General features: G+C 40.4%; 21 protein-coding genes and 2 long non-coding RNA genes across 34 annotated transcripts in view; 12 read left to right on the top strand and 11 right to left on the bottom strand.

The window, feature by feature from the left end:
* Nucleotides 1-26906, bottom strand: part of cacna1ab (calcium channel, voltage-dependent, P/Q type, alpha 1A subunit, b) — a 141165-nt gene extending 114259 nt beyond the window's left edge. For all 8 annotated transcript variants that reach the window (XM_075463936.1, XM_075463940.1, XM_075463941.1 and 5 more), the window contains exon 1: nt 26686-26906. In XM_075463936.1, the coding sequence (XP_075320051.1) occupies nt 26686-26839 (154 nt within the window). In that variant the 5' untranslated portion in view covers nt 26840-26906. The remainder of the gene's footprint in view (nt 1-26685) is intronic.
* Nucleotides 26907-26961: 55 nt separating this feature from the next.
* Nucleotides 26962-68170, bottom strand: LOC142378937 (uncharacterized). The gene is made up of 3 exons (XR_012769637.1): nt 67823-68170; nt 54679-55071; nt 26962-26993 (listed from the first exon to the last, which is right to left on the bottom strand). It is a non-coding gene; the product is annotated as an uncharacterized LOC142378937 (long non-coding RNA).
* A 3546-nt stretch (nt 68171-71716) lies between these two features.
* On the bottom strand, nt 71717-76283 carry wdr83os (WD repeat domain 83 opposite strand). Its single transcript, XM_075463935.1, has 4 exons — nt 76128-76283; nt 75622-75727; nt 73443-73540; nt 71717-72110 (listed from the first exon to the last, which is right to left on the bottom strand). The coding sequence occupies exons 1-4, from the start codon at nt 76175-76177 to the stop codon at nt 72044-72046; spliced, it is 321 nt and encodes a 106-aa protein (XP_075320050.1). The 5' UTR covers nt 76178-76283; the 3' UTR covers nt 71717-72043.
* A 152-nt stretch (nt 76284-76435) lies between these two features.
* Nucleotides 76436-83092, top strand: wdr83 (WD repeat domain containing 83). The gene is made up of 10 exons (XM_075464573.1): nt 76436-76557; nt 76792-76902; nt 77130-77250; nt 80072-80177; nt 80308-80356; nt 80619-80745; nt 80971-81038; nt 81205-81313; nt 81887-82001; nt 82219-83092. Exons 2-10 carry the CDS (start codon nt 76800-76802, stop codon nt 82372-82374), a joined length of 954 nt encoding a protein of 317 aa, XP_075320688.1. The 5' UTR covers nt 76436-76557; nt 76792-76799; the 3' UTR covers nt 82375-83092.
* A 707-nt stretch (nt 83093-83799) lies between these two features.
* Nucleotides 83800-84528, bottom strand: LOC142379416 (persephin). Of its 2 annotated transcripts, none has more exons than XM_075464572.1 (2): nt 84371-84528; nt 83800-84227 (listed from the first exon to the last, which is right to left on the bottom strand). In XM_075464572.1, the coding sequence occupies exons 1-2, from the start codon at nt 84447-84449 to the stop codon at nt 83800-83802; spliced, it is 507 nt and encodes a 168-aa protein (XP_075320687.1). In that variant the 5' UTR covers nt 84450-84528. The 2 variants fall into 2 exon arrangements, 1 of the variants encoding a protein (XP_075320687.1); XR_012769680.1 differs by having other exon boundaries at nt 84133-84266; nt 84371-84456.
* A 6179-nt stretch (nt 84529-90707) lies between these two features.
* Nucleotides 90708-92372, bottom strand: gtf3aa (general transcription factor IIIAa). The gene has a single exon (XM_075463933.1). It carries the CDS (start codon nt 92283-92285, stop codon nt 91206-91208), a length of 1080 nt encoding a protein of 359 aa, XP_075320048.1. The 5' UTR covers nt 92286-92372; the 3' UTR covers nt 90708-91205.
* A 29-nt stretch (nt 92373-92401) lies between these two features.
* yju2b (YJU2 splicing factor homolog B) lies at nt 92402-97165 on the top strand. 4 transcript variants are annotated; one of them, XM_075463929.1, is made up of 11 exons: nt 92402-92470; nt 92747-92778; nt 92874-92915; nt 93038-93091; nt 93212-93294; nt 94508-94563; nt 94647-94707; nt 94855-94997; nt 95261-95433; nt 96078-96216; nt 96328-97165. In XM_075463929.1, exons 3-11 carry the CDS (start codon nt 92913-92915, stop codon nt 96834-96836), a joined length of 1221 nt encoding a protein of 406 aa, XP_075320044.1. In that variant the 5' UTR covers nt 92402-92470; nt 92747-92778; nt 92874-92912; the 3' UTR covers nt 96837-97165. The 4 variants fall into 4 exon arrangements, with proteins under 4 accessions (XP_075320044.1, XP_075320045.1, XP_075320047.1 ...); XM_075463930.1 differs by having other exon boundaries at nt 92408-92470; nt 92747-92789; XM_075463932.1 differs by lacking the exon at nt 92747-92778 and having other exon boundaries at nt 92410-92470.
* Nucleotides 97166-99367: 2202 nt separating this feature from the next.
* Nucleotides 99368-128915, top strand: LOC142379154 (complement C3-like). Its single transcript, XM_075464288.1, has 43 exons — nt 99368-99447; nt 99541-99558; nt 99647-99682; nt 101748-101937; nt 102084-102249; nt 102391-102461; nt 102733-102824; nt 104049-104131; nt 104253-104340; nt 104622-104724; nt 105472-105586; nt 106328-106443; nt 106519-106662; nt 107497-107712; nt 107857-108057; nt 108715-108870; nt 108990-109119; nt 110383-110451; nt 110931-111218; nt 111949-112180; nt 112521-112606; nt 115627-115766; nt 115858-116067; nt 116254-116314; nt 118071-118154; nt 118247-118450; nt 120108-120183; nt 120478-120640; nt 121703-121816; nt 122495-122645; nt 123182-123345; nt 123512-123667; nt 123791-123850; nt 124043-124133; nt 124824-124875; nt 125250-125337; nt 125499-125588; nt 125826-125931; nt 126147-126236; nt 126331-126414; nt 126690-126770; nt 127168-127309; nt 128592-128915. The coding sequence occupies exons 1-43, from the start codon at nt 99368-99370 to the stop codon at nt 128734-128736; spliced, it is 5232 nt and encodes a 1743-aa protein (XP_075320403.1). The 3' UTR covers nt 128737-128915.
* A 5131-nt stretch (nt 128916-134046) lies between these two features.
* LOC142379153 (B-cell receptor CD22-like) lies at nt 134047-143989 on the bottom strand. The gene is made up of 9 exons (XM_075464286.1): nt 143914-143989; nt 143238-143390; nt 142077-142409; nt 139923-140189; nt 136822-137082; nt 136277-136364; nt 136131-136191; nt 135293-135489; nt 134047-134243 (listed from the first exon to the last, which is right to left on the bottom strand). The coding sequence occupies exons 1-9, from the start codon at nt 143966-143968 to the stop codon at nt 134171-134173; spliced, it is 1488 nt and encodes a 495-aa protein (XP_075320401.1). The 5' UTR covers nt 143969-143989; the 3' UTR covers nt 134047-134170.
* Nucleotides 143990-147830: 3841 nt separating this feature from the next.
* LOC142378931 (histone H4) lies at nt 147831-148632 on the top strand. Its single transcript, XM_075463928.1, has one exon. It carries the CDS (start codon nt 147931-147933, stop codon nt 148240-148242), a length of 312 nt encoding a protein of 103 aa, XP_075320043.1. The 5' UTR covers nt 147831-147930; the 3' UTR covers nt 148243-148632.
* A 46-nt stretch (nt 148633-148678) lies between these two features.
* Nucleotides 148679-149940, top strand: LOC142378930 (histone H2B 1/2-like). Its single transcript, XM_075463927.1, has one exon. It carries the CDS (start codon nt 148894-148896, stop codon nt 149266-149268), a length of 375 nt encoding a protein of 124 aa, XP_075320042.1. The 5' UTR covers nt 148679-148893; the 3' UTR covers nt 149269-149940.
* Nucleotides 149941-153627: 3687 nt separating this feature from the next.
* LOC142378927 (histone H1-like) lies at nt 153628-155787 on the top strand. Its single transcript, XM_075463924.1, has one exon. It carries the CDS (start codon nt 153701-153703, stop codon nt 154319-154321), a length of 621 nt encoding a protein of 206 aa, XP_075320039.1. The 5' UTR covers nt 153628-153700; the 3' UTR covers nt 154322-155787.
* Nucleotides 155788-156212: 425 nt separating this feature from the next.
* On the bottom strand, nt 156213-156639 carry LOC142378929 (histone H2A-like). Its single transcript, XM_075463926.1, has one exon. The coding sequence runs from the start codon at nt 156624-156626 to the stop codon at nt 156240-156242; it is 387 nt and encodes a 128-aa protein (XP_075320041.1). The 5' UTR covers nt 156627-156639; the 3' UTR covers nt 156213-156239.
* Nucleotides 156640-156877: 238 nt separating this feature from the next.
* On the top strand, nt 156878-158142 carry LOC142378928 (histone H3). Its single transcript, XM_075463925.1, has one exon. The coding sequence runs from the start codon at nt 156969-156971 to the stop codon at nt 157377-157379; it is 411 nt and encodes a 136-aa protein (XP_075320040.1). The 5' UTR covers nt 156878-156968; the 3' UTR covers nt 157380-158142.
* An 18833-nt stretch (nt 158143-176975) lies between these two features.
* Nucleotides 176976-179800, top strand: LOC142379415 (THAP domain-containing protein 6-like). Its single transcript, XM_075464571.1, has 6 exons — nt 176976-177099; nt 177836-178028; nt 178147-178260; nt 178837-179047; nt 179172-179325; nt 179767-179800. Exons 1-6 carry the CDS (start codon nt 177020-177022, stop codon nt 179798-179800), a joined length of 786 nt encoding a protein of 261 aa, XP_075320686.1. The 5' UTR covers nt 176976-177019.
* Nucleotides 179801-185542: 5742 nt separating this feature from the next.
* Nucleotides 185543-186253, top strand: LOC142379414 (histone H2B 1/2-like). Its single transcript, XM_075464570.1, has one exon. The coding sequence runs from the start codon at nt 185571-185573 to the stop codon at nt 185943-185945; it is 375 nt and encodes a 124-aa protein (XP_075320685.1). The 5' UTR covers nt 185543-185570; the 3' UTR covers nt 185946-186253.
* Nucleotides 186254-186928: 675 nt separating this feature from the next.
* Nucleotides 186929-187731, bottom strand: LOC142379413 (histone H3). Its single transcript, XM_075464569.1, has one exon. It carries the CDS (start codon nt 187633-187635, stop codon nt 187225-187227), a length of 411 nt encoding a protein of 136 aa, XP_075320684.1. The 5' UTR covers nt 187636-187731; the 3' UTR covers nt 186929-187224.
* Nucleotides 187732-187950: 219 nt separating this feature from the next.
* On the top strand, nt 187951-188453 carry LOC142379412 (histone H2A-like). Its single transcript, XM_075464568.1, has one exon. The coding sequence runs from the start codon at nt 187978-187980 to the stop codon at nt 188362-188364; it is 387 nt and encodes a 128-aa protein (XP_075320683.1). The 5' UTR covers nt 187951-187977; the 3' UTR covers nt 188365-188453.
* Nucleotides 188454-189875: 1422 nt separating this feature from the next.
* Nucleotides 189876-190975, bottom strand: LOC142378926 (histone H1-like). The gene has a single exon (XM_075463923.1). It carries the CDS (start codon nt 190921-190923, stop codon nt 190297-190299), a length of 627 nt encoding a protein of 208 aa, XP_075320038.1. The 5' UTR covers nt 190924-190975; the 3' UTR covers nt 189876-190296.
* A 2214-nt stretch (nt 190976-193189) lies between these two features.
* On the bottom strand, nt 193190-193582 carry LOC142379411 (histone H2B 1/2-like). Its single transcript, XM_075464567.1, has one exon. It carries the CDS (start codon nt 193580-193582, stop codon nt 193208-193210), a length of 375 nt encoding a protein of 124 aa, XP_075320682.1. The 3' UTR covers nt 193190-193207.
* Nucleotides 193583-213358: 19776 nt separating this feature from the next.
* Nucleotides 213359-216078, top strand: LOC142379410 (uncharacterized). The gene is made up of 2 exons (XM_075464565.1): nt 213359-213477; nt 214261-216078. The coding sequence occupies exons 1-2, from the start codon at nt 213465-213467 to the stop codon at nt 215754-215756; spliced, it is 1509 nt and encodes a 502-aa protein (XP_075320680.1). The 5' UTR covers nt 213359-213464; the 3' UTR covers nt 215757-216078.
* Nucleotides 216079-229672: 13594 nt separating this feature from the next.
* Nucleotides 229673-232676, bottom strand: LOC142378925 (uncharacterized). The gene is made up of 2 exons (XR_012769636.1): nt 232503-232676; nt 229673-230426 (listed from the first exon to the last, which is right to left on the bottom strand). It is a non-coding gene; the product is annotated as an uncharacterized LOC142378925 (long non-coding RNA).
* A 14542-nt stretch (nt 232677-247218) lies between these two features.
* On the top strand, nt 247219-249594 carry LOC142379409 (C-type lectin domain family 4 member E-like). Its single transcript, XM_075464564.1, has 6 exons — nt 247219-247380; nt 247662-247751; nt 248247-248330; nt 248447-248589; nt 248686-248786; nt 248994-249594. The coding sequence occupies exons 1-6, from the start codon at nt 247263-247265 to the stop codon at nt 249139-249141; spliced, it is 684 nt and encodes a 227-aa protein (XP_075320679.1). The 5' UTR covers nt 247219-247262; the 3' UTR covers nt 249142-249594.
* The last annotated feature ends 10105 nt before the right edge of the window (nt 249595-259699 follow it).

Raw genomic sequence — 259699 nt, 5'->3', positions numbered from 1 at the left:
GTGCAGACAGTTATTGCATTTATCTTTTATTTCTATTTTCTGTAAGATTTTGTTCTTATTGTAAACCCTTTTCACAAAAAAAGTCCCTCGTAGAATCTGACCATGTTAAAAATTCATGAAATTACTCCGACAGAAATCGCTGAGGAGCTTTAAAACCTTTAATTGGGAGACAAAAGTAGGTTATTCTGCCTCCTTGTCCTCCTTTAACACTAAATCCGTATTATACTGTGTTTAAGTCTGCAGCAGAAAAGAGGCCTAACTTTAGCTTGCTCGCAGTCCCTGATGATTTCGGCATCAGCTTCAAGGGATTTCAGAGCATCCTGATCTCCATGCACAACCTCTCCATTGACAGGTGAGTTCAAAGTGTTGAATATCTGTGTGTCACCCTGGAAGCATTCAGAGGAGGAGGCAAGTGTTGGGATGTGTGGTTCAAATAATTAGCCCGATACCAGTCCCCTGTCCCCAAATAGTTAATTAAAAGCTTGCTCACTGTGGGTATATGAGTGTATCTAGAGGATTAAAGGCTGTAATTATAATTATGTCCAATGCTTTTCTCTCTTTTTTCTGTCTTCACTTAACACATTCTCTCCACGCAAACACTAACATCTGTGACACAAACTGTTTTCTCAATCAGAAATCAGAAACTACAGTCAAATGATGATGCCTCTGGCAGCAACCACCCATATCTTTGAGCTTTATATGTACCAAAATAATGGATATTAAACATGCGAAGTCCATCTGTTCTATGTAGCAGTCATTGATCCAATACAGATGCCTTTTACAAAGCCTAATAAAAAACAAAACGTCAACAGACAATAGCTAATGGTTCCAAGATTCTATTTCAACCAGCTTGTTTTTTGTCTTTTGCGCTTAAAACTGTGTTCAACCAAAAGTATGCAACCAAAGCTTGCTCGGATGTGATTGTCTGATCATAATGGCATCGACTACAAATGGATTGTAAAGAGTAATAAGAAAGCTTCCGGCAGTAAAAATCTTGTATCTTGCCTACAGATTCAGCATTTTCAAATGCAGATGTTCGTTTAGAGATCATTGTCCTGTAGGAATGCAGCAATATTACCATGGTAACAAAACACAACTTATAAATATTGACTGAAATTCATTTAAGTTTTTTAATTCATTTAGAGAGGAATATTTTTAAAGCTCTAGAATTATCAATTAAAATCTAAATGTATTCATCTTATTATTGCTTTGCAGAAATATTTATAAAATCATTCAAATAACTATTTTTTAGAGCTGCTGTCAGTATTAAGGATTTAATTAAGTTTGCAAGGACATGCAGTATAATGGGCGGTTATAGCTCAGGAGGAAGAGCAGATGGCTGAAAATTGGAAAGTCGACTTCCCTGGACCGCATATCGAAGTCTTCTTGGGTAAGACACTGAATTCCAGGCCCAAAAACTATCTACAGCAGGTAAACAGTCTCTGAAAATGATGTCCTTTAGAAATAAGAAAAACATTCAGCAAAGACCAGACACAGGACATGAGAGATGCATCAGTTAAGCTACTGTTGATAAACTGTTCAAGGAGGCCTCATCAGATACGGTCTCCATGGAAAGGTGGCTATCAAGGAGCCATTCTTAAGGAAGGGAAAGAGGGGTATGCCGAATGACACTGGAACTGGACTTAAAATCAGTGACAACAGGTCTTATGGAGTGATGATGAGTGATGAGCCTGGACCACAACATTACTGAAGCAGTATGGGATCATATTCACAGAGAATAGAACAAAAGGACATCCCAACATCTAAAGAAGAGCTTTGAAATGTCCTTCAAGAATCCTGGAGAACTATTCCTGAAGGCTACTTTACAAGAAAGTTTGTGAAAGAAGCTTGTTCAGAAGAATAAACATTGACTTCCAAGTTTGCTAGAATTGCACAGCCTCAATGCTTTACTTACTTCATGTTTTCTGGTAATATGTAACGAAATGGATACAAACTTATGCAGCACTGTTTAAATGTTCTAGCTGAGTGATATAAACCATTTATTTTTTTATCTGAGGTCTTATCCCCTCCTTGAGTAAAAAGTATCCGTAGCCTTGAAACTGTTTTTTAACTATACAAATGTAAAATAGAAATAAATTATTTGTCAGCAAGTGCCTGAGATGATGGGGATTTTAAATGAGAAAATCTTAAGGATACTTATGAGAAATTACTGCTGGCATTGTAATGCATTTGACAATCAACTGAATCTCACTTTGTAAAACATGTCTCCCTCTCTACTGTACCCCTCAGAGACCTGCGTGGCTCAGTAACTAGGAAGGTGCCCTAGGAGATTAATTACTTTGATGTCTTATCCTCCCTGACTCAAATAGATGACCTCTGACCCTGAGATCTGAGACTCGTATTGACTTTGTGATCCCAACTAATATAGCTGGCCTGCTGATAGACAGATAAGAGACCGTGTGAGAGGACAATACTGAACAAATACAATCCTCCAGTTCAATTGAAAATCGAATTTTGCATAGAGCATAGTGACACAAAGTTAAATGTCAATGTCATGTTTTCAAAGTGTGTCATTTTTACAATTTTTAACCATTACAAATGAGCAAACATCCATCCATCCATCCATCCATCCATTATCTTCCGTTGCTCCGGGGATCGGGTCGCGGGGGCAGCAGCTTGAGCAGAGAAACCCAGGCGTCCCTGTCCCCGGCCACTTCCTCCAGCTCTTCTGGGGGGACCCCGAGGCGTTCCCAGGCCAGCCGAGAGACATAGTCTCTCCAACGTGTCCTGGGTCTTCCCCGGGGCCTCCTCCCAGTGGGAGGAGGGCCCGGAACACCTCACCAGGGAGGAGTCCAGGAGGCATCCTAACCAGATGCCCGAGCCACCTCATCTGACTCCTCTCGATGCGGAGGAGCAGCGGTTCTACTCCGAGCCCCTCCCGGATGACCGAGCTTCTCACCCTATCTCTAAGGGAGAGCCCAGACACCCTGCGGAGGAAACTCATTTCGGCCGCTTGTATTCGCGATCTCGTTCTTTCGGTCACTACCCACAGCTTGTGACCATAGGTGAGGGTAGGAACATAGATTGACCGGTAAATCGAGAGCTTCGCCTTCTGGCTCAGCTCCTTCTTCACCACGACGGGCCGGTGCAGAGCCCGCATCACTGCAGACGCCGCACCAATCCGCCTATCAATCTCCTGCTCCATTCGTCCTCCGCTCGTGAACAAGACCCCGAGATACTTGAACTCCTGCACTTGGGGAAGGATCTCATTCCCAACCCGGAGAGAGCATTCCACCCTTTTCCGGCCGAAGACCATGGTCTCGGATTTGGAGGTGCTGATTCTCATCCCAGCCGCTTCACACTCGGCTGCGAACCGCTCCAGCGAGAGCTGAACGTCACGGCCCGACGACGCCAACAGAACCACATCGTCCGCAAAAAGCAGAGACCCGATTCTGAGGTCGCCAAACCGGACCCCCTCAACCCCCTGGCTGCGCCTAGAAATTCTGTCCATAAAAATTATGAACAGAATCGGTGACAAAGGGCAGCCCTGACGGAGTCCAACCCTCACAGGAAACATGTCCGACTTACTGCCGGCAATGCGGACCAAACTCTGACACCGGTCATACAGAAACCGAACAGCCCATATCAAGGAGTCCGGCACTCCATACTCCCGGAGCACCCCCCACAAGAATCCCCGAGGGACACGGTCGAACGCCTTCTCCAAGTCCACAAAACACATGTAGACCGGTTGGGCGAACTCCCATGCACCCTCCAGGACCCCACGGAGGGTATAGAGCTGGTCCACTGTTCCACGGCCAGGACGAAAACCACACTGCACCTCCTGAATCCGAGATTCGACTATCCGGCGGATCCTCCTCTCCAGTACCCCCGAATAGACCTTACCAGGGAGGCTGAGGAGTGTGATCCCCCTATAGTTGGAACACACCCTCCGGTCCCCCTTTTTAAAGAGGGGGACCACCACCCCGATCTGCCAGTCCAGAGGCACTGCCCCCGATGTTCACGCGATGCTGCAGAGGCGTGTCAACCAAGACAGCCCTACAACATCCAGAGCCTTGAGGAACTCAGGACGGACCTCATCCACCGCCGGGGCCTTGCCACCGAGGAGTTTTTTAACCACCTCGGCAACCTCAGCCCCAGAAATGGGAGGCCCCACGTCCGAGCTCCCCAACTCTGCACCGCTCCCCCCCCCCCCCCGAGCCGCCGGATGGTGGACCAGAAACTCCTCGAGGCCATCCGGAAATCATTCTCCATGGCCTCCCCGAACTCCTCCCAAGCCCGAGTTTTTGCCTCAGCAACCGCCGAGGCTGCGTTCCGCTTGGCCTGTCGGTACCCATCAGCTGCTTCCAGAGTCCCACTGGCCAAAAAGGCCCGATAGGACTCCTTCTTCAGCTTGCCGGCTTCCCTCACCAGTGGGTTCGGGGATTGCCGCCACGACAGGCACCGACCACCTTACGGCCACAGCTCCGGTCGGCCGCCTCAAAAATGGAGGCACGGAACATGGCCCATTCGGGCTTAATGTCCCCCACCTCCCCCGGGACATGGTTGAAGCTCTGCCGGAGGTGGGAGTTGAAACTCCTCCTTACAGGGGATTCCCCCAGCCGTTCCCAACAGACCCTCACAATATGTTTGGCCCTGCCAGGTCTGACCGGCTTCCTCCCCCACCAGCGGAGCCAACTCACCACCAGGTGGTGATCAGTTGACAGCTCCGCCCCTCTCTTCACCCGAGTGTCCAGGACATACGGCCGCAAGTCCGACGATACAACCACAAAGTCAATCATCGAGCTGCGGCCTAGGGTGTCCTGGTGCCAAGTGCACATATGGACACCCTTATGCCTGAACATGGTGTTCGTTATGGACAGTCCATGATGAGCACAGAAGTCCAATAACAAAACACCACTCTGATTCAGATCGGGGGGGCCGTTCCTCCCAATCACGCCCCTCCAGGTCTCACTGTCATTGCCCACGTGAGCATTGAAGTCCCCCAGCAGGACGAGGGAGTCTCCCGGAGGAGCACTCTCCAATGCCTCCTCCAGGGACTCCAAAAAGGGTGGGTACTCTGAACTGCAGTTCGGTGCATAAGCACAAACAACAGTCAGGACCCGTCCCCCCAACCTAAGGTGGAGGGAGGCTACCCTCTCGCTCACCGGGGTAAACCCCAATGTACAGGCGCACAGCCGGGGGGCAATAAGTATGCCCACACCCGCTCTACGCTTCTCACCACGGGCAACTCCAGAGTGGAAGAGAGTCCAACCCCTGTCGAGGAGGCTGGTTCCGGAGCCCAAACATTCACAATTTAAATAGGTAAAAATAAAAGGATATACACCTGTTATCACTTGATAGTTTAGGCTTGTGAAGGCAAGCTGGGCAAAAGTCTTCACTCTCCTTCACCTCCTGTACGGCCTTCAGAGTCTTCAATCCTGGTCAGGTGGGTGTGGCTAACGGACAGCTACTAATGTTAAACTCACCTCCTCATCTGTCTCCTCCCCTTCAATTCATGCTCCCTGACAATCTGAGTGGGCGGATGGACTTAAACTACAAAACTGGAGCCTATCCCAGCTGCCATTGGGTGAGAGGCAGGAGTACACCCAGGTACACCCTGGACAGGTCGCCAGTCCATCACAGGGTCACATAAAGACAAGTGAGACACACAACCGTGCACGCTCAATCCTAGGGACAATTTAGAGTCACCAATTAACCTAACATGCAAGTTTTTGGACGGTGGGAGGAAACCAGGAGTACCTGGAGAGAACTCACGCATACAAGGAGAGAACATGCAAACTACACACAGAAAGGCCCCAGTTGGGATTTGAACCAGGAACCCTCTTGCTGTGAGGCGACAGTGGCAGCCCCGCAAATGAATCCATCTTATTATAGCTATCTGTTTCTAGTCACAACAAATGGAGTTATTGTAGCTACGGGTGTGTTTCAGGTGCGAAACACACCTATGGCAGTTTCTCTTTGCTTATATCTACTGATGATACTCCAGATTAACAGTTAAACAGTACAGTGTTTCCCACTGAATCAGGTCATACCTCTGACAACTGAGGGGTGACAGGTTTGGTACTGGTACTTTGCGACACCGTTTTTGCCTAAATTAATATTTTCACGTTGTTATGTACATTACATAGAAGCAGTAGAATGCTCATTCATATTCACTTGTTGATTCTGCTACTCACTGAATAGACTGGGGTCGAGTAGTCAGCTTCCACATTTACAATTTTGAGCACACCTTTATTATGATCAGTACTAATATAACATAATGCACCGATACCAATGATCTGATAGACACACTGATAAATAACTGAGTGGGTTGCCAAGTATACTTGGGACTCCCAAATGTTGACATGCAAGAAATCTTCTCATCTTGTCTTTTTAGTTTAAATTCATGTTCACCTATTGTGTTACATTTCCTCATTAACAGATGGAATCAGTTTAAAGGTCAAAGTGCCCTGAAAAACTCATTTCTGCTTAATTTCGAGCACAAGTGATCCACAAACAAACAACATTTCAGTTATAGGGTTTACAATTACAATAAGACGTTGAAAGAAAACCTTGCGTAAACGCTAAAATCACCCAACTAATCTTTAACAGCAAGATACTGGGTGTAACCCATTCACATACTGTACTATAAAATGCACCCTGGAGGTCCTGACTACACTTTACCTATATTAAGTGTCACATCTCTTATCCATCTCTCCGCCTCCCTGCTCTGTCACAGCTCGACTCTCCTCCTTCTCTCTGTTATCCACTTATCCTCCTCAGCATCTTTGCCTCAGGGTTCACTGATTGACAGCCATGCTGACCCCAGTACCCACCCTCTTAGAGTGACAACACCAATCTCCTGGCTTGACCAAGTGGCACACTAATGTAGCAGACTTGTTGTCAGGCTGATTGTTAGGCTGCTGATGTTACAACGTCCCAGTCAGCTAGACTGAACTCTTCTCTGGTACTCTGCTCAGTTGGTAGAAAGATATCTCACACCCAAAAATAAACTCTTTTTTTCAAAAAAACTTCTCACTGCTGATTTTCTTATCAAAAATATTTGCCTAGCTTTGCCAAAGTTTGGTGAGCTTTGGGAGCGATCTAGTGTATCATCATTAAAGGAATAATCATTAAAGGAATTTTGCTATGTATGTTAAACCATTATTTTGAAATCGCATTGATGTCTTGATGGGATATGACACTAATGTGTCACACATGGACACTAATATCACATTTTTATACACTTCCTAAATGCACAAATATTTCTCCCTGGAGGTCCCTCCATATCATTATCATTTTAGATTTGTTCTAAAAACATGATGTGAATACAAATACATTGCATGCTTTCTGTTATTAGCAACATCTGTCCTTCAGAAGAGAAAGTGCTTTTCCTGTCTCATCTGAGCAGTGAGCTTTCATAATACTTACACATCCGTTAGGTTGGGTCATCATACCTGGACAGCTTTATAGTAATAGCAACCCAGTCTTGTTATAAAACAGGAAATATGAACATGTGTCCGCATGTTAAAAATGCAGTTTATTATATTGACTCCAACCCACAAAGATTCAAATGCGTATTTTTTAAACCCTAACAATGTATTTCGAGCATCTTACCCTAACCATGCACTTTTAATTCCAAACCCCAACCATTCGTGAGGGAAAGTGATGTAGAAAAGTAATGAATCTCTTGTGGGATTAGAAGCAGAAAAAGTAAATAGACAGTGGAAAACAAAAAAGTGCAGGAAGGGAACCGGATGAACAATTTTTTTTGTGAAAATTGAACAAATGATTTTTCACATGAATGTCTGCAAATTGATACAATCTACCAAACTTCTATTACCCCTTTGTATGTGTGAGATTGCATTGGTCATAGACAGCTATTCTATAATATCCATAGATAGATAGAACACAGACATTACACTCACAGAAACACATACACACACACCAATGCAAAAAACCCACGAGTGCAATAATCACACCTACACACACTTGCCCACACTGACAGTAGTATAGACTCACACATGTACAGATGCCTTTACTTGGCCTTGTTTCTGAGGAGAGGAGCTCTGGGCTGCAGAGAAGAGGATACCAACTCAGATCAAACACACACACAGCCTGTCACCATTCCTACTTCTTTCCCCTCAGTGATCCTTTACAGCATATCACTTTCTTTTCACTTTCTTTCTGCAAGTCTCTTTTCTTTGCTCTCTCCCTCTGTCTCGCATCTGCTCTCCACACTGCAGTCAACAGCAGCAAGAGAGTAAAATGGAGGAGGGGGGCAGTGGCAGAGGTGGGAAGTGAGATGAGCAAAACAGAGGAGAGCCAGGAGGGGTGCGAGAAGAGGAAGAGGGAGGATAGCTCAGTCAGGAAGGACTGGAGAGGAGACGAAGAAGAGATGAGCAAGAGGAAGAGAAGCTGTTGAGAGCACTGACGATCGTTTTCTTTGCAATATTCCTGCTCTACTTCTGTGCTGTTCTCACCAACCCTTATTCATCCCACACCACTCCTCCCATTATCTATCTGAAACCTCAAATAATGTTCTATTGCAGCTCAATTACAATAATTACAATCATTAAGGTGATCATTTCCCAATACAACTATTCATTACTTTGGCAAAATAACTATTAGTATGAGACTGGCGGGGATAGAGTCGAAGATGGCCCTCATTTTACTCTCTGAACCAGAAATTCACCTTGCTCCCCAGTTGGTAGTTGCAGCCCCATTGTAACTATTCGACTATCTGTCCATGATAGCCATCAATTAATTGATGGTAGTGGAAAAATGTCAGATAAAGGACTCATAGAGTTTCATTTGGTGGCTACTAAAATAGTGAAATAAATTGCAGTCTGGCCACCAGTTTAATAGTCATTAAATGTAAATCTAATCTACCTTCAGGTACTACATGATGTAACACATCAACTGGTAATCCAGTCATAATCCAATAAAATCTAATTTATCAAAATCCAAATTAGATCAATTAAAAAAAAAGAAATCCCAGAAAAGGAAACCAACAGATTGCATTGAATTGAAACTCTGAAATTGAAAATTCTCTTTGAATCAGTCCCCCATAAGTATGCATGAGGCAACGGTGGAAATGATTCATTATTTTTCAGAAGATGAGTAAGACATGGTTTGGACACCTGAGATGCTGACTAGGATGGAGATGATACAGTCAAAGCCACCCACATAGAGAATCAGTGCCTACAAAAATTAATTTCTTTTTCTTTTCTTCTTTTTCAATTAATGTAAAAGTGTAGACATTGTGCAGGTGCTTTGAAGAAGTGCTGATTCTAAACATTCAGAAAACACCAAAATGTGAAAAGGTGTGTCTGGACTGAGGAGAAAGCTGGCTCATGTGGCCTAAGAACAAACAATGTAAACTGTAGGTGAGTTGGTTTAGCTGTCCAGTCTCCAACACGACTGTTACAGCTCCAGTCAAGAAATTTGAATATTTAGAGATTAAGATATCGTGCAGGTCTCAGGGGTTGATTTGCTCTGAGTGTCTCTTTGCATCTGTGTGTATGTAGGTACGTTTGCAGTGAGAATACAAACGTAAATTTGCGCATTTACCAAATGAATAAAATTTGTAGACACCTGCAAACCTGGTTGCGTGTGTGTACCTGCGTGCCTGAGTGACTCTGTATGGGATGAACACATGTGGATGCGTGCAGCTTTCTGTCACATTCTCACTGTTCCACCTGACCTTTTCGCTTCATCCATAAAATAATAAAGAAAAGCAGGGAACAACACTGTGCTTTTGAGAAAAGCATATCAGTATAAACACGCACTCACAATGGCGGGGTAAAGGCCAATCAATAATTCACATATTGCAGATTGGATGAAGATTCGTGACTCAGCCGGGGCGGGTGGGATGCTATAGCTTACCTTATTAGTCTAATTCTCCACAAACTCTTCTCAAACTGTTCCTTTTTCTCACCACTCTTTTTCAACTATCTTTCTTTTCTCTATTTCCCCTATCTTTATATTTTTTATCATCTTTAAGTCATCTATGAATATGCACGTGACTGCTGTGACTGCTATTTCTGTCGTTTTTGGACATAAAACTTTATCCGTCAAATCCAAACAATATGGGCAGCCATTTTCTGCAATACATATTGATATGATAATGTAACACCCTCGTAATAACTAAAGAAAAAAGGTTCTGAATACACAGCAGCTGTAGACCAAACAAGCAAGAAACTGGAATATTATTTCATATCCAAAAGCACATTTTTCTGAGACAAATACTCTATGCTAAAGAGAGGGTCTTTCAGGTGATCTTAATTTACTTATAGAATTTAATTTATTAAATAAAAATAGGTTACTCTTAAATTTCCATTTAATTGAATTTAAGATTATATGGATGTCCACTTGATTTTATTTTTACATTGTTGTTGCATCACATTGCAATTTTTTATCAAACAGTTTTAAAAACAATGTTGCCAGATCATTACAGATTATTCTTTTAAAATGTCAAAAGGCTATTAACCTGATATCACTACTTTAAAAAAACAGCAGGGATCAAAGAATTGTGTAATCTCTGGCACATTTTAACCCATGAACATTCCTATTTTGCTTTTGGCTTATTATAAGAAAAACAAAATGCTGAAGGACAATTCTCGTATTTTTCCCAGAAAAGGGAGACCAGAAGTCATATGATGTCCAGCACAAGGACAGACTATTGATTCTTGAAGCCAACTATAATATTAACATCACCTTTCACATCTCAAAATAGCACATAAAGATGCATGGAATAAAATTAGGTTGAGTAAAGACATTTAAAGAAAGCAGTCAGTAGAAAGACACCAATGAGTTCACTCTGTATGTGTGTAGGCGTTACGGGGAGCATTGGATGCGAAGCATTAAGACTCAGTTTTCTAGGTACTGTAAGCAGTTGAAGTAGTAGTACAGGAGATGACACCTCAATTAAAAAAACAAACAAACAAATAATCCTTTCCCATTTCCCATTGCGCCTATTCGTTTTCAAAGAAAGGCTTTAAATATCTCCCTATACCACACTGTGGCAGCGGGAGGATTCTCTTTTGTCCAGGCTGATAATAATCATTTGTCCAACTGAACTGTGGGTGGGTCAGAGTTTCACTTCACCTGAAACCAAACTATGTCACTCAGCTCTTCAGAAACTGCAACCTCTTAATTCTGTATTGCCAAAGCAATGATGATCATTTCTGATCTCTTGTTAACAGTTATTACATTGAGTTAAAGCCAGACTGTGGACATTGTATCTTATGATGTGTCTCTCCCAATCTAGAGCCGAATCTTTCAGTGGCTTCCTGCTTGTCATCCTAAGCATACTATTTGTCAATCTACCTCTACGATATGTGTGCTATCGCCTAAGCAGAAGGAGTATAGCAATCAAAGTCAAAATAAAATGGGAAAATAAAATGACCTCTCCACATCACTGTGGATGATGTCAGGAGAAGGTACATTTCTTAATCTAACAAAACCATCATAACCATCTGAGACGGTGTTTGGAAAAGGCAGGCACTTTGAAAACTCGACAGGTAACTAAACCATTTGTCCACATCTATCGCTGACTGGTTTTAACCAATCAGACCAACAGAACAGAGCCCGTTGGTAAAATCAAGTTTATGCTGAAGCCACTCAAAAAAAAAAAACTTTACCACTGAGAAAAGCCTTGGTTTAGCCTTGATGTTATGAGACACAACCAATATGTAAAAGAAGCTATGGCATAACAAGATATAGTCTCTTGTCATGTTGTCAGTGAGCCTTGCCTTACTAAGTAAATGTATAATGTGAACAAAACCATCATAAGGTTCTTCAGGGACACTAAATTTGAACTGTAGGTGTTGAAAATCACTGTGGCACCAAAAGGATATACGTTTTCAATCATAACCACCCAATTACAATACCACAAAGGGTTACTTGTTCCTTATACAGATCAGGAATGGAGCACAGCTTCCTATATTCCCATTTTTAAAGATTTCCCATCTCATTATTCTCATACTAACAAACTGACCCTTGTCTTAATTTGCAACTCTTACCAAATAATGTTATTGCCTAAACCCAAAAAGGATATGACGAAGGAGATAAGTGGCCTTTGACTGGATCTATCGTTAACATTCAGCACTTCTATGTCTTCCCTTTCTCCACCTATCACTGCGTGCCTTTCTTTCACTTCACCTTGAGCAACAGTACACTTCTTATTTATTTCCTTTTGTCATTTTAACTTTTGACTTTCCCTGACTTCACCTTTTAAAACACACAGTTGCCTATAAGTATGCAACAGCTATCACCAAGACAGCAGCAGCCGACACTCAGAGTTGAGGAGAGGACAGCAGGGGCATCACATTTCACCACAGTGAGATCCAGACGGACACACACATACGCTCACACACTGAGGGAATTGACTGTGAGGATCACATATCTGGAGCAGAGTTCTGTCTAAACAATTATTATTGCGGGGCTTTTCTGTCAGTCAAGATGTTATAACCAGTAAACACCACTCTGTTGAAGAACCTGGATAGATAGTACATCCATACTCCAAGTATGAAGCACTACTATCTATTCATGAATATGTATCGCTCTTGAGCAGCGTTAGGTAACATTACTTTTTGAAAGTTTAAACAGTAAGCCAAAAAAGTAACTAGTCACATTACCTGAGTTGATTCCTGAGAAAAGCAACTTGTAATTTATTATTAATTTTACTCATCAAAGAACATCTATCTTTGAATGTACTGGATGAACCTCAGAGTGTTGTCTTTTATATTGTTTATAGAATGAAATTCTGCAGATTAATGACAGGAATGACAGAAAAAACATCCTGTTTACAGCACAGTTATGATTTCAGATAATAACAAGCCGTCTGTATTTTATTCATGAACCAACTGAATTATGTCGATTTTACAGTTAATACTGGTAGCATCTTATCCATCAAATAACCAGCAGCATGCTCGTTAATTTTCCTCAAAGTGGCAGCTTCAGCCAAGTTGTTTCTTGTTCTATTTATTTTATTTAACTTCACTGTTGAGAAAACAACTAGTTTTCAGTACTGCAAATTTGCCTTTTTACTACTATTAATTAATCTTTTTTTTTTAACACTTGCATTTTCCGAGATAAAGAAGCAATACTGACCTCAATAATCATCATGTGACTTTTCTCCCATATTGTGCAGCCCTACTGCTGGGGCTGTAGTAATTCCGGTGTTTTGGAGCTGAGCTTAACCTGCAAGCGCTTCCTCACATTTGATGTGCAGTTATTTTTTCTTGACAGACATTTATTTGCCAGCCACAAAATGCACATTGGTTGTTTTTTCTTTTTCGTTTTCATTCACCCTTTTGCCCCAGAAATTGGCCTCGAATGCTTTGTTGTTAAAATGCATTTTCCTTTGGTTATTTCTCATGGTGTCAGCATCGAAAAATTTGCCAAAATGTTACATGTAATGTGGAAAATGACAGAGAAAAAAGGAAAAGACAGAGAGATTGCACATTGGAGCGTGAACATCCCAAATGGTGCTTTTTTTGTGCCAACCACTGGGCTGCACTGACTGTGCATGTGTCTGCGAGTGTGTGTGTGCACGCTGCAGAGCCCCCTGAGGTAAGTGATCCTTGTGAACAGGTGTTACAGTATCACCTGCCCCCAACCAAGCCCAAACGCACACACACAAATGCTACACCTATCAGAGCCTCTATCAGCCATGACTGATCTGAACAGATCTGCTTGCTCCAAGCCAGACGGTTGGTACCAAGCCACCAGCTGATCCGGCAGCATGTGTGTGTGTGTGTGTGTGTCCACACATCACGCGTGTGTTTATTTAATCATAAATGAGTGTTAATTTACAATGATCAAAACAGTTCTATATACTGTGGATGTGTGTCTCTACCTTATAAGACATTTGATACATTTCAAAATAATTGAGGTATGATACGATTAAGGTATGAAACATTTTTAAACAGAATGGGCCTCATGCAAGAACATTTTCGTATTTTTATTCTAAATTTTTCTTACTTTTTTCGTAAGAAGGTCTCGTACGAACACGCCACGTCAGATTCAACAAGCGCTCTTAACTTCGGAAAAAGTGTGTAAACGACCTGCGTAAATGATGAATCCCACTCGTGCGTATCTAAGTGCACATGCACGAGGATAGTAGATTTGCATACTCCACGCCCTAAATTATACCATATAAGGAGCTGTGCTTCCTCTCTCCTGTGCCAGGAAGTGTGAGTGTTGAGTCATGAGAATGTCATCAAGGTGCAAAAAGAACAACTTTAGGGGTTCTGAGACTGAAGTTCTGCTTTCAGAGATCCAAAAAGGAAAATCAGTCATTTTTAGCAGTGTCAGCAGTGGAATTACGGGACCTGCTAAAGCGAAGAAATGGGAAGCAATTACGAGTGCTGTTAATTCCATGTCACCGAAATAAAAAAAATAAATGGTTTGATATGAAAATGGCTCGCCATGGGCAGGCGCTCGATGACTGCAACTAAAGCCGTGCATTCAGTTGTTGCCTCATCATGATGACATTTTGATGGGGCAGTCCATGAGGGGGGTCTTCTGGCACCACACCTTCTGGTCTGCCTGGGCTGGTTCAGGTGGAGACCCTCGTTCATGGTAATATTGTGCAAATCTGGCATGCCTTCTCTGGGCTATAGAGCAGTTTGCCCCCCGCTGTATGGAGACACACCCACCTGGCCTTCAGCTCAGTGCGCTCCACGACAGCACGGGTGTTTTGATGCGTATGTGTCTCGTGCTTCAATAATGATTGGCAGTCCAGCCACAGCATGAAAGTCCCTCTTAATTTGTACTTGTGGGACAGCGGTGTGTGGGAATTTGATGTAACATGGGTGATAAATTGATGAGTGTTTTGATGACCAAGGGGACTCACGACTCACAGAGGACTGGGACACCCCCGATCTGTCTCCAATCTCCCTCTGAAAGGTTCCAGTGGCCAAAAATCCAAGGGTGGTGAGGACCTGGGCGTGTGGTGGAATTGGGTTTGATCGGCGTGTTTTTCTCTGGAGTTGTGGCTCTAGCAAGCTGCCTATTTGCAGTAGCACAGTCCTTGGGAATCTTAATCGCGATGTCAGCTATTTGTCTGTCTCCACACGTTCTCTTCAAGAGCTTGACACACTAAGGCATCCAAAGTAGAAAGATAGCCACTGGTTACGCTTCCCATTGACCTCGTTATATAGATTCAAATGAACCTTCAATTAGTGCACAATTTAAGTCAAACAGAATAATGTCAGCATAATTATGGGGTATAATGTATATTTATTTATGTTTTCTTCAAAGTAATTAAATATACAATCCATTAGTCAAGCAAACTTGATTTGAATAACAGCGGCCTTATTTACGAAACTCCTACAACAGGTCTGGATCACTCATAAATTCTGTTCGTACCTGAAAGAAAACGTAAAATATGAAAAGATTGGTGAATGCGCAAATTCTCTTAAATCACTCGTACACACGACTTAAGAACAAATCTGTGCGTACGAACAGTTGTTGCATGAGGCCCAATGATTCCACTCCACTTCAATTCAATGCAGTCCGATGAAGTTCTTAACAATTCTTTAACACTTAAATTCATATTTCCCTGTAAATATAAACAAATACTCTCTAGCCCCTTTCACACTGCGACCCGCTACCTTAGCGGGTCCAAATTGCACCTTCGACCCGCGTCGAGCAATGTGAACGCTTGGCGTGTCAGGGTGACCCGTGTCGCCTGAAGCCGAGTTCAGGGGGAGTTGCCTAGTGGCAGAGCGTCACACGAAACACATAAAATGCTGGGCGTGTACAATGACGTAGGCACAAGCCATGCGTCGGAGGTAGGGTTAAATACACCTGTCTGCATCAAATTTTTCAAACAAACGATGGCGGGACACCTTGAGAACTCGTTTTTGAAATGCAGTTCATGGAGATGTTACTTTACGGTGCGTGGGAAACCGCGCTCTCCCATCTTTCTCGCCAGCCCTTCCAGCAGAGGTCCATCCTTCACCGTCCCTGACATGTGGCGGTAAATAACGTCCTCTGCTCGGAGGCTGAGGAGCTCGCGGACCTCCTTGTCTCCCCAGTTGGCCATATTAACAAATGTCTCGAACTTGATGTAGGCTAAAACAGAGTAAAACTTGTCCTCACCTGTCGCTGTTGTTCTGAATCAGCTGTCCATTCTGTCTTTTAAACTCCTCACGTCACGCCCACGTCCGACCCGCGTCGATTGCGTTCACATCAAACTCGGCTCGGCAAAAAGACTAGGGTCCGACGCGGGTCGAAAGGCGAGTCGAGTTGACGCGGCAGCCCGGGTCGGCAGTGTGAACACAACAGCGGACACGCTAAATTCGCGAATTAAACGCGGGTTATTCGGCAGTGTGAAAGGGGCTTCTGTTATCACGACTCTAATGTAAGTACCCTATCATGTCGCCAACGTAGTCACTCTTACCCACTGTGCAATTCTAAATCTTTTATCTTGTGTGTTGTTGTTGTGCTAGCTTTAAAAGCATTCAGTGATTCACCATAAACCCTCTCAAGGTGAAAGTTCAGATCTGTCACACCACCTCTGTACTTTATTAATTCTCTACAGAATTTGAAAGAACATTCAATTTTTGTTTTGTAAACTATGTCAGTGTTGGATAATGTACATGTTGTATTTGGGTTTACCTCTCAAGCAAGTATCGTAGTCGCTTTGCTGATAGATCTGAGGGGCACATATTGCAGACTCACTCTTATTTTGTTCTAGAGTTGATGCAAAAGTCTCAATTTGACTCTGCGTTAGATCGGCAGCAAAATCTTCGAAATAGACTTTTAACTTTGAAATCAGGCAACTTTGAAATCACAGTCCATGTATTTATGTGTCTTGTCTGTCTGCAAAGGGCATTGAGTTTACATGTAATGAGATGTGCTATGGCCATAGCCCATAGTCATCAAATGGTTTATGGTACATTTTATTTGATGCAATGGTCCTTGTGTCGATGTAATTTTAATGTTTAACATTAAAAGGAGGTTCCAATTTCCTAATCTTTACATGTCTACTACATTCCGTACATAATTTAGATTTATTGTGGAGGACTAAACAACCATAATCAGAAACAAACACAAATATATAAAAATAAAATAAAAAAATAAACTTATGCAATCAATGTATAAAAAAATGTAAGATAAATCAGTATTTCTGTTTTAACTTCCACCTGTATTCATTCAACTTTTTGTCATCACTTGTCTGTCTTTACTTTTTATTGACTCAATGATTTATTATTCATTTGTTTATGTATTCATTTTTTTATGTATATATATTCAGTCCTCCATAACTTCCAGACTGTATCTACTATAGTGATCTATATCTATCACTGCAAGCCTACCCATAGTGTTCTGAAAAGTTTTGTCCCAAACTTCTTTCAAGGAACTCAAAGGTTTTTTTAAGCCGACTGGTTGTCTGTATTCCACCACAATTGTAAGGCACGTAAAGGTTAGACAAATTCGTTTTCTGTCGTATGAAAAAAAGAAACATCTGAGACAAGCAGTAGTAGCAAAGTGGATTAAGAACACCCAAGATGCCAGGCTCCAAGTAATCAGAGAGAAATTACATGCTATTGTTAGCCTGGCTGACGCGTCCACATCTCGATGAGATGGGGTCTGGGAACTAGGTGTGCATTTTCTCGTATTTGAGGCGTGGTTTACGAATGCCTAGAGCTGTTTATTGGGCGCTACGCATGTCTATCAAATGGTGTCTGGTTCTTCCCATGCTGCTTTGCGCGCGATTCATAGCCAATTGTATCACTCATACCAGATGACGTATGTAGAAATTCGACGAGGAGGAAGAAGAAAAAAAAGAAGAAAAAAAAGTAAAATAAAAGTAAACTTGCGTTCTAAGCTACTTAAAACACTTTCTAAGGCTGCATTGAACGGTAACGTTGTGTCCGCTGCCAGCTGCGGCCGCTGTATTTGGGCAGGATGGGCAGAGCCCCGCCTTCCACACCCCAACTTTTCTTTTATAGATAAAATATAGATAATTATAAATTATAGATAAAATATTTATTTCAACTTCAATCACAGTGGGAATCGTATTACACCATATTGTGGCTTGTGACGGACTTTGCGAGTGGAATCTGTTTTTATTTTCGCTGAAATAGAGCCTACCTCCAGTGTGGCTGCTTAACGTTAGATCTATGGCCCCTGGCCAGGGCAGATGCCTGGTCTGCCCTCAGCTAAGCCCGGCCCCGCCGAACTCTCGAGCACATTCTACCAATCAGAATCACTGTAGGCCCCTACGTAGCATAATATCATGTTACATTTAGCGCGCCTGTATAGATGTTTTTGGGGCAGGTGTATGATCTGCCCTGGACATGGAAAGGACTCAAAGGGTTTAAGAAATATTACTCCGCCCATCTAGCCAGTGGGAACTTCAGTGCCGCCAAATTCCCCTACAAACTTGTTGGATAAAACGGATAACTATATCGGATTTGATGAAGGATATTGGCTGTTTAATCCGGATTCACGTTTGTGGTAGGTAAAGATTTTACTTAGTTGCTATCTTACAAAGTTTAAGTAATTGTGAACGAAGTCTTTGCAAAATGGGAAACTGGGAGTGATTTAATGAAATATCTTAGCTTGATGAGCAAAGCAATGTTGAGACAGTAAACAATGTGTTGACAGCTTCGTACATGTACAGTAGGTTACTTGTCTGCTAGCTTAGGTTGGAGCACTGTCGGTGTGTGTGATATGAAGCATTTTTCGGAAAAGGCAAAAAAAACACGAGTCCAGCAAGGCGCATCTGAATTGTGCCATGAAATTAGCCATGCTAGGTAATGCTTTGCGACAAGTTTCCCTCTAATTGAAACGTAGGCAGTATTGATTCCTTTCACAAACTTTCTCTACGCTCATTTTCACATGGCTTTTGTGTTTGTTGTATGGCAGACTTTTATGCGAGTGCGCACCCCCCCCCCTGCGTATGGTTGCATAGACTATTGGCCTATTGCGTATGCTCCATAAAAGCTTGCATTTTGATAACGCAGATCATCTGCCCCGCCTATTTTCCAGACCACGAGCCGCTACTGTCCGCTGCCATGTTGGATTAACACTCTACAAGCTTCGGTATCGCGCATAGACGTTGTCATCGTCTTGCTGCCCCCCCGTTCTGTGATTGGTTCCCTAACTCAGGCAAAAATAAGGGTGGTGGTTTCCAGGCTGCCTTTGCAGTGTGAATGAAATCGCGCGCAAAGCAGCATGGGAATTCCAAGGCTATGCTATTGTTGAAACTGACCATGAATGTACTGAGATGGTCTACTACTACTACTTGAACTATCCCATTCCTACAGGTAGAATGCAATCTATCTATAGAATACTATGTCTTGTTTTTAAGGCTAAAAATTAATCACAGGGGCTTATTCATCTATTATTTGAGGCACTTGAAAATCAAAACAAATGTATACGTGTTTTATTAGTTGAGTTGCCAAGTATGTTATTTTTGGGAAACAATTTTTTATAAAAAAATAAAATATAGATATTTGCAGGTGTAATCTATGGACTATTGGGACTTTTTTACTGTATAATTTCATTCGGAATATCATAAACAAATGAATTGTCAAGAATAAGATCTATCTATATTAAGATGAGCATTGCTTCAGGGGGTGGGGCTTTATCTTTCATCCTTTGTCTTTTATCCTTTTTCCTGTCTCTTTATCCCTCACACAATACCAGGCTGTGCAGCCAGAACCCAGCTGGGAAACTGTGAAACTCACACAGACAATGACCACTTACGACAGATGGTCAGAGAGAAAGACAGAAAAAGAGAGAAAAATGCAGAATATACATACCTGTATACTGAAACTGTCAACTTATTTCACAGTAGGTGTTTTGACCGCAAACCATCTATAGATGTTTCTTCCTTTGTCAAATCAAAGCAGATTTATAATAAACTTAAATAAAATTCTTAGAGAGAGAGAGTTGTCTTAGACAGAAAAAAAAACTTTATATGCAGCCCAAATTTTAGCTAGTCATATTAGAAAAAGTCAAGTCAAAAGACCAAAAGGGTCCCACAGGTTTGATGTGATCTAAGTAATTGTATTAATTTTATTTTTCAATGTTGCCTAAAAGCCAATGTAACACGGTGGTGGAGGGACTAAGTACCAGGAATTAGGATCAGTCTATCAGCCAATGTCAGCATGCACATGTGAGGACTATAAAAATGGCTATCTGTTCAAATCGCTTTTCTCTACTTATTTCTGTTTACACATCTGTGTCACAAAAATATGGGCAGGACAAGGACTTTTCACATAAAATCTGAGGCACCTTCTGCTGTGTGGTTTTGTGTACAGCTATGGAGTGGTGAGAAAGTGTATATCTGTGGTTTAAAAGGTGCTGTGCAGCATTTGATAAATAACAATTAAGCTTGTTTTAGTACTTTGTAATGTGACTGGACAAACTGAGCCTTTTGCTTTATTGATACTTTATCAATACTGCCCCACCTCACTCTTGATGTTGAATGCTTAGACTAAAAACAGTAGCTGTGTCTGCCTGCTACATTTGCTTTTATGCAGTTTAGTTTAAGTTTGAGCACTTGGTCATAGCATTTTTTTACAACAAGGTTGCATTAAGGTCCTACTGTCTTGTTTGTGTTACAAGCTAACGTTCTCATATGGCGTGTATATTTAAATCCATAATATTTCGACTTGTTTTTTATCTCACATGGCTTGGTGTCATGTGAATCTAAAATGTGATGGTTTTAATATGAAGAACCTATAATATAAAGCATTCAACTGTTCTGCAGATTTGGTGGAACATTTGCGTTTCTATCCACCAGTTTTTATGCAATGAAACACATGCAATGTGAGCAGAAAATGGTGTATTAAGAAAAAGAAAATGAATGAAAAAGCAAATAAAAATTGTATTCACATGTCACTTAGGCTGAGGAGAATAAAAATCATGGCAGTTGAAAATTACATATCTCTGTTGAGCGGTCAGAAGAGTGTAACCTTCTTCAAATGCATAAAGTAAACAAACCAAATGCTTTGACTTGTAGTATCATTTTTGTCTGGAAAAGGCTTATCAACATTACAATAAAGAGATACAATATTGGCGACACTATCTGTCTATCTTCACCCAAATCCTGAAAATGTTTTAATTTGGATTTGCTTTTTCTAAATGAGCTGAAATGTTGTTAAATTTGTGCAACATTTGGGTAGAAATGTGGCTTTATGACAATTATTTTCCCCTGTACTCTTTTAACAACACGTATTCTTTTTACATGTTGTACACAATTAAAATACCACCCCTAGAAAGCCTAATTGAATTAAGAGTAATGGTTGTGTAAAGATAAAATGGGAAAGTAAAGAGAGAGAAGATGGAGGATAGAATATTTTAAAAGGGTTGCATAGGAGAAGAGAACATGAAAGGAGTGTAGAGAAAGAGGGAGAGTGGGAATGGGGAGGTGCTGGCGGAGAGAAGGGAGGAAGGCATAATGAAGTCCTTTGGGTCTCTAGTGGAAGAAGCCACAGCATGCAGAGGCAACACAGCCTGACTCTGTACATATGGTGGCATGCAGTGGTATGCCCAGTTCACTCTTAAATCTGGAAGTGGATGTTCTACACACCAACATTTTTTTATTCAAAAGCTTTGAGTAAAATAATATCTTTCGTACCAACTAAAACAGACAAGATTCAATTTTAGGTTTAAGTGTCTGAGGTGTCTTCCACATCCAGTTCAACAATGTAAAAGGTTTGATTTCTAGCCGCATTCCTTAAGCATTAGCAATTTCAAGCTGTGGATTAAGCATAGTGAAATAGTGTACTTTTGTCTCATTGTTCGATGTACAGGATTAACAAGGTGAAGATGACCACAATATGTTCCTAAACATTATCTTAGTGGTTTTGATGTGTGCAACACAGCCTGACATTAAGTTAAACATAAATTACACAACAAATTACAAAACTACGCCAAATGACATTTTTTTTGTGTTTTAAACACCAGGGGATTTAGATAAAATAGCAATATTTGATGCCATGTGAATGAGAACAGATTGTTGGCACTGGTTCACTAAGATTCAGTGAGAATCTACGAGACATGTAATGTAATTTGTCAGAATAAAATTAAGCCCTTTTTTACACCGGTCAGAAAAACTCACTAACACCTGCTAACATCAGGTTTTTGAGTGCAATGATAAAGTGTTTAATTAGCATTCAGTCCTGCATCAAATAACTGCAGAAGTCACAGGTATTTACCGGCTCCAGCTCCAAACAACATTGATGTTTGGCATGCATTGGTGGTAACACAGCACTTGGTGACACAGCTCAATTTTTCTATACAGAAACACACATTTAACGACCATAATAATCCACATGGAGGCTCTGAAACTGACAGCAAAAACTTGCTGAAGAAGACATTGACTGATTTTACCTGACATAAGGACAACTCACTCGTAGTCCACTGGATACGGTTGATGGTCACAGTCAACTCAAAATTTCTGATCTAATTATCTCAAAATGACGTAAACTGTGGTCCAACAAGCCTGTAGGATAACATGTAATACCATCCCTTCATGTTGTCATGGTTACATGCTTGTTCCCTAGGAGATAGTGGTAGTTTGTGGACCAGTTCTGAATACTGGAAATGGAAAAGGATTTAATTGGCTTATTGGGTATACCCATTAAAATACCTCAGAATATTATTAGTCTGAAATAGAAATTTGATTTATACTTCATATGCACAAGCAAAGACCCTTTGATTTAGAGAAAAATTGCTTCTTGGATCTAAAGAAACTTTTCATAAAGTAAGATTTTCACAGCTCATTGAAATTCAGGAAAAGATCATGGTTGTGGAGTCTTACTAAAAACCTCAGAGTTGACATGAAGCCTAAGATGGGAAAACTACAACTAAAACCAACTTGTTTTTAAAACATAACCAAAGGCCTTGAGTAATCCAAATCTCTGCATATGGTCCTGTGGTTTTTAAAGCAATCGTCCAACAATTTTTCTATTTCCTAAATCTGCAAGCATGAAAACATTAGGCTGAATTGGAAAAGAAACTACCAGGAAACAAAATCACTGTGTGAAATATGTTTTCTCTCTGAAGTATGTGCCCAGGAAGCCAGTCAGTGGGATTCAAGGTACTTTTTCACAACTTATTATACCTGTATTATTTCACACCTTCTTATTTTAAAAGCTATATATAGTTATTAACTTTCAGCATTTAAAACCACTTGGTTAGGTTTAGGCATGTTAGGAAGACATGGGTTGCTTAGAGTGGTTAAACCCTCTAACAATGTCAGCCACACACTTCTTTGAAAGTTGTGTGTGTAACCTAAACAAAAGTAGAATCTAAAAAAATTGCATAGTAATTTTTTTTACAAAAATAAAATGCCTTTTAAATTTATGCTGAGAAAATTTGTTCTCAACGATGTATCACTGTTATTATCATTAGATTTTTTTTTATGTGTATTAAATTTCCTAGTGGGCAGATTTTCTCTATATTACCTCAGAAACATATTCATCTTGCAACCAATGTGCAATAACTGAGCAAAAAGTTGTATAGAGAGAGCAAACTCAGCTATTTGTGTGACTTGATAGCTTTCCTCAAAATGTTTCTCTTTTTTTCAGTAAAAATGCCAAAACATTTTGGCAGAGGGATGCACCTTTTTTTAAGGCACTCTGCCAAACTACATAAGCAGACGCATACTGGAAGACTACCTGAAAAGATTCCCAGGAGGCAAGTTCCTCCTCTCAGTGTCCCAGTGTCCACAGACTAGCTACTTTCACTGAATGTACCACTTTGTCCAATGTAGAATCATGTGAATTTTCTCTGCATCAAAATCAGTAATGCAAACTATTATTGAAAGTAAAAAATGTGATGTCATGAAGTCCTAGAACTCTTAGGGTAAATGTTTTTCATATACCTCTGAATTGTCTGGTCTATAAAAGTGCAAATAATGATATTTGGCTTTTTGGATTGCAGGTTGAGAAAGTGATAAAATAATAAGTAATGATGCTCAGAGACAAAGGCCTTTTCAGTAAAAAAGAAAAACAACAACAAAACTAACAGAAGCCCTTTTACATCATTTACGTTGTTATGACTTTTCTGGCTAAACTTTCTTTTGAAGTTGAAGTGAAGCTTCAATTGAAATTCTCACTTTGCCCCTGGCCATGGACATTGGTGCAGTGGCAGATCACTCAGCGCAGTCTCATTCTAACTGGGTCATATACTGCACTTTTGTCAAACAGTAGCCATTAACATCAGTTTTCAACACATCAAGCAAATGAAGTGACACTGAGTTTTTCCCTGTTATATGACATAGTGGATCAAGGTATGAAGTAGGTATATTCTAACCTCCGTTTGAAATCATTTCCTAAACCCATCCCATTAGTTTTTAGTCTAAAACTTGATCAGGAAATAGTAAAACCTAAACCTGTCCACGCAGCCTGTGAAAGAGCAAGTGAAACTGAAAGTATTAATGACAAAAACTGAAAAACAGCTTTCCTAATGTGGTTTTGAACTCAAGTCTCAAGTTTCCTCTACCTCCCACCAACCACATTACATGCCACTGATGTTTCAGGAACCCACTTGCATGGACACCTTATGTTTATATCAGAGACTTTCCGAGCATTGAGAGAACACCAGTATTTGATGCCCTGGTAAAGAGAAAAGGCTGGAACACACAGGTCCAAAAAGCTGTGTTCATCTTAAGGCGGACAACCATCATATTCAGCAAATCTCTCCCACCTGAGACCTCCGGAGGCTTCCATGAGCTCTGGATATATTGTGGCTATTTGCCACATTAGACTCTTGTTTGGGAATGCATGGCCCTAAAGGGCAAGCAAGTTCCAGTTTCTGCAATATCATATAATCCAGAGGGTTCATCACCAACAGTGCATTTAAATTTTTTCCCGTATTGTGCTGTGTTCTTCTTAATACATATCTGGTGTGATTAAGCACAGCACTTTCAACCATAGGATCTGATTTCAACACCCAGAGAGGATAATACAACAAAACTTTACTAAAACATTTTGCCACTTCCTGGTTCGAGTTAGGCAGTAGCATCACTTGCTTAGGGTCGAAAATACTGTTTTTTTTTTTTTTTTAAAAACAAACATATTATTTACGACTAGAATACATATATTGTACTATGCCTTTGTCACCTAAATGGAGGCCAATTTGAAACTTTGTATTGCTGTTGCTCACGTGACCACTAGAGGTTTTATATTCTTTGAATAAAATTTAAAGTTTTTTTTTTTTTTTTAATGCAGGAGAAAACAAGCCATGGGATCATATTTGGAACGAGAACAGTTTTGAAAATCTACATCCCTTGTTGTCTGTAGTTTAATTCAAAAACAATTTTCTTTCTACCGAGCTCTAGCCACCAACCTGATCACTGTGTAGATGAAAGAGTGCGTCAGCTCACGATGAGAGGCTTCCATCTGCTGCAATTCTTTATCTGTGTACTCTGGTTCAATTAAGCACAATAGCTTACCAAGCACCACAGACATAGATAATAAAACAACTTGCTAAAGCGGATGCCTTTCATGATTACATCCCAACACGCAGTCATGAACACAAGCCTCTTGTCATAAGCAGATGCATGCTCTTGTGTAATGACACAATAGTTAGGTAAATTTGCCATTTCATGTAAAAAACTGCAAGCAACAAAATCTGGATTTCTTTGAACATCACAAGCCAAGCATCATCTAGTTCTGTTATATTCAAGAGAGGGCAGGCATCTTCATGCCCAGTGTCTCCAAAACAACACTCGAGATGGATGAATAGAACAGGCCAGAACTCTTTAAGAGAAAAACAACCGGTAGACTAAATATTTGTTTATAGAGGGGGAGAAAATAGTACAGCAAGCAGGGGATTTAAGATAGAAGCTGTTTAACTGTCATCTCTCCACTTCCGAACCTGCTACAGTCCATCAAGGCAAACATTCCTAAGATGTGCGTTTCCTAAAAATGTGACCATGGAGCAATATAGGTCTTAATACTGTATTTTTCTAGATGTAAAAATCAATCAACCTAAGTGTTCCAACAGCATTAGACTGACCTGTCCTTACAATTAGCCTGCAGCTTTTTTTTTTCACTACTGTTACTTTTGGATAAGCCTTAGGCCACCCATATAAAGTCAGTAGTAATTACAGAGTGAGAGAGGAAGACAGTCATTTCCTCTCCCTTCTGGTTGCATGGTGCTTAAGCCTTTATAATGCTGACATCAGCACTCAGCTCTGACAACAACCAACACACACACACGCACACGCACACACACACACACACACACACACACATACAGGTCACTAACAGGTTCTAGCCAAATGCTCTATTCAAGATGCAACTTAATCAAGAGAAGCATCAGTGTGATTGTTACTGCTGGTGTCATGACGACCGTCATCATTGTCAACATCATCTTTCATTCTGTGTTAACTTAATATGATAAGCCTGTGGTCAGCAGGGTATGAACACAGGCTGACAAGAGATCATGCGATGTGTTAATCAACAACATATACAATATACATAATACATAAAGAGACCTCTCACAGTTGGGGATAAAATAAAATAGAAATAACTCACATTATAATTAAGACACAAAGAACAGGCCTACATCTTACTGCAAATCCCCACACCGCCCACAACTTTCACCCTCCAGGTATGAGCAAAATCATCACCAAACCACTCTTCATCACACAAGGCCACACCTAGTCAACCACTCCAGCAAACACACAACACCACAACGTCCGTACCTTGGTAGTCTGTCTGGCATTGCTTATGAAAGGATATGGCCATTCCGTGATCTTTTTGGCGTACTTCCTCACAAAGTTGTCTTCACTGAAGAGGAAGAGGGAGCGGTTGACCGTTAGGCAGCTCTGCCGGACGGGTATGGGGTTGTACAGGGCCATGGTCCGGGCTCTCTGGGCCATCGACTGCTTGTACATCCGCTGCGCTCCGGGGGGCCCACCTTGCCTGCTGCCGCCGCGGCCGGGCCCCCCTTGTCCGCCGGCACCCCCGCCACCACCGCCACCACCACCTCCTCCTCCTCCTCCTCCTCCTCCATACCTGTTGGGTAACTCGTCTCCAAAACGCGCCATTCTGCAGACACCAAACGCCAGAGGTTAGGATGGAGCCGGGGGGGAACCTCAGAGTGACACCTCCACATGCCACCACCCCATCAGCCTCGGCTCCAAACACACATGCAGAATGGAGTTAGGTTTGGCTCTTTCGCTGGCTTATCCTTCTTCCTCTATCTATCTCCGTCTCCTTCCCAGATCTTCAGCGCTGAGAAGATACCCCCATTTGTAAGTGGAAAGGGAGGGAGGGCAGGGAGGAGGAGAGGAGAGGGGAGGGATTGGAGATGAGAAGGAAAGCGCACGGTCTGTGATCGTGTGTTTGGAATATGAATTGGAGATACAACGATGTATTTATATAATTTCTGTCAAATCAGTTCTCTGACAGAAAAAAAAACTAGTTTGATTTTGGGACGTGTCTGGAAACTAAACAATCTGTATCTTGTCACACCATCAACGTTTTTCACTCCATCGAAGGCATCCTGTTTTATTTATTTATTTTTAATTTTTGATCGGGGAAAAACCTCTTTAGAAGTGAGTCAATTCTTGCATTTGAGCAGACAAACGTATCAATCACATTAAAAAATACGATAAGGATGCATAGCAGTGCGTTTAAATAGATATTGCAATCTTCTCCACTAAGTAGGCTACCCTAGCTTAAGACTGCGTCTTTTTCGGTCTCAACACCCTTGTGCATCTTGACAGGATCTGCAGTTGTCTTTTTCCCCCTCCCCAAGTCCCCCTCTTTTTCAGCGAGATAAAAATAGAAATAGATAAGAGTGAAATCTTTAATAATTCATTTGTTCTTGTACCATATATCCGCAGTGTTTGATGTGGCTGTTTGCCACCTCTCACTGCCACCACACCACTTGGGTTACACGCAAACGTCAAGCGAGGGGGGCTTCCCCAAAATTCGAGCCTGGTGACATTTGTTGATATTTGGTAATGGACGGTGCGGCATCCCCCTTTCTCCTCCTCTCCCTCTCTAACCTCCTCACCAAGGCGTCGGTCACTGATTTTGGGCGTGATTGCGCGCTCTTGGATACGAAAATACACAGGTCCTCAATCTACTAATTTATGACTTCCCCGCTTCCCTGTGAAAAAAACACGAGTTGATGAAATAAAAAAGAAAACCACTGTCCACGGCAATCATCTATAATCCAGTGTTGGCTGAACAAGAATCCCGGACGAAAAGGATCCGGAGAAGCAGACCACTGGGGGAGGCAGCATCATCACCATCATCAATTCTTGATCGGAAAATACGACGGCGGCGGTGCGGGTGTGTTACAGCTGCAGCTTGCATCTTCTCCTCCGCCACCAGCCAGAAACCGTGCACCATCCCCGCCCAGCAGCATCACCTCCGAGGCTCCCAGAACCAGAGACACGGCCAGCCGCGAAGAGCTTAACAAGTCCAGCGTCTCTTCTCTCTCTCTCTCTCTCTTTAGCGCGCTCTCCCTATCCACCCTCTTTATGATTTTTCCCCCCCCTTTCCTTGTCAACCCCCATGGGGGGCTTGGGCCAGAGGTTGTATTTTCTTAGAGACCAGCGCTGGAAACGGAAAAAAAAACCGACGAGCGGAGCGCTTCTGCGGTTCTCTTGCGTTCTGTCAGCCGTCGGGGTTCAGCCGTGCACTGGGCATCTGATCAGTCTGACGGGAACCGAGCGCCACGCGCATAACCGCGGCCAAGACTTGCAGCGCACGACGCACGGCACCTCCCCGGAGCCTCCCCCACACCAACCCACTCCCCAAAGGGCACGACGGAGATATAGCTACAGTATGGATGTCACCTGTGTATGCCAAGGTATGGCATCTCGCTTTACCTTTGGCCCAAATGGAGAAAATTCAGTGAAAAAATGGTTGGAAGGCCAAAAGACATCCAATTTCTGATTGTATGTGGTTATAGTTGTGTTATCATTTAATAAAGAAGTTCGAAAGCACTGGTCACAAATAATGTTAGATAAAATTGTGTCGACATAGCAAAATGTTAAGTGAACTGAGGCACATTGGGGAAACGTGCCCACGGCTTCCTCCCACAGTTGTCAAGTGTCACAGCCACCAACTACACCCTCCAATTTGCCTCGTTCACTGTTTACTCAAACCCACCCGACTGAGAACAAAGCACAGCCACGGGCTCAGTTAGTGTGAGGGGTGTAAGCTATGACAAATAAAACTCAATTGCAGTCCCATTAAAAAGCTGAAACAACAAAGTGGGATTTGGGAAATTCTTAATATCCAGAAGATTTCAGCTGGATTCATTTCTTAACTGGCGAGTGGAGAGGGATGATTAGTTTGGATAATTATTTCACAACTTCGTCCCCAGCTGACAGTATAGACCGCTCTGTCATCTTACCAATGTCAAATATAACGTTCAAATGGGATCCATTGAGATGACATGAGATGCATTTCTTTGTTTGTAACCACGTGATTTAGAGCAAATTATGGACATCTGAGCATTGTTTACGAGCCAAACGTTTTTCCTAATTGAAAAATGTAAGAAACAAATCTCTCAATTAACTAAGTAGGACAAACTTCTCATTCACACGATCACAAGTGGGTTGGTTTAAATAATTATTCGTTGTTGGGTTTTTTTTTTTTTTTTTTTCCTGAGGACATAGCCTATGGTTATTTTGAGCACAATTTGAAAAAAAGGTTTTTATCTTCCTTTAGTCCTGCCTTCCTCCAAGCCGTCTGTCAGTCTGGCTCTGGCATCTGAGTCATCTTTGATATGGCTGGGCAAGCTGTTTGCCTGGGCTAAACCGACCAAGCTGTCAAACTTACACAACAGGGAAATGTAGATGGTGGGGAAAATAGAAAGGTGGTGTGCATGGATGTGTGCTGGTGTGTGTGTGTTAGAGTTTTTTTTTTTTTTTTTTTACTGTGGCTCATTATAGGGGAGTGGCCCAAAAAAAGGAATACAACAACAACAATGATAATAATAATAATAATAATTAATAAACAAACAAACTGAAGAGTTATTTTGGCGATATTAGTTTATAGTCATATAAGGAAAATAAGAAATCAAAATACATCAAAATAAGCATCTGACGCTGTCCATGGTACTGAAACAGCTATTTACATGGTTCCAAGGCCTTTTGGCGCTGTTCAAAATGCTGGGAAGAAAAAAAAAAAAAAAAACAGTTCGAAGCGCCACACACCACCTGCTTACCTTTGGACACAGTTACCTACACTGTGCATCAGGGTAGCTTATGTACTTGCACCTCCCACCATCTGTTAATTTTGAGAACTGTTTGCAAGTTCTACTTGCAGTTTGTCTGCTCTACCAGCAACTTTGGCAGTTAACCATCCATCACTTGAAGGTCCGATTCTGCTCTAAAAACAGTAAGTGGAATACTCAAAGCAGGCCATATGGTGGATTTCTGGGATGCATCTGAAGGCAAACTGTGACCGACTATTTAGAAACCAACAAAGTCTCACCAAACTTAATGTAAGGGGAAAACCTGGTTTGCACCACTCTTTCTTCACATACATTCCCAGCTCCTCTCTCAGGGTTTCAGTCTCAAAATGCAAAACAAGTCAGCAAAATCTATTTCTTGGCCTTTTAGCGCTGGTACCACATGTATCTTGATTCACTTTGTGAAGATGGGAGATGTGCATTTTGTGTAGTCATTTGCTTATTATAAGCTTTGCTCTAGTGTATGACGCAGCCACCAGGTTTTTACAAGATGTATTTTTTTGTAATAATGATTGCATCACTGAATTAGCTTGGCATCTTATTCCCTCAGACTGGAGGCTACTACCAGGTATCATAAAAGACAGTTTTTGCTGATAGCAGAGGAGAGCAAGAAAGTGAGTGTTGAAAAAAAGTGGGTGGTGGCGAAATGGTGGGACGGAAGTGGTGCTAGTGGACACAGAAAACCATGGTGTGGTCTGATAACCTGTGCTATCACATATTAATAATGAGGACGGACGGATCGTAAGGTGACAACTACAGACATTTTACTGTCTCCTTCCTTTCTCTTTTTGCTATTCTGCACTCTAGCAAACCTGTGTTATTGTTACTAGTGCTGCATGGCTATGCAGCTTTCCCAGGCTCTCTCTCTCTCTCTCTCTCTCTCTCTCTCTCTCTCTCTCTCTCTCTCTCTCTCTCTCTCTCTCTCTCTCTTGGAGTGTGCGTGGGTGGGTGTGCATGTGCTGCTGAGGGAGTCGTGCTGAGATCCTGATGCACAGCATTGTCATTCAGGGAGCGTTCACATAGGCAACCCCCGCAGGAAGCCCTGGCACCTCCCATTTGAAATAACCCTCCTCTCGCCCCCCTCCCTCCTTGCCTGTTCTCTGATCTCACTCAGCAGGCCAAAGCTACAGAGCTGTCTGGGAGGTTGAGAATGAGAACAGAGAAATACCACAGCAGGCGTGAGGCCAACTCACATTCAATTTGAAGAATGAAAATTGACATTATGATTCACTTTGGACTGGCCCTAACAGTTCTAAAAGTTTTATTCTGAAATTAAATTTACTACTTCTCCATGGCAACTTTGTCAGAAAGGAAATGTGTTTTCTAAGTGATAAGAAAGTTGTAATAAACTTGATTCTTATATAACTGAATTCAAATGGAGGATACAGCAGTTCTCCCAGTTTGATTACCACTGATACCTCTGTTGTCTTCACTTCCCAAATCTTTCTAACTTTTTCTTTCAGCCCTTAGTATTTTTCAAGCTTCTTGTGTTCCTCCTTTTTGATGTTGCTGTCACTGAGAATTGCTACATCTATTACCACTGTCTTCTTCTGTGGTTTGTCGACCACTGCTATGTCCAGTTGGTTGGCCATCACTCGTTTATCAATCTGAATCTGGAAGTCTCAAGGGATTGTAGCTCTGTCATTCTCCACCATGTTTGGAGGTGTCTCCCACTTTGACTCTGGGACCCATACTCGGTACAGATGATCCTCTATTTTACCCCACTGATTTGCCTACAACTGTCTACACCCCGCTACTATGTGCTGGACTGTCTTGGAGGCCTCTCTGCACAGCCTGCACCTGGGGTCCTGAGCCTGCTGTACAGCCTTTCACTCCTGCTCCAGGGTCTATTGACCCTGGCCTGTGAGGCATCCCTCTGCAGCTTAGTCTATCTATAAAATGTGTATGTTTGTCCACATTTCCAAATGTTCCTGTGTAAATTGGTAAAAATGGTAAAATGGAGAAATTCTAGGCTGCCGTTTTCCACTTATTGAATGTGTAACTATACGTTAAAATGTTCGACTTTATATAAAGTACTGAACAAGTCTTTTAAAGTGGTCTTGAGTAATAAGTCTCCAGGCTTTTTCAAGGTCTTTCAAGTTTTTCTTTGGACATGAGCTGATTTTTCACTCATTTTCAATCCAGTCCTATTACCTGGCTATTTTTAGAGGAATTTGTTTTTAGTTTTTTTCAGTTTTTTAAGACACTTGACACTGACCAATTAATTATTCAAGCATAAAAAGGTACCTAATTAAAATAATAAACCAGTATTCAGTCTACACAATAACAGTCAACATAGTAAAGAACCTACTTTAAACTGTATCTTTAGGCACTTTGTTACAAGCAGCCTGTCACAAAGACACAGTTTATTAACATTTATTTAGTCATATCTATGAAAAATACCTAATGCAATTAGACCAGGATAAAATTACATTTCAGAAAGTGATTAGCTGAAAAGTTAAAACACTGCATTGTGGGCATTGTGCATTGTTGGCGGCCATGGCTCAGTGGTTTGAGTAGGTCGTCCAATAACCAAAAGGTTGGCAGGTTCGATTCCTGCTCTCACCACTCAAAAAAAAGATTGGTGGAACTGACAGCTGGAGGGGCCACCTCCTTGTCATGGCCAAGGTGCCCTCGAGCAAGGCACCATACCCCCATGCTCCCCGAGCACTGAAATAACTGCCCACTGCTCCAGGTTGGCATCTGTCTATAAGTGTGTGACCCTGTACGTATGTCAACAGGTGCCAACCTGGATGGGTTAAAAGTGGTGGACAAGTTTTGTGTGTGCATGACCAATAAATTAGATCTTAATCTCTGTGTGAACTTTTAGGAAACTGGACATATGGAGGACAAAAGTAGTAGAAGTATAAGACCTACTAAATTTCTAAATCTGGTATCCTGCTAAAATAGGAAAATAAACATCAGCTATGACCTGATACAGAACTTGAGAGATGCATATGGACTTCAGTTGATCCATCTACTGTTCACTGATGGCTCATCAGAAATGGTCCCCATGGAAGGGTGGCTGTCAAGAAGCCATTCTTAAGGAAGGGCAACAGGGAGAAAAGGCGGATGTATGCCAAATGACACAAGAACTGTACTGAAAATCAATGGCAGCAGGTTTTACGGAGTGATGTATCCTCGCCAGACCTGGACCTCAACATTATTGAAGCAGTGTGGGATCATCTTGACAGAGAATGGAACAAAAGCCAGCCAACATCCAAAGAACAGCTTTGGATTAATCCTTCAAGATGCCTTGAGAACTATTCCTAAAGACCACTTAAAGATAGGAGAAGAAGGCTTGTCTAAGTGGGATCTGAAAGTGTTGAAGAATAAAGGTGCTCATACAAACATTGAATTGCTAGCTCGTTAGCATTGTACAACTCAGTTTTTGTCTTATATACAGTATTTCCATTTATATCTGCACATATTTCAATAAAGTGGTGCTTCTAAACATGTAAGCATTCATTTCACTAATTGGGTGCTTTCCAACTGGTAGTGACCTATGTTTGTTCTGATATTAGGGAAAAACAGACAACTTGACAGAACAATTTGGTTTTATGAGAAAACTTTGCTAGAAAATAGAGACGCCAGGCTCCTTTTTTGCTAACTTCATCTCACCCATACAACCTAAACAGGTCAGCAATGAAGTTTTGTCTCATTAGGACTGTGCTTTTTGTTACCATCAGGACTAGTGGTCCCAATGAGGTTAATGTCTACTGAAAAATGAGTGGAAACACACACACACACCCATACAAAACGTATGTTCCTCAGAGTTTGCAGTCTTTATGTGAAGTGCGTGGATCTAAGAGAATAAGTTGAGGTGGTATGTGCGTGTCTTTGTGTGTGAGTTGGGGGTTTTGCAGAGAGGCAGAGAGAGAGATATAGTGAGCTGATGTAGCGTCCAAGCTAATTAGGGGATTGCTTTTCTTCTTTTTTTCTTTGGCTCGTTCTCACGCCGACTCAACCTGTATTAATTGATTGGCTAGTTAATGGAAGTGGAGAGGAAGAACACAGTAGGGAGAGAGAGGACAAGGAAAAGGAGTGTGCTGGTCTCAGCTAATGGGCCTGGATCGGGTGTGTGGAGTAAGCATTCTAGACAAAGAATCAGCACTATTGGACATGGAGAAAGAAATAAAGAAAATTAAGATGGGAAGGAGTGATACAATGAAAAAAAAAGCTGAGAGGGGAAGAGTGAGATCAGAGATGCAGGAACTGACTGTGAAGGAGAGAGAGTTTTTTTTTTCTATCTTACTATCAACTGAATCATTAAACTACAACGAGAAGTAAATATTGTCATTTTACAATTCTAGAAACCACAAGCACGTTCTATATAACCACAAAGACTGGGCTGAATATTTGACTACATGACTACAGTCATCTGAAAAAGCAAGTTACTTCGTTTGTATGCATTGTTTATTGCTGTAGATATGTGAAATGGAAAAATGTTCATTTTGCATATTGAAAAAAAGTCATTTCTGTGACACTTTATCTGCTAGAATGTCAGAATTGTGGTGTAAATTTCACACCCACAAGAGTTGGGTTTTGGCAGAGTTTGAAATTAGGTACCAGAAACAGGGGCTGTTTTATTTGAAGCACTGATATCTTGGGTTCGCTGTCCAATTGCCTGCTAAAGCATGTTGTGTCATCATGCTAAATTCTAAAAACTCCTCTAAGATCTTCAGAAAAAAGACAAAATGATCAAACTGATTAAAATAAATCATTATTCAACAGTTTTCCATAATTTTTAAACCAGTGTATCCAAACATGGCTGCCCCTGAAAATTGAACCTAAAAGCAGACAGGATGTACAGTTTTTGGTGAGAAAGTGTGTTTAACCATATATTTGACAGCTGAGGGGTGACTAAATAGGAGCAGTTTGCCAATTTCTGAAAGAAGATCCATAATCCAAATTAGGTCTCAATTCAGACATTTTTTTTCAAAAGTTATTTTCTTTATTTTCACCGCTGTCTGTTTAAATTACCATCCAAACAGAAAATTTAAGGTAACAACAAAATGAAGGACCGTAAACTTTGCATTTACTCTGTTTGAATCAAGAAAAAAAAAGGGCCGACTCAGTCACATGCTAGTCATTGAGGTATTCTGCTTTGGAGAGTAATGTACCAAGAGACTGGTCTCGTTTAAAGAGAAGAGGTGCAGATTCTCATCTAGAAATCATTCAAAGTGTTCTGATATGAGATGGTTGAAGTGTCTGATTGTCTGATTCAATTTACAGAATAATTTAAATTGATTCTCTTGTATCAAATACCATTTATCTTTTATTTTTTTATTATATTTTACATATTTCCACTAACAATGTAAAAGCTCACTTAGATCAATCACTATTTCTGTCATGTATACGAAAGTGTGTACCACATTGAACGGAATAAGCATTTTAGAGAAAGTTAAAAAAAAATCCTCACTGGCCAATTGAAGATCCCAGCTGAGAGGAAAAACTAAACGTTGATTTCAATGCAGCACAATATGTGGAAACCTGCCAAAATCTAAGGGACGAACAGAAAGGCCAGTCAAGCACATTAAGCCCATATGTCCAAGGATGTCAAATAGCCACAGAGGGGCAATAGTCATCCTGTTTGATGAATGTTGTAGTTTCAGGAGAATCAATGCAAATAAAACCGTTAAATATGCATATTTAACGGTTTTGTCATTTCATTCGCTGTGTATTTCAGCGACCGTTTCAAAACTGACTTTTTAACAGGTCTGCTGAAAAATTAACTTCATGAGGAACTGACAGCAGAGAGCTGCATGGGTACAGAAATATTCAGAAGATTTCTGTGAAGTTTGTTTCCAGCTGGCAAATACAAGAGATATTTATATCTATGGGGAAGGAAAATGTCTCTTTTCTTTCAAAGGATTAACAGAAACATCCCCCAAACATTACATTTTAAACAGTCAGTCAGTCAATCATAAGGCTCAAAATTCTTTTCACTTTTATTTCCAATAATTATTCTTAATTATGTTTAAGTGAAGGAATCCAAATGATTAGTTATTTTAGAGAGTTTGCAGTGTGAAAATGGCTGCTCTTAACTAAGTGAGTGGACTATATGACCAATACACTGACTATTTAGAAGAGCACAGGACGACGAGAAGTTCCAGTTGCTTATTTCCCCTAATGTATATTTCTTATGTTAAAAGTCAGCTCAGATGTTTGGGTGAGATGGAGGAAAGCAGTGGAGGTGCTGTGTGGGACAATAAGGAAGATTAAAGCTGTTGAAAAGAAAAAGGAGGAGAAAGAAAATCTGCCAGTTCATACTCCAAAGGGATATTATGCAATAGAGGATGATGACGCAGGATATGAAGAATTCAGTGTGAAATACATTGCTTTACATGTTTATACAGTTTCAGTTTAAATCAAATCAAATTCAGGTTTATTTCTATCGCGCCAAATCACAACAAATGTCATCTCAAGGCACTTACAAGATACAGTCCAATTCATCATTATCCAGTTCATAATCATACAATCATAAACTTATCAAACCTAACTAATTAAAATCCAAATTAGTCCATTTCATTCAATTTCAACAAATAGCAAAGGAAACGAAAAGATTGCATCGAAACTTATCTACGATTCAATCCCTCGCACTGAGCGTACAGGAGGCGACTGTGGCTTGAAAAAAAAAAAAAAAAAACTCCCTTTGAACAGGAAGAAATCTCCAGCACAATCAGACTCAGGAAGAGCAGCCATCTGCCTCGACTGGCAGTTTATGGATGTTCATACAGTCCAGTGTGAGAGCTGTAGACAGATAGAGTCCACACGTAACAATGCAGACTGAAGCCAGCCACAGAGCTTCCTAGATCAATTTTATTCGTATGGAATTCGCCATTTCTGTGCATTTCTAATACTGTGCTAAAGTCCAGTGCATGGTGAATACATTAAACCAATTAAACAATCACCAGCATGTTTGTGGCAACAGATGCAATGTTCCACCAGGGTAAAAAGAAAAAAATTGGACAAAGCATTGATGACTCCAGCAGTATCTTTGTGCAATTTTTCCTCTTTTGACATACCCAAAACTCTGTGTAAGTCCCAATTTGCCCAAAACAGAAGAGTCATCACTGCACATTTAGGAAGCTGCTGCCAGAGTAGGGGCTCTGCCCAGTAACTGTTTCGGTATGTAGAGTCTTTTTTGTTTTATCTTAATTGAGGAGGCAACTACTAAAAGACTAAGCAGGCAAATCAGAGATGAAGCCAACTCAACATTTGCAGTTTTTTTTTCTGATTTGCAACCAAAAGCAGTATCCAGGAAAGGCAGCAGAGGAGAGCAGATGGGCAGCAGAGCTTCAGTTACTCAATAACTGTGTGAGAAATTCATTGGAATGCTCAAAAATATCATCTTTAAAGAAAGATTTGAATGCGTTTGCATATTTTTCTCTCTGCTGTGCATAATATCATTTAATGATTAAAGGAATATGGGAGAAGGCCAGTGTTTACAGGAAAAATTAAGCATGAAGCTGAACCTTCAATCTTTAAGACAGCTCTGCATCAACAACCTTTATTCATCAACAGCTAACATAACCACAGAGAGCACCGTGGGAAAACTTTGTCAACCTCTACAGTATTGTGTTATAATAAAAAACCCCACTTAAATCTTAAGTCTACAAAAAAAAGGAAACCTTATATTAACCTTTTTGAGAGTCTGCATCAACGTCTCAGGGCACGGAAGCATCTGGGATGTACTATCACATAGTGGAAATGGGTATTATGGTCAGACCAATCGGTATTCAAGACTTTTGGGAAAAAAATTGACACCTTACACTTCAGAATAAAGACAAAAAGGACCATTAGGACTTTGTGATGGCACGGGGCTGTATCACTTCCCTTGACAAAGTTCATTTACACTTTTATGATGGCAGCATTAACGCGGAAATACATTGAAATTTTTTAACTTGAGCTGACTTCAAGACCACGCCTTTTCCAGGGATGTCAATGAATTCTTTTAACGAGACAATGCAAACCCACATTCTGAAGACATTACAAATGCACTGCAGATGATACATATTAATAAATGAAAATAGGGTTACAAAAAATGTAATCGCTTAAAAGATGGGAAAGTAGAGCCTATGTTTTTAAAAAAATACTAAAAAAATTTAATCTATATGAAACAACAGGAAGTAGAAAAGATTCATATTGACTTTGACCGTTATATATGTTGTACTAGATACACTTTTTAAGCAACTGCTGATTGGCAGCTCTGCACAGAGAAATGTGTTGATGGGAGAGGTCAGATGGTCTGACTGGCTCAAAGTGATAGAAAGCACACAGTAACTCAACCACTCCTCTGACTGTGGTGAGTAAAAAGCCTCTCAGAGTGCACAGCCCTGAGGAAGATGGACTACAACAGGAGAAGACCACTTTTGGTTCCACTTCTCTCAGCCAAGAACAAAACCCCAAGGCTGCAGTGCTCACAGGCTCACCAAAACTGCAAAGTCAACTCTTTGTTTGCATACAGTAAATTGATCCAAACTAACTACAAGACTGGGAAAGAAGAAAAAAAAATAAAATAAGCATTGCTCCAAACCTCAAACAATGAACAAAAGCATGTTTCAGTAGCTCCATTGCCAAAAAAACAACTGTCTATATATAAAAAGTCGGTTATGGTACGAAAAAAAAGAAGTAAAAATAGTAAGAAATAAGCTGCTCAAATGATCCCTAATGTAGACATTGATCACAGTATTTGTTGTGATACATCTTGATTCAAAATTCATGGAAAATGACCTCTTCTAAATCCTTCAAATTTGAAACCAGTCGGATAAATTTGTACTGCGACCCTAAACGCCTCATGAAACCTCAGACCAGGGTCCAACTGTTGCTTCCTACAGCTTAATTCATTTTTTTATTGGACACTCCCATCACTCTGTTAATAGTCTGTTAAAGCTATGTGCTCAGCACTTTATATGAGGACTGAGATTCAGGTCCCTCTTCAACAAAGCTAGAGCATGGATGCTGGACACTGATGGCATTTTTTTCTGATCATAGTATAACCCATAAGTATAACCCTTATGACAGCTAAAGTCAGAGTTCAAGGGAAATGGAGACATAAAAGGAAGGGAAGACTGACAGAAAGTAAAAAATGGGGAATTGAAGGAGGTTAGAAAAAGACAAGACAAAGTCGAGTGAAAGGTGTAAGAGGACATGAAAGAGGATGAGAGAGCAGAGGTAAGGGAGACAAGGGAGGTGTGAAAGGACAGAGCAGAAGGAGAACAGTGAAATAAGAACAGCAGGGAAGGCGAGGAGACAACAGACCAAAAAAGAACAAAAACAAAAGGGGAGGAGCTTAAAAATAGACAGTGGAAGGCAAAAAGAAACTTGGGCCGAGGAAAAGAGATGAAGGAAAAAATGTCTGAGAGGAATAGAAGAGAGATGGAGAAATGATGAAAAGGATATGTGGAGATGAGCCAGCAAACAGTTTAATGTGTGTGATAAGGTGGGGGAAGAAGGTGAAATGGAGGAGAGCAGGGACAGAGAGGGAGATAGTGAAAGGGCGAGGAAGAGGTGAGTGGATATGAAGATGGGCAGGGAGGGGAGATGAACAGCATGTTTCCTCTGTTCCATAGCTTATTACTGTAAGCATTCACAATAAGGCCACTGGTTAAAAGGTTATGAAGTTGATGAGTAAAAGCTGTTTTTCACAACATGTCATCCAATCAAAATCAAATAGGTCATGTTTTTCATACCATGAATTACGACCCACAGGGACGATTATGAGCAGTGCTTTTAACAATGGGACACCCAGATAAGTCAACTTTTTTCTTCAGTTCTGGGTTATATTCAGTCATTAACATGACTTTACTGAAACTCTTTTGTCACTTCCTTTCTGAGTTTACACAATCACGTGAGTGGTGAAAAACCACAGTTGACCCGCTGTTGCTCTCAGAACCAAAAGAGGTTTCATATTCTTTAAACGTAACTATAGTTCATTATTGCATGGACAAATGACCAATGGGGTCTTTTTTGGGACGACCACAGTCCAATTTATGACTGAAATTTTGGGTTGTAATTTTAGGCAACTAGCTATTGATATACACTAAAGTTAATTTCCTTAGTGTTACACATCTATTTCTGTCTTCTGAACCCTCATACACTCAGATATTTTCCTGTCCATCTCACAACACCCCTCTGAAATGGCTTGTTTTAGCAACCACAGTCACGTCCTGTTTTAGTTACTTTCATGTGTTGTCTGTTTCATGTTGTGTCGGTCTGTAATAAGCAGTTAGTAATGTCATGTTTGGAGTTTTCTCATTGCAGTAATTCAAACTTCCTCGAGACTTGGTAGATCAGATTATTTGAATGAATTCCCCCTTATAAATTAATTATTCATCAATTAACTTTTCATACGCTTACTTGCCATGTTCTAAGATGTCAGACTATAGGCGACTACATTGTTATGAAAGCCTTCACTGTTAAAATCTTTTGGTTTTGTTAGGATTTCTGTTATGGTTCATGGGTTTGGTGATGTTCCTTGTTTAAATGTTTTAGCATTGACCTTGTATTTTGGATTTATTTGTTCCATTTTCTTGTCTATCTTGAAGTTTTGAAGTTTAAGAAGCCTGTTTTCTCTGATGCCTTAGCAAGCTTTACTCCATGTCCTTAGTTGTGGAGCTTATTCCCTTGTACATTTTGTTTAGTTTAGGGTTTCATCTGCTGATTACCATGTGTTAGCCAGTCCTTCCTTCAGGATTTACACTGTCTAGTTTCCTTTTTTCATTGCCAGTTTTGTTATTTTTTTTGTAGATAGTCATTGTTCTTTGTTTTTGCCTGTGCCAAGTCAAGTTTTGTTATTCCTCATCTGTATTTCTTTGGATCTCTATTTTGGACCACCTTCCTCAACAAAGTTAAATTAGATGATTTAGTTAAATAAAAACACCTCCCTGCCCTAATGTGAGTCTGCATTTGAGTCCTCTCTACACCTACGATAAACACTGACACTTCACTAATGATGGCTACTGGCCAGAGTTCCGAACAAAGAAACCATCCATCCATTCATTTTCTATGTCGCCATAATCAATGTCAGGACCGCGGGGGGCTGGAGGCTATCCCAGCTGCCATTGGGCGACAGGCAGGGTACAACCTGGACAGGTCACCAGTCCATCACAGGGCTACATAGAGACAAACGAGACAAACAACCATGCACACTAACACTTTGAGTCAATTTAGTATCACCAGTCAACCTAACATGTATGTTTTTGGATGGTGGGAGGAGGCCGGAGTACCCGGAAAGAACCCATGCATACATGGGGAGAACTTGCAAACTCCACACAGAAAGGCAGGAACCCTCTTTCTGTGAGGTGACGGTGCCAACCACCACACCACCGTGAAGCCCAAAAAGAAACCAAGTTTTAAACCGTAAAGGACCTTCGGTCGAGGGTGATCTAGTTGGAGGGTAGAGTTGGAGCTAGACATAAAGTTTGTGTTAAAGGTATTTAGTAAATGTCATGTCTCAATGACAGTCCTCAATAAGTAGACTTGGACACAGAGATAAACCAAGCAGCAATAAATCTGTTCTTCTCATGTCTGTTTCTGTTACACTCTTTATTATCCCCTTCTTCTCACCCCAACTTTTTGCCCTCTTCCCCCCTCAATTTTTTTTTCACTATCTCTATGCATTATTCACATCCCTTCACTTCCATTAGGCTTCTTAGTTTCTCTTTCACTTCTTGGAGTATGTGTCCTTGTCAGGGTAGACATACTTGTTTGTCCTTTTCTGTCTTGACCTGAGCCGGTCAGGCTTGAAAAACAGGTAACTCTCTTCTGTTAGCTGGACACAAGGACAATGTGACCTCATGATAAAAAAAGACAGTCAGAATAAAGTGGCTTACTTATAAAACAGGTTCTAATGAGACAATAAAATACTGAAGCAAGAACATGCAATTTTGGGAAACATCGCTTTAATCTTAGAAGATATCACATATAAATCGCGGGACATTTGATTTGCTTAGTGGTGTACACTAATTGGGCTGCTAGTAAGTAGAGGCTTATTATAATTCAGTATGCAGTATATGGATGGCTTGTCCTCAAGTTTAAATCATTAGTTTTGCAGTGTAAAATAAACTACAGATATAAAAGCACTTGTAATTTGGCTCTGATAAAGACACAGTAATTTCGAAAAGTTTCTCTGTTTCCACTATTAGAAATTCATAAGAATCGGTGAGCTCTAGCCTTTTTTCTTTCATATTTTATTGTCCTTTAGTTGAGAGGCACCAAGCAGAGTTTCATTTTTAATACTTTAGATTTTTGTCTAAAAACTTTATATATTAAGTTGGCTTACTTGTATATTTATCAAATATAAATATAAATGTAAATGTAAAGCAAAAGTACCAGGTAAAAAAAATATAACTGTTTAAGTAGAAAACACTTTAAACATTTACAACATGCTAGTAATTAGAATCATAACAGTGTTAAAACCAACCATAGTTAGATTTTTTTTTTCTTTGTTTGTTCTGTTTATTTTAGAGGCCCACACAGACCAGCTTACATAGAAAACAACACACGCTAATGTCAAATAAAAAAAAGAAAGCAAAAGAAGCCTTTGCCAATTCTCAAAACTAACTTAAAGAGAAAAACAGTTTCACGTAATAATTGAACTGATCAGATAATCAGGTTCATGCTTGTATGAAAGAATAAAGAAAGAAACAAGCTGTGCACATGTAATTGATAATTGACAGGCTCCTGATTATCAACAGGTCTTTTTGATCACAAGTCTGCTGTTTTGTGTGGCTCCTTGTATACTGCTTTAGTCTTTTTTTTTTTTTTAAATGAGCATGTTGCGCCTGTGTTTTTAAATCAGCAGTTTTAGAAACTCGTGGGCTGAGCCAGATATTTCCATACAGTAGGCTCATTTATTGTGTGCAAGCACATGCTAATTTGCCTGGTTTAGTAAATCTGGACCATGGTTTTAAGTAGTCAGTGAAAGATGGTAAAAGGTGGGAAAAACATTGCTGGTGTTGCTGGGACATAATATGGACTTTTTCCATACAGTCAAAGTCATTGTTTATTACTTGGATGTAACCTTGGCAAACAGGGCAAATCAACAGCATCCAAATGTGGGTAAGGGATGATGTTGTGATGCAAACATAATCTACTTCATGTAAGAACACAGGTGGCTTCATACACACAAACATTTTTCTTGAGTGCAGCTTTAATGTGTTTAAAAGCTATTGGAAGTTTAAAGCCACTTATGAAGTCAATATGTCACCCAAGTCTTAAGTGAATGAGTATGTGCCATAAATGTCCCTAGTGTAAAAACTTCATTGAGAAAAAGCTGGAGCATGAAGGATAAGGCAGCGCCCTTATCCTAAACAGGAGTGGCTGGCAGCCGGCCAATGGCAAAGAGGGGGCAACCGTTAGTGGGAGAAAGAATGTCATCTAAATTATGTGGTCACCCTTGAACCAATCGGGATGGAGCACTCTGCTCACTCATTCATCACCTCCTTCATAAAACGTTCTCTGCTCACAATGAGCAGAAATATGAACAAAAAAAAAAAGAAAAAAAGTTGGAATAGGAACCAAGGCGTCCCTTTAGAAAAAAATGATTGAAGTATAAGCATAGATTTTTTTTTTAAGGGTTATAGCTTGTAGTTTTGATGTTAGATTATTGTCATTTTTAAGTCATAGATATGATGATTTACATGGATGAATGTCCAAAATCTAGATTTTTTTTTTTAAATTATCATGTGTTTTCTCACATGATTAAACCCAAAGGATATGGATAAATGTTAAAAGTAGTATAAAAGTTAAATGTCTAGCAAACCTGGTGACATTGATTATATTTTACAATCAGCACTTAACTTAACTAATTGCTTCTTTCTGCAATTTGACTTAGTAAAAAAATAAAAAGGCTTCCAAATCTTCAACACTGTCACTATTGCTGGCACGCAGTGCATCACAACCATAAACATCCGAGACCTTCTGTCGAAGCAGAGGAATGTCTCTGTCATTACAGGAAGAAAACTGTGACTAAGACTATTAGCTAACTGATAGCTTGATTGTGTTGGCCACTGCCCTGGCTGTCCATCCAGACTGTCACAACAAAACAAAACGTACTCATCTTCAGCACTAATCATTTCTCAGAAACATCAAGTCTTCCCTTGGGAAGAAAAACTTGAAGGATTTATTTCCCTGCTGAAAAAAGAAAAGAAAACGCCCAAAAAGACAATCATTTTCTAACATTTATAGATTGCACTATTATTCTGAGAGTCCATTTACAAGCACAGTGGATACAAAAGTGCTGAAAATGCAAACTTGCTCTCTTAAGAAAAAATGTGAATGAGGTCTAATGGAAATGGTATAGATGAACAAGCCAAGTTGCCCCTCCTCCTGCCTACCCCTGCTGGCTACTCCTCCAAACTCCTCCATCCCCAAGCCCTGAGTTTGATTTACGGCACCTTCACTGTAATATAAAATGTAAGAATCAGTTTTTTAAAATAATATACTGTAAGTGCAGGAGGCTGGTCTCTGACCAAATACAAAAGCAAACATACTGAACATAAATGCAAGAATAAAACTTGTGTTTTCAGTGATTCTCATATTTGTGTTGCAAAACCGCATGGGGTGTGGGTTAAGTGTTTAAATACTACATGACAGTGTGTATTAATGTATGGAATACAAGCATTTCCCTCTGCATGGTTCTGGAAGAGGGTACTTGTTTAAAATCATGTTCTGTGCACAGCACACTCCTCAGAGAGAACAACCATGTTCCCAGTGGATTTCTCTTCATTAAAATAAAGGACGAATCAATGATTTCTAAACCTTCTATTTATCCAGGGAAAGACATTGCTGAGCTTTCATGCATTTTCTACAATAAATGTTTTGCAACCTCTGCTGCACATCCCCACTCCTCAGATCTTACATATATCTACATCTGAAATGTTCCCAGCAGCAGAATATGAATATTCAGGTCATTTGATTTATGTCAAACTTAGGGTAAAAGCTTTGAATTTAACAGATTCAGAAAATCATTAAGAAAAAAAACACCAATAAACTTGTAATTGACTGTTAATCCAACATGTGAGGTCTAAAGTCTTTTCTTTTATCACCCTTCACCATTTCTATCAAGGTATTTTATAATTACATTTAAAAAAAACATAGCAGCAGCAGCAGTACGAGTGTGTTTGTGTATGTGTTTGGTAAAAGATCTGAATAGTACTCTGCTGACCGTTTGCGGCCACATGAAGTACTGCAGATTCTTTAAAGTTACTATGATTTATTATTACACATTTCAAAAGGTAACAGTGTATAATAGCTATATGTACATTTTTATTTGCACTGCCAACAACAACAAATCCTGATTATATCTGCATATCATTTGCTAATCTTGGGACCATCTGTAAATGCAGTTCTATTTTTTACCCTAATTGTTAATAAATTTATTATAATATTATTTTGTACATATTATTTTTATCTGTTGCATTGCGACTACCTTATTGCTTGCTGCTGTGACAAAACAATTTCCAATAAACTATCTATCTAGCTATACAATTGCAGACATGCCCTTCACATGACAGACATAAGACAACAAAGCAATACTACATGAAGCTAAATTCAAACAACTAATATCAAAGCTGCATGGTTTGAATGGCCCGCAAATCTGATCCTTCATTTTTGTTTTACATTTAAAACTTTTTACGGAATACTACGAACAAAAATAATAATAAATAGATACATTTTGATACTTTTTCCAAAACCTTCAACAATTTCACTCAATGTAATCACCTCCCAGGCCTTGGATTTAACATTATAAAAATGTATTTTCCTGTTTTTGTAATGAATCTCATAATACTGTAAACATATTTGGTTTGTGTCTGCTGCCATCTAGTGGCCAGTGGCAAGTGCTGAATGATCAAACATATTTGTCTAAAATCCTTGTCTCCATTATTGTAATAAAGGTGCAGTTTGTTATTTTCTATTTAATATGATTTTTTTCATGTTTATTTGGAAAAAATATAACTGAAATAATCATCTCCATTAATGTCCATTGTTTTAAAACTAACAAATTGGAAAGAAGAGAAATGTATATCTGTTACTTTTTAGTGCTTGTGACAGAAAGACTACAATGCCCAAGATAATTAAACAAAATACCACACAAAGATTTAAACAAATCAATCTAACACCAGAGAAATGCCTTTTTACAAAAAAAAACTTTATTACATCTTTGCTGTAAAAACAGCCTAAACAACAAATTGTACATGTCAAGCTCTTAGGTATAATGCTGACATGGCATTAGGCTAATTTCTGACAGATGATGGATGATGACAACTTAGATTCAGCTAATTTAAAGGGAGTTATAGACTTATTGCTTACACTTTTAAAAAGCCATTTCAGATTTTAACTCGTAAAAGCTACAAAAATATAATCTCTACCAATTTAAAGTGATGAGGATTGCTGTGGAGGTCCTGTCCTAAGCTGGTCATTTCACCATAAAATGGATGGAGCTTAAGTCTCTCCCTGGACACCCCATTCAAACATCCAAGACATGGCCCTGAGGCAGTTTTTTATATGCCTTGAATCATGTCCATTGTGTGGGCACCGAGCCCACCTGCGTCAGAGTCTCTGTCAGCATGACGCATTTGATCCCGTATCACCTTGCTGTTACGTACAGACACACAGAAGAACTCTGATTTATTGTCTCCCACTGCATACAATCAAACACACCTATAATATATTCACACCAGCGCTATCGACACAAGAGGGCAGCAGTTTTCCACCTGAGGCCTCCAAGAGCTCATCCTAACACCTGTTCAGTTCTGATTTCAGTCTGAGTGGTTATTAGTCACAAGAACCATCAGATCTTTGATCAGACTGACTCATCTGTGTGTTTGGAGCTGGGCAGACTGAAGTGGAATAAAGGATAGGAGACAAAGATGTGAAGGCTTCCATAAAGGGTGTTGTAACTGTAGGACTCTTCCTTGGGGAACAGGAACTTCTGAAGGGACTCAGGGGAAAATTTAAAAAAAAGTCCTAATAAATCTGTATTTTGTAAAGCCTCTGAAGGAACATTCAAAATGGGGATTTACATTTCATAATGGTCATAATATACCATAGATCACAACTAAATGTTTCATAACAACTGTTGTTGAACTCTGGAAACAGAATCTTTACACCAAACAACCTTGAGAAGATAAAAGTGTTCATAATAACGCTTTATTTTCATGCAATCATGCCAGTGTCTGCTAGCATGAATACTAATTCTGAGAATGACAGAAAAAAAAAACAAGGAAGGAAAGACAAACAAATAAGGGAGGAAGGAAGGATGTAAAAGTGGTGAGGCGAAAAAAGAAGGGAAATGTGATGAGATGAAAGAATGAAGGATAACAGCAGACGGATGGAATGAAAAGAAGATATGCTTGGATAAGAAAGAACCAATGGATGGATGAGGGAAGGAGAGGTGGAGGAGAAGGAGACGGAGGGTAAATATTAAAATGAATGATGTGCACTCTCCAGTCTAAAGTGCAGCTGGCAGCAGAGCTGCATCATCAAGCCAGAGTAACAAACTGACAAATTCTGGCAGTAATACAGCACAGCAGAAAGACAGAACATTCTACCTTTTCCTTTAATAAACACACATCCCTGATAGTTCAACAACCATGTCTCCAAATTGTTAAAACATTTCTTTTGTCATTTTGATTTTAATATATATTTTGAAGGAAGTATTGCTTTGAACGTGCATAATTGAAAAATGATGTGAAGGAAGGTTTTTCTACAGCACATAAGCTGTAAGGAGGCGGTTTGTGGGAATGATGGATGATCAAGCTTCTGGAATATGAACTAATAAAAATTCTGGAGAGAGAGGGAAAGTCACTCCAAGGTAACTGAAGCTAAATGCAACGAATCACTTTCTTGAGGACCGGCAGGCGCATACACTTTTCACGTCTAATTTGCGTTACTACGCATAGAAATTTGTAATTTTACAAATTTTTCAGACAATCCTGTGTCTGCATGTGGAGTACACATTTTCTCACGTGTCCCTCAGTTTTGGCAAGCTTTTATTAAACACCGAAAAACTTAACAGATACTTAGCAAAGTCAAGAAGAGAAAACATAGTGTGATGTGCCATATAGTCACAGCATTAACTAACAGCTCATAAGGTGTTATTAGTAGGGATACAAGGATTGTGAAATTGTGGGCTGATACAGATGTCGAAAAATATAAATTTGGCCATCAGCCATAAGCCAATACTGATGGTTTTTGTCATTTTTTTTCTTCCTTTAATATCAATGAAGTACTAAGATTTGCGTTATATTAAAAAAAATGAATGGAACAGTTAGTATCTCAGCCCTTTATCTCACTATCTTTGAATGAGCACAAATTCTTTAATAAAAATATATTAACCAACCTTTATTATAGCCTTTCACATGAAAAAAAATCCTCCACGTGAGAAATAACACTCTCAAATGCCCTTTAGCCTGTTAAACTATTACCTGCTCAACTGCTTTTTAGTACTTGATGGACCAAATAGAACATCCATCCATCCATTTGCTATACCCACTTAATCCAATTCAGGGTGGCAGTGGACTGGAGCCTATCCTAGCTGTCGCCAGTCCATCACAGGGCCACACAGAGACAAATGAGACAAACAACCAACAACGCTCATACTAACTCCTAGGGACTATTTTAGAATCACCAATTAATGTGACATAAGGTAAGGTAAGGTAAGGTGACTTTATTTATACCCGAAGGTAGATTTGGTCCTCCGCTTTTAATCCATCCAGGTTGGCACCTGTTGACACACGCATGCACAGGGTCACACACTCAGAGACAGATGCCAACCTGGAGCGGTGGGCAGCCATGAAGCGCCCGGGAAGCATGGGGGGTACGGTGCCTTGCTCAAGGGCACCTCAGCCGTGATAAGGAGGTGGACTGACACCCCTCCAGCTATCAGTTCCACCAAGCGAGAGTGGGAATTGAACCTCCAACCTTCCGGTTATTGGACGACCGACTCTAACCACTGAGCCACAGCCGCCCCCCATTTTTTTTTTTTTTTAAATTAAAAAGGCTGGAGCCTATCCCAGCAGTAATCGGGCGAGAGGCGGGGTACACCCTGGACAGGTCGCCAGTCCATCACAGGGCCACACAGAGACAAACCAGATAAACAACCACACACACGCTCACACTCACTCCTAAGGACAATTTTAGAGACACCAATTAACCTAACATGCATGTTTTTGGACGGTGGGAGGAAGCCGGAGTACTCGGAGAGAACCCACGCATACACGGAGAGAACATGCAAACTCCACACAGAAAGAAATACCTGGGACAGAAATATCTTAGGGAAGATAAAAACATATTTGGGAATTGTGATGTACTGTTTCAGATTGACTGTTGTACTGTGAGAAAATACACAGTAGAAATATGACCTCCATGGAAAAGTCAGTAGAAGAAACCTTTTACTGTGTCATCACCTCAAAGTTCAACATCAGAAGTTTGAAAATGAACAAGTTAATGATAGACTTTGAAAACAAGTAATTTAAATAATCTGTAAGCTAACAGAACACCGTCTCAAGAAAAGCTGAAGATGAAGTCAAAATGGCTTGTAAATCAGCATTAGACTCTTAAACGCTACACAAAGGAGTACCTGAAGATGAACAAGCTGAACATATTGACCTAAATGTCACTGAAAATCTGGCCTGAAAAGACTGGTGAATGCAGGAAAGTCCTTTCTCATGAAGAATCCATCAAACAAAAACTGAACAACTTGATGGGCCAAACAGAAAGGCAGTGATACTTTTCAGAACTAGGCAGCATGTGTTTGGCTCTTTTATATTTTGTGTTATTCATACAGACAAAACTATGAACACAAAAGCTTAACTTTGAAAAGAAAACACAAAAGATTTTGTGTCAGAAGCAGTTTCTTCTAGGGATAAACTTCTCTTTGGATCATACAGCACGTTCTTTTTGATTCTTGGTTTATAATGATCTCCTTTTTAATTTTACAAACCTCCCTCTTTGAACAAGTTAGTTCTTGTAATATGGCACTTTCACTTGACACTCATGGTATTGATGTTTACTCATGTTTATTTAAACATGTGGAGCGAAGTAGCCATTTTTGGATAATTTAATGTTATCCAAAAAGATTTAAAAATCTTCACTGTTCTTTTAGCATGCTTTGATGGGTCAATTCCTACCACAGCCAACGCTTCCAAGCGGTTATACAGTTTTAGCCCATGTTTTCCAAACCACAGGATTTCTCAACTCACTGTGACCTCAAAAACATGTAACTGAGTGCTTTGACAGCAAAGAGTAACAGGAGTTTGACGGGGACAGGTTGACATTCAAGGCTGGCTTTACAAAAGAAAAGAAAAAATAATAATCAAGTGAGATTTTGCCTCTCAATCTATAAACAAAAGCCAAAAAATTTAATCATATGAGTAAACCCACCAATTGTACCAAATTGTAAAGTGGAGCAGCAGAAAAAAAATTCACAACAAATGTCTTCAGACTGTAAAGCAGCTGCCACAGAGGTGAAGGACTTTTCTACTCCAAAATCTCTGAAATGCACATTAGGCAAGGCAAGGCAAGGCATCTTTATTTATATAGCGCATTTCATTCCACAGACAACTCAATGTGCTTTACATAAAGACAAGGCATTTAAAAGAACAGCATAAAGCAGCATAAAAACAAGCAATTTAAAGAGAATAAAAAATAGAATAAAAATTAAAACACAGTTAAAAGCAATCAAAGAAGAGGGGAAAAAGAAAAATATAAACTCAACCATAAGCACACCGAAAGAGAAATGTTTTTAACCTGGATTTAAAAGTGCTTACAGTTGGGGCTGATTTCAGTTCTGCTGGTAGTTTGTTCCAGTTGTGTGCAGCATAACAGCTAAAAGCTGCTTCAACGTGTCTAGTTTGAACTCTGGGCTCCACTATCTGACCTGAGTCAGTAGATCTCAGAGCTCTACTGGGTTTATACTCTACTAGCATGTCATTCAAGTATTCTGGACCTAAACCATTCCGTTTCCATTTGTAGACGAGTAGCAGAACTTTAAAATCTATTCTGTATCTGACCAGGAGCCAATGTAAAGACTTGAGAACTGGGGTGATGTGATCTGATCTCTTTGTTCTGGTTAAAACTCGGGCTGCAGCGTTCTGAATGAGCTGCAGCTGTTTGAGACTCTTTTGGGGGAGTCCAGTCAGAAGACCGTTACAGTAGCCAAGTCTGTTGGAGATGAAAGCATGAATCAGCTTCTCCTGATCTGTTTGGGACATGAAACCTTTAATTCTGGATATGTTCTTAAGTTGATAAAAGGCTGATTTGGTGACTGATTTGATATGATTGTTGAAGGTCAGGTCTGAGTCTATCAGCACGCCAAGGTTCCGGACTTGGTCTTTAGTTTCTAAAGACAGTGACTCAAGGTGTTTACTGACAGCAAACCTCTTCTCTTTGTTGCCAAACACAATGACCTCAGTTTTTTCTTAATTTAACTGAAGGAAATTTTGGTTCATCCACTTTTTGACTTGCTCTAAGCAGTCGCACAATGACTCTATAGGACTGCAGTCATCTGGAGACAGTCACGAGATATATCTGTGTGTCATCTGCATAGCTGTGGTAGTTGACTTTAGAGTTCTTCAGAATTTGACCCAGAGGCAGCATGTATAGGGTGAACAGAAGCGGTCCAAGAACTGACCCCTGAGGAACTCCACATGTCATAGCCACTCGATCAGATTGATTACTTCCAATAGTCACAAAATAACTCCGCTCCTCCAAGTAGGACCTGAACCATTCTAGGACTGTCCCGCTGTGTCCTGCCCAGGTTTCCAACCTGTTCAGCAGTATACTGTGATCCACAGTGTCAAATGCAGCACTGAGATCCAACAGGACCAGAACTGACACCTTGCCTGAGTCAGTGTTCAACCTTATGTCATTTAACACTCTAATAAGAGCTGTTTCTGTACTGTGGTGAGGTCGGAAGCCTGAATTTTTTTTTGTTGTATTTCTTTCTTTTATTGTCTGAATGATGCACCACAGAAATGTTACACTTGTCTGTGTGGAATCACCATGTAGTCATTATATTCTGTTACGAATTGTATTCAGTTATATTCTGTATTCATATACTGTATGTTTACCTGTCACTTGTTCTGCTGTAACACAACAGAACTTACCAGTTCTCATCTCATCTTTATTAACCTTTATATTTTTATTTAGTTGTGTTTCGTTTGATGGATTTGATCATTTTTGGCAACATATGGAATTCTGAATTCTGCCAAAAGTGAACTCACTGAGCTGAACAAGTGCCAGAAAGACTGAGACGGCCTCAGACAGGTGATGCAGCAGATGCAGTAAACATGCTCTCAATCACAATTAGAGGGGGATGATGGCAGAGGACAGATGAGAGGCTGCACCTATTGGTCCTATTGCAGTATTTTCCATTTGGTTATGATCAGCTAGTTGACTACCATAGAGAATGGGAGGGCATTAAACGGGATTGAGTGACAGAAGAGGGGAGAAGCAGTCAAACTCACAGGACCAGAGGGTAATAAAATCTATCAAGCCCTTCGGCAATCTTTTCAACCGTGGATCCACTGCACGACAGGGTAAGTGGAGTTTTAACCTGTCATGTCTGATAAAAATCACCCCCAGGCTTCGCTGACACACCTGGTCTGATCTGCAACTGGGTCAGCAGCTGTCTGTCTGCCTGTCTTTCTGCTTATTTGTTTGTCAAAAAAAACAAAAAAAACAAGGCAGGGCAAAGGTCTCTCTCTGTCACCATCCGCCACCTCAGTCACCAATCTCAGGGCTTGGCAACCTCAAGGACATGTGATGGACAAAGTCAACTTTTGCAATGACTCACAATTGGGTGACACTGCAAAAAGCAAAATATATGACAGCTATAAAAGGCCATCTTTGGAATTATCCATTTGCTAAAAATCGCTTGATGAATATTTCAATGCAAGTAGCATTCACTTTTCCTGTTTCAAAACTAAATCTAAAGCTTTCAAAGATTTTCAAGATCAAACTATACAAAACTGGTTTAAACACAATTTTTAGAAAAAGTTAGTGCTTGATGTTTCAACTGAATTTTTTATGCTGTTGTAAGACTTTAAAACACCTTCCATTCGATTACCAAATTGAGAAAAGCAGCTCGAGTTGTATTTAAAACATTATCTGTATAAAGTGTAAAACCAAACCTGCATGTTTTGAGTTTATGATGTGTTAAGTGACTGGCACACAGTCAGGAAAAAGACACAACTTTGATTTTCTTGGTTGATTGAATCTCTTTTGGAGTTCTTTCTGTTTGATCTTGAAGGCTAAATCGTTATTAGATGCATCCATCAAATATGTAACCATTAGTTAAAGTTTGATAGAAACTTTGATGTTCTTTTGAGAGCGTTTCTCTCAACACAATAAAAGATACATGTCAGACAGACAGATGCATCTTTGATTTGCAGCTGTTTTGTGCAGGATGTCAGGCAGCTTTTAAATGCCTCTGTTTGAGATACAACTTCAATGATTGTCCATTAATCTTTCCATAAAAATTTCATCAAGACCTCATACTCAATGATTATAACTTTTAAAACTGTAAGATCCTTGGTACAATCACTGCAATTAGTGTGGAGCAAAAGCACTTATGTAGGATGGATCTTCTAAAGCTTCTGTTTCTAACCTGTACAGTCCCGTGTTAGGTAGGTAATAAGTAAGTTGAAAGCGTTTTGCATGTATAACATACTACAAGATGTGCGGGATAATACGTAATCTCTCTGTGGCAAGCAGGACGAGGAAGATGGAGGGATGGATAGAGGTAGATGGAAATCATGCATTTATGTTGAGGCTGAAGCTCATTAAGTGATGCAACATCCCAACTCAATCTGTGGTATTTACACAGTTTTCTGCTGAGGTTATAATCCCAGACACCTGTTAAAACATTTCCCTCCTGAACTTGAATATTCAATCATGTAAAGTTTTACATTCCACAAAGGCAGAGATGACTGACTTACAGTCTGGGTGCCTTTAATGTGAAAATTAGCATACAATCTAATTCTGCCAAACTTATTTGTACCAAATAAGCAAATTAATTAGAGAATAAATTGTTTTTTGCAAAAAAAATTAAGCTGTAACATTGTACATAAAGAATAAGGAAAAAAAGCTAACTATTGCTCACAAGGGAGTCTGTCCTCCCAAAACAACCCCATGGGTGTTGTCACTGCCAAAACACTAGTCAAACAGTCAACCTCATGTCCCTCATATTGGAAAATCTCATGTTGGTTGTATTTCCTCCCTGCTCACTGTAGGGAGTGGTGATAATTTTGTAGTTTTGATTGGAGGACTTGTTGCCCGAGGAGCACTTTAACAACAAGGTGGCATATATATATATAAATATTTATATATATATACATATATAAATATGTGTATATATATATATATATATATATATATATGTGTATATATATATATATACATATACATATACATATATACATACATATACATATGTGGAAAATTGCTTTTAGCAACATTTCCCACTTCTTAACCTTTTTGCGACATTACAAAATGAACTTTACTTACTCCCACTGCTTCCTCTTGGCCTGCGGCGTGTTGTGCAGCTTGTGCGCCTGATGAGCCTGGATGACATCCCTGTAATCCACCATTCCTCCCCTGCGGCGTATGAGTGGGACTGTTGGATCATTGTTGCTGGTAGCGAGGGACATGGAGCCCTGGTCAAAGGGATCCCCATAGCTACTTCCCCCACCAGAGAAGGGCACTTCACTGTACTGCTCCACCTGGACATCGTACACTGTATGATAATATGTGGGGTTGGGGCCCACACTGCTCCCACTGATTGGTGGAGGGTGAAGGCGCAACGGCCGGTGAAGGCCCTGAGAAGAAGAAGAGCAAGACGAAGTCTGAGGCCACGCCGCCGAACCACCATGGTCCTGATAGAGGGGGGACAGCATGGAGCTGCAGGAGATGGGGAGAATAGGAAAAAGAGGACAAGTGGGGACGAAAAAGGGAAGCATAAAGGTCAGAGACAGTTCCATGCATATGTGTATCAAACTAAAGATCTTTGGGTTTTTTCAAGCTTTCCAGAAAATTCAGGGATTTTTTTAACCTGGGCCATATTTAGCCTTCCATTTAGGTGTAAATTTTGATTGGCAAAAAACATTTTAGCATCAAACCCATACTGAGCTACAAAGCTATGAAGCGCAATGTTAAAACACTGATGTATACCAAAGAAAAAGTATTTGTATTTATCCCCGACAGACTCAGATTGTCATCACAAGTATTTGACAACATTATGAAGAGGAGCTCTGCTGCAGTCGCCTTGAAGAAAAAGCCTAGCTCTGAAATCTTGTGGGAGGTAAGTTGTTGCAGAAAAAGTCAATTGTAAACATTCGTGAGAGTAGTTGGAGCTGCACTGGAAAAAGACGAACAATGCTACACTGCTGGTCTTAAAACAAGCCACGGTTTGAATGTTTGTGTGAAAGGGAGACGCTGATACTCGGTTAGTTTTGCTACAAATGTGCAGAAACACTCCAATCCGAAGTGCACACTCCTCTCTTCACTAATGTTTGCGGTAAACATTTTGACAGGGATTGCTGCCGGTCAAACGAAATTATACATCAAGGCACATGGGTGTTGTTGTGAGTACTTTAAAAAACTATTCAGTTTACTAGTTAACTGCCAATACATTGCTCACCAATGTGACTGTCCAGAGTTCAGCCACATTACTTTCACAAATAGGTTGAAAACACATAAAAAAGGGTGTGTCAAATGAAGAGAAATACCTTGTTTGTGAATTTACAGCCTGTTTATTTATTTATTTATTTATCTACAGTGAATTTATTCAATTATCAAATAGCCATAGATGCCTCCTTAATGTGAGAATGAACATGTTTAACTGTTGTTCAGATTAATATTTCAATAACTTTACAAAACAAGCATTTCAAAAAGAGCATCTCTTCCTGTTGAAACTGTCCAGCTGTGTGGAGGAGTGAAAGTAGGCAGAATGCTATTCATCACTGTAACTTGTCATGTACACATCTGATTGCAACACGATGAATGCCTTTAAGGAAGCACTGCCAATGAATGTGTGACAAAAAGCTCATTATGTTGTTAACTGAGTGGAGATAGAGACAAGTATAATAGAGTGAATCCTGCTAAGGGATTAGGAAGATTGTTTATAAATGTAGGATTCTAGAACAAATAGAAAACACCTTTTCAATAGTTACATAACTTTATGACTACCGTTATGACCAAGTTTCAAAGATTTGAAAAGAAAAAAAAATCTGAGTTGCATTCTTAAAATGAAAATGTTGCATTGTGCATCCCTTCACAGGCACAAAATGAATCTTTAAACAAAACAAAAAAGAACAAGAATATGGAGGGAAGGATTTCAGAGGTTTAGGGCCAGCTGGGATGGAAGTAGGGGAGCTATGGAGATTGAAGGATCGATGCAGTTGAATAAAAGGAGTCTAAGACTATATTAAAACACAAAAAAAAGATTCCATCCATCCATTTTCTATACCCGCTTAATCTGTCGGTCGGGTCGCAGGGGGGGCTGGAGCCTATCCCAGTAGTCATTGGGAGAGAGGCGGGGTACACCCTGGACAGGTCGCCAGTCCATCACAGGGCCGCACAGAGACAAACCAGACAAACAACCACACACACACGCTCACACTCACTCCTAAGGACAATTTAGAGACACCAATTAACCTAACATGCATGTTTTTGGACGGTGGGAGGAAGCCAGGGTACCCGGAGAGAACCCACGCATACACGGAGAGAACATGCAAACTACACACAGAAAGGCCCCAGCTGGGAGTTGAACCTGGAACCCTCTCGCTGTGTGGCGACAGTGCTAGGGTTCTGAGAAAACTCCACACTGACAGGCCAAAAAAAAAAAAAAGATTTCCTTAGTAATTTCAGTGAAAAAAATGCTCCAAAAGTTCCCTTAGTCTTTACATGACTAAGCATATAACAGTCAGAGCATCCATAAAAATGGCACTATATCCCGCAGCTTTAAAAAGTCATGTTTCAAGGGCAAGCAATAGCAAAGTAATAAACACACCAGATTTTGTATCATAAGACAGTGGCCCAAATACTGAATGAGTGGGAATCCTGAGCTTGTTTAGCATCAATGAGTCCCATTGAGTGATAATACAAAATGGCATTTAACACCCACTGCGTGTTCAGCCTTTTAGATGCATTCATTGCTGTAAAAATCCTGTTTAACAGAAATAAATCTTTACGAAAAAATAAGCTTAAAGTGCCTTTCAGTGCTGTTATGGATCAGTTTTGACTTTGATCGAAACAGCTGACAGAGATATTCAAACAAATTGTTTAGCCCACTGCCATTTTAGCCATTTTTAAAAACTCGATCTATCCAGTTTACTTTGACATTAACAAATGGGTCATGGATCCATTGCTTTACACTTCTTGGGTCGTCTGTAGTTTGGAAGAAACAGTAGAATTATGTGGACAGTGAAGCAGCTTACTGCTCATTAGCCCTAAAGGTCCAGCTAACAGACAATTCTGCATTGAAGGTTGTTTTCTTTTTCGTTTTTGTTGCTAAATAAACCACTCACAGCCCAGTACCGGTCTCAGTTCCAGTGGTTGGACATTTGTCAAATGCTGGCATTCAACACTAAAAACATTGTTAATGAATGTAATCTCGGGTTGTGCTGACTTATTCATTAGCAGCCAATGATGTGTCCAAATCAGAGATCCAACTTTAAGCAATAAGCAGTGTTGGCTGATTTTAGAGTGGTATTCATCCGCCACTCTGAATTTCTTCATATCCTCAGCTGCGTTGCTTAGCGCCAGGTGATGTACGAGTATACAATACATAAAATACGCAAAATGAGGACACACAACAATTTTGTAATTCTGTAAATAAATTTCAAGGCATAAATTCTGTTGGCGACTGGCGGCCTGTCCAGGGTGTACCCCGCCTCTCGCCCATTGACCGCTGGGATAGGCTCCAGCCCCCCAGCGACCCGACCGACGGATTCAGCGGTATAGAAAATGGATGGATGGAAATTCTGTTGGCTGTAACTACACCTCTGTATGACTTCAGGTAGTCAAAATTAATGGGTTGAAAAAGTTGAGAAGGACTTGATTTCCACAGCCTTATAATGTTTTACATAACAGTCGAAGCTGTATTCAGTGAATTTTCAAAAAACGTTTTATTGTCATTGGTGAAACTGTGGCTTAAAGGTAAAATTCCTCCCTTACTGAAAGACAAAGAGAGAGAAAAAGGGAAGAATATGAGTCAACATAGCGAGGGCACCACATTAATAAACCAGACATTCAATAAAAGAACAGAGGACAAACAACGAGAGGCACAGAGGAAAAACAGAGGAGAGAACTCGGGGGGGGGGGGGGGGGAATAAAGGAGGAAATACTCTTCAGGCTAACTTGACATTAATTTTTTACTACATAATTGTGAAGTAAAATCCGCCATTTGTGTGCAGCTATACAGAAGGTGTGTGTGTCTTTTGGTGTGTGTTTATGTGTGCGAGTGTGCAAATGTAATGGAAACAGCACTTTTCCTCACCACTTATGTGCTGAGAGTGCATTACACATTATTTCTCACTGACATGGTGTAAAGTGAAAACTAATTCACAGAGACAGACACACACACACACAGATTTACGTTCACACGCTGCAGGTACAATGATGAGACATAGTGCTATGGTAAGGACTTTCTTGGGTGATTGAGGGTCGTAGCTCATGTGTGTGCGAGTACGCCTCAGGGCTTGAAAAACGCGGGTCTAGTTGCATAACACACAAACTCAGAACCACGCACTTAACACGGGCCAAGGGCAAACTACAGAGCTAACAAGGACGCGGAGGATTCATGGAGAGGTAAGGTAGAAAGTGAGTTTATGAGGGGAGACAGAGAGGGTGACGGATAGATAAATGGGAGAGAAGGGGGCAAGTAAGTGCACAGAAATAGGAGGAAAGACGAGTGTAGTAAAACAAAAAAGAAAGAAAGAAAGAAAGTAAGAAAGAGTGATACAGTAAGGGAGGTGGGGAAAAATATTTAATCAGCATTCACCCCACAGAGGCACAACGGTGGTGAGAGCACTTTAATAAAAAGGTACAGAGGCAGCAAAAGCCAGCACGATGTGAGAGAAAGAGTGGGAGAGATTAACAGACATGACAGATGAGTGCAGGAATGACTAATTGCTGGGAGTGAAAGACAGAGCAAAGCCGTGCAGATGAAGCAAAATCCTTTCTTGTCCCTGTCTTTCTCCCACAGGGATTGACAACAGAGAAGATGAGGCGGCTTCTATGCGTTTGGCATAGCAGGGAAATACTATAACTCTTCATATCGTAGTTGTACAGCACGGGGTGCCAGTAAAAGAAATCAACAAAAACCCAGTCATAAAGATTGCATCAAGTAAATTGGAAACCATGTTTCAAATAATTTTTGAATCAAGCAGCAACTAGTTTAGCCAGATTAGGCACTTTTCTGCCAAGCCGTGCTACTTTTTATTTTACCAGGTGATGAAAATAGTTTTGAGCAGAATGTGAAAAAATTTGGGCTACTTTTTGTACATTTTGAGTGGTTTTCACAGGTGAGAAATTATTCCTGTGACTCAGCCTCTCCTTTCATCTCTGTGGTATGATGAAGTTTAACAGGCACTAATGGACAGATCCACAATCAATATTATTTCAGTTTATCACAGCTGCTATGTTCAATCTTTTTACTTTTTACACTTATCAGTATCTCATCTGTTGGCATGGCATTAATTATCTAAAACACTACTGACAGATTATTTCTTTATTAATTGAAGCGGATTTGTCTTTACAAATCTCAAAATTATTTGTTTGGCCTTTCCATTGAGGATAAGCAAAAGTGTTCAGGACGATATAGGGGTTCTTTTTCCTTTATTACAATTCGACCATACCTCAAGTCTTGAATGTAGACCTTGTTTACCGCTAAAATTAAAGCTGACTGTAAGTCCATTTTACAAAAGGGGCATCAGGTCTTTATATATTCACTAATAAACTATTTTGGTTATTCTTAGACAGCAAAAGCGGTTTTCTGGTACATTTTATCATCAAGTTTGTGCAGTTTCTGTGTCTGATGGTGGACACCAACAGCACAGCACATTCGGCTCTTGTGATAAAAACTTTGGGATTCATGGAGATTCCTTTTTGCATCAAACAGACTGCCCATAGGCTAATTTTGCTGGGTTGGCCAGTCCTGAAAATTATCAGCTGGCAAGTGAACTTGGCAACTGTGTTCCACAGCTGTGATTACCGAATGGACATATGAAGATTTTCAAAGTCAGGCATCAACAGCCCTCACTTTGTGCTGCAAACATGTTTTCTCTCCAGTTAGCAGCACAGCAGTAACTGCAGGAACACCAGCCGTTTCCAGAGTTTGCTTTGAGAAGTTCTCATCTGTGAATAAAGAGCTTGGAGATGTCCCTCTTAGACAAACTTGGCTGCAGAAACAGCCTGTGTGGGTGAGCACATGTTTTCATGGAAATCTCTGAATTTGCTTTACTTGTGTATCGGCATGTGTTGTGTTAAGTCATTTTTAAGTCAATGAGAATCACAGCTAAATACATGTATACAATATAGTACATACAGCACATTGTTGTTGCCATATAATTATACAATATGTAATATACCTTTAGTGCCAACTGAAAAATGTTGACGTCAGAGCAGCTGATATGTAAGCTCTATGTGACTGATTATAGCCAATCATCGGGTCCCGAAACAAACTTAGAGGGAAATTTTAAATGAGTGTCACAGTTAACTGCATTTTTCAGGACACTAGACATCCATTCATTGAGCAGGGATGAAAGTGACCCCGCTCTCCATTTAGCAGCCAAAGCTTCTGGTCTCACAGTGTTCGTACTCTCTCATTGCCGATGACCTCTTTCTGCCTGTCAGACCCCCCAAATAACTCTGACCTCTCAGATCACCGCTCTCCGACTGCTGCATCCATCAAGGAGCAGGTGAAGCTAACAAGCTGCACTGTTTCTCTTCTCACATCAGCCCTGTGGCTACACCTAAAACACCAGAGAACGTGCCTTTAGGTCTGTAATTTTCCCATGTCAGTGATGTCTATGCATTTAAAACAAGAGCCTCACTTCTGCGTAACTGATGAGTAAGTAAAAATAAGAAATTCAATATATGCATTTAGATATTTTAATTCAAATTAACTGCTAGAAACTGTCTCTGTGAGCAACTTTGCTGAGCCTGCAATAACATGAAAGTCTAGAATCATTTACTAGACTCATAATGCTAATATCACTGCTGTTTATCACACTACTGAGCTGCTTTCGGACAGATATTAGGCCATGGTGGTGTTGGAGAGGCTGGCCATTAACGATGTATAAAAAGACTGAAAATTGCTTTCTAGTAGAATTTAACAATCATTTCAACTGATTCAGCTAACTCAAGTGTGAACTATCCAAGAATATGCAGAGTAAGAGATCATTTTGTTGGCTGAGCCGAATATGTCACTGCACTTCCTTTATCACTTCATTCAACAATAGATATGATTATTCTGCAGCCCTGCAAATGAAGGCTGTTCCAATATTGTATTTTTTTACATTAAAAAAAACAAGGATTGGCCAATAAATTCAACAATGAGATAAATCTTACATTAATAAATGGTTTTTAGGTTTAGTTCATGTTGAAATGTTTTTTTCGAAGAAAATGATTTAACTTTATAGTCATCACAGAGCTGTGTTGGCAGCTGTGTTGTGTCATTGAAACTGGGCTGTGACACTCAGATATTTCTAATCTTTTTGTCCATCCCATTTAAAGTGCAAGTCAAAAGTTTGATTTACGTATTTACAACTGATATTGCATTAATATTCTGTGTTTGTGCGTGCATTATTCAGACAACTTCTTACAGCTCCAGATAGGATGTTGGAGGAGAGGATCGAGACTTAAGGACAAACCATTAGGACTGCCCAGCATAAACAGTAGGCTTATAATAGTAAAATAAGCAGAATGATATTGTACTCACAGAATGAGAACCAACCTCAGAACAATAATGTATTATCAACTTTATTATTTAAAGATTAAACACAATGAAATCCTCATTTTGTAGACTGACTGAATTTTTTGTTTCTTTTTTAAAGTAAAAAACACACAAAGAAACAACAAATGATTTTGTATGAAAAGCATAAATAATTAGTGAGTTATCATAGTAACTCTGGACTTCTGTTGACAGCATGCTGATCTACATTATTGTATAAGGAGAGGTGAACATCCAGTTTGGGCATGCAAAAACACAAAAATACTGACAACGGTAGACAAAAGTGATAATAAGGGAAGGTGACTTGCTTTTTTCAAAACAAAAATGCAAACAGGTATGGAGCTGTTGTTCGCCTCAGTGCTCTGCTGAACTCTGCAGTGGAAGTGTTTACTCTGGGATTCACGCAAGGCTGCAGCATCACACTGACTCATTCCTGCTTTCATCCAAACTAAAGGAAAAAACCTACGACACAGGTTGTCGTTTACTCTGTTGAGTCAATATAGTCATGACAACCACACTTGCTTTGCATCGTACTCTTGGAGCAAATGACTTACCTGGAACATAGGGCTGATGTAAACAAAGAAAACTCAACGAGTCATTGGATAAGATAAGATTTAAATTAAATTAAACAGGGTTGTACCATCAGCAGGTATAAGATTACACAGGAAAAGCACCACAAAGTCTGTTGGAAGGTTTCAGTAGAACCACAGTCATACAGTGTTGTTGACCGTATAAATTGGTAGTTGTCTTACACGTCCCAAACCTCCCTAAAGAAGAAAATTATCGCACATCATTGGTGCTGGCTGGAAAATTATATCAGACAAGTGTCAGATGTCTGACTCCTCTACTGAGAAATGCAACAAATTTGCCAACTTTTTTAGCCAAAAAATCAAAACAATTAGACAAAACATTCAAGCCACACAGACAAACAAGAAAACTAAACTGTGTCTAAAACCTAGAAATAAATCTGACGTTATATTACAATTTAATATTGTTGATTTAAAAATCCTAGAGGAAACAGTTCGGCATCTGAAATCAACAACTTGCACTCTGGACATAATACCATCCGACTTTTTAAAAACAGTTTTTACCTCAGTAGAAAGTGATCTCCTACAAATAGTTAACAGCTCACTGGCATCAGGCATTTTTCCCAAGTCACTAAAGACAGCTGCCATTAAGCCACTCCTAAAGAAGAGAACTCTAGACGCCTCTATGATGAACAACTACAGACCTGTCTCTAACCTCTCTTTTATATCCAAGATTATTGAGAAAGTTGTATTTAACCAGCTCAACGACTTTCTGAATGAAAGTGGAAGTCTTGATAACTTTCAATCAGGCTTCCGACGTCATCACAGCACTGAAACAGCTCTGGTCAAAGTGTTAAACGACATTAGGTTGAATACTGATTCTGGTTATGTTTCAGTCCTGGTTCTGTTGGACCTCAGCGCTGCGTTTGATACTGTAGATCACAGAATCCTGTTGCACAGGCTGGAAAACTGGGTTGGGCTTTCTGGATCGGTCCTTAACTGGTTCAGGTCCTACTTAGAAGGCCGGAGTTATTTTGTTACAATTGCCAGCTATGAATCTGAGTGAGTGGCCATGACTTGTGGAGTCCCCCAGGGGTCAATTCTTGGACCTCTTCTGTTTAACTTGTTTATGCTCCCTTTTGGTCAGATATTAATCATAGATTCCTGTTAAGTACCACCCCTACAATTGGTAGAAGGGAAATACGACTCATATGAGAGTTTCATATCAGAGCAGACACCATTCTTAAATTTCACAAGCCACAAAGTCCTTATGAAAAGGAAGGAGGAACTGAACCATGTGCATTCATAAGAGATGAGATCAAGAAAATGTATGTCAACTGCTTTACTTTCAGTCAATGATGTGATAACACTGTACTAAAACTCTTTTGTCTCACGACCACTTGAGGTTGAATATTCTGTGAAGACTTCTTAAGGACTTAGGAAAAGACAACCCCGCTGCAATGAGAATTTTACTTTTGACACATATACTAAGCTGTTATGTGGCCTGCAACTCAGAAAACACAAATGTTAAATAAAAATTCAACAAAAAGTTCTTTAAATACTTTGTCTTTTGCAGTCTGAACCACATTGTGACATGAAATTATATATTTACGTTTTATCATATTAGAGATAATATGGAATATCAATTCATTATCAAGGTTCAGGGATGAAAAAAAGGAAATAAAGACAAAAAAAAGTTCAATAGTGTGTTGTCACGGGCTACTCATACTTATATTTATCCACATGAATCACAGTAAGTGCGACTGGATGAAAATAATCTTGCATCACTATAAAAGTTACAGCCGCAAGGAATTGTGGGACAGAATTATCTCCTGTCTCTCATAAAAGATATCCCATATTCCAGTATATCTTATGCAAAGTGAGATAATTAGAAAAGCATTGGAGCTCCTTCCCTTCGTATTTAGAGAATTCGAACTGCTCTTATCTTGGCTGCCATACAGATACTTAAGGGTTATTTCACTGTTAGGAAGGTTCCTAAAGAAAATAGACTATTCGACCAGACCACTTCTCTCTGCTACGGGAGTCAGCAAGGAGGGTCGTTAGGTTCATTAGGCTCACCTGTGAAGGCATTTACACTGAGCTTTCCTAAATCTACTGCAGGGATCAGTATCTACACTTATCTGAACACTGTGTTTCAGACTTAGAAGTATTTATGGCATTGATGCTGATTAGACTTTTTAAAGAGTTTATCTGTTGACACATCTCCACCAACATTTTCCATTAACTTAATTTTTCCATGAAGTCAACAATAACATGTCACTTTCCTGCCTTCAAACACATAATGTGACGGCACTATCTACATTTCCAATCTGCTTGTACTTCCTCTCCTGCTTATTTTACCCTCAGACAGTATACGTCTGTGGTCTGTCCCTGTTGCAGGACACTGTTGACTTTTTATATATGCCAACTTCTGTCATTTGTTACTTTAATTGGACAGCTACAGGCTGTCACAGCACGACTGCTTTGTCTCAGCCCTATAAGCAATGAAGTCATGACTCAGTCATGTGAAGCTGACAAAAGAAAGATGGAAAATGCTTAGATCAGAGGTCTTCAACCGGGGGTCCGCGACCCCCAGGGGATCCGCGCAGGTACTGCAGGGGGGTCGCGAAATCTTTGGTTGATTAGACCATTTTTAACTTTTTTTTTTTTTTTTCAAACGGTTTTTTCTCACAAATTGTGTGCAAACATGTGCCATCCACAACTGGTTTGAGGATTCATTGTCCCATCTACATGCATGTTTAAAGTTAAAATCTGTGGATTATTTGAATAGCTCAGTGTTGTATGCAAGATGTTTGTTTATAAATGGCAGTGGCACGGCCACCCTGTACCTTGCACATGTTTAAAATAAAAACATGAATATATTAACTTGTGTATTATTTGAATAGCTTAGTATTGAATGTACAATAACAGAGTAGCTATGTTTATACACGGCACTAGGCCCCGTTAAATATAAAACACAATTGTATGCCATATAAATAGTAGGTGGGTCCCTGCTCCATCAGTTTGGCCTGAAAAACGTTGAAGACCCCTGGCTTAGATGAACTGATAAATAAAGAAATGGATGTTATGGGAAAACAGGATGGTCAGAAGGGAGATGACCCAGAAGAAAAGTCAAGAGTGCAGGTGTGAAACTGCATTTGGTAAACAAGAACACAAACTCACACGTTCACACGTCTGTCAGAACGACTCTAATCCTTTCTCCAGCGATAAAGAAAACCTCCAACACTGTGAAAAGCAGGAGGAGGGTTATATAAAATCCAGGCCTGGTGATGGATGCTGTGTTGATGTTCGGTTTGGGCCAACACACACCAAAAAGGTAAAAGACAGAAGGGAATATTTTTGGCTAAGAGGTACAGGAGTACTTTTGAGTGATAGGCACGTTGAGTTTTACATAACTCACTCATGCACCAGCAGATCTGTTACTAACTGAGCGTGTTCAATAATAGCCCAAAGAAGAAAACCTTGGTGTCTATAACAGTCTTGACTCATTTGGAAGAAGTCTTTGGAGAATCTGAGAGCTGATTTTTTATTTATTTTTCTGGCAATAGCAGTACCTCAGCTGTTTGTTCTTTGTTTAGCCACAGGATGATTTTAGACTTGAAGAATCCCTTTAGTTTGACCCCACCTTATAGATTTTTCAACCAAAGCGTTAGAATTCTCTTGCAGTAGGGCTGAAAATCGACAAGACTGTGATCAAGTTGTCTGTCCAAGACCATAGTGAGCTTGAGGTTATCAAATCAATTTTTCTCCAAATCAGATATCCGGTCTACCAGCCCACTGGGGCGAAGTGAAGAAAAACGATACACAATGTTTTGTCTAAAAATGGTCAGATGCTGCAAGATCCTTTTGGCATTGTTTGCTCTGTAAGTCGCTGTTTTGGTGCTTCTGCTGAAAATACTTAGAAGCAAAGAAAGCTAAAAGGGGACAGTATGACAGTGTTGTGTTAAAGAGTGTTGCTCAGATTATCCCAAGATGTCATGATAATAAGAAGAAATACATTTTCCGTGATCTATGAAACAAGAGGCTAGTAAAATAAAAAAGAATTAAGTCTAAAGGTCTCAGCTGCAGCAGACTACAATAAATTGCTCTCCTCCTTTTGTGAGTTCTTTATCAATAACGATAGCTCAGTACAAGGCAAACAGTTATTATATTGAGAAGATGATGCTCCAGGGCCCGTGTGGCTTTCTGGTTCCTAATTCAGTCAAGGTTGTGCCTTGTGTTACAGTCAGATTTTATATACAATCCAAAGCATTTCAGACTCAAACTGGGATGATTTTTACCCAATTTTGGAGATCCTGGTGTTTTTTTTTTAAGTCTCAGACCTAAATCTTTTTATAATCTTGAAATGATCAAAGATAGGCTTGTTTACAGTCTTCCGTTTAGGCCAGCAGTATTCGGATGTAACAGTTATGGAAGAAACTGGCTGGAAATGTACAAGTACTCTATCTTTACAAAAGAATAGCAGTTGTGTTTAAAAGGCATAAAAAAAAGAATGGTCACGTGTTCTTGTAAATCAAGTGAAACCTTTGGTTCAAGTTGTTCTATGCGCTGCGATGTAGAAAACATGCTGAATGTGCTCAGAGGGCCCTCAAACGTAATAACTACTTTTAACATGTAAATAACTTGGATCAAACTTTGAGATGTTGCTGAATGGCCACGTGTTTTATTAGTAAAGAGTGAAGACCTTTGAATATTTTCAAGAGATAAGGTAGACGCCATCACAAATTATGTAATAATCCAGCAAATATTGTGTGCAGACGGTCTTTTTTTTTTTTTTTTCAACACGAGTCTGGCCAATTAACGTTGGTTTTTGTCAAATTAAACTGAAAGAAAATGGTCTGGAAAAACTGGACCAACCAGGACAAATCTGGCGGTCCCATATTGACAAGGTACTAGCCTAACCTCACCCTAATTTTATTTGGGGGATAAAATAAATAAATAAATGAAATAAACAAGTAGCCCCCCCCCCCCCCCCCCTCCTCTCCAACATTTCGTTAGCCTAACCCAGAGATTATCTTATAACCACTTACCCAGAGGCGAGCATTTATAAAAGCTTCGGTATTTTAAGCTCTGGACCAAAACGAAATAAAATTGTCTAAACAACACAGCACGTTACGCAGCTTTTCTGTCCGAGTGTCTGCAGACCTACCTGCCTGTCAGGTGCTCTGCTCTCGAGGGACTACTGCCGGCTCCTCGGACTCCAGTCCCGCCCACCGGGTCTCAGGTGGCCCCGACCTGCTGTAGCGGCTCGCGGAGGCGGCTGGAAACCAGTCGGCTGTGCTGGGAGGACTGGACCGGCGGAGGAGAAACAGCAACGTATTCACCACCGGGGGACAGGAAAACTCCATGTTCACAGCAAGAGCATCCCGACAAAAGTGACGTACGCCGGACAGTGACGGTCAGTGAGATGTGCAGAGAATATCCGATAATATCATGCGGCGCCAAAAACTGAGCTGCCGGCAGGAAAACGGGCATGCCGTGTGGTCTACTGTTCGTAGCAGGTCGTTCCGGTCAGACTGATGACTTCCCCTCATGCACTACGCTGAGCTCCCCTCTGTGTGTCCTCTCCCTCTCCTTTCCACTGGAAGTCCCTTTTCTCTTTCTGTCTCACTCTCCTCCTTTCACTCTTCCTCGCTCTATTCCCTCTTCCTTACACAAACCAATTCACAAAAAAAATGCAGATTTTTCATGTCTAGCAGCCTATGTAACTGTAAAAGGATGCGCTGTCATCTTGTGCCTTATTTGCTACTATTGTGATTGCTGAATTGATCTAATATTAGTAAAATACTGTTAGGCTGTACAGCTACCACTGACTTGACATTCTGCAAGTGGAATATACCCTGACTTATCTCCTCTTTCTCATCTCGTTTTTTTCTCCTTTGTTTCCTTGTTTTACTCCAAATTAAAAGTGGTAAGGATATAGGGTGTCCACTGTTCATTTTTCTAACTGAAATAAAATTCTTAGTCCATCTGTATCTAATATTTACTATAAAGATGTGTCTTAAAAGAGAAAATTTGTAGCTTAGAAGGATAATACTAAAATGATCAGATCAGACTTTGTTCCTTTTTTTTAATTCAACATCAACCTCTGACTCCAAGGGTCAACTTCCGTCATCATGACACCAGTATTGCCGCACACACATATTTGAAAGTACTGTGTAGGCGTTCCTCTTCTGTGGAGCTCACCAGTCTTCACTGTGTGTGTTGATGAGACAACACAGGATACTCAACTCAGCATCTTCCCTCTCAGTGTGGTGTTTCCATCCAACAGTTACACCTTTTGAAATGAATGAATAAATCTAAACATAGATCTCTCAGACACACATACATTCGAATATTGCAGTCATTGAATGTGGTCATTTGAGCATCTTGAAAAGAGCCTGACCACCGTATACTCTGAGGAGAGTTCAGTACTGCGTGGCCACACAAACAGTATTAGAAGCACACTCCCAAATGACAACATGGCTGCGACATGTTATTGTTCTGGATTATGGATGGTTGATATCTTACATTTAGACTGTTTTGTTTTTATTGGATGATTATAATATGGAGACACGGGAAATTTAGTGAAAACGATATAGTAAAAGCCCAGACTGACCAGGGATCAAACCAGCGACTCACTGCTTCAAGGGGTCCCCCCATGTATTATGTGCCCATAAAGCTCAGTTAACAGCTGCCCTGTAATTTTAATATCCATTAATGTAATTACACTTAAGGCTTAGGTTTTATCAGTTAGGTTCATCAAGAGTCCTACTTTCTTTATCTCAATTGTTGTTTAAGATGATTCATTTCTTCACTTTTAGATATGTTGTTATTCAGATTATTAGAAATTAAAAACATCTAAAATAATGATAATGAAAATCACATATAGACATTTTCTACAAAACAGAGATTGCACTTCAGCTGGACACCTACAGTGTCCTTTTTCCAAAGCAGAAATGAATATGAAAACCGGAAATAAAAACAATAGATAGGTACAAAACAAATGTTCAAAGTTGGTGTCTTTAGCATTGTTTGTGACATTCCAAAGTATGGTATCCTCTCCCTTGAATTTACTTCCTCATTCTTGAGAGCATTTCTGGAAATAACATGCTTCACTGTACGGATGTGACTCATAGGTTTCCTCAGTGACACGCAACATGACCTCTCGAAGGAGACCTCCATGTCCTCCTGCGGTTGTCATGGGACTAGCAGCTTAGCTGAGCAGAAGAAAGCATAATGCACTCACTCATACATATGAGATCAGTCAATGAGGAGCTACAAACTTTTAGTGGATGCCTTAAAGCTAACTTAATAGACGTAATGGAGCCCAAAGCTTTCTCTGAATATTTAAAAACAAAAGGTGGCATCTCCATTTCTTCTGGACAATTTGGCACCAACTGTGCATCTTCAAAAAGCGGTGTTCAAATAATGCCTCACCCTTATCACTAATGCAATTAGAGTTGTTTTCAACTGTAAGCTAAAGCTCTTTTGTCTACTCACAGTTCATTGGAGACTAAAAATAATTTGCAATGCTATAGTGCCCTCTAGTGTTAGACGGAGATATAGGTCTGTTTCCAAGCAGCCTCCTTTCACTTTTCTCTAACTGTTCAGATCCAGCAAAACAATGTTCTGAGATCAGATTTAATTAAAACTGCCTCGAGCCGGTCATCTACTGAACTTAAGATCTACATTCAGCAAACTGTGACAGTTTTTAATATCCAAATTACAAACCCCACCGATCAATGCATACGATAACTGCTGACTGTTACAAATACAATATCCTCTCCACTGATAGCAATCAACAGCAAATGTACCACGGTAACTGTGGCCCACCGGATGGGAAAAAAAAATATATATATATATAACAAAAAGTTCCATTTCAGTGCTTGAAAAAAATAAATGTGTAGGTTAGCAGTTTGAGTCAGGACAAAGTCAGGAGAAAATCAAGTGGAGTCTGCTGAAACGTGGCAGCAAGCCAGGCAGCTCAAGTGCCCAGTCGGCACTGGAGCCAGCCCTGGAGGGACGTGAGTTATACGCCACTAAATCAGTCTCACATCCAGCTGACTTGCCAGCTTCGTGTCTGTAATCAGCACTGACACACAAGCAGTTAATAGTGTGAGTGGCTGTGTGTTTTGTAGTCAGTGCGTTCACCTAATGAGAAGCAGCAGGAAGAAAGACCAGTTTGTGTGTTGTCGATCAATCAGCTGGCAGATATACCACTGTGAGATAAGGAAAATCAAACAATCTTGTTTATTGTGGTTGAGGAAGGTGTGATTTAACCTTTTGTCTTAAGTGAAAGATAATGAAAGGTAGCACGGGCTTCCATGCATGCGCACAGAAAAAACAGATAAACTCAAGTTTGCATAAGTCAAGTTGATTAATGCCGGATCCTAAATAGATAGCTGATCAACACCAATCTTTTATCAATGCTTCAATTCAATCTTCTATCTATTCCATTTTCTTTGTATCATTACATCAAATTTAAATTGCTTGGCATGAGTAAATGATTAAATTACAGAGCTCAAACTCAAGATGAGCAGAGTTAGCCTAAAATAATGTGTAGATTTAGAATTGTAAAGAACCGTCTTTACATGAAATATTAAAGTATGACCTAAGCTTCGACTCTTTTTATTCATTTTTAATTTTCCCTGGTTATTTGGAACGAGAAGGGGCCGTTAAGCTTTAAACCTTTGCATTGCCATTGAACACCAGGACACTTTTGAGAAGGAACATGTTCACACGTGAGGAAGCAGGGTCACGGCAGGTTAAGACTACGTGGAATCAGCGATTCTGAACACATAAGTAAAATAGACTGGTGCGACGTCTAACTCCATGAGGGCCTTTGACAAGAGGGATGAGTATTTGATTTGAAGACACTTACTGTTATTTAGCACATGGTCAGATATATTTCAACACTGATAAATTATTTGATTCAGTGCTGTAATTAACACAAGATTGCTAGCATGACTTATATTTACAAAACTAGTAAACAATATGATCTTAAATGTGGTATGGGCATGGTGTTAACATTTTTCTTTCAAAGACAAGTATCAGAGAGCTCTTCCTTTTAAACCTGTACAGCTTTATTCATGGCATGGTGCTGTTCCATGGTGTGAAACATTTTCATCATCAACCGCAAAAATTAGAAAAGGTTAAAAGAAAAACACGAGAACAAAGTCTTAGACGGTTGAGCTTTCCGTCTCGACATGGTGTCCTCATACAGTCCACTTCTCTTCTGGTCATCTGTTTTTTCTCCTTCTATTTCTATCCCATTATCTTCGTTTTTTGTGTCTCTGCTTTTCCAAATAGATGGCCAGAGGGTGGGGGAGGAGGGTCACCCACTCCTGCCTCCACTTCACTTCTGCCTCCTGCTCTGATTGGCCGTTGGTTACCATGGTGGTGACATTGGCTGTGGGTTCTGGAGGTAGGACATCACAACTGCTGAGATGGACAGCCTGCACACAAAAATGGAGAAAATAGAACATGCCATTTCAGTTTCATGACAGATTTATTTCAGTACTTCTCCGGCCTAAATTCAGTCTGTTTGTCTTTCACAGTTGTTTTGGGGTTGACCTATAAGGAAGAAATCACAAATACTACATGAAGAGAAACACTAATGCCAATTTTGGACTAAGAAATTATTTTCATTTGAAAATAATTATCATGTAAAGAAACAGCACTGCTGACTTGAAATATCCTTGTTTACACTGCTGAAAGATTCACCTGATAACCTGAATAACACCCTGGCCCTCAACAGCCCTTACATCATGTAAAGGCACTCATCTTTGTTTAATAACACAGGGATATTTGAATCATATTTTGGCTTTTGACCAGTGTCCTAAAACTGGCTTTGAACCAGCTTCTGCACACACGGCTGGCGTATCGAGTTTGTAGTCAGACATAATTTGCTGAGCCAAATGTTTTGTGTTGAGCTATGACTGGATTCAGCTTGTCTTTAATACAACCTCTTCTTCACAATGGACAAGAAGGTTTTTCCCCATTGTAAATCTGTCTGGGAAGCCCTGCTTTAGTGCTCTTTTATAAGCAAATGTGTCCCCCGAAGGGGTCACACACAGAAAAGCCAACAACAATATCCGAAAGCTTTTAACTAACGTTTCAACGGCAGACAGAAGCAAGGTCCAGCCTGCACTTTCTTTTTTTCTTTTTTTTTGGGGGGGACTTTTTATTCCTTTAATGGATAGACAGTTGGAGAGAGACAGGAAGCAGGGGGCAGAGAGAGGGGGAAGACATGCAGCACAGGGCCGTCCGGTGTGGGACTCGAGCCGGGGCCAGCCGCAGCGAGGACTGTAGCCTCTGTACATGGGGCGGCTGCTCAACCCACTACGCCACCGACCGCCCCCAGCCTGCACTTTCTAAACTGAATACAGCTCGACTTTAAAGTAACAATAAACTTTTGCAATCAGCTCTCATGACTAAGATCTGCAACAAAGAGACGGACACTTTAATAACCACTGCTGACAAAAAAATAAAATAAAAATCAATTTTAGACCAGTTTGTGAGTGTGTCTGTAATGAAGGTGTTAAGAAGATTTTGAGAGAAGAGGCAAACTGAGCAAAACTGTCTCCTTGTTCTCCTGTTTCATGCATATCAAAAATATGCAGTTTAACACAAGGATGAAGTATATGTTCTGAAATACAGCACTGGTTCACAATGTGAACCAAAATAAATGTTTAGTTAACCTCTTACAGTCCGACATACACTAAACGCATATCGGTACATACATTTTGTATATTATACAGATCATGCACAAAGGGTTGTTTACTCACATAAAGCTGCTCATCATTTGTTTAGTGTCCTCTGAGCTTCTGGAGTTAGCAAAGCTGATGAAAGAACAGTAGACTGCCATCCAGGCACACCACTTCAGCTGAAACACAAACACAAAAGTTATCTTCATGACGATCCTGACTGCTTCTGTTTTCTGACGAGCTTAAGGAAGTTTTGAAAGCATAAAAACTAAGAATGAGGAGTTACTCCAAGTGTACAAACATTTCTTCTAGGGCAGATAAAATGTGTAAACTATGTGAGCAGAGGTCAGCTCTTGAGCCTGAATGAAAGTCGAAAAAAAAAACTCCTATTTTATAGCAAGCATAGAAATATGCATAATGTAGCTCAGTTGTTCTCAAATGTTGTGACAGGTGACAAGTCCAGAAGGGACATAGTATTTTTTTACTTTACATTTCCGTCAAAACATTTTCCCAGAGCACAGGTATATCATTTGTCCTGTTAAGATATTAAAAAAAGAAAAAACAGGTTCAAATTGAGCCCCTGGTGGTTCGTGCAGTGCGTGAATGGCAGGAATTTTTAAGAGCGTGACACATCAAAGGTTCTGACTGACACTAATCACTAATCATCAGTGCAGAAGACTCACATCCTTTAACAGCATGCAGTTTAAGACAATTTTCTGTCAAGAAAAGCTGATCAAAACGTAAGACTTCTTCAAAAGAGTGGGAGATGTTAAGGCAGCACGGCAAGACTTCTTGTTGGACTGTGAGAAAGTCCGTAAAAACGGCAATAAAGGAAAAGGATACAAGTTAGAAGAGCTTACTGGAAAGCAGCGAAACTTTCCAATAGCATCGCTCATCACACCCCAGAAAGAATGTTTGTTGATACAGACGGCAGGACGGTGGCTTTGGAAGTTGGAATTCTGCAAGCAGTGCTTAACAACTCATTTGCTGAATCAACTAGCCCGAAAGTCCATGGAGTCAAATATCTTATAAACTTAATAGACCTAATGAAAAGCCATCATTGAATCAACGTGGTACCACGTTTAAATTTTATCATTAAAATGACTAGATTTCATCTACATCTTCATGTCTTTTAAATGATATTTGAAATATCTGTTCGGTTAACAATCTGACGTTTGTTTAACGTGAATCGTGCTCTTTAAATATCGTTACACTGTAAAACATTAACTTTCAACATCCTGACGTAAGACGATTTCATGCAAAACTGAAGATAAACTTGTCCAAAGCAGCTTGAGTTCAGCCCAAGTCACCATGGTGATCCAGCCGGGTTAAAAATGAGACACATTCTTGACACTGAAAGCTCTGACTTTCAGCTCAACTCAGCTCGCTAAGCCACTAATCTCGCTTCTTAGTACAACCCTCTGTAAAATTACTGCATCCAGGTATACTTTCAGGCTGAGTAGGGAGCAATCTGACAGCCTGTTTGGGAGAGTCACATTGAAACCCACAAAAATGAGAGTCGGCAATTCAATCTGGCAATTTGTCAGATTTGTGGGTTATTTGTTGAAATCTGTCAGATTTCCTCCGACTGGATGAATCCAAGTGTTGTCACAAAGCGCAGCACCCACTGCATCCGATTCGAAAGCAGCTTTCGACAGGAGTAAGCACAGCTCCGCATGGATCTCGCAATGAAGCTAAAATTTAGTAAGGCCCCACTGGATCAGTGGTGACAACAAAATTAGAACAACTGACCTCGTTTTGACAGTTACAATATTTGGATTATGGCGTTTACATGAGATGCATACAGTACATTCCAATCATATTCCCATTTTAAACACTGCTGACATAAGTGTATCCCCTATACACAGTTCAGCATAATATCAAACTAAGAAAAATATTATTCTGAAATTAAAGGGGGGGTTGATACTCCTTTACTCCTGATATTCCTACAGGATTTTTTTATGTGCTGTTCTTACTTTGTTCCATTCCATTTAAATGTGTACATCCTGCACAGACAAAAAACACAGAATCCAAGTGTGAGCCAAAGTGTGCTGCTGTCCCCTTTTTGTTTATTGTGTCCTTTGTCATCAAAGTCAGCAACTGCCCTTCAATCTACCAAATGGAGTCATTGGGACAGAGCAGGGTCTGCCCTTATGAGGTCAAATGTTTAATGTGGACACACATTAGCATACACCAGAGGCAGAGGACAAGGAAGATGGGAAACACAAAGGTTTAGAATGAAAGAGTGTGTGGAGGTAACCTTGAGCATCAGCCCACACATGCTGAAGATCATGCCTAGCAGGTTCATGTAGTCAGGAGTGGGGTCTTCCAGTGTGGGGTTGGTCTCTGTGCTGGGGGGCTTGTACCTGCAAAAACACACATTTATATTAACTAAGGAGACGATGTAACTAGTATACGATTCGTTATGCAAGATCTTGCACTAGTTCGTTGCACTAGATCGTCTAAAAAGAAGCTCAAATGACTAGCTTGCTAACTGACAAACACAAATGAATGGGTAAAGCTCCGAAAAAGGGAGAAAAAAAAGCATACATATTTGCTTAAATACAACCAATTTCGACTCATCTGGCAATAACGACATGAGCTGTGAAACTTAAATCTTAATCACGGAGCTAACACTAATCTCATCTGGGACCACTCATGATTAATGATGAAGGTTAGCTAGCTGCTAGCTGCCGAAAATCGTGCTGTCTGGCTATCTTACACTCTCCGTTTGATATATATTTTTTCAACAAAATAAAAAAATACCTTAAAATCTTGTTTACTCTCTTCGGATCTGCCATGTTGTTAGATGCCATTTTGTGCTACAATATACTCCTGTGAGGAAAAGGAAAGATTTAAATTTAAACTCCTTCGACCGATACACAGCTGGTCGGTCTCTTCGTGAGAGGAAATAAGTGTGAAAGGTCGTTTCCGGTTAATTTAGAAATAAAAGCTTAACACAATGCCTTAGGCCTACACGACATGGGCGAAAGGTCTTTGAACCTTTATTTTGACAGGAGAAGGTTATCCCAGTGTGCATTGCGCGCGCCTGCTCGGAAACAAATCTAGTTGAATGAGTGACAACAGTCGTTCATGTGTAGAAACCACGGTTAAATATATTGTATTTTTACTAGCTACATCACGGATATCAACATAGCTGTCTCTGTAATATTACAGTGTTAAACGCTTTATATAGGTAAGCTAAATAAGCTCAAAATATTTTTTTATAAAGATGTCTTTCATTCAGTAAAACGAACTCATGTGTTCGTTTTTAATTGTGGCCAATCAACTTACGTCAGTCCACATATGCCGTAAAACTTTTCTTCTTTTATACGTTTGTGTAGGAGTGTTTAAATCTCGCTTGAGTGCAGAAATGTTGCAGTGTGAAACGTGTGTGACGGATGGGTCTGTTTCGTGTTGCACCTCACAGGTGATGTGATGGCGTTTCCTGAGCCCAGACCTCAGGTTCCTCAGCTTCCCCAGCATCTGCTCAGGACCATTGATTGTAAACAAGGAGCTGTCAGAGCTGTTCGTTTCAATGGTAAGAAGGAATATCTATGCCAACATGGAGACGTGAAGCTATAAGCCTGGCAATTACTTGCTTTTCAAGGCACATCTGATGTTAACGCCTCTTTTAATAGTATAGTTGTCCAGTTCCTATACTGGTATTAGCTTGATTGAGTATGTTGTTGCCTTATTTTGGCAGTGTGAACTTTCAATTTACTAATACCTGCCTCTGTCTCCTATCTTTTTTTAACTTTTTGTCAGCTGACGGAGACTATCTTCTGTCTTGTGGCAGTGACAAATCCTTAAAGTTGTGGAGTGTGACCCGAGGGACCTTGCTAAAGACATACAGTGGCCATGGATATGAAGTTTTGGATGCTGATGGGTGAGAAAATTGTCAGTCACCTCCACAGTTTGCCAGAAATGTTGATTAGTAAATACTAATAAATTGTCAACGCACAATGGAGGCAGAAGAAGTGCTGTAAAGGTCTGCTTAAGAGATACAGGTGCTGGCCAGTAAATTAGAATATCATCAAAAAATTGAATTATTTCAGTAATATCATTCAAAAAGTGAAACTTGTACATTATATTCATGCATTGCACACAGACTGATGTATCTGAAATATTTATTTCTTTTAATTTTGATATTTATAAGTGACAACTAATGAAAACTCCAAATTCGGTATCTCAAAAAATTAGAATATTACTTAAGGCCAATGAAGAAAAAGGATTTTTAGAAATGTTGGCCAACTGAAAAGTATGAACATGAAAAGAATGAGCAGGTACAGCACTCAATACTTGGTCGGGGCTCCTTTTGCCTCAATTACTGCATTAATGCGGCGTGGCATGGAGTCGATCAGTGTGTGGCACTGCTCAGGTGTTATGAGAGCCCAGGTTGCTCTGATAGTCGCCTTCAGCTCCTCTGCATTGTTGGGTCTAGCGTATTGCATCTTCCTCTTCACATTACCCCATAGATTTTCTATGGGGTTAAGGTCAGGCGAGTTTGCTGGCCAATCAAGGACAGGGATACCATGGTCCTTAAAGTGATACTCCGGAGTAGATTCAACCTGGGGTCATTTGAACCGTGATATCCAGCCAAGTAGCCCACCCGCAGTTTTTTCGATATTGACTGAACATCAGCTGAGTTACTGAGTTATCCCGAATAGCTTCGTACAAGGGTTAATGGATCCTGGTCCGTATCTCCAAAATTACCACACTAAAATCACATGCCATGACACCAAACTTCTACAGTAGTACAAATATGGTCTGTACTCACCAAACGATGCATTTGGAAGTTTGTACATAGTCCAGGAGTTTATTATTATCAACACAAGCCTGATAGCTTCTCTGCAGCTAAAGCTGCGTCGACGTCACTTCAGAGAGCTGGGAGCTTCAAAGTAAGATGAGGGTTGATCTACTACTGTAGACAACAAAGTATATGCTATATTCTACATGTTTTTTTTATGAATTTTTATGTTGTAGAGTTGTGAAGTTATTTTATCAATGGAGAAACTGAGCAGCCTTGCTTGTTGTCTACAGTAGTAGATCAACCTTCATCTTATTTTGAAGCTCCCAGCTCTCTGAAGTGACGTCGACGCAGCTTTAGCTGCAGAGAAGCTATCAGGCTTGTGTTGATAATAATTAACTCCTGGACTATTTTCAAACTTCCAAATGCATCGTTTGGTGAGTACAGACCATATTTGTACTCCTGTAGAAGTTTGGTATCATGGCATGTGATTTTAGTGTGGTAATTTTGGAGATACGGACCAGGATCCATTAACCCTTGTACGAAGCTATTCGGGATAACTCAGCTGATGTTCAGTCAATATCGAAAAAACTGCGGGTGGGCTACTTGGCTGGATATCACGGTTCAAATGACCCCAGGTTGAATCTACTCCGGAGTATCACTTTAAACCAGGTACTGGAGGTTTTGGCACTGTGTGCAGGTGCCAAGTCCTGTTGGAAAGTGAAATCTGCATCTCCATAAAGTTGTTCAGCAGCAGGAAGCATGAAGTGCTCTAAAACTTCCTGGTAGACAGCTGCATTGACCTTGGACCTCAGAAAAGAGAGTGGGCCAACACCGGCAGATGATATGGCACCCCACACCATCAATGACGGTGGAAACTTTACACTGGACTTCATGCAACGTGGATTCTGTGCTTCTCCGCTCTTCCTCCAGACTCTGGGACCTTGATTTCCAAAGGAAATGCAAAATTGACTCTCATCAGAGAACATAACTTTGGACCACTCAGCAGCAGTCCAGTCCTTTTTGTCCTTAGCCCAGGCGAGACGCTTCTTACGCTGTCTGTTGTTCAAGAGTGGCTTGACACAAGGGATGCGACAGCTGAAACCCATGTCTTTCATGCGTCTCTTCGTGGTGGTTCTTGAAGCGCTGACTCCAGCTGCAGTCCACTCTTTGTGAATCTCCCCCACATTCTTGAATGGGTTTTGTTTCACAATTCTCTCCAGGGTGCGGTTATTCCTATAGCTTGTATACTTTTTTCTACCACATGTCTTCCGTCCCTTCACCTGTCTATGAGTGTGCTTGGACACAGAGCTCTGCGAACAGCCAGCCTCTTTAGCAATAACCTTTTGTGTCTTGCCCTCCTTGTGCAAGATGTCAATGGTCGTCTTTTGGACAACTGTCAAGTCAGAAGTTTTCCCCATGATTGTGTAGCCTTCAGAACAAGACTGGGAGACCATTTAAAGGGCTTTGCAGGTGTTTTGAGTTAATCAGCTGATTAGTGTGGCACCAGGTGTCTTCTATATTGAACCTTTTCAAAATATTCTAATTTTCTGAGATACTGAATTTGGTGTTTTCATTAGCTTTCAGTAATAATAATCAAAACTAAAATGAATAAACACTTTAAATATATCAGTCTGTGTGGAAGGAAAGTATACAGTATACAAGTTTCACGTTTTGAGTGGAATTACTGATATAATTCAACTATTTGATGATATTCTAATTTACTGGCCAGCACCTGTAGACATATGTATAGAGATAGAAAATGCTGAAAAACAAACTTTTTTTCCAAAGAGGGATTAACTTGATTACTATCCAGTTAACGGCTATTTGCTTAATTTCCATGAAAGTGTAGCCATCAACATCATGTGCTGTACATTGTAACTTAAACAGTGTATACAAGTTGATGTAAGCCCAAAAGCCTTTATCTAACAGGCGTCTTTCTCCTTGGCTGCTTCCACAGTTCCTATGATAACAGCCAGATTTGCTCCTGTAGCTCGGACAAGACGGTGATTCTGTGGGATGTCGCCACAGGCCAGGTCACACGCAAACTCAGAGGACATGCTGGGGTTAGTTCTGCTGTTTAGTGTCATGGCATTCCATTGAAAGGGCCTTTCACGTGTTTGTGTTTCCATATGGCTTCTTTCACTGGATATATTTATATACATAAATCTCGCCCAAATATATCTTGTCACGCAGAAAGTCAACTGTGTGCAGTTCAATGAGGAGGCAACAGTCGCCTTGTCTGGTGAGTTGTCACTTCCAAGGAAAAATGTTTGTATGTGGAGCGTTACTTTGGGAATGTATCTTGTAATAGATTAATTTTTAATCAAAAATATAATGTCAGATAAAACGTCTAATGCCTTATGTTTACGTATCCATGCTTCAATCCTCTAGCTTTAAGCCCGAACTATTTCCGATTGTATTTCCTCAGTAAATGTGTCCAGGATTGTTTTTGTGGTGTCTGCGTGTCTTTTGCATATATTCTTTTGTTCTCTCTCATTATCCAGGATCCATAGATGGGACAATACGATGCTGGGACACCAGATCCAGACGATTTGAGCCAATTCAGATTCTAGATGATGCTCGAGACAGCGTTAGCAGCATCAAAGTGGCACAACATGAGCTGCTCACTGGGTCAGCAAAGTAGAAAGGATTTTTACAGTGCAAGTCAACATAAGTCATCTGAAAACTGGAGTTGCATTGATCACCAGAGTCTACATGACTTTTTTGTCCTGCTCATTCACTCCGCAGCTGTTTAAGATTTGAACAATCCCAGATTTGTTATTCCCCTAATCACCAATTAGAGTGTTGATTTGTAGATGTTTTTTGTGGCAGTTTTTGAACATGTCTTGTGTTTAGGTCGGTGGACGGTAGAGTGAGGCGCTATGACCTTAGAATGGGACAGCTGCATGTAGACTTCATCGACAGTAAGTATTCTCTTCCACGATATTGTCTCCAAATTCATTATGGCAATAACAACAACCAATGCAGTCGCAGAAATAGCTGTAGTTCCTGTAAATGTTATGGTAGGGAGAGTAAGTGACACCAGAAATGCAGAACAATGTAAATTGTGTATTTGTATGTATGTTCCAGGTCCCATTACCTGTGTTTGTTTTAGTCAAGATGGCCAATGCACCCTGAGCTCAAGTTTAGATTCAACAGTCAGACTCCTGGACAAGAGCACGGGGGAAATGCTGGGAGAGTGAGTGTTGACCCATTTCAGTTATATTGCTTCCAAAAAAACTTTGAAATTATATTACAAAAATGTTGCCGGTGCCATAAGACTAGGGACTTTTTTTTATTTCCTTACATTGAAAAAATTATCAGGTCTTTTCCTTCCTGGGTTAATGCTGCACTTCAATTTTAATCTGTGGAAGCCGTTTTTTGACCTCTGGTCTCATGCAAATAATTTCAAGCTAGCAGCTAGCTCTGAATTGCCTGAATTGTTTAAAGTGTCGACTAGATTGACACACTTTTCAGTGAATTCACACACTATAGAGCATGTCCATCTTATGTTGCTGTGTCTGAGGTTATTGAAGTCCCGTTGTCCTCCACACGTAACCCAGTGGTGTTCGAAGGCACCTACAGTATGGGCAAACACAGTTGACATGCACAGGTCATGGTCTTCTTTTCATCAGGATAAAAAAAAAAAAACAGGGTTTAACTGTTTTAAATGTTCTGTTTTACTCACCTGCTGTTCTGTTCGTATATCTGTAAAGTTAATCCTTCATTATGGCATCATTCTTGATGTTTTTATCGTTGCTTACTTATATAGGTATACAGGACACAAGATGAAGGGCTACAAGCTGGACTGCTGTCTGTCCGGTAAAGACACCCACGTCTTGAGCTGCTCAGAGGATGGACATGTTTACTGTTGGGACCTAGTGGAGGTAAATATGCATTTTGTATTCAGTGCGGACCTCCATCTGTGCATAGCAGTCCATTGTCGTGCAAAACCTATTAGATTTCATGGTAGAAAAAGGTGTGTAAATAGTGAGGCTAGTAATCAAACCCACAAGCACATTAATGCTGTATATTCACAACCTTAGAATAATAAGCCCTGATGAATAATTCAGATAAAATAGTTTTTGTCTTTTTCACTTGCAGGGGTCTTTGTCTTTGAAGCTGCCAGTGGGGAAAGCAGTCGTCCAGTCACTGTCTTTCCACCCCACGGAGGCTCGCCTCCTCACTGCCATGGAGGGACGTGTTCAGGTGTGGGGGGCAGAGCCAGAGGAGACAGAGGATGGTGCTGTGGACACTTAGAAAGGCTGAAAGTAGTCGAATGTGACTGCTGCGTGTTCAGGGGACCTTATCTTCTGTTAGACAAGTACAATATTTGTGGCATGAAGATGTCTTACTGCCATAATCAGTTCTTAATCTGTGAGCACAGGGTCATTGGAGGTTTGCGGATGGAATCAGCTGCAAACTGTTAGCAATATCCAACAGAGCCTTGATCCTGTCATACATGACTTATTAGTTTAGGTTTGGGCTTAGTGAAAAGTGCACAGACTTGAGCAGTCAGGTAATATATCAGTATCACAAGGAAATTATACACATTCTTATAATGATGGATGTTTCATTGCTTGAGTTGGGTCTGTTGAAAATGTGCATTCAGTGAAATGAGTTAATGGTTCAGAAGGTGTACAAAGATCAACTTTTACAATTCAATGGCAAAGGAGACGCTGTATAAGCTTTATTTGGCTAAAAGTGATCTGTCTACACAGATGCTAACTTCTTAGCTGGATGTCTGTCTCATCAGCTTGCCTTTATCTCTGTTAGTATGAATTTAATTCTATGGAAAGGAAGGCCACTCCTGGACATACCAGACAACACAAACCCTAACTAATCCTATGGATGTTTAGTTTGTGTTCTCTGGACTTGAATCTAATTTGAATTCATTCACATTTTCTGAATCAATATTGTGAACTAAAGATTGTGTCTGAAACCTTTCATACAGTTTAATTCAAAACCTGGAATAAATGTCACGTAAAGCAAACGCGTCATGTTTTTATTATTTTTGCTCAAATAAAACTCCCATTAATACTTAGATATTCAGTACAAGTTTATTTTCATTCCCATTGTACACACAATGAAACGAGCAAATTACAAAATAAGTTAATCGGCAAAATGTAAAAAAAGAAAAGAAAAGAAAAGCAGCATTAAATAAATAAATAACTTATTTTGCATAAATACATTTTCTAAGTAGCTGAACTCCTTAAAGGCTTAATTGCAAAAACCTTCAATCAGCAACGTCAAACAAGGCATGTTTACACAGCATCATATCTGTTCTATCATGAACTCCAAATTTACACTGAAAATTTTTAATAAATACATGTCAGCTTATTTTAAAAAATCAAGTGGTTATAGACTCGTGTTCAGTTTTACCCTTATAATACCTTTTAGGTGCCTTGATCGGACATAGAAAGTAAATTTTCCTATTCATGTTGCAGAATCAAACAACCCTTTATAGGTCCCGGTAGATCACCAGTGGAAGACAACCTGTCCAAAATATACTGGTGAGATTGTCACCCTCAAGTTGCAGGAAATATAGCTTAAATCTGTTCTTTTCGATTTCGGCACAAGTAAGCTTTACAAATCTGTCCCCTCAGATTAACTGTATTCATGAACCTCTTCAGTTTTACACCCTTGCCCTCTCATCTCCCCCGATATGAGTCTACAGTCAGCCGATTAGCCTATACAGCTGCAGCCCGCAGCTGACAGTTTCTCAACTTTGTGCCAGCGGTGTGAGTTATCAAGGAAGGCTATGTCCTCGTGGTGGGTGGGCCTGCAGCACGGTGAATTGTGCCACAGCTCCCCGGGCGCTGGGTTGGGTAGCACTCCGCTCAGCACCAGGTTGGTGAGGGTGAGGTCATGGTTGGAGCGAGCAAGGGGACACGTCCCGCTGCAGTACTTAAATAAGATGGTCTCATCTGAGTCGTAGCCAAGCCCGAGGTCTCGAACCTGCAGCAGAATGGACCGTAGTCCACAGTGGGAGCCGAGAGTCGAGCGACGTGTCCGGACTGGGATTTGGACGATAGGGACAGGATATGGCCTAACTCCAGAGGCTTCCTTTTGGCTGTCCTCTACAGCTGAATATTTGCTTCTTTTGTCTTCATCTGGAGACGTGTGTGTTGATGCCGTTTCCTGTTTCTGGCCTGGAAAAGAGAAGTTATTTATGAATCTAACGCACGAAATAACTAGTATAGTCACATTGTTCTCAAAGCAATGGGTCGTGACCTCCCTTTCAGTCATCACTTACTGATCAGTGATCTCAGCCAGTGGCCCTCTCCCCTCTGGATGCAGAAAAGAATCACAACGAGCTTCAGCAGGGACCTCATGGTTGGAGTCTGCTCTTCGTCTTTGCTATCCCACAAAATGAACCAGACACGTTTGTGTTTGTACGCCTGTGAATGTCTGCTAGTGTGCGTGATGCTTAAGATGCAGACGAGTAACGACCTCCAATATATAGCCCTCTGAGATGAAGGGGGGTGAAGAGATGAGACGAGGAGTTGTAGGGGGAAGACAGACACTAACCCGTTACTTGCCAACTGACTATCCCACTCACCTGAGCTTGACAGAGAGCGTAGGAGGGCAGGCGGGCGCTTGACCCAGAATTTGTCCTGTTGGGATTATCTAATTGAAGTAAATCACTGGTTTATTGTTGAGTTTCCCCCAGATGTTTTTCCAGAAGATGCTGGCCCCTGACAATATAGTTTCCCAAACGTTTGAGATTCTTCTAAACCTGCTGAAGAGTGGACGGTGATGTCACTTGGATGCTTCTGAGAAGAATGCCTTGTATATGAATCAGCAGGTATGTTGCTGAACAGACATGATGGAAAGGCAGATGGCCAACAGACACCGTCATGGTCTGAACTTTGTTGATACATTAACAATAAAAGTCATTCATGTTAAAAATTTAAAGGAAGAAGTATGTTAAAAGGCCGCATGAGTCATTGTGGCATTAAATAGGTCCTTGTTAAAGTCTGCTTTTTGTCACTGATCTCGTTCTAGATGTTTAACCCAACGGTCAGAACAAAACAAATCAAATATTAAACAGCAAAGAAATGGAGGTTTATAATTGGAGCACAACGAGGCCTGTTTTAGCAGACATTCCACAATGGGGGACCTGAGCTCGTCCATAAATTGAGGGATTTCATCAGCAATGTGCGTCTGACATGTAGAATATGTAGAATATGCATTATGTAATGATTATAGGGTCCAAACAGGCAGTCAATGGAATTTGGAGACTGAAAGAAAGTGCATATTTGGACCCTGTCTCTACCATCCAGGTGCAGGGCAAACACCTCCGTGTTCCTTATTTGGCAACTTATTTTATTCAGGTTCATTTTTATTTTGCCAAATATTTGGAATTTATTCCGTTCCTCATACAGGTTTTTTTTCCAGAGGAAAAAAATTGACATTTCATTTGGATGCTCAAATGCTAAAGCTCACTCACATTGCACCTTTTAACCTTATGTCAATTCAACAAAGCGCCATACAGTGTGTTTCTTACTCACACAAACACCCGAATGGGCATTTTGGAGTAATGTGGGGTTCAGCCGCAGAACATGCAAGGCCTTAGGATAAGACAGCCAAGCTTCCAACTCTGAGAGATCCATTCTACCTCCCGACCCACAGCCGTCTCCATTACTGCGCTTAGTGGGACCGTGACCCTTGACTAGAACTTAACTAGAGCCATTATTAATGTATCTAACACTGTACAACTAAATAAATCCAGGTAATGAACGATAAAGCACATTCATCTGTGTCTCTGTGAAAAACGATGCAAGAGAAACAGGTTAATAAAGGAATAAAAGTGTTGGATGTAACTGAACAAAGTGAATTTACATGAGTAATATACAGTAAATACAAAATATGAATTACAATGCATGCAGTAGAAATAGCAGTCATAACAAGATCATTATTTTGCAGTTTTTCACCCAAGGCCTGGCTTCACTTAGTTATATTTAGACAAGAGGAAGGTGTTGGATGAACTTTTGAGTACATTTATAACTGTAAAACAGCCACAACTATCACATCGCAGAGCTCTGTTGATATGAATTACTGAGCAGTCATCCCTAAATCTTGAAATAATAGTTGGATAGAAATGATTTACTGCCTGGAATTTCAATCGTTCTTTTAGGGATAAAGTTTTTGAGCCTGTGTACAACTAATGGTTGGAACAAAAAAATAAAAAATTTAATGTGCAAACAAAACACTTATACACAGATATACAGTGTTTTCATTCACAGTCATTTTGTATTAACCATTTTTCTTTAAGTCAGACCAAAGTTACACACAGTATCTCATCACTGATGAGTTCTAAGTATCTAAGTGCTCATATAACCTCATGCAGGTTCCAGGTTCAATTCCCGGCTGAGGCCTTTCTGCATGGAGTTTGTATGTTCTCCCCGTGTATGCGTGGGTTCTCTCCGGGTAAACCGGCTTCCTCCTGCTGTCCAAAAACATGCATGTTAGGTTAATTGGTGTCTCTAAAATTGTCCTTAGGAGTGAGTGTGAGTGTGAGTGTGAGCGTGCATGTGGTTATTTGTCTGGTTTGTCTCTGTGTGGCCCTGTGATGGACTGGCGGCCTGTCCAGGGTGTACCCCGCCTCTCGCTCGATGACCGCTGGGATAGGTTCCAACCCCCCGCGACCCGACCGACGAAATCAGTGGGTATAGAAAATGGATGGATGGATGGATGGCAGGTTTCATAGAGCTGCATTTAACAGACAGTCAGAGCCCTTGTCAAAGAAAGTTTCTATTTCCTTTTATTTGCACAGAAAACAAGCACACAAAAGGGCAGAAGACCTGACACATTCCTTCCACTTCTTAGGGAGACAGGAGGATGAAGGCAGAGTGATAGATAAAAAGACAGTGGGAAAGCAGAGGAGGTGGTGGGAGAAATACAGTGGAGATAAAGCAATCCTTCTGGATTATGGCCTGAGGAACCTGTCTGGAATTCAGTATTGTCAGGAGACAGGAATGGAAAGAACGTGGCATTGCTTTCTGTAACAGAGGAGGAAAAGAAAAACACACAAAATGTTGATTTTAATACATCTAATACAGTGGTCGTTCTAGCCATATCTGATCATACTGCATGATACAAACCTAAAAAAAAACAGGATTACACCTTTCACTTTTTATTATTCATCTTATTTTATTAGATTTTTTTTGCTGTGAATTTATACTATTTAAACAAAACTGAATTGAAACTTAAATTGAACTTGAGATGGATGTTACTTTTGTTTTCTCAGGGACTTATAACATTTAAGATATCTAATTATCTTTTTTTACACTGCATGACATGTTTTGGGTATCAATGTAAATTATGTAAAAAAATATATTAAAAAGAAATTATACAATACATATACAGTATTATACATACTAGATCGTGATAATTTACATATTTGCATATGAAATCTACCCAGTTTGACTTACTAGTGATACCTGCCTCTGTAGCTCAATTTAAAACATTGCTTCCAATTCAGATTGTGTAGTATATGGAATAGCTTGATTTTATTGGGAACAATACAGTTTTCCCATCTGAGCTGCGAGCAGATCCTCACATGTCATAACTGTCAGTTTTCAAACCCTACTTTTGCTTTTCTTTTCCACCAAAGGGATTATATGCCTTTAAGGGAAGAGTCGCTGGTCCCAGTTCATCCTCCCCTCTACATTCCTGGATTTTCAACCCATCTACAGTCTCGTGAAGCAGACACACACATCAAAAATAGATTTCCCTTGTGAATTATTGCTTCCTGTATATCCATCCTTTTAAACAAATAAAATGCTCTGATGAACTGTATGTGCTGACCTGACCCCAACAACTGAAATAACTTTAGAATGGTTTTATTGATCTCCATAGGTTTGCAAGGTTGTAAGTTAACCTCATGAAACGATACCGTATATAGTTTACACACACACCTACTGTACCTAATCATACTATTCACATTTAATATGCAATTAGGTAGACTGTGAGAACATTTACATCCCCTTTTCGATTGAAGATATATTTAAGATGTGTAGTTGTGGCTGCTTTTGAACCTAATGAAGTCAGTTTGAGTTTCTGGTGAGCCACGATGGGGTCTGAGCTAAGACAAAAACTGAATCGGTCAGGTAAATAATAACGCTAAAGATAGTAAAAATCTTTTCTGTGAGATGTCAATGACTTTAACCTGTAAAGGTTCAAATATGCTGAATTTTACAATGAATGTTAACGTTTTTAAACTAAATATGTGAATGCAGCGTTGCTGTGTCATCGACACAAATATGTTCCACATGATGCATTCATGTGTCATCATTCCAACAACCACGTATGAAGCTCCGACAACAGAAGACTATAATATATGTCACATTCAGATTCTGTGAATGATGATTGAAAGACTTGGGCTGAGCATTCCTGGGTGAGCTGGTCAGACAGTCAGTCCATATAGGGCTCGTCTGAGCTAAGCGCAGCAGGAATGTGGGGAGCAGCCTTCCTGTAACTGAAAATATTCCGAGAGGATTTGGGCTTGGAATCTCAAACTTGCATGGAGCTGCTCCTGTTTACGACGTAAATCAGTTTGTCAGAGCTGAGATGCTCCACCGTTTGTCATAAAAGGCACAAGAATGTGCAGGTTTCCATTCCAGCTTTTCTGTGGAGCAGGTGATTTGACAAACACGCACTAATACTCTGGTTGAAGTAGGTGACATCAGAAGCAGATCATGAAAATCAATTAAATTAAAATATACTTTATTTAACCTAAAGGAAAATGATCTGAATTACCATTTAGCTCATGATACTAAATGACACGTGCACTGTAAAACCAACTATGTAGGAAAGTATATGAAACGTACATCATTTCATCCTTAAGTGACAGGTGAGCATTCCGTTTCATACTCTTTTATGAAACCACCAGTCAGAACTGAAGGGGCCTTTCGGATAAGAATAGGAGCATCTTCAAGAACAACATAAAGTATTCAAGCTCAAATTTCTGTCTATTCTATCCCTTAGAGTCACTGGATTAGTTATAGCTGACATTTGAAAGACTTCTCAAGTTGAAACAGTGGAAGGAAGCCCACGCATACACGAGGAGAACATGCAAACTCCACACAGAAAGGCCCCAGCCGAGAAGGGAACCTGGATCCATCTCTCAAACATAAGAAATGTGAAGAATAAGAATTTAAAACAAGATAACTGTTACTGCGGCTATTTGCACAGTTGAGTTGAGCGGTCAAACCACCGTTGTTGTCCCCATACACATGTACTGGAGGGAAATCAATTAATTGACAGAATTTTGTCTGACACCATAACACTGTGCACTGTTGTAGAAAACGTTCCAAGACATTTCGACACTTCCAACTTTGTCTGTGTAAGTATGCATGTAAGTATAGCTGAATTCACTGAATACACATTGTCTTGAGATTGCTTGAATGGTGATTTTTTTCAGATCATGCTGCAGTTATGGAATCAAGTTTCTTTTTTTTAGGAGAGTGACTGTGCCGAAATGCTTTATACAAGCGGGGGTTGCTAGTCTTAAAGCTGCAGTCTGCAACTCTTTTTCAAGCATAATGCCTGGAACTGTCCGGGGATTCTGAAAGTAGTACATTAAATACCCCAATACAAAAAAAAATGAGTTCTCTAGGTCCCCTATATGTCCCGCTAGGTCCCTCCAAAGCCAGCAGGTTTGTTTACAAAATTGCACACCGGACCGGTAAAAGATAACCAATCAGGTTACGAGCTGGGCTCTGCTGCCTGTCAATCACCGTTTGTGCACACGCGATACAAGGTAGGCTCGTCCCCACGCTTATTTATCTGGACTATTGAACTTCATTACGGCTTGTCTACTTACTGTGTCTTCCATGATCGCAAATGACAATTGAGTTGATGAATGAGGAGTCGTGTAGGCGCATCTGGCGTGCACGTAGACGTGCACGAGTTCTCATGTGTTTTGAAGGGGCGGGACAGGAAGTTGAATAACTTTTTATTTTTCGGTTAAAAAATAAGCATTTCTTGCATTTTGCGACTACGGAGGTCACCGTTTTCAACTTCAAGCGTTCTGATAGATCATGTAAACTCTTAAAATGCCAAAAAGTAGGACTTTACGTATGACAACAACAAATCTTGCAGACTGCAGCTTTAATGGGCTGCTTTTCAATCAGTTTTGTGATGTGTTTTTATTTTATTATATATTAGAAATATTAATATACTTAAGATCACATAATATATATAATATCACATTTTTACAAAAAGATGGAACTGTGGAGCATGTACTGAGCACTTAGGCCCATTTGAGTCTAGTTGTGTGTGTACATATAGGATTGATTGGATCCCCAACTTAATTATCAGGGTGTGTTTGTCTGGTTTTAAGAAGCCCAATATTTTTCGGACTGAAATATTTACATGCATTTCAAAATCTAGTTTTGGTTGGACCAACATCCCAGTAAAAAATAGAGGACCACTGTCAACTGGAGCTCAACTGAAATGTGTGGATCATAAAAACAACTCTTATAACCAACTTTAAACTTCCTAACAGTCAAAGTGACCAAATTAATGAGAGAAGTAAATTCAAGACAAAAAAAAAAAGCACATGCGACAGATTTTATAACTGAAAGTTTTATTTTTTAAACGTGTTTATTGAAATTTTGGTTCAAGGTGTACGTGGATAGAGTGTAAACAGATGTCCAATGTGAGCTGTTATTTCACAAAGAGAACAAAAATAGATTTCTTTTAAACACAAATATCACCGATGAGAAGACTATCAGCAACGGGCAGCTGGGATAGGGTCCTGCCCCCTCCAAATCCACATAAAATGGATCCAAAAATCAAATGACACATCATGAGTTGAATGGCTCTGGGAAATTTGAAAATGCCCCAGCTGTGCAATTCCTTCAATCATATGTACAATAATTATAACTAAATTCTTAAAAGAGTCCATTTACACAAAGACAGGACCTGAGTGCAAAATATTTACTCTTAAACAGGGACTTTACTCACTGCACAAACTTCAAGAAACATAAACTTCTTGCAAGCATGTAAGAAACATAATAAGACATAAGCTCTCATTAAGTGGTGGCTGACTTCACAATAACGTAAATGACTCCTTCATTTGACTACACTGTTAAAGGGGTAGTCAGGGCATCAGTAAGTCCATGTGTGCCCACTGCAGGGCTGCACAACAAGGATGTATCCTGCAGTAGGGACACCAACTCAACAGGAACAGGCTGGTCCATCTTCTCCTCTGCAGACTCTCCGTGTGCTTCAGGCTCCCTGTGCTTCTTGTAGATCACTCTCTTCTCGCAAAAGCCACTTAGCCTGGAAGCAAGAGATCGTTTAGATCTAGGTTTCCTCAGCTTCTTCCTCTCCGGATCATGGACAACACTGTGACGATGGAGGCTCTGTCTCATGGAAAAACTCTTCCCACAGCCAGCGTGGGTGCAGGCAAAGGGGCGCACCTCCTCATGGAAGGAGCTGATGTGGCTCTGTAGGTTAAAGACAGTGGTGAAGGACCTGTCACAGCCATCCCTGGGGCACTTGAAGACTATTCTTGTATCAGAGTGGACGCGCTGATGCTGCTGCAGGAACCAGGAGTCCCTGAACACCTTTCTGCAGAGCTCACATCTCAGAACAGCCCTGTGCTGCTCCTTCCTGTGCTTCATTAATTCCGTCCAGGTCTTTCCTGTGAAGGCGCAGTCCTCCTCATCGCAGGGGTACCCTTTGTGCACCTTCTCGTGTCGCTTCAGTTTACTTGGGAAAGCGAATCGCATCTGGCAGCCTTCATAAGTGCACCGGTACGGCGGCAGCTGAGTGTGCTCCTCACACATGTGGGACTTCAGTTGCTTGTTTTTCTTGAACTCAAGGCCGCAGCCATCAAATTTACAAACGTATTTCTTCTGCTCCTGGCTGTGGACGCGACTGATATGTCTGACCCGGTTTGTGTTTGTGGTGAAAGCCTCCGTGCAGCCGTCTACGGGGCACTGAAACGGCTTCACTCCGCTGTGACTGAGCTCGTGCCTTGCTAAGTGATACGAGCTGCAGAAGGACTTACCGCAGCTATCGCGCTCACATGAGTACGGTTTTACCCCCGTGTGCTTACATAAGTGAGCGTCCAGTTTCCACTGTTTGTTATAAGCGGCCGAACAGCCAGGAAACGAGCAGATGTAACGTTTGTGCAACTCTGTTTTAGTTTCCATTTTGGCGGCATCGAGAAACGACAAGTTGTGTTGTTCGATCCGGTTTCCTGAGCACGTTCTCTGTCCGTACAGGGGTACTTCCCCTAAAAGCCTATTCAAAGTGACATCACTTCCTATGACGCCAGGAAATTACGTCATTACGCACCGACCTCCAGACGTTTGGTTGTTAGCAGTGCAGACAACTTGTAAGTATAGTTTAGATTTGTATGTAAAAATCTAAGTAAACATGAAATCTTAGCATATGAAGTCATTTCTTTCAAGCTGTCATTTATTTACGGGCCTTTTATATTTGTGTGTAGAGGACAGAAATAACGTAACCAGCAAACTGTTGCGAACGTTAGCTTGCGTTTTGCTAGTTTCCTTGCACGTCTACAACAAAAGCTTAACGCTAGTATGTACACTCTTTTTTTTGTTTGCAAATGTGAATGTGAGCTTATACTGCATTTTGTGCTTTGAAATAGTTAGCCTACGCCTGCTACGCGTACACGCTATAGTAAGTTGAAGGCAAGTCTTGAAGTCTCAGTCAAATTCAGTCTAACTATTTCCGAGTGGTGGCTGTGAAATAACTTGTTTTTTTTATGTGAGTAGGGGTGAATCCATCAAAAGTGTAGCGCACCAGTCGTCACTATGGTAAGCTGTGATGTGTATAATTCACTTGTGTCTCTCATATTGCAAATAATCACACAGATATATTATTTAAACATACAGTGTACCCTTTGTTAACAAAGCATTTCCTCCTCTTTTCTTGACAGGGTGAAAGAAAAGGAACAAACAAATACTACCCTCCAGATTTTGATCCAGCCAAGGTGTGTGTGTGTGTGTGTGTGTGTGCGTGTGCGTGTGCGTGTGCGCAATGACAGACTTTAGTTTAGTTCAGCTTTTGTGTTTGTCCATTCACTTACATCTCTTTAAATCTTTGTGCTTAGCATGGATCCCTCAATGGCTACCATAAAACTCATGCTCTTCGGGAGAGGGCCAGGAAACTGTCCCAGGGTATCCTCATTATCAGGTTAGTACACTCGCATATAGAGAAATAATGAATTGTTGTTGGCTGGAGAATAGTCATGAGATATCACAATTTTTTCCTTTGCCTCAGTATTGTGTTGCATTTCACATGTCCTTACATATATTGTCCCGTTTACTTGTTTTGTCCCGTGTAATTTCCGATCATTGTTATTACTATACTGTCAAATAACAGACACAGATGTCAGTGTAACACTGTACCTTAATGTAATGGTATTCACTACCACAACCAACTGTGTTAATTAAATAATAATACTAACTCTGATAGAGTGTATATACTTAAGAACAGAATACATTCGGGCATATCTAGAATAAATCAAGTGAACATATGTTTAGTTAGGTATAGTAAAACATATGAAGCTTAAAAGACGAGGAATAAATACATCCATACTGTATTTCCTCTATTAGAACAAGTGGGATTCAAATAAAAGCACAGTCTCTTATCGGTTGGGCTGGGCAGGGCAGGGAAAGAGGGTGGAAAAAAAGAACAGCTGTTATCATGTCCAAACCCTATGCAGTTTTAAACATATTTATATCGCCTTTGATTACTTAGTCTTAAACCACTTCTGATTGTTCTGGTAAGCTGTTGGATACTGTATAGATGTTCATCTTTCACAATTACAGTCATGTGAAGGACAGGGATGTTTCTGTCCATTTCAATTTAGAATCTATTTTAAGTTTATAGCCTGCATGAAATTGAATGGATATACTAACAGCTTTTCAAGTTAATAGTTTGTTAGCCTGTTGGCTACTTTGTTTATCCAACGTTCTGGCACACAGTACTGTCTGCAAAATGCACTGTGAAAGTTAATTGCCAATTTACTTGAGGTCAGTTCCGGAGGGGAAAAAAATGACAGCGGTATTTTGCGCATTTCTTTTAATTATGGAGCTTCACATGGGAATGAATGGACCTCTGGTTGACTCCCATTATGAACATGCAGGTATTTAGAACTCACAACGTTACAGATTTGTAATCAAATAAGGCATGTTTAAAAATATATGACATGTCATATTAGGAACAGTGATGATTAGAAAGTAGGGCCTGCCTCTAATAAAGGTCTGATACTCACAGCCGTTGTAATAAATAAAGCCCCCCCCCCCGTTCTCCATTTGAGGAAATGTGGTATATACTCAAAGAACTGTTTTTTTTTATTGATACATAAAGTGCATGCATTTACAACTATTCTTTGTCAATTTAGGTTTGAAATGCCCTACAACATCTGGTGTGACGGCTGCAAGAATCACATTGGAATGGGTAAGCTGAGGAAAAAACATTCAATCATTGATTCGCACACAGTACGTTTTCATATCCATAACAGGTATGATCCGTTTGTACAGGGGTACGTTACAATGCTGAGAAGAAGAAAGTGGGGAACTACTACACCACGCCAATCTACAGGTAAACAAAGAAGGACCAGGCGTGCTGTTAAAACAACGCCATCTTCCTGTTGTGTGAACAAGAAATCAGAACTTTTAGCTTTTTGGGGCAATCTACCTTTTTTTCCCCCCAAATCTACAATTTCTATGTTTTTGCCATATCAACCAGGTTTAGGATGAAGTGCCACCTGTGTATCAACTATATTGAGATGCAGACAGATCCAGCTACTTGTGACTATGTCATCGTAAGTGGAGCAAGCAGGAAGGAGGAACGCTGGGACATGGCTGAAAATGAGCAGATCCTCACGACTGGTAAAGAATTAATGTTTATTGATCATGTTTATGTTTTCACTTTACTTCATTGTATCATGTTTTGAGGTGAAAATGAGCTAGAAAAGGGCAGTGACTATTGTTTCATGGTGTGCTAAGAGTATAGTAGTGCCTAGATAAAAGAAAGCAAAGGGTTTGGAGTGAATATGACATTCACTTATAAGAAAGAATTTTGCCTCCTGTTTTTCTTTTACATGCATGTTTTGCCTTTCCGTTTGGCTAAATTTTACATCCTCTTTGTGCAGAACGGGCAGAAAAGGAGAAGCTGGAGACAGATGCAATGTACAAACTGGACCATGGTGGGAAAGACAAAGAGAAGCTTAAAAAGGCTCTGCCCTCTTTGTCAGAGATCCAGGACCATCAGTCAGGCTGGAAAGATGACTTTCAACTCAACAGCACCCTCCGCAGGAAGTTCAGAGTAGGATACTAATAACTTGTGTTATTAACCGTTGCATTAATACTACCCAATAGATCCATCATTGGTTATACAAATGGTTGCTAAGTTAGAGGGAAAAGTCCCATCCATAGGGCATAAAGTGTCACTGAATGGTTCGATAAGTCTGAAATATGACACAAATTGTTTGCTGTGACCTTCAGTGTTCAGATCTGAACCCCACTGAACACTCACAGAGGATTTAGGACCAATTTATTCAATAGCACTAATTGACATAATCATAACTATCAAAGATACCAAGAGTAGGAATTTAATTTGAAGGAACAAGGCTCTGTTTCTCTTTCAGAGCACCAGGAACTTGTAGAGAAGTTCAAATGAATTTAAGCTGCCCAGGCAGCGTGAGGAGGTCCAACACCTTACTAGAAAACTTTCTGTTGAATGTTTCCTTTACTTTGTCAACTTTTTGTGGTTACAAATGCCAACAGTTTTGCATGAGACTTTCCATCTATACTTGAATGAAATCGATAGTTTGTTTTAGACAGTCAACAATAAAACAATTACCAAAAAATGGTTCATATTTGCACATGTAGCAGTTTTCTTTTTAAGATCCTGTGGTGTTGTTAGATGGCCTTGTACTGTGTTTTTAAACTGACATCTCTGCTTTATAGACTGAGAAGAAAGTTGTGGCTGAGCAGGAGGAGAAAGACAATGCTGTAAGGATGAGAACCAACCTATCCATACCACTGCTGCCAGAGAAGGAAGAGGACAAGAAACTGGCAGCACTACTCACCTACCAGGCACCTGACTGTAAGCACCAGATAAGATTTTTTTTAAAAATAAATTCTAATTTATGCTTAAAAAAAATACTAATAACAGGACTATTAAAACTTTCTTCCTGACTTTTGGCTTTCTATTCAGCGTATGAGGACAAAAAGCACAGCAAACGGAAAGAGATCGCCTCCCGTTCCTGGTTTAACTCCACTTCCTCATCACCAGCAGGAGGTGCGGCAGGCAGTCTGCTCCATAAGCTCGGGCTGCAGGGGAAAGAAGCAGCACTGGCCAAAGCCCTGAGCTCCTCACACAGCTCCTTAATCCGCAAACGCTCAGGAGGATCTGGAATTAAAACTGAACACTGTGCCACAATAACGAGCCAAAAGTCGCACCCTGATGTCAGCAACCGTAATAATGGGGTGCAAAAAGGGACTCGGACAGAGGAAGCCCCATTTACGGCTTCGAGGCAAGGAGGTGAGAAAGGAGCAGAGACAAATGACAGTGACTTGAAGGAGGTGCTTGTGAAAACCACAGAGGAAACTGAAAAAATACTGATTAATGCAGTGGATCAAGGGTGTGGATGGAGCAAATGTTCTGGAGGAATCACATCTTTGGTGGCAGACTACAGCGACTCAGATTCAGACCCTGGACAATGAGACTAAAAGCTGAGCTCAATGGGACAGTTTCTGAATTCCGTGAAGGGCTGTAAAGCAATGACAGAGATCAGACTAAAAATTGTTTGTCACAGCTGCAGAAATCTGCTGTAACGCTTTACTTCTCACTTGCTGAAAATAAAAATGTAGTACACTAACCTCTGAAAGCATGGTCTTTGACCTCAGACTGTGTTTCAAATTGTTTGAAGTGTATCAGTCAGATTATTTAGTTTTTCTGTTTTAAATGCCAACATGTGTAATCTGATGATGAAACTGGCTGAAATTTTGTGAAATTAAATGTAAATTTAAATTAAATAGTGTAAAGAACTGAACAGGTTTTGTTTCTTGAGTTGTAGTGGTCATAACATTTCCACAGTGGATCTATTACACCACCTGCAACCTCTTTACAAAACAATATTTGTCCTGTTAATGTTTTGGTGATACAATAAGAATGCAGAAGGAATAAGTTGTTCAATAAGTCAATAATTAAGACCTTAAAACTATCAGTGAAGTATATGACCTCACAGCCTGTATCAAACAAACGACAGTCTGATGTGTTGGTGTGCTACATCCAAGTGGTGGTGAAAGTAGAATCACTTAAAGGTTGGGTAGGGGATCTTTTTCTGGAACATTTTTTTACATATTGCTTGAAATACTCTTCACACCCCCATTGTTACCAATTAATTGCCGTCTATCAAACTGCAATCTGCTCCTATCTCCCCCTCCTTCCCCCTGTGCGCGTACCCTGCTCCGTGAACGAATCACTCGCGCCCAGAAGCTTGGCAGGAAGCTAAACTAGAGCCAGCTTGGCTAGCACCTAGCATTATTAAACGTGTAGTTAGCATTATACTAAATACTAAAGACGGCAGCGATCGATGCTTGCTGTCAGAACAGCGCTCGTGCACCTTCGTGCTCGTGCGCGTTCATGTACTCTAGAGGCGTGGCTTCGGGGGGGGAAGTGAAGAAAAGGGTTGGGACTTTTTACCTGTGTATTTTCAAAATGCAGCTTCGCTGGACTCAAAATCCAGGATCTCCTACCCTACCTTTAAAGCTGCAGTCTGCAAGATTTGTTGTTGTCATACGTAAAGTCCTACTTTTTGGCATTTTAAGAGTTTACATGATCTATCAGAACGCTTGAAGTTGAAAACAGTGACCTCCGTAGTCGCAAAATGCAAGAAATGCTTATTTTTTAACCGAAAAATAAAAAGTTATTCAACTTCCTGTCCCGCCCCTTCAAAACACATGAGAACTCGTGCACGTAGACGTGCACGCCAGATGCGCCTACACGACTCCTCATTCATCAACTCACCTGTCATTTGCGATCATGGAAGACACAGTAAGTCGACTAGCCCGTAATGAAGTTCAATAGTCTAGATAAATAAGCGTGGGGACGAGCCTACCTTGTATCGCGCGTGCACAATCGGTGATTGACAGGCAGCAGAGCCCAGCTCGTAACCTGATTGGTTATCTTTTACCGGTCCGGTGTGCAATTTTGTAAACAAACCTGCTGGCTTTGGAGGGACCTAGCGGGACATATAGGGGACCTAGAGAACTCATTTTTTTTTGTATTGGAGTATTTAATGTACTACTTTCAGAATCCCCGGACAGTTCCAGGCATTATGCTTGAAAAAGAGTTGCAGACTGCAGCTTTAAAGCAACACTAGATAAGATTATGAACCTTATTGCGAACTTTGTGTTTCTGGCTTCTTTTTAAGTACATAGACCTTTGTTGTAGACGTTCCTGAGTTTGAAAATTAACTAGATAGCCGAGAGGCTGCCCTGCACCACACTGTTTTCCTTTACAGTGACTTGACATTTTTGTAGGCTTTTTTTTTTTTTTTTCTTTACAATTTTATTTTTTTACTTTGGCATGATATGTGTCCAGTCTGAACAAAGCCCAGTGCATTACAATAAACTCCAACACAGACTGGAGAACAAAAAAAAAATTTGTAGGCTTTTGACGGCATCTTTGTGACCTCTTCAACGTGACAACAGCGTGTGGATGTACATGTGCAGGGTACACACTGAGATTTGCCTTTGTCACAGTGGTGTTACATATCACGAGCAGCTAAATTCTCTACTGTTACTTTAAGATGAAATATGTGCTTTTCTCTATTTCTAGAAATGGTGAAAATAAGCTTGAATCTTTCTTTAGCTTAGAGTAATTTACTTTAGACAAAACACAGTGGAGCAGATGAAGAGCATTTAAGGCTTAAAGGGATTTTGAAAAGTATGAATATTAAGTATCTGCATTTTTCCTTTGAATAAGTGATGGTGTGAGGCGTTGATGTGGGGTAATATGAAAAAGTTCGTTGCAATTCAGTCTGAAATGACAGTTTCTGCCGTGTTGTGCTGATCTAAGGCCGCTTATCCTTGTTAGCAAACAAGCCCGTTGGTTTGCTTTTTTGTCAATTCCAGAAACTCTCCCCCTCCCATGCTGGAAACTGTAATGTTTGATTAGGTCGGAATATCAGGGTTTTGTTGTTGACCGTCTCCCTTGTGATCGCAGTAGACTGAGACACGAGGCAGTCAACATGATTCGTTGGAGACTTTATCATGTTTTATTTCTCATGTTTTTCTGCGGTTCAGATGGACACCTCGTTAGTAGCAGTCGGTAAGCCGTTCCTCTTCTCCAGCTTCTTCTTGCTGTTGCACCAGTTTATATCTCATGACTTTTGTGTAATTAATCAAACTGCTTTCGTTACAGACCTAGCTGGCGTGACAGGTATGCATATTTGAGCTAAAAATATGTGAACAATTGCAAGTTTTAGCCTCTGATATCTTAAGTTAATGCCTCTGAATCTGATCCCCAGATTTGTATCAGCTGATAAGTTCTTTGACCTCCACGAGTAAGTAATCAACATTGGACTTGATATACTGTATGTTTGTATATGTATATACAGATTTTCTAGATAATTTCCCCTTTCTCTACAAACAATATCAAACTCATGGTTGGACAACCAGTAAAACTTTGAGCCTCTTTTTTTTTTTTTTTTTTTTTTTTTTTTAAGTTTAGCAAATTCAGTTGTGGGATGAATGGTCGGACACACTGAAATTTAGATTTCTTTTAAAATAATTTTATGATTTCACATGTTTATTTCACCTATGCCTTAGTTTGCAGTGCAATCTCACGGCTGAAATTAATACCTGTCCTGTTTATTTACAGAGAATTGGAGCCAAGTCAGTTTATTAGCTCTGCACCGAGGTACTGTTGACAACCACTAACACAACTAACACAATTCCTAGCACTGTTTGGTCAGATTTTATTTTATCCACACTTGAACATTGGAAGAAAAAAAATTTAAAAAACATGAAAAAATGAAAGTGAGGCATTTTACCATTTAATGAAAAATACTAGCTCATCTTGAATTTTATGGCAGCCGTGGGGCCCAGTTTATCACTGTGTAGCTTCCCCTTTTTTTCTAATATCTGGGGAAACATGGAAACATAACTGAGGAGACCAGTTGCTCGATCATAAAGAAAGGAATATCATCGCCTTTTTGTCTATTTGAAAAGCGATTAATCTGGGTGGGAGCATATGCTCTAAAACCTCTCTCTCTCTCTCTCTCTCTCTCTCTCTCTCTCTCTCTCTCTCTCTCTCTCTCTCTATATATATATATATATATATATATATATATAACAGTGACCTCCGTAGTCGCAAAATGCAAGAAATGCTTATTTTTTAACCGAAAAATAAAAAGTTATTCAACTTCCTGTCCCGCCCCTACAAAACACATGAGAACTATAAATATATATATATATACATATATACACATATATATATATTTTTTTTTTTCAGCACTGATGGTGTCTTTCCATGTGTGTAATTTACCAGTTCCACTGGCACTAATGCCTATATCTCTATACCGTCAGAGAATTGAGGCTTTTGAACTGAGCACTGTTAATAAGTTGGATGGTTGCTATCTTCTTCTTTCCATAGGTTGTGGTGTTCATGATTTCTGAAAGGAAATTTTAAGTTTCAATCCGTCTGAGCACAGTTTTCCACTTTTTCTCGCCCATTTTAAATAAGCTTTGACCCACAAAAGATGTCAATGTTTGCGGATCATATTAAAATCAGGTTTTGTCTTTGTACAATAGAGCTTTGACCTGCATTTGTTGATGGAATGATGAACTGTGTTTACGGATAATGATTTCTGGAAGTGTTTCTGAGACAACCCAGTGATTTCCATGACAGAATCATGCCTGTTTTCAACGCAGTACCACCTGAGGGCCCGAAGATCATTGGCATCCAATACAGATTTTTCCTTTTCCTTTGAGCACAGAGATGTCTCCAGATTCTCTGAATCTTTTGATGATATCATGCACTGAAGCTGATGGGATATTCAAATTCTTCACAATTTTATATTGAGAAACATCATTCTGAAACTGCTCCATAATTTCTTGACATAGTTTTAGCAAATTGCTGAATCTAGAGAGACTCTGCCTTTCTGAGGCTCTCTTGTTATACCGATCTGTTGCCAATTAACCTGATTTGTTGCTACATGCTGTTTCAGCTCCCTCTTTTTAATAGCACTTACTTTACAACCTGTCATGACATTTTTGAGTGGTATTGCTGCTATCAAATTCAAGATGATCAAGAAAAAGCTTTACAGCTTTAAACACGTTAGATTATACGACTAAGAAGTGCTATCTGGGTGTGTGTTTGACTGGTTTAATGTTGCTTGTTGTGTGAAAGTGCTTTGGGTGGTCAAGTAGACCTGAAATGTGCTCAATGAATGCAGACCATTTGCCATTTACTACCCGAGCATTGTCTCCAGTTTTATTATTGATGCCACAATACACTTGTAAAGCTTTCACTAGGGTAATGCCATTAAGTGTAACATTCATAGTAATAATGGTGGAGAAAAAAAAAAAGTCTGAAATCTTCATCTAACTCATGTTATTTTCCTGAAGCTTCACTCTGCTGGCTCCAGACCTGCTGAGGACAGACAGCCAGGAGAACATCTTCTTACAGGTTGATGGTTTATTCGACCCCATTACTGTCATCATCACTATCCAGGATTTCACCAAAACTACAGCGCTCCTTCAGGAATCTGTCATACTCAACCAGGGAAATGGCTTCAATGCTCTCAAGACTATACAGGTGACTCTCTGGGCTCACAGCTTAAGTTTAGAATGACCCAAAAAGTTTGGTTAGCAAAGAAGTTTTTCTGTGAAGATGCTCTTAAAGTGCTATCCACGTGTTCTCTGTATGACCTCACGCTGTATCCTCATTTGACCCTATTCCAGCTCTCATCGGATGGTTTGAATCGCGAAGAAAAAAAGAACAAGTTTGTGTATCTGACCGTGAACTTTGTAGGTTACCACTCAGAAGAGAGAATATTGATGGTGTCCTTTCACTCTGGATACATCTTCATCCAGACAGACCAGCCCATCTACAACCCTGGAAAAGATGGTGAGGTTGGAATATTTTGACAAAAACTCACCAGATGATCATGCATGAATAACATGAACAACCTAAATGTGAGGGACCTGAGGTTGTATTTTTATAGAAAGGTCGTAAAACACATCTTTTTTCACTTGTTTTCCTAACCAGTTCGATTCCGAACCTTTGTATCCTCTCCGTTCTTTGAGGCAGTTGACCGCTCCATCACTATAGACATTCAGGTAAAGTTCATCTGGTAAACAAATGACCAGTCAGCATGGAACCTTCTCAAGGCAAGGAATGGATATTTAAAAAAAAAAGAAAGAAAACAACTGTTGTAAATTATCAGCCTGGAAACAAGACTTATTTGAAGTTTTTCTTTTTCTTTTTTAAATCATGAGGTTGAGACTCGTTGCAAATTATGTCAATGTAAATCACTTATCATGAGTTCTGACAATGCTTTTGTGACATCCTTGGTAATTTGTAACATATTTACAATTTTTTTTATTTCAGAATCCAGATGGGGTGGTGATTAAACAAATCTCTAGGTCCAAAGCTATAAACAGCATCATCACAGAAATATTTCCTCTGTCTGAAATTGCCAAGTAAGACTGATCTGTTTGGCTTCTGTTTCACCCTCTTCTAGCCTTTGACAACATTTAGCACTAAGCATAAATTAACATAGATTCTATCATCTATCATCTCATCTTGATATGTAAGGAAAACTTAGTTCAGTGAAGTCAATATTTCCATCTGAATTTGTCCCTACTGGTCACAAACATGTTTATTACAGGCTTCGACCTGCTCCAGTTTAAGTTTTGCAAACTTTAGCCTGTGAATGGATGAATGTGGCTTGTAGTGTGAATGCGCTTTGAGTGGACATCTAGAGTAGAAATGAGCTAGAAGTAATGGCCATTTAGCATTTATATAGAGACAGACTGAAATGGCAACTTCACAGAAGTCAAGGTTTTAAAAAAAAAAAAAAAACTGCCTTTCAAGTTCGTTTCAAAGTGTTAATGGAGAACAGTGCAAATTTGAACATGTGATGTGTACACAAAGCTACAAACTGAATGTTTCCAAGGTTGAAAAAGAACAATAAGTCAAAGTAAATTTGGAGCCAAACCAAGGTTTTGTTCTTAGATTTATAAAGTCGTTAGTGTTCAGATGGCCCTCCTGTGGTGCAACCTCAATTCCAAAAAAGTTAGGACACTGTGTAAAGTTTAATAAAACTTCTTAGATCTTCTTAGATTTGATGCTGGAAACATTTTTCAAAAAAGTTTCAACAGGGGCCACAGAGGGCTGGATTACTAAGAGGTGCTAAAAAGAAACAGTTTGAGGAACATGTTGCAACCAGCTAGGTAATTGGCAACAGATTAGTAACATGACTGGGTATTGTTAAAAAAAAAAAAAAGCACCCAAGAGAGATAGAGTATCTCAGAGTGAAGACGGTCAGAGTTTCAGCAATCTGTATCTACAAAATTGTGGAGCAATTTCCAAATTACTAGGGCTGAATTGGCAATTAGTTAGATACCTACAGTGATTATACTGGAATGGCACATTTTTTTGTTTTCTTAAGTTTCAAATTTTTGAAGTGAATATTATTGTTAAGGGCATGCAGCAGATTTATGGGTGATGTGGTTTGGTAAAAACTGTCAGAAGCTACTATTTGTCACCCTTTCACCGATATTTACCAAATGATTGTTATTTTACCCGTGAAATTTTGGATTTATTCAATTCAACATGTAGCACCTAAAGCATAGCACGTAGCACCAAAAGTCTGTGTTCTTTGCTTTCATGGGCTTTCTATAATGTGACTGAATGTCTCACAGTGAAGGAACATGGTCAGTGACGGCAAAGTTTGACCACTGGCAGCAGAACACATTCACCGCCAAGTTTGAAGTAAAGAAATACGGTAAGAGAAGTTATGCTCCTCTTGTTAATGTCAATTAAATCAAATACAATTGTCGATATCTTCTATGAATGTACAATATTTGAACAGTAATATTATATATATTTATGGCTTCTTGTTGTAGTGCTTCCTGCCTTCAATGTTACATTGACACCGAGGAAGTCCTTCCTCAGCTTGGATGACAGTGAGCTGGTGGTAGAGATATCTGCAAAGTTGGTCAAATTCACAGATGCACACACAAACATACATACCTGAAAAAATGTTCAGACATCTACGGGCCATATTTAAAAATGACAACCCCTCTGTAATTTAAGTTTAACCTCTGATGACCTGTTACTGAAATATCCTGTTCTTCTTGTTTTGAGTTTAACCTCAACTAAGACAATGCAGACAAAAAAAATTATTTACACAAGAATGCATGAAATAGGGAAAATGTTATGAGAAAAAAAAAGACAAGTATTGCAAATCTGTTTTTTTTGTGGCTGCATTTCAGATACTTATATGGACAGCCTGTCCAAGGAACAGCCTATGTTGTTTTTGGAGTTATGTTCAACCAGCAGATGAAAAGATTATCTTCAATGAAGCAGGTGTCAGATGTAAGTTCACTTTGAAATTCACGAGTTGCTTTCTCTGATTTATGATTGGTTGATTTATTTATTTTTGGCCGTTGTTTGCAACTATCAAAATATTTTGCCTCTGCTAAGTTCACTTTGACAAGCTTGTTTTATGCTATTTGAACATTAATTTGGTGAGTCCCTGGCAGTAAATACATCATCATCATATACTATGATGTCGGTTTCTATAAGAATGTGTGTTGTTGATGCAACAAGTATTAATCTTGTAACAGACACCAAAAAATCTATCTCTCACATGCTTTTGGCTTGTCATGCTGCCATGGCTGGTTCTTGTCTGCAAGTCCACCATACCCACTTAATTTATTTCTCTTATTAGCTCCACCAACTCCTAAAAAAGTAGTCGGGGCTTCTGCCTGCTAAATGTTTTACATTCCTCATCAAATAGTTGGGATATCCACGCCTTTGCTGGATACAGTTGCTCATGCTTTTGGATTGAATTGGTGAGAGCAATTAGACTCAATCCCGATGAGGCAAAACATTGTGTTAAAAGAAAACAACACAACAACAAAGTTTAATCGGTGGCTAATTTTTTGAACATCCATATAAGGTTCAGTATTGTGTAACAATACTAAGTGTAGCACTTGTAGTTTGCTAACACAGCAAGTGAGATCTTATAAAGATGATGGTGTTGAAAGCTTTGGAGAAATAAAGAGAAAGCAGAGGAGATTTTATTGTTTATGCAAAATAATCTTCTACTCTTGCATCCAGTTGGATGGAGGAATTGTCAGACTGAGTATGGAGGAGATCAGGACAGCTTACCCCAACATTAGATCTTTGGTGGGCCACTCTGTATATGTGAAGGCCTCTGTGCTAACCAGTACAGGTAAGTGCCTCATGTTTTAAGTTGTTTTTTTGTAGCAAGTTTAGTTTGAACTGAAAATGTATACAAATCATACACACAGGAAAATTCAACTTTAAATCATTCTAACCTAATTCATTATGTTGGGTTAAGACATCGTATTTACTTTACCATCTTAGCTGCTTCATAACGTTGATCTGTTTGATGGGGCAGCACAGGGTTGTGTCCTGGCTTGTGATCACATCGTTCTTTGAACTACAACCTCGAAAGACCGAACTCTCCGATATGTCATAATCAGACCAGAGTTTATCAAGATCTGTGGTGTCCGGGGAAACCCTCAATGAGGTCAAATGTGTATCGACATGTTCTTTTGCCCTCTGGACAAACCAAAACTTTGACTCACCGCAGTGTCATACTCAAAAACTCATGTTGCTGTTGGAGAAAAAGGTTATCTTAGTTACTTTGGATGATCAAAAGCAACATCTTGTTCTCAATTAGATAGCCCTCAGTTTAAGTGTTATTAACACCTAGACATGGACTTGAAACAGTCTTAATCATGGGAAAAGACAATAACACAAAACACTGATAGTTGAAACAAAACTTTTCTTTCAGTCAACAAAAAAAAATAAATTCAAGCTCATCAAAAAGTAGAATAAATCCAAAACTCAAGGGGAATTTTTTGATTCTGTGTACATGAAATAATTCCAGTATATTGTTAGAAGGAGGTCTTTACTGTTGTTTGACTCCAGTTTCTCACCTGCACAGGAAGCGATCTGGTTGAGGCACAAAAGACTGGGATCAAAATTGTAGAGTCCCCCTATGCTATATCCTTCAAAGACATGCCACAGTACTTCAAGCCAGGCCTCCCATTTGATTTCACAGTAAGGAGCGTCATCTGTTTAATTTAGTTTATTTTTGAGCAAAAATGTCATTGAAATTCTTTCCTATCTGTCCAGATTCACGTGACCCACCATGATGCATCCCCAGCCCATAACGTCAAAATCAAGATAAATTTGATGGATAAACCATTGGCAGTTTCATCTGGGACTATCAGAACCACCTTGAACATGCCCAACAATCAGCATGCACAAACCATCATTGTTAGTATAACATTTAATGTAACATTTATTTAGTCAGTGATCTAATTATCATTGCATGCGTATGTTTGACTATTATCTCATTACAGAATGGAATTTTTTCAAATATGATATTTTTGAGCTTCAAGGGACAACGTGCAACAATTACTGACATCTTGTGGCCAAGTTGAAGATGGCAACCATCTCCAACGATATCACTCCACTTTCCAGTGTTGCTAGATCTTGTGTCAGTAAACAAACAAACAAAAAAAAAAACAACAGCGCTTCGAAAGCCTAAACTAAGCAATTCGATTCCAAAATATTATATATATATATATATTCCGGCTTAGTTCTTTAAATACATATGGAGCAGTAAGTGAGCGAAGAAGCATTTAGTCTTAAAAGTAGCAGTTCTACCATTTAAAAGTGCAGTTACATTGAAGTCATACTTGTTAGATCTGCATGTAACCTGTTCCTGTCTCTTAATTATCTTTTTTCTGTATTTCATCCACATTTTTGCCTTAATTTATATTAGCAAAGTAGGTGCAACTGTCTTGTTTTTGAGTTATCTCACAGACTGTCATCTAGGTGTATTGGCACATTTTGCAAATTCATCAATATTTTGCAGGCTGCCAGTTAATTAGTCTTCTAAGAAAAGAAAAACACAACAGTTCATTTAACAAAGGTATAACATACAAATTGAAACCTATGACATTTGTTTCTTCCTCTTAAACCTTATAATTACATACCAACATTAGTTATGCATTTGACTGTTAGACAATAGAATATCAGTTTTTGGGTTCATAAAGACAAAACTGTAGCAAAATGAATTTATTCTTTATTTTCTTTGTATCCTAGGCTGAGACCACAGAGACTGGCCTGAGACCAGACCAACAGGCCAGACAACAGATAACTGTTCAGCCCTACACCCCCTTTAACAACCAACATCAAAATTACCTATACATCTCCACAGGAACCAACACAGTGTCTGTAGGAGATAGGCTGTCCGTGAAGATTTCAATCCGTGCTGCAGACGAGACACACAGAAAATTTGCCAAACACATTACCTACATGGTGAGACGAGAGCACCACTTCATGTTCATGTTACAGCACATTTCCAGTACACCTGAACATTGTAAAGTGTAACTATAAGGTGTCAAAAATCTTACTGAAATAACATTTATATTCATTCTTGACTCTCCACCCAAAACTCTGTAGGTGCTCAATAAAGGCAAAATCATAAAAGCTGAACGTTTGAATGTAGAGGGCCTAGTGGTTACCAGTGTTGGGTTTATGGTAACATCAGAGATGATGCCATCTTTTCGAATTGTGGCGTTCTTCAGTATTCCCTGGACAGGGCGAGAGGAGGTGGTGTCGGACTCCGTCTGGATAGATGTTGCAGATTCCTGTGTTGGAGGGGTGAGTGTTCAGCTTGCTCTCAGTTTGCTGGTAGAGGTAACGACAGTGGTTTCATATTTGAAAAACTTTGTTCACGTTTTGAGAGTATATCAAGATAAGCAGAGTTTGGATTTGTGAGGCTTGAATGGCAAAACAGCCCACATTCTTAACATCCCATACTGTTGATAAATCTCCTGAAGAGACCAAAATAGAGGTCCAGCAAAAGTACAGCAGTGTAGGATATAGACTAGAGGTCAATCCTTTGAAATACAATTAAATCACATCAGTGATACATACCAGTACTATGGATAGCATGTCCCCTTATTACTATAAATATATACACTGCAGTTTATTTGAATTTGAGCCTCTCAAGACCTGCTGCTGAAAATACTCACCTAGACAGTATGTAGAAATCAGATGGGATAGAGAAAAGAAATTTTGGGACCATTTAGGATTTGTTAAGGTATATAGAAATATAAATGGAAAAGAATCAATAAATGGGAAAAATGGGCAGACTTGTCATCAAATTTTGATTACTTAGAATTCCTTTTTATACTGCTATTTTAATGCATTACTTTACTGATTTGAAGCATAACAGGCCAATTAAACCAAGAAGAAAATGAAAATGCAGTCTTTAATCTTTAAATCAATGCCTTTTTTTATCCTCCTCTCTTGTAGCTTAAAGTTGGGCCAGTAGACGACAGACACAGAGATTACGAACCTGGGAAACTCCTCCGTCTTCAGATCAAAGGTGACGCAGAGGCAGTGGTCAACCTGGTGGCCGTGGACAACGCTGTGTATCTTCTCAACAAGGACAGACTCACACAGAGGAAGGTATGTGTATCTATATGTTTGTGTTTAATGGTTAGAAGCATTTTAGAAAAGATTAAGATGAAAAAGTCAACTTACATACAAATCAGTTAGTCTTTTTCCCAACTGAATCTTTTGTTCAGATTTGGGATGTGGTGGAGCATGGAGACATTGGCTGCACCAAAGGGGGAGGGCGAGATGCCACATCCGTGTTTACAGATGCAGGACTTCTTTACTCCTCCAGTGCTGGGTTCAAAACCAAAACCAGACAAGGTATTTACGCTTATCGATATTGTTCTTGTTCTTGTATATTGTATATACTAAAGACTAAACAAACAAAAACATTGCTAATATTTTACAGGAAGGCCATATGTTCAGATGTTTTAAACTCTCAATGGGATTGAGCAAAACACAGAATGATTCATATGAATTATTTAAATGATTTGAACTTAATTTGAACAACGAAAATAGCGAGAACATTTAAAAAATGGCTCTTTCAAACAGTCCAATTACTTAATTATCATTAGTAAAACAATGTAAAACATCAATGTAGATATTAAAATTCCTGAAATAACCACTGCTGAAAAGTAACGATTCTCAGATTCCTTTCTCTTACATGGAGCTGAGAGGATTTTAGCACCACATTTTTGCTAAATGTGAAGCAGACCTATGGGAAATGTATGGATCATTCCATGGCTGCTCACTTAAGCCCCATTTCCACTATGTAGTCCGGTACGGGTCGGTTCAGAACGGTTCGCTTATTTCAGTGTTTCCACTACCACCAAAGCGTACCGGCCCCATGGAACCCGTTACCATTTTGTAACCCTTCTGCTTGGGGTACCTAGCACACAGGACCGGTTCCAGGCTCTGCTCTCCGTTGTTGGTGAGGAGGCTGTGCAGCGGGAGCTCGATGGCGCTGTGCGAAACCAAAAAGTTTTCCAGCTGATTGCCGCAAAAATGGCAGAGAGTGGTTTCAACCGGACCGCGAGCCAGTGTCGCATTAAGCTGAAGAAGCTTGGAGGTGGTTCGAAATTATGAATGTTATTTGCTGTTATATGTTATTTACGCTTCGGCACGCACGCGCCCACCCCTGAGGGTCCCCTTTGTACAGTGGGAACGCAAAGCTGACCCCAAAGCGACCCGACCCGTACCGCACCGATACGAAGTGACCCGAAACGTACTGACAGTGGAAACAAGGCTTTAAAGCTCCCAGTTCTGGACACAAACCTTGAAAAAGTTACTGTTTTAATTTAATTTGAATTTTTTTGTGATTTTCTTTTAAAATTGTTCTTTTGTTTTTTTCTTTTAGCCAATCTATAACTATATCTATTTGTCACTGAACATCTATGGTACCCTGAGCACAGTTTGTAGCTGAAATTTTGTTGCTTGATGTTTTACTTATGTTATGTAAAATCATTGAATGGAAAGTGGATACTCATTACAGATGAACAATTAATGATGTTACATCACCTACTAACAGTTTTATAATGGTTGGAAAATGAACCACATGTCTGATGGCGACGCTCGGCTTTTTAGCCCTACAGTGTCCGGGCAGTGCCAGAAGAAGACGTTCTGCTGCTCTGTTGAACCGTAAAGCACAGCTGGGTGAGAACCGTATTTTCAATTCATTGCAAAGTTTGCTTTTGTGATTCATACTGGGATACAAATGAGATATTCTTGCATTCTTGTTTATGCCTCACCTACTACAGTCAGTGCTCATCTTTCTCTAACTTAGGTTTGATTTGAAACCTATTGCCTTAGAGGGTAAATAATTATTAATAATTGTCCATTTTTAAGGTTGACATGTATTAATAGAAGGTAAAATAGCAATACTGTGATGCCGTTGCGTGGTTTTAGTGAACAGTTGCCTTTATGATATGTGGAGTTAGGGTTAGGACAGACACATTGCTATCCTGCTGATACCCTAAATTAAATAGTTGCCCTATATGCTATTCATTTATTTTTACATTGTCTTTTCATTTACTCTTGAAATAATAATGGAAAAAAAAGAAAACATTGAGTGTTGTAATACTGGAGCTGTTGACTAGTTGCTGGTTCCCTCTTATCCACCCTTCTGCCACCAGAGAGTCACTACAAGGAGAAACTGCAGCGTCGCTGCTGTAATGATGGCCTAAGGGAGATCCCAATGCCGTACTCCTGCACACGACGCTCCCTTTACATCACTGAGGGCTGGGAGTGCATGCGGGCTTTCCGCTACTGCTGTGCCACTTACAGGGGCCAGGTGTTTGACACAGAGATTCCCACCACCCCTGCACCAATAACCACCACCACCCTTTCACCCTTTGCCTTCTTACCTGAATTTGAAATATCTGGAATAAAGCCTTACAAAGATATCATCTTTTCAACCTCTTGTAAGTTCTCAATTTCTTTTTTTTTTTGTTTTTTCCAAAATTTTCCTATTGTTTAGAATTCAGAGAGCCTGGTATCTTGGGTATTTGTTTTAAATCTTATCTTTTTAACTTTAGTGATATACTAGTATGCTAAAAACCCATAGGAGGCTGATGGGAATTTGGTGATAGACTAATGCATGAGACAAGACATTTTTCATTAAAACAATGAATGTGTATTTTAAGATGAAAAAATGATGACCTAACCAACCAGTGCGCCCTGAGAGCTACACCTCCAATGTGGCTAAATATGTACCGTAATCCATTCCATCTACTCAGATCAGTTTATTTAAGTTTTTAAACCCTGCAACGGTGCGTTAGTTTAAATGAGCTTCTCAGTTTTTGTGGGACTGAAGCGATTACCATTGCTGGCTCTGGTTCAAAAAATGCATCATTATAGAGAACAAAAGAGGATGACAAGACACAAAAAACACACATTATGAATATCATAATTGTATGATAGTTTATATGAAAATAGCTTCACTGGTGTTTTGTGATGAAGGGAATAGATATACACATTTAAAGTTATGATGAAGATCCCTAAATGTAAAATGTGTTTTTCTTTTACATTTGCACAAAAACTTTACAGGGTATCAGCGGTTGTTCATAATTTTGTTTGTGTGTAAATTGTTTCTCAATTAATCATAGATGTGTGATACAACAGTACAAAATATTGACAAATGTATTCAAATAGCTTTTGGAAGTCCACGTGGACCACCTGGGTTACCTGGATTTGGTGGACGATTTGAACCACCCATAGTCTATTTACGTGGAATGGAAGAAGCAGAGGTTTTGCCGTTTAAGGATGATATGGAGGAAGAAGAGGGGGAGTACCAGGATAAGAGCGATGTCTATTTGCGTTCCAAGTTCTTTGAGTCTTGGTTGTGGATGGATGTTAAGCTGCCCAAACAAACAGACAGCGATGGGTAAGTGAAAGATTAAAAAGGAGATTACATCAACAGGCATAACAGTTTCATTAGCTTAAACATCACTTTGATTATGTGATTTAAAGATTTTTACATTTCTTTGATCCCCTTAAAGTAAGTGGGTTAACATCACATCTGACATGAAAATGTAGTCACCACAACACGAGCAGTTGACAAAGAATATATTTTTAAAAAAAAAGCATATATGACAGATGGTGAGATGCTTGGATAAGATGTCTGTATGCTTGAACGGGAATATCTAGTGAACAATTCACTGCTCAATATCTGAACAACTGAAGCCCATTTTTTTTTCATTTTTCAAATTAAATTTGATCAACAGGTTGGCATCCATGACTTTGGACAACCCGTTACCCGACAGCATTACAGAGTGGGGAATTTTGGCAATCAGTGCATCACCTCAGAAAGGTACTGTTGGCAAATTGAGGAGGAGGAGTCTGGGAGCCTTGTGGCTATTTTTTTTGGAAAGTTTAATCACTTGCAAGGATCTGGCTTTGATGATAATTCTATTAAGAAACTAGAAGAATCAAACTGTCATCATGTATTTATTCACACTATTAATGTCTTGAGAGGAGATGAACTGTTGAGTAAAGAAAGTGCAGTAAAACTCATATTTTGTTATAGCTTCCTTCATCAGAAAAAGGTTAACCAAAGTTTTCCACACAAGGCCAAAAACAGTTGGGCATCAAGCTTAAAACTCAACAAAATCCATCAGTTTCCAATTTCTGACTCATCTGAGCTGCTGCAAAAATGTTTCTCTCTTCTCAAAAGATTTATCTTTATCTTTTCAACATGTTATTTCCTTTGTCGAGCAGAAATACCTGAAAGTTCTTGACAAATTTTTTCTTTTCTTTCTTATTTTCTTAACTGATGAATGATTCTCTGATGAAGCTCGGCACAAAGTTGTGATCCACAGCCCATCCTTACTTGTAGGGACTCAGGCCCCGTTTACACGATAGGAAGACGCAGATATTTTCCTGCGGTTTGGCCTCTCATTTACACCAAAACCCCGTTTTTATCACAGAAAATGATTATTTCTAAAACCTCCGGCCAAAGTGGAGATTTCTGATAACGCTGGTTATGTGTTGCCGTGTCAACTGGGAGAAACGGCGTTTTAGGTTCTTAAACGTCACATTATGCGCCAGAAAATGCTTAACGTCATGCGAGCGCCTTATGTTTACAGTTTGTTTGGCTACTGATCAGGATTATCATGGATGATGTTAAAGTTCTACTAATTTTTACGTTTGTGCAAACGATTCTAGCCTTATTGCATTTGCCACCCCAAACCTGCTCGCACAGTTCAAAATAGAGGAGCACCACTCTTCCGTGGCCGCTCCTGCGTCCAGTATCCACTGACTGTCTATATTTCCCTCTTATTGCCTTCAGTTTTGTTGTGATATTTGCTCGCGTTATCTCCTCCTTCACATAAGGAAAGTCCTCGATTCTGAGGATTTTGATTGGCTTGCATGGCTTTATTCCTTTCCCTACACTGCCGCCAATAGGTTTGGCATAGTTATTATGGCGATTGACGGCGTATTTATGCGGGTTGATGTAAATGACAAGTTTTTTGAAAACGCTGTTATGTGCACGATGTTATTATTGAAAACGGAGGGGGGGAAATATTCGTTTCTCTAAATACCCGGCTATGTGTAAATGTGGCCTAAAGCTTTGTTGGATCACTTTTTAACGCAGATCCTGACAGCTTAACCTGTTACCAATTAAGCTGCTAATTTGACAATCAGCATCTCTTCTCCTTTAAACAAACAGTCTGTGAATGTCTGGGAACTGAGGAGACAAGTTTCACCTTTTGGAGAGAAATGTTGTCCCATCCTTATCTGATATAGGATTCTAACTGCTCAACAGTCCAGAGTCTTCTTGTATTTTGTATTTCATGATGCACTAACTTTTTAATAAGGTGAAGGGTCTGGACTGCAGGCAAGCAGGCCAGTCCAGCACCCGGACTCTTCTCAAATAAAGCCATGCCTTAGTAAGCAGTAGTGCTAGTAGCTCTAGCAGTAAGTGGTTTAGCATTGCCTTGCTGAAATATTCTTGGCCTTCCCTGAAAAAGACAACATCTTATGTTGATCTAAAACCTTAATAAACCTTTGATGGAGCTTTTCCAGATGTGTAAGATTCCATTTCCATGCACTAATGAGGGCATGGGTTGGTGTGAGGGCACTAATGCACCCTCATACAAACAGAGATGCAGGCTTTTTAAGTGTGCTAATAATTTTAAATTAGCTTTGGCCCAGAGTGGATGATGGCAGCACTGGACCATGTTCATATATGGCTTCTTCTTTGCATAATAGAGCTTTAACCTGTATTTGCAGATGGGAATGATTTCTAGAGGCGTTCCTGAGCTCATCATGTTTAGTTTTAATACAGTGCCGTCTGAAGGCCTGAAAATTATGGGCAGCCAGTATTGATTTTCAGCCGGGTCCCTTGTTCACAGACATGTTTCCAGATTATCTGAATCTTTGGATGATTTATTTATTCTAGATGATAGATTGTTCAAACGTCTTTATATGATAATAATATTATATAATAATATCATTCTTAAATTGATGCACAATTTGTAGAAAGTTTTTTTTTTGGGAGATTGCAGATTATCCACCCATCTTTTCTTCTGAGAGCTTCTCTATGGTCCCCTTTTTAAACCCAGTCATGTTACTGCCCTGTTGCCAGTTAACATCATTACCTGCAACAAGCTGTTTCTTTTTAGTACTTTGTACTTATATTCCTGCATTTTTCGTTTTGCCCCATCCCAACTTTTTTTTAGATGTTTTGCTGCCATCAAATTCAAAATTAGAAAGTATTTTTCATCAAATAGTAAAATGTCTCACTTTCAACATTCAAACATATTTGCAATGTTCTATTGTGAATGAAAATGTTGGTTTATGACATCAGTCAATTGTTGCATTCTTTTTTGGTTTTATTTTATACAGCATCCTGACATTTTAGCAATTTAAAAAAAGATTTTTAATCATCTCCAACAGATATTGTTTATTTTATAAACTACTTCTCTTCCAACTTTTCTTCATGGTGCTGCTGGAAAAATCCAAGAAATTGGAGTTGAAAAGTGAAGACACTTTTTAACTGTCTGTTAAATTAAGGTTCAAATTAATTAACAAATCACAAATGTAAGTTTGTCCTCCATTTAAGAAGACACAGACATTTCTCTTGGATTATGGATTTTAAATGAACAAACTTCAAGAATGGCTAAATACTTAATTAAGACAATTGTAAAAGCACAGAATTACAGTTGACTACAAAAGTAAAGGCTGACCAAATTATCCACACTTGACAAAAAACATTAAGCCTGGTGGTTAAAAAATCTCTAAATCTCATAAATCATCAGAACCAGAGCCTCTCATTCATATACATATGTGCATATGAGCCATTGTTAATCTTCTTATGACTCTTTGTAGGTTTCTGTGTTGCGGAGCCTTATAATGTCAAAGCATGGAAACGTTTCTTTGTTGACCTGAGGCTGCCATATTCTGTGGCGAGGAACGAACAGGTTGAGATTAAAGCTTTGATCCACAGCTACATCTATGATGACTTGCATGTAAGAGGATCGTCTTCTTCTCACTTTGTTATATTGTGTTTCTCCAGTGTCTTTGTTGTTGCTCACCATCCTTTGATTGCTTTCTGTGCAGATAAGGGTGGTGCTGATGAAGACAGAAGGCATTTGCAGCGTTGCTTTCAAGGACAGCCACACAAAGGAATTGAAGCTGCCTGCTGGCTCGTCTGTTGTGGTGCCTTACACCATTATGCCCTTGGTGGTGGGTAAACTTCCTCTTGAGATCATGGTCGTTGCCAGAGACTTGATGGGGGGTGACCGTGTCCAGAAAGTTCTGCGGGTGGTGGTGAGTCTTTCATGATGAAAATGCCAATGCAGAGTAACCAACTTGTTATGGTTAGTGTTGACTATAAAGTTCTTCCTGTCAAGCTTTTCCAAGGGTTAAGAGATTCATTCATAAATTTAAAAGATGATTAACACGTGTTTATATAAAACTCTGCTTGTATAATAAGTCTTTTCATGACACAAACAGCTAGATGGGGTGCAGAAGACTGAGGTTTGGAATGAAGTGTTGGATCCATCATCTCAAGGGGGTATGTGATGCATGATTTTACATGATCTCATTTGAAATGCATGTTGACATTAGCCTGGCTGACCCGTCCACATCTCGATGAGATGGTGGTCTGGGAACTAGGTGTGCATTTTCTCGTATTTGAGGCGTGGTTTACGAATGCCTAGAGCCGTTTATTGGGCGCTATGAATGTCTATCAAATGGCGTCTGGTTCTTCCCATGCTGCTTTGCGCGCGATTTATAGCCAATTGTATCACTTATACCAGATGACGTATGTAGAGCGACAGAAATTCGACGAGGAAATACATCCTTCTTGGCAATGAAATCTTTCAACGCCAAACGTTGCTCTTTTTTAAAAGTAAACTTGCGTTCAAAGCTAATTAAAACACTTTCTAAGGCTGCATCGAACGATAACGTTGTGTCCGCTGCCATGTTGGATTAACACTCTACAAGCTTCGGTGTCACGCATAGACGTCGTCATCGTCTTGCTGCAGACACGTTTATTTTCTTCAATAATTACTATACACCAACACCTACATCAACTCCAGACATTTACAGACTGACTACTTATATACATTCTGGCCCAGATAATGAGCTGGACTATACCATTTAACCCGGGTAAAATCAGCGAAACACACATACCTGTATATCTACAACAACATTTACATAACTCATCACTAGAAATATATATATAATCTTAATAACCATCAATACACCCAGAATAAACATAATAAACAGACACATATATTTTACAACAGTTAAATACATATTTATACCACATGAAACTCCCCTTTACCTATTTCCCACTTGTCCTCCTGCCTCCCCGATCTAATAAGGTGCGCGTGCCCCCGGGGAACTCTTTTGGTAAATTTATGCTCATCCCCAATCAATATAACTCCTGTGTGTTGTCTTTATTTATATTTTATGTAGTCTTTATTTCCTTCTGCCGCTATCGGCTTATCAATCCACGTTCGTCTCATTCACCAGGTGAACTACGAGGTGCGTCAGCCCCGTGTCCCTCCCTGTGACATAATTGTTCCTGGAGCGAGTGACGGCAGCGCGTCGTCACAAGCACCATTGATGGGGCTCTAGATTTATTCCTGGTTGATCGGGCTAACCTCTGTAACAGGAGGAATTAATTGTTTTTACACCTTTAAATAACTACATATTGTATATGTAGAGCCCTGGACTGAATTACACTTTTGGCTCCCGCCCCATTACCTTTCTCATAAGGCCAACAGGATCATACCAATGAAACTAAGAAAAGAAAATCTACAGTAGCAGCTTATCACTCTGTCAGACTGGTTGCGAGCTGACCTCACTTTCCAAACCTCCTTCCAAATGACTGAACTAATATTGTTGTATTTTATCTTCTATTAAGAAAATGTTTATCTTGGTTATTTGTCAACCATTATTTATCTGTCATTACTTTTTAACATATACATTTATCAGAAAGGTGGCATCATAACATATATGTTTGTTTGAAATAGGATATTTCAACTGGACTACAGATTGGTACATCCCACCTTCGCTACTCAGCTTGAGTTCATTTAACTTTTTAACATTTATTAGAGAAGGACTCTGTTGTCTGTTCGACTGAGACTACAAAATATATCCAAACTCTTCATCATGTAGCTCAGGTCAAAAACTTTTTAGTCCACCTTGATTTGGTCTCTGACTGAATTGCTACAAGTTTTTTGCTCTGGTTTTACCATACAGAGCTTTGATAAAGTAGAGAGAATCATACCCTGTATCATATGTAGTTTAATCTTTTACAGGAAGTCAGACGATTAGTGTTCCCAAATTTGTACCAACGTCAATTGTGCCAAACTCTCACCCGGAGACAATCATCAATGTCAGAGGTGAGTCACTGATCCAGCAGGGATGAAGATAAAAAATAAAAAATAAACCCCAAAGGGCTGATTCCTAATTCCTTCCCACCATTTCTCTCTAGGTCATCTTTTTGCAGACAGCATTGATAACTCCATCAGTGAGGACTCTCTAGCATCTTTGATCCAGATGCCTGGCGGCTGTGTGGAGCAGAACTTGGCCTCTATGACTCTGCCACTCATTGCCACCCTCTACCTGGACCGAAGCAGCAGCTGGGAGAGTTTAGGGGTAGAGCGCAAGATCGAGGCTCTCCGATACATCAGGAGAGGTTAGACAGCGGGGGGCAATATGGATAAGTGGATTTTAAAAGCAAAGCAGAATATATGAAATGATGTAAGATTAGATTTAAGATGAAAATGGAGTGACTGCAGAATGTGCTGCGTCAGAAAGGATAGAAAGAAAGAGGGAAGGATGAGACGAGATCATTTCTGGTAATTGTGGATGAAGAAACAAATGTATTTCTGATAGATAAATGACTTTATTGATTAATGATTAATACAAATGAATGCACTTATCAATCAATGAATGAGTGCATGGTAGGATGAAAAGCTATTTGGATTGAAGGATCACCGATTAAAGGGGCACTAGGTAGCATTTTCACCTAAAATTATAGCCTTCAGGAGTTTAACGAAGGTTAAACAAGTCAATGGTAAGCGAATGAAGCCTGTCTCGCTCCCAACAGGGGTCTGTATGCTGAAAATCCCATATGTAACTTCGGCAGGAGCGACCCACTTCTGAAGTGTCGTGATACGTGAGAAGAGTCGTTTGTGTTTACGGCACTTAGCTAGGTACTGTATGCTAGCTGTAGTTGTAGGCTATGTGTTCGCTTGCGTTGAAGAGCCAACACCAAGCGTTTCCTATTCTGCCTTTCACAGACTGAATATGAAACGTTCGATGTTGGCACTTCCCATCTTTGTGAAATTTCTCCAAGCGTGATCTTGTTCATCTACCATAGTGTCTGACCTGCGTTTTAGATCGTAAAGAGTCAGGTGATGATGGTGCTCTAATTCCTCCTGAGTTCGAGACGTAGCCTAGCTTCAGAAATACACGGACTGACCTGATTAGAATAAGAATAGCGTTTTGATCCGAACAAGAATTATTATCTACAAATGAAAATTGATTAATTTGTGATTGTATTCGGAATAGTGTAGAGCTAGTCTGCGTTTATTGCGGCGTGTATGTTGGTAGTGCCTGCGCGCATCTGTCTAAGATGTAACTTTTGTAAGTGTCTGCTAATACAAAGGAATCACTCCACGAATACACCATGATGAGGGAAGAATCCCATTCAAGATCAGCAACATGCATACATCCATACATCCATTATCTTCCGCTTGTCCGGGGATCGGGTCGCGGGGGCAGCAGCCTGAGCAGAGAAACCCAGACGAGCTGTCCCCGGCCACTTCCTCCAGCAACAGGATTATAGCATATTATCTTGAGTTCTCTCTACAGAAAATCTCTGATTATAGTATCTTACGTGGGCAGTCTACACTTGTGAATCAGATGACCTAACTGCACTGACTAAATAACACAATGGCAGCATTCGCCACGATGTTTAGTTAGTGGGTGTGTACAGGTGGGGATTTTTACGACAGTGTAGAATTTCAGTTTGACCAATAGAGATCGCTATACTGCCGCTAAACTACCTTGTATCCCTTTAAATAGTTGAAAAGATGGATTAATTGATGATGGGTTGCACATGTGGCTAAATAATTAGTTTAAATTCATTGACCGATACGTGGGTGGGTGGATTGATGATTAATAGGATAATTTATGAATGAACTGCAGCCAGGTAACCAATAAGATGACTGGCTGATCAACTGATCGATAAATGATTTTGAAAGTTATATTTTCATTAGGATTACTTTAAATGTTTTTACGTCACTGAATCTAAATGTAATGTTAATTTGTGTTTGACTTTTTTTTAGGATATGAGAACCAACTAGCATACAGAATGACTGATGGCTCTTACCCACCCTACAGGAGCCAAGGAGCAAGTACATGGTGCTGTCTAAATCATACATTTAACATTTAAACTCCTGAAAGTCATGAAACAATTTAAATGAAATCAAATTGTACAGACTACAAGTGTTTTAGTGTAAATGTTGTGGATGACTTTAGTTATTTGTTTTTTTTTCTTCTTAAAAAAACAAAAAACAATTGCTGTAAAAAAAAAAGAAGCAAGATTAAAGTCAGTAAAATCATAGTTTTTAATTTTTTTTGGTTTTAGATAACCAGCATTCTTAGGATAATGTGAGTGACCAAATGTAAGCTAATCTAAGTCTAACTGAATGTCAGGATCACGGCGTACGTGGTGAAGGTGTTCTCCATGGCCTACTCCATCATTGGTATCGACCAGCAGCAAGTGTGTGACCCTATGCTCTACTTGGTGAACACCAAACTCGAGCAAAATAAGAAAGTATACAAAGAGGACAACCCAGTTTACGCCACAACCATGACTGTGAGACACTGACATGCACACTCAAAACTCACCATACTTCTCTGCTGACTTCATGTCCTGATTTCCTTGTTTAACATTGAAATTATTACGAGGTGAGATGAATGCTGTAAGAATGGTTCTCTGTGAGGTAACCCCGATGAAGGACGCCACTTCTACTCATTGTCAGCTTAGATTATCACCAGCCATGACCGGCAAAAAATATGTGGTCATATTTAACTGATGCATGGATTGTTGATTTATCATTCAGAGACAGATAAAGGTTATAATATCATCTGTTAGTGATATACGGAGGCTGTGAGCTGCCGTGCCTTATCCAGGAACGTGATGAAGAGTAAATATATCAAATTTTCTCGAGAAATCAACCTTTTGTTTTCTTGAGATCATTAAATACAAATAATGATGAAGAAAATGAGCAGTTTCGGTGTTCATGTCTAATTTTATTGTTAATTATTGTCATGACAGTTGGGTAGGGAATATCATAGTAACTCCGATAAGTGAGTAATTCTGCTTGCTGCACTGAGTTTAGTATAACGGTTTGGCCAACTCCAATGTTATTCAGCCAGCAGCTACCTTCAAGTCATCCCACTGTCTCGGTGACAGGAAAACAACCTTTACTAGAACTAATTAACAAAATATATAAACCCTTTGTTTCCAGAAAACAATCCACTATCTCGAGGTAATATCATAATTAATCAGTTATGATAACAGAACAAGCTTCGTCACCTCAGAATGAGAACATGAAGTTGGCTTTCATAATGAGGATTTTTCTTTATGTCTTTATTTTACTTTAAGTTTGTTAATAGTTCAATGGACACTTAGAGAAAACCACTTTATAAACTGACCAGTTCTCAAAAGCCTATGATTACACTTATGGTTCTCCACAGCAGGATTTATGATTAAAGTCATTTTGTGAAACACAGCAAAATAAAAGCAAAACTACAAAAAGTTAATTGAAGGATGATGACTGAATATCATTTTTACTATCATATTATTTATTATTTTTTTCACGTTTTCAGGATTTTGTTCAATGTGTTTTTTCATTTGGTTTGTCCGCCGTTCCAGGGCGGTCTTCTTGGCGACGACCCAGAGATAACACTGACGGCGTTTGTACACATCGCATTAGCAGAGGCCGTGCAGGCGGGGATCAGATGTGACAGTTCACAGGATTCTGTGACTGTAAGTTACATTCACACAAACTCATATGCAAAAAGCACACAGTTTGGGCTATTTAGCAGTTGTATTATTGACTTTGAAGGAGACATATTGTGCCCTTTTTCACAAGCTGTGAAATTTGATCTTGACAATTGGGGCTTTGAAGTTGATCCATTGCTGATACGCCTAGGACCTACAAAGAGTGGAAGTAAATGAGGCGAAAGAGGCCCACTTCACTGTATGCTTACACACATTAACCAGCACGGCAGAATTCACCACTCTAACCAAAGACACTGCTGTCACTCAGCTCATTCAGAAACGCTGGCATCTGTTTGGCATGTGTGAATTACCGAGAAAGACCAGTGGCAGGTTTACAAGGATGCCATTTTTGCACCAGTAGGCTGCATCAAATTTGTGAAAAGGGCTTGTGATAGAGAGGGAGGAGGCGCTATAACCTTACAGAGTGACATATGTCACTGAATGACAATTTTTCTAGATAAAAAAGGCCCAAACAAGAATGGTGGGGTTGTGTTTTGGGATTGGTAGTGACTTCAGGCTCCAAAATATATGCTCTCAAGCACGGAAAAAAGGATTTTTTTTCTGTAATGTCCCTTTCAAGTTTTTTGCTGTTTGGAAAGGACACAGTAATTCAGACTGTTGGTATCATCCCTCATTTCAATGTCACCTACCCGCCTGCTGTAGAACGCCAACATTTGGACAACGAAGTTCCTGACGGAAGCTCTGACGACGCGTGGGAGGAGACCATACACGGTTGCCATAGCTTCTTATGCACTGTCTCTGCTGGGGAAACCTTTCAACCTCCACCAGGTTTTACTCGAAGCTGCAGCTCCAGGTATCTTATATACCCTGTTTCATTGACACACTAAACTGTTCAGTCATGGTGTTTAACTTATTATTTCTGGAGAGTAAGGCTAGTTGATCTTCCCTTCCACCCATCTGAGGATGTGGGAAACTAAGCCCCACAATAATAATCTTGGTCCAGATTCATGTTTAATACGCAACCATTAGAAAGAAATTCATCCTCACGTTGAAGTCTCAGCGAGATAGAAATGAATATTTATTCAGAAAGTTGAACAATTAGATCAATTATATAACGCCATTATTCAAAATATTTGTTTGTCATGTAAGATCTTAAAATTATCAATTAAAATAAAGCTATTAAATATATATTTTTTTAATTTCATATCCCATTTGCCTCTGTAGCTATCCTCTTCTACAGATGATCCTGTGTTTCACAGGTTAGGGACAAATGCTATGAAGTGAATACTCTAAATAAGATCTGGAGTATAATGTGATCTGTCAAACAACATCCTTTTGTTCTCATGGACTTATGCAGCTGGTCCCTCTCATTCCTTCTCTCTCTTCCAGATAGAAGCCACTGGCCTGACAAGGAAAACCGATTGTTCACGCTGGAAGCAACTGGCTATGCTCTGCTGGCTCTTGTAAAATTAGGACACATGGAAGAGGCTGCAGCACCTTTCAAATGGCTGAACAGCCAGAGAAGAAGAGGCGGCGGCTTTGGCTCAACTCAGGTACTAACAGGGGTCTCTGTCAGCTAAAATTCTGTAGACTACTTTTCGGTGTTGTACTTGAATGAATAAATTACACGAAAGTTGTTCAAGTCAAGCCAGTGAGAAAGGCACAAAATGACGAATGTTATTCTTCCTGATTCTGGTTTCCTTGTCTGCCCTCTCGCAGTCCACTATGGTGGTGCTCCAGGCGCTGTCAGAGTACATGATCAACAAACCCCCTGCTAATGACCTCAATCTGAAAGTGGATGTCAAGCTGACAGGTCGCAAGGACGTCCGCTACCTTTTTAACCCCCGCACAGCCTATGCTGCCCACTCCTCCAGGGTGAGACACTTGGAGAAAATTTGGAGAATTTGAGAGCACCACATTGTATCAGGATTTCTTTTAAAGATTTATAAGGATTCTTTACCAGTGCTTTCTGATTTTTCTGGTGCTTTTTCTCGTTAGTTTCCTCTTGATCTTGATCTGGAAGTGGTGGCTGAAGGAAATGGACAGGGAATATTGGAGGTGAAAACATATTTTTAATGAGGCAACTTTGCTTTACACTCATGAATTTATTTAATGTACAAAGACATGAACACTGCTGTAAATTGAAACACACAATTTTGTGACATAGTGAAACTTCACAAATCAATTGAAGACAGAAAAAAAGCAACATTTTTTGTCTGATAAACTTCTGTAACTTAAATTTTTCCCAAGGTGGTTACCTATTATAACCAGCTACATGAAGTGGATGAGAAAACGCCCTGCAAGGACTTTGAGCTCAGTGTCATGATCGAAGAATCCTCTGGTAACTCGCATTATCGACTCTCTCACATAGGCAGAATGTCTAAGGTCTTTGGTTATGTTGTCACTTTGAGTGTCAGTTAAAAAATTAAATCTAAGCTAAGTTTAATTATTTTTCCATGACTGTAGTATGAACAAAAAGCACAAAACGATTACAGAATAGCATAAGCAGAACATCCCAGAAAAAACATGTCAGTAATTAACGTCTTATTTAAAGCAATTCACACCACTGTTATAGACTACAACAAAAAGACAAACATTTTAGATGCTGGCATTCATTTAGAAAACTGGATTTACTAGACGTTCTGCACGGTGGTGTGTTGGTTAGCACTGTTGCCTCACAGCAAGAGGGTTCCAGCCAAAACATGCATGTTAACTGGTGATTCTAAATTTACTTCGCCTCTCGCCCAATGGCAGCTGGGATAGGCTCCAGCCCCCTTAACTCCCCTGAACTGGATGAAGCGGGTATAGAAAATGAGTAGATTTATAAGACACTCTTTTGAACAGACAAAAGAACATCGCAATGGAAACAGAATCTTCAGTGATTACAATAATAATGCAATATTATTAGCATAAAAGCTAATTAACACAGCTCATGTAGTATGATTATGTTACATTCATCGATACATACATTAAATGTTTCCAGGTAGCTAGCTCTGCATAAAGTATTGCTGTGTTTCTGTCCCAATACTAGAAAAACCTCCAGCAGATGTAGAGAAGTTCTACAAGATGACCATCAAAGTGAGGTGAGCTTTTCTCATTCATGTACTCACTGTGCAAAACGTCTTCCATTAAAATGAGAACCTGACGTCATGGATAGGTTTTATTCATCTGGTAGCGAGCTGACACATTAATTATCCTGGTACTTTTTGGGGTGGATGGGGTCGGGGGTGGTTCAATCCAGATAATGAGTTTTTTTTTTCTTGCCTGGGATTGTATCTCACTAGTGACAGATGCTTCTGTTGTTCACATGCTAAATGTTATTTATCGTCTTTCTGATTCAGTGGCTGTTAATCACATCCCTAAAGAGTCTAATTAGATCAGTTGGTGACTGGCTTTGTGCTGATTTCCTCTGAGGTTTAGTATCTTTTGTCAGTGCTGTTCTTTGCTCCTTTCACAGGGCGTTAGGACCCAGAGATGTCCGAATGGTCGTTCTTGATATCAGCCTGCCCACTGGCTTCACCCCAGATAACTCAGACCTGGAGCTGGTAGTCAGACACAAGTTCTTAAAAATCTGAATGATCACATGGATTTGGCTTCTGCTTTTTCTTTTTTTTCCTCTTTGACAGGACACAAGACAACATTACAACACTGAGTAATATATCAAGTCCAGGGTTGCTGACAAATTCTAAATCTGTTTTTTGTACAGTTGTCCAACTCAGTGGACCGTTACATCAGCAACTTTCAGATCGTAGATAACCTGAGTGACAGAGGCTCCCTGATCCTCCACCTGTTTAAGGTAACAGCATGAGAGGCCACAGTCGGATTTATTGGATATGTGCCTATTTCAAGAAACAAGTCTGGTTAAATAAAACTGAAAAGTGTTTCATAAAAGCCCAGATATTACGGTTCCAAGCTTCTTTTTTTTTTTTCTGTAACAAACTCCACACTTAGACTTGCTAAAACAGCATTTGTGTAATGTTTCATCTTCTCCACTTTGTTGGACTAATTGTTCCTCTTGTCCTCCTCCTCTCAGGTTTCCCATAAAGAGCCAGAGATACTGGTCTTTAGACTTCAGCAGAACTTTAAAGTTGGCCTCCTGCAGCCATCCTCAGTTACAGCCTATGAGTATTACAACCCAGGTAGGCAACCAAAGTCGACTGTCACTTTATAGCCAGCTTCAGGAAATGCTTCTAAAACTTTTAAAAGAGCAATGTAGCTGTGTATCAACGTGTAGTCCCACCTTCTTCCCTCTCAGATGGTCACTGCATAATAAATCATTATAATGCAAATAAAAATTGTGCCACACACAATGAAAACGGATTTTTGATATATTCATTTATTTTTGTTTGCTCAGATCACCGCTGCAGTCGTACTTACTCTCCCAGAGAGGACAAGGAGGAGCTCAGTCGGATTTGCCAGGACGACGTCTGCCGCTGCACACAGGGTAAAGTATGAATGTGCCTCCAACAGAACATTATTGCAATATTTTGCACTCATGTTGCCGGTCATCTTAATGTCTATTGGCTCAACATTTCCAGGTGACTGCTGTGTCTCCAAAACTGAAAGTGAAAATTTCCTCAACAAAGAAAGAGAAACATTTGCCTGCAAAGGCTTAATCCATGGTATGATACACACTCATGCAGTCACTGTTCACAAATGCATGCACATGTTTTTAGGATTATAGAAATACAAAATAAATACAAGCGGCAGATAATGGATGGATGGAAAATAAATACACACACACATAATTCTAAAAAATGGCTCATGTTGAAAAAATGAATTCAAACAACACTCATTAGTAGACTGTAGTAACATAATCATGTGCATTCTTTATAGTTTTCATACATTTCATGGCAGTAATGCTCAAGTTTGGTCATTTCTTTTGTTCTGTGTTTAGTTTTTCAGGTGAAGGTACTGAGTGTCAGTCAGAGTTACTACGACAAATATGAGATGGAGATTACTCAAGTTATCAAACTGGGTGAGTCCCAACAAGGATTCTTTCTGACACACACACACAAAGGCTCATGAGTGCACTCTGGCAACAGCAATGTTAAATTACTCAGTCCAGTGACACTTTGAAAGATTTTCAGAGAAAATCTTACACGCGTAACAAGTCACCGTTTATTTTTTTTCACTTTCTGGTGGCCCTGTTTGTTTGTTGTGATGCTTGCATGCTCAAAATCCACCACAGACACCATTTCATACACTCTGACAGGAGTTTTGAAAGCATTTTTATCATTTGTTTACATAAATAAACATTTTAGAATGGTATGATAAAGATGAAATATGTCCTAAAAAGAAAAGAAAAGAAAAAGTATTTGCTATGAATAATTTCAAATCTGTTTTTGTTTTTTTGTTTTTTTTGTACCGTCCAGGTGTGGAGGCTGGAGTCACAGCAGGTCAGAGAAGGTTTTTCATGTCTCATTCAACCTGCAGAGATGGACTCAACCTGAAACAGGGGTCCATGTACCTCCTTATGGGCCCCAAAGAGGACAAGTGGACCACTGACAGCAATGGGTGAGGAGAGCAAGGAAAATACGCACTTTCAAAAGATATCTTGATAGAAACCAGAAGCAACTATGGGCAGAGAGGTTTACCTACAAAAGTAGGGGAAAGAGCAGATTAAATACTGCACATAGGTGGTGAAAAAGAAGATAAAAAAAAACAGCTGCAGTAAACCAACTTCTCACAATAGGACAAGTTCTGAACTGTACATGTTAAAGCAACTGTTTGCTGATATGTTAAAATATCAAGAATATACTGGGCTGAAAATAAGGAACTTAAAGCCCATGTTTTTATAATTGATTTACTGGTCATCATGTTGGCAGACATAGTTTAATTGTTACAGTTAAACATTACTATATAAACTCTGACTTTGGGTATTTTGCCCAAACACAAATATTGACATTGTTTTGTTTTAAGGAAAAATAATCAGTTTTTTTATCTTTAGTCTCAAAATGAGTGGAAATTAGGCTTGGTTCTCATGTGTATAATTTAACAATGATAGAGACTTATAGAAAGGAACCATAGATATATATGACTTATGCATCTGACCCCAATTACTGACCCACAGCTTTACTGTTTGTCACAACTTGCATAACTTTTCACTTCCAGCCACATTAGGCAGATTTTTGTGAAAAATGTATAAAACCCACCACTCTGAAATTAGCAAGTGAATAAACAAGAGCTTACTACAAAGAAGCTAAAGTATTAGTTAGTGCTCAAAATAAGTGAAAGAGTGTGAATATTAAACTTACATACAGAGATGTAGGTTTAGAAATTATCCCACAAGAATGATTAGTGCTGTGCGTTACGTTTACAAAAAATGTAAAGATAATACTGGTTTATGCTTTTCCAAGTTTGTTTTTTAGTCATTATTTTTACTTTCTTAAAGATTGCATGCTAAGATTAGACCGGCATAATGCTCGACACAGCTTATCAGCAGCAGGATCCATTGGGCAGCTTCTGTGCATGTGACAGTAGCAATGATTGATTAGAAAATAATGTCGAAGTAAAAAACTGTTTGATACAAAAGTGACATGGTAAAAAAATAAACAAACAATGATATAGCTCTGTCTCAATCACCTTTGAATTTCTGAGGTTTTAGTTGCTTTACGTGGATCAAATTTGCTAAAAGCTAGCTTAGGTCCCCCAAACAAAAATCCTCCCTGATTCTCCAAAATGAGAGCACTCTGACTATTACCTATTGTAGGTAAGACACTGACCGCTTATGAATATTTCACTCCTGTCCACTTCATCAAAATTACAAGCTAAACATAACTTCCATTTTCTGTGTCAGATTCAACTACATGTTGGGGAAGAACACCTGGGTGGAGCGCTGGCCTTTGTCTGCAGAGTGTTCCAGAAATCCTAGTATTCAAGCTAAATGCAATAGTCTTACAGAATTTGCACGTGAACTGTCCGTTAACGGCTGCAAGCTGTAAATGCATCTGCGCAGAACCGCATGTAATTTTACTGTGTCATTGTGTTACAAAGATGGCAGACAAATTTGTACGCTGCAATTTATTTTCAATCCAGTCTGTGCAATGAAGACTTTATTTTGAAGAAAATGAGAGCTGAACGTTGTATAGATGGTATAGGAAACCAGTTATTCTTTTTTCTGTATACTGTGGATATATGATTAAAATAATTATTACCTGCTCACAACAAGTAAAAAAGTAAACTAAATCCCATCATTAGTGTTGGTGTCTTTTACTGATCCGTTGATAACGCAGAACACAAAATATTATCCATATGGTATGGATGTGTAACCTTTGAGTCATCTTCATCTTGAAGAAAACAGGAAATGTTCTCTTTAAACTTAAAGACCTGTTCTGAAAAACGTAGGCTATGCTCACAATCAAAGGCAATAAGTTTTGAATTAACAAACTTTTTACATACTGTCTAAAAGTTAATCTAACTTGCCCAATAATAACAAGCCCGTATTTTCTGTTTGAGCTTACACATTGTATGGTTGCTCCATTGCTTCGTTCTCAGACTGATGTTGCCTCAGACATATACTTTATAACTGTTACTTGAGTACTCAATTGAAAGTGAACGGTACGCCACAGATTCCATTTCCACAGTAGGTTTTATTCATTTTAATTTTCAAAGCCACTGAATCCTCCCCAGTTTCTTTACCTCTGTGAGGGAAATAATACAAGGCAAAAATGAACTCAAAAAACAATGTTTGAATTAAATGGCATCAATAAAACTGGTAGAACGAGCAGTCAAAACACTTCTAATGATAGTTGTGTAATTTTATTCATATGGTACAAAGAGCTGCTTAACCGCTTCCACTGTTAAATTTGACCAGAGCACCATCATATTCAAACAGTACAGCTCAGTTTTACATTCAGTCTTACCCTAGTTACCCTAATTACGACTAACTAGAAGACCACTACACCATAGGCCTACAGTCTTTGTAAACAGTTTTCAGACATTTCTTTATGGATTCCTTCAGCTTCAGTGCCCCACGAATAGGTTTTTGAATTACACTGCAAGTGTGGAACAAAGAAAAAGGAATATAAACTAAACACAAGTCCTCTGTTTCTCCCCTTTTTATTTTTGTGTGTCAGATCTATCTATATAGTGGGGAAGGACACCTATGTAGAATGTGGGCTTTGTCACCAGAGTAAATCACTTGATTAGGTTGGAGCTGTTTAGTTTTATCTAGCACGAGCTAGTATCTGTAAAACCAAAATGAGATTCTGTTTAATATTTGAAAATGGGATTTTAAGAGCAAGGGGACCTGAGTGTGTGGAGGTAATTTTATAGGTTAAAGCTCATCTTCATCTGGATGTTATTATTCCTTTCTCATCATTTGTTATAGTCCTTTTATCTGTGAGCACTGTTTCTAATATAAATGGGTTAAAAAAAAAAAAAAAAAAAGTTTCCATGTGACAGATTTCATAATTAAGACATCGTGAGTTTGGATCCTCAGTCACAGCAGATATCACATCCTGGATTTTGATTTGAACAAAGGAGACATTATTTATGTATGAGAATGAAAAAGCAGAACTGGAAATGATGCATGAAAAAAAAAAAAAAAACATTTAAGCATTTACACTAATTTTAATGTAAGATATCTCTGAATGTAAGAACTAAATGCTCTATAATATAAAAATGATTTGGCAACTCACTTTTAAGCTCATAGCTGCTCTTCTCAATTCTTTGGTTGGCAGCTGTGATCATAAAACATATATACTATAACGTTATACTGGACACACATTAGCCATTATCTTGTAGCCGAAAAACAAATAATGCTGTAAAAATAAACTATTTCCTCTTCACATTATTTACGTACATTGTGAACAAAAGTAGGCAAAAAGGCAAAGAAAACAATGTTTCCATTTACCAAAATACATCAAGTGTCATGATGTGTTTTAGTGGACGACCCAGGTGCAGACTTACCTGACTCCCACCCTCTGGTATTCGCATACCATCTGGGACGAGCCCACAACCGACACGATTTCAAAGGGGCTATTTTTTCTAAAACTCGTGCATGTGATTGGATGAAGAATCTGTCCGTCATCTTGACTGACACGCCCATAGACATATGTCTATAGAGCTTGAAAGTCCCGCCTCCTTGACGTCATTCAACTTCCTCCCCTCGGGACCACGGAAGTGTAATAATTTGCAATTCAAGTCAATGACGGAGCCAAGACGGAATAAAACTATTTTTTGCGCTTGATGGAATTGAGTCTTGCATTTCACATATGTTGTGTAGGACATTTTTTAATATTTTTTCATACCAGTAGTGTAACAGTTTAGCGGGCATAAGTGCTTCATTGTTAAGTTATTTTTCTGAGCATTTCTCGAACTACAGCATGTAGCGTTTGGCACGGAAAATAAACGTCATCACGTTTGGGCGCGCGGAGGAGTGGAAGAATGGCGCTGTCGTTGGCCAGTTTCACTCAGTTTTTCGAGGGCGAACGAAAACTTGTGAGCCGAGGAGAGAACCACTACCAGTCGGGGCACGTGGAGAGCTTCTGCTATGCTGGTGGTGATATGTCTGGCTTCGTCCATGCCAGCCAGCGAGACCGCCGGTATACAGTTAATGTGGGATCAGTGACGTAGCATATGCGACGCAATGTAGTCTTTTTACCCTAACTTTTTTTTACAACGTTTAACCAGGCACTCCTACGACAAATCGCCAATGTTTTTGCACGAACTCATCCATATTTAACCCCAGAACATCATGCGTGTACTGTAAAAAGGCATATAATGACTGGGAACAGAAGACATCATCCTGCCCATGTCAATAGATCCAGGCATGAGGTCCCATGGGGACGACGGAAGTAGGAAGAAGAAGCAAAAAAGGGGGCGGGACTTTCAAGCTCTATGGACACGCCACTTCAGCCACTCCCAATGACTCAACCCGTGACGTAGCTCAGAGCGACACCAGGACCACTATGCAACCAGCTAGCCTTTCATAACAAACACCATGGCGGCAGATAGTATGAAACGGAGCGAGGAGCGATTAGTGAACGATTATTGTCATATGTACAAAGAAAATCTCAGGATTAAAGGCAACATTTGCAACAGCCAGCACATCCGGCCATAACGCCGCCCATTCATCCAAAGTGCCACCCAGCGATTAATGATTGGCTCTGATTATTTTCTAATCGGACGAAACACCAATGACTCCCAGGCTCCTCAGATGGCTGTGTGAGGAAAGGGAACGCCCCCGCGTGTAGTTGGTGAACGCAGCCAGATGAGTGCAGGTTAGGTGCAGACACGACGGGAGGCAAAATAAAGCAAAAGGATTTATTTAACAAAGATAAACAAAAGTCACAGCAAAGCTGGAGATATCTGAAACTAAGAAAATAACAAATCACTAGCAAAAGGACAGACGAGGAAAAACCAGGGACCGGGTGAGAACACAAAGGCGAGGAAGGCGGACTAGACTTACGGACCAGGGGACAAGACAAGACCAAGGTAATGAAGAGACCAAAGTATTGAAGAGGATCCGGCAAGGAGTGGTTGGACTAGACAGACATATAAACTGGGGAGGTGATTACTGGAGTAGGAACTGGTGGTTGATTGGAAACGGGTTGCAGGTGAGTGAATGAGAGCAGAGGGCAGGAGAGAGACTGAGGAGAGAGAGAAATGGCAGAACACAGGGGGCGAGAGAGAGCACACTAATGGCGCTTTTCCACTAGCTCGGCACGGCTCGGTTTGGTTGTGTTTCCATTTACAACCGAGTATACTTCGTGCCTCCTTGACGTGGGCGGGGTCGTCGTAACACGGCTGCGCCACCAGAACAACAACAACATACGAGGAGGATAGCATGGAGGACATCGAGGCGCTCGTGTTGCTGCTCACCCTGTGGCTTTTTTTTTTTTTTTTTAATATTTTTGAGGGCTTTTTATGCCTTTAATGCAGAGGTCTTCAACAGGGGGTCCGTGGAGTTACTGCAGAGGGGGTCGCAAAATCTTTGGTTGATTAGACGATTTTTAATTTTTTTTAATTTTTATTTATTTATTTTTTTCAAACAGTTCTCACAAATTGTGTGCAAACGTGTGCCATTCACAGATGGTTTGAGGATTCATTGTCCCATCTACATGCATGTTTAAAGTTAAAATCTGTGGATTATTTGAATAGCTCAGTGTTGTATTCAAGATGTTTGTTTATAAATGGCAGTGGCACGGCCACCCTGTACCTTGCACATGTTTAAAATAAAAACATGAATATATTAACCTGTGTATTATTTGAATAGCTTAGTATTGAATGTACGATAACAGAGTAGCTATGTTTATACACGGCACTAGACCCCGTTAAATATAAAACACAATTGTATGCCATCTAAATAGTAGGGGGGTCCCTGCTCCAACTCTCCATCAGTTTGGGGGTCCCTGGCCTGAAAAACATTGAAGACCCCTGCTTCAATGGATAGACAGTTGGAGAGAGACAGGAAGCAGGGGGCAGAGAGATGGGAAAGACATGCAGCACAGGGCCGTCTGGTGTGGGACTCGAACCGGGGCCAGCTGCAGCAAGGACTGTAGCCTCTGTACATGGGGCGGCTGCTTAACCCACCACGCCACTGACCGCCCGCCCTGTGGCTTTTTGTCACACAGAAGGCAAGAGAAGAGAGCCAGAGAAGATTCCTGGCCGCCAGACAAAACAGTATTGAAAAGTGACGACACTCATCGGCCAATCAGTGGAAGGCAGTCGGCTGACGTCATGTTTTCGTAACGCTTCGGCCCGCTTGGAACCAGGGCTGAGGTGATACGGAAAATCTACAGGTACTGCGTGCTAGTGGAAACACGCAAAAGCGCGCCGAGCCGAGCCGAAGCGAGCCGAAGCGAGCTAGAGGAAAAGCGCCATAAGGGAATACACAAGGAGAAAATAAAACATAACTGAATACTGAATAAACTGAACTAAGGTGAAACAAAGACCGATCTAATAAAGGAAACAAAGTACTAAATAAAAACACCAATAACCAAGTACAAAATATAACCAAGAATACAGATCCTGACATCAAGTCAAGGCAGCTGTATTTATATGTATATATATATATATATATATATATATTTATATATATATTTATATATATATATATATATATATATTTATATATATATATATATATATATATATATATATATATATATTTATATATATATATATATATATATATATATTTATATATATATATATATATTTATATATATATATATATATATATATATATTTATATATATATATATATGCAACCTCATGATTTCATACTACATTTTATATTCCTCAAAAGCCCAAACTCTGACCCCAGTGGTGATGCAACAGGCAAAGTCAGAAAATCATCAATCCTCTGGTAGTTATATTTCAATCTATCCAGTCTTTGTTGAGATTTTTAAGGATTAGTCAAATGATTCCTTATGAGTTCATCTGGATTTTGTTGACGACACTGTACAAGGAAGCCGGATCCTCCCCAGATTGACCTGCAGTTCTGAAAGAATGAGAGTGACATAAATATAAACAAACAAGCACATTGAACAGCAGAGTACCTAAATGTAACACATAATTAGTAACTTTTTTTATGCTTGAGCACATATAATTTGGATATCTGATGTGACAAAATTTAACTTAATCTTTCATGTTGTTTGAGGCTGGCCAGGTCTGAGAATATATTAGTTTGTGAACCATTAAGATTCACCTTCCACGCACAGGGTGTCATTTTATTGAGCTGCACAGAGCAACACCCATTGTTACATTCAGTACATAGACTTTATCTTTGAGAGGAAATGTGCGCAGCACTCAGTAAAAGCCTGATAGTATGTGCCAGATGCTTTGTGATACATTGGCAGTTTAGCATTCACTGACGCCTACAACTGTACTAATGAAGTTATTCTCCGAGATACACATTAATATTGAGCTATTTCTTTGTTAATCTGTTGTTCTGCAAAATGATCTTTAGTTTAACAATATTGTGAAATAAAATGAGGGTAAAAAGAAAAGTTAACGTGCTAGTTAAAAATATATGTACTTTAAATTCAGCCTGCACCCTTTTCAGGGTGTTTACCTTATATTCTGTTGCTGCTTGAATGACCTCTTTCAAGAGAGAGGCCATTGCTTATAAATGTGTCATACACATGTGTTTTTTTTTGTCTTCCAGGTGTGGTTATATGTGTTCATTCTGCTGTGTGTGCTAGTAAAAGCACTTACGTTAGGTACCGTATGCTAGTATAGGTGTAGAATGCTTTAATGGTTAGTAGTTTGCAAATGGACATTTGCAGTGCAAAGCTCTACCAACAACTTCAAAAGAAGCATGAAAACCAGCTGCTCTGAACAGGGCTGTTTTGACAGGGTTAAGAAGGGTGCTATGGTGCTTTCTCTCTGTGGTATTGTGATAAAAGTAGTTCACAGGCATTTAATTTACACCTCAGAAAAGTATGTCATCTTGTAAAGATAGGGCATGATATGTCCCCTTTTATGATTTTAAATGTATATCGTTTCAAGGTTTAAGGAGTCTAATGCTCCATAAAAAGAGCTGCTTACCTTGGGTCAGAACTCATATTAGTAAAGTTGACAGTAGCGTACTCTACACTCTCATAATCTTCCTCATTAGGTTTGCGGGCTCCAGCCAGTCTGATGTTGCAGTAGATAGGATCTGTCTGGTTTCTCAAGAAGCGCACACTGGCATAGTGAATATCTTCAGGGGGATTGTCCTGCCTCTCTTGGTGAATACGTTGACACTGCAGAGACATACATATATGTGTATGTATACAAATTTATATATACTACAGGAGGTTAGTAGAGATGTGATTGGGACATCTTAGTGATTACTGATTAATATACTGTCCTGCCCTACTTATAGTGGAAGTAGCCTTCACAATATTGCCCAGGTGTCTTCCCCATAGGAATGTCCTCATGTACAGACACAATGTTATAGTCTTTTTCAGTATGTAATGTTACTTTGTTTTCTTACTGTGCTGCAGGATCTCCATACAGTTGGGAAGGTACAGAAAATGTTTTCAGGGAACAGTTATGAAGGTAAATTCAGAGATTTTGAATCTAACTCGTATAATTTTGGCACCGGATATTTCAAGGTTCATTGGTGCTGCTGCTGTGGGGGGAAGGTCTTCAGTTTCAATGCAAAACCACAACATCTCACCAACACCATCAGAAAAAGGCTAAAGCAGCAGCCTCTCAAGTAATACTGGAGTAATACTACAGATGTGTTTAATTATCACATCTGTAATTATATATCATACAAAACAGGTAAGTTAATACAAACATTGGTCAATTCAGGAGAGAAGATGGATTTTAGAAAGAGAACATTCACATAAGTCAGTTTAGAAGAAGGTCTCTCAATCACAGAATCCTCCCGCCTCACCTGTCCACTGTTGTCTGGTCTTTCTCCAGATTCAGGTATTGATCCTTTTGGTCTCTTTTTTCTAGTTTAGTAGAATTAATGACTGTTACCAAACTGAATTTGAATATTTGATTGTTGGGAATTTAATGCATGATTGATATACTCACCTTAACAGCAGGAAGATAGAGAGTATGATAGCCGGGAAAATGACAGATGCTATTCCAATTATTGCTATTTTCCCTGCCTGTGGAGAAACTGAGATAACATAAAAACATATTTTAGATTTTGCCACAATGATCCCAGAATGGCCCTGCAAAAATATATTTTTTGAAGGTAAACTTGTCAAACAAATCTAAGTTTCCTGTCTAATTATGTGTGTGCTCAACCACAGGAATTACGGTAGATCAAAGGTACAACAGGAAGTCCCTGATAGATCTTCATAACACACTGATGATACAGCTGCTGTTTCACTTCTCCATATAAGTTTGGCTTCTCTGTGAGTCTGTTTAAAACTTTTCTGCCTTATTTCTTGTCTTTTTTTAATCCCGTCTGATGTCTTTGTGACTCACCATGTTCTATGATTTCACCACAGGACAGTGGCCACCTTTTTATATTTCAAAATTGAATTAGTCTGAGCAAACTAGCCATTGTTGCTTTTATAAAATAATGTGCTTCATATAATACACAAGCAGTCAGGAAGTAAGAACTTTACCTGCCACAATAGTCAGATGTATACTGGAGTTATGATGGCCCCTTCTGTTCCGGGCTTCACAGTAATAATGTCCACTGTGGTCAGGTTTTGTGTTGGTGATGATGAAGTTCCGTCCTGAAGCTTGTAGCAAGCTATTTTTCTTCTTGTACCAGTTGTAACTAGCTGGTGGCTCAGCATCACTGCTGCAGGTGAGACGCACGGATGTACCCTCCACTATCACACCAGTGGGATTCACTGACAGAGTGGGAAGCCTTGGAGCATCTGAAAAAATAGTATGAACATATTCATTCACATCAGCATGCATGATAAAGACACATCTGATAATATGTAGACAGACTGAGACCAGTTTTATTTTCTTTCCCTGTTTACTGAAACATATTCCAATTATAGTTATATAATGGACATAATGTGTAGACTCCCTGCTTTAATTTGAGGGTATCCAAATTCAAATTGGATGAAGGGTTTAGGACTTTCAGCTCCTTAACATGTGCCACCCTCTTTTTAAAGGGACCAAAAGTAATAGGCAGGTGTGGGTAATTCTGTCATTATATCATTATCAATCAAGCAGATAAAAGGCCTGGAGTTGATTTGAGGTGTGGTGCTTGCATTTGGAAGATTTTGCTGTGAACAGACAACATGCGGTCAAAGGAGTGCTCCATGCAGTTGAAAAACAAACCATTCCTAAGATGCGAAAACAGAAAAAAAAACATCTGAGAAATTGGTACAATATTAGGAGTGACAAAATCTACAGTTTGGTACATCCTGAGAAAGAGAGAAGGCACAGGTCAACTCAGCAACGCAAAAAGACCTGGATGTCCACGGAAGACAACAATAGCCGCTTTCGGACAGAGCCGATCTAAGAACGCAGTTATCAGAACTGTCCTACTCGAATTTCGTTCCGATAACTGTCCTTCCCCAGCGGAACTGTTTCAGTCTGCATTCGCACACGAGTCGGGACCAGGTCGGGACTGATGCGCCGCACGCAGCCGTCTGCGTGACGTGTTAGCCGTTAGCCGTTTAGCGCCACATTCAACAACAAAACAAAACAAAGCAAAACCCGGTAAAAGTAAGGAGAGAAGAAAAACACAACAAAGAAGCTAATATGGAGAGCGGGGAGGCCACCGTGTTCATGGTCTGCATGATGGTGATATTAATCATGGACGATCACATCAGGCGTCTAATATCGAGGCTGGAAGAGCTCACAGAGAGAGTCAGGAGATACTTTTTCATTTCATGAAGGAAGAAAGGAGAGCAGAGCGCCGCAGACAAAGGAGACAACGTGTAAGTTTAACTTATTAAACACCCGCCGGTTGTGTCTGTGTCCTATGAGGAAACATTTCAGCCGTGATAGCAGGACATGGGGCGTAGCTACCGACCACCAAACACCTACGTCAGATGTGTTCTATAGAACCATGAAAAGACCCGACCTCGGAGAAGGAGCTAAATAGTTATAGGAACTGAGGGAGATAGCCCCGAGTTCCTGTATGTCCGAACACGGGAGAAAACGGCCCCGCGGATTAAAAGGTTATTAGAACTGCCAAAGGTTCCTACAATCCGAAAGCGGCTAAAGGTGGATGATTGCAGAATCATTTCCATGGTGAAGACGAACCCCTTCACAACAGCCAACCAAGTGAACAACACTCTCCAGGAGGTAGGCGTATCAATATCCAAGTCTATCATAAAGAGTAAATACAGAGGGTTCACTGCAAAGTCCAAGCCACCCATAAGCCTCAAGAATAGAAAGGCTAGATTAGACTTTGCTAAAAAAAAAAAAAAAAAAAGCCAGCATAGTTTTGAAAAAACATTCTTTGGGCACATGAAACCAAGATCAACCTCTACTAGAATGATGGCAAGAAGAAAGTATGGAGAAGGCATGGAACAGCTCATGATCCAAAGCATAACCATATCATCTGTAAAACACAGCGGAAGCAGTGTGATGGCTCGGGCATACATGGCTCCCAGTAGCGCAGGGACACTAGAGTTTATTGATGATATGACACAGGACAGAAGCAGCTGAATGAAATCTGAGATGTTCAGAGACATGCTGTCTGCTCAAATCCAGCTAAATGCAGTCAAATTGATTGAGATGAATCTGTATTATGAAACACTGCCCAGAGGTTTCTTAAAGCAAAGAAGTGGAATAATCTTGAATGGCCATATCAGTCACCCATTCTCAACCCAATTGAACATGCATTTCACTTGTTGAAGACTAAACTTCAGACAGAAAGGCCCACAAACAGCAAGTGAAAGCCGCTGCAATAAAGGCCTGGCAGAGCATTAAAAAGGAGGAAATCGAGCATCTGGTGATGTCCATGAGTTCAAGACTTCAGGCTGTCATGGCCAGCAAAAGGTTTTTAACCAAGTATTAGAAATGAACTTTTATTTTCATTTATTTAATTTGTCCGATTACTTTTGAGCCCCTGAAATGAAAGGATTGTGTTACAAAATGCTTTAGTTCCTCACATTTTTATGCAATCTTTTTGTTCAACCCACTGAGTTAAAGCTGGAAGTCTGCACATCAACTGCATCTGAGCTGTTTCATTTAAAGTTCATTGTGGTAATATACAGAACCAAAAATAGAAAAAAGTCGTCTCTGTCCAAGTATTTATGGACTGTATATGGAAACTTTCTAATTCTGGTTTGCAGGCCTATTTCTATTCTGCTATATTTTAGGGAAAGTAGTGCACTTTGTACTCCAGGAGTTGACTCATTATATTAAAGACTTTGGATTTTCTATATTAGATTTAACTAAAATGTGTGCTTGTTCAAAAAAGAAAAAAAAATCCTGAGCTTTCTTTTTATAGAAGTTTTGGAACTTGTTTTCATCGAGCTGGTTGATTGTTTCTGTCACAAGATCTGTGAAAAGAAAGACTAATCCACCAAGATGTTCTTTTCATTGTACTTCTATAAACCTGAGGCAGAAGACGCAGAGAAAGATTGTTATCCAATAAAATGGTTCAAACTCCAAAATCACTAATGCAGTATAATCACACATGAATCGTAACTAAACATGAAATGTAGAATCGGTAGAATTTTAAGACAACAATGATCAACATGACAGATCTAGGTATTTTATAGTTTCTGAGGCATATTTGACTTACATTGCACTTTAATAAATTTGCTTGCAGTATTCCTCCCAAGATCACTTTCAGCTGTACAATGATAATCTCCAGAGTCGGTGGATTTGATGGAGCTGAAGAAAAGGTATGGTTCTCTACTTAGTAGAAGAGAGCTTTGACCTTCTTTCTTCTTGATCCAGGAATAGTTCGCTGCTGGGTTAGCATCACTGCTGCAGTTCAGACTCATGGATGTACCCTCCACTATCACATCAGTGGGATTCACTGACACAGAGGGAAGCCTTGGAGCATCTGAAAAAACAGTGTGAACATATTCATTCACATCAGCATACATGATAGAAACAACTTGTTGACATGACGACATCATAAGGAAACCCAAAAAAGGACATCTACAAATGGAAATGTAGAGGTTATCCACACATCCATTCATTTACCCATGTTCCTGACCTGCAACTAAATCAATAGCAGATATTGAAACATTTTTTAGGCTTGTTGCTGAAATGGAAATGGTTATTTAGGTGTCGTTGGAATTATTTCTTTGCTATTTTCACCATCACAAATTAAATATTTTTGTCCTCCTGTATGGCAGAATCTGTCACAACCCTGTGTGCTCCTCCCACATGTTATCAAGCTGTTTGTGACAGGAGCAGACTGAATGCAGATTTAGTAATTGTGTCACACATGTAGTTCAGCACTGATAAACATAAAATCGCCACCACTTGATGAGGACGACGAGAAAACGGAGACTGAGAAATGAGCTGAAGGTAGCTATTTGAGGTAGACTTCTAGTCTGGTTTATCCAGCTTAAATATATGGAAACTTGTTTCTAACTCTGGTTTACAGGCCTATTTCTATTCTGCTATATTTTAGGGAAAGTAGTGCACTTTGTACTCCAGTATATTTATTTTTAAGAGTCGACTCATTATGTTAAAGATTTTAGATTTTCAATATTAGATATAACTAACGTGCTTATTCAAAAAAGAAAAATAAAAAAACCCAAAACAAATCCACATTCATTTTAGCTTCGTCTTCTTTATAGAAGTTTTGGAACTTATTTTCACCGCTGATTGTTTCTGTCACAAGATCTGTGAGAAGAAAGCCCTAATCCACAAAGACCCCACTCCACAGGGCCCAAAGGATCTGTTGCTAATGTTCTGTTCATTAAACGTCTATAAACCTGAGGCAGAATGCACAGAGAAAGATTTATCCAATAAAATGGTTCAAACTTCAAAATCACTAATGCAGTTTATCACACATTATGAATCGTAACTAAACATGACATGTAGATCAGTAGAATTTTAGTACAACAATGATCAAACAACCTGAATTTTCTAGGTATTTTATAGTTTCTGAGGCATATTTGACTTACATTGCACATCAATAAATGTGCGTGCAGTATTCCTCCCAAGATCACTTTCAGCTGTACAATGATAATCTCCAGAGTCGGTGGATTTGATGGAGCTGAAGAAAAGATATGGTTCTCTACTTAGTAGAAGAGAGCTTTGACCTCCATTCATCTTGATCCAGGAATAGTTTGCTGCTGGGTTAGCATCACTGCTGCAGTTCAGACTCACGGATGTACCCTCCACTATCCCACCGGTGGGACTCGCTGAGACAGAGGGAAGCCTTGGAGCATCTGGATGAGACATAACCATAACTTAGCCTCCAAATAAGAGTGTGATTTTAATACAACCTGTCTATTTGTTGAAAAAAATCCTTCCAGGACCATAAAACTGAGTCCACTTTATCTTTAATAATTAGTTTAATTTATATATCAAACAAAACTGAAAATATGTCAGATCAGATTTCATTATTCTGGTTAGACAAAGGAAATTAAACTCACACACAGCAGTGGATCGGTGCTCATATCCTTCTACAGAACACTGATAACTGTCTGCAGGATCAACTATTTTCCGAAGAACTTTTTGTTTCTCTTCAACTGGCTGTCCATTCTTGTACCAGCTATAGGAAACACGATCAGGCAGCTGACAGCTGCTTTGACATACCAGATCTCTAAACTGGCTGTCTAATCTCCTCACATTAACCTGGAGATGTGGATCTGTGTATGACCGACAGAAATTGTTATACCATATTTTTGATTGAACTGTCAAAAAGACACCCATTCAGATTGTTTGCAACATATTGAAACTATAGCTGAATTGATATTGTAAATATTACCTGTGACAGACAAAGTGACTCCAACTGAAGATATATGTTCTGCGTTTTCATGGTTTGAAGTCAATTTGAACTCATACTCATCTGAATCATTGTTTCTGAGGTTTGAGATTGACAGAGTGCAGACACTGGCATCACAGTGATACTCAGTTCGGTCTCTGAGGGTGTTTTTCTCATCGACACGTTGATCATTCTCCATAGCTGTAGAGCAAAATCTGTTCTGATGAGAAGTTGTTGTGGGTCCGTACGTGTAGTTGCAGCTTATTTTCAGTGTCGATCCTTTGACGGCACAGACCTCAAATGAAGAGTCAGTCACTCCCCGGTTGACCTTTACCGCTGAAACACAGAGAACAACAGAAACCAGCTATCATCATATTTTGCACTATTACTTCAAAACTGGTGGAAATGGTTTGTCTTCACTCAAATAAAATAGGATAGGATACAAAAGGACAATAGGATAACTATTTATGAAGCTCATTACAAACACTGAACCATGCAGGTCTGAAGGAGCCACAAAATATAAGTCTGATATTGAACTTTATGTTTAGTCAAGGCATGCACACAAAGTTACCGTACAGATTGAGTTGTAGAGTATTAAGATGTAAACTCACACAGTTTAGGAGAGCGGATGTTTTCATGTCCTGTTACACTGCAGGAAATTGTCTTTTCTTCATGAATGTCAACTGTATAATATTTAGATATTTGTCGACTAACTTCTTCTCCATCTCTGAACCAAACGTAGGATACGACCTTGGGTAAATCACAACTGGTATGGCACTCTAGCATTTTAAAGTTCTGTTTCCTGCTAATGACAGATATTATTTCCTTCACCTTGAGATCTGTAATATCAAAGAAGAGAAATATTAGTTTGGAATTTTAGTGTCTGCATAAAGATAAAACAGACAGATGCAGTCAGAACAGCCACTGAGATTCAGAAGTTAATTGACAGATAATAAATGAAAAGTTTACCTGTGACAGACAAAGTAACTCCTGGTTCACCAGTGTATTTGTCATTTGGGTTCTTTGTCTGGAACCTGAATTTGTACACAGCTGAGTCGCTTTTTGTTAGATTTTTAATTCTAAGGCTGCAGACTTGGTTTTCACAGTGATACTCCACACGCTTTGAATAGTTTGAGCAAAGTTTTAGATCCTTATAATGATCACCATCATTTCTTATGAACCAGAATTCCTTGTCAACTTCGCTGTCAGCGTTCTTTGGGAATTTATAGGTGCAGTTTATTTCCACCGTTGATCCGTTTAAGGCACAGATCTCAGAAGACTTGTAACTCACTCCCCAGGTTTGTTGACCATATACAACTGTAACAGAACACATTAGAAACAACGGTGGGAAACAGACATATGCCAACTTAGATTTTTCTTTCTTTTTATAAGAACTGAACCGTTTCTCCCAAAAAACGTCAAAAATCTTTGGAGTCTGAAATCCTCATAGTTGTGTGTTTTAACTGTGTAGAAGGATACGGCAGCATGACAAAAAGATAGAACTGATATCACACATCAAAATTCAATAGCTTTAGTTGTTATTGTTAACATTCATTATTTAAATTTTAATTAGCTAGCAGTATTGCTGTGCTGCATATTAACTTTACATGAACTACATCTTACAATGGTAAAAGAATATATGTCAAAAATATTAGAGTCTACAAAACACACATACCAGAGATTAAGGTTTTTTACACCAAAGTAGGATTTCAACAGTGAATGAGTGGTCCAGTGAAATCTAAAGACACGTTGACCAGAGAATAAACTAATTAAGATGTTTCCTTCAGTCTTACTTTAGTAGATATACTGTACTATACAAGATACAAGTAGATATGCATACCTGCTGCAGTGAGAAGAAGGATAATAACTCCTCTTGTTCCACCTGTTGAACTCATAGCTGCTCCGCTTGTCTCCTTACGTGAGTCAATCGTACATGTGTGGACAAAACGCACACAATTTAAGAAAACTAGTCATTCTCATGGGTTTATGTATAGAAAAGAAGGAAGCGGTCCCAACAAGCTGACTTTGCCCAGCAGACCGCATGCAAAAGAGAGATCAAGATTTCAAAAATACTCTCAACTTCCTTCCTCTTTTAACATTCTTTTTGCATGATCAGCTAGATAAAAACCACAAGAAAAAAAAAAAAACAGAACTTTATCCAATCATTCTTTATTCAAATGTGGAAAAATTTGAATGTCTTGCGTTGGTTAAATGATACACGTTGCTTCTTTTGTAATAACAACTTAATTCAGCTGTGACATTGATCCTTTTTGTCCGGCAGAAGGAGAACACGAACACAACACCTGTTGAACATTTGTCTTCCTCCAATTGTACTTTTTCCCCAAGTTTGTCGAAACCTAAACACTTAATTCTGAAGAAAATCTTACAACAAGTTATGATTACATTGTGGTACTATATCTGTTCACATTTTGTTCATTATTTCAAAGGTAACCAAACTTTTTCTGAAGTTTTGTCCTAGGAAAATATTTCAAGTTTCATGCTTACTCTTAATTTAAAAGACTTGAGCTCCCAATTCCTCCACTTCGTCCTACATCGTGGCTTTGCAGAGGCAAGGTACTCTTTTCTTTTAAGGATCAAGGAGTAGTGGTCATCCAGCCCATCAACTCAGAAACCTTAAAAGGAAAAATTTGTATATTTTACAACCTTATGATAAAAGAAAGCCCATCATCATTTGTGTTGGTTAGGAAAATATGGGAGAAGGACATGGGGAAAATATTTGATGATAATGCATGGTTAAATATTTGTAACAACATTCACTTCCCCTTTACAAGTAACAAAATCAAAGAAGGTAATTTCAAAGTTATCTACAAAACCTATCTAACCCCTTCAAAAATGCATAAAATATCAAAAGATATCACAGCTGTTTGCCAAAGATGTAGTAAGGCGGAAGGGACGTTCATGCATATGTTTTGGGATTGTAGCCTCTTAAAAAATTACTGGAGCTCAATCCACTCATTTACTGAAGTAGTTTTAGATTGACAGTTTGAACTGTCCAGTAGTCTATATCTACTCAATAATACAAAGGCCTTGGTGTTGGATCAGTCGAAAAGAAGATTATTCATTTTGATAACTCATTTTGCAAAGAAATGTATACTTATATTCTGGAAGAATGAAGTACCCCCATCTTTTAAGATGTTTGTGGATCAATTATCCTCTTTCTTGCCCTTAGAGAAAATGACTATGGAAAAATATGACAAGGGTTATCTCTTTGATGATCTTTGGCGTCCTATAATTTCAGGTTTGGAGGAGTAAGAGGAGGAGTACGAGGAGGAGTAAGAGGGTGGGGTGAGTGGGAATATGAATGGGGGGTGGGGGGTACGTGGGAAAATAATTCTTTAAAAGGACTTGCAAGCCATATGAAGAAAGACAATTTATGTTTGTATTATTTGAATGTCCTTTGAAAATAAAAAGATATTACAAAAAAAAAAAAAAAAAGACTTGAGCTCCCAATTCCTCCACTTCGTCCGACATCGTGGCTTTGCAGAGGCAAGGTACTCTTTTCTTTTAAGGATCAAGGAGTAGTGGTCATCCAGCCCATCAACTGGGGCTTGGAGCCATTTGGATTACTTGATAACCACTACCTCATGATCTCTAAAAAAGGAGGGGCAGAGCCAACAGGAGGAATCAGGGTTGTGTCTTAATCATTTATTTTACTTCATTTTGTCAAAATAGTTCTTATCATAATGTTGACGATTTTATTTGATCTATTTTCATCTTTGTTGAGAAGAACAACTGACACAAAGATGAAAAAAGAGACAGGGATGAGAGGTGTAAGATATAACATACAAAGTAAATCATCATAAAAGGCACATAAATATTATATGTCAAACAAATAATAGACGTTGCTGAAGCTTTCGGCATTTACATGCAGTTTCTATGGAAACAAACGTACCAACCAGTGCTTCATCAGATAACCACGCTTCTGAGTTTTCTAACTGTTATTCTCCATCTTATTCATATATTATTTTTATTCATTTCCAGTGAGCACACACAACTCTTACTGCTGCAGCGGTATCACACTTTACTCTTTGTTGGCTGCAGTCCACGTTTGCAAAGTGCTGCAGAAACATGTGTTGTTCCATGATTAAACATGCCACATCTTTAAAATTATTTTGATTAAACCTATACAATTTGCATTTGCGCTAATAATCACTGTATCTGGAGGATATATTTATGACGACATTCGAAACTATGGAGCGATTGTTATGATCAAATCAACAGTGAGATTTTCTTTTGTGGTACATATTACAATCTGATATAATGATACAGCTATATGTGACATCAGCAGAGGGTAGATATGGGGATGATGTGATGAATAAAATAAATGTAGACCTTTTGATTTCAATTATTTTTTTTACAACAGTGCATTGTTGTTGTTTTTTTTCTAACAACATCACAATAACATATCTGAATGATCAGGCTATTTTTGACTGTTGTGGATATTGAATTTTTTTTTTATTGTTTTGCTAGAATCCCCCCCTCCCCCCCCCCCACCCCATATGAGTTTAAATGGAGTTAATTACACTAATTATAATACTGTCATGTCTGACGGCTGGAGGTGGAGGACCCTAAAGAAGAACCAGTAAGCAAGAGACAGCCGATGAAGAGCAAACATGAACTTTATTGATATGTGGCAACAATCAAACAAAGGCCTGTTGTGGCATTCATGTAGTATCCAAAGATTATAAAACTACAGCAGATGTAGATTCAGCCTTGAATCTGAAGAATATTGTTCTGCATGTCTTCTTTTTTTGGACACGTGCTGTGCAAATTGAACCCCAAAACAACTCTAAACCAACATCTTTCGGTCCTGTCTTGTTCTTGTTTACAGCAAGTCACCATTTCTCTAGATTGAAGTTCTTTCTCAACTTAGGATTCCCAATGATGAGTCTCTCTAGCTCTGGCAACTGAATGCACATCTCCCCCGTAATCAGACTGGTCAACTCTGTTTGCGACTGATGTTTCCAATCAACCAGACTTTCTGCAGCCACAGAGGCAAGAAAATACTTACTCATTATGGTTAACCAAAGTTGACATGGAAATAAAATACAAAAACTCCAGACTTGTTTTCTTTTCATGTTTTATACATTCTTTACAGCCATGAACAGAGCTCAGGAAAGTTGCCCAGTTTAGAAATACATGCTGAACAGAAAACTGAACGGGCTTAGCGGCATACTATTTTTTTTTTATCTTATTTCCACACATCATCATTCCTATTCTTGAAATATGATTTTCCCAAGACAATTTAATTAATTTGTTGTTTACCTGGAGCAGCAAAAACTTTGTGTTGAACAATGAGACACTGTACAGAATGATCAGACGGCATAAAGATGAGGGCCTCATTCCTGGCAGTGGTAAGCGTTTTTTTTTTAAATGTGAACACTGTAAAGGAAAGATCATCCTCCTCTGACTTTAGCTAATGTGTGAAGAATAAGCACAGTTTTACCAAATATAAAAGTGAGACATTTGTCAGGTTTTTCAAGCAAAGGAAATCACTTCTATTTGGTGATCTCAGTTTTTCAATCATGAGGACAACAAAAACTGCCGATTAAAACAAAAAAAAAGACACATTTGCCTTCTTAACTTGTCAGCAAGTTTACTCGGTGAATATAGTGAAATTATCCATCTCACGACTCGTTTGACTTCACTAAACGTACACTTTTACACTTACAACTGCTGACCAGTAAGTGGCGCTAATACCGAAGTTGATTAGCACCACAGAAGAAGAAGAGGTCCGCCCCTCTCTTCTAACACGTCCTCGGCCAACATTGAAATACATGTGACGGACGCGTCAGCAGCACTCAGTTGAGATTTACTGATCAAAAACAAACTTAAAATGAGTGGTCGTGGAAAAGGCGGAAAGGGACTGGGGAAAGGAGGCGCCAAGCGTCATCGTAAAGTTCTCCGTGATAACATCCAGGGGATCACCAAGCCTGCCATCCGTCGTCTGGCTCGCCGTGGGGGTGTCAAGCGTATCTCTGGTTTGATCTACGAAGAGACCCGTGGTGTGTTGAAGGTGTTCCTGGAGAACGTTATCCGTGATGCAGTCACTTACACCGAGCACGCCAAGAGGAAGACCGTCACTGCCATGGACGTTGTTTACGCCCTGAAGAGGCAGGGACGTACTCTTTATGGCTTTGGTGGTTAAAACGTGTAGCTACTAGGCACAACAAAGGTCCTTTTAAGGGCCGCCCACTATTTTCATACAGAGCAAATTTCCTCATGAAACGACGTCCTCATTTAACCAATTGTATTTTAATCTTTCATTGTTTATGAACTGTCAAATCGGCATAACACTTGAATCGATATACACATGTCGAAGAGCTGGATGAAAGTGCAACGGAATAAGCATTAAATGCAATACTGTACTATCAAAGCGTTCAGTCATGGTTAACAAACACTGATATCGCATGTGTTAATTTACTCGTTCACTGAACCCTTTCAACAGTCACGCTGGTATATTTATTAAAAAAAATACAAGAATGTGACGTGCCCAACTTTCAAACACGCACACATTAGAGGGACCGTGTGGGTTGATGAATAAGGTGGATCAGAGTGGTGTTAAGTGTTTTCATTTTCGGATGCCGCCATGTTTAAGGCCTCTTCTTTCCCTTGCTGTGAAACTGCGCGCCAAATTCTAATTTCCATAACAACAGAACCCTAACGACATCGCGCCTTACAAGCTCAGCCAATCACAGACGCGGGACCGCACAGTCTAATTTGCTTAGAGTTTGTACAAGACCATTCTCCTTCCGTGACCGCTCATATTCGTTATTGTTCACAACAAGCGAGTAAAAAGATGCCTGAACCCGCAAAGCCTGCCCCCAAGAAGGGCTCAAAGAAAGCCGTAACTAAAGCTACCGCCAAAGGAGGCAAAAAGAGGAGAAAGACCAGGAAGGAGAGCTACGCCATCTACGTGTACAAGGTGCTGAAGCAGGTGCATCCAGACACCGGGATCTCCTCCAAGGCCATGAGCATCATGAACTCCTTCGTCAACGACATCTTTGAACGCATCGCCGCTGAGGCCTCTCGTCTGGCTCACTACAACAAGCGCTCCACCATCACCTCCAGGGAGATTCAGACCGCTGTGCGCCTCCTGCTGCCCGGTGAGCTGGCCAAGCACGCCGTGTCTGAGGGCACGAAGGCCGTCACCAAGTACACCAGCTCCAAGTAAACTGAGCTTCTTCTTGAGAATGAAACTGACGGCTCTTTTAAGAGCCACCCATTTCAAACTAAAGATCAAAGTGTTCCTATAAAATCTGAATTCATGTGAAAACAATGGGACAACATTGTTGTAATGTTTTAAATACTTGAACGCAGTTTTTCTAGAGAAGATAATTGTTTTGTATATGGGAGTATCGTCCATTGACTCATTTGGGCTTTCACATGCGCGCACATACCAACAACCGGTAAGTGACACGTCGTTTATAAAGTTGTTTTGTCACGTCCCCATGCCAGTAATGTGAGAACCATGCATATGGTTTTGATGGTAAGGCTTGTGACTTTATTGTCGGATGGTTTATAAAGTGGTGTGACGTTTCTGCAGTGTGCAAGTTGTTGTTTTACGTGGAAGGTTTATTATTGCCCATTGGCCACCACGTATTTGGCTAGCATGACAGGCTGCGCAAACAGCGCAATCGCCGCACAGGGAGCGCCGATTTGCACCAGTCTGTGTCCTACTGTCAGTATTTGACAACCTCTAGCAATGGGATTGCGCTTCAAATGCCCCGGAGTTCCCCTTTAAGGAGTTTGGTTTTGGTTCTGTTCTGTGGATTTATTTGAAATTTTTTGGTTCATTTGTCCAATAAAAAAGTTTAATTGAAATAAACAAATGTAAAAGTGGTTTTGTCACAGAATAAATGCAAATAATTAGGCAATTATAAGGTCTCTCATAAAAACACTGATTTTTTTTTTTTGCAGAGTTAAGGTAAAATATAGGCTACAAAAGATCCTAAATAAAGAGCCGAACTTCCCATCACTAACTAACACAGACTCTGTGGTATTTAGTAAATATAATAATAAACTTGAATCCACTGTGTACTTGTGTGTAACTTTATTAGCAGCGTCCTCCTGACGTAACATCCTCAACGCTCTCTGGTCGCTATGGTAACGCTTAAAGGAACAGTTCACTATAGCCGCTTTCGGACTGTAGGAACCTTTGGCAGTTCTAATAACCTTTTAATCCGCGGGGCCGTTTTCTTCCGTGTTCGGACATACAGGAACTCGGGGCTTTCTCCCTTAGTTCCTATAACCATTTAGCTCCTTCTCCGAGGTCGGGTCTTTTCATGGTTCTATAGAACACATCTGACGGAGGTGTTTGGTGGTCGGTAGCTACGCCCCATGTCATGCTATCACGGCTGAAATGTTTACTCATACACGGACACAACCGGCGGGTGTTTAATAAGTTAAACTTACACTGGTCTCATTTGTCTGCAGCGCTGCTCTCCTTTCTTCCTTCATGAAATGAAAAAGTATCTCCTGACTCTCTCTGTGAGCTTTTCCAGCCTCGATATTAGACGCCTTATGTGATTGTCCATGATTAATATCACCATCATGCAGACCATAAACACAGTGGCCTCCCCACTCTCCATATTAGCTTCTTGGTAGTGTTTTTTCTACTCTCCTTACTTTTACCGTTTTGTTTTGTGTTTGAATGTAGCGCTAAACAGCTAACGGCTAACACGTCACTGAAGCAGACGGCTGCGCGCGGCGCATCAGTCCCTATCAGGTCCCGACTCATGTGGGAATGCAGACAGTGTTGCCAGATGTGTCTGACTAAATTCCGCCCAAACGGTGCTCAAAAACCGCCAAGAGGCGCTAAATTCCGCCCAATTTCAACAAATTGTATTGATTTCTATGGGCATAAAACGGCAGAAAAAAAATGCCAAATGGCCTATTTTTACCGTTTTTACCTGCCGACGGCTATCCCAAGTAGCCCAATTGGGCGGGCAACCGCCCAATCTGGCAACACTGAATGCAGACTGAAACAGTTCAGCTGGGGAAGGATAGTTATCAGAACAAAATTCGAGGAGGGTAGTTCTGATAACTACTTTCTTAGAACGGTCTGTCCGAAAGCGGCTTATTTAAGACCTTGAGTCCCAGTTCCAGCTTGTTTATCATGAATAAGAAATGAGGAGACCATTTTCACAACAATAGCTCATTTTCTATCCATTTTGGCTGTTTTCGCTGGTCCATCCTGCTGCTACAGACAGGGTTCCATTGGGCACTCTGTTCAATGTCCTTAAAACAATACTAATGTTAATTTTAAAGAAAAGGTCAACTCATTGGGTGGTTCGTGGATGTTCCTGTGTGTCCCTAAAAAAATTGCGTTGCGAAATAAAAGTTATTTCTTGCTTTATTTAGCATTTTTTAATCCAATTGTATTCCGTTTGGAAGACTTTTCACTTTCACTGTCAGATCACTGCGCCAGGGCTAGAGCCTCAGACTCAAATATAGAGCGGATGTTTACGTGCGTTGTGATTTAGCATGAAAAATAGTTCCTGAACAGCAAAGAACACGGATTACACGGATGGAAAACCATAAAATGCGCCGACTATTTTTTTTTAATACCACTAACCACCCGGTGAGTTGACCTTTTCTTTAAAATTAACATTAATATTGTTTTAAGGACATTGAACAGAGTGCCCAATGGAACCCTGTCTGTAGCAGCAGGATGGACCAGCGAAAACAGCCAAAATGGATAGAAATGAGCTATTGTTGTGAAAATGGTCTCCTCATTTCTTATTCTTGATAAACAAGCTGGAACTCGAGGTCTTAAATAGTGAACTGTTCCTTTAAACATGCCTTTAAAATGCAGCTTTCTTTTTTTTAGTGGTCACAGCCTCTTCTTCCGTCTCCTCACTGGGAAGAAGCTTTCCAAACACGTCTGTTTTTGACTCATTTTGCTCTGTTCATGGGTTTAATATCAGCGTTGATGCGTCACGTGACCGAGACGAGAGCGAGTCAAGAACAGACTGATGGAACGGAGAGAATTCGGTCATTTTTCAAAAATAATGTGGCTCTTTGTGGTACAGTAAAAAATGCGGCTCTTAGTCTCTGACCGGTTGGCCACATGTCACATATATACATTAAAGAAAATATTCACATACAATATTTGTACAGGCAGAGGTAAATAAAAATCTGTACGGAAAATACTGGAAAATGTCATAAATTGAAGCTCCCACACAACAAGTTGGGTCCATTGATTTTACATTCATTACCACCCTACAGTAATGCACTCCTACTGTGCAAATATGATGTTTTAAGTTACCAACTGGGCCTCAACTTTCCAAAGAGTAGATAAGAAGAACTTGTACTGTCAATTCAACAGTTAAACCACAAACAAGGGCGGCACATGGATGCTGGTGCTTGATAACACTTATCAGCTGAAGCTGAAAAACATCAAATGCAACACAAAGTGGCCTTAATGTCACAAAGAGATGGCTGTTGTCCCAATGCAGAGCCTGAATTTATATAATCCTCTATTTTCAACCATAGTTTATTGCTGGAACACAGAAAAAAATTACAAAGCAACCATCTTCAGTTAGGAGTTTTTCACATGAAATGCTGCAAAATCAGCTTGATTAATCAATACAAACTGAGATCATGCAGATTAAAAATGTAGAACTGAGTATAAATGATGGTTATAAGATTTAGCAGTTTTCTGTATTAGAAATCCAAAGGAAATTAGAAATTAGAAAAACAATGGAAATGTTCATGGTGGGGAAATATCTTATGACACTTCTGTCTCAGCTACAATAAGTCATGAACTGAATTCTGTCTAACATTGTATGTATGTATGTATTGTTTATTGGTGAAGCCTCTGATTTTAAGACTGATACATTCATCAATTAAGCCATCACAACATGTTCTGTTCACTTCCTGTGCTGCCACAGCTAGCTGTTTTTCTCCATCAGTGTGCTTTTCCCCCCTCTTATTTAATTGTAGAACTATCATTAAAAGGAGTGAAACAAAATTACAGTGACTGCAGAGAACAGTGTTATCTTTCCTTCACATTAGAAGCACCGAACAGAGTAAATGTTCACGTGGACAACTTATGTGGCAGCGTCATGAGCCTCCACCATCAGTGTGTTTGATGCTACCACAATATCGTCACTTTATGACTAAATAACCGTGAAAAAGAGAGTTCAATCTAGTTGGATTATCTAGGCAAACGTGTCATCCTGCTATAAGACTGTTTTTGATTAAGATTTGATGCGAATTAAAACATTTTAGCGGGGAAAAGTTAGGGAAAAGCGGTCGAGCAGAGCTGAAATCCGCGGTGAGTTGGAGAGGTATGTGGGCTCCACAAACAAACTGCAGAGAGAAACAGAGCTCTACACGAGCTGAACATGACGAGACACAAGTCCTCTAATAGGTCTTTCGATCTCAGCCAGCAGCGAAGCTCCAACACCGATATTTTGCTCTTTTAACGACGCAGAGAAAACACAAAGTGGCGACAGTCATGCAGCACACTGGAGCCCGAGACATGGCTGAGTCCTTACGGTTCTCATGGTGTGTTTAAGTGTAGCCTGATGCTCTGAGTTTCTCATTGTTGTAGTCTGACTCTCGTAGCATCGCGACAAGATACTCGAACAAAGAAAAAAATGGCAGAAGTAGCTCCAGCACCAGCCCCGGCTCCGGCTCCGGCCAAAGCAGCCAAGAAGAAGGTCACCAAGCCCAAGAAGACCGGACCCAGCGTCAGCGACCTCATCGTCCAAGCCGTGGCCGCCTCCAAGGAGCGCAGCGGCGTGTCTGCAGCCGCGCTGAAGAAAACTCTGGCCGCCGGAGGTTACGATGTGGACAAGAACAAAGCCCGCGTCAAGACCGCCATCAAGAGCTTGGTCACAAAGGGGACTCTGGTCCAGACCAAGGGCACCGGGGTGACCGGCTCCTTCAAGATGAGCAAGAAAGTTGAGAAGAAGCCCGCCAAGAAAGCCGCTCCTAAAGCCAAGAAGCCCGCTGCAAAGAAACCCACCGCCGTCAAAAAGACCAAACCTGCAGCAGCCAAGAAGCCCGCAGCTGCTAAGAAGTCCCCCAAGAAGGCCAAGAAGCCCGCAGTAGCGGCTAAGAAAGCAGCCAAGAGCCCCAAGAAGGCCACCAAGAGTCCCAAGAAGGTGATTAAAAAGGCACCCAAAGCCAAGAAAGCACCTGTTGCCAAAAAGGCCACCAAAGCCGCCAAGCCAGCCAAGCCAAAAGCCAAGAAGGCGGCACCCAAGAAGAAGTGAACCCTCATCCCACAAAACCACTAAAAGGCTCTTTTCAGAGCCACCACTCCATCCTCAAGAGCTTATACCTTCCTCTTATATACATCATCACTTTGTTTACAGATCATGGATCAATATACACACGTTTGGAGGATTTAGCTCATGTCCACTGACTCTTCTCCTTTCACACTCTCTTTTACTTTGGATTTACAAGCATTTCCTCCTAACAGCTGTTTAACACACCTCACTGATACATTTTAAAAGTCGATCAAAAGGACCAGGATGTTTTTACTCTGATGCTGAACTCTGTTGACAAACATTTACATCAAATCAGCAGGATTATCATTATTTCATTATTTATTGTTGATGGACAAAAAAAAAAAGAGGAAAATGTATTTTTGATATATGAATAAACCCTGATTGCTGCATCTTTATGCAATGACACACAGTTTGGTGGCTCTTCTGTTAAATTATTCACTTTAGAAAGACGCTAATCTGCTTTAATTCAGCTACTCTTCTTAAGTTATTTCTGCAACACTTTGCCTTTCTAATCCCATTAGTCACCTTTGTGCACTGAGCTCATTTGTAACACTGACGTCTTACAGGATCTGAAGAAAATTAGTGCTTCTAACATGTTTCTTAATATCGTTATTGATATCGACTTTAAACTGCCTATGAACATCTCATTTACTCTGAGCTTTTCTATAGCTCGACCTCCTGATTAGGAAGTTGAATAAACCGTCTGATCCATCAATGAGCTTTTACAATAAGGCCTATTGAACATTTCACTATACTAATATTAGTATACTGATACTAATGAGGATGATTCAGGGCATTAGCTTTCTCCTCTGGCGTATCATTAAGAACAAAACATTTCGATTCATCTCAAATTCAGTATCAGTGTAGATGAGCTGTTTACTAATGTTACATCATTAATCTATTTTACTGGGATGCCTGAACGTTCCTTTCAGGAAAATACATACTTTTTTCTGGTGTTTTTCCATCATCTCTGTCCTACTCTGCCTCTTCATGTGCTGTCAACCAAAAGTGAAACATGCAAACTAGGGAATTTATCATCTAAAGAGATGTTAAAACATAATCCTAATTGAATATCAGGTATATTTTATAATGACTGTCAGGTAACGTCATTTTGATCTCACTCTTAAACCTGAATATATAATGAAATCTTTACGGTGTCTTTTAACTTATCTTGACTATTGCTTGTTTTAAAATGAATTGAAATGATTTTATTTGTTTCTCTTTATATGATTTTATGTATTTTAATGCTTCTTCCACTCCCTGCTATAATGCTGTTATTTTCTGTAAAGCACTTTGAATTGTTTGTACATGAAATGTGCTATATAAATACATTTGATTTGATTATCAGGCTTTAAGGTTAAGAAGTAAAATGTGTGAGAAAATGACCTTATTTCACCATTGAACAGTTTTGATGAAGGAAAACAATTAAATGTACAAGTTTTGTACTGCTTCTGTAAAGCTGATCAGATCTTAAACTCCTTCCAAAGTTATGGTCTGAGACCAAATTCAAGTTACTTCTGAGAAAACTGGGCGATGAAATGTAGCAACATTTTACATCCACATCTATTTGAACACTAAAGCAATTTATCACTGAACTACAATCAGCAGAATATTACAGTAGAAGTTAGATCATGATTGAGTTGAAACCTGCTGCTTTTTTTTGTTTTGACCAACATTAGTGTTTTTAAGGGTGTGAATACATCCTGTCAATGACAACCGATGAGTTTCCAAGCTGGCAAAAAGGGAAAAATAGTGCAGTTTTACCTTTTAATTTGAATTTTGTACGTAAATGTTTATCAACTTTTCCAGGTTGAACCTTTTGGACCAGAGCTCTTTAGAAGACAGGTGTGTGGCTCTGAAAAGAGCCGTTGTGGTCTAAGTTAAAAGCGGGTGTCCAGGTTTACTTGGCCTTTGCGGGCTTCTCGGTCTTCTTGGGCAGCAGCACCGCCTGGATGTTGGGCAGCACGCCGCCCTGAGCGATGGTGACTCCGCCGAGAAGCTTGTTGAGCTCCTCGTCGTTGCGGACAGCCAGCTGCAGGTGACGGGGGATGATGCGGGTCTTCTTGTTGTCGCGGGCAGCGTTTCCTGCAAGCTCCAGGATCTCAGCCGTCAGGTACTCCAGCACAGCAGCCAGGTACACGGGGGCACCGGCTCCGACGCGCTGAGCATAGTTGCCTTTACGGAGCAGCCTGTGGACACGGCCGACTGGAAACTGGAGTCCGGCACGGGAGGAGCGGGTCTTTGCCTTAGCTCTGGCTTTACCGCCGGTCTTACCACGTCCACTCATGTTGGTCGGATTTTTCTAGTTGAGAATTATAGAAAAAGTGCCTTAAGTCTCCAAACCCGGCCTTATATCTCTGCGGAGAATTCTCACAGACCAACCAGAAACGCTTCCAGCACGACGGGGACGGCTTAAAATCTTGGCGCATTTTTTCGAACCCCTTCTCTCCAATAAACAGCTCACATTCAGGCGGGGCGCGCTGCTATAGGCGGCGCCGAGCTCCGGAAGAGCCGCTCACCAATCAGGAGTTTAAGCTCCCGAAGCGCCGTCATCGTCACGCACTTTAAGAGCAGCGAGTCTCCTGTGATTTTTACATTTTTCCCCTCACACGTTTAGAGAGAAGAAACTATGGCAAGAACCAAGCAGACCGCCCGTAAGTCTACTGGAGGCAAAGCCCCCAGAAAGCAGCTGGCCACCAAGGCCGCCCGGAAGAGCGCTCCGGCCACCGGCGGCGTGAAGAAGCCTCACCGCTACAGGCCCGGTACCGTGGCTCTTAGAGAGATCCGTCGCTACCAGAAATCCACCGAGCTGCTCATCCGCAAGCTGCCCTTCCAGCGCCTGGTCAGGGAGATCGCTCAGGACTTCAAGACTGACCTGCGCTTCCAGAGCTCCGCCGTCATGGCCCTGCAGGAGGCCAGCGAGGCCTACCTGGTCGGCCTCTTCGAGGACACCAACCTCTGCGCCATCCACGCCAAGAGAGTCACCATCATGCCCAAAGACATACAGCTGGCCCGGCGCATCCGCGGAGAGAGAGCTTAAACTGTCTCATACCTGCCCGCTCACAACCTACAACGGCTCTTTTAAGAGCCACCTCCTTCTTCACCAAAGAGCTCCATTCTCTATTTTACACTGCATCTAGCTTTACATTATAACGCTTCACATATTTCTTCACATGCTTCATGTATATCTATTAGTATTATTCACTTCTCTCAATATTATCACTGAACACTCAACAAGAATTCAACGATTTACTATATGCTGCCTCTCTGTGGTGAATGACTGTAATCACTTTTACATAATCACCAGGAAATGCTGTTCACACTATTTGACTTCATACAACTATTAAACATTCAATAAATGACACGGTTAGGAAAATGAAGGTTAAACGTGCCATCTGTCATTATAATAAATACAGCCATACACTTTCATTTTGTGGGGTGTAGTGGCTCACATGTTTACTTCAAAAGAGTAATCTGTGACATTAAGGCTTACATCCAACATGGATGCAGAGGAAAGGACACACGTTTCAAATGTTGTGCGTGTGGTCCACACGTTTTCACAGTGTCTATTGAAGACTGAGGAGAAAGACTAAATAAAACTCCAAAACACATGAGCGCAAAGCGAGGTCATCATTTTACTGGACCTGTGCAGCTGCAAGAGGAACTAAAGAAGTTCCAGGAGTACACTGCTAACCCTGACACCAGCTGTAGCCTGGAAATGCTGTCAACTCACCTCAAATAATCAGCATTGTAGTATAAAGATTTGTTTCAGCAGAGGGGTGTGGGTTTATCCAACATCTTTGTATTAAAAATCAAACACTTTCTCTCTTGTTCAATTCATTTTCCCTTTTTTTTTCTCTCTCCCTTGAATATGCACTAATTTACAATTGCTAACCCAATTCTTTCATTGGAAGCCCAAGAACAAGCTGGAGAAATCTAAATTAAAGTATTTAATAGTGGTAACTTATGGCAGCGCTGGAGAGTGACAGAGCTCCCACACTTATTTCATTGAGCTCAGTGGTGTCAAAAGTACACAATTCTTTGAGGTACGGCCATGGATGAGGAAGGTCTTGTTGGTCTCCGTCTCCATCTCCTGATACGCTCTTGCCTGTGTCCGACCTTTCAGACATTTCGCCATCTTTTTCTGAATCCGACATTGTGGCGTGGCGCGCAGCTTCGTGTTTGCAGTTTGTAGAACACCTGCTTGCTTCTGACGAATGACGATTTCCTCGTATGTCAGCACAAATTTGACGAATAGCCTAACCGATGAGTGTTTGCGTTATATGATTCATCCAATTACACTTGTTCTCACTAGGTGTGGATGGCGCCACTGATCTGTATTGGATGGCGCACTTGACGTGAAATGCATAAACATTAAACTGAAGTCAAGAGTTAAAAAAAAAACAAAGAAACTTAAGCCCAGAGTAACGAGGCTGTTTGTTTTGAAAATGTAAAGAATAGAAAGTACAGATACTTCTGTGAAAATGTAATGAATAGAAGTCAGAAGTAGGCAGAAAAATAAGTAATGGAGTAAAGTACAGATACCTAAAAAGTGTACTTAAGTATAGTAACAAAGTATTTGTACTTCGTTACTTGACACCTCTGATTGAGCTTTACTGGAGGGATGTAAAACCACTGCTTTAAAGACATCCCCTTGTTTGGGTAATTTAAAGGATAAGACCGTTTTTTTGACATTGGGCCCTTGATTTCACATTATAGCATGATGTTCTACTCACCCCTGCTTGTTGTTGAACATTTGGAGCTGTTCCGAAGATATTCGAGAGGCGTCTGGCTGCTCTCTTGAGATATTCGGCCATGAAACGGTTTCCTATGGGCAAGCTTATACAGGCACAAACTATGCTGTTTATAATTTATTAATTACTGTACACTAGCACTGATAACGTGGAGGTGCGTCGCTTACTTATAAAAATCCGGGTTATTGTAATTTTGATTTTTTTGTCGTAAAGTGGGTGTTACTGACGTCCTCGTGCTACTGCCACAGACAGCCCACAGACCTGCTGCCTATTTATTCATTCGGCTAAAATTCAAAATTAGTAACCCGGATTTTTTTAAGTAAGCGACGCACCTCCACGTTATCAGTGCTGGTGTAGAGTAATTAATAAATTATAAACAGCATAGTTTGTGCCTGTATAAGCTTGCCCATAGGAAACCGTTTCATGGCCGAATATCTCAAGAGAGCAGCCAGACGCCTCGCGAATATCTTCGGAACAGCTCCAAATGACCAACAACAAGCAGGGGTGAGTAGAACATCATGTTATAATGTGAAATCAAGGGCCCAATGTCAAAAAACCGGTCTTATCCTTTAATGACGGTGAAGAAGAGGGCTTTCTGATATGTTGGCTCAAAAGTTTGCACAATTGCTCATTTCTGTTCAAATCTGGTGACAGTTAAGTCTAACAAATGATAAACATAATTCTTATACTTATCAAACTATTCAGTAGCCCCTCTTGTGCTATGAATGGGGGTACTGTCATACTTGTAGAGACCAGTTATATAGATTTTTTTAGTGTGAAATAGAGGAAATCAACTGTTTACTGGTTTGCAGGAACCTTTTGTTTAAGAGGATACATGAATGCAGAGCTTAATAAATAATATAATATTATATATATATATATTATAATATTTATATAATTTTATATGTATATGTATAATTTAATATACAATCATTGTAAATATTTGTAAACATTTATATATATTTTTTTAGCTACTTGACTAATTTGAATTGCCCCCATTGTATTTTTCTATTCTATTCTATTCTAATGACAAAGTTATACAACGTAAATATGTATAGTAATATTAATTCAAGTCACTATAACATCAATCATAGATGAAGAACAATGTTTTTTTTTTTATTTATTTTCCCTCATAAACTGTACGGTGGTTTAACACTCGAACTACCAAGGTATTCATTTTGACTGCTTTCAAAATTTGGAACGTCATAACTTGGTTTAAAAAAAAATAGGAACCTGACTTTTCATAAATATTTGCATATTTTATTCTAAGATTGTTTTATCATTAAAATTTCAAAACAGAAAAGAGATCTGAGTATTACTACCTTGAATGACCATAGCAGTCAAATTGACTGCATGCTTTTTACATGGGGTGTCATATTTTACTATTTGCTACATTTTCCTGCTCTTTCCCCTGGTCTATTGTCTGTTTGTTTTTTATGCTCTGTAAAGCTAAAACCTAGTTATAACTTCACTCTAAACCCTAGAGAGACAAAAAATGACAAGTAGAAAGAAAATTACAGTTATGGAGAATCTGAAAATCTTCCCAAAAAAAAGCAAGGTGCAGCTTCATCCAGTGTATAGCTGGCTAACCTGATAAATTTGGTATCAAGTACTGGCTTGCTACTGATGTTGATACCAAATATATACTGAATGCTGTGCCATATCTGGGCAAAGATTTGGTGTTGAAATTGGCTGAGCCGTTCCTGGGTAAGGGGAGAAACATCACCACTGATAACTTCTTTACTTCCCTTGATCTTGCCATGGCACTAAAGGCCCAGCAAACCAGCCTGGTTGGTACAGTAAATCAGATCAGACGAGAGCTTCCTCCATCTGTAAAGGAGCAAAGGGCCCTGCAGAGGTGCTGAAATGTGACAGTGCAACCCTAATTGCAAACCAAGGAAAAATGTCTCCATTCTAAGCACTCTCCACACAGCTGTCAACATCACAAGTGGCCGCAAGGCTAAACCAGAGACTGTGACATAATACAACAGAACCAAGGATGGAGTAGATGTGCTTGATAAAATGGTGAGGAAATACTCAGTGAAAGCTCCTACACGAAGATGGTGGTGGCAGTGTTTTATAATATTCTTGACCTGGCTGCCATAAATGCTTCGATCCTGTTCAAGAAATGCACCAGGGTCATTATCATTATAAAGTGCCTTTCAAGGACCCAGTCAGAATCACACATTTATTTTCAATTTAATGCAAAATAATGATGTTTTGAGTTTTTATTTCAAATGTATAATCATAATGACATACATCTATACTATATTTACCATCTTAGAGTTATTTTTTATTAATTTGTACCATTTTCTTTAAGTGTGTGTAGGCGATTTTTCCATGTCCCTCACACAATAGTGGGAGCAACTATGAGTATAATAAATCATTAAATTTATTAAAATTATTTTTTATGGTTTTATTGACAATAACTTTCATAAATGGCTAATTCTAGTAGTCTTCAACAAATATTTAATATAAATATTAAGTATTTAATACATGTCCCTCAAATCAGTGTCCACCCTGTCATGTTGTAATTGGCCCTTTAATGCGGTAGCTGATGTCATCGGTGACATCATGACCACCATTTTGACACTCTTCAGTGATGGTTGACACACATGTCCCCTTATCAGTAAGTATTTTCACCTTAATTTCCCAATTTTCTTCATATTGTCTTTCTTGTTGCAAGGTGTCGAGCTTACAGTTTTTCTCAGTCGCTTTGGTACAATTCTCGAATCATCCTCGCCATTTGCAAAACAGTACGCCATTTCTCAAAACTATTTGGACAAATAGCAAAACACCATGGATGACCTGCAAAAGCCACTCTCTTGCTCAAAATCGTTAGTTCATCTCTCAAAACTAAATATGTGTCAATGAACATGTCAGTGCCATCAGAACGTCAAGTCCTTGTGTCATTGTGTACGGATAAGACAGTCAAATTGCTTAGTCATGTTGTCAATATAACAGTGTACTCTGGAGGGATGTTCTGATGTAAACTATGGTTATGTTTTGATGACAATTATTGTAATTTACACCTTAGTGTATGTGTGAGATTAATTACAAGAGACAAGATTCACAATTACCCTTTTACTGTTTGTAATTTGTACAAAAAAGAAAAGACAGCACTGCATAGCGCAAAGAAAAAGTAGAAATGTGAACCTACAATCTAGTAAGGGAAAACTGTACATACAGTGCTGTAGGAATTACAGTGCAGACAGTCTTACTAGACCTGTTGACGTTCCTGTCTGTTGGGCCACATATTCTCATCCACGTCACATTGAATATTATCTCTTGCGATGCAGCGTGGAAAGAATCTTGAGTGTCTTATCCAGCCTCTGCAGGCATCTGCTGTGATGTCCTCACACGCCGCATCCATGGCAGCCAGAAGGGTAATTTGTGTATGTGGCTGGTGATCATACACTTTCCAACGCCACGCAGAGAAAAACTCTTCAATGGGGTTAAGGAATGGGGAGTAGGGTGGGAGGAACTCCATCAGCATCCTATTGTGAGCTGCAAACCATTGCCTGACGATGTTTGAGCGATGGAAGCTGACATTGTCGGAAATTACCACATGCTTTGGCAAGTCATCTCCAATCTGACCTGTCATGTTCAGGGATGAGATCCCTGTAAAGAGCATCTAAAAAGGTGACTAGACGCTCTGTGTTATATGGACCAATAAGGGGAATATGCGTTAGCACACCATTTTCTGAGATGGCAGCACCCATTGTTATGTTCCCGCCCCGTTGGCCTGGCACATCAACTGTCGCTCTGTGCCCAATGATATTTCGCCCACGCCTTCTGCGTTTTGTGAGGTTGAAGCCAGCCTCATCCATGTAGATGAAGCTGTGCGGTGGCTCGCTTGCTTCCAGTTCCATTATACGCTATATCCAGAATACACAAAATTAGTTTTATGAGTTACATGCATTTTCATTTTGATAAGGTTACATCAAATGTATACAGCACATATTGCATCTTCTTTTCTACAGCCATAGCAAATGTGTAAAGGTCACACTTACTGTACTGTATATCACTATGCAATGTTGTACTGTTTACTGTGAAGTACGGCTACTGTATGCTCATACATGTACATAATGGTAGCGCAGCTCCTTCACTCTTTCTTCATTTCTTTCAAAGGGAACAGTGTACAGCTGTTTCATATGCATTTGGTGTCTTTTCAGTACCCTGTCAATTGTTGAGATGCTGACTGTTTGGATGTTTGCAAAGCTGTTGTCCTCTATAATGGCACTCTGTATCTCCCTAAGTCTTATGGCATTGTTCTCTATAACCATGGTGCAAATGGCCCTTCTCCTGTTCAGGTGTGAAAAGGGGCCCTCTGCCACCCCTGTGAAGTTGTCTTGCAGTCCTATGTGGAAACAATATAGCAATGCAAAACACAAAATTGAGTAAGATAAAATGTCACTGTATGAAGTATACTTACTTATATTGTAATGTGGAATACTGTTACATTGTATGAAGCATTACAGAACAGTGCCTATTGTTGGATTACATACCTGTTCTCTCGACGAAAAGTCTGAACGATTGAGGACACAGTTGTTCTGCCAACATTTGGCTGCACCCTTCGACCAGCCTCTGCCATTGTAAGCCCATGATTGAGAACATGGTCCACAAGGGTGGCTCTGATCTCATCTGGAACGCGCATATGTCCTTGGCCTCTTCTGCCTCTTCCTCTGTTCTGCCTCCCAACTCCTCCGCCACGCCACGCAACCTCACTCCTCACTCCTCACTCCTCACTCCTCACTCCTCACTCCTCACTCCTCACTCCTCACTCCTCACTCCTCTTCCTCTTCCTCTTCCTCTTCCTCTTCCTCTTCCTCTTCCTCTTGGCTGTTGGCCCTGTCTAATTCCTTCCATTGTCAGACATTGAAACATTGTGTTGTGCTCCAGCTATATATATATTTGCCAGTTGATTGGTCGTTAGAGAAAGTCAACATTCACCTGGGAGCAATTTACCAATTCAAGACAGATTTTGAACAAAAGTCTAATGGAAATGCATAGAAATATGCTTGACATATTATGACAACTTGTTCAACCATTTTGCATGTAAAGACCTATACGATGAACTAATGCCTTAATGTTGTGGGGGTTGAGACTATTCAACAGAGACCTGTACAATACATTCTGATCAACATGACAAAAGCAATTGATAATGTAGGAAACAGCAGAGAATTGTACATAATCATGTGCATGGATGTGCCAAAGCATTGGCAACTTGCTGAAAGAAATGAGAAACTGCTTGTTTGATGTGCACAAGTGACACAATGATGTGACAATTGAACACGTAGTTTTGAGAATTGCAACTCTGATCTGAGAATTGTCCAAAAGCGACTGAGAAAAACTGTAACATGTCCACCCTATCATGGGGATATATTAAAAAATATTATTATTTTTCAAAATGTTTAAATATTGTCATATTTATTTTGAGGTCACCTTCACTACTGTTATCTCTGCTAGCTGAGGGGCCCCCATGTGCTTATCAATTGCTAATCTTAGCTAAAAATGTCCACCCTATCGTTGTCCACCCTGTCATTAATACTTCCCTGATAGGGTGGACATGATGCATGACAGGTGGATAGTTTTTTGACTATAATGACAATAATAATGTAATAAAATAACATTATACACACCATTTGTTAACAATAACAATTGAAGTCAGACTGCTGGTTTAAGGGTGTCTTGTGTCTGTTTTAGTTATGAGTCAAAGAGGAGCTGAAATAGCCAAACGCTACCGGGAGCGCCGTGATGCTGACCCTGACAGAAGAAGTCAGTATCTTGAAAAAGAGAGGGTCAGGTGGAAGAAGGACAGAGACACTGGAAAGAAAAAGGGGGTTGATGAGCTGAGTGAGCGAGAGAAGAGGGCAAAAAGAAAGAAGTGGAGAGAGGCAAAAAAAGCAGCCAGGGCAAAGTCCAGGGCCAGCGCTTTGCTTTTGTCAGAGAAACGACCCGGCACTCCTGAAACTCAGCCCGAGCCACGGCCCTCCGGGTTAGAAGTTGTCAAGATAGTAAGAGATTAAGGATTTTTCATTACATCTCAAATATAATGAGAGGGAGGTGGGAGGGGAGAATACAGAAGGGAACCTGGCTCCTTGGCCAATACTGCGCGCAGGCAACTTGTGTGAACATTTGCCCAAGAGTGGGTGTAAGGCACATTTTCTCTTAGTTCTCTCTAGTTTTGTGCCCTCTATGTTTTACAGCACATACACACTTAAAGCCCAATACCTCATGCACTCACATACAGGTATACCTCCTCCAGGCATACCAGGCATACCTCCTCCCCATTTCTGCCAGCACAGTTCATAGTACCCACACATACAACCCCTGGAAAGTTTTAGCACTTCTTCTACACCCCCCCCAGAGTGTACACATACTGCGGAAGGACAGACACAGACAGACAGATAGGGTCATTACAATGGGGTGTGAAATGAAATGTAATGAAATGAAAACAGGGAATGAAAGTGAGAAAAGAGTAGGGAGAAAAGTATGTATAGAAAGGTAAAGTCATGATATAAAAAAATTGATATGTTTAAAGAAAATCCTTATAATTATCTTGTTTTCCAGACAAAGACGCAGAGGGGAAAGTATGCGAAGGAGTGCAAAGAAGAAACCGAAAATTAAGATAGCTGAATTGGAGGCAATCCTGGCAAAGGAGAGAGCCAAAGCGCAGAAATACAAAAAGAGATATCAGAGGGCTAAGAAAGAAGGAGCTTCCACCACGTCACCACGTACAGCTGTAAAAGCTTTGTTGGGCCGTCAGAAGGTCAGGTCTCCTGTCAAAAAGGCTCTACTTTTTCATGCTGCTTTAGTGGAAGATATCAGATCCAAATACAAAAAATCAAATGCAAACAAGGAAAAGCAGCTGATTGCTAAAGTTGTCACTGGAAACATAGTGAAAAAGTACAAGCTCCAAAACTATGCCAGGTCAGCTTTTGGGTACTCGAAGAAGAGAGCCATACATCCTCCTGGCAATCTCACCTACAGTGGCAGAAGAAGAAGTGTCCATCAAATGCAGTTAAAGGTGGGGTATGAGATCTTGGAAAAACGGTTCCTGCAAGCTATATTTTTGAAAATACACAACCTTGCCTCTCCCTTCTGCCCACCCCTCGAAAACACGCCTTCAAAACACATGAACGAGTCACGAGTCTGTGAACGCGCAGGGGGGAGGGGTGAGGGGGGCTGACGGTTGATTGGCGTGTCAGAATCCAATAGAAGTAACTCCCATCATTACTTCTATTGGTCAGACATTTCCTCTTGCTACACCCTCTACAATGGACTAAAAGATTATTTTTTTTCCAAACATTCTATTTTAGTGGGTGCAATGGGGTCGTGAGGAGGTTTTCAGACAATATGATAAAAAATGCTCCAGAAAACATCTCATACCCCACCTTTAAGACAACATTACATATTTTTTCCTGCGAGATGATGTCAGCCGAATGACAACCGGTCGCAAGCAAACCATTACACTGCGAAAGAAGAAGATGCAGAAGAGGTTGTTAACTGACACAAGAAAAAATTTGTACCAGAAATTTTTGTCTGAGAACCTGGTAAAAGTGTCTTACACCACATTTTGCCGCTGCAAACCATTTTGGGTGGTAAGCCCTTCACCCTCTGACCGGGATCCATGTTTATGCAAGAAACTTGAGAACTTGCAATTCATGACGGATGCTTTAAAGAGCTGTGGGTTGCTGCCTCACCGAGATATTGAACAACTGGCTCAGGAAACCATGTGTGATACCAAAGTGAAGGCCTGTGCATATGGGGAGTGCAGGGAATGCCTTTATACATGTCAGCCCATGATGCGATCTCCTGGACAAGATGGTGTCACTTTTTGCCAGTGGACCACTGAGAAAATAAAAAGAGATGACAAAATCTCAACAATTACCATCAAGAAGGTGTTGGAAACGTCAGAGGATGAACTAAGCACACAGTTCCACAACAGCCTTTTCCAATTCAGGCGCCATATTTTTAACATCAAATGGCAGTATGACGTTTACCGTAAGATTCAAAACGACCTGAGGAGCACTGAGTGTCTTATACATATCGACTATGATACATAGAGTAAGTCATGGAGTTTCACAGGGTTCTGTGCTTGGACCGATTCTTTTCACTTTATACATGCTTCCATTTGGTAACATTATTAGACAGCATGGCATAAATTTCCATTGCTATGCTGATGATACTCAGCTGTACTTATCTATAAAACCAGATGAACCCAATAGGTTGGTCAGACTACAAGCATGTCTTAAAGACATAAAGACCTGGATGACTCAGAACTGTCTGCTTCTAAATTCAGACAAAACTGAAGTCGTTATCTTTGGACCTGAGCGTTTCAGGGAGAAATTGTCTAGCTATATAGTTACTCTAGATGGTATTTCCTTGGCTTCTAGTTCTACAGTGAGGAACCTTGGAGTTATTTTTGACCAGAACTTATCATTTGACTCGCATATAAAACAGGTTTCTAGGACTGCCTTCTTTCACCTTCGTAATATTGTTAAAATCAGGAACATCTTGTCTCAGAGTGATGCAGAAAAACTAATTCATGCATTTGTTACTTCAAGATTGGACTACTGTAATTCTTTATTATTGGGCTGTCCCACATATTCTCTGAAAAGCCTTCAGTTGATCCAAAATGCTGCAGCCAGAGTTTTGATGAGAACTAACAGGAGAGATCATATTTCTCCAGTTTTAGCTTCTCTTCATTGGCTCCCTGTTAAATTCAGAATAGAATTTAAGATTCTTCTCCTTACATATAAAGCTCTTAATGACCGAGCTCCATCATATCTTAAAGATCTCATTGCAAGATATTTTCCTAACAGAGCACTTCGTTCCCAAACTGCAGGTTTACTTGAGGTTCCCAGAGTTTCTAAAAGTAGAATGGGAGGCAGAGCCTTCAGTTATCAGGCCCCTCTATTGTGGAATAAGCTGCCAGTAAATGTCCGGGAAGCAGACACCCTTTCCACTTTTAAGACCAGGCTTAAAACTTTCCTTTTTTATAAAGCTTATAGTTAGGTCTGTTGAATCTGATAGTGTGTCTGCTAGTGTGTCTTGTTCTGCCTCCACCTCTGGCACCCTCTATACTTTCATTACCCCCTACCCGAACCAGGGTTTGAATCCCATTCCCGCTAATCTTACCTCTTTTATTTCTCCCCCTACCCGAACCAGGGTTTGCATCCCCACCCCGCTGTGACTGGTGTGCAGTTGGTGAGAGGCTGAGGTAGCTTGTGGCTGTAAAAAGATGGTTGTTGTGGTGTGAGGAGCAGATCTATATAGGGAGTATAGGGAATTACTCACTGAGTCTGGTCCTTTATTTTATTATTTATTTTTTCGTTAGCACAAGTTTCTTGTGTTTACCTTGAATAGGGATGGCTCAGGTAATCCTGAAACATCCCATAGTTAAGCAGCTATAGGCCTAGACTGCTGGGGGGCCTCATCTGTCACACCTTTCCTCACTTTACTCTCTTTATGTATATGTGATATTATTGTGGTCATTAACTCGTGTTTCCCTGTTCCAACAGATATCCTTTGAATGGTGTTACAGTGCCGCCGCCGCCGCCGCTGCGCCCCCCCCCCCCCCCCCCCCTCCCTCCCTCCCCCCCCCCCCCCTCCCTCCCTCCCCCCCTTTCTGTCTTCTCAAACCCCAGCTGGTCGAGGCGGATGGCCACCCTTCCTGAGTCTGGTTCTGCCAGAGGTTTCTTCCTGTTAAAAGGGAGTCGTTTCTCTCCACAGTCGCCTCAGGCACGCTCAGGCCGGGAGATTGGACCGAAAAACAAAAAGTTTTCAGTGCAATCTGTTGGTTTTCTTAGCTAGGAAATTGTTTTTGAATTGGCTCTATATGAACGAATTGGATTATTTAATGAATTATGATTATTATTAATTAATTGAATTCCAATTGGCTTGAATTGGACTTACTATCTAAGTGACTTGAGATGACATTTGTTGTATTTGGCGCTATATAAATAAAAATGAATTGAATTTTGGCCAAGTCCTCGTGATGACATCAACTGGTATGGGGATTGGCAGATTCTGTGCCTCATGTCGGAACCACAACTTGTGAACAGGCGTGCCTTCTCAGTTGAGCCATCTGTATGGAAGTACATGGAGGACCAATTACAGTAGACCAAGATGTCCTGATGTTCTGTTGAGTAGCCTACCCTAGATATGTGTTCTGATCAGGGCTCTAAATTAACTTTTTTGATCACCAGCCAATGTGGCTAGTAAGTTTCTGAAGTTACCAGCCAATCAGAATTTCCACTAGCCACATATTTTTCCGTGCAAAAAAGACAGATGAGAGCCACTGAATTCATTTGATCAATTTATTAACTAAAGCTTTACATTCATTTTACAGTGAAATTGGGAATGTATATCCAATTAAAATAATTACAATCATTAAACTTATGTACATACAAAACTTATTCTAACATTTCATTACTCCTCAACCCTCACATACTATTCATGGTCACATTTTTTGTACATAAAAAAATAACTTTAAAACTGATTTATATTCATGTGAACCCTGAATCTACAAAAATGGAAATATTTTACAACTTTCTAATCATGTTTTAGTGCAGATAATGCACAAAATTAAAGACAAAACTATATACAGAGACTAATTATGAGGGGACTGTGAAATGCTTAAAGATCGTCCGAGCTCTCTGAACTGTCTTCGGACGCATCTAAATCATTTCCATTTTTCCCTTTTCTTACAAAGTGTGGCCGGCGTGTGCGCAAACTGTCACCATGCCAGATTTCTATGGCTTTGCGTGGGTCGAAGTCTTTGATGTCTGGTGAGCACAATTGTGTTTTCAAGAGGTCAGCAAGTGTCTCCCCTTTCAGGCTTGAGCGCCAGTCACTCTTTGCCTGCTTCATAACACTAAACCCCCTCTCACAGTCAGCTGTACTTGTTGGAATGGTGAGGAGGGCATCAAACCAAACAGATCTAGGACGTCAGGACACTCATGGCGCAGCATTCTGTTGACTGTAGGCCACGTCTTCTCAAAGGTCCCTGTTGCAGGGTCAGATAGACAATACAAAATGAGATGTTACGGTATGCACTTTTACAGTTTTTGCCCGTTGCTTGAACACATTTTGCAAAACTTCGCTCATTGTGCCAAAACTCTACACACAAGCAAATAAGACACAACACTGGGAAATCAACCATTCACATCTGTGTCAACTTGAAACTCTGCTATCAAAACTTAACAATCCTTTGTCAAAATGTCACTCTGATGACAAAATGATACCCACTTGCATCATATGAATACACTTTCAGATCAGCAGCAACACACTAGTCGACTTTATATAAAACACTGCAGTCTTTCGTTTTCACTGTTTTTATTCAGTTCCACAGAAGGCACTTTTTCACAACAACAACAAAATGAAATAGTCAATACTAAATACTCTATACCAAAAATAAAAACAAACAATACACTATCGTAAACAAAGAAAAACACAATTGTGCATAATTGCGCTCATGGATCCTGCCGTCTGTTGGGGTCGGGCCACAGGATCTCATCGACATCACAAGCGATGTCTTCTCTTGCCAAGCATCGTGGGAAATATTGCCTTGTGTGCCCGATGGAAACTAACGTTATCCCACACAACAAACCTGGGCTGCTCTGGTCTGTTCTGTACAACCGCATCATGAAGTGTATCTAGAAATGTTATGATGTGTTGCGTGTTATAGGGACCCAGTTTGGCATGATGGTGCAGTAGCCCTTGAAGGCTAATGGCGGCACACATTGTGATATTTCCCCCGCGCTGCCCCGGGACGTGTACAATTGCCCTTTGGCCAATTATATTACGTCCCCTCGTCAATTTTTGATCAGATTGAATCCAGCCTCGTCGATGTAAATAATTTCATGAGGCTGTGCAGCTCCATCCATGTCCAACATTCTCTGTAACAAAAAATACATATTGTGGATGGCATTACTCAAAGCACACAACTACAGTACTACACATACAGAACCGCCCCACCCCACCACACAGGTGCCTGTGTAGCTTTCTGAATGTATCTATGTGGTACTGATCCAATGATACATATTCACTGGACAGCACCCATTCTGTATTGTAAATGTAAAGGACTGTTACACTTACCTGTACATATAAATGTCGAAGTCCTATGACCCTGACACTGTTCCTCTGAAATGGGACCCTGTACAGTTGTTTCATGGTCATGTTGTGCTTTACTAAAATGCGTGGTTATGCTAACTCAATTGATATTGTTGAACACTTCCTCATCTGCAATTATTTGTTGCTGTAGCTGGTGGAGACAGATTGCATTGTTTGCTCGGACGAGGTTCACAATGGCAAGTTCCTGCTGTTGAGTGAACAGGCGTTGGCGTCCACCCCCAGGAGGTCTTCTAGCCATTCTGTAGAAAAATGCAACCACAAATTTAAAGTACTGTATATACTGTACTTTACTGTTTATACCATACACAGTACTGAAACATCTCAACATGTTATCACGGTATGTTTCTCAAAACTAACACAACACAAAACACAAAACATCAGCCACTATGCAATACAGTACATGTGATACGGTAATGTGATATGGTACAGTACTGAGTAGAGTAGAGAGTTGAAGACATACCTGTTTTCTAGTCGGAATGTCCTCATTATGGATGCAACCGTGAAACGGCTCAGATTAGGATGGACTCTCTGCCCAGCTTCCCTTGCAGTCAGGCCATGATTGATGACATGGTCCACCAAAGTTGCTCTGATGTCATCAGAAATTATTGTCCTTGCATGGCCTCTTCGACCTCTGCCTCTGCCTCTGCCTCTGCCTCTGCCTCTGCCTCTGCCTCTGCCTCTGCCTCTGCCTCTGCCTCTGCCTCTGCCTCTGCCTCTGCCTCTGCCTCTGCCTCTGCCTCTGCCTCTGCCTCTGCCTCTGCCTCTGCCTCTGCCTCTGCCTCTGCCTCTGCCTCTGCCTCTGCCACTAGCTCTCCCTGCCTCCATGCTTGCAAAGTTCTCAAAATGGCTTACAGTTTTTACCCATTGCTTGAACACTATAGACACATGCTTAAACCAAAGTAACATAACTTGAAGTTGTTGTTACTATACCTTAAACAAAGTGTAACCATGCCTTAAACAAAAGCGCCTCTGTGCACTTTAGTTGCAATTCTGCAACACACTTGCTCCTGAACACTACACACTATTTCATACATAAGACACTTCGTTCAAAAATGAAATCTCAGGGTACCATTGGGAAAACACATCTATTCAAAATACAAAACACACTGGGTAATTGAAAACACTTGGACACACACTTGAAAATACTTAATTACAAAACTGAACACCAATCAGCCAGCTACAAAAAGGCCTCAGTTAAGCCATTTTGAGAACTTTGCAAGCATGGAGGCAGGGAGAGCTAGAGGCAGAGGTAGAGGAAGAGGAAGAGGAAGACAGAGAGAGAGAGAGAGAGAGAGAGAGAGAGGAGGAGGAGGACGTGGTCGAAGAGGCCATGCAAGGACAATAATTTCTGATGACATCAGAGCAACTTTGGTGGACCATGTCATCAATCATGGCCTGACTGCAAGGGAAGCTGGGCAGAGAGTCCATCCTAATCTGAGCCGTTTCACGGTTGCATCCATAATGAGGACATTCCGACAAGAAAACAGGTATGTCTTCAACTCTCTACTCTACTCAGTACTGTACCATATCACATTACCGTATCACATGTACTGTATTGCATGGTGGCTGATGTTTTGTGTTGTTCTAGTTTTGAGAAACATACCGTGATAACGTGTTGAGATGTTTCAGTACTGTGTATGGTATAAACAGTAAAGTACAGTATATACAGTACTTTAAATTTGTGGTTGCATTTTTCTACAGAATGGCTAGAAGACCTCCTGGGGGTGGACGCCAACGCCTGTTCACTCAACAGCAGGAACTTGCCATTGTGAACCTCGTCCGAGCAAACAATGCAATCCGTCTCCACCAGCTACAGCAACAAATAATTGCAGATGAGGAAGTGTTCAACAATATCAATCGAGTTAGCATAACCACTATCCGACGCATTTTAGTAAAGCACAACATGACCATGAAACAACTGTACAGGGTCCCATTTCAGAGGAACAGTGTCAGGGTCATAGGACTTCGACATTTATATGTACAGGTAAGTGTAACAGTCCTTTACATTTACAATACAGAATGGGTGCTGTCCAGTGAATATGTACCATTGGATCAGTACCACATAGATACATTCAGAAAGCTACACAGGCACCTGTGTGGGTGGGTGGGGCGGTTCTGTATGTGTAGTACTGTAGTTGTGTGCTTTGAGTAATGCCATCCACAATATGTATTTTTTGTTACAGAGAATGTTGGACATGGATGGAGCTGCACAGCCTTTCATCGGGCTGCTCTGGTCCGGAACTGGTTCGCCCATCATGATCAGTTTGAAGTTGTGTACTTGCCCCCTTACTCGCCATTTCTAAACCCCATTGAAGATGACCGCATGCCTCTTCTGCAGGCAATGGAACAGGCCTGCGAGACATTGCCGTAAGGTCCATCCATGGCTGGATTAGGCACACAAGGCGATATTTCCCGCGATGCTTGGCAAGAGAAGACATCGCTTGTGATGTCGATGAGATCCTGTGGCCCGACCCCAACAGACGGCAGGATCCATGAGCGCAATTATGCACAATAGTGTTTTTCTTTGTTTACGATAGTGTATTGTTTGTTTTACTTTTGGTATAGAGTATTTAGTATTGACTATTTCATTTTGTTGTTGTTGTGAAAAAGTGCCTTCTGTGGAACTGAATAAAAACAGTGAAAACGAAAGACTGCAGTGTTTTATATAAAGTAGACTAGTGTGTTGCTGCTGATCTGAAAGTGTATTCATATGATGCAAGTGGGTATCATTTTGTCATCAGAGTGACATTTTGACAAAGGATTGTTAAGTTTTGATAGCAGAGTTTGCAGTTGACACAGATGTGAATGGTTTATTTCCCAGTGTTGTGTCTTATTTGCTTGTGTGTAGAGTTTTGGCACAATGAGCGAAGTTTTGCAAAATGTGTTCAAGCAACGGGCAAAAACTGTAACTGAGGCCTTTTTGTAGCTGGCTGATTGGTGTTCAGTTTTGTAATTAAGTATTTTCAGGTGTGTGTCCAAGTGTTTTCAATTACCCAGTGTGTTTTGTATTTTGAATAGATGTGTTTTCCCAATGGTACCCTGAGATTTCATTTTTGAACGAAGTGTCTTATGTATGAAATAGTGTGTATTGTTCAGGAGCAAGTGTGTTGCAGAATTGCAACTAAAGTGCACAGAGGCGCTTTTGTTCAAGGCATGGTTACACTTTGTTTAAGGTATAGTAACAACAACTTCAAGTTATGTTACTTTGGTTTAAGCATGTGTCTATAGTGTTCAAGCAATGGGTAAAAACTGTAATGACTTTCAAGCACATGAAAAACAATTTTTCAAATGCAAATTTAGTTAGTAAACGATGGCATCACCTTTTGGATTGTACCTTTTAACAAATTACCTACTCAGAGACTCAAGACTATCGTTAAAGAGTAATTCCGCTGTAAATTGACCCATAGCCCTTTTGGTCACCTAAGGTCATCACATGCCCTTTAAGGATCATCAGATGTTTTTCTTAAACTTCATTTTATTAAACTTCATTCAACAGTTCCTTAGCTGAACCCTGGAGTGTAAAGATGTGTTTTCAGAATGGTCCATTGATCTGGTATCAAGTCGATATCCACTCCAGCTGTCAGTAGAAGGGGTCGGAAGTGACTAATAACCTAGTCCATGTCATCATCACCAAAATCTGAGAACAAAGGGGAAAAACATTGATACAAAGTTAAAGCTGCAGACTGTTACTATTTTTGTGTTATATTTGTTATATTTATATCTGTGGGGAGGGGCTTAGAAAGCAGAAGTGGAGGAAGGAGGAGGGACCTGGAGGCTGTACTCAAATTCAAAATCAGAGTTGTCTTAAAACATAAAATAGGTATATATTTGTTCATTACATTTTAATTACTTACCTGCACTTGTGTCTGTCTCTGGCCAGCACTGGAAATGTTGCAGTCGCATTTTCTTCAGGACACCACTGTTTACATCGGCAAACCTAGAAGTGATGCACTGGCACAGGGCATCTATGAGATCACTCTTGGACTTGTGGTGCTGGTCAGGCTTTGTCAGTTTCAGGAGGACACCCTCATAGATGTCCCTCTCCACGGCTGCTCTCAGCTTAGGCCCAGGTCTACAGTTGTGCAGAGATGAATGGATGGGTTTGATTAATCATCTATTTTCACTTACATATTGTGAAAAAAGTGTGAAAACACTTACACAACCTAAAATCAAATAATGAATTGTATCCCATATGACACATATCATAAACATACATATACATAATCACCATATTTTAGATGGTGATTTTAATTGGTATTTATTGTGTCTTTATTAATTATTATACCGAGAGCTGAGTTCCGCATTTTGTTCTTTTCATGTCTCATGGGCAGAATGACAATAAAGTATTCTATTCTGTACCTTGACTTGTACTTTTCTATGACAGCCTGAGTGGAGGACGGGCAGCTATGAGCCTCAGCCAGGGTTACTGTTGACTTCTGCAGTGACTTGGAAAGGTTTCTCAATGGAAACATGATGTCATGGAGAAGACAGCAAAACCGTAGGACTCCGCTATCCTTGGCTATGTTAAGGAAACCCTTGGCCTTTTGCCTCTGAACATCTCTGTTAGTAGTGGTCTCCTCCTGGGACTACAAACAAAACAACAGCATTAAATCACAGACAACATTTACACTGAATTCCAAATTATTATGCAAACATGATTTTAGTCTCATATTTATTTTGTTTTTCCAATGCAATTATTGGCTGGTATTGTCTCCTACCTGTTTATATCACTGACAGACATGTGTAAGGAAGTTGTTCCACATTATTAAGCGGCACAAATATCAAATGATCTACTTACACTGCTGGTTTTAGTAGGCTATAAATGATCATACCTTTTCCTGTAAGTGGCGTACAACAGCAGCATAGCCCCTGAGGAAATGGTCTAGTGCTTTGAGGAGATGTGGCAGCCACCTGGTTCCACCTACTCTGGTTGGCATCAAAGCCTTCATGTGGAGCTCCCTGAAGTGTTGCTTTAGGCTGGCCCTGTTTACTCCACTCTTGTGATACAAGGTGTAGAGTCCACTCAGTAGGTCCTCAACCTTCTTGGCCATCACATTTTTCCTCACTGCATCTCAAAAGGCGAGCTCGAGTCTATGGGCCATGCAATGGATCCCCAGCACATACGAGTGGTCTGCTGCACGCAGCTTGGTAACTACTCCATTGTTGACTCCTGTCATTACAGCTGCTCCATCTGTGGTGATGGCCACCAGCTTGCTCTTCCAATCAGTGCTGACTTCACTCTCCATTACATTACACACAGCTTCAGCTTTGCTTGTAGCATCTGGCTTTGAAACAGCTTTTATCCCGACAAAATCAACTTCAATCTTCCCCTTACTGGCACTCCTGACATAGACCATCTCTTCCTCAATCACTGCACTGTCCATGGATCCATCTGACATGACAGACATGAACTTGACATCTGACAATCTTGCCTTCATCTTCCTCCTCACATCCTCTGCTATGTAGTGAATGAACTCTTTTGCCTGATAGTCATTGGTGTATGTCTCTCCTATCTTCAAGTCTTTCTTTCTATCAACCCTGAAACAAATAATAACCAAAAACACATATTAAAAATGCTTGTATTAGGGCAATCGTGGTGGCCACATGATATATTCCTGTTAAAACCTTGGCATGTTATGTGACTGATAAAGTGTGAAGCTGAACTGTAAAATGGTGTAGCACTTGCATCTGGAGGCGCTATTGAGGTAAGTATTCTATAGCAGTGACATGGGCCGCCATCTTGGAGTGGTGAACGTTGAGAGACCACACCAGAGACACTGACAGGATGCCGGGCTGGTGCGCTGCGTACTCCTGCTCAAACGAGCGAACGGTAGAGATGAGGAAACAAGGGATAACTTTTCACAAGTAAGATTTAACATTACCGTGCTATTGTTTGTATTTTGTAAACAGCATATTATCATATTACCAGAGAGTTGAGAAGGAGCAAAGATACTGAAATCGTTAACAGCTATCGACCGTTGTAGGTTAACAGAAGAGTATAACTATAGTAGCTACAATTGCTTGGCGATGAAACTGATTAAAACATGACATGTTTGAACAACATAAAGTTGAAACAAGTGATTGAAGATAAAAATTGTAAAAGCCAATAGGAGTAAAATTTCAGTCCACACTGAGTTGTTAGGTAGCAACTGACACTGAGTTGTTAGGTAGCAACTGATACCAACTGCAACTTGGTCAGCAGCTAACGTTAGCGTTAGACAATCAGATGGACAGTGGATAGTACATTATAGCTTTCCAATGCTATGTTGTGTGTTACAAAATGCGTGAAAACCCCCTTCCAACCTTACTTGACACCTGTAGTGGAGTAATATTGGGATTAGTGTTGAACTGGTACATCTGAATTGACTTGCTGTCGATTGCTGTTCCTAGACCCTCAGTGTTTACCTCATAAGCACTGACTGGCCTTAATTCTGTGCAATATGAGCAGTTCAGTGTAGTAAACCCCCAACACACACACACACACACAGTCACTGAGTATGTTGAAATGGGGAGTGGGGATGCTCTTTAAAAATGATGAACCAGAATGTATGTAAATGTATGTAACCAGCACTGACCAAGACTACGTCTGACACTTTTGAAGGTTTCCCAAAGATGACAGCTTGAGGAAGAAGTGGGAAGTGGCTTTGAGGAGAGAAGGATTCACTGCAACGAATAATTCAATACTCTGTAGTCAACATTTCAAACAGGCTGATTTTGATCGAACGGGTCAGATTGTCCGACTACGTAATGGAGTTATTCCATCCCTTTTCAGCTTTCCAGTTCACCTCCAAAAAGTAGGTGTATCATCATAAGGCTATTGGCATTCGAATACATGTAAATATTTTATCGTCAAATATGTATATTGTTGCTGCTGTTGCATTATGTTTTATGCATAATGTTTCTTCAATTCAGCTGGTGAAGGACAGGACTACATCTACCTCCAGAAGAGCTGAAGAAAGCCTGTTCATGGCCTCTGAGGATTCTCCGGAAATGGCAACCTCAAACCAACAACCTCAGCCTAATGAGGTGAATATTTCTGTTTTAAACATCATATCATAATTACTGCAGTACCCATACAAACAATGTTTTCCAAGAAACTTGTCATGTTGAATTGGTGATGATGTTGATTCAGGGCCGTGAAGTTAGTATAGCCTTTTTTCCTCAAAGGAATGTTGCAAAGTAATATTAGTTAAGCGAAATAACAGGTTGGGGTTGCAGCTGATGACATTGTTAGACGCACTGCATACCCGTGCCTTTTACTGTTGTTGTGAAATTATATTTTTGTCCAAAACCCACCAAACTTTGCACTGTACTCACGCACACCAGTAGCAAGATACATGCCAAATTTGCGGTCAGTCCGAGACTTATGCATGGAACAGACAAACTGGTGGACAGAGTGACACACAGACAGATGTTGCATCAATAGATAGATAGATAGATGTTCCTGGACATATAAAAATATCATGTGTTTCGCTGCCACTCATTAAACACACTCAAAAATGACTGGCTTTGATAGCTGATGATGCCATAAACTAGTGGTGTCAAAGTGATGTTTGTGAAGTAAAACATTGCTCCAACCATGTTCATCCCTCAATCTACTAGGAGCATGGGTATGCGTTGCCTGCTTCTCTAACCGCTTTGAAAGCCAGACTCAATGAAGCCTTGGAAAGAGTGGAAATTCTTGAGCGAGAGAAGAAGAATGCCATCTCCAGAGAAAAGAGGGCAAAGATGACAGTGAAGAGTGTTTTGGGGGAATTGAGGGAAAAGAACCTCATTAATGAAGAGCTCAGTGAGAAGCTTTCATTCTACTCGGGTAAGAGAAAATGAGCACTTTGAAAATCATATATGTGTTATTGTTACTCTCTATCACTCTCTCTATTAAACTCCTTGCTTAATGTCTGAAGGGGACTAATTCATCTTTGCTCATAACATTTCAGATCTTAAGATGGACTTTGTACCAAAGCAGGGCCATGAGTATACACAGGACTGCAGAGAGTTTGCACTGACGCTCCACCTTCATGGTCCAAAAGCATACAAATATCTCAGAGAGACTCGACATTTTCCCCTCCCACATCCACAAACATTGCAAAGGTAGGAATGCGTAATGTTGTTTGATTGAATTTTTGGAAATGATTCTACAGCTTGAATTTTCATTTGTGAAGCCTTTTTAGAATGTGCAATTATTGGTTATTTGCACGATTCTGAAGTAGTTCTATTTTGTTGACCGTATTGTATCAATTGCATTATTGTTCTATAATAATAATGATAATAATCATAGCAACTAGCCATGCAGAGCTAGCAACAGTTGTCTTTGTAACTTTACAAAACCTGTTAAGAAATAGCCTCGTTCTGTAAATTTTGCTTCAGTCATAAATATAAAAATAGTGTAGCAATGGTAGAATAAGCGGGATAATGAACTTCCCAGTACAACCTTGAATGTGTGTTTATTTTTAGATGTTCAAATAGCATGTCATCCACTATCCGTTACATACTGATAAAACATGTGATCGGTTCTTATCAATATTTTTACAGATGGCTGCGCTCGGTGGATGCCAATGATGCTTGATATGCTGGGGAGACGATGCCAGGAAGATCCAGATAAATATGGCATCGTTTCCCTCATGTTGGATGCCATGTCCATCAAGAAGCATGTCCAATATAATCCACATACAGAATCCATGTTTGGTTTTGTAGACCTGGGGGATGGATGTAATGAGACTGTACTAGCTACGGAGGCTCTTGTGTTCATGGTCGTTGGCCTTCAAGGACATTGGAAAGCACCCATTGCATATTTCCTGACCAAGTCTCTCTCTCCAGAACCACAAGGGGTTCTTCTCAGTCAGGCTTTGGAGGAGCTGTATGCACGGGGAATTCGGGCTGTATGTATTACAATGGATGGGCATGCCACCAATGTCAGCATGTGCAACCAACTTGGCTGTGACCTGAAGGGGGATCCACGAGAGCCACTTCAAACCAGTTTCCCCCATCCGGTGACTGGTGAGAAAGTATTTGTAATGATGGATGCTTGCCACATGCTCAAGCTGACACGTAATATGTTGCAGGTAAATGAACATTGTAGACCTATTTGTACAAGTTATGTCTCTGCTGCTGAAAAGTTATGTAGATATTGTGGTCAGTCCATTTGCACAGTTATGGCTGGACGTGATGATCATTTTCCTGTTTGTACTTGTTTGAGCAGTGACTGATTCTTACTCTGCAGGCATATAGTCCAATTGCATCGACCACCGGACAGATCCATTGGAGGTACATCAATCGTCTCAATGATTTTCAAAAAGAGGAAGGACTGCATGCTGCCAATAAAATAACAGACAAGCATGTCTACTTTGAGAACCACAAGATGAGGGTGAACCTGGCTGCACAAACTCTGAGTCGCTCCGTGGCAGTGGCTCTCCGCACTATGAGGGATCTTTGCTACTCTCAGTTTAAGGAGTGTGAGGCAACCGCAGAATTCATTGAGGTAATACAATTAGTGATTATAGGACTAGGAATGGGTCCGATCCAGTATCGGTATCGGGTTCCGATATCAACGTGATTCACCTATCGGAAATTTCCGATCCACACATTATGCTGAAAAGATTCTCCGCGCACAGTTCACACAAAGTGTGTGTGTGTGTGTGTGTGTGTGTGTGTGTGTGTGTGTGTGTGTGTGTGTGTGTGTTTGCCTGCCTGCATGCCCAGCTGTATAAATTTGAAAGAACAAGACTGTTATCAGAGATATCGGAATAGTATCGGTATCGGCAGATATCCAAATTTAGTTATCGGAATCGGATCGGAAGTGAAAATATGTGTATCGGTGCATCCCTATATAGGACCATGTACCTGTTTCTTTTCTTGTTTTCTATTTTGAACAGGTTTCTTTAAAAATGAGCAGCACGCTATGTTTTAAACTGATGTCCATTCATTACCCATCCTTATAGCATGAGTTGCAACCGGGTAATAAGCGGGATAGCGGCCTTCGAGGTGTGCTGTTATACGGAATTAATGAACCTGGTGGCAGAAGTAATTTCCCGCTGCCTCGTTCATTAATTCTGCATAACAGCACACCCAATCAGCTGTTATCCCTTACATGTTGGGCCTACAGTTTAGAAATACCTGATACTTTATTGTTTACACGGGTGTCTTTATAGATTATTGACAGGCTGTTCGACACAATGAATGGACGCAATCCTCGAGGCAAAGGATACAAAGCTCCCTTGGGTGCTTTTAATTGGATGGAGCGAAAAGCATTTTTCATTGGAGCTAGGGAGTACTTGCTCACCTTGGTGACAAAGGATGGAGCCCCCCTTCACCGGTCAAAGAGGTCAATTAAAATAGTGTTTGTTAAGTTCACTCTAGTCCCTTCTGCATCAAGTTCCTAAGATGCTCTGTTGTTCCCTTCTGCATCGAGTTCCTAAGATGCTCCGTTGTTCCCTTCTGCATCAAGTTCCTAAGATGCTCCGCTGCTCTGTCATGCATCGCTTTCCTAAGATGCTCTGTTGTTCTGTTAAGCATCAAGTTCCTAAGATGCTCCTAACTGCTTCAATTTTGTTTCCGTTGGAATTATCTTGTATTCCGTGTGTTTCAGGTCCTACATGTTTCTAAACAGTATGTATTCGTACAAGTACATGTAGGTGTCAAAATGGTAGGTATTGGTAGGTTTTTTTTTTTTTAATTTGCAGGTACTTGTCGGTCATAGGCTTTGTCATCAACATTGACACATTGATGCTGTTGATTCCTGAGCTGCTCCAGGTTCAGCGATATGTGCTCACCTACAGGTTCAGCCAGGATCACCTGGAGCTCCTATTTAATTCCATCAGAGCGTCAGGTAGGGTTGATGTTCTTTAAATTGCAACAAATTGTTAAAATGTACCTAATGAATATGTGTTGTGTGCCTGTTTTCCATGCAAGGCGGATGGGATAACAATCCCACGGCACGTCAGTTTCAGGCCATCTTCCGTCATCGCTCCTCTGCTGTCCTCCGCTGCCCAGCAATCAATCAATTAATCAATCAATCAAATCAACTCTAACCCTGTGTGTGTGTGTGTGTGTGTGTGTGTGTGTGTGTGTGTGTGTGTGTGTGTGTGTGTGTGTGTGTGTGTGTGTGTGTGTGTGTGTGTGTGTGTGTTGTTTAATAATCTTCCAAGTGTTGTAACAGCAGTTTGATATGTAACCCTTAAAGGTTTTAGTGAAAAAAAATAACTTAATTAAAAAATGTATGAAAATCTGGTGTGCTGTATTCACTATGACCTTTTTATGGAGTTGCAGTTGAATCAAACAGGCAATGCATGACCTTGCAATAGGTTTCTGGCAAGCTGAATGAAATATAGGCCTATAACAGTGTAGTGTGAATGACAATAAAATAATAAACAAAGGATTGCAGCTAATGCACTTATTATATTATTCACATCCATTTTATTGATTATAGATCAAAAAAAAATCTGCTCTCTACATTTGTCTCAACCAGGATTCAATAGAATACCTCCCCGTCTTTCTCCTTTTTCCCCTTCTTAGTAGTAGTGATGTATGGTACAATGGGTCAAAACGCAGCTTCTAATCAAACAATTTGCAACATTTTGCTCTAAAAACAAATAATCGTGTGTCCTTTATCATAACTTCGCGCATGACAAAAAAAAACACGTGAAAATTAGTGGTATGTAGTGAGGCATTATTTCTAAAATGTTCTGACCATTCATTTCTCCTCCCAAAGCGATTACACGGAGTGGAACGCATCACCACTCCAAGATGGCGGCCCCGCGTCTCGTTAGCGTGTATTGGCAGAACGTCGGTTGCTCAGTCTAGTGTTCTATGTCTATGAGTGTAACTATTGTAGTTTCCATACAGGACCTAGTTTAGGGTGATGAGAATACAAAAAAAAGCAGTAAAATGGCCCTGTTCTGCATTTTCACAAATTAGAAAAAGGTTTCACAATTCCCAAACAACGTTTTAATGAATCTATAGCCTCTTTAGAATAATTCCATCCAGATTTGAGCTGTCTAAATATTGTAGTTTCCATACAGGACCTAGTTTAGGGCGATCAAAATGCAAAAATGCAGTGAAATGGCCCTTTATGCCCATCTATTTAATTTGCGAATCGGATGCCAACTTCAGCGTCGTGTCTATGGGTTTATTGAGGCGCTCATGTTCACCCCCTTGAACACCCCCACATTTAAAATCACTGCTCCACCCCTGAGCAGTCACACTATAGTACGTCAAGATACCGTATAAAATGTAACAAGACTGAAACATGTAAATAATAGTTAATCTACTTACTCGCACATCCATGTGAAGTCAGTGAAAGGCCATCCATTTTTCCCGATGGCGTGGGCATTGCGAAAAAGTAACTCCATCTTCTCAAACTCGGACGTCTTCATTAAGGCCAGGCTCCTTCCAGCGTCACTCTCTGCGATTCGACTCGTTGGCTGTTTTCGTCCTCAGGCTCTCCTGATGACTTCGGGCACTCTCATGATCCTTTACCGCCTCTACTTTGAAATTATTAGTTCCTACCACGAAATTATTTGTTTTGTGTTTTTCTTTAATATACATTCGGCAATCCTGACAGAACATTGTTTTCATGATCATACACGAGCCACTCACGACCAGTTAGCCATTTAGAGTTGAATTTCCTTTTCTTTGTTTCGCGAGGTTCATTATCATCCTCCTTCCCTCCTTTGGCAGGCATTTCTTTTCTCTTCACGGCCGGCTGTCCCAACCATCGCCACATTTTTTAAGTGTTTGCGTCTGTATAGGTATTTGTACCAGCGTTTATCGTATTTCGAAGAGTGACACACACCCACTCCCCTACAACGGCAGCCTCGGCGGACGCGTTCCCATGGAAACTGCGCTCGCGCGTCCCGCGTTCCCATGGAAACTGGCTCACGCGTCCCGCGCATAGACTGTAGGCCTATATAATAATTTTGCGTCCCGCGAAATAGATGGTAAAGTTCCTCATTTATCATCGGTCCGATTAGGGTCCAACGCGGGTCGAAAGGCGAGTCGAGTTGACACGCCAGCCCGGGTGGTCAGTGTGATTGGACACGCTAAAATCGCGAATTAAACGCGGGTTCTTCCTCAGTGTGAAAGGGGCTACTGTTGCTTGGTTGGTCCACAGTTGAAGGTTGGGGCACAGCTGTCCCATCAGATGATGCTGTGCTTTTTACTAGTTTTGCTTTGAAATATTCAAAAATGGGTTTGTGCCTTTTCATCTTGGTTGTATATTCCACGCCACGAACAATCTCTGCAGTCTACCACAATCACTACTCCTGCCGCGCGATTTTCAGCGCTGCGCTGTATAGGCCTACATTTTGCAAACTTGCAGGCTCTTGGATACACACAGAGCGGGGAGGGGGGGGGGGGGTCATTCAATCATTCAATCATTCATGGGAGGGAGCCAATCAGAGACGCCTCATTATCGCGTCACCGATATGCATGAGAAGGACCGGAAAACCCTGTCGTATCTCATCAAGCCATTCTTCCTGCCCACAAAAACAGCTTGAAATAAAGCAACCATAATGTTTTTTTAAACAGAACCGACGCCTAATGCATTCAATAACAATGGTGAACACAGCAGTATTAATGAAATGACGATGGAAGTTGGCCTTTAAATTATGTGCATGCTTGTGTGTCTCTCTGTATGTGTTTTTATATGTATATTTGTATGCGTGTGGGTGTGTTTGTGCATGAATGAGAGTACGTTTTTATGTGTGTGTGTGCGTTTATAATAATGAGTAACGATGCAGCAAATAAAAAATGTATCGGAGTAAAAGTAATACTGACAAACTAAACTAGGTACACCAACCAGCAACCATCTAAAGCTTGACTACAGAGGCTTTATTTTCTGCGAGCAAAATTAACACAATTAAGTGCTTAGCTGGATGTATCGTCCTGATGTATCATTGCTGAAGACCTGCTCAGAGCCACATCAGTCCTGAAAACACGACTTTTTTTTTTCATCTCGATCTGGATTCTGACTGAACATATATTCTCTGTATAAAGCTGACCCCTCGAAATGTGATAATGGTTAAAATAATGGTGTGTTTGTGACATGTGTACTGATTTCTGCAAATACCAGAAAACAAAGTGACACATCGCAAAGACTAATGTAGGAAGTGGTGGGCAAACTAAGCGATCTCCTTTCCTTTGTTTCTCTACGAAGTTAACGCGCCAACTTCAAGGTTTCTATGGCAACCACTGGCCTATTCCCTTTCAACAACCAGCTGAGCGTCTCGACCAATCACAGAAGAGGGACTGCACAGTCCAATTTGCTTAGTGTTTGTATAAGACCATTCTCCATTCCGTGACCGCTCATATTTGTTATTGTTCACAATAAGTCAGTAAAGATGCCTGAACCCGCAAAGCCTGCGCCCAAGAAGGGCTCAAAGAAAGCCGTCACTAAAGCTACCGCTAAAGGAGGCAAGAAGAGGAGAAAGACCAGGAAGGAGAGCTACGCCATCTACGTGTACAAGGTGCTGAAGCAAGTGCATCCAGACACCGGGATCTCCTCCAAGGCCATGAGCATCATGAACTCCTTCGTCAACGACATCTTTGAACGCATCGCCGCTGAGGCCTCTCGTCTGGCTCACTACAACAAGCGCTCCACCATCACCTCCAGGGAGATTCAGACCGCTGTGCGCCTCCTGCTGCCCGGTGAGCTGGCCAAGCACGCCGTGTCTGAGGGCACGAAGGCCGTCACCAAGTACACCAGCTCCAAGTAAACTAAACCCCTCTTTGGAATCAACTCAACGGCTCTTTTAAGAGCCACCTAATATACCTAAAGAGCTTATTCCTAATTGTGTGTTATACCACACACTTAAATGATAGATCAGCAATTTCTTTGGAACGGTTATGTAGCTGTGAGTAAACCCTGTGCATGACTAGTCTATCAAGAACAGAAATTACTGTAAAGTATATTTACCTACATGGTGGCATATTACCTCATACAGCCTGTACACATGTGAAGATAGTTTTAATTTGGTGTTGAAGCCATATATAAAAATGTGTAATTTAAATGTGCTCCCCTATTAAAACAACTTAAAATGAATATGGTGTGTTCTTAATTTCATACATTTACATGTAAATCAGTACATGCAATAGTATTTATAAAGGATTTAATTTAATTCTTAAGCTATATTAACTAACATGGCCTCTACTTAGTAGAAATGCAACATAAGTATGTTGTTTTGGTGAGTGTCAAATCATGTTGGACTCAATCATGTTTGCTAAAATGGAAGAATAAGATCAGTAATTTCTGAACTTTTAATGGACACAAGTATGAAGAAATTATTATCGTCATACTGAGAAATGTGGTAAAGTATAGTTCAACAATTCCCGCTATACCTCTTGCACTCATTTTATTTTTTCTAAAAGAGTCATTTTTACACTTCTGAAGTGTCCGGTTGCAGCCAACTCTCCCTCCATCTTTCCCTTGTTGTGTATGAGATGTTATTAAGCAGATGAGTACATAAAAGATGGGAGTTGACATTTTATACATACAATGGGTGTAGTTATTTGGATTTTTAGACCCCACAGCAATCTTAATTGGAGGGTAAGCTAGCTAACTAAATGAGACCCCACCAGCTATGGTGTCAGTGTTGGATGTAAACATGTGAGCCACTGCACCCCACAAAATGAAAGTGTATGGCTGGATTTATTATAATGAGAGTTTAACCTTTATTTTCCTAACAGTGTCATTTATTGAAATTTTAATGGTTGTATGAAGTCAAATAGTGTGAACAGCACTTCCTGGTGGTGATGTAAAAGTGATTACAGTCATTCACCACAGGGAGGCAGCATATTCTTGTTGAGTGTTCAGTGATAATATTGAGAGAAGTGAATAATACTAATAGATATACATGAAGCATGTGATAAAATATGTGAAGTGTTGTACTGTAAAGCTAGATGCAGTGTAAAGCAGAGAATGGAGCTCTTTGGTGAAGAAGGAGGTGGCTCTTAAAAGAGCCGTTGTAGGTTGTGAGCGGGCAGGTATGAGACAGTTTAAGCTCTCTCTCCGCGGATGCGCCGGGCCAGCTGTATGTCTTTGGGCATGATGGTGACTCTCTTGGCGTGGATGGCGCAGAGGTTGGTGTCCTCGAAGAGGCCGACCAGGTAGGCCTCGCTGGCCTCCTGCAGGGCCATGACGGCGGAGCTCTGGAAGCGCAGGTCAGTCTTGAAGTCCTGAGCGATCTCCCTGACCAGGCGCTGGAAGGGCAGCTTGCGGATGAGCAGCTCGGTGGATTTCTGGTAGCGACGGATCTCTCTGAGAGCCACGGTACCGGGCCTGTAGCGGTGAGGCTTCTTCACGCCGCCGGTGGCCGGAGCGCTCTTCCGGGCGGCCTTGGTGGCCAGCTGCTTTCTGGGGGCTTTGCCTCCAGTAGACTTACGGGCGGTCTGCTTGGTTCTTGCCATAGTTTCTTCTCTCTAATCGTGTGAGGGGGAAAATGTAAAAATCACAGGAGACTCGCTGCTCTTAAAGTGCGTGACGATGACGGCGCTTCGGGAGCTTAAACTCCTGATTGGTGAGCGGCTCTTCCGGAGCTCGGCGCCGCCTATAGCAGCGCGCCCCGCCTGAATGTGAGCTGTTTATTGGAGAGAAGGGGTTCGAAAAAGTGCGCCAAGATTTTAAGCCGTCCCCGTCGTGCTGGAAGCGTTTCTGGTTGGTCTGTGAGAATTCTGCGCAGACATATAAGCCCGGGTTTGGAGACTTAAGGCACTTTTTCTATAATTCTCAACTAGTAAAATCCGACCAACATGAGTGGACGTGGTAAGACCGGCGGTAAAGCCAGAGCTAAGGCAAAGACCCGCTCCTCCCGTGCCGGACTCCAGTTTCCAGTCGGCCGTGTCCACAGGCTGCTCCGTAAAGGCAACTATGCTCAGCGCGTCGGAGCCGGTGCCCCCGTGTACCTGGCTGCTGTGCTGGAGTACCTGACGGCTGAGATCCTGGAGCTTGCAGGAAACGCTGCCCGCGACAACAAGAAGACCCGCATCATCCCCCGTCACCTGCAGCTGGCTGTCCGCAACGACGAGGAGCTCAACAAGCTTCTCGGCGGAGTCACCATCGCTCAGGGCGGCGTGCTGCCCAACATCCAGGCTGTCCTGCTGCCCAAGAAGACCGAGAAGCCCGCAAAGGCCAAGTAAACCTGGACACCCGCTCTTAACTTAGACCACAACGGCTCTTTTCAGAGCCACACACCTGTCTTCTAAAGAGCTCTGATCCAAAAGGTTCAACCTGGAAAAGTTGATAAACATTTACATACAAAATTCAAATTAAAAGGTAAAAATACACTATTTTTTCTTTTTTGCCAGCTTGGAAACTCATCGGTTGTCACTGACAGGATGTATTCACACCCTTAAAAACACTAATGTTGGTCAAAAGAAAAAACAAGCAGCAGGTTTCAACTCAATCATGATCTAACTTCTACTGTAATATTCTGCTGATTGTAGTTCAGTGATAAATTGCTTTAGTGTTCAAATAGATGTGGATGTAAAATGTTGCTACATTTCATCGCCCAGTTTTCTCAGAAGTAACTTGAATTTGGTCTCAGACCATAACTTTGGAAGGAGTTTAAGATCTGATCAGCTGTACGTCTCTCAAAAATACAACAGAAGCAGTACAAAACTTGTACATTTAATTGTTTTCCTTCATCAACACTGTTCTATGGTGAAATAAGGTCATTTTCTCATACATTTTACTTCTTAACCTTAAAGCCTGATAATCAAATCAAATGTATTTATATAGCACATTTCATGTACAAACAATTCAAAGTGCTTTACAGAAAATAACAGCATTATAGCAGGGAGTGGAAGAAGCATTAAAATACATAAAATCATATAAAGAGAAACAAATAAAATCATTTCAATTCATTTTAAAACAAGCAATAGTCAAGATAAGTTAAAAGACACCGTGCAGATTTCATTATATATTCAGGTTTAAGAGTGAGATCAAAATGACGTTACCTGACAGTCATAAAATATACCTGATATTCAATTAGGATTATGTTTTAACATCTCTTTAGATGATAAATTCCCTAGTTTGCATGTTTCACTTTTGGTTGACAGCACATGAAGAGGCAGAGTAGGACAGAGATGATGGAAAAACACCAGAAAAAAAGTATGTATTTTCCTGAAAGGAACGTTCAGGCATCCCAGTAAAATAGATTAATGATGTAACATTAGTAAACAGCTCATCTACACTGATACTGAATTTGAGATGAATTGAAATGTTTTGTTCGTAATGATACGCCAGAGGAGAAAGCTAATGCCCTGAATCATCCTCATTAGTATCAGTATACTAATATTAGTATAGTGAAATGTTCAATAGGCCTTATTGTAAAAGCTCATTGATGGATCAGACGGTTTATTCAACTTCCTAATCAGGAGGTCGAGCTATAGAAAAGCTCAGAGTAAATGAGATATTCATAGGCAGTTTAAAGTCGATATCAATAACGATATTAAGAAACATGTTAGAAGCACTAATTTTCTTCAGATCCTGTAAGACGTCAGTGTTACAAATGAGCTCAGTGCACAAAGGTGACTAATGGGATTAGAAAGGCAAAGTGTTGCAGAAATAACTTAAGAAGAGTAGCTGAATTAAAGCAGATTAGCGTCTTTCTAAAGTGAATAATTTAACAGACGAGCCACCAAACTGTGTGTCATTGCATAAAGATGCAGCAATCAGGGTTTATTCATATATCAAAAATACATTTTCCTCTTTTTTTTGTCCATCAACAATAAATAATGAAATAACAATAATCCTGCTGATTTGATGTAAATGTTTGTCAACAGAGTTCAGAATCAGAGTAAAAACATCCTGGTCCTTTTGATCGACTTTTAAAATGTATCAGTGAGGTGTGTTAAACAGCTGTTAGGAGGAAATGCTTGTAAATCCAAAGTAAAAGAGAGTGTGAAAGGAGTAGAGTCAGTGGACATGAGCTAAATCCTCCAAACGTGTGTATATTGATCCATGATCTGTAAACAAAGTGATGATGTATATAAGAGGAAGGTATAAGCTCTTGAGGATGGAGTGGTGGCTCTGAAAAGAGCCTTTTAGTGGTTTTGTGGGATGAGGGTTCACTTCTTCTTGGGTGCTGCCTTCTTGGCTTTGGGCTTGGCTGGCTTGGCGGCTTTGGTGGCCTTTTTGGCAACAGGTGCTTTCTTGGCTTTGGGTGCCTTTTTAATCACCTTCTTGGGACTCTTGGTGGCCTTCTTGGGGCTCTTGGCTGCTTTCTTAGCCGCTACTGCGGGCTTCTTGGCCTTCTTGGGGGACTTCTTAGCAGCTGCGGGCTTCTTGGCTGCTGCAGGTTTGGTCTTTTTGACGGCGGTGGGTTTCTTTGCAGCGGGCTTCTTGGCTTTAGGAGCGGCTTTCTTGGCGGGCTTCTTCTCAACTTTCTTGCTCATCTTGAAGGAGCCGGTCACCCCGGTGCCCTTGGTCTGGACCAGAGTCCCCTTTGTGACCAAGCTCTTGATGGCGGTCTTGACGCGGGCTTTGTTCTTGTCCACATCGTAACCTCCGGCGGCCAGAGTTTTCTTCAGCGCGGCTGCAGACACGCCGCTGCGCTCCTTGGAGGCGGCCACGGCTTGGACGATGAGGTCGCTGACGCTGGGTCCGGTCTTCTTGGGCTTGGTGACCTTCTTCTTGGCTGCTTTGGCCGGAGCCGGAGCCGGAGCCGGGGCTGGTGCTGGAGCTACTTCTGCCATTCTTTCCTTTGTTCGAGTATCTTGTCGCGATGCTACGAGAGTCAGACTACAACAATGAGAAACTCAGAGCATCAGGCTGCACTTAAACACACCATGAGAACCGTAAGGACTCAGCCATGTCTCGGGCTGCAGTGTGCTGCATGACTGTCGCCACTTTGTGTTTTCTCTGCGTCGTTAAAAGAGCAAAATATCGGTGTTGGAGCTTCGCTGCTGGCTGAGATCGAAAGACCTATTAGAGGACTTGTGTCTCGTCATGTTCAGCTCGTGTAGAGCTCTGTTTCTCTCTGCTGTTTGTTTGTGGAGCCCACATACCTCTCCAACTCACCGCGGATTTCAGCTCTGCTCGACCGCTTTTCCCTAACTTTTCCCCGCTAAAATGTTTTAATTCGCATCAAATCTTAATCAAAAACAGTCTTATAGCAGGATGACACGTTTGCCTAGATAATCCAACTAGATTGAACTCTCTTTTCCACGGTTATTTAGTCATAAAGTGACGATATTGTGGTAGCATCAAACACACTGATGGTGGAGGCTCATGACGCTGCCACATAAGTTGTCCACGTGAACATTTACTCTGTTCGGTGCTTCTAATGTGAAGGAAAGATAACACTGTTCTCTGCAGTCACTGTAATTTTGTTTCACTCCTTTTAATGATAGTTCTACAATTAAATAAGAGGGGGGAAAAGCACACTGATGGAGAAAAACAGCTAGCTGTGGCAGCACAGGAAGTGAACAGAACATGTTGTGATGGCTTAATTGATGAATGTATCAGTCTGAAAATCAGAGGCTTCACCAATAAACAATACATACATACATACAATGTTTGACAGAATTCAGTTCATGACTAATTGTAGCTGAGGACAGAAGTGTGATAGGAGAACATTTCCTCCGTTCAGGATTTCTAATACAGATGTTGTGATAAAAGTTTCACTGCTAAATCTTAAAACCATCATTTATATTCAGTTCTACATTTTTAACCTGCATGTTGTCAGTTTGTATTGATCAATCGAGCTGATTTTGCTGTATTTCATTTGACAAAAGATTTAATATGAAACATGAAATAAATATGCTTTTGCTCGAGTAGCCTGTCATCCTTTACTACATTATTTTGTTTCTTGATATTTAAATCTGTTTAAATCTCTTAATTCAACTCCTAAATGAAGATGGTTGCTTTGTGAAGTTTTTCAAGCAATAAACTAAGGTTGAAAATACAGGATTATATAAATTTAGGCTTGGTGTTGGGACAAAAGCTGTCTCTTTGAGACATTAAGGACACTTTGTGTCGCTTTTGATGTTTTCCAGCTTCAGCTCATACTGATAAGCCTTATCGAACACCAGCATCTGTGTGCCGCACTTGTTTGTGGCTTAACTGTTGATTTGACAGTAAACGTTCTCCTTATCAAAGGCTGCAGGTTTTATCTCACCATACAATATTTGACAGAGTTCAGTTCAAGACCTGTTGTAGCAGAGGACAGAAGTGTGAGAGTAGATTACTTCCATCCAACCCAGGATATGTATATATTATATTACAATTGAAGACCATTTGTTCCAGTGGAGTAGCAGCTTTCTTGGCTTAAGTTTTAATATGAAGGGAGAATACTGTTCTGGCCTTTCTGTGTGGAGTTTGCACGTGTCCATGTGTTTCCATGTGTATGTGTGAGTTTTCTTCAGGTACTCCGGCTTCCTCCCACTGTCCAAACACATGCATGTTTGGACATCCAAACATATACCCCCCCCCCCCACCTATAGGAAATGGATGGAATAATGTTCTGGTTAATTAATCAAAACAAGGTTTTCATTTTTAACCTGAGCTTTGTATTGCAACTCTTATATGTTGTGGTGTTTTGTGTAATGCTTGCAAAGTGATTATTTTACCAAGTATAAAGTATTCAAAGTACATTTAAGCTTTTTATTGGACTGTACCATGTATACATTGCAAGTCTGGACCACTTTGATTCAAACAGGTATATGAAGCTCAGTGGATTATAAAGTATATTTGTTTAATCTCTATTCTTTCAGGTTCAAGACAAATACGTAGTAGATGCCTTTCTGCCCTTGAAGAAAGAGTATGTAGGAGTCATATACAGGGTTTTTGTCAGCATAACATCTTAATATGGTCAGTTTAATAATTAGTTTCATTAAAGTTTTAGAACCATTGTCACTGGGATTCATGATTTGTCACTAAAGACAGGTGTACTGTACACACAAATAGGAAGAGGCTCTTTAGATTAAAGTTGGTGGCTCTTAAAAGAGCCGTTAAGTTGATTCCAAAGAGGGGTTTAGTTTACTTGGAGCTGGTGTACTTGGTGACGGCCTTCGTGCCCTCAGACACGGCGTGCTTGGCCAGCTCACCGGGCAGCAGGAGGCGCACAGCGGTCTGAATCTCCCTGGAGGTGATGGTGGAGCGCTTGTTGTAGTGAGCCAGACGAGAGGCCTCAGCAGCGATGCGTTCAAAGATGTCGTTGACGAAGGAGTTCATGATGCTCATGGCCTTGGAGGAGATCCCGGTGTCTGGATGCACCTGCTTCAGCACCTTGTACACGTAGATGCCGTAGCTCTCCTTCCAGGTCTTTCTCCTCTTCTTGCCTCCTTTAGCGGTCATTTTAGTGACGGCTTTCTTTGAGCCCTTCTTGGGTGCAGACTTTGCAAGTTCAGGCATCTTTACTCACTTGTTATGAACAATAACGAATATGAGCGGTTCTTCTTCTTCTTCTGCTGAGGATTTCCGGCAGTGTTTGCGCTGCTGCGCATTACTGCCCTCCGCAGTTCAAAGGGCTCTTCATCATATTGGCGCTCCTATATCCTCTGGTAGAGGTCTGTGCTGCGGATAAAAACCAGAACGCTCTTCTCCACAGCTTGGTGATCCTTTCCCCGACTGAACAATGTTTTAAAATCTAAAGGGGAGATCCCAATTTTCCCCAGTTCTTCTCGCAACTGTAGTCTCTCCACTCTATATTTTTGACATTCCAATAGGACATGCACTACAGTCTCTTCTTTTCCACATTCACACAGCCCATCTGGATGCTTCCCAATGGTTTTTAAGCAGCTGGCCAGACCACAATGCCCAAACCTCAGTCTTAACAGTTTGACAGAGTCTCTTCTGTCTCCCCCCATATACACACTCTGTCTTTTTACTGTGTTTTGTGCTGAGAAATATAGTCTTCCTCTCTCTTCCTTGTTCCACTCTTCTTGCCACTGTTTCTCTAGCCCCTCCTTTATGGCACTATAGACTTCTGGCTTTCCCATTTGGATTTCCACATTTACTTCCTCTCTCCAGAGCGCTATTCTGGCGAGCTTGTCAGCTGTCTCGTTCCCCTCTACACCTGCATGCCCTGGGACCCAAAGGAATCCTACATCACACCCAACTTTTTCAATTTTATACAGACTTATCAGTGCTTCGTTTATCAGGTCGGCTCTAGCTCTAGATGTCCCACTCCTCGTAGCCATCAAGGCAGCGGCTGAATCAGAGCATATGATAACTTTTTCTGGCTTAACTTGTTCGATCCACCATAGTGCCCAAATTATTGCCACTAGCTCTGCAGCAAAAACGGATGCTCCGCTTGTTACGCGTAATCCTCGTTGGACTTGGGGACTCCCCACATATATTCCACACCCAGCCTTTTGACTATCTGGGTCCTTAGACCCGTCTGTATATACCTGTATGTGTGCACCCCATTCCTCTTTAATGTACCCCTCAACCATCACACTAGTGAGGACTCCCTGCTGCTTCATGTTTAAAAGTGTGAGGTCTACAATAGGCTCTGGGAGCAACCACATTGGCACAACTGACCAGAAAGCATGTATTAAGGCTGAGTTATACTTCTTTTAACTGCCCTTGCGCTTTCTTCTTGCGCGTATGTTAATGGCTCGAGACGTTTATACTTCATTTAGCTTTGCCGGCGCTTGCGTGTGCTGCGTGGCGATTCACTGCCAGGAGAGTAGGTGGAGTAGCGGGTTTTTTCAATGACAAGCCTACTATGATGAAAGGAAATTCACCGCCAGGACCTCTTCGAGTGATTCATGCTTCTTCTTCTTGTAAATAGCTGGTATTTTGTCAGATTTTCAACACCTTGGGGGTCTAAACGACTACTTTCTCGCCTGAAAATGTTTTAAATGTTGCTAAAGTTATATATTTACAGAGTTTATAGCTTAAGGGAAATCAGCTTTTCAGGCTGGCTGATTTGGGCTCGGACAGGAGTGAAGTGCACTGTGTGTAACGCTCTGCATACTGTCAGATCGATGAGTATGTCGTTTTCAAGTAGTAGGCTTGCGTCTTTTCTTGCGTGAAGTTTAGAAAATTGAGGTGACACACGCAAGCTCGCAATGGGGGGCTTGCAACCGCGCAATGGCTTGCGTTTCTTCTTGCGTCTTGCTTTGCGTCTTGCGTTACCGACTATAAACCAGGCTTAAGGCCTACTTTTTCTTTATCTACGCCTAAGAGCGGTTACGGAAGGAGAATGGTCTTATACAAACACTAAGCAAATTAGACTATGCGGTCCCTCGTCTGTGATTGGTCGAGACGCTCAGCTGGTTGTTGAAAGGGAATAGGCCACTCTGGAATAGGCCAGAGCTATAGAGTAATACTTACCTTCAGATCTACATCCTTCAACAGAGCATGATATTACTGTCTGTTCCCAGGATCTACTCTTGTTGTCCCAAACACTCCATCTGTAGAAGATGTCATTCAGTCTGTCCTCTCTGGTGTCAGATGGACAATGAGAACCCCCCCCCCGCGACCCAATCGACGGATTCAGCGGGTATAATGGATGGATGGATTAAAATATGAATTTAACTTTTTTTCTGGTTAAAACCATATTAATGACAAAATAAATGTGTCAGTTGTGAAAAAAAAATAAACAAAACAGATTTAAACCAAACATTTTATTATAAAATGTCATCATGGAAAATGTAAAACAAGCCTTAATAGAAGTTATTTTATTGCTATTTATACTGTTGGGTAGATTAATCTGCAACAATGAACTGTATTTGATCAAATTCAAGGGTTTGGACATTGTAGAAAAGTTCTGAAGTCCTAATGAGGGTTGATCCATGACAGCAGCGAGCACCACATCTGCTGACCTCCCTGACAACAACAAGGGAAATTAATAAATTCATTATCACAGCTGCGAAGTCATGCTGAAAAAAACTTACTTAATTAAAGACCAGTCAGCTAATGCCTCACTATGCCAAAAAATGTTTTAATTTAATCAATTTACCAGAGAAAATACGTCAGAAATACCAAAAATGTATTAAATATATAGTATTTTGGTAATGTTTTAAAACCTAACAATCAAAACAACTTTACACAATGTCACCTGACAATAAAAAGTTAACGGACTTTAGTGAAATGATCACGCTAATTACCTCACGTTAGCCTCCGTTACCAAGCTTTCAGCTAGGTCCCTAAATCCATTCCATTTTTGACATCAACATCGACATTTCATGCTAACCAAATGTAAAAATAACGATGTCTAAGAGTATACTTCTGATAGATAATGCTTAAAAATGTAAAAAAACGTTTAAAACGCTGTTATTTTATTAACTTACCAGTAATTGTTCTTGACGAGCAATTGAGGTTAAAGGCAGGGTAGGGGATCTTTTTCTGGAACATTTTTTTACATATTGCTTGAAATACTCTTCACACCCCCATTGCAACCAATTAATTAAAAGTTTTGACACAAATATGAAAAGTTTTAGTGGCCTCTAGAACGTACAATCTAGGAAAAACAGTATCCAATCATTGTGAACGGACCGTTCACAATGATTGGATACTGATGCCGTCTATCAAACTGCAATCTGCTCCTCCCTCCCCCTCCTCCCCCTCCTTCCCCCTGTGCGCGTACCCTGCTCCGTGAACGTCCAGAAGCTTGGCAGGAAGCTAAACTAGAGCCAGCTTGGCTAGCACCTAGCATTATTAAACGTATAGTTATCATATACTAAATACTAAATACTAAATACGGCAACGATCGATGCTTGCTGTCAGAACAGCGCTCGTGCACCTTCGTGCTCGTGCACGTTCATGTACTCTAGAGGCGTGCCTCTAGAGGCGGGACTTTTTACCTGTGTATTTTCAAAATGCAGCTTCGCTGGACTCAAAATCCAGGATCTCCTACCCTACCTTTAACGGAGCTGCGTCCCTTGTTTGGAACTGTGGCGTCGCCATGACCCACGTGACTTCCGCATTCCTTTCTTTCTATAGAAGTCTATGGGAGTGTTGGCACTCTCTTTTTACACCACTCTGGGTTCAGGCATCTTTACTGACTTATTGTGAACAATAACAAATATGAACGGTCACGGAATGGAGAATGGTCTTATACAAACACTAAGCAAATTAGACTGTGCAGTCCCTCTTCTGTGATTGGTCGAGACGCTCAGCTGGTTGTTGAAAGGGAATAGGCCAGTGGTTGCCATAGAAACCTTGAAGTTGGCGTTAACTTCGTAGAGAAACAAAGGAAAGGAGATCGCTTAGTTTGCCCACTACTTCCTACATAGTAAAGTTGCGATGTGTCACTTTATTTTCTGGTATTTGCAGAAATCAGTACACATGTCGCAAACACGACATTATTTTAACCATTATCACATTTCGAGGGGTCTGCTTGAGAATTCAGTCAGAATCCAGATCGAGATAAGAAAAAAAAAAAAAAAAAGCAGGTGGTGAATAGTGTGTATAATGTTGTAAAAAAGTCGTGTTTTCAGGACTGATGTGGCTCTGAGCAGGTCTTCAGCAATGATACATCAGGACGATACATCCAGCTAAGCACTTAATTGTGTTAATTTTGCTCGCAGACAATAAAGCCTCTGTAGTCCTGCTTTAGATGGTTGCTGGTTGGTGTACCTAGTTTAGTTTGTCAGTATCACTGGCTTGACTGACCAGTAAATACTGTCTGGAATGTATTCAGTGGATTAAACCACCGTACAGTTTATAGTGAAAATAAATTAAAAAAAAAAAAACATTGTTCTTCATCTATGATTGATGTTATAGTGACTTGAATTAATATTACTATACATATTTACATTGTATAACTTTGTTTTTAGAATCGAATAGAAAAATACTTTATTCATCCCCCAATGGGGGTAATTCAAATTAGTCAAGTAGCTCAAAAAAAATTATAAATATTTAAAATGACTGCAATTAAATTATATATATATTATATAATTTATTAAAGGTAGGGTAGGAGATCTTTTTCTGGAAATTTTCTTTACATATTGCTTGAAATACTCTTCACACCCCCATTGCAACCAATTAATTAAAAGTTTTGACACAAATATGAAAAGTTTTAGTGGCCTCTAGAACGTACAATCAGTATCCAATCATTGTGAACGGACCGTTCACAATGATTGGATACTGATGCCGTCTATCAAACTGCAATCTGCTCCTCCCTCCCCACGTACCCTGCTCCCTAAACGAATTACGCGTCTATGGAGGTAGATTTGTTTCTTTATTATTCAATCAAAAAAAAGGTTGCTTCAATCAAAAAATATATTTTCAATCAAAAAAACCCGTTTCAATCAAAGAAAAAAAGTGTTTGAATGCAAAAATATATTTGAGACTCAAAAAAATGCATTTGAACACTATTTTTTTTTGCTTGAAAATGTTTTTTTTGATAGAAGTGAAGGTTTTTTTGTTTGAAGCAACTTTTTTGATTGAAGTATTGTTGTTTTGTGTTTGGGCCATATTATGGGTAGGACATTTGTGTCTTTATAATTCAATCAAAAAAGAAGTTGCTTCAAACAAACAAAAAATATTTTCAATAAAAAAAATCACTTCAATCAAAAAATAAACCTTTTCAATCATAGAAAAAATGTTTTTGAATGCAAAAAAATATTTGAGACTCGAAAAATTGCACTTGAACACTTTTTTTTTGATTGAAAATGTTTTCTTTGATTGAAGTAATCTTTTTTGTGTTTGGACCATGTTATGGGTAGGACATTTGTGTCTTAATTATTCAATCCCAAAAAAGTTGCTTCAATCAAAAAAAAAAACATTTTCAATCAAAAAAAAATATTTTCAATCAAAGAAAAAACTGTTTAAATGCAAAAAAAAAAAAAATCATTTGAAGTGGTTTTTTTTTTGATTGAACTTTCTTTTTTTTTGAATGAAGTGAAAAAAGTTTTGAAGTCGTTTTTTTTTTTAATCATTTTGACACAAACGTACCGCAGTGGGCGGGTGCTTCCCCATTGGTCAGACATGTTTGAGTGACAAGTGTCTACACCAACGACGTCTTTCTGACAAGCAAGTCATGGTCGCCACTCACCAGCGAGCCAGGAAGCAGTGGTCAGGCAGTGGTGGAGTTGTTGGTAAGTAGATAAAACCGTATTAAAATGATTGGTGTCACGTTATTAACGTGACACCAATCATTTTAAAATTGTCAGAAAGACGTCGTTGGTGTAGACACTTGTCACTCAAACATGTCTGACCAATGGGGAAGCACCCGCCCACTGCGGTACGTTTGTGTCAAAATGATTAAAAAAAAAACGACTTCAAAACTTTTTTCACTTCATTCAAAAAAAAAGAAAGTTCAATCAAAAAAAAAAACACTTCAAATGATTTTTTTTTTTTTGCATTTAAACAGTTTTTTCTTTGATTGAAAATATTTTTTTTTGATTGAAAATGTTTTTTTTTTGATTGAAGCAACTTTTTTGGGATTGAATAATTAAGACACAAATGTCCTACCCATAACATGGTCCAAACACAAAAAAGATTACTTCAATCAAAGAAAACATTTTCAATCAAAAAAAAAGTGTTCAAGTGCAATTTTTCGAGTCTCAAATATTTTTTTGCATTCAAAAACATTTTTTCTATGATTGAAAAGGTTTATTTTTTGATTGAAGTGATTTTTTTTATTGAAAATATTTTTTGTTTGTTTGAAGCAACTTCTTTTTTGATTGAATTATAAAGACACAAATGTCCTACCCATAATATGGCCCAAACACAAAACAACAATACTTCAATCAAAAAAGTTGCTTCAAACAAAAAAACCTTCACTTCTATCAAAAAAAACATTTTCAAGCAAAAAAAAATAGTGTTCAAATGCATTTTTTTGAGTCTCAAATATATTTTTGCATTCAAACACTTTTTTTCTTTGATTGAAACGGGTTTTTTTGATTGAAAATATATTTTTTGATTGAAGCAACCTTTTTTTTGATTGAATAATAAAGAAACAAATCTACCTCCATACGCGTCCAGAAGCTTGGCAGGAAGCTAAACTAGAGCCAGCTTGGCTAGCACCTAGCATTATTAAACGTATAGTTAGCATATACTAATTACGGCAACGATCGATGCTTGCTGTCAGAACAGCTCTCGTGCACATTCATGTACTCTAGAGGCGTGCCTTCGGGGGCAAAGTGAAGAAAAGGGTTGGGACTTTTTACCTGTGTATTTAGAACCGCGTGCGCACATGGAGCAGGGAGCCGACAGAGGGGGGCGTAGGCAGAAAGCAGAGGCATCTGATTGGTTTTTTGAAGGCGACCAATCCGAGATCAGCGTCCCGCTGATCTCGGATTGGTCAGCTTTTTCTCAGTCCTGCAGCTGCCACAGAGGTCTGATTATTTTCGTCCCTTTTTCTAAATACATCTTGTATAGATTTCTCAGGATAGACGGACCATTTCACCCAGTATTACAAAATGTGTTTCTGAACAGGATTACCAACCATGTCTTTAAGGTCTGCATCCATGTATCCTCTTATACAAAAGGTTCCTGCAAACCAATAAACAGTTGATTCCCTCTATTTCACAATTTAAAAAAAATAAATAAAATAATATAACTGGTCTCTACAAGTATGGCAGTACACCCATTCATAGCACAAGAGGGGTTACTGAATAGTTCGATAAGTATAAGAATTATGTTTATCATTTGCTAGAGACTTAACCGTCACCAGATTTGAACAGAAATTAGCAATTGTGCAAATGTCACACGTGCGGGGGGAGGTTCCAATATTAAATAGCAACCAGTAACACCAGCAAGGATTCCACTGCTGAGAAATGAAAGGCACTAAAAGATGGGATTCACAATTAACATTTATTAGAGAGGAAATTAAAAGACAATGGACTAAAACCAAATTAAAAAAGGCAAAAGCCAAAAAACCCATAAAATGTGTCAACTAGAAATAATAAAAAGCCATATGTTAAAACCATTAAAATATAGCGAATAAAAGAAATGTAGGAGGCTAAATGGATCAAATGTAGCAATCAAAGGGTCAGAGTCATGGTCTTCAAGGTCCAGTACGCCGTCAATTGTCAAGTGGCCGGGTCCGTGGAGTTGTCTTGGTTCTCGGCTGATGTCCTCACACGGCGTGATCACGGCCCGCCACTGCACCTCAAAGAACAACAAGGAGGAGTACTCAGCTTTCCAGCAACAATAGGGACAGGAAAAACAGTCAATGAGCAAGAGAAGGAGAAAGTACTTTCCTTTACCACAGGTCGTTGTGTTAAGACTTTGTCGTCGTCACCTCGCCGCCGTCCTGGGCTGAAACCCCTGCTCATATCCGCCTAGCCGACGGCAGGCTCCAGTTTCACCCAGTTGGCCCCAGCAAAGGTGTGGTCGTCTTCCTTTCACTCCGTTCTCCTTGTCATTCCCATGGTCCTGTTGTCGTTCCGTGCTGCTGTCCTTCCTCGTATCGGCTCCCCTTGCCGTTGCTGCTGTCCTTCCTTTCGTTTCTTGTTTCCCTGTGCCAGTTACCCCCGGTTCCCCCTTTACTGGTCCCACTGTCTGTCCTAGATGCCATTCTCTTCCATCTTCCCGTTTTCCGTTTTCCGTCTTGCCAGTTCCCCCGTTTCCCCCTTTACCGGGCCTACATGCCATGCCATGCCATGCCATTCCTTCCCTTCTTCCTCTGTTTTTCCTCTTGTGTTTCTCTCTCCCTTCTGTGTCCAACCTCCCACCTTATATCCAGTCTAATCAAGCCGTGAGCGCACCTGATGTCCATTACTAATTACTGGCGCTCCTCTGCGCAAGCCAGTGAGACAGGGTGAGGGTGTGGCAGATCAAGCACTTCAGTCAATAAAAGTCCACCAATAAAAGTCTCTATCCTGGCTGGGATAGAGACATTCTTTGGAGACCTTGGGTGATGTGGAGTAAAGGGTCTGGTGAGGGGGAGGGCTTGGGGTTGTTTGCCTCACTGTTGTGTCCTTCAGTCTACTCTGTACAGTCATGTTTGGGTTTGCCGTCCCAACAGCATGACGTAAGTGTGTGTTACAGGCCTCAGGATGAGTTACCTGTTTTGTACTGTTTTGTACAGGAAAAGTACAGACAAGAGCCGTCAGTTGTGCTTGTTTCACAGGCTGTCCTCTGTCTTTAATAACAGGCTTTTACATTTCTTTTTACAATATTAAACATCCACCAATACACAACTTCGCAAATTAACAGACATATCACTGTTAGATTATTGTAAACAACAAATGTGCACTCAAACACATATTTTCCTCATGCTACTTCAACCAGCCTCGACAGGCATTATACCAGTGCTACAGCACTGTTTCTACAGTTTGCTTAACATAGCTTTCTTTTCCTATTGTATGCCTGGACACTTTTATACACTTTTTACTTAATGATGTAGACTTCCCAGTAACAAACGTCAGTCTTTTCACTATACAACAATATAAGATTTAACGTTTTTACCTTATCAACAACATAAAATTAATTAACAATTATATAATAAATCAAATTAATGAAATGAAATAGAAATGCGCAGGAGCTCTATGCAACCAAATGATAATATCGGCAGCCTACTGACCAGTCTATCACACACTGTCATTCTGCTGTTAATGTACGGTACCTGTAGGTGGTGTTCTGGCCCTAGTGTGTGTGTCGTCCCCCCCCGCCAGAAAATGCGAGAGCCCTTGCTGTCATCCCGAGTGGTCACAGACAGGCTCTCTTCAGCTTTTCTGGAAGAACATGTAGTCTTGCACTTTTCTGGCTAAAATGAAGAAGCATAATATTAAAATATATAAAAGTACCCCCCCACACACACACACACACACACACAGGGATAAGTATTTCACCCCGCCCTGTTATTGATAATATTTCAATTTATGAATGCTAATAGCCTTATGATGATACACCTACTCTTATTAGGTGAACCTGTAAGCCGAAGATGGAGGGAATAACACCAACTCTCAGTCGGACAATCTGTGGGGTGGGTATGAGACATGAGGTAAATACTTTTGTTAGGATGAAAGAATTACATGTGAATAATACAGGCATAATAAACGTCATTAATAAACCTGTGTAAAATCTGATGGTTAATGTTATAACAGTAATATTTGCATTATTTCAAAAGTTGCATTCTTGTGTTAGTTGTAATCTAAGCCTGTGTTATGGAATATATGATTTATGAAGTCTCCGTTGGCCTAATAGCCATGTGAACAGAGGTGTTATGCCGAGAAGTGCATTCCCATTCACGGAGCACGCGTAAACCGTTTCAGGTGTGGATTATTACATTTATCCAAAAAAAATAATATTGAAAAGTTAAATTCCTTTACCCACAGTTGGAATGGGGCCAGAAATGGAGACACGGTGTGCTCCATAGTGACACAGTCTCTCAAACAGCAGAGAAAAGTCTTTCTTCAGGATCTCAGTGCCAGTCTTCCTTCTCAGAATATCAAAAGACCCTGTGTGGACAATGATCCTCGTGCCATCTGGATGCGTAGACACAATGGTCGGCAAAATATCTATCAATTCCCTGACTGATGTATCAGAAAAAGTTATATTATCCGTCTTTGCCATTCTGACATGCTGTGTTGTTTGAGTCCCCGATTAGAATGGTGTCTATTCCTTTTTTGTGTGGAGGTGTCGATCGCTTCTGTAGTCCTCACCTTGGTTGTGGGATTTGGGCTTCTCTTGATGATCTGGTTAGCCCTTGGCTGAGTTTTGGGGCCATTTCTCTTGTTTTCATTCATGTTTGGGTTACATTCATCATCACACACTCTATTTTGAGTCAACGGATCGTATCTATTATGCAATGGAACTCAGGTGGCGGAGTGAGTGCTGGAGGTTTAGTTTTTGAGCTGGATTTACCTCTGCAACGGACAACATGAGACCAGATCCTGGCTGGGGTTGATGACTTTGGTTTGGAACCAACACTGTTCCAGTGGGAGATATCAGTCGGACCGTCCGGTTTGGGAGCTTCACCAGATATTCCAGTGTCATTTGGACACATCCAGGGAAGTGTGTCAGCCAGGTCTGCAGTGTGAGATTCCACATCAGCTGTGATCCCGTGTAGAAATATCTGAGTTAGTCTTTTGGCACTGTGGAGCCTCCACAGCCTGCACAGGAGCTATAATAGAGTCAATAAATTATTCGTTGTTACGAATGTCTTGCAGCGTTTCAATCCTCTTCTGGAGCTGTGCTACCTTCGCAAAGAGTTGCTCACACTGTGTGCAGCTCACTGATACTGCAGGGTTAGGAGACCGATTCTCTTTGTAAACAGGAGGGCTAATACCGTTTACATATGTACAATTAAAAGAAAAAGAATTAAATTATATCCAAGACTTGTGGAAAGAAGTAGAATGATTTAAAAGCGAATAAAGCAGTAAGCAGCAGGAGGAAGCAAAGACATGTCTGCACTCTTCAGAAGCAGGAAGGGAATATCTTATGAAATGTCAAACAGCAGGTTCATAGAGAAGAAATATCCCTCCGATAGCCTTCTTTACCACAAGTTGCATCTCAGACTCATCTTATGAAAGCTGTGTGGTTGCCCTTATCCAGAGGTTTTCAAAGTGTAAAGGGCGGATTATAGTTCTGCGTCTATCGTCTTGACGTGCTGCTTTGCTCTGGTCGCGAACCACTTTTCATGTTATGGTTCTGCAACCTCGGTCTGGAATTTCTCGGGACGCACAGCAGTTTCCCCTCGCGAGAATTTCGGTGGGCGGTGACGAGAACTTCGGCGGCGCCGGCGGAAGTGTTTATCTTTCAAAAAAAAAAAAAGTGTATGCAAGATATGGATCTGGAGTTGCTCGACATCGAAGAAGAACAGCTTCTTTTATTGGAGTTGGCAAAAATGCAAAGGAGGAAGCCACACAGACAACCGGAAAGGCACACCGAGGACCAATCACAGCCGCTTTTGTCTGCGCACTTCCGTTGGTGGTCTGCGTGCGTCTGTCGCGTAGTCAGGATTTTTCTGAGGTGCACGACAACGCGCGCAGTTCCTCTACGTGGGGGTGTGGTCAAGATTTTGACGCTCGCAGAGGCTCTGCGTCCGAGCGTCAGAGGCTTTGCGTCTGAAGCATAAATCAGCCTTAAGGAAGGCCTACTCAGGAATATATAAATCAATACATAAATAGTCTAAGTAGACTATTTTTGTGTCCAGTAAATCCTGGATCTTTCAAAAACCATTGTGCGGTTATACAGACTCGCTTGCTAAGTACGTCCGGGATCAAACAACGCGATTGGGATCCAAACACAGCACTGAGTTGGACTTAGTGTGGCAAATTTTTCCAAGTGTTATATTTTACTAGAGGTGAAAAGAGAAGGGATCCGAGGCACTCTGAAGTCCTTTAAAAGTCCTTTATTAAATCATGGACATCCAAACAAGCCGACGCGTTTCGGTCGCGTGCGACCTTCTTCAGGGCTAATTAAAAGTAAAGCATACAGGTGTGTTTTTTTAAAGTCACAGAGACATGTAAATCACATGACAGAAACTACACCATTTGACATACAATAACACAAAATGACACAATGAAGTACAACTAGAGAACTACACTCACTATCCATTTAAGACGATGTGTAGTTGAGACAGTAGAAATGTACAAAGCACCACCAATCAACATTAACACAGTAGAGCTTGGGACATATGCATAGTCAGACAACTCATGGGAATTCCTACGGATCCTGACTCATCACATCACATAGGACCAACAAGGAGCAAAATAAGATTACATTATAGTATACAGTAGTGTGTGTGTGTGTCATAGAAAAACAGAAAAGTCCAGTTCCTCGTTGAGTCCAGGAAATGTCACCGCCTGTAAAGTGTCAATCCAGAAGGATTCTCTCTGGGCCAATGTCCTTAGTCTATCACCCCCCCTGATGTTTTTTTTTTTTTTTTTTTTGGATCACCTCAATGACCATTACTCTAAGGTGAGAGGGGTTGCAGTGTATGGAGGACTGAAAATGTTTGGCAATGGGGTAGTTTAAGTTCTTTGTTTTTAATCGCATACTTATGTTCCAGAAACCTGTCCTTTAATCTCCTTTTTGTGAGGCCAATGTAAAAACAACCACACTTGCAGTCCAGACGATAGATAACATGAGTGGAGTTACAATTAGCAAAATGTTTGCACTGGAAGGATCTTGTACCTGTAGCATTCATGAACGTAGTGGACTTGTTGATGTGAGGACAGTGTCTACAGCCTCCGCACTGAAAGGTGCCTGTAGGTTTCACAAGGAAAGTTTTGGGTTTGGAGGCAGGGATGTAGTTTTTGACCAGCTTATCCTTGAGAGTGGGGGCCTTTTTCACAGCAAATTGAGGGGGTTCAGAGAAGACAGGGGCCAGAGTAGTGTCGCTCAGTAAGATGTCCCAGTTATTTTTAATGATTTGTTTGATTTTATTGGTTTGGTTGGTGTACTGTAGAGTGCAAAAAATTCTGTTACTCACAGGTCTTCTGGGTTTGGATTTGAAAAGGTTTGTTCGTTCAGTTGATCTTGTTTTTGACAGTGCACAATTTAGAGTTCTGTCCTTATAGCCCCTTTGTTTGAAGCGCTCATACATTTCAGTTGACTGGGTCTCAAAGTCAGTGTCTGAGTCGCATATACGTCGAAGTCTCTGGAATTGGCCGTAAGGAATGTTCGAAATTAAACTGGTTGGGTGGAAACTGTCCGCTCTGAGAATGGTGTTCCTGTCGGTGGGCTTCCTGTAAATGGTGGTGTGAAGGGTCCCGTCTGTGTCCACATAGATTTTCTTAAGTTGATAGAAGTTGTACTGAAGTCCAGGCTTAGTTTTATGTTGTGGTTTATGCTGTACAAGTGGAAATCCTTCAGCTGTTGGACAGAGCCAGAGAAAACAAAGAAAAGGTCGTCAATATAGCGCCCATAGTATTGTATATAATGTGTATAGGGGTTACTAGAACTCAGAACGTACCGTTCCTCCCATAGTCCCAGGTAGAGGCCTGCGTAGTTTGGAGCGTATGCAGCACCCATTGCCGTTCCCATGACCTGCCTGTACATTTTGTCCTGAAATAGGAAAAAGTTGTTGTTCAGAGTCCAGCGTGTCAGGTCAACAATAAGATCAGTAGGGGGGCTCTTATCCATTCTTTTCTGGAGGTAATGTTGGAGAGCAAACAGTCCTTCTGAGTGATCTATATTTGTATAGAGTGCTTCCACATCCATAGTCACCAATATGTAGTTAGGGTTGTAATTAGAACTTATTTCTTCCAACTTTTTCAAGACATGTGTCGTGTCCTGGAGATATGCTGGCAATGCTTGTGTAAGTGGCTTTATGTGGAAGTCTATGTACTTGGATGTAGGTTCAGTGATTGTTTCAATTCCACTGATAATGGGCCTGCCAGGTGGAGAAAGAGGGTCCTTATGTATTTTAGGCAGTAGGTAGAATGCACCTGTTTTAGGGTCTGAGGGTAAAAGGAATTTGTGCTCATTGGTGTTAATCCAGTTCTGTTCCAATGCCCGATCCAATAATAAAGGACTTTTAAAGGACTTCAGAGTGCCTCGGACCCCTTCTCTTTTCACCTCTAGTATGCTACTTTGGATACCGATGAGCACCTGCAGATTTTTATTGCCCCACAGACGCAACTTATTCTCTTTCTCTCTCTCTACACTGTTATATTTTACTGTCTACTACTTTGAAAACCTAAACCTTTTACTTTGGAACTGAATTGACATCCAGGCAGTAAAACAGTCAGGGTACCAAAGTATAATCCGTTTTTCTGTCAAAACGAAAAAACGGAAATAGCCGTCCTTTTTCCATTTTTCGTTTTAAACCAAAAACGGAAAAACGGATTTTGCTGTCTTCATAAAAAAAATGAAAAAAACAAAATAATATAACGGACCAAATTTTGTTTTTGGAAATTACTTTTTTCATTTTTCCTTTCTTACATACCAACATGACGGCGGGCAGACCGGAAGCGGAAATAACGTGTAACAAAGCCAAAATAAAATTAGCGTGCTAATTTAATACCAAACATATTTTCCGCTTTTTATACACCCATTGTAGGTAGTAGGTTGCATTTATTTTAGTTAAGTGAAACTACAACAGCTGGTTGTTTGGGAGAACGTGATAGCCTATATAAAATTATAATAGGCTACAAAAAAGTGATCACAGCCAAATATGACAAAAGATGAGGCTAGCCCAGGGGTGGGCAATTAATTTCTTCAGAAATGCATGAAAAATCTGAAATGTGTTGGAGGGCCGAACCAGCAATGACTCAAATTTAATATTGACTTATGTTTTCTCATTATATTTCTTTTTATAATAAAATATTTAAATCAGATTATTTTGGTAATAAATAATAACATTTAAATATTTATAAACATGAATTGTGGTTTAGGTTGAAGTGAGAATTAATACTAATTCTATCAAATTAATAGTTAATAACAGTTGCAGTTTAACATTTAGTTCATCCATCTGAGCAGTCACATCAACAGTAAAAGCAAGATCTGCCTCTGAAAGCTGAGGGATGGCATGTCCCTTCCTCACACAGAACTCCTGAATCTCCTCTCTCAGGTCCCGGAAGCTTTTCAGCACTTTCCCCAGACTCAGCCACCTGACGGCTGTGTGGTAGCTTAGGTCACGGTGGTCAGTCTCAGTTTCTTCTAAAAGTGAAACAAACTGTCTATGATTCAGTGCCCTTGATCTGATAAAGTTAACAGTTTTAGTTACAACATCAACAACGTGATTCACTTGTAACACTGACTTGCATAACACTTCCTGATGTATAATACAATGAAAAAAAGTTAATTTCTGCTCAGAGTTCTTTTCTGCCACTTTGTCCTGGAGTCACTTTAATAGACCAACTTTTTTTCCTGTGAGATTTGGACACCCATCTGTTGTCACGCCCACCACTTTGTCCCATTTCAGCCCCAAGCTTTAGAGACATGCATTTACCTCAGCTAAGAGATCACTCCCCGTTGTTGTCCCTTTCATTGACCGCATGTCTGCCAGCTCCTCCGTGATTCTGAAGTCTGCATTGATCCCGCGCATGAAGATGAGCAGCTGGGCAGTGCCCCGTATATCACAGCTCTCATCCAAAACCAGGGAAAAGTACCGTGAGACGACATTTTGTGTGGATCAGGGATTCGGATGCTAGCCACCTGTCACTTGTCACTGTCACTTATGCGTGCATTTATAAACAATGCGTCAGGCCCTTTCAAAATAAAAGACAGCTGCATCGCATGCACACCAAAATCCGTTTTTATTTTTGACTGGAGGGGGCAGGGGGGCGCGGGCCGGACAGGGACGGGCAAAGGGCCGTATCTGGCCCGCGTGCCGTAAAATGCCCAGGTCTGGGCTAGCCTTTCATTTCTGACAGCTGAATATTGCACATCTACTAACCTTAAACAAAATAAACAAGAGCAACAACCATCTTTTTTTCCTTCTTAAAAGATGTTTTATATTCTTTTCATATAATTCGCTGATGGCAATTATAGAATATGAGTGCTTGTGTTATATTAATGAAAGCGAGGCTGGGTGTGTCTATGAATATAGACTACAGTGAGATTCTTTTTAGGTGCTGTACAAGCAAATCATAGCGTCTCTGTACAATGACAGAGGCCTTAAGGTAACACTTCACAATACTGTCTGCGTATTAGAGTGTACAGCCCATTCACTTATTTCCTACTTTGCTCAGACTTCCAGTGTGGCCTAACTCCTGGCCAATTCCCACCTTCTCCAGTCTTACAGCATAACTTGCGGCCACTTACCATGTAATACACGGAACTACCCTAACTTCTGAATCAGTGTATTGAATGAAGCACTGTAGCCTACACTATAAACAAATATGCTTTGCTCTTTGCTCATGGCAGTTGTGTATATACACATCAGAGCGCAAGCTTCACCCTTATTCCAGGGATTTATTATGTTTTGTCTTACAGCCTTGTATGATTCGGAATAAGAATATGTTGAGAAATGGACGAAACAAAGTGTCCTTGACATAAAATAACAGAGTTCCACTGATTTTTCTTATTCACGTTCAAGTTCATGTTGTTCCTTCTGTTATAAACTGTTTCATTTAGCTTTAATATTTTGTTGTGAGGAGGTCGTTTTTCTTAGTCAAATCAGGGAAGTCTGTTTCAGTTGACAAATGCTCTTTTTAGTCACAAGTCAAGTGGAAAAGGTTGTTGTGATACTACTACTGCTTTGATTACCCACTGAAGCCTCTTCCTGTCTGCCTCAGTGGAGGTCCCAGTGGGCTCTCAATACAAGAGTAGTAGAAGGTCTTCAGCAGTTTGGTGTCTAGATTGTTCAATCTGGACAATGTGGTGGTCCTCCTCACTGTTGGGTCCATGTCAGGATTGCTGGAGATTACAGTAAAATACACCCTGACATAGACTACAGTTAAGAGTGAACATGTCAGACCCTGTAATGCGACCTTGCATTTTGCTCATTTGAAAACAGAATCAGAATCAGAATAACTTTATTAATCCCTTGCAGGAAATTCTTTTGTTGCAGTGCTCTGATTAATAAGAATAAGATAGGGAAAAAATAAAAATAAAAATATCGATATGTACAAAAATACGATAAACAATAAACAGTATTTACAATGCTACTCAGTAGCTAATTATTATTGTTATTGCACATGACCGGGTTATTGCACATGGTGAAATAATGTCAGACACTGGAATTGTACAGTTTGATGGCCACAGGCAGGAATGACTTCCTGTGGCGTTCTGTGGTGCAGCGTGGTGCAATCAGTCTCTGGCTGAAGGTGCTTCTGTGGCTGACCAACACATTGTGAAGAGGATGTGCAGGATTGTCCAGCATGGATTTTATCCTGGATAGCCAAAAGGCTGCAGGTGTGCGGACAAAGGGGAGTACCATTTTAATGGTTTGAATGTTTTAAAACAAAACAACTCATGTCTGTGTGGCATGTGTTTAACTAATAGAACTAGCACTTGAACCCAAACGCTCAACTCAGGAACCAAAGTAGTACCCAGTAAACAAAATAGTACAAACAACAACAAACACATTTATTCAAAACACAATCTCAACAGAACTATATAACACGCACACCCACTGGTAGTAATTCAAACATTCCCTTTCTTAACAATAAATAACTTAACTAACTAACAAAATAAACACTAAAAGAACTATTAACAATTAGGAACCAAAAAAATTAATTAATTCATTAATCACTATCACTAATCGCGTACGACATCTTTAAAGATGGAAACGGTTTCGTCCATCCCTGTTAGGTGGAAGCTCTTGGCCTCAAAGTCCCCATCACAGCACTTCGGGCAGCTGGGCTCATGGGCCACCCACTGCTCCATGCAGACCCGGCAACCTATCCAGACAAGATCGATGCAATTTAAGATACTGCATAGAGCACATGTTAGTCCAAGCCGTCTCTCCAAGTACAGGAAGGATGTCTCTCCACTCTGTCTTAAATGTAAGACAGAAATTGGTGATCTTACTCACTGTTTCTGGTCCTGTGTTAAAATTCCAAATTATTGGAGTAATGTCTTATTTGAAATGCAAAAGATTCTGAAGAAGGACCTCGATCTCGACCCGGTCTCTCTCTCATTCTGGGCCTTCCCAGTGAGCATGTGACTGATAAGGACCAGAAGAAGCTGTATAATGTTATGTCATTCTGCGCCAGGAAAAATATTCTACAGCACTGGATTTCAGATAAAGCCCCCTCATTGAGAGGATGGCACAGGACATGGGGGAGGGGGGGGCTGAAGGCTGATTTATGCTTCAGACGCAAAGCCTCTGACGCTCGGACGCAGAGCCTCTGCAAGAGTCAAAATCTTGACCACTCCCCCACGCAGAGGCTCTGCGCGCGTTCTCGTGCACCTCAAAAAAATCCTGACTACGCGACAGACGCACGCAGACCACCAACGGAAGTGCGCAGACAAAAGCAGCTGTGATTGGTCCTCGGTGTGCCTTTCCGGTTGTCTGTGTGGCTTCCTCCTTTGCATTTTCACCAACTCCAATAAAAGAAGCTGTTCTACTCCAGATCCATATCTTGCATACACTTTTTTTTTTTTTTTGAAAAATAAACACTTCCGCCGGCGCCGCCGAAGTTCTCGTCACCACCCACCGAAATTCTAGGGAGTAGCACTGCTGTGCGTCCCTAGAAATTCCAGACCGAGGTTGCAGAACCATAACATGAAAAGTGGTTAGCGACCAGAACAAAGCAACACGTCAAGACGATAGACGCAGAACTATAATCTGCCGTTGATCCTTCCATTTGGGTTTTTGATTTTTCTGTTGTTCCCAGCTTGTTGTTGTTGTCGTTGTTTTATTATTCTGTCTAGTCTTGTCTTTTGTATGTCTGCTTATTGAACAAATTAAACACATTTAAAAAAACAACAAAAGAACCTCACTGTTGTCTATATTCATAGACACACCCAGCCTCGCTTTCAGTATAACGCACTCACTCTATAATTGCCATCAGCAAATTATATGAAAAGAATATAAAACATTGTTTAAGAAGAAAAAAAAAGACGGTTGTTGCTCTCGTTTATTTTGTTTAAGGTTTGTAGATGTGCAATGTTCAGCTGTCAGAAATGAAAGGCTAGCCTCATCTTTTGTCATATTTGGCTGTGATCACTTTTTTGTAGCGTATTATAATTTTATATAGGCTATCACGTTATCCCAAACAACCAGCTGTTGTATTTTCACTTAACTAAAATAAATGCAGCCTACTACCTACAATGGGTGTATACTTTAGTACCCAGACCAAAACAACAGTATCTTGCACTCTGCTACATTAGTAGTCAATTCAAAACGTCACCTCAGCATAATTTGAATTTGCAGATTCATCCAGTTTCTCAGAACTAGTTTAAAACTTGTAACACAAAAGTAAGATACTTCTGTGCCCACAGAGTAATTAAACTATTGGCTGAATAGACAAACAGGTGATGCCTAGTTTTTGCTCTTGTACTTTCCTAAGTATGAACTGAGCCTCTGTGGAAAAGAGGAAGAAATATTTAGCATATTAAAAGAAAGATTCAATAAGTAATAAGAAAAATAGGTAGACAACAGTTTTATTTTTTCAGGCCTATGCTCCTTGAGATGAGTTATGATGTGATTTAGGCCATTTAATGAATAACATTTCTTTGAACTACATGTTTTTCAAAGCACATTGTGCTTCAAGTATAGTAATAAAAATTAAAATACAATACAAATCCATGAATAGATTCTAGTAAGGAATGTGTTGAACACTGAGGTGCAGAGATCTTGGAGATTAGAACAGGGTCTGTGACTGAGAGCAAATCAGCAAAGGGTGTGCCCTGTGTGAGCTGTCGTATAAACAGGAAAAAGAAGCCTTTTCAAACACAGTTTACCCCACACACGGCGCTGTCAACACACAGAGGAGCTTTACCTAATTGCAGTTTAGGAAGATTCTTCAGTGCCTGCCTATCTTAGAACAACATGGGACCCATTGGTAATAACACACTCACTTTCTAAACCTGTATTTTCAGTCATCTATGTGTTAATGACAGAATGTCAGTATGCGGTTTACTGCTTTGCTTGTGTAAAAACTAAATAGGTGTTCAAGGCTTCAGGCTCTTTTATTTTCTGCATGTTGAGTATTCAGTCTTTTCTCCTAATTGTGGAGGTGTTTCACTGTTTAGACACTTTTGCTGTTGTTAGTTTCTTTGCGTTAACTATCCTCAGTCAGAGTCACATGCAGCAGTAAACAGATAGGAATCGCAGCAGCACGTTGTCTCTGCTGGTTCAACCTGACTAACCAGTCCGTTGAGAGTGTCTGACCATAGCCATGTGATCCTTTTCATGAAGCAGCTTCATGCATTTAAAAGTGACTGACTGATACATATTCTTTATAACTTATTTCGTAACAACAATATCTCAGTGCTCTACATGTAGTCATGAAAAGCAGCTTTTCAAAATATTTTTTTGCTTGGAAAAATCTTTGAACAAATCAAGAAAATCAACGAATCTCCTTTCTCACAAATATGTCTTCAAAGAACTATGACTGCTACAATGCTTCTGACCGCGTCAACCATATTTTCAAGTTTACTACTGAAGGAAAATATAACAAAGAAAGTGATCGATTATCAAAGACACAGTCTACTATGAAGCAAATTAAACATTGGGGTAAAAACATATCAGTCAAAACAAAATAATCAAAACTTAGAACATATGAAAAGTAAAACAAGTTATCATAAATGTATGTACTGAAACAGCATTGCACCGTCTGTTTCAGGAGGAAAAAGCAAGTTAAAGGAGGCAGCTGTGGGATTTGCCCTGGGAGCAGTGGGAGGCTGCATACTGGGAGCCACAGAAGACCCAGTGGACAAAATCGTGTCAGTGATGACAACAAGTGGTTCGCTAAAGCCAGTGATGGACGAAGTCAGGGCAGTGGGTGCCCTGGGGCTGGGGACCCTTATTGGGGCCACAGCACTTACGACAGCGATGACATCAGTGATAGCTGGTGTGATTCTTGCAGCAGTGGTCGCTTCAATGTTTGTGGCAATGAGAAGCTGTACCGGCTCCCACGAACACTCTGTTGGATTGTGGGCATCGGCAGGATTTGCAGGTGCCATCGGGACCACGCTCAGTGGAGCATCATTTGGGATTGTAGTGGAATTGATTGTTAAGAATTACGGCATGGTGGGACTTCTGTGGGCTTTGAGCTTTTTCACTGTGCTCAAACCACCCCTGCGTTTTGTATTCAAGGTCCTCTGGAAGCAGGGAGAGATATGTTGCACTCCGGGATCAGAGGTCAGGTCCAGGGAGCGAGAGCACATTGAAATCACCGACTGGCAGCAGAGACAGAGGGTGACCCTGCAGATAGAGCAGAGGATCCTGTCACTGGAGAAGGGTGGCAGCACAAGCGGGATAGAGGGCAGGACAATGTGGGCCACTCAACAAAAGGAAAGGGAGGAGTTAGAGAGGAGAAAGCTTGAGAATGAAGAGGCTGAGATGGCGCAAAGAAGCATTCAAGACTGGATCAATACTGTAATGGTCAAACATGTTGACTTTTTGGCTTTCTCGGGTATTCCAATGGCAATAGTTGCCATTGTAACATCAGGATTTGGCTTGTTTGGTTATGGAGGTCACCAGTCCGTGTTTCTAGTGCTGCTGGCTTTAGTTGGCTTACTAGGTTATTTTCTTCTCAAATCTTCTGACTTCAAGTTTTGGATGTTGGTGGGATGCATGGGAATGTTTGCAATCTTCGTCATCGGCATGCTCACCCTACACGCCGGGCAGGTAGTTGTAACAACTGCGGTAAAGATGAGAGCGGCAGGGCGGAATCTGTCCAGAGAACAAATAAGCACTGCTATGAACTACCAGTCCTCTCTGGAAGCTGTGAAGACAGCGTTCTTTGGTGCAAAATTGTGTCAGTTGGGGTTGGGAGCTACAGTCGGGGGTGCACTAGTAAGGCGTTCAGCTGGGGACGTAAAAGTTATTGCGGGGGCAGCTTCAGTAGCAGGGAGTTTATTGGCTGGATTGGAAGTTTTAGCCCCGGCTCTGGGTGACGGTGGAACAGCTGGAGCTCTGCTAGGTGTGGTGGGAGCAACAGGAGTGTCTGTGGGTGCAACAGCAGCTACAGCTGGAAGATGGTCCTCATGGCCAGGAACTTTGGGAACGATAGGAGGGTTGCTTATAGGAGCATTAGGGATGGGAAAATGGCATATTGTCAATATTGGATTGCAGTTGCCTGTGGCCTATGTCTTTGCAATGATCAATCCATTTTAACCAAAGATGAATGTGTAATACACAAATTATGTATGACATATCCATTCACTATCTCTGTCCCATGAACACCTGATGAAAGAATGCATGCTGAAATTATCCCCAACAAAGTTCTTTCCTCTGTTTTTTTGTTCTTTTTTTAAGAATAGCAGCAAAAGGCCAATTGTTGTGGAAAATAACTAATGTATTTAAAATATACGTATATGAGTTCTTATTAAAACCATCATGGCTTTCAGATTATAATATATGTTTTGAATATAGAATGTGAAAACAAAACAAGTTTCTGAATAAGTTTCAAAGTAATAAACATTTTTGATTCTCTGAATTCTGTCTACTATATATTCTGTGAGCTAAGGTTGTAGAAATGAAAAATGCCACAAATTCTTCACGTGATCTGGAAACTAGATAGATAACTAACTGAGCAGCCAGGTTTCACCAGAAACAGTGAAACAGGATTGTTTGTTCACACATCTAATACTCATTGGTTGTGGTTCGACTACTACATACTGGCTGTGACAATACATATCTTTCTAACCCATATCATATGTTGTTGAACATTAAAACCTTACCATGTACATTAATTCCAACTATAATGAATTCTAACTTTGTCCAGTTATTGAGCCTTTATGTGAATCTGCTACATATTCTTTTATGGACCAACATACATATCTACCATCTATCATGTGAGTGAGTTGTAACCAGCTATCCACAGATATAGGGGCTCAACAATAGAGGCAGCACCAAAGACGGCATCTGTTTTCTGAGCTACTTGTTAGGAAATGTTTCAAGTTGGGAAGTCACAAGGCTCGATCATAAGAAGGGATGTCATGTCCAAATTTTCCACAGGTCCCATGATATTATCGACCACCACTATGACCAGGGCTGGACTGGCATCTGAAAAGGGCCCGGGCACTTTTTGATCACTGAGGGCCCAGCGCGCATATAGGTATATTTATATATACACACACTTCTGTCTAATTATCATTAATCCTCCATTTAATCCTTGTAAGGTGTTCATGTTTTTGTTACATAGAAGATATTCTGGCCCAGTGGACCTGGGACTAAAGGAGGGGAAAAAAGCTGCTGTGCACCCTGATGTTCCCTTCATCCTGCTTGTGAAGTTCTGAGTATCTTTGTTTTTGAGGATAAGAGATAGAGAGAGGAGGATAACTAACTTTATTTTCCAGATGATGAGCCCTGGCCAGTGAATCTCATTGTGAAAAAAGTATTCATACCATTTTCCTTCAGCAAAACCTGAAAATGGGTCCCACAGACCCAAGCCAGGGATAAGCAAAGCAATATTTCACCAACACACACAACACTGTATAGAAAAGGAGCACCAGCACCACACACACACTGTTGTATGTGCTAAGTCTTACTGAATCAAATTAAACATGTAGTAATAATTTCCTGGGTTCAATTATTTTATTTATTGCTCAAAATTGCTCCAGTCCACAGATACTGTCAGTGAGCTTACTGAATGGAATGTTAACCCCCGCCCCCCAGGCATAAACTGTAATGCAGCTTGAGACTGATCAAAAGAGCCTAAGATAGTGCTTATGTCTGTGTATTTTTTCTCGGACACGTCATTTTTTTCACTACAGCAAAACCAAAAAATTATACCAAATGGGTATTTTTGTGACTGATTTGATGAAGTCAGGATGACAACTTGGTCTCGGTTTCAAACTTTCAGGCAATGGGAAACGAAACGCCGAAGCGCCCAATAGCTACACTGCATTGGCTAGCGGGTGTGTTGAGATGAATTCTAACCTCAATCTCTCCCTGCTGGGTCACGTCTCCTATCTCCGTCTCCTCCTCCTCTGGTTCCCCAGCTGGAACCATCTCCTCCGCCTCCTCCTGTTCATTCTGCACCACCTGTGCGCTCGTTGATGATGTACCGGCGGCGGCCCCACTGCTGCCCCAACCTGAGGTCGAGCAGCCAGGTTCCGCATCTCCCACGGCCCCACTAACCGAACCTGAGCTCGAGCTTGTGCTTTTAAAAAAACATATCGGTGATTTTAGCGCATTTTACTGCGTCGTCTCTTAGTTTTTCTTTTCTCTTTTCTTTACGCTTGTCATGGCCACTCTTTTGTTTCTCCATTTCGCGTCCTCTTTCCACCAGAGCTTTAGCCGAATATAGCCAAGTGAAGTCAGCTAAACTTGGGGTTATAATGATGATGATGACTTGGGTCAAGTGGGCCTGTAGGGAGGGGCGGGCCTTTGACAACGTTAGGCATTCTCATTGGACTAGCGCTCTGTGCGTCAGGAGAAACATCCAATGGGCCCCGACGTGTCATTTTTTTTACCGTCGCAGTCAATAAAAAATATAATATATATATGTATATTTTATTTACGGCCCTCGGAAATCGCGGGAGGGCCGTTCGGGATATGCCCGAACGGCCAGATAGCCAGTCCAGCCCTGACTATGACGAGAATGCATGAAGAATTTGTGGTGCTTCATGTCTGTTGCAACAAATCAGGTACACCAGCATTTTTAGTTTAATTTTTAGAACAGATTCAGTGACTTCAGTATTGTTGGCTCATTATTATGAAACTCTTATCTATACTCTAATCTACAGTTTGGATGAGGTGAAAGTAAGATTGTCAACTGCCGCTGGAGTTTTTCAAATCATACTTTATGTTACAGGTCAAAGTTTTTAAAAATTGCTAATTGCTTAGGACGTAATTTGAAGATAGTTTTGGATATATTTGAATATTTACAGCACATAGCACATCTGCACAGTACATATTTGATATAGTAAGAGGAACTTTAGTTGAAACTCATATGTTAAATGAGAGTAGTCACGATAGTACACCAGTAAGCATGCTCCTGTTTTAACCCAGCTGGTCAGCTGGTACCTTTCTATGGTGTTATTTGTAGTTTCATATGTGTCAAAAATGTCCTCATGCCTTAGTCACAAGCCAGTTCTAATGAACACAATTTTATCTCCTCTAACAGCCATCAGGTATATTAATCACACAGTTGAGGGAGCCACAATTTAAGCAGTTTTATCCAGAACTTCTTTAATGATACAATGTGGACTCACAGGATTTTTTTTACATGTTTCTTCTTGCAACATCTACTACTTGTGTGTCCAAACCAGACAAATAACCCTCTCAGGGCATTATCAACGTAAATCATTTTTTTCCCAATTCATTTACTTGTTTTGTGGCTACTAAAATTAAATGAAGCATCTCATCAAGATATGATCATTCTTTCCCCAAAAATTTAAACATTACATACATACAGTTTTGCCCTGTGATAGCAGAAAATATTTGAAAAAACACAAAGTATTCCTCAAAGCTTGTATGATACATCATATGTTTTCATCTTAACAGTTACTGTTTGCATTATTGGGAAAGTTTTTTTGAAATCATTATAATTTACAATTCTGAACATATTTACTTTGTTAAATGTGAAAGTACATTGCCTCTTTTACATGTATAGTGCATGTACATACATTCATAATATTTTCCTGTGCTGACATTATGGATTAGTACACAGATCTTTCTCACACAACCAGCGGCGCTTTAGTCAACAAGAGACGTTGAACCTGCTGGTAAGCACCAGCGTTTTATGACTCATCTCCAACAGTCCTCGTTTGGACCCTCTTGGGGCTTCGCATCCCACCAAAATCTGAAGAACAGAAAAATTTGTGGAAGTCAAATACTTAAATGATCATGTTGGACTGCCAGACTAACAGTTTGTCCAACTCTTGTAGTCTTTACCCCAAACAAACCAAACTGTTCAAATGATACTTGCATGGCAGAAGTTTCCATCGGAAAATGAGAACTAAAAATAAAAAATTCTGGGGGGGGGGGGGGACTGAAAAAGAAATCTTTTAAATGTAATGTTCTGTTTGAAAAGTAGAAGTAAGCAAAGTACTTCAGTTTGCCATGTATTGTTGTGTTTTAATACATTTTGATGAGAGAATTTTTTTGGGGGGTGAGTATATTATGATGGGTAAAATACACCCAAAGTTAATGATGATGTTACAATAATTTACGTTATTGTTCTGGGGTTCATCAATAGCCGGAGAAAATCATTGAGAAAGTTATGTTCTTACCATTCAGTTTCATTTTCAGCTTATCTCTCTCTTCCTCCACAGCCCTCATCATGTTGAGGAGTTCAGAGATTCTGTTTTGAAGCATGTCTCTGTCTCTGCTCAAGGCTTTGATGGTTTCCTGTAATTCGTTAAGCTTACCGGTCTTATTGTCACTAACATGTGCTGTGTTAGAAAAAAATTAAAAAATACAGTTAATCTTCTTTCTTTTTGCTCCTTTACTTTTTTTAAATATACACAATGTACACACTCATAAGCAGTAGCAATACTCACATGTAAGACGTAAAGATAGATTGAGACTGGCTTGTATGATACATAGTATCCCAAAGCTGAGGACAAACAGTCGACACACTCTTTTCTCTACGTAATAGAATTAAAAACAAACTTACATACAGATGAAAATTAATAATTACAGTTATATATATATGTGTGTGTGTGTATTTTGTATTACCTGCTCGATTTGTATCCCGACTTATTTCTCGAATGCATTGTGGTTCCTCATAAATGTTGTCCATCTCTATTTCTTGCATCATTATAACAGCAGTCCTTTGCTCAGTGGACCTTTTCTTCCCAGTGCTGGTGCATGTCTTCTTCAAGAATGATGAAATACATTCATTACAACGCATTTAGAAGAGGATAGAACAGAGGAAGGAAGAAAAAACCCACACAAATGTATGAGTTCTTCTTTTGGCTGATTATGACAGTCTGTGGCAGAGGTGTCAAGTAACGAAGTACAAATACTTTGTAACTGTACTTAAGTACACTTTTTAGGTATCTGTACTTTACTCCATTACTTATTTTTCTGCCTACTTCTGACTTCTACTCCACTACTACATTTTCACAGAAGTATCTGTACTTTCTATTCCTTACATTTTCAAAACAAACAGCCTCGTTACTCTGGGCTTCAGTTTTTTTTGTTTTTTTTTAACTCTTGACTTCAGTTTAATGTTTATGCATTTCACGTCATATGTGCGCCATCCAATACAGATCAGTGGCGCCATCCACACCTAGTGAGAACGAGTGTAATTGGATGAATCATATAACGCAAACACTTATCGGTTAGGCTATTCGTCAAATTTGTGCTGACACACAAGGAAATCGTCATTTGTCAGAAGCAAGCAGGTGTTCTACAAACTGCAAACGCGAAGCTGCGCGAAGTGTGTGCCACGCCACAATGTCGGATTCAGAAAAAGATGGCGAAATGTCTGAAAGGACGGACACAGGCAAGAGCGTATCAGGAGATGGAGACGGAGACCAACAAGACCTTCCTCATCCATGGCCCTACCTCAAAGAATTTTTCGAAATAGTCGGGTGCAAAAATGACTCGTGGAAAATGCAATGCAAACTCTGCACACCCAAGACCCACGTGTATAACTAATCAGTTTTCAAATTAAGCTTGCAATTCATATAGTGGCATCTACCTTTTTGTGTGTAGGTTTTTTTATTTTATTTATTATTTTTAATTTAAAGGTTACTTTATACTTTTATACTTTAAGTAGGTTTTGGAGCACATACTTTTTCACTTTTACTTGAGTAAAGAGGTCAAGTTGATACTTCAACTTTTACCAGAGTGTTTTTAAACTGCAGTATCTATACTTCTACTTAAGTAACAAATGTGTGTACTTTTGACACCACTGGTCTGTGGTTTAGTCGTGTTTTTTTTTACTGCCGTGTCAGTTTTAAATTATTCTTCTCCAGAAATGTTTACTTTTTTTTTTTTCCAATCATGATAGCTTCTTGTGCTTACCTGCTCCACAGCTGTTTTGAGTGTGGAGACTCACTCAGTAGGCTATAGTGTTTTTTCTATTTCAATTTATTTATTTTAATTCACTTGTCAGATTGTCATTGCAGTCTTATTCTTGACCTGTAACAGTGCTGGTAGGCAGCACATTCAGAGTTGAGTTTTGGACTAATTATATTGGATTTCATCTTTGACAACACACCCTGATTTATCCACACAGGCTAAGTACCACAGAGTTTTAGGATTGCTGTAATTAAACCTTCATCTAAAAAACATACTCTTGATCCAAGAGTGGTAGCTAATTGTCGACCTATATCCAATCAAATTTTATGTCTAAAGTTCTTGAAATAAATGTTGCAGCTCAACTTTGTTATCATTTACACAGAAATAATCTGTTTGAAGAGTATTGTCAGAATCCAGAGCACATCATAGCCCAGAAAAAGCAGTGATGAAAGTTCCCAATCATCTCCTCTTAGACTCTGATAGTGGAATTGTGTCTTGTATCTCAGTGCTATATTTGATACAATCAATCATAGAATTCTATTACAGAGACTTGAACATGTTATTGGGATTAAAGGAACTGCATTTGGCTGGTTTAAGTCATATTTATCTGATAGATTCCAGTTTGTTCTTGTAAATGAAGAATTTTCTTAGCACGCTAGAGCAAGTTATGAAGTTCCACAGGGTCTCCTGATCTGGTGTTATCAGTGAAGCAGATAGTTGCCCTCCCTGAGTCTGGTTATGCCAGAGGTTTCTTTCTGTTAAAATAGAGCTTTTCACTCCACTCTGGCCTTGTGTACACTGAGGATGGATCACAGATTACATGCATTTTGTTGGTTTCCTTAGCTAGATAACTTTTGTTTGTTTACAACATTTTGGAAAATTACATTATATGAATAAAATTATAAGGAATTTGACATAATCAGGTATTATTGAGAGTAGTAGTTATTGTTTTAAAGGGAGTTTCTTCTGTCCACAGTCACCCCGTCGAGGGATGCTCGGGGATGGGAGATTGGATCGAAGATAAGTTTTGTTGCAATCTGTTGGTTTCCTCAGGCTTTGTAGGTATAAAGTAGACTAATTTGGAATTTAATTAATTGGATTTGATTTGATTATGATTGTATTACTGTGAATTGGATTCTAATTGGTTAGAATTGTATAGATGTCATTTGTTGTAATTTGGCCCTATGTAAATGGAGTTGTTGTGGAGAAATTAGAGTCGAATCCCGCGTTGGTCAGCCGTCCATTGGGGAGTTTATTGAACAAACCGTCACAGCAAATGTGCATACAGAATGTACAAAATGTCCGACGAGCTCATCTAGTGACACCCTTTTATACCGTTTTATCATAACAAGTGTACGTGGCCCTCTCCGGAGGCGCCTAGCTTTCGCAGTTTATCATAAACACGCTCCTTCTAACTATCAACAATATTCTGAACCAGTCAACAAGGCCCAGGATGTAACTAGGCCAGAAGTCATGAACATGTCATGACATCCTTCTCCCACATAGTCCCCCCTGAAATCACTTATCAGTGATTTAATAAAGAAATAATCTAAAATAAAAGAAAATCATCCCACATAGTTAATTAAGAATTAATTACCATAATAAACACTAAATTATTCTAATAATTCTACAATATCAATCAACGGGACCATTTTGAATACATGAAAAGGAATATATATATGTGTCTACTCGAATCATATTCAATGATTAACTTAAATTACACGATATTGATTTCAACAACACTACAAGTTTTACATTGCCATCACACTTGTCCACTGTTCGCAGTGCATAGGTGCGAAAAACCCACCGGCTGCTACTTTCGTAACTCATGTTCTTATCTTGGGAAAATTCACCTACGGCCCCCCCCACTGGCGACCGACCACTTTACCAAGGTCGCACTCCGAACAGTTGACTGACACAATTGGCAATGGACATATCAGTGATCAGTTTTGATTGATAATACACATAGACTGAATACACCACCTTCAAATCAGTTAATCACCGTTTTGTATCAAGTACAATACATAAAATTATGGATTATCACACAACAATAGTAATAAAATGCAATGTAATGCAGCCCCTCCCGTCCCGTCCCATCTCCTGTGCTCTGGTGTCGTCTGCTTCTGGCCGAACATCCGTCCGGCTGGGTCTGGAACTGCTAAGCTAACTCTGGGAGGAGAGGTCGCCAGTACGTCACTCCCAATCAAAGAGATCTTCAGCATCTCTTCTCCCTGTCAGACTAAACTTGGTTCCACCCTCGAGGAAAGAAACTTGTGAACCGCCCGTTGATAACCTTCATTCGTTGACCCGCTCTTCCCATGCGTTGGTCCTCAGGCCTGGTCTCGCATGGTCATCTGCCTCCAGATTCCTTCCGCTGTTTGTTTGAACATCACTTGCAGCAAACACCTTCTCAGAATGGGTATAATGCAACACACCAATAGGGGAACCATTCTCACTATCAACAATATTGCTATTCCCGCCTTAACTGTCATCGCTCCCCCTTCTCCCAAAATCCCAAACAGACCAGTCCACCACCGTTCACCTCCACCAGCCTCACACATCAGCTCCTCTCGCCGTTCTCTGATCTTCTTCACGGCCGTTGTAAACGTTCTATCAGCTGCAGTGTTCCCGGTTATAAATGTACAACATTTTCCCCAACCATCTGGCACGCACCATTTTCCCTTCTAATATACCTTCTAAAACTTGTCTGTTCTACCAAGCCATCATACTCGTCTCATGTAGTTGTTCTCCAAAGCCTGCAAACCCTTCACTCGTGTAGCTAAGAATTCCCTGTTGGTTGTATTATATGTAATTAGTCCACTCCCCATTTTGTTAAATATGATTCCCTGCAAACCAGCCTCAAATCCAGCTGCAATCTCCCTGCGTGCTTTGAGCTCAAAGGACTCCCTCTCGGCTGCCCTATTGCATCCAAGTAAACGTGCTTATCCCTGATGTAGCCATCACTCGATCTTTTAACTCTCCCTTCTTCCACATCCAATCCTAGCATCTCGTTTACCTTGTCATACACTACCACAACTGATGTGTTCCTCCTCACCAGTGCCCAAAAACCTATCTCCCTGTTGGGTAGCACATTTAACAAAACATGATCTCCACACATCCAGTAACTCTCAGCCACTGGGTGTGTCTGATCCCCAAAAAGATATAGAGTTAAAATGATCATTTCTATATTTTCACATTTTGATCCAAATAAATAAATCCCAATAAATCTTGTTTTCATTTAACATTAGTACTACCTACGCGAGTTCCAAAAGCATTCAAACTCACCATTGTAATCTACTCTATAATCAGTGGGAGGCCCCTCCTGTGATGTACTCAGATTAAATTCCGCACAAGAAGACTCAAATTTGTGGCCCTCCCTTATTTTGAAAATAACTATGTAATTTATTTGGCCCGAACATCAATCTGCACTTAATACCACACATAGGAAACAATAACCGTTTATCCTCCTCCGATGTGAACCTACCTTCTCTGCATTCCCGTTGCTGGACCACCGCACAGTCCCTGAAGGTGTGTGGCTCTGGAACACAACAGGCAATGCTCCTGGAGCGTCTGCGCATATGAGACACTCCGTCGCCGTTAGTTCTCTTGTAGTGTACCATGCCCATCTATACCACGTATCCTGTGCTGCCTTAACCCATTTTCCACAGTTACACTGTTTTCCCGACTCCACCTGTGCATGTACACTCCGTCTGTTCTTGGATTAACATGATTATTCTGTCCTGTAGTGCTAATGGTATCAAATCCCCCTAGATTTTCCCGTGAAATCTTTCTATTCTTACAACCATTGTGAACAACTCCTTCTGACCCGATCTGACATGATCTTACCAGATTGCCCCTTTTTCGTGGCGTCCAGAGGCGGTGATTTGGTCGTCTCCTCCACCGGACCCATGATCCACACTTCCTCACACTTACCCCTACTTACTCATACTTACTCATCCTTCCACCAACCTTTATTCCCACGTACTTAACTTCAAGCTTAACATCTGCCTTTTCACGACTAGCTCTAGTGTGTATTGCTGGCAAAGTTTGTGGCGTGGCATGGTCTGAGTGGGTGTGTATTGTTGCATCATACTCATCTGACCCAGGCTGGTTACTTCCCTGCGGGGTGGCTTCATCACGGGACCCTTCCAGCCTCTCCTGTTTGCGGGATCCCGTCCCACATCTCCAGGCTTCGTTCTCCTGAGCCCATGCTGTCGGCCAACACCCACACCTGGATGCTCACAGTGTCAGAACTCTTAACCTCTTCCTTTTGTTAATCCTTTCCCTCGGACTCAACTCCGTCTGTGTCTTTAGTCCGAACCTTAGTGCAGTAATTCAAATGGTACCATGTGTTGCTACCTTCCACTTGAACTGCTGTTGATGTTGCTCGCACCATTGTGTACGGTCCTTTCCGTCTTGGCACAAGCCACTTCCTCCGGAACACTTCGATGTGCACCTGGTCGCCCGGCACCACTGGCCTCTCAACCAGCTGTTTGAGACTCAAGTCTCTGAACTCCTCCTGTAGATAGATTGTTCTGTGGACTGCAGTTAGTTGCTTCATGTAAGCTGTCCACTCTGTTTGCACCTGCTCAAGTGGGAACTGAGGTGGCGGCCTGGGTCGACCCGTTAGCATTTTATGCGGTGTTAGTGCGTGACTCTATGAGTCTGCATACGAAAGCTCATTAGTGCAAGCGGCAAAGCATCTAGTTAGTTTAGTTGAAGCACAGATTCAATTCAATTTCACTTTCCAGGTTCCATTGATCCTCTCATGCATCCCTTGACTTTGTGGATGATAAACGGCCCCACAGCGCTGCTTGATTCGCAGCTGCTGCAGAATGCCTCTTGCACTTTTATAACCAAACACTTAACCATTATTTGAGCTAATCTCTGATGGAATGACAAACAGATGAATCAATTCTCTTACCAAAAAAAAAATTTACGACTATTTATCCAATATGTATGACCAATATCCTTGTGATGGCGCGACCTCTGGCTCCAGTACCACCATTGGTGCCAAAACAGCAAGCTGGCACTTTGATGCTACTTTCGCTGCTTCATCAGCCGCGATATTACCTTTACCAACCATTTTGTTACCTCTATGATTATTTGACATTGTATCACTGCCAATTTACAATTTTCATGACTGCAATCCGCTCCTTCATTTGGACCTCCTGTCGCGCTGGACTTCCGTCTGACCTCCTGAACCCTCTCTGCTTCACAACTGCTCCAAATGAAGAGAAAATATCATGAGCATATGCAGAAACTGTGTACACATTCGTAACCTTACCTTTCACCAGTCAACATGCTTCCGTTAGTGCCTTCAGTTCAGCCAACTGTGCCGAACATGGCCGTTCACACTTCTCAGCTTTCACCGTCACAAAGTTTCCACCTTCCTGTTTCACAACTGCAAAACCTGCATGATCACCCAAATGATCTCACAACATGAACCATGCACAACATAAGTGACATCAGCCTGCACAAGTGGAGTTGCTCCTATGTCAGGTCTCAGTTTAATGTATCTCACAGCTTCTGCCACACGCTCATGTGGTTCTCCTTCAAACTCACGTGGAATGACATCTGCAGATCCCGATGTAGTACCCTTCTGTATTCACATCTGGATGTGTCAAAAGATGCACAACCTGCAACCATCCTGTCCGAGTCACAACATACCTACTCTGATTTATTAGTTCTGAAATCTTATGGTTTTTATTGGAGACATATAAGAAAAATGGCTTCTCATAGACTAGTGTTGGCCGTTTTGGATGACCCTTGCTAATTCTGTTTCAAATTTCCAAAGGCTAACTTAGCCTCGGTTGTCCTCTCCAGTTGGACTTCCAACCTTTGATCTTTGGATCTTTCATGATTCCTTCCAGAGGAAGCGCATTTTATTGCATAATCTTCCCAAAAGAAGATCATACTTGTTGTATTTTAATTTTACTTATTATTCATTAGTTATTTATTTATTTATTTTGGACATGGCGCTTTTCTTACTCCCTCCAAGTGGGATGGAGAGATATCAGTAATTCCCTATGGGCTAAATAGATACCCTAATTCAGACTATCAATGCTAAAATTTAAATTAGAAACTTTGTTCCGTTCAAATTTTAGAACTTCGTAATAGTGGCACATTTAAATTTTAAATTCAGAAACTTTGTTTTGTTGTGTCCTAGTAACAGTGACCTATTTAAATTCAAGTTTTAGAAACTTAGTAGTCGTGATACATTTAACTTAAAAACTTTGTTTTGTTTTGTAATACTGACACACCTGAGGGCGGTTTTTAAACCCTTTTGAGTACGTCTGATGTAAGTGTACTTCTTACCTCTATATGTCAATGTAAACCAATACTGGGATTCCTCTGCCAGAGGAACGCCTTGGACCTACCGGGCCACTTGCTCCGCCCCCCAGGGACTGGCCACGGTCCTGCCGAACACTCGGGTTTCTCGGTGCTCTCGGACAGCTGTAAACAAAGTGTCCCCTCTCGCCACAGGCCCAACATGCCCCCGAGGACCTTCGTCCTCCAGGTGCACCTCTTCTTGACCTTTGACAGGGTCGACGATGGACTTGCCCCTGTGATGGCTGTTCAGCGGCCCCCGCTGTCATGGCCTCATTTCGTACTTCTTGCTTCGCTTGCAGTTCTTCTAACTGCAACCGTGCAAGTTCCCTTTGCACATCCTTCTCCTGCTCCTTCCGTTTCAGTTCTTTTCTGTATTTGTTTACTGCATGCACCACGTGGTCTCGGAATTGTCCATGTGACATTGAATTCAACCCCACCACATCCTCCAGCCGCCCCTGAACTGGGGCAGGCAGAGCCTCTTTGATGGAAACTCTGAACAATGTCACCCAAGCTGGGCTCTTCTCGATTTCTCCCTCAGACTCTTGTCTCCATTTCTTCAATTGTTGTGCAATGTACACAGCCGGACTCTCTGTTCCTGACAGTGGCTCCCCCTTTAATGCTTCGAGGTCCACTCCCACAGGAAACTCAGCTCGTAACGCTCTCCAGAGTGCAGCTCGATATGCATTAAAGTCAGTTCCATCAGCTCGGTGGCTTAACATCCAGTCATTCTCACTGTCTCTCAAAATGCCCTCCATGGTAGAAGTTCCAAAACACAGTGCCCACACTGCCTTAATGTGTCCCACAGACAACAGTTTATCCACACTCTCTTGTTCAAACGCTCTTATCCATCTACTTGCACCTCTGTGAATGTCCGGCAATCGAGCAACCAGCCCCCCTAGGTCGAGCGTCTGCCACGGCACATACTGTCCCTGCGTCATTTCTATCAAACTCGGTGCTGACGCTGTTGGACTCTTATGTTCTTCAGAAGATGCCTTTTGAACTGGAGGTGCCAGTTCGGGTGATTTTTGGTATTGTGGGAGCTGTCCCCTTGCCTGATCTGAATTACAGATGGCGTCTGGCTCAGGAGCTCCATGACTGATTGATGTAGCTATTTGTAGTTCTGGACGTTCATGAGATATTTTGTGATCTTTTATTTCAGAATCTCCTTGTATGTTTGCTGCTCCCGGCAGTGTTGGAAATAGCTCTGCATTTTCAAAGAAATGTAAAACTTTTAATTCAAGCTCTCTTTTTCCCTGTCTCTTTTTGCTTTTGTCCTTTGGTTTGTAAGCTTTAATCCTTTGTTCCATACTCTTACAGGTAGTTACATTGAAAGTGCCCCCTTTTGGCCAGGGTGAGACGTTATTTTTTGTTCGTTTTTCCCATTTTAGAGATATCTTTTTAATATCTTTGGAATGTTCAGGATGTTTGGCGCTGATGATTATTGTTGGTGTTATATCCATTGTTTCACCTAGTTAGTTCCCTTCTATTGTCTTTTGACTTTTTCTTTTTATTTACTTATCTATTTTCTAAATTTCCCTTATTTATTATTCGTATTCCCCCTTTTTTTTTTTTTTTTTTTTTTTTGAAAGTCAATTTAAATGCACTAATTATTTAACTCTAATCAATGCTAATTTAATGCTCGGCTAGATTTAGCTTAGATGCAGCTAATTACTGGATTGGATGTTGTCAATGCTAATGTTAAGGTTAGCCTACGTTAGCTTTAAAAGCTTATGCTCTAGGTTGTTTTTTTTTTTTTTTTAAATTAAATTAAACCAATGTTAATTCAATGTTAGGCTAATTTAGCTTTTTGACTTCTGGTTTGGAGTTCGGTTACTATTATTGCTAATGTTAATGTTTGCCAACCAATGCCAATTGATGTTAGCTTCCTAGCTGTTGCTAATAAATGCTAACCTATTGCTAATTAAGATTTAAACCAATATTTGCCTTATTGCTATTGCTAATCAATGCTAATTGTCTTTCTGATCAATGCTAATTATGGCTAATGAAATGCTAGCAAATGCTACTAATGCTAACCAATGCTAACTATTGCTAATCAATGCTAATTGTATTTCTGATCAATGCTAATTATGGCTAATGAAATGCTAACAAATGCTACTAATGCTAACCAATGCTAACTATTGCTAATCAATGCTAGCTGTATTTCTGATCAATGCTAATTATGGCTAATGAAATGCTAACAAATGCTACTAATGCTAACCAATGCTAACTATTGCTAATCAATGCTAGCTTCCTTGTTGACCAATGCTAATTGAATGCTAATTATGCTATTCAACGCTAGTGATTGCTAATCAATACTAATTATTGCTAATCAATACTTGCTGTATTGCTAATACTACCCAATGTTAATTTATTACTAATCAAAAGCTCAGTTAATGCTTACTCTGTATGAAGTGACTCAGGCTAAAGGCGTTGCCCCAACTTTTGCTCACCTCCGGATGCTTCCGATCCAATCCACACACAATGTCCTCCACCAATCCAGATGATCCAATGTACGTCACAGCTACGTCAATTCTGACCAATGAAATAAAAATATTTTTTGACCCATGAAATCTGAACACACCTCTAAATCTAACTCCAGTGAAACACGTCTGAGACACGTAACTTCTAACCAATAAAATATGAACCCACCTCTAAGCCTGCCTCCAATGCACCACGTGAATTTCTAACAAATCAAATATGAACACACGATTACCTCTACTTCCTAGACTGTTATTAGCTCCTCCCAAGCATAACAATTGAACCAGACATAACAATTGAACCACACCCCAACTCAAAATGGCGTTTGTCACACTTTGTAACAAGTTAAGAAAAAGGAGGAAATACAAACTTTCAGCTGGACAGAGAAGAAATACAATTTAACACAGAAATAACAGTTGCACTATTCTTTACCTCGAAATGGCATTTGTTAAGAAAGAGAAAGAAATACAATTTAACACGCTGTGGACAGGGAAACTACAAATCAAAAGATACAGAAACAATGCATAAGCGAGAAACTTTCTTTATCAGGAATGTCACATTCACGTCGAACGACGTGATGACTCAATGGCCTACGGACAGAACCTCTTCCTTAGGAATTGCGGAACCCTCATTACTCGACTGATAACAACTCTGCAATTAGCACATTACCTAAAGGAAACTAATAATTATTACAGTACAACCATAAATTGCCCCTGGAAGACACAAGGAAAGAAAATGTGATCACACACGAACATTTGCAGCAGCAGAGAACTGTCAAGGCCAGAGCACGCGCCCACACACCAGCCGCGGGAGCGCGCAGCACCCTCTGTCCCCCTGAAAGCCAAAACACCTTCACTTGCCTGTTGAGAATAGAACTTTCGAAACTTAACACCAATCACAGCAGTATTCAATAATAACAAGATGCACTCAACGAAAATATAGAGTCTTAAAGAAAGAAACCCACAGCGTTTAAAAATAACAGCACATTTCGGCACAACACCTTATTTCCCCAAATTATTAATGCGGCAACTATCACAATTAAGCAGATTATACCAATGAAGCAAATTATGACCATAAAGCCAGTTATAATAATGAAGCAAATCTGAGTGTGAATTAAAATACTACGAATACTCAAAAGTCAAGGGATGATATGAGTCAGAACCTTTTCTCTTTTCTTCTTTTTCTTGATTCACACAAACATCAGATTTCACACACACATTGACAGACAACAGAGACCGGTCCCACACACTCAAGTCAGTCGGTCAAAAGTTTTGTGTCAGTCACCGTTCAAATCTTCACATTTTTAAATTATCAATTTCTTTCATTTAGACTTTTAATTTTTCAGGAGATGTTGGTGTCGGCAATATATGGAATACAAAATGTGTTTTCCCTACAAGCCTTGTGATATGGTCTCTGACCAAAGCAACAGATGCTGACGTGTACTTTACCAGCTTCGCTGTGACCTCTCAATAATAATCTCCTGTGGCCAATTTCATAAACGAATTTGAATTTTCTTCTCAAAATGTCTTCATACTGAGGTCTCGGATAACTCCAAAGAGTTCTAGGCAGATATATAAAATGATATAAACATATATACTTAAAATGTGCTCCTCATAGAACTGGATTTTTTCATTTCAGAGTTTTTTTTGAAAGCCTGATTGATTCAACCGTTGAACTTTAATGTTCGCCCGTCAATCAATTATCAGTATTCGTTTTACTCCTTGACTAGTGAAAATAATTTTCACGTATATTTAATGAGTCTAGTGTACCCCGTACTCCCGTCAGTGTTCCTCCCCCCCATGCATAGAAGGATGGCTGATAGAATGCAAGAGGTACTATTGGCGATTGCTCAACAACCTGCCCGCCACTTTACAGCTATTAATTAATCCAGTTTGAATTCATCCGATTCACAATTGGCCGGAGCGCAGCGACTAGCCCTTCTTAATTACCACAAAAATACAACGACACCATAGCCCGACCAACTGCTCACAGCTGTCTGCTTTACAACTCACATAAGCTGCTGTTCACCCAATTTTATCCAAATTCACACATACGGCACCTCTTGGCCCACAGTTTCCCAAACAATTTCAGCAGCCCCTCTGCGCAGAAGTAAACAATGGAAGGGCTTACCGTGTGCAGGATCCGTCTCTCTCCTGTGTCCTTTTAAATTTGGGGAAGCCGGAAGAAGCCGTCAGCTGTGCTCCACTAACCGAGATCAACTGCGTAATGGTAGGAACAAAATCCCACCTGCCGGCTTGTAACAGCCGATGTCGGCTGTCGGGGCACAGCGAACACGCTCCGCCGGGATCCAGATGTAAACTCTCACGAATTCGGGGTCACCATTATGTTGTGGAGAAATTAGAGTCGAATCCCGCGTTGGTCAGCCGTCCATTGGGGAGTTTATTGAACAAACCGTCACAGCAAATGTGCATACAGAATGTACAAAATGTCCGACGAGCTCATCTAGTGACACCCTTTTATACCGTTTTATCATAACAAGTGTACGTGGCCCTCTCCGGAGGCGCCTAGCTTTCGCAGTTTATCATAAACACGCTCCTTCTAACTATCAACAATATTCTGAACCAGTCAACAAGGCCCAGGATGTAACTAGGCCAGAAGTCATGAACATGTCATGACATCCTTCTCCCACAGAGTTCAATTTGATTTGATTGAATCTAAGTATTTAAGCTCTCTCTGGTCTGCGTCACGTTCTTGAGTCTGCACATGGATCCTCTCCGTACAACAAACTGAGATAATGTCAGCTTTTAAAGCTTTCATTGTTTTGGAGCTCAACGTAACTACAAACCTTTGTACAATTTATCTTCTATTTATTTTTGCAGTTGAACTATAATATTCAGTGTTTTAATGAAGAAACAAAAGGTAAAAACTAAATCCACTTTTATGGACTACAGCATTGTTAAACCCTTATAATACAACATCACATAATTAGGCTTTGAGATGAATTACTGAAATAGCCTTTATAAAACTTTTTTGTTAAACCTCACATGTAGCACTCCAGATGTAAAGCCGTTTGAGACTTGTAAATTCCAGTCATATACCAAGTTTATGATTAAATAATCTATTCAAAAGAAACACTTGAAATGAACACAAAGCATGCAGCAAATGATAGAGAAAACAACTTCCTCATTGGTAGGCATTGCATGTTGTGAAACTGTGTAAAAACACATTTATGTAACATTCTTTCACAACTGTGCGTGAGATCGCAACTACTCCCTGGGCAAAATTAACTAAGCTTAAAGAAAAGCAGGAAACAGATGCAAAGGATGATAACAAAACCTGTCCATACACAATTAAATAAGAGCCCATATTCAAGAGCAGAGTAAGCATAGTTAAACTTTATTTTACCAGTGAAGATATAATAGTGCCACAACAGCTCTCATTACTGTCAGCTCATCCATTACCCATTGCTGTCACAAATGATAGCATCTCAATAGTCAGCATTAGTATGTTAGTAAATGCTGTTTTAGATATGGAATATTCCTGTGGTTTAACTTGTTCTAAATGTACAATGAATTCACATCCTTTAGCTTTGTAATGAAATAAAGTCTAACTCGTAAACATTGTTTGTTGAATTCCTTCCTTATTTTTTTTTTCCAAATGTCTTGGTTAATTTTCTGATAGGAAACATAAGATTGGAAAAAGAAGCACCAGTTCTCCTGACTACCCGTAGCTCAAATCTGTCCTTTGTAGAGGACATTTATAAACTTGGATATCTTTCACCTCTTGTCACCTCCTGCATACTACTAAAGTTACTCCTTTTATACTCTAAAGAGGACATTCAAGATTTTATTTTTATACGAAATATGTAGGGGTGGGCCATTGGGAACTTCCTCTTTCTCTTCAAAGAAAATGGTGGACATCACCACAAGCACATTTTATGGAAAGACAACAAGTAAGTGCAAATTAATTGTGATTGAGCTATTTATGCCTCAAAATGGTGTTGTTTTATTTTATATGAACCTCTTTAGAATACTTTTCGTAATTTTTTAAACGATTTATAAAATATTTTCTTGAAAAATTTCACTGTTTAAAAAATGTCATCTGTAGTGGACATTTGTAGTTATTTTATCCATTTTGTTCTGTATTTGCTTCAAATAAGATAGAAGGGAGTCACTGACAGAGGCAGAGAGAACTTTACTGCAGATTATTTCAGTAAACCCGGATATTACAAGAGGTCCTGGCTGCATACAGGCTGTGTATGACTTCGTCGATCGATTAATTTGTGCACACGCCTGTGGAACACGGAAGCTGAGAAAGGTAAGTGCGCTGTTTTTGAAATCTCAAAATGTATCATGTCTGTGCTAGCTAATGGTATAGTTAGCCCCTGGGTTGAATTGTATTGCTACTGACACCACGGCCAATTCGGTCAAAAGTATTTTGATACACGTTAAGAGCCTCAGGAAAGGTTAAAAGCTTGCCCGATAGAGCCCGCTTTCATGGAAATCAGCGCAATCGGACAACTTTGCGCAGCGGGCATGAAAATTTCCCACGTTTTTCCCTTTGGCCAACTTTCCTTGGTCTCCAACAGATGGGACAGGTTTGTAAAAATGCCAGAATTATCCTTTAAAGGGGCACTAGGTAGCATTTTCACCTAAAATTATAGCCTTCAGGAGTTTAACAAAGGTTAAACAAGTCAATGGTAAGCGAATTAAGCCTGTCTCGCTCCCAACAGGGGTCTGTATGCTGAAAATCCCATATGTAACTTCGGCAGGAGCGACCCGCTTCTGAAGTGTCGTGATGCGTGAGAAGAGTCGTTTGTGTTTACGGCACTTAGCTAGGTACTGTATGCTAGCTGTAGTTGTAGGCTATGTGTTCGCTTGCGTTGAAGAGCCAACACCAAGCGTTTCATATTCTGCCTTTCACAGACTGAATATGAAACGTTCGATGTTGGCACTTCCCATCTTTGTGAAATTTCTCCAAGCGTGATCTTGTTCATCTACCATAGTGATCTGCGTTTTAGATCGTGAAGAGACAGGTGATGACGGTGCTCTAATTCCTCCTGAGTTCGAGACGTAGCCTAGCTTCAGAAATACACGGACTGACCTGATTATAATAAGAATAGCGTTTTGATCCGAACAAGAATTGTTATCTACAAATGAAAATTGATTAATTTGTGATTGTATTCGGAATAGTGTAGAGCTAGTCTGCGTTTATTGCGGCGTGTATGTTGGTAGTGCCTGCGCGCATCTGTCTAAGATGTAACTTTTGTAAGTGTCTGCTAATACAAAGGAATCACTCCACGAATACACCATGATGAGGGAAGAATCCCATTCAAGATCAGCAACAGTCCATCCATACATCCATACATCCATCATCTTCCGCTTGTCCGGGGATCGGGTCGCGGGGGCAGCAGCCTGAGCAGAAAAACCCAGACGTCCCTGTCCCCGGCCACTTCCTCCAGCAACAGGATTATAGCATATTATCTTGAGTTCTCTCTTCAGAAAATCTCTGATTATAGTATCTTACGTGGGCAGTCTACACTTGTGAATCAGATCACCTAACTGCACTGACTAAATAACACAATGACAGCATTCGCCACGATGTTTAGTTAGTGGGTGTGTACAGGTGGGCATTTTTCCGACAGTGTAGAATTTCAGTTTGACCAATAGAGATCGCTATACTGCCGCTAAACTACCTTGTATCCCTTTAAGCCATGACTCATATTCATAAGCCAACATCTCATAAGATGCCATAGGCCTATACATTTTATTGTGTACTATAGAGTACGTCACTGCCGTTTCATTATCATTTCATTTTGACTTTATTGCACTGCTCTTTTTCTATACATTTCTTTCAATTAGTTTTTCTGTTGTATTTTTCTGTAAATTTATTCTTAACCACCATAAATTTCATGTTTGGTTCTTTGTCAATGCTAATTATGTTGATGTGCTGCTGGAACACCTTAGTACCACTAAATACTACCCTAACTCTTGATATTTACAGTATAATCCAAGTCAAATTATTAAGTGATCAATGAGAAAACATAAAAAACACACCAAGTCACAACATGATCAAATGTTCTGTAGACCTTTACTCAGTGAGACATTCACAATAGGCCAAAATTTTTTGTTTTTGTCAACTACTTCTTCACAAAATCTCAACATGTCGTCAATGTTATGAAATATAAATTTGAATGGCTCCAGGATCGCCCCAGATAGTTTCTTCTGTTCTGAACACATCCCAGTTCGTTTGAAATAAATGCCATTTGCTGATATTGTGGACACATGACATCCTGTGTTTGGCACAAGGGCAATGCCATGTGTTTGCTGAGGAATTGTGCGTTACAAATATTCAAGATTCAAGATAGTTTTATTTGTCAGAAACACAATCATACACAGTACAATGTGCAGTGAAATATCCTCCCGAGGCAACTGTAATAGTGCAAAGTTGGCTCATGGACAGAAAAACAGAAGTGCTTTGAGCTTTCCACAAATAATACCTCAACACAGAGAGGGACATGTGCTGCCTGTGCATATTTTTGCCTTTTAAGGCAGGTTGACTTTTGTGAATCACCAAAAAACTTTAAGCGCACCATTTCTGTTAACATATCTTCTCTGAGGAATTCGTCTGTGGCTATATCTGTGCAGTATTGTAAAGAATGGATGTGCAGTGTGTGAAAGTTAATCCACTTCTAGATGCCATTTTGGAGTACTGTTTGCAATCCTCCAACTCACACTGCACCTTGTGTACTCTGCCCCAGGTTCTGTACCGTACATGTATAGGGACTGAATACCTTCAAATGTAATGGCGTTTTTTGATGTGGACCTCCAAATGCTGCCGAACTCTGCCAGCTTTGGTTGGTTTAAAGAGGTGTTTGGGACACAGGGGGAAGTGGACCTGACTGCAGCATGTTGTGCTAACTTAAGTGAAAGTGGATAAAACAAGACACTTAAGTAATTTAATACGTTATGTTATGATGAAGAAAATACATCCTGACATGACATATAGAAAACTTGAAGCCAAGTAGTGTATGTTTGGGCCCAACCTGTAACTCCTGCTGGGCTGGTCCCTTGATCAAGCTCATTTTTTGTTTGTAACTTTGTGACCATGCCCAACTAATGCACGGAGAGTTTACAAAAAAGTTTCATAACGTTACATACAAACAAATATGCGAACAGTTACTTTACGTTATGGACTAAAAAGTTAACAATCCTGAGGTGTTGATGCTAAACACCATTGGTGAAAGTAAACTTTGAAATCATCTAACTTAGCTTCAAAACGACAACCCAAACCGACATGTAACATTCGGTAATTTGCTTCATTAATGACTTCTATAACGACTACTAAAACGGCATCTGTATTGACGAAGTGTAGTAGCACTTTCCACAATCAAAAATTAAGTGGTACTTATCTGGGGGGGCTCAGTAGGGTTTCGATGCGTATCCACGAAAAACATAAATCACTGCATGCCGTCATCTTTATGCTTGTTTATTCCAAGGACTCAAGGTTTCATTTAACTCAAAATAAACATTTCATTTTCTCACGAGTCACGACTCACGATCGAAAAGATTTCTGCGTGAAGCTCCCCCGGATTCTCAATGCTGAACTAAATCACCCACTAACATATATCACCTGTGCCTCTACCTGGCTCGCCGTGGCCAAACCCACCTGGCTCCTACTCCGCCCACGAGTGCCGGAAACAAAATTTAGGCAGCAATGCAGTCTATACAAAACCGGCCCCTAATTATAAGGCAGGGGGGCTTATAATTAACTTTAACATAGCTTATTAACTCATATCTTTGGCACATTATTACACATTCATAACATTATAATACAGAATCTTCTTGGTCCTTGGTCCTTGCTGAAAAGAAAAAAAGGTTGTTCGGGGCAGCGATCCGCCTACACCCCAATAGTCATTAGTTGTTAGTTCATGAGTTATGGTCTAGTCGTCAGCCTCACAAATAAGGCATAGTTTGTCAACTGGTCTTTCAAGGATGATGCTCCTGGTCTTGACCAGCGTCCGACGAACAAGACCTCTGGCGTCCAGCGTAGTCTGCTCCACTCTGCCAAGTAACCATGAACTCCTTGGTGAATTTTCATCCAGGATCATGACGACATCTCCAACCTTGAGGTTTCTTTTTATTTTGTTCCATTTCTGGCGCTCCTGTAGGCTTGGGAGGTATTCCTGTGCCCATCTTCTCCAAAATAAATCGGCCAGATACTGAGCCTGCTTCCACCGTCTTCGTGAGTAGCAGTCTTCTTTGCTGAAGAGACCAGGGTGAAGCAATGGCTTTTTCTTAAGTAGCAACAAATGATTTGGCGTTAAGGCCTCTATATCGCCTGTGTCTTCAGATGTTGTGGTTATAGGCCTATCATTTATTATAGCCTCCACCTCGCATAACACAGTTTGTAGGCACTCGTCGTCCATCGTTTGTTCACCAAGCACTGACTTTAAAATCCTCTTCACCAATCTCACTTGCCTCATATTCCACCAAAATGTGGTCCAGCAGATGGATTAAAGATCCAACGTATCCCTCTTTCTGCCAAGGTGTTTGTGATCTTTGTCTGATCCATTTCTCTTATGGCAGCTCTGAGCTCTCTCTCGGCCCCTACTAGGTTCGTGCCGTTGTCAGATCTGATGAGATCCACTTGTCCTCTTCTACACATGAAGCGTCGAATGGCGTTGATGCTCGAACTTGTGTCGAGGGTGTGAGAGACTTCAATGTGCAGGGCACGCGTTGTCAAACAAGTAAACAGTGCTCCATATCTTTTAACAATGGTGCGACCTCTTTTGACCTCTATGGGCCCAAAATAATCCATTCCTACGTGTGTGAAGGGGGGTTTATCAGGTGTCAGCCGATCCACAGGTAAGTCTGCCATTTTTTGTTCTTGAGCTCTTGAATGATATTTTCGGCAAGAAACACAATGAAATATAATTTTTCTCACTGCTGCGTTCCCTGCAGGTATCCAGTACCGCTGACAAAGGCAAGAAAGCATGAAGTTCCTGCCAGAGTGTCCAGTTTTGTCATGAATGTCCTGTAACAACAGGTTGGTAGCACGGAGACCTTTTGGCATTATTATGGGATGCTTTGAACTTTCAGGCATAGCTGATTTGTTTAACCATCCCCCAACTCTGAGCAGGCCATCCTGAAGACAAGGATCCAATATATAGATGGAGCTGTTTCTTTTTGGCAATTGCCTTCCTTTCTCCAAAGCTGAGATTTCTGATTGGAAGCTGCAACGTTGACAGTACTGAGCGACTGCCATTTCTGCTCTGTTCAGCTCATCTACAGTCAGCGGTCCTTGAAGGGGGAAAGGGGCTTCTACTGTATTTCTTCCTTTATGTGCTTTTGAAACCAGAAAACCTTTTATTCTCAGCAACCAAGCAACGGCCCGTTTCAAGCGCCACCAGCTGGAGTAGTAGTTTATCAACTTCTCCACTGTACACATGTCCACAGTTACCGCTGAGAACACCAAAACGTTTTTTCTCACCTCTGGATCATCCTCACCAAGGCCCAAATCTTCATGCTTGTCTGTCTTTTTCACATTGGCACCTTGTAAGAAGACTGGCCCTAGTGTCCATGTTTGATTGGCCAAGAGCTGTTCCACTGTGAGTCCCCGTGAGGCACAATCAGCTGGGTTTTCAGAGGTGTTTACAAAGTTTCATTGTTCCACATTTGTTGCTTCTTTAATGACCGCAATTCTGTTAGCAACAAAGGTTTTCAGTCTCAGTGCTTCATTTGCTATGTATCTTAGCACCGTTGTGCTATCTGTCCAAAATGCTGAGGCTTGAAGGTCAAACTGGAGCTCTTTTCTAATCATCTTATCAATGTTCACAGCCATCACCGCCGCAGTGAGCTCCATTCGCGGGATGGTAGTTTGTTTCAGCGGGGCGACTCTAGCCTTACCCATCATAAAGGCACAGTGAACATGACCTTTCTTATTTGTCAGCTTCAGGTATGACACCGTTCCATAGCCACTCTCACTGGCATCTGAAAAGTGGTTGAGCTGGGCTGTGGCAATCGGACCAAAACCATTTGGCTAGATGCACCTTGCTATCTGGAAGTGGGCTATTTGAGGCAATTGGTCTGTCCAGTTGTTCCAGTCGTGCAACAGGTGCTGAGGAATTTCTTCATCCCAGGTAATTTTCTCTTTGCAGAGTTTTTGCAGGATGGATTTTGCAGGGAGTATCACTGGGGCAAGAAACCCAAGCGGGTCGTATATGGAACTGACCACAGAAAGAACTGCTCTCCTTGTGTTTGGCTTCTCTTTCAGGGAAACACTGAACTTGAAAGAGTCTGAGTTTTCACACCACAACACCCCTAGAGCTCTTTCTATGGGGAGAACATCTTTAGCAAGATCCAATGCCTTCACCTCTTTTGCTTTGTCGCTCTCAGGCACCGACTTCAAGAGTGCACGGCTGTTACTCGTCCATTTGGAAAGCTTGAAGCCTCCTGCTGCACATAGTGTGGTGAGATCTTTTCTTAATTCTATGGCAGCCTTCTCAGTGCCGACCGACTTTAAGCAGTCGTCAACGTAGAAGTTTCTCATTATTGTTTCCACAGCTTCCGGTGGTGACCTTGTCCTGTTGTCCTCTGCGGTTTTGCGCAGGGCAAAGTTTGCACAGCTGGCAGATGAGGTGGCCCCAAAGAGATGAACCACTACTTTGTGTTCGGCTATCTCTTGGGTCAAATCCCCACCTGGCCACCACAAAAAACGCAGATGGTCAGTATCCTCCTCAGGGACTCTCACCTGATGGTACATGGCTTCTATGTCGGCCATCATAGCCACTCTTTCCTCTCTGAAGCGGGTGAGTACGCCAATGAGTGTGTTAGTTAAATCTGGGCCTTGAAGTAGCCTTTGGTTAAGAGACACACCCAGGTAACTAGCAGCACAGTCAAACACAACGCAAAGTTTTTTCTTTCGTGGCTGGTATACACCAGGATGTGGTATATACCAAGCTGTGCCACACTGCCCCTTTAACTGTGTTTCTGGGATCTTGACTGCGTATCCTTTATTCAACATGTCTGCTATGCATTCAGAATATTCTTTGTGAAATTCAGGATTCTTGCTGAGCTTTTTCTTCAGGGCAAGCGCACGCTGAACTGCTACATCACGGTTGTTCGGCATGTTGATCCCAGATTCTTCAATTGGCAGCTTGATGTAATAGTGTCCCTCTTTGAACTCCACAGATTTTGAAACAGACTCCATGAACCTTTTGTCCTCAATTGACATTTCCACCTTTTCGTCACATGTGCGCTCAGGAAAGTCAACATTGTACTGTTGCAGCAGCATTTTTTCTATGTTTTCCATTGCTATTCGATTGACTGTGACAGCCTGCTGCTCTCCTTCCACATGTGTCCTGATTGGTCCATTAACTGTCCATCCTAAAATTGTTTTGACAGCGTATGGTCCATTCTTTTGACTATGAATCACTCTCCAAGGCTCAAAGACTTCAGGAGTGTCGTTACCAATAAGCAGCCCTACATCAGCGTCAATGTTTGGCAGCTTCACGTGTCTCAGGTAAGACCATTTGTCAATGTCTTTTTGGTGAGGGATGTTTTCCTTTCCAACTGGAATCCTCTTTTGTACAAACACCTTTGAGAGAGTCACATATTTGTTTTCATTAATTCCACCAACTTCCAAGTTTCTTACAAGACAGCCTTTTATGCGTTTGGTTGAATTCATAGTGCTTAAAACTATTTCTGTTCCTTTACCATGCAGGTTAAGCTGTTTGGCCAATGCATCAGTACAAAAGGTTCCGGAGCTCCCCGGGTCCATGAATGCATAGGTCTCCACAATCTTTGTTCCCAGCTTTGCTTTGACGTACACTGGAAGAATTGCCAGGATGCAACTGTCTCCGGCCCCAGTAGCAGGAGATGCTTCTTGATTCAAACTCACAAGTGCACTTGAAATTGTCTGCTGACCTTCAGTGTGTTCTCTGACAACTTGCGTTGGTTTGCTTTACAACATTTCCATTCTTGTAAATGTGCAACAAGCTTGGGTGTTTTTGTGAGCACACTTGACAAGCCATTCTTCTATTGCAATCTTTACTAAGATGCCCCTTTAATAAACAACCAAAACATATGCCATTTCTTCTCAAAAGGTCCAACTTGTCTTTGTGAGATTTTTCTTGGAGGTGGTGACACTCAGCCATTGTGTGATTTTTCCTGCAATACAGGCATGGCCTGACGAGGGCGCTGTTGTTATATGACGTGGTGGTCCTGCTGTTTGCATTAGCCCCTTTCACACTGCGACCCGCTATCTTAGCGGGTCCAAATTGCACCTTCGACCCGCGTCGAGCAATGTGAACGCTTGGCGTGTCAGGGTGACCCGTGTCGCCTGAAGCCGAGTTCAGGGGGAGTTGCCTAGTGGCAGAGCGTCACACGAAACACATAAAATGCTGGGCGTGTACAATGACGTAGGCACAAGCTATGCGTCGGCGGTAGGGTTAAATACACCTGTCTGCATCAAATTTTTCAAACAAACGATGGCGGGACACCTTGAGAACTCGTTTTTGCAATGCAGTTCATGGAGATGTTACTTTACGGTGCGTCTTGCTGCGTGGGAAACCGCGCTCTCCCATCTTTCTCGCCAGCCCTTCCAGCAGAGGTCCATCCTTCACCGTCCCTGACATGTGGCGGTAAATAACGTCCTCTGCTCGGAGGCTGAGGAGCTCGCGGACCTCCTTGTCTCCCCAGTTGGCCATATTAAAAAATGTCTCCAACTTGATGTAGGCTAAAACAGAGTAAAACTTGTCCTCACCTGTCGCTGTTGTTCCTAATCAGCTGTCCATTCTGTCTTTTAAACTCCTCACGTCACGCCCACGTCCGACCCGCGTCGATTGCGTTCACATCAAACTCGGCTCGGCAAAAAGACTAGGGTCCGACGCGGGTCGAAAGGCGAGTCGAGTTGATGCGGCAGCCCGGGTCGGCAGTGTGAACACAACAGCGGACACGCTAAATTCGCGAATTAAACGCGGGTTATTCGGCAGTGTGAAAGGGGCTTCTGACAGCTTCATTGCACAAAGACACACTGGTGGCAAAACTGCTTCCTCTTGGTTTGTCTTTTCTTGCCATTTTTACAGTAACGGGCATTTTCTTTTCTTTTCCTTCACCTGCTATTCCCTGCAGATCACCAAAGAGGGGGTCATTTGCTATTCTCGCCTCTTTGTCCACAAAGGTTACCAAATCCCCAAACTTTACACGGTTTCGTTTTCTCTCTGTGATTTCAAAGGCCGCGGCTCTCCATTTTTCTCTCATCTTATATGGGAGTTTTGCGATGGCTGCTCTCATATTGGCTGGGTTGTCCAACTCCTCCATGTAGTCAACTTCTCCCAAAGCATTAAGACAGGTCACAAGAAAAAGAGAGAAGCTGTGTAGGGTTTTGGCATCCTCGGATTTTATTTGCGGCCAGTTTAACAGTTTGTTAAACACAAGAAAGCATGCATGTACTTTCTATGGATAATAAAAATCAGAAACTCACCTCTACTCGTAAAATAAGCGCATTTTCCTTCTTCTTTTCGTACATATGCGCTCTCGCAGGTCTCTCTCGAATTTAAACGGCAAGTTAAAATGACCCTCCCAAAATGTCCTCCCTACCCCCCAAAAAAGGTCCTCACTTCTCTCACTTCCGGGCCTGACGGAGTGGAGGTCTGCAGCGGATTGGAGGTCTGCAGCCAGGTGCTTCTCGGATAACAAGTTGTTTGATGAGGAAGATCAAGAAAGGTCAGCCTAGGTTATCCAAACATTTAGATGTATTGGGCCTCACACACCAGAACTCAAATAGTGGCAGAATCAATGTCCAGGAATCAGTTCTATAAACTAAGAAATTCCATTAAGATTGTCAATGACGTTGATGTGTCTGATGAGGACAAAAGCAAATATCTCTTGTGGAAAGTCAGGCCTCTGGCAAGGATTCCGAAGTCTGCCAAGAAATGGGACACTTGCTGTCGTTAAGTGGTTTGACAGTAAGCCAGTGGTCATGGCATCCTCTGCCTATGGAATTCAGCCTTAGGACTCTGGCGATCACCAATGCATGGCTTCAGTAGGGCTTCAGACTGACTGACAGTTTTTATGATGAAATAGATATCCATCCATCCATTATCTATACCGCTGAATCCGTCGATCGGGTCGCGGGTGGGCTGGAGCCTATCCCAGCAGTCAATGGGCGAGAGGCGGGATACACCCTGGACAGGCCGCCAGTCCATCGCAGGGCCACATAGAGACATACGAGACAAACAACCATGCACGCTCACACTCACTCCTAAGGACAATTTAGAGATGCCAATCAACCTAACATGCATGATTTTTTGGACAGTGGGAGGAAGCCGGAGTACCCGGAGAGAACCCACGCAGACACGGGGAGAACATGCAAACTCCACACAGAAAGGCCCCAGCTGGGTGTTGAACCTGGAACCTTCTTGCTGTGAGGCGACGATGCTAACCACCACACCACCGTGCAGCCTGAAATAGATATTTTAATTTAATTTTTTGATTGTCATTGTGATTTAGTTTCACATGTATGAAATTTTAATGTACACTGTAGAGAACACGCAACATTTTTTTTCCCCAGTAGTTTAATAGAAAACAATCTGATGAGCTAGTTAAATAATATGAAGCAATGAACATTTTTACAGATGAACTCTATGTTTACTTCTGTGCAGAGGTGTCAAGTAACGAAGTACAAATACTTTGTTACTGTACTTAAGTACACTTTTTAGGTATCTGTACTTTACTCCATTACTTATTTTTCTGCCTACTTCTGACTTCTACTCATTACATTTTCACAGAAGTATCTGTACTTTCTATTCCTTACATTTCAAAACAAACAGCCTCGTTACTCTGGGCTTCAGTTTTTTTAACTCTTGACTTCAGTTTAATGTTTATGCATTTCACGTCATATGTGCGCCATCCAATACAGATCAGTGGCGCCATCCACACCTAGTGAGAACGAGTGTAATTGGATGAATCATATAACGCAAACACTTATCGGTTAGGCTATTCGTCAAATTTGTGCTGACACACAAGGAAATCGTCATTTGTCAGAAGCAAGCAGGTGTTCTACAAACTGCAAACGCGAAGCTGCGCGAAGTGTGTGCCACGCCACAATGTCGGATTCAGAAAAAGATGGCGAAATGTCTGAAAGGACGGACACAGGCAAGAGCGTATCAGGAGATGGAGACGGAGACCAACAAGACCTTCCTCATCCATGGCCCTACCTCAAAGAATTTTTCGAAATAGTCGGGTGCAAAAATGACTCGTGGAAAATGCAATGCAAACTCTCCACACCCAAGACCCACGTGTAGAACTAATCAGTTTTCAAATTAAGCTTGCAATTCATATAGTGGCATCTACCTTTTTGTGTTTGTTTTAAAAAAAAAAAAAAGTTTTTATTTTTTTTTATTTAAAGGCTACTTTATACTTTTATACTTTAAATAGGTTTTGGAGCACATACTTTTTCACTTTTACTTGAGTAAAGAGGTCAAGTTGATACTTCAACTTTTACCAGAGTGTTTTTAAACTGCTGTATCTATACTTCTACTTAAGTAACAAATGTGTGTACTTTGACACCACTGCTTCTGTGTGACATAGTTCTGCTTTAAATTTTGGAAATGACAATTTCTCACCATGGCAGCAATTACCAAGAGGATGTGTGTGCAATGCTGGAAATTTGGATGTGTCACATCAAACTCTACCAGAGTTAAGACTTCCAGTTTCAGTGTTGTTGTTATTCTATCATCATGTAGCTCCATGACTAGATGAAAAAAGAAAAACTTTCATTTTGAGCTTCAAGTTAACAAGAGTCAAGCTATAAAGCCCTCAAATCATGTAGTCTTGATTGTTCAATACATTTCTGCTTTCAAGATTTGAATTTTACAGGAATTACACAAATTTTATTTTTGCTTGTAGCAGCCCCTGTAGTAGTCAGAAATATGCAAACAGATTCTTCCTAAAATTTATTTTGGGGGTTCAGTGTAGTAAGTTCACTTCACCACTACGTTTGTTTGGCTGAGACAAATATAAGCTTTCAAAAATAAAAAAAATCCGTGTGGCCAATGTCTGAAAATAATCTGCAATCTGATAGATTGAAATATATGCATGTTGAAAAACATTCCAACCTTTCATAAAATTCAGAAAAGCACTAGAATACTTAAGGCCAGACATAAAACTTGGGGAAAAGACCAATCACTGTCCCAGATATTTGAACTTATGGTTGTGAGAGTTCCTTTGAAAAGTAAAGAAAGATTAGATTTAAGAAATAGTCAAAATTAAATGATTTCCTTTTTCACCTTTCACCACAGGTAAACCCAGTTACAATGTTATCTGAACAGTGTAATTCTTGATTCAGTAGCTGTTGGCGTTGATTGTTCCTGATTAGGTATTCTATGTTTTTAAATACATGCCATAAATTGAATAACAACAATCTTGACTTTCCAAAAGTATGTCGCACAAGTCGCTAATTACAGTTGCATGTACAACAAAGTTGTGCGAGACACTGAACTCACGATCCATAAGGAATTGTAATCAAAATTGTAAATCCATTTTGGCTCTCCTAATATTATTCTTCATCTTAGAACAAAGGATTTCCTGATCCTCTGCTTCTTCATTTATTTATTCATTTAATATTTTGTCCCTTTGATGTTATGAAATGTTAGTTTGATTCTTAGCTCACATGTTTAAAAACCCAAATCAAGCCAGTTGGCAGATCAGCAACAGATAAAACCATAATTTCCTGTAGATTTTTGAGATTTTTAATGCCCTCTATAAGAGGGGAACCAGGATTTTTTTTAAATGATAGAAAGAGGAAGATAAATCATGTGCTGCTTTCTCAAGAGAGAGAAAAATGCAATAAGAGAAGTGGATTACACATCTGTTTTCTTCAAATACAGACTCCCTGACCACAAGCAGTGCCAGGGCAGAAGTTAAAATGGTGAGAGATATCCGCAGAGAGCAATCTGAGATCTCCATGGATTATGTTAATCTACCTGATGCAGCAGCCAGGAGCCACTCTGATAAAGACAATGAAGCGTATCCTGCTGTACCAGGTGAATCTAATAAGCTTTGTTGAAAATTTTGACTTTAAACATGAAGCAGATATGGATATAATTTCAAAATATATATATTTTTTTTTTCTTATTCATTAATTTATATATGTGGGGTTAATGGACCTTGAGTCATCTGGGTAAATTTTCTGAATTCAGCTTAAGTAAACTTAGCTTTTTAGCTTCATGGTTGATTTAGGTTTTACTTACCAGATTCTTTGCCCAGAAAACTGTGTGAACCTGCTTGACCACTTTGTCTTTGTGTCTGTGATTTCTGCATTCAGGGAGAAACCTGTACAGATTGGTTGCTGTTAGCTTTGGATTACTGTGTGTCCTACAAGTTGCTCTCAACGTTTCTCTACGACTTGCTTTATGTGAGTTTCTCTACATTGTGTCCCTACTTTACCCTAAGTTTTCAAGACCAGAAAGTAGGAACATCCACAGTGTGAACTACTTCAAGTAAAATAACTGAACTTTAGCTGTCAACTGTGTGTTGATCGTATAAATTCAGTCAAATCAAGTAAAATCTGTACTAAATATGTTGAATAGATGTGGATGGATAGTTGGATAGTTTGCTTACATGAACAAGGGGATGTATAGCGACTGTTATGAAAACTCTAAAAAAGAGGAAATAAGGAACGGATGGCATTTCCGGACAGGTCATTCCACAGATTTGTATCTTTAAAATAGTCAAAAGATTCTGCCTGTAAACTTGCTTATATTTCTTTTACACCAATATTTTTCAAGGATTTGTTTACCAGATATCCTCCAACATTGCCAAATCATCCTTAGCTACTTTGTGATATTAAACCCCAAACTTTACCCAGTGTATGTTGAGGAAAACTGATACACTTTGGCCTTTCTTTCAGATCATCCTGACAGTCAGACATTAGATATGGAGACCTTTTGCAAAAACAGGACACAAGTTTTAGATCCCCTAAGAAAACTATTGGGTAAGTAAGAGGATGATGAAAGGCATCCGACAGCAGCATTACTTTCTAATTAAAAGAAACTGGAAACTGTACGTATAAGTTTATATGTAAATTCACACATTATTTTCCCACAACAGATCAATATCTTCAACAGGGATTTGTGTATTTCCATCGTAGTTTCTATTATATTTCTTCTACCAAGAAATCCTGGAAGAACAGTAGAGAGGATTGTCTGCAAAGAGGGGCAGACCTGGTGATTATTAACACCAAAGAAGAACAGGTATGTTTTTATGTGTTAAAGTATGGAAATATTAAGTGAAACAATGCAAAATATGCAAATTTTCTATCAAAACTGATTATTGATTATCTGTGTAAGGACTTTACAAGACAGTTTCAAAGGCTCACGTGGATCGGATTGACTGATAGTGGGAAGAAAGGGAATTGGAAATGGGTGGATGGGACTCCGCTCACGAAAAGGTTCACACATTATTTTTTAATTTAACTTAAATCACCATAATCTGAAACTAAGTATTTCAACATTTTTAATGAGACAATCTAAACCTGGCAACTATCTGGTGCCGATATTATCTGGTAAGTTAAAAAACATCAACCGTGGCTGTTTTCTTTGTGAAAACCTTTTCTTGTTGTTGATGATGATGGTTGTTCTGTTTTCTTTGGTTTCAGCTACTGGGGCCCATCAGAGCCCAATGGTTTTGAAGGCAAAACTGAAGACTGTGTAGAGATAAGGTTCCATGATATTGAAAACAGCTGGAATGATATTCCATGTGAAGATCAAAATTTTTGGATCTGTGAGAAAAAAGTTGAGCTTTAAATCAACACATCTAATCTCCTAAAGCCGGATCAAGTTTGATCTGAATGCAAAAAAAATCACAATTGATTTCCTTTATGGGATGAAGTTTTATAATAGCTTGTGGCTCTTTATGATATTGTTTTTTTTTTTTTCCATACATGGATGTAGGTAAAGCTGTAATACTCCATGCGTGGCTCAGTGGTTAGAGTCGGTCATCCAATAACCTGGAAGGTTGGCGGTTCGATACCCACTCTCGCCACTCAACAAGATTAGCAAAAAAAAAAAAAAAATGCACCATACCCCTATGCTCCCTGAGTGCTGTAAATGGCTGCCCACCACTCCAGTATATGGCATATGTCTCCATGAGTGAGTTACCCTGTGCATGTGTGTGTCAACAAGTGCCAACCTGGATGGGTTAAAAGTGGAGGACAAATTGCATGTGTATGCATGACCAATAAATCTGATCTAAATACATCCTGACTCCAGTTCCACAGAAGTTTTTCCTCTGCGCTGCTGTAGATGTTTTGTTTAATGCTTTGTTGTTTTCTTTTTCCTATACTAATGTATCTTATCCATTGCTTTTATAGCAGTCTGTCATGTAGGAAACATATTTGTGAAATGGGTGAGAGGATATTAAAGGGACACAATGTAATAAATTAAGTAATTTATTAACTGAAAACAACATATTCATTCATAAATTAGTCCTCATTGGTGTAAAATTATCTCTGTCAAAAATCTCAATTATCCTCCTGAGTGAAGAATAACTTGTCTGTGTCTACATAGAGCGGGCAAGCTCTATGGAGGCTGCCATGTCCTTCCGGTCTATAAAAAACGACAAAGTGCCGAGAGGGACATAAAGCACTTCGAATCGCGTTTTCCCCAACGCCAGGCCTGCAAGCGGAAAATATGTCATTTTGACATCACGTCCGCCAAATGGCTTATTACTGGCGCTAATGGTAAATAGATTTATCTCGTAAATTATCCCACTAATAATGCATTGATTGTTACCAAACTTCTGCCGTAGTACACGTAGGCTCTTAACTCACAAAACGAGGCATTAGAAAGTTTGTAAGTTTACCGGGAGTTTATTTAAAAGAACACTTTCCAGATAGCAACTACACACTGCTGCTAACGCTACCGCTGCGTCGACGTCACTTCCGGTAACTCCCGGAGTATGACTAATTGCATTGCTTGCACACCAAAGGCTATGTCAACTTATGTTATCTGACATGTTATCTGTCATCTGTATTTATAGTGTTATTGTATGTGTGTTATGTAATCCTTTGTATTGTGGGTCTTGATGTCTTTTTGTTTGTATGGACCTTGAGTCTATAGCTTCTTGAATCTTGACACATACCGCCTGCCCAGTGGCGGCTGCTGACTTTTAAAACAGGGGAAGCCCATATTACGCCATTGTGACAAAACTACTAGCTAACACGACAAACAAATGCACAACAGGAATATGATTGACAAAACTTCTAAACGACAAGGATGTGTTTCTTATTTACAGTGTAATATTTACAAAAGTGTATGTGTGTGAGGATGGAAATGGAAACGATGGGAAATGAGTGAAACTCCGACAGCACTTTCACAGACAACCAGTCTCTTTCGTATCCACTTTAGGACTGAAGTTCCAGCGTGCTTCTCCCCGCTTAAAAATTTGGCTGCCACGAGATCTCTCCTGATGGACAAACACTCACTCCAATCATCACGACGCAGCCCCTCATATTGACACGCCCACGTCTAATCTACCGCCGAGCAGCCTCGGAAGTGCTGAGTTTTTGTCAATTTAGCCAATGATGACCTACCTAAAATTGTAGAAAAAAAACTTGATTCTCCCGCCCCCTCCTCGAAGCCGGGCAGCCCTCGGCTCGGAAGCCTGGCTGTTACTGGCGGCTTCATAACATGATTTCCTCAGTGAACGGCGGCGATTTCAGGACAAATCACTTCATTAAGCTACAGGACAACATGTTGTAGTTATGAAAATAAATGCAGTATTGGGCATATCTTGTGTTTTGTGAATAACTGTTTTATCGTCAATTTAACATTGAAGATGTAGCAATTTCGCCAGAGAATGGGAGAGGCTGTCCGGCTTCCCGTGTTGTCTCTGAATAGCCGCGGCTGCGCCTGCTGTAGTTCAAGAAGTTGCAACGCACAGTTGAAAACGCTAGGCACTAGAGAGCAAATTCATTCGACTTTGCAAAATAACATGGCACCACTAGATGGGGGAAGAAATTACAAAGTGTTCCTTTAATTATTCAGGTTGAGAAATAACTTCAACAATACAACCCACAATCTCTTTCATTAAAACTGGTAGAAATAGTGGTTTTCAGGTGTGGCTGAAAACGTTTTTATGGTAAACATTTTATTGTCTAGTACAAATAATTTTAGTAATGTGAAAATTATTATGTTTTTAATTGTTAAAGTTTATATTAAATCTCAAATGCTACAACTATGCTAACTACTGACATAAACTGGCAGGCTACCTGCATTGTCCCTTCATTAGTGAGGTATAAAATGTAGGAATATAATACAAAGTTTAAGCTCTTTGTAGTACGAAATTAAACCAAAGTTACAATCATGGGGGGGGGGGGGGGGGGGGGGGGGGCAGCACCCCCAGCTGGTAGGATATTGTATGTGGAAGACAAAAGGTCAACTTTAAAAAAGAGTTTTGAACACAAAACAGTTTATTAAAATTATTCTTCACTGAATATTTGATATCTACCCTTTGGTAACAATATTTTATTTTTAAGATTTTTTTAATGTGTTTTCAGTGATCTGATGCACATGCCTAGTGCCATTTACTGCACACGCCTAAATGCAGGCCATTGAATGTTGTTGGTCACGAGGAATCACGAGAGGCACCTGGCTGCAGACCTCCACTGTCAGGCCCCTTCGTCAGGGCCGGAAGTGGGAGAAGTGAGGACCTTTTTTGGGGGGTGGGGAGGACATTTTGGGAGGGTCATTTTCACCTGCCATTTAAATTCGAGAGAGACCTGCGAGAGCGCATATGTAAAAGAAGAAGGAAAATGCGCTTATTTTAGAGGTGAGTTTCTGATTTTTATTATCCATAGAAAGTACATGCATGCTTTCTTGTGTTCTTCGTCAATATAGATGCATTTTAGTAGTCGTTATAGAAGTCATTAATGAAGCAAATTACCGAATGTTACATGTCGGTTTGGGTTGTCGTTTTGAAGCTAAGTTAGATGATTTCAAAGTTTACTTTCACCAAAGCTGTTTAGCATCAACACCTCAGGATTGTTAACTTTTTAGTCCATAACGTAAAGTAACTGTTCGCATATTTGTTTGTATGTAACATTATGGAACTTTTTTGTAAACTCTCCGTGCATTAGTTGGGCATGGTCACAAAGTTACAAACAAAAAATGAGCTTGATCAAGGGACCAGCCCAGCAGGAGTTACAGGTTGGGCCCAGACATACACTACTTGGCTTCAAGTTTTCTATATGTCATGTCAGGATGTATTTTCTTCATCATAACATAACGTATTAAATTAATTAAGTGTCTTGTTTTATCCACTTTCACTTAAGTTAGCACAACATGCTGCAGTCAGGTCCACTGCCCCTTGTGTCCCAAACACATCTTTAAACCAACCAAAGCTGGCAGAGTTCGGCAGCATTTGGAGGTCCACCCTCCATTTCTGCAGTCCAAAAAGGAGGGCATGGCTTTTCAGTCCCTAAAAAATTCTGTGGATTTTCCATCCACCAGAGGTCTCAAGTGATTTTCCTTTCCCTATCTCTTCACTAACCTCAGCTGGTCCCTGTTCCCTATCCCAACACCTGCATACATCTATCTTGTTTCCTTTGTTGTTTTCAAACCTCCACTTTTCCTCCACTCATTTTCAGATTCTTTGTTCAACTTACAGTTCTGTAAGCAGTTTTGTTGCTTTAATTTTGTTTGAATTTCATGTTCTCAGACTTTTAAATTTTTGTAACTATCTTTTTTTTCATTCCATCGAGCAAAACAAGCCTTGCTGTTCTCCCTGTTTGCAGGGATGTGTGTTTTGTGTGTGCACACATTAAGCTTCTGTTTTTTTAACTCTGATATTTTGCTTGTTCTGCCTTTTCAGCTGAATAAATGAAAATGAGATCTGATTTGATTTGATGGATTAGATTTCACAGAATGACTCATGTAAAGGTGCATCTACAGTTTGATATTATGAAATAATTTAAATTGGAAAACAGTATAGATCATCATAATACATCTATTTTGTATATTTTTTTTACAATAAGTTAGACATAATACTGTTTTATACTGATATACAGCTATGTAGAACATTTAATCTCATGTCCAAACTATTCTGTGCATACAGTATGTAGGATTAACTTGTTTCCCAAACCATTGACCTTTGCATAAAGCATAAAAATCCATTTCACTTTTAGGTCATTTTAACCCTACATGTACGGTACAGAACCTGGGGCCGAGTACACAAGGTGCAGTGTGAGTTGGAGGATTGCAAACAGTACTCCAAAATGGCATCTAGAAGTGGATTAACTTTCACACACTGCTAACACATCCGTTCTTTACAATACTGCACAGATATAGCCACAGACGAATTCCTCAGAGAAGATATGTTAACAGAAATGGTGCACTTAAAGTTTTTTGGTGATTCAAAAAAGTCAACCTGCCTTAAAAGGCAAAAATATGCACAGGCAGCACATGTCCCTTACTGTGTTGAGGTATTATTTGTGGAAAGCTCAAAGCACTTCTGTTTTTCTGTCCATGAGCCAACTTTGCACTATTTCAGTTGCCTCGGGAGGATATTTCACTGCACATTGTACTGTGTATGGTTGTGTATCTGACAAATAAAACTATATTGAATTTTGGATATTTATAATGCAAAATTCCTCAGCAAACACATGGCATTGCCCTTGTGCCAAACCAAGGATGTCATGTGTCCACAACAATATCAGCAAATGGCATTTATTTCAAACGAATTGGGATGTGTTCAGAACAGAAGAAACTATCTGGGGCGATCCTGGAGCCATTCAAATTTATATTTCATAACATTGACGACATGTTGAGATTTTGTGAAGAAGTAGTTGACAAAAAAAAAAATTTGGGCCTATTGTGAATGTCTCACTGAGTAAAGGTCTACAGAACATTTGATCATGTTGTGACTTGGTGTGTTTATGTTTTCTCATTGATCACTTAATAATTTGACTTGGATTATACTGTAAATATCAAGAGTTAGGGTAGTATTTAGTGGTACTAAGGTGTTCCAGTAGCACATCAACATAATTAGCATGGACAAAGAACCAAACATGAAATTTGTGGTGGTTAAGAATAAATTTACAGAAAAATACAACAGAAAAACTAATTGAAAGAAATGTATAGAAAAAGAGCAGTGCAATAAAGTCAAAATGAAATGATAATGAAACGGCAGTGACGTACTCTATAGTACACAATAAAATGTATAGGCCTATGGCATCTTATGAGATGTTGGCTTATGAATATGAGTAATTGCTTAAGAGGAAAATGTGCACTGACCAAACAAAAGTTTACTCTACAAATAAAAACAATATATACAATAGACTGGGAATTGATAGATTTTATGTCATACTGTTTACTAATTAATTCATTTGTGAGGAAAACAATTTAACCGGAAGTGCATTCACGGTTTTATTTTGAAATATACACCATGCATTTCTGGGCCTGACAGTGGAGGTCTGCAGCCAGGACCTCTTGGGAATCACAGATATTAATGATCAATAATGAAGGATCGAGTTAAGTTGTATCACACCTCATCACAAGAACCTGTGGGGTTTTAGTGTCTAAAGTAAACAGCTGTGAATTCTTGATTAGACAGATTCCTGAGTCACCGCAGTCTTATTTACAAAATGCAGATGATGTGCTACAAGCAGTTTTACTCAGGTTTTCCCCTATGTTTAAGCTGTCAGTTAAGTGTCAGTTGTCAAAGCTAGTAAATATGTTGACTGGAATATGTGTCGATATCACACATTTGCTTTTGCATCAGTAAGTGTATGTTGGTACTTAGCCTTCCCTTCCAAAGATTGGCGCATTAGTAATTCAGTTGTCTTTACGTTAATTTTTTGATTCACAGCAGTTTACACCGTTATGTTCACCGCTTTAAACGTGTGATTAAGGATAATTATGAGGCTGTGTCACAGTTTCCTGTCTTATCAATTACAGAGGGTATACATTTACTTTGTCGTTTATTGTTTTATTTCATACTTCTGTTACACCTCTGATAGTGTGACATTCTTTGAATTAGAGGAAGACATTTCACTGAATGGAGTTGTCAGGTGCTGTCTTTAAAGCAATCTTCTGCACAGCACTGCTTAATCACTGTTCAGAGATAAAGAGTTTTCAGATGTGTTTGTGTGTGTTTATGAAGTTAGAATGCCCTTTTTTGTAGCTTCCCATATGTGTCATGCTTGTTCCTGCAAAACAAATAATTTTCTGATTATAAATTGACGTTAATTTCGGGTATACCCCAGCTTTTATTGTTCTGACATGCAACATGACTGTGTTAATGGTTTAATGGTCTCCTGTGATCTAAAACACAGTAAAGCCATTGAAAAATTTTATTTATTTGAATTAAAACAAAATTTTCCAAAACAATGAGAGGCCATTTTGACTGATGACTTGCTCATTTACTCAACAACATTTTAGTTCACATCTAATGTTGTTGGAATATGAGTGAGGTGGTCGCAAGTCATAATATAAGAAAACTGTCATTAAGTAAAACAGCATAGTTTGTCCTTGGTTTTTCCAGCTTTCATGGTGATTTTGGCTATGAACTTTTTTACCTACATTTTCCATCCACCAGAGGTCTCAAGTGATTTTCCTTTCCCTATCTCTTCACTAACCTCAGCTGGTCCCTGTTCCCTATCCCAACACCTGCATACATCTATCTTGTTTCCTTTGTTGTTTTCAAACCTCCACTCATTTTCAGATTCTTTGTTCAACTTAACAGTTCTGTAAGCAGTTTTGTTGCTTTAATTTTGTTTGAATTTCATGTTCTCAGAGTTTTAAATTTTTGTAAATATCTTTTTTTTCATTCCATCGAGCAAAACAAGCCTTGCTGTTCTCCCTGTTTGCAGGGATGTGTGTTTTGTGTGTGCACACATTAAGCTTCTGTTTTTTTAACTCTGATATTTTGCTTGTTCTGCCTTTTCAGCTGAATAAATGAAAATGAGATCTGATTTGATGGATTAGATTTCACAGAATGACTCATGTAAAGGTGCATCTACAGTTTGATATTATGAAATAATTTAAATTGGAAAACAGTATAGATCATCATAATACATCTATTTTGTATATTTTTTTTACAATAAGTTAGACATAATACTGTTTTATACTGATATACAGCTATGTAGAACATTTAATCTCATGTCCAAACTATTCTGTGCATACAGTATGTAGGATTAACTTGTTTCCCAAACCATTGACCTTTGCATAAAGCATAAAAATCCATTTCACTTTTAGGTCATTTTAACTGTATTTATTGTGACTTCCCCATTGAAATGAAAAATTGACTGAGGCTCCAGTCTAATTTGCAGTTGTGCGTTTTCTGTTCCTCTTTCTTCCCATAAATGAATGAACCATCTCAATAAATACAATTTGGGTGTACATATAGATGCAGGTATTCATTTAATGGACTTAACTTAACTTAATAACTTAACTAATCTAACTTATAAATTACATATGAAATGACATAAAATTCAAAGTCTGCACCAAAATTCAAAGTCTGCACCAAATAACGAGGAATTTTTAATCAAAAGTTGTAAATTAACTGCTTCGTATTTTCAGAGGTAGCAATTGTATATAGATTTAATAGAGCATACCTAGATTTCAGTGGTTCTGTATTGTTTACATGAGAAGTTACTACAATCAATCAAATTTGTTAGTAAGATGTGCAAAAAGTGGTGTAGATAAAAGCTAGAGATGATTTGCACACAGATTTGGGCAAATTAGATTAAGCTATTATATAGTGAGTGAGTGACAATGATTGTTTTCATATTTTTTTTTAATAATAATGATTGTATGCCCGTGATCTTTTTGACTACATAATTATGTCTTGGAAATCAGTGCATGGTCTGTCAGTCTGAGTGAGAGACATCTGTGAATATGCTTCAGTAAGTGTATTTTCAAGTCTAGAGGTGTAATCATGTGACCAAAGTTCAATGTTGAAACAAATGACTCTTCACTTCCTTTTTCTAGATAAATCTCAAGTCTCCCTGGTTCCTCCGGTCATCCCTTCCATGAAGATTATTAACTGGAAATCAAAGGTCAGAGCTCTCGCTGTTCCGTCTACAGTTTATTTGAGGACAATCCAAACTTTGTTTTTATTACAGTTTTGAGGAGATTGTTGTAAAGAACCCAAATGGAGACCAGCAGATGATCGGATGATCTCTTCAAAATAGATACCATCAGTCACAACGGAGTCAAGGGCTGTGTTCGAAACCACCTACTACATACTTGAAAATGGCATACTCATCGATCAGACAGTATGCAGAGCGTTTACACACAGTGCACTTCACTCCTGCCCGAGCCGAAATCAGCCAGCCTGAAAAGCTGATTTCGCTTAAGCTATAAACTCTGTAAATATATAACTTTAGCAACATTTGAAACATTTTCAGGCGAGAAAGTAGTCATTTAGACCCCCAAGGTGTTGAAAATCTGACAAAATACCGGCTATTTACAATTTTGTTCCCACGAATTCGGCGCTGCTAAAGCTAGCCGCAGTGAGCAACGCACTTCCGGTTATGCCGTTTTGACTGCTCTCGTCCCGTTAACGGAATTTGACCGTTCAAATGGCGATGGGCGACGTCACGTTACGTTGCATCTTGGGTAGTTTGAGTGTGACAAGTAACCTCATGATGAATACTCAACATTTCGGCGAATCTAGTATGCATCTAGTGTACATCCGGGAACTTAAAAAAGTAGGACTAGTAGGAATAGTAGGAGAAGTAGGCGGTTTCGAACACAGCCATGCTCTTTCGTTGGTTTATGTTAGACTGGGAATTCCCATGCTGCTTTGCGCTCGATTTCATTCTCACTGCAAAGTCAGCCTGGAAACCACCGCCCTTATTTTTGCCTGAGTTTGGGAACCAATCACAGAACGGGGGGGGGGGGGGGGGCGCGGAGCTCCAGTGCACCAGGCGGGAGCTAACCGCAGCCTTCACACTATGCTTTTTTCCCTTATAGCGAATTTCCACTGGGACTACAGGGTATCTGTGAATATCCCCATGTACACACCTAATATCCACCCACCCCGCCTCTATCAAAGCCCCGGGTCGAATCAGATTCTGGTGAACTATGGACTGCGTGCAGCCTGAGTCCACCATTGCCTGATGTGTACCCCCCTGAATCCTTACCGGAACGCTGTACGTCCCTCCTGGACCGGGGGAGGGTGCTGGAGGGCCGACAACCCGGATCACCTGGCCGACCTCCATCAGCGGGCACTCGCGGCGAAAGTGACCGGGCTGCCCGCACCTCCAACACTCCTGCACTGCTGCCTGAGGGACCCTCTGCGGGTCGGGAGCAGCCCCTGTAGCGGCCGGAACCTGGGGTGGGAAGACACGTGAGAGGTTAGTGCGGGGCAGTGGCGATGGTCGGGCAATTGTGAGGCGTGGGTGCTCGGCTGAGAACTGCCCCCTTCGGGGCGCTGGTGTTGGACAGCTAGGCGTTGCTGGCCGAGCCTCTGGTGCCCGGCCCCGGGAGAAGACCGCCAGATGGTCCTCTGTGAGGGTGATTGCGGTCGCCAGGTCCACCGGTCGGTGACAGCGCACCCACTCTGCCGTCCCCGTCGGCAGCCCCTCCATGAACTGCTCCAGGATTATCTGCTCCAGCATCCTCTCCTCGCCGTTAGATCCCCCCGGCTGCAGCCACCTAGTCGCCGCGCCCTTCAGCTGCTGCGCGTAGGTAAACGGCCGGTCCGTGGGGCCCAGTTTTATCCCCCTGAACTGGCGGCGATGGTCCTCCGCCGAGTAGCCGAGGCGATCCAACACTGCCCTCCTGATCGCATTGTAGTCGCGAGCGCACGCCAGGAGGCCCAGCGCCGCTGTTTGGGCGTCCCCCGACAGGAGGTAAGCACCCGTACCGCCCACTCGTCCTCTGGCCACTTGCATGCCTCCGCCGTTGCCTCAAACATCTCTAAGAACGATTGTGGGTCATCCGTTGGCGACATCTTGTGCAGTGAGACTGCTGCGAGTGGGGGAGCTGGTGTTCCCGCTCCGGCCTGCTCCACCATCACCTTCAGCAGCTGGGTCTGTCGCTCCGACTGATCCTGCAGCGCTGCCAGCTGCTGCCTGCTGAGAGCCGCCTGGTCCCGGCTCATCGCTGCGACCTCCGCCAGCAACTGGGCCAGCATAGTGATCGGCTGTTGTGGTTCCGTCATCTCCTGTCTTCGCTGATCCCTGGTCAGGCGCCAATGTGGCGTTCTTACAGCCACTGCGGGTTCTATCAGCTGTAATGAAGACTGAGACCTGGTGGCAGTTTAGGCGTTTTATTTTATTCTTTTTCCTTTTCGGTTGCTCGGCTTGTTGCTCGGCTTGTTGCTCAGCTCTTTTCGATCCGGTCTCCTCCTGTGCTG

This window comes from Odontesthes bonariensis, chromosome 4 (assembly GCF_027942865.1).
Source record: "Odontesthes bonariensis isolate fOdoBon6 chromosome 4, fOdoBon6.hap1, whole genome shotgun sequence".
NCBI lineage: Eukaryota > Metazoa > Chordata > Actinopteri > Atheriniformes > Atherinopsidae > Odontesthes > Odontesthes bonariensis.
The sequence above is the reverse complement of the archived record's forward strand: the minus strand, read 5'-3'. Positions and strand labels throughout refer to the sequence as shown.

Excerpts from the sequence above, each read along its gene's own strand:
- wdr83os (XM_075463935.1), bottom strand. The coding sequence starts at position 76,177 with ATGGCATCTAACAACATGGCAGATCCGAAGAGAGTAAACAAGATTTTA. Across the intron at positions 75,728-76,127 it reads AGAGTAAACAAGATTTTAAG|GTACAAGCCCCCCAGCACAG; the intron begins GTATTTTTTTAT and ends GTGTTTTTGCAG. Across the intron at positions 72,111-73,442 it reads CAAATGATGAGCAGCTTTAT|GCTGTCCATCTCAGCAGTTG; the intron begins GTGAGTAAACAA and ends TTTTGTGTGCAG.
- wdr83 (XM_075464573.1), top strand. The coding sequence starts at position 76,800 with ATGGCGTTTCCTGAGCCCAGACCTCAGGTTCCTCAGCTTCCCCAGCAT. Across the intron at positions 77,251-80,071 it reads GAAGTTTTGGATGCTGATGG|TTCCTATGATAACAGCCAGA; the intron begins GTGAGAAAATTG and ends CTGCTTCCACAG. Across the intron at positions 81,314-81,886 it reads ACGGGGGAAATGCTGGGAGA|GTATACAGGACACAAGATGA; the intron begins GTGAGTGTTGAC and ends TTACTTATATAG.
- LOC142379416 (XM_075464572.1), bottom strand. The coding sequence starts at position 84,449 with ATGAGGTCCCTGCTGAAGCTCGTTGTGATTCTTTTCTGCATCCAGAGG. Across the intron at positions 84,228-84,370 it reads CTGGCTGAGATCACTGATCA|ATGAAGACAAAAGAAGCAAA; the intron begins GTAAGTGATGAC and ends ACACGTCTCCAG.
- gtf3aa (XM_075463933.1), bottom strand. The coding sequence starts at position 92,285 with ATGGAAACTAAAACAGAGTTGCACAAACGTTACATCTGCTCGTTTCCT.
- yju2b (XM_075463929.1), top strand. Across the intron at positions 93,295-94,507 it reads CAGGGTATCCTCATTATCAG|GTTTGAAATGCCCTACAACA; the intron begins GTTAGTACACTC and ends TTGTCAATTTAG. Across the intron at positions 94,564-94,646 it reads CAAGAATCACATTGGAATGG|GGGTACGTTACAATGCTGAG; the intron begins GTAAGCTGAGGA and ends CCGTTTGTACAG.
- LOC142379154 (XM_075464288.1), top strand. The coding sequence starts at position 99,368 with ATGATTCGTTGGAGACTTTATCATGTTTTATTTCTCATGTTTTTCTGC. Across the intron at positions 105,587-106,327 it reads CTCTGTGCTAACCAGTACAG|GAAGCGATCTGGTTGAGGCA; the intron begins GTAAGTGCCTCA and ends TCACCTGCACAG. Across the intron at positions 126,237-126,330 it reads CGTCTGCCGCTGCACACAGG|GTGACTGCTGTGTCTCCAAA; the intron begins GTAAAGTATGAA and ends CAACATTTCCAG.
- LOC142379153 (XM_075464286.1), bottom strand. The coding sequence starts at position 143,968 with ATGAGTTCAACAGGTGGAACAAGAGGAGTTATTATCCTTCTTCTCACT. Across the intron at positions 137,083-139,922 it reads CAAATTTATTAAAGTGCAAT|ATGCTCCAAGGCTTCCCACT; the intron begins GTAAGTCAAATA and ends CTATTTTTTCAG. Across the intron at positions 136,365-136,821 it reads ACATCTGACTATTGTGGCAG|TTTCTCCACAGGCAGGGAAA; the intron begins GTAAAGTTCTTA and ends ATGTTATCTCAG.
- LOC142378931 (XM_075463928.1), top strand. The coding sequence starts at position 147,931 with ATGAGTGGTCGTGGAAAAGGCGGAAAGGGACTGGGGAAAGGAGGCGCC.
- LOC142378930 (XM_075463927.1), top strand. The coding sequence starts at position 148,894 with ATGCCTGAACCCGCAAAGCCTGCCCCCAAGAAGGGCTCAAAGAAAGCC.
- LOC142378927 (XM_075463924.1), top strand. The coding sequence starts at position 153,701 with ATGGCAGAAGTAGCTCCAGCACCAGCCCCGGCTCCGGCTCCGGCCAAA.
- LOC142378929 (XM_075463926.1), bottom strand. The coding sequence starts at position 156,626 with ATGAGTGGACGTGGTAAGACCGGCGGTAAAGCCAGAGCTAAGGCAAAG.
- LOC142378928 (XM_075463925.1), top strand. The coding sequence starts at position 156,969 with ATGGCAAGAACCAAGCAGACCGCCCGTAAGTCTACTGGAGGCAAAGCC.
- LOC142379415 (XM_075464571.1), top strand. The coding sequence starts at position 177,020 with ATGCCGGGCTGGTGCGCTGCGTACTCCTGCTCAAACGAGCGAACGGTA. Across the intron at positions 178,029-178,146 it reads TTCCAGTTCACCTCCAAAAA|CTGGTGAAGGACAGGACTAC; the intron begins GTAGGTGTATCA and ends TCTTCAATTCAG. Across the intron at positions 179,326-179,766 it reads CATCCACAAACATTGCAAAG|ATGGCTGCGCTCGGTGGATG; the intron begins GTAGGAATGCGT and ends ATATTTTTACAG.
- LOC142379414 (XM_075464570.1), top strand. The coding sequence starts at position 185,571 with ATGCCTGAACCCGCAAAGCCTGCGCCCAAGAAGGGCTCAAAGAAAGCC.
- LOC142379413 (XM_075464569.1), bottom strand. The coding sequence starts at position 187,635 with ATGGCAAGAACCAAGCAGACCGCCCGTAAGTCTACTGGAGGCAAAGCC.
- LOC142379412 (XM_075464568.1), top strand. The coding sequence starts at position 187,978 with ATGAGTGGACGTGGTAAGACCGGCGGTAAAGCCAGAGCTAAGGCAAAG.
- LOC142378926 (XM_075463923.1), bottom strand. The coding sequence starts at position 190,923 with ATGGCAGAAGTAGCTCCAGCACCAGCCCCGGCTCCGGCTCCGGCTCCG.
- LOC142379411 (XM_075464567.1), bottom strand. The coding sequence starts at position 193,582 with ATGCCTGAACTTGCAAAGTCTGCACCCAAGAAGGGCTCAAAGAAAGCC.
- LOC142379409 (XM_075464564.1), top strand. The coding sequence starts at position 247,263 with ATGGTGAGAGATATCCGCAGAGAGCAATCTGAGATCTCCATGGATTAT. Across the intron at positions 247,752-248,246 it reads TTCTCTACGACTTGCTTTAT|ATCATCCTGACAGTCAGACA; the intron begins GTGAGTTTCTCT and ends CCTTTCTTTCAG. Across the intron at positions 248,787-248,993 it reads GGGACTCCGCTCACGAAAAG|CTACTGGGGCCCATCAGAGC; the intron begins GTTCACACATTA and ends CTTTGGTTTCAG.